At 42.5% G+C, this 283,760-nt stretch overlaps 1 protein-coding gene and 1 gene segment (V, D, J or C); both read right to left on the bottom strand.

Moving 5' to 3' along the window:
* Positions 1-13,533: 13,533 nt before the first annotated feature.
* On the bottom strand, positions 13,534-53,329 carry LOC113258344 (T cell receptor gamma constant 2-like). The segment is given in 7 exon segments: positions 13,534-14,128; positions 15,717-15,764; positions 23,435-23,560; positions 25,514-25,843; positions 33,678-33,728; positions 52,736-53,071; positions 53,166-53,329. Coding segments are annotated over 7 exon segments (1,077 nt in total).
* A 9,233-nt stretch (positions 53,330-62,562) lies between these two features.
* Positions 62,563-274,565, bottom strand: AMPH (amphiphysin). 2 transcript variants are annotated; one of them, XM_057304272.1, is made up of 21 exons: positions 274,281-274,565; positions 182,134-182,214; positions 157,320-157,374; positions 148,630-148,724; positions 146,407-146,502; positions 137,838-137,945; positions 135,089-135,174; positions 128,369-128,444; positions 127,586-127,668; positions 124,985-125,123; positions 123,779-123,907; positions 105,689-105,805; positions 102,209-102,232; positions 100,191-100,214; positions 97,384-97,416; positions 91,930-91,986; positions 87,441-87,566; positions 73,220-73,429; positions 71,118-71,360; positions 69,052-69,153; positions 62,563-62,877 (listed from the first exon to the last, which is right to left on the bottom strand). In XM_057304272.1, exons 1-21 carry the CDS (start codon positions 274,347-274,349, stop codon positions 62,770-62,772), a joined length of 2,061 nt encoding a protein of 686 aa, XP_057160255.1. In that variant the 5' UTR covers positions 274,350-274,565; the 3' UTR covers positions 62,563-62,769. The 2 variants fall into 2 exon arrangements, with proteins under 2 accessions (XP_057160255.1, XP_057160256.1); XM_057304273.1 differs by lacking the exon at positions 87,441-87,566 and having other exon boundaries at positions 62,590-62,877.
* Between the last annotated feature and the right edge of the window lie 9,195 nt (positions 274,566-283,760).

Below are 283,760 nucleotides of genomic sequence, written 5' to 3'. Positions count from 1 at the left end.
AACCACTAGGGGGAGCCCCGCCTCTGCATTTCAGGGGACCCTGCTGTGGGGACAGTGCCTTAACCTGTTGCACCTTGTGGGGGACAAAACTTAGCTTCCCAACACACTAGCCTGCTAGACCCTGGGAGGAGGGGGGGCAGCAGCAGCCAGAGAGGGATCCGGCACCACGGAGAAGCCCACGCTGGCCCCATGTGCGTTCAGGGGCTGGAGACAGAGTGACGTGGGCAGGAGCTGACCTGGCAGAGCTTTCCAGGCATTAGGAGCTTCTGGCTCAGACGGGTGTCTTTTGGGAACAGGTGCCTTCCCAACGTAAAATGTCTAATTCGAATGATGCTGGATTATGTGTCTGTCAGCTGACGACAGCAGTGACCAGTGCCTTTTTACTCGCAAAGTGATCCTGTCACAGGTCCAGCCTCCCCCGTGTCCTGTACCATCACCGTCTATAATGGCGAAGGCTCGTTTTCCAGTGTGAGCTCCTGGAAACTGCATTTCCCTCTCCTGGTCACGTCTGTCCTTCCAGCTTTTCTCTCAGGGGCTTTCGGCTACGTGCTGCCCATCATCTCATTCCTCCTTGCCTGCATGGAGACATGGTTCCTGGACACCAAAGTGTCACCTCTGGAGGCAGAATCGGAACCAGTAAGTGTGTCCCCAAGTTAGTCTCCTGAGAGCAGCCAGGGACCGAGCTGAAGGAAGACCCTGGAAGTCCTAATGGGAACGGAGCCACACTCAGGGGGTGACGTGGGTCTCGGGCTCCATCCTCAGTGGTCCCAGCAGACATCCAGAGCAGGTGGAGGACAGGATGGGGAGAGAACGTGGCTCCTCTCTCGAGCTGTGAGGCCAGGCTTCCCTAGAAGCCAGTGTGAGCCCCGGGGGGAAAGGACATTCCAACCGCGGAAACACCAGCCCTGCTGTGTCCCTGGGATCGCAGTCCTAGGACACTCAGCACTGTGTGCGTCTGAACAGCCCTGTTCCTCAGGGACAGAGATGGAAACCAGTCGGACTGAGCTGAGACGGCAGCTCTGAGAGTCAGCGACCCTCCAGCGTCTCCCGTGGCTGCCACAGAGCAGGGGGCGGCTTTGAGGGGCCACCGTCAGCACAGATGGTGCCTGGAGGGGACGAGCGGTGGGTGAGGGAGGAACACGGAGGGCGGGAGGAGGGAGAAGCCGGCCAGACACCTGCTCAGTCACTCAGGCTTCCCCCATCCTCCAGTGAGAAGTGGAGGGATTCCCTGAGCTGTGAGATCCCGAGCCCTGCCAGGCGGTTACCGTCCCCTGTGGGCTTTGAGACCCCGGACATTGACTAGGAAGCCCCGTGACAGGCTGAGCCGCATGGGGCGTTATTGGGCTGGAATTCTTCTCTGCACGATGGCCGGAGTGGAAGCACAGGGGCCACCCCCTCCCTCTTGCTGGTGACAGGATCGAGACTCAGCGCAGAGACCCAGGCCGTTTCCACACACGCTGTGACTGTGCTCTGTCAGCACGGGGCTCGGTTTGCCCTGCTTAATAGGAACAGAAGGGCTCATGGACTAGAGAAAGTTAAGTCTCATTATAACCTCCGGGAACAGTGGAGGAAAATTACCTTCTACATGGTTTTATTTTGGGTAACTGCATTTACAGAACAAAAATCTACAAGAACAGAATTATTATTCAAGAGTAATTGTAAATCACCCGAATCAGATCCAGATAAGTCTTCTATCCTGTGCCCTCTGTTCTTCTATGGACACCGATCCCGGAGCAGCGGCAGAGAGAGCTAACGAAGTTGCTTCTATGATTGTGTGTGAACGTCAAGTTGAGCTTGGTTGAAAGCATATCACCTATTGATGTGACTGAGACTTGAATGCTTATGTGATTCCACTAAATTAAGGGAAATAATAGAGCAGAACACAGGATGAATGCAACACCGAGAGCACCTGTGTTCTCAGGCTCGGCAGCAAGTGCTACCCACACCCGGCCCCTGGGATGAGGCCACTGCTTCCACCAGCTTCTCCCAGGGTTCCCTCCCGTGGGGCCCTGAGCCTCACTGTGATGGTCCCTCTTATCGTGTGCGTGTGTGCTGAGCTCCCACATGGGGCTTCCTCCCCGTTTCTGTCCTCTTGTGATTCCCTCCTTTTGGGTGGCCACTGTTTTAGTGAGTAAGTATTTCTTCACCATCTGAATAACGCTTTATACATTTTTAAAAGGCTATCCACTTATTCTGCTTCACAATTGACATTTCTCTAACCAAATGCATCAGTCAGGCCATTGGTCTGACCTGACCTGGTTTTTTGACTTGCTTTGTACTTTGGTTTTGACGCCATCGACTTCTGCAGGAGGAAGCTATTCCCCAGGGAAAATGCTGTAAACCGGGGTCAAAGGTTCCCAGGAGTAACAGGCCAGTCTTTAAACTAGTTGAAATCTGTGCTAATAGAACCGTTTCACAGTTTATTAACAAAACCCTTTCTAGTCAAGAGATTTCAAAATACCACTTTTTGCTGTGTTTTATTCTCTAGAATCTGAAGCAGATAAAATATGTGGTTATCATCTGTATTTTCATCCATCATTCAAAAGCTCAGTCCTCCCTCTCTCTCCTTCACTCCCTCTACTCTCAGAACATGGAGCAGACATTGAACACAGCAGGCATTGAGGATACGACAGTAACTGAGATGGGGTCTTGCTGTGGGACCGGTGCTGAGACCCAGAGTGTGGAATAAATGTGCCCGAGGCCACAGACCCTGTGACGTGCGATCAGCATCTCAGAAGACGGGCAGAGCAGGGGAAGGATCTTGATGCTCTCTTGCTACCTGTCATCCCCTCACCCGACTGTCCTCCAGGACCCCCTGGGAGAGGATGGAGCTCTGTCCTCCAGGTTGCCCAGGACAGAGACCATTGCCTCCCTGGGGACCCGCCCTTCCTCAGGGCTCCCATCCCATCGCTCCCCCTGCCATTTCCATCCCCTGTGTTCCTGCCTCCTGGGTCTCATGCACTGTACGTCCTTCTGTCTCCTCCCCCTTCCGTTCAGCTCTTCCTGCTGCGCTTCCTGCACCAGCCTCCCGTCTCCCAGCCTCAGTCACCCTCTCCCAGCCCCACGTGACATTGAACACTTGCGTTGTTCCATGGGTTCCTCAACCCACTCTAGGAGCTGAACGTCTCATCAGCCCATTTCAGAGATGAGCAGATTGAGGCACAGAGAAGGGAATAATTTGTGCAAAGTCACGAAGAGTAAGAGGTGGAGCTAGGATTTGAACCCCGGCTCAGTGCTGGAGTCCACGCTCACAGCTGATCCATGTGGGGCCTTTCAGTGTTTATGGAAATGCAACATTGATCACATCTTCTCCTGCCCAAAAGCCTTCATTGGCGGAAGGATTAAGGAAGTGATGGGTCCTTAGTCTGGCAGCGAGCACCGTTTTCACCAACTTAACCCAGTTTTCCAACCTCCCAATACTGTCTCCTTGTGATGTCGTCTTAGCTTTGCTGAAAACGTTACGCACCCCACCCATCAGGTCATTGCTCAGCTTGCTTTCTCTATCCTTCACACTGCTCTGCAGTCCTACTCTCCACTCACAGGAGACAAGGCTTCTCCCCTACCCTACCCTGCCCCCTGCTGCTGGGAGGGTGTTCTCTGCATTTCCTTAGGAACTCTCCCCAGCCCTGTCATCTGTGCTGGCTGCACCGCCCTTAGCCCTGACCTGGCCTGTTCCTACCACTGGGATAGCAACCTGAGTTAGAGACTGTGTTATTGTATTCCCAGCGTTGAGCTTAGAAAGTAATGGAACACACACACACACACACACACACACACGATAGCAGGGCATATTCCAGGCAGGGAGACTCATGTCAGTGATCAGAGGCACAGCAAGGGGGCAGCGAATAAGGGCAACTCCAAGTAACATGATATTCTGGAATATTCCTATTGGATCTAAAAGCAGGTTAAAACACAAAAGCATAGAGTAAGATGAAATACAGATATGAGTTAGCAGAAAATCTCTTTCTTAGCCAAAAGAATCTCAAATGATATTAAACGCTTGCATACCTCATTATGAGGGTTATTTCTTGGAGATGTTTTGCATGTTCTAAGACTTGTTCTTTTGAAAAATGGAAGTTCACATTTATTTCATGCTTTTGCATGCATCTTATTTTCTGAAGAGTAATAAAATTTCTCAATATTAATGTATTTACTTAATTGGAAGTTCAGAGCAGCAGGGTAATAATAATGTGAGGAACACCTTAGACATTCTTCATCAAGCTTCCAGTTCTGAATCCCTTGGCTTCCTGCCTCTGACTTCTACCCCCACCTACTGGTGGTTGGGAGCATTACCGTTTCATTGGATGACAGAGCTGAGCTAGAACAGGGTCAGGGTGCTGTGCTGGGTGCTGCTTTGTTCCAGACAAAATGCCAGTAAGCAGCAGGCAGAGAAGGAGTGTGCAAAGGGACTTACTCTATTGTATTATATGTTCATTGTCTGAACATTGAAGTTAGGAAAGAATTAAAATTAAAACTATTACTGGAATAAGGTGCCTAGAACCTAAGATTCTGCCCTAAAGCACAGCTGGATCCTGAGGCCAGCGGCTACAGATGCAACAGGACAGGCATCCGGGCTCCTGCTGCCCTGGGACGGATCCAGCGCTGATGGGCCCCTGGGGGAGGAGAGGGCGTCTGGGGCCGCCTGCCTTCTCCTGACTGTCCTTCTCCAGCCCTAGCGCGGCTCCGGCACGGAGTAGATGTGTGGCTGCGGAAGGAAGGGCTGAGAAGAGAGAAGGAGAGACATCGGGGGCACCAACAATAAAGTGTCAGCATTTTCCTTGTAAAAGAACGGCTTGACGTTTACTATCTTAGAGATTTGGAAAATAAGCACCTTTTGTTAGAGGTACTTTGAAAGGATATGAAGGGGGTGTGTCTGCAGGTTTGCGTGTTGGTCTCACCGTGTCCGGCTTCCCCTGTATTCAGTGGAAGGAACGAGGAAGCACAGTCCTCTGTCGGACGATTGGCTGAAGGTGTTATGTGGGGTCAGACATGACGTGAGCCGGTCGTGATGCTGAGGAAAAGGTAGTTTGTCACCTCCTGAGTCACGGAGAGAGTGAAAATGAAGAATCGCTCAATTGCATCATATAATCTTTGCCAATAAATCTAGATGAAGGCACTGACATAGGAATTTGACATCTTCTGAAAGTAACCAACACACACGCTGTTCGCCTGGGACAGTCTGGCTAACCCTGGGCCCCGTGCGATTATTATCAGAGCGCCTTCAATCTTTCTGAAGGGTTCTTGCTTAGATGATCAATTATAGAGTCACTCTATATATAGTCAGTAGAGTTGAAACACACTTCTTCTAATTTTTAATAAAAATATTACCAAGTATGGAGACTTCACTGCTAAGGATATTACGTAACCTTGATTTAAGAAAAAACAGCTTTACGGAGGTATCATTTGCATATCATGAAATTTGTCCGTTGTATATTTGTGATTGCATGACTTTTAGTTAATTTATACTATTAAACCAACATCACAACACAATTGTAGAGCAATTTTATTATCCAAAAAAGTTTCTTTACTTTCAGTTAATCTCTGCTCCTAAGTTCAGTCCTAGATAAACCACTGATCAGCTTTCTGTTTTGTAAATTTGCCCTATCAGGCAGTTAATAGAAATTAAATCATACACTGTGTAGTTTTTTTTTTTTTTTTTTTTTTACATCTAGCTTCTTCCACTTAGCGTAACGTTTTGGGGGGTCATTCATGTTGTAGCATGCATAAGTGGTTTGTCCCTTTTATTGCTGAATACTATTCCAGTGCACAGATGACAGTATTTTGATAATTCACCAGTGGGTGGACATTGGAATTGTTGCCAATTTTTGCTATTATGACTAGTCTTACTCTGACCTTTGATATGCATGTCTTTGGGGGAGACATTTGTTATTTATCTTGGAGAGATTCCCAGCAAAGGATTCACTGGGTCTTTTGGTCAGTTTCTGTTTACGCTTTTAAGTAATTGTCAAAGTTCTTTGTTCTCCAAAGTTGCTGAACCATTTTACATCCCCTCCAGCAGTGTGTGAGACTTGGTTTCCCCTTGGATTATATATATAGGATGGAATGCTACTGAGCCATACAAAAGAATGAGATTTTTCCATTTGCAACACCGTGGATGGACTGACAGGGTATCATGCTGAGTGAAATAAATCAGACAGAGAAGGACACTCATGTGTGGAACGTAAGAAACAAAGTAAGAAGAGACAAAGAAGAAACACTCTTATATACCAAGAACAACCCGGTGGTTGCCAGAGAGGAGGTGGGTGGGGGAAATAGGTAAAGGGAATTTAGGGCAGTCATTGTGTTCAGCACTGAGTAATTCATAGAATTGTTGAATTATTATATTGTACACCAGAAACTAATACAACACTGTATGTTATTTATACTTTAAATTTTTAAAAAAGAGCTTGTTTCTCCCTGTTCTCACTGACACATGCTAGAGGTTGTCTGTTTGATAATGGACATTGTAGCAGGTGTAAAGTAGGGTTTCATTTATCCCTAGGAACCGAATGCTGAAAATATTTTCATTTGCTTATTAGTAATTCCTCTTCTTTGGAGAACTGTGTATTTTAAGCCTTTTATAATTTTTCGAAGTTATGTTCAGTCTTACTGATTTGTGAGAGTTCCTTATACATTCTAGATAAAAGTCCTTTATAAAACGTACAAATTTTTCTCTCAGGCAGTAGTCTTTTCATTTTCTTCATGCAGACTTTTGAAACACGTTTGAGTTTTGATGATGTCCAGTTTATCAAAATATGTTCTTGGATGGATAATGCGTTTGGGGTCATATCGAAGAAGTCCTTGCCTTAATCCTGTATCACAAAGATCCTCTCCTGTGTTTTCTTGTAGGAGATTTTGTAGTGTTAGCTCTATTATTAAGTTCATGGTCCCTGGTGAATAATTTTCACTTAAAAGGAGGTAAGGAACAAAGCTCTTTCTTCTGCCTTCAGATTTCCAATTTGTTGGAAAGCTGAGCCATTTGTTGAAAAGACTATCCTATCTTGCACTGAATTAACTCAGCACGTTTACCAAAATCCAGATGGTCTTAAATGTAAGAGATTATTCCTGGAGTCACTTCTCTTCCAGTGACCTCTATGTTTCTTTGCACCAACAGCACTCTGGCTAAATTACGAAACAATCTTTCTTTATCTTTGAAATCAGGTGCTGTAAGGCCTTGCTCGAAAGGCCCGCCCTGCTGTCCCCAGGACCTCGAGTGTCCGTGATAAAGCTTTCCACACCCTCTGTGTGTGCGGCATCATCGGTCTCATCATCCAAACCAAATTGTGGGTGTGCCCCTCCCCCACTGCTCCTGCAGGGTGACCTCATCTGTCTTCCAACTTCGTGCTCTTTCAAAATTATTTTGTCTATTCTAGGCGTCTTGAGATTTCACATGAATTTCACTGCAAGCTTGTTAATTTGTGCCCACAAACTCTGCTACATGGAATCTTTAATGAATCTGGTAAGAATTGTCATCATGGCAGAATTGAGTCTACTAACCCAAGGCATGGACTATCTCTGCATTTATTCAGATATTCTTTAATTTTTCTCTGCACTGTTTTATAAGTTTCAACATACACGATTTGCTCTTCTTTTGTTTTATTTTTAAAGATTTTATTTATTTATTTATTTATTTATTTATTTATTTATTTATTTGACAGACAGAGAGAGCACACGCAGGGGGAGTGGCGGGCAGAGGGAGAGGGAGAAGCAGGCTCCCGGCTGAGATAGGAGCCCAATGTGGGGCTTGATGCCAGGACCCTGGGATCATGACCTGAGCCGAAGGCAGACATTTAATCGACTGAGCCACCCAGGCGCCCCCCTCTTCTTTTGTTAAATTAATTCCTAAGTGTTTTATTCTTTTTAATTCTATTGCAAATGGAATTTGTTTCTTAAATTTTATTTTCAAGTTGTTCATGCTAGTATGTAAAACTACAGCTGCTGTTTTGTACATCGAATGTGTACCTTGTGCTGATACTATGTTTGTGGGTTCTTCTTTTGGGTTTGTGTGCGTGTAGATCCTGCGGAATTATCTACCTACAGGAAGATGTCATCGGCATGAAGACATTTTGACTTTTTCTTTTCAATCTGCTAGAGATCTTTATTTGTTTTCTAGTTGCGCCGTCTTGAACCTTGAATACCATGTTGAATAGAAGCGTCAAAGGCAGACATCCCTGTCTTACTTCTTGTCTTATGGGAAAAGCTTTCAGTCTTTCAATATGAAGTATGACGTCAGCTGTGGGTTTTCACAGATGTCCTTCATCAGGTTGAAGAAGTTCCCCTGTACTGAGACTGTTTCTTCTGCCAACGGGAATACGCTCTTGAAACTCTCTGGTGAATATTCCACTTCAGCTTAACATTTTTTCTGTTCTAGATTTTATTTTTTTTTAATATATGTTGTGTTTTGTAATTTTGGTATCCTTCATTAGAATATCTATTTGTTAATGTTCTGTTGTCGTATTTTCCTTTAGTATTTTAAACATGGCTTTCTATATTTTTTGAACACGCTTGTTATAGACAGTTCAAAGTATTTGTCTGCTAAAGAGAGTATCTGCACACCTCAAGGACAGTTTATATTGAGTTGTAGGGGTTTTCTTTCCCTAATAATAGTCACACCTTTGTGGTTCTTTGCCTGTCTTATTTTTTTATTGAAAAATATTTTTTTGGAAAATATATTGTAGCAACTCTTGCTTGTGACTTTCCCCCAAAAGGTTGCTTTCATTGCTGTGTGTGTGCCAAGACTATAGCTGGGACTAAATGTGTAATGTTCTGTCTCCTGCGGTGTGTGGGTACTCATGACTCCCCTGTTTCCTCTTTTAATTATTTTATTTTTCAGCCTAGCTTCCGGGAGATCACCCTGTGTCTACATAGCTTCATGGTCGCTACGATTCCTTAGGGCTCTGTCCCAGGAACTTGATTAAGACTTCGCTTCTGCCAAAAGGTTTTGCTGTCGGTATTGGGGAGCACGTTCAGATTTTATGCAATTAGCACATGGACCACATGTGCTAAAGTACAAGTCTTCCCAGCTTATACTTTCTCTGAGTCTCTTTATGGTTCCACTGCATATGCTGATCCCCTCAGGGTCCACCAGCAGTGCATGGCTGCCTTGGGGTCTGTCGAGTCCCTGCTAAGCGTGCACACAGCTTCAGCCAAGCCCATGCTTGCTGCAGCCATGACCCCAACCGCAGGCCAGCAGAGCCCTGACCTTCCTGCTTGCACACCGCACAGCTTGTCAGCTCACCTCCACATCACTCCTCACCCCAAATTATCTCAGCTCCTCACACTGTGCAACTCTGCTACCAGTCCTCATGGCCCGTCCTATGCTGGAAGAATCTTTTTTTTTTTTTCTTTTTTTAAGATTTTATTTATTTATTTGACAGAGAGAGAGACAGCCAGGGAGAGAGGGAACACAAGCAGGGGAGTGGGAGAGGAAGAAGCAGGCTCCCTGAGGAGCAGGGAGCCCAATGCGGGGCTCGATCCCAGGACCCTGGGATCAGGCCCTGAGCCAAAGGCAGACGCTTAACAACTGAGCCACCCAGGTGCCCCTGGAAGAATCTTTATGCCCGTGATGCTGGGTGTTGGGAGGAGGAAGAGTGGGAGCCGCTGTAGGCAAGTGCACTGCTGTTTTTTCCCTGAATTCTGCAGCTTTTAAAGCATAAACAATACTCCATTGTTGCATGCATTTGGACATTTCCAACCACTGAAATGATTAGTTTTGTTGATCTGGTTCAGTTTTATAGCTGGTGTCCCTGAGAAGATTTGTTGACCATAGCCTTCTGGCGAAGGCCTTGCTAACATTCAGTTTTAAATTATGCAAAGTATACATATTATTATGTTTTAATTGAAAGATTGGCTTTATTTAGGACTCCCCCAAAATTTCAGCTCTTTGTGACTCAAATGCCATTAACGTGATAGGTGGACAGTAAGCCCAGAAACAGGAAGACCTGGTATGACTATATTTCTCAGACTCATTCCCCACTGAGAAGGCATTTAATCTGCCCCGGTGTCTCTACACAGTTTCATAGGCTGGGAAGTGAAGTCTTCCAACAGCAATACCTGTACCTATTTATGTTACTACAGACTTCACCTGAACCGTGTGACAATTCTGAGGTTACGATGTGGGACACAATCTTAAGATTCTCTGCTATTCATTCTCTTGTACCAGATAGGTTCCTGGCTATAACGCAGGCGGACATGCTCAGCAGAAAAGAATGTCCTATTTGAGGTGTATTATCTGACAAGAATAAAGTAAGTGCGAGGCAGGCAGCTTCCTTCGTGTGCGAGTAGGTCCTGTCCCTCACCTGCTCCCATGTCTGCCCGTGGCTCCTCTTTTTTATGTTCCTTCCCTGATTGTGAGAATAACACATGCTTTTTGTAAAAATGTGCATAGAACAAGAATCAGAGAACCTGTCCTTCAATCTCAGCAACCACATCACTGCGGACAGTTTCATGTGTCTCTTGCTCATTTCGTGTTTGTATGTTCACATAATTGTGCCCATACAGCCAATATTATTTCTACCCTGTTTTAAAAATTATAATGTAAAAGTAATAAAGTCAGCTTGCTGTAGAAATTTTGGAAGATCCAGAAATGACTGAAGTCATCTGGCTATTTTCTTCTTGTCTTTCGGATTTGCAACTACGTATTTAGGTTTTTATTTAAATAAATATGGTCCTATGAGATATACAGTTTTTTCATTACATATTTGCTTTTGCTTCATAGCATGAGTACTTACCGAGTTGTTTTATACTACATAAATATAATTTTAAGTGGATGGAAAATATTTCATGGAAGTATAATAATTATTTAACTCTTCTTCTATTCTCAGACATTTAGATTTTTTCTGATTTTAGAGAAAAAAAAATGTACCTAGTGGAAAACAAGTATTGTTTTGTCAGAGATAGTTCCTGAAGAAATAACTAAGAATGTCATGACAGGGTCAGATGTGCATTTGTCCAGGTGAGATCAGCTCCATCTGCACTATTCTGAGAATGGACCAAATGACAGAAGTGACACCAGGTGGGGTGTGGGAGGCTGAGGCTTCACCAGAAAGAGTTTCTTAAAGTGGAGAAAGGGGCAAGGAGGGTCTGCAGATTCTGGCCTGGACACCAAAATCTCAAGAACTCAGTGGTGTGGTCACAGAATATCCTGTGTCAGGAGGGGAGTAGCATAAACAGCAGGCCCACTGAGGATGCCTAACTCTAAGCCAGAAGTGAGTGTATAATTGACCCTGAGGAAGAGCTCTCTCGCACACACGCTGGGCTGAGCCCGTAGCATGGGGCGCATGCTCACGGAAGCCAAGGCTCAGCCAGAAGTTGATTCTCAAGCACAGACCGAGAGGTATGAAGTCTGTGGTGAGAATGTGCTGTGAAGTCGGACTGTGAAAACCTAGGGCTGTGATCTCCACAGTAGAGTTGTGTTTCCCCAAGAACTAGACAGATTGGGTACAGGACTGGGCCCCCTCTCTGTACAGTACTTGGGTGGGGTGGGGGTGGGGACACTTGCTCTTTGTGCTCACATCGCTGATCAGCCCTCCTCTGCTCCACCCCCAGCACAGTTATCTGAAGTGCATGCCTTCTGTTGACCCTTCCGCAGCCTGACTTTACAGTCACTTGTCCCTGTAAAAGGACTGAGATGACTCAGTCTATGACATTCAATGACATGGTTGAACTCAGAGCCTCCATGTGTCTGTGTTCTTGTGAGGAAGACACACCTGCTGTGTGACATCTACAGTCTTCCTGTGCAGGTAGCTTCATAGGCACAGGTCTCGTGTCACCTGTCCACACTGATGCAATGAGACCGAGAGTCCGAGCCTCAGTAAATCACCTGCCGTGGAAAAGCGCAGATCCGGGTGGAATGTCGGGGATCACCTAGTGTTCAAGTCTGCGTGCTGTTTCCTTCAGAACAGTGTCATCGGAGTGGCCTGAGGGTGCGGCGTCTCCACGGTCCTGGTCATACGACCCCAACTCATGTAGCAGCCACTAGGAATGAACTTGGGATAAAACAGGGATTCCCCTCACCCACAGCCTGACAGTATATTTGACAGCAGGACCATGTATGTGCAGATGGGTATGTTCTTTCCATTAGTTCTTTCGGAACTGAGCTAGTTGGCTGTGGTTTAACTGTCCTTATTTCATCTTTCAACACCTGAGCCGCTGCTTGCAGAGCCCCAACCAGTAGAGGCCGGTTTGACTTCAACCATTTTCCACGAATCAACCACATTTGACAGGGCATGTCAACAAAAAAAGCCTGAGAAAATAAAACACCATGACCACACCAGCGCCCTACTGCCCCCCCACACCGTCTCCTGCACCACCTCCCTCCCCCTCTCTGCACCCCCCAGTCCAGGGCAGCCCAGGTTGGGCTGGGGAAGGAAGGTGTTAAGGAGTTGGAGGCCACAGGAGACACCGCCCGGGAGCCCCGGCAGTGACATCAGCCCACACAGCTGTCAGTCATTTGCTGGTTTCCCCTCTGTGCCTCGGTGCTTTCCACGTGCAGACACAGGTCCAGATCGCTAAGCAGAGGCTCAGGCATGTGCCCAAAGAGGTCTGACCACATTTTTTGAGAATCAAGGAGTAGATCGAAATTAAATTTCCTCTTCTTTGTATCTGGTGGATCTTACATTGTTTCCACATGGGAACCTCTACTTGGTGTCCAAAAGCACCCATTTCACAGAAACTGAAGCTGATGGTAAATAAACCAAAAATCCTTCCCAATTTTAAATTAGACATTGTTCGAATTCTACTATGCAAGAGGTGTATCTTTAAATGCGATCATTAGCAAAAATAGAAAAATAAACAATCACTACTTTTTTCACCAACTTCCCACACACTGAACATTTTGTTTTACACCCATGTTTATAGAAATAGACTCTGTAAATGAGTGTCCAACTTGTAGTGTGTGTGCGTGCGTATTTCTATTATTTCTAACGTAGAGCTGTCAATAGTAGGTGGTAATGCTATTGAGGACTGGCATGTACCCCCCAAAAATTACCTCATCTCATCCATACAACTCTAGGAGATGGGTCACTAACTCCATTTGACAAATGAGAAAATTATGGCACAGAGAGTTCAAGTAGCTATAGAATCAAGATTTAAGCCCAGGCACACGGGGTTCAGAGTCCAAGCACTTATCCCCTTCAACACCCTATTTTTCCAGTGTTAATGTAGCTCACATAGGGTTCTCGTGAGATCAGGAAACGTGGTGCCTATGACACACTGGGATAGGTCTGAGCACACCTGCAAGTCATGCGACATGTTATACTGTCACCACCAGAGGGTCTTCAACCAAATGAGTCTGGATCTGCTGACCTTTGAAGTTGAAATAACTAGGCATCTTCACTGGCTTTGGCTCCCCTGGGGCTGGTGCCCTAGAGAAGGCATCATAAGGAGTATCTCAGGGAGAGAAGTAGAAATGTGGAATTGACCATTATTTCAACCAGCGCTGAATTGAAAGGCTCAGATGTCATGCTGTCCCTTACCCTGGACTCTCAGTAAATTACACCAAATGAAAGTACATAGAGGCCAAAGTAGATTTTGATTGCTTTTATTGTGCCTATGATGAAAAACAGTGCAAGCTTCAGGTAGCAAGGATAGCAGGTTCCAGTATGTAAAATAAAAGGCTTCCGGGCAGTCATCTGGTGAAAGAGCCCCGGGGGACACGACTAGAAGCTGCATGCTGGCTGTGCGCAGAGGCGTGGGGTCTGGGTGACTGAGGGGCTGGTGGACACTAAGGAGAGAGCGGTGCTGAGGCCCCTGTGGATGGTCCCCCGGCCCCGCCCCTGAGTCATGGCAGCATTTGTTCTTGCTGCAGAGTGAAAGTTTCTGTTTGCCCTATGATTTGTAAACCCGTTCTGCAATAATGACACAAGAGAAAAAGACACATGTGAACTGAAATACCCAATCTCAGAAAGAAGTCCCACTAGATCCTCAGCAGACACTTTTAGGGACAATAGCCAATGGGAAGAAGTGGACCCTTGTGCCACCATGTGTTAGGAACTCTTCCCGTTGCCATGGAGCGCTGGTCTCCCGAGCAGACAGACGGCCATGATGGCGGAGTAGACCAGGCTCTTCACAAGGACGAGGACGTAGGTGTAGTAGGCAGACGTGTTCATGAGCTGCAGCTGCAGGATGGCTAAAAGAAGCATTTTATTAATTTCACATGTTGTCTTGAAAGGCTAGGCCTTTTTAATAGGAGAGGGAGGACTGTATACATTTCTGGTGACCTAATTGAAGTGACACTCTCGCACCAGCGCAACCGGATAGTAAACCTCTACACCACTATCACCATCACCACCCCCACCGAGACAACTCAGAACCCAGTTTGCAGGTCAAGCCAGTCAAACACCTGTGAAATTCACCTAGAACTTTCCAAATATTAAAAAGTAAGGTTGTGTTTATAATGAAAGAATCCAATGGGGAAAAAGGCATTGGTGATAGCTTTTAACATTTCTTCATCCCTGCCACGACTCTAAGTAAGAATAAGTACAAACCAAATGTCACTTATTTTGAGAACTTTGCATGCAAAGCTTAAACCTTATTTAATTTTTCAATAACCTAAGAGATTATGATTTTCATTCCCATTTTACAGATAAACTGAGAACACAGAGAGAAGCCATTTGCCTGATTTCACGTAACTAGTAAGTACTAGAATCCAGGTTTCAATCCCAGCAACACGGATTTAAGAACACCTTCTCATCTGCTCTGTAATTCTGAACACTCACATGCAACAAATACCCAAGACATCAACACGATTAAGCAAAACTATAAAGTCGGATGATGATGATGATTAGAAGTCCCTTGATAATGAACGTGGAGGGTGGATCGGCAGGGCTAGAACCAATGCTCTTTATCGCCTTTGTTCGTATGTGGGGAGAAAGGGCCAGGAGCTACTATTTGTGATGTAGCAGCTAAATGATGACCTAGGCTAGACATTCCGCATACGTCATGTCATATCTTCTATAACTGAGATAGGTATTTGTGTCGTTTTTGGTGGGTTCCGAAAATGTAAATAGTTTACCCATATTGATGCAACTGATAATTAAAAGAGTGGAGTTTAAGTCCGGTCTGTGGCGCTTGAAACCCAGCACACACATCCCCTCCTCATGTATGCATCTGCCTCAGGGTCTTGGCTTTGGGATTTCAGGAAGAATAAAAGTAAGTTAGCATGCAAAGTCTTGATTCAAATAGTCTGGGATGAAGGCATAGGTCTCACTGTGTGGTGTGGAGACTTAAATTATTTCATTTCATTGACCTCATGTATAAAACCAGAATAAAATCCTTCGCAGTGAGTAGTAAGAGAACTAAACAAAATGCCCTCACACTTCAGCACAACGCCTTCTGTACGAGAAGCTCTCAGTGTCAGTTCATGTTATTAACTACCAGCAAGAACAAAATTTTTTTTAAAAATCTAGAAGCAACTTGATACCATGTTTTCCTCAGTCAGTAGACACAAAGGCTGCAGAAAGAACGAAGTCCATTTTTGGAAGAATTCAGAGCACATCACTACACCCCGAATTTATAGTCCTCTCCCACCCAAACCCGCATTTCCTGTGTGAAGAACATTCTTTGGAAAGGATGGATTCACTTTAAATATCACTCAGTCTATTTTGCAAGATCCAGCCATTCTGAGGTTTCCACCTGAAGCCAGGGAAGTTCAAAGATTACGCCGAACAGATGGAAAATGCTACAGAATAACATAAAGGCAAATAGACGAAACTTACCGTTTTCATCATTCAGAGAAGCATTTATAGAGTTAATAGCAGCGAGCTCTAAAAGAAATGAGAGCAAGTATTATTCAGTTGTTCGTATCCATTCTTTAACATGTGTCTGTGATGTGGGTGGGTAGATAGATAGATAAGAATTAGTCAACAGAGAGGAGAGCCATTGCTAATATGAGACCCCCACAATTCCAGAACTGATGGTTCTGAGTCCGTGTATTTCGTAGATCAATTCATATATTGTATTTCTGCACATGAAGATGTTCGAAATTCATGAATGATGCATTTTATTCTTTCTTTTCCTCACAACTGGACAGTAAATGCCTAAGACTATCTTGTTTTCCCTCTGTGCTCCTAGCTCCTAGCACAGGGCCTACTGCAAAGTAGGTGATCTATAAATACTTGCTGAATGGAAAAATAACCAGAAACAGTGGCAGCTGTGCAGTTCTCGGCACCCACTGCCGACATGAAGGGTTGTTACCAAAATGAATTCATCCAACGCTAGAATCCACAGCAGAATCTTACATGTTGGAAGGAGTCTGGGTTAGATCAATTTCCGTATAAGCAAAAGAAAGCATCTCCGCCTTTCAAAGCACACATGCTTCCATATCCCCAAATCCCGCACATGGTTTTCTAGAGTGGCGGTGTTTGCAGTCCTGACAACACTACTAATGTGAGCCAATACCTATGTGCCAGGCACTATGTGAAACTCTTCACATGCATTATGTCATCTGATTCGCCAGTTACACTGACATGGGCTGAATTTGGAGGACTCCGTCTTACCCAGAATGAAATAAAATTTAGAGAGTCTATGTACCTTGCTGAGACTCATACCAGTGATTGTCAGAGTCAGCAGTCAAAGATGGTTGTGGGGTTAGATGAGCGAGAGTATGTGGAAAGCACCTTGTAAAACACCTCATAGAAATCAAACGTACTCCACCATCGTGGACGGTCAGGCATCATCTCTTCCAAATATTTTAAGTAGCCTTAGCAAATGACCTTCTTATTACAGAAGCTCAGCATTTGTTTTGTTTTTTAAAGATTTTATTCATTTATTTGAGAAAGAAAGCGAGGACAGGCAGGGGGAAGAGGCAGAGGGAGAAGCACATTCCCCACTAAACAGGGAACCCAACGCGGCGCTCGATCCCATAACCCTGGGCCAAAGGCAGGTGCTTAACCAATTGAGCCACCCATATGCCCCTAAAAGTTTAGCATTTCGGTGCCCTTGTTTGCAGGGATAGAAGGATAGGCCAAGTCACACTGATAGCCGTCTGAATACATAAAACCTGAGGTGAGAGTTGTATTTATCTACAATGCAGAAAAACAAAACAAAACAAAAAAACCACCCAACATACATTCAAAGACAAAAACCCTTAAAATGATCATTGACCACTGGATGCAGAAAGAGAGAGTTGCCAGGTTCTATTGGTTTATCCTTTTCTGGTCCATGTGTCCTTGTCCACACTGACATGGTGCTGGTGGGCAATTTTATGCACTCCACACAATCTTATTTTGGTCTGCTCTTGAAGAAATGGGTTGAGGTATAGACTTTTGGGTAAATCCCAAGGAGGAAAATGTTGCTATAATTATGTGAAATGTTAAAAGATCCTCAAGAGCTGACTTGAAAGTACATTAAATGTCTCTTTCTTTTCCATACAGTGACTTTATTCATCATATTTGCACCTGAAACTAATATAACACTATATGTTTACTAACTGGAAGTAAAAGAAAAACTTATAAAGATAGATAAATATCTCTTATTGACGTAAAGACAATAAAGTAACAATAATCATAATAAAACTTATATGTGTGTCCTAGGTGCCCTTTCTCAATCAAGGATGGTCAAAATGTAGACAAGATGAGCTTTACCTCTCTTCAGAATCACTCACTGTTCTGTGCTTTCATGTATATACAAACATACATACAAGCTTTTATCAAAAACAAAAACAACAAAAGGCTTCCGTGAACCAGCGCTAGAAATCTGCTGTAGAATTGCGTTAACGGAAATGCCCTCATTAGCTTTGTTGCTAAGAGAAGACCTTGGGAGACATTCCTTTCAGAAATAAGTACCATGTGAAACATGTCATAAACAGGAATCATCACCATGGAATTTATTACACTTTTTACTTTTCTCTGCATACTAGGAACATCAAAACCCAACAGGATACTTCAACCCAGGGCTTACATTAAATTTATGCCTTTCTCATTGGTTTTCCTCTCTGTTAGCTGTAGAAACAAAAAATCAGGGCTGCCTGGACCCTCTGCAGCCTGACGTAGACAACAGGCCACAGCGAAGCAGATCCATCCCCTCCGATCGCTCTTGGCAAGATCCCATCAAAGCAGTGCCACAAGCCTGGCTGTGTGCAAGCAGCCCAGTCAAGGGCCAACACCACTCCAAAGTGAGTCCGGCTCCAGGGAGAAGGGACGATAACCACACACCAGCCTGACCGTACCAACGGTGGGGCAGGCCCCACCCACCAACAAAAGCTTCGCAGGGGACAACACAGGGAAAGTGCCCTGCAGTTTGGTGCTAGTTCATCTCTGGCAAACACCTGGTCTGACTCAACTCAAGCCCAATGTGGCCCCAGACCAGCCCACTAACACCACAGGCACCAGACTGCCCACACCAGGTAGAGAGCCATTGCAGACTGGACCGAAGGCAAACACATCTCAGCCACAGGAGTAGAACACAGAGGCGATACCCCTGAAGCACCATTTTATAGGGAAAAGGAGACATTGCACTGAGGGGCACTACAAGACCTCTTCTTCCTAAGGCCACTACTTCAAGTGCGGGAGACATAGCGGACTTTCCTAACAGAGACGCAGCAATAGACAAAATGGGGAGACAAAAGAATGTGTCCCAAATGAAAGAATGGAACAAAATCGTAGCAAGAGACCTAAACAAAATGGAGATAAGTAATATGTCCGAGAGTGAATTTAAAGTAATGCTCATAAAGACACTCGCTAGAATTGAGAAAGGACTTCAGCCCCTCCATGAGACCCTCCACAAAGAGAGAGGAGACCTAAAAAAGAACCAGTTAGAGATAATGGACTCACTAAATGAAAATAAAAATAGACCACCTGAAATAAACAGCAAACAAGAGGAAGTAGAAAAACAGATCAGCAACCTGGAAGGCAGGATAATGGAAAGTAATCAAGGTGAGCAGTAAGCGGGGAACATATGCAAATGAGAATAGACTCAGGGAACTCAGTGACACTGTCAAGCATAACAGTCCTATGATATGGACCCCAGAAGAAGAGAGAGAAAAGGGGGCAGAAGATTTATTTGAAGAAATAATAGCCGAAAACTTCCTGAATCTGGGGAAGGAAAGAGAAATCCAGATCCAGGAGGCACAGAGAGCCCCCAACAAAACCAACCCAAAGAGGTCTGCACCAAGACACAAAGTAAGTAAGATGGCCAGAAGTAGTGAAAAAGAGAGAATTTTAAAAGCAGCAAGAGAAAGGAAAGCAGTGACATATAAGGGAAACCTCCCAAGGCTATCATGGGTTTTACAGCCGAAACTTTGCAGGTCAGAAGAAGGTGACATGATACATTCAAAGTGCTAAAAGGAAAAAAAATCTGCAGCCAAGAATACTCGATCCAGCAAGGCTTTCATTCAGAACGGAAGGAGAGATGAAGTTTCCCAGAAAAACGAAAGTTAAAAGCAAAACCAGCTACACACGATGCCGTCCGCCTCGGGGTCCCAAATCCACAGTCCAGCCGCCCTCCTGCCCGAGTCAGCATGCACTGCCTGCCACCTGCTCAATGCCAAGTCAACACACCTTCACCTCAGATTGACAAGCACTCAAACTGACTCTCTTCCCCTCAGATTCCAGCCCCTGTGCTCAAGTATGTACACAAAAGTGGGCAAAGTTATAATAGCAGAGCGAAGCAACCCAAATAGTGACACTAATTTTGTGGAATATATATAAAAGGAGTGTGCTAGGCTGAGAACATCTCCAACAAGCACATCAAAGAACAATACATATAGCATGATTCTGGTTACTAAAAGAAACAAACCCAGGAAAAATAAGACAAGACAAAATCAGAGAGGGAGACAAACCAAAAGAGACTCTTAATCATAGGAAACAAACTGAGGGTTGCTGGAGGGGAGAAGGGGGAGGAGGTCGGGTAGCTGGGTGATGGGCATTAAGGAGGGCACTGGATGGAGTGAGCACTGGGTGTTATATACAGCTGATGAATCACGGAACTCCCCCTCTGAAACCAATAACACACTATATGATAACTAATTGAATTTAAATTTAAAAACGAACCCTCCCCAAAAAATTAGGGCTGTGTGTATAATCTGACTTTAGTTAGTTTTAGGAAAGGGTATAAATAAATACAATAAATAAATTCATCCATGTTATGTTTTCAACAGCAAGCGTTTTCACTCACATCATTTCATCTGCTTTTCATCACAGGTCAGGGGAAAGCAAAGGTAAATGTCTAACCATAATTTGATCATTGTTCAAACTAAGAATCTGGGAAATAAAAAAAAATTCAACTGAGTAAATTTTAAGGTTTTATTTATCAACCTGTTCATGAATCAGACATCATCCTAGCTAGCAAGTGGAGGGGAACTCCAAAGGGCTACAGGAAAGAGGTTTTTCAAGATAGAGAGGGAGTGGAAAAGAAATTATTAGCAAGAAATCCATTGGTTTAGGTAAGGTCACCCTCCTTGGGGGAATGGATGGAGTCAGTCAGTAAGTTCCTAGTGCTGACAAGGAAATTCCCATGACCACTGGTTAAGGTTCCAGTTCTGGGTGTTGAAACTGCAGCTGGGGAGCTATGAAGCCTTGGTTTACTGACTTGTGGTCTTAAGCTAAGCGAGTATATTTTGAGCCTGTGGTTTTCCTTTTTAACAGCCCTGCCTTTTGATCAGATTCTCAGCTTAACTGAGAGCTGGGATCAAAATTGAGGCATTACCACCACTCTCAGCAACTGCTCTGAAGTTCTCACAGTATTTGTTGTTCCTCTGGGTGATATTCACAGGTCTTGACCTTTTTGCTTAACCCTTGTGACATTCACAGGTTACCACTTCAGCTTTACAGTTTTTGAGTTGGTCCTTCTCTTTATTCTTTGTGATGTTCCAGACTTAGAAAGATCATATGCTTGGAGATTACGGGCTTTGAATTTGCATGTCAAGCTTCTGAGAGAACATAACACACCAAGCAGGTTGTTATGATGCCTCTAAACAGGATAACTCCCTGTGTTTGGAGTGCCATTTGATGCCATGGTCCCCAAGACTCAAAGCAATTGAAATCACATAAGTAAGAAAGACCCTGCTGAAGGAGCCACTCTGTTAAGCCAAATGGCCTGCACCCTGATCTGATGTCATCGGGTTTCAACTTCCCCGGTAGTGTTCATCTGGGTATAGCACGTGGTGTTGCCGACAGCACAGATCCAGCCTTGCTCAGCTGAGTCATAATCAAGGGCTATCTGACTTTCAAGAACTGCTTTGGCCAGAGTCTAAGGATTCTTGTTGGGTACCCATTGATTCAGGAGGGATTCTGCAACGATTTTAAGAATGGAGGAGAAGGTCTTCATCATACCTCATTTCCAATTATCCCTAACCACGGAAGTAGGGCCAGCCAAAGGAGTGAATCCTAGTGGCTTCTTGGTAGTCGTACTAACTTAGGATATATCTTTAGGGGAGTCAACCAATGAGATGTCTTATTTACCTTGAGAAAAATTAGGACCAGGGTTAGAATTTCTCCTAGCCTGAAATGAAACGTTGCTCTAAATTCTAGAGGTTAACCCCCTTGGCAATGACCTGGGAGATACAGGCTATTGCCAGAGTAAAAGAAAAGAGGGAGAAAGGATTTCATATTTAGTTAAAGCATGAACTCTTGAACCCTTATTTAGGTGGAAGCAGTCTGTTTGGATGTCAGCTACTTCTCGTTCTCTCAATTTGATTCAGAAACTCCAGAGACCGGGCAAGAGCAGGTGTTAGGGGAAGACTTCCGCAGCTATGTGATGTGTACAAGGTTCAGCATTTAGTTTTACAGCAGGAGCTCTAAGTAAGGTGCCTCTTCTACCGGGATGTTCGAGGGCTGTCTTCCTCTGATGATGTGTGTAAAATACCTGATTACTGGCTGTAACCTGTGACCGACAGGACCCTTTTAATTGGGATCTAAGCAGGTTTCCATAATCTGGTGAGGACGGGCTTCAGCATCAGACATTACAGACTTACACCTGCTGCTCAGGCTAGCAGGCGACACAAAGCATCAGCAGCAGGTTGCACACTGAGACAGTTCCAGGAAGTTTGCAAGGTTTTCCTAAAGGCTCCTAAGATCCTCCCCATGAGGTAGGAGCCTTGGTCACTGGGAGATGACAGAAGGTGTGCCCCAAGGGCGAAACCCATTATTAACAGTGTCTTTGCCACAATGAGGGCATCAGCCTCTTTGCAGGGAAAGGCTTAAACCTATCCAGAAAATATACACGCAATGACAAGGGAATATTCCGAACCCACACTAAGTGGCAGTGGAAGGAATTCCAGCTGCAGATGTTCAAAGAGTCCAGAGGGAGGAGGCGTAAAGCCTCCGGAGAGTAAACAGTTGTTCCACGATTATGGACCTGACAGGTTAGACATTGATGGTAAACTATTTTGTACTTTTGGGGTCTCCAACCTGGTTGTTACCAAGCCAGTTCCTCAAGACACAATGTTTTGCAGTTTGGGCTCGCCTGGGTGGCTCAGTTGGTGAAGCGTTTGCCTTCAGCTCAGGTCCTGATCCCGGGGTGCTGGAATCGAACCCCGCATTGGGCTCCTCAGTCAGCAGGAAGTCTGCTTTTCCCTCTCCCTCTCCCCCCCAACTCGTGTTCTCTCTCTCTCTCTCAAATAAATACAATGAAATCTTTAAAAATAAAGATTTTGCAATTTTGCTGCATATCCGTAATCTTGGACTATAGTTCTTAGGTGAAAAATAAACAGGTATATCAGAAAAAATTAATAAATAAAATTTAAAAATTAAAGAAAAAATAAACAGGTATATCAGAAAAAAATAATAAAATTCAAAAATTAAAGAAAAAAAATGAACAGGTATATGAGAAAGTGGTGAGCCGATCTCTGTAGAATTTACAGAGTAAAAAGTAAGACTTTGGGCTTCTCAGAACCAAACGAACACCTAAAAGGGATGTGTCTGGGATTGAGGATTTCATGTTTTACAGGGTAGCTCCTTGCACAGAAGTTTTCTTGAGGTTGATGGGTGACCTGGTGCTGATCCAACCCATTTCCTGACCAACTCATACTATCAGGGGAGTGTTCTTGAAATAGCAAATGCTCTTACAGCCTCTACATGCTTGACTCATGCCCACCAATTTTTGTGGCTTTTTCCACGTTCCTCTGTTAGCAGTGGCTTTATCTACACTGCAGACTGACACTTATGTGCACAGTAGTGTACGGACGGTAAGCGATGTTACCGAGTTCTGGCCACAGGAAGACTGTGGGCACCGCCAACGGTTCTGGAAACTTGCTGAGGTTTCCACCTGGGGAGCTTGGTCTGAAAGATTAGGGACTTGGCTGTGGGCCCACCCTTCTGCCAGTTCAGCTGGATTCTGGGCAAATATACCAGCTCAACAGGGCTCCAGACAAACACGCTAGCTCCACTGAACACTGGCGTAACACTCTGCCAGCCCAGGCCGGCCTGCCCTGTAAAGCAAAGCCAATTAGATGAGGATTCGAGCACAAAGAGAATGGAGCTTAGAACCAAGAACTCACCCACAGCGCTTGGAATAGGCGAGAAAGATCCTGAACTCAGAGGGCTCACAGTTACCACGTCTGTGTTTTGCTTTGTCTCTGAATGGCCCTGGGAGTCCCCTTCAGATTCCATCGCTGCCATCAAATCTGTTAAAGAACCAAAATTCAACCCAGTAAATGTTACAGACCTAATGGTGTTAATAATCCATCGATGAATGAATCACGCAGCATCCCATCTAGCAGAAGAGGGGGCTCAAAAGGAATAGAGGAAAGGAAATGTTTTAACAATAGAGAAGGAGCAGAAAAAAGAAAATTCTTGGCAAAGGATCCATTGTTTTAGGCAAGGTCACCCTCCCAACAGGAAGAGAAGGGGTCAATCAGCAAGCTTCTTGGTGCTGACCAGGAAACTCCCATGTTGACTGGGTAAAGGTTACTCTTCTGAGGGGTTGAAATTGCCCTCATGTTAGGGACTAAGTCTTAATTTAGTGACTTGGAGCCTTAAACTGAGTTTTGCCATGTTGGGTGTGTGGGGCTTTTTTTCAATGCTCCATTTACTTTACATTCAATGCTACATTTACTTCAGAAATGTAAACTTGTGTATAGACAGTTCTTCACACGTCTTGTCATGTGCTTGTTGCCCACTGCTTAAAAAGTTCTTGTGAACCACAGGGAAATGTACAAACTGGTTCCTTCTTAGGGGCCCTCTGGGGCCTTGGGCTTGATGTTAATGCCAGGATTTAACTTCTGAGTCTAGTGAGTTACTGGATCACAGCGGGGCCAGGGCACATTCTGCTGTCTGCCCACACTGTCTGAATACGACCAGCGTCTACACCAGTGGGGCTCCTTTGGGTCACCATGCCTGAACCACAAGTGACCCTGAGTGATTAGGAAAAGTATATTCTCTCTACTGTAGGGCTCCTCCTTGGGACAGTCATTCATCCTGCATCCCTTCCAGGCCCGGCACACACTAGGACCGCAGTAGTGTTTGCTGAGCAGCTTTACCAATGGCAAGAAATACATTCATTGTGTAGAATGAAAGGACCTTTACACACTTGAGCCTCACCCAATCTTTACTTGCTAAACTTCACCTTTTTCTGGTGTATAAAATTCAAATCTAAAAACTCAAGACCATACAAAAGCTTCAGCAGCCAAATTACTATTTCTGGTTGAACTATGATTTGGCTCCATCAAATAAACAGTGTTTTGTCCTCTATAACTCATTGTTTATGGGTCATACTTCGAGTAGAGGAAGATTGAAATGAGGACTGTGATGCTTAGAAGAACATTCTTGAGGGGCGCCTGGTGGCACAGCGGTTAAGCGTCTGCCTTCGGCTCAGGGCGTGATCCTGGCGTTATGGGATCGAGCCCCACATCAGGGTCCTCTGCTATGAGCCTGCTTCTTCCTCTCCCACTCCCCCTGCCTGTGTTCCCTCTCTCACTGGCTGTCTCTATCTCTGTCGAATAAATAAATAAAATCTTTAAAAAAAAAAAAAAAAGAAGAAGAAGAACATTCTTGAAAGATATGTAATTGTTCTTATTTCCTGATCAAGTAAAATCATTAAAAGCAGACTCTCTGAGCATTTCTTGTGTGCGAGGTTGCTTTCACGTGTATTGTTCCATGACATGACTATACAAAACATCACTGTGACATTAATATTTTGGATGATGAAACTGAGTTGAAAAAGTCTAAGTGAATTTGTCTTTATTTCTCTGTATGTTCCATGAGCCATACTGGTTTTTTTTTAAGATTTATTATTTATTGAGAGAGAGAGAGAGAGAGCACAGGGGGAGGGGCAGAGGGAGAGAAACTCAAGGAGACTCCATGCTGAGCATGGAGCTCAACTCAGGGCTTGATCCAAAGAGCCTGAGATCATGACCGAAGCTGAATGAGGAGTCAGATATTCAATCAGGTGCCCCCAAAGCCCATAGTATTTTAATTCTATGGGGAAATAGCAGGACATTGATGCTTTCAGTAAAGGCAACAACATTAGAGAAAATTTTCTATTTGCTTGTTTTCATTACTACTTGACAGAAAAGGTAGGGATTTCCCTTTGAAACAAAGGATTCTGGGAGGTTATATTCATGTTTATGTGCACCTACCTTTGTCTATTGAAGGAAAAAGAATCTCTCGATGAACCTTTGTTCTATCACTCTCATGTGTGACGATACATTTGTGTTCTTTATCCAGTGACGCTCCAGCCACGGTCAGCCAGCTGAATTTCATGTATGTGCCCTTAGTCTTCATGGTGTCTCCCTGCTGGGATTTCAGAATTGTTTTGTCATCCTTTTCTTGCCAATCTATCTTGATAATGTCAGGGGAAAAGTCCTCGAGAAGACAAAGATATGTTCCAGCCTTCTGGACTTTTATTTCAGCAATTGAAGGAAGAAAAATTGTGGGCTTGGGGGAAATGTCTGCATTAGGACTTCTATCTGTTGGAGAAAATGGAATAACAATTAAAACATAATGAGAGGGCGCCTGGGTGGCTCAGTCAGTTAAGCATCTGTCTTCAGCTCCCGTCATGATTCCAAGGTTCTTGGATCAAGTCCCGCAACAGGCTCCCTGCTCAACGGGGAGTCTGCTTCTCCCTGTCTCTCTCCTGCAGCTCTGCCAACTTGTGCCCTCTCTCTCTCTCTCTCTCTCTCTATGTCAAATACATAAATAAAACCTTTAAAAAAAAACCATAATTAAAGAAACACAAACACTGTGTGGTTTGGAAACACCCAACACATAATAAATGAAAGGAAAGTTATTATAGAATTAGTGCTTACTGTGGCTTTTCACCCACAGAGGGTTACGAGATGCTTATTTTCTTAGTTTCCTTGAGAAAAGAGGGTCTAGAGGTTATGTAACTTGCCCAAGGTTACAGCTCTTAAGTGAAAGAGACTAGATAAAAACATGGAATATTGTTAAACAAAACACAGTCACTTGTTTGAGTGGGGATCTATCCAGTTGACCTTTTAGTTACAAATATGGATCCCATGCCCATTTCTGATACTGGAATTCCTCTCCTTGATTTCTGATTTTATAGAACATCTCCTTCTCACGTCTGAACCACTGCAGGATTTTGAGTAGGGCAAGGTTTAATGCCGCACCTCCAAGTTATTTACAATGCCTGAAATTTAGAAACAAAATGGCCTGCCTCTTCCTCTCCCACTCCCCCTGCTTGTGTTCCCTCTCTCTCGCTGGCTGTCTCTCTCTCTGTCAAATAAATAAATAAAATCTTTTTTTAAAAAAAAGAGTGTTTCTTATGGCCACAATCATCTCAATGGTGAATAAAATAGAAACTGGTTTACAAAATAAGTATTTTTTCTTATTCATAAGCATTATTTACATTATTCATAATCAAAAAATTTTTCAGGTAAATTGCCTGAATTGTATATATTTGATGAATATGAAACAGTATGAATTCTGTATAAACTGACCAAATGCAATGACATTTTCAATTAAGTATGGTATTTCAAAACTGCATATAATATTGATTCAAAATTCCTCTATTTTATTCTTCTCATTTTTATTAAAAAATACATAAAGCTATTTCTTATGTAAATACGAATTTCAAATTTATGACATTTCTAAGTATATTTAAAAGGACTAACTCTATCTCTACCTATATTCTGACGTATTTTCTAAATAAAATGTAAAATTTTAATTGTTTTTCTACTAAATATCAGTATGAAGGCCAAACTTGTTGGTGTTAGACATGATATCAATTAAGATAAAGGATGAAGATTTAAGTACATACGACAACTTAAAAATACCAAAAAAAAAAAAAAGAAAGAAAGCCCATATTTTAATTTCACTTTTGTGCCAAGTGAGGGAAAAGTCCATCAAACAAATACCTCTAAACTCAAGTTTTTTGTGTATCAGTGGACAGTAAGGTAACTTTCCACTAGAGCGGTTAGAAGTCGAGCTGAATCCCCTGGAGAATTTCTGCTCTGTCAATATGATCGGTTACAAACCACTCTCCACACTGGATACGATTCTCCCTTTAGGTTTGAAATGGGGCAACATCTATGCAGCGCCTGTTATGCGTTAGACCACGTGACAAATGCCTTATTCACTGTCTCTCATTTGATTTTCATATGACCCTTGCTCATACATCCTGTTATCCCATCTTTTGGATTAGGAAACTGAGACCAGAGAATAATCACCCAAGTCCACATAAGTAGCAAGTGGTGAAGCCAGATCTCCAGGTCAGCCTGAGTGCAAAGTCCAGCCTCTCTGCCAACACCCTTTCACCATCAGAAAAGGCAATGTGTCAACTCACACAACTTATCTGTCCTGATCAACTGTGTTCTTGGGCCAAATGCTTTCAAGACAATTACACATGTTGTACGTGAACACTTCATGCAAGTTCACATGGACACAAGGTCAGATCCTATTACAGTGTTTGCACGATGTTGTCTATGCGGACCTTTACTGGAAGGATTGGTACACAGATCTCTCCTGAGATTGCCACATCTAAACATGCTATGAAAATGAGAGATTATAATTATCATTACTATTATTATTAGCAATTTGTTTGTGATGATTGTGTGTCATCATTAAAATGATGACATTTTAATCTCACGGGACCAAGCCCTCCCTTACTAATGGGAATGCAATATTTGGGGACAATTGGATCTTGGTCAATCAAGCATCAAGATTCATTCCTTCATTTGCACCTCTCTTTGCTCTACTATGTCTGGAATTCTCTGAACCTGATCACTGAAAATGTGTCTTTCACACAATAATTATTAGGGAATCACTTGTCTTATCTTACCCAATGCCTTTCCAGTGATAAGAACATCAAATGGAAGCTAGTAAAGCCCAGTAATATGGGGTCACTTCATGGAACTGATTCACCTGTGTTGTCCAAAGCAGATGGCACTTTTCCCACCAACAACACAATCCATGAGCATTCCAAGCTCTCCTCAGAAATTTCTACCTCAAACTGACTTTCTTCCAGCTCATGTCTGAAGTTTGGCTTCAAACTCCTACAGTGGGCCTTCATGGTGGAATGATTAAGTCAATGGCTGGTTACCTGGTCCTCCAAGCCTCTTATTGTCACATTAGATCACTAGACTGTCACCTGCCTGACCAGGTCTACCAAAGGTCACCACCTGTGAGTGATATAAAGTGTCATGGTGCCCATAGTAATGATGCAGTGGGAGCATGAAATGTGTTTGTTAAAGACCATTTCTTCCATTTTCTAAAATGGGTGTGGAAGGCAAGGCCCACTCTTTCACCTCACATTCCTCCTAAAGGTCTCACGCATTGAAGTCCTTTCCTCATGGTGGGAAACACATAACCTATTTGAAAACCTGGTGTGCTTTGTTTTCTCAGTTAATAAATACTAGGTGCTTCGTTACATTTTCCTCCTACCTTTGAAAGTAAAATTTTACCCTATGTTTCTTGTTAGATAATCACAGGCCTTTTTCTTCTATTTTCCTTAGTGCTTTTGGTCTGCTACTTTTATCTCATTGTCTAACTGTGCTTGCATAATTTAGTTTAGATCTTCTCAAATCGATTTTGGCAATAGGCAGTATAAATAAATGAGAAACAGTTCGTGCATTAAACCTTGTTTCTTTTTCTGCCCCAGAGCTTCATATTTTAGTCAGGTCTACCTCAAAGGCGACATGAAAAAACGCGAGAAGATATCTGCAGATCCCACTCTGTGATATAAATGCAAAACATTCAGAGTTCAAACACCCCAAAATCAGAGCATGAGGTGAAACTTTCACTCCCAACATTATGCCTCACAAAGCAGAGGCTGCGTATGTTTCAGCTTGGGCAATCTCTCATTTTAAAAGATGCTCTTCTAATACTCTACTTTGATTGAACAATATACCTGGACAAGATATCAACCTGAAATAAACTCAACTGAGGCCAGTTTAGAGGTAGCACTGGTAAAAATAAATAAAGTTTCATATGGATTTGGTAAATATTACCTGGGACTAAAGTCTCTATACTCTATGCTTACATCGTACATATACAGAATGACAGAATAAATGAAAAAAAATGCTTTTTATTTTGTAAGTGGATAAATGTCACTTCCAATGAAATATCCAAAGACATCACCATGAAGCCATCCCCAAACAGACACTCAGACCCTAAGATGACTCAGAAATTTGCTCTAATGTGTACATTTTAGATGCATGTGAAGAATCTGAACAAAATTTTAATGAAATGTGAGGTTAAAAAAAGCGGTATTTCTCAAGTGATATTTGTAATAATATAATTTTTAATTTATAGGTGTAATACAATGAAGATATAAACTATTAAAAGTGAATATTTGAGGGGCACGTCGATGGCTCCATGTGTTAAGCATCTGCCTTTGGCTCAGGTCATGACCCCTGCGTCCTGGATGGAGCCCATCACACTGGGCTCCCTGCTCAGCTGGGAGTCCGCTTCTCCCTCTCTATCTGTCTCTCCCCCTAACTCCTGTACTCTCTCTCTCTCTCTCTCAGGCACATGCTCTTTCAAATAAATGAAAAAACCTTTTATTAAAAAAGTGAATATTTGACTTTTTATGTATATTAGTATAATTTTATATATTCAGTTATAAAACTTCTCCCTTGTTTATACCCAGATGTTTCCACTGAAAAGGGAGAGATCAGCTTTCTTTGAGGATAACAATATATGAGGTAATGCTCACTACGTTCTACCCATTTTTAGGAACATTTAACAATGAGTCTTAGAAATTGAAAGTATTCTGTAAATACTGACCAGTTGTTCTAAAGTGACCTGTAGACTAGATCATAATTAATACAATTTTCTGTACTCCTGATTTAAAAAGAACTCCACTGAGTGATAATTGGAATTTGTAGAACTGACTGTTTTAATGATTGACCATGTCCCAACTTATGCAGTAGCTATTTCCATATTTAATTTCATTTAGTTCCAAAACATCTGCTCGAGATGGTTGTTACCTTGACAGAATGAATGGATGGAAATACAGCAAATGTTAAGAGAGTAAGTGTCATTATAAATTTTTAATTTTTTTTTCTTTTCCAATTTTTCCCTAATGGGCATGTACTATTTTTATACTGCTAAGAAAGCAATAATCAGTGAATCAAAATTTATTTGCTAAAGGATGATTATACAGAAATGAAAGATCAAGAATCACAGTCCACATTTCTCTCTGCACCTCACTCTCCTAAAAAAATTTTTCAAGACCTCATGAATTACATCTGTGCTACCATTATTTCATTAGATTGCTAGAATTTACACTGCAGTCAGAAACAATGGGACTAGAAAGTTGCTTTTCAATGTATGAACTCATCTGTGCCTATGATCACTACCAGAAAGACACCAAAATATATCATTCCTTTCCCTTTTCCAATGTTTCACCAGCCTTGTGAAAATTCTTTGATAACATTTATCTGACTAGATCCTGTAGGGTAGAAATATCCTTGTGAGATGTTCTCTCTCATCCAGGCAAAATTTCATGTCTAAGGCTAAAGAAGAATGAACAAATTTACTAGACTGATTTTGGAAAAAACAAACCCAGCTTATACCATTCTTGGATATGTTTGTGCAGTTAAATATGTCAATACGTGATACGAATCGCCTTCAGACAAAATGGCAAGTTTATCAATTTTTTGTCAATTCTTTCCCTTTGGTTATTTTTGGAATCGAATAAATAGATACACAAACTTGATTACGAGTCTTTCAACACAGAAATCCCTAAGGGACCTCACATCTGCACCCTGTAGGGACCCCAGTTGCTCTAGCTGGTTAGCTCCTTGTTAATGTCCTCCAGGCTAACTCAGGCAGCAACTACGCCCAAGGACTGGGACGGAGTCACCTACTTCTCCAAGGATCCCGCTGCTGTTTATGACCAAACTGGGACCAAATCCTAGAATTCTGGGCCAGCACCAGCACCTAGCCTGCCCCCACTGCATCACTGCCTCCCCTACCTTATAGGGAAGAATTAAACAGTATCTTACCTGTAACCCTGAGAGTTGTGCCGGGACCAAACACTTTTGCTGCTCTTGCACCTATTCCAGTTACACCGTCTGAAAAGCTTTTACAGAAACATCCCTGTGTGCCTCTTTTAAAATTCTGCCCATATTTTTTCAATATTTATATAAATCTATTAAATAAATAGACACTGCTGACATTAAACAAAGATGAATCTCAAGCAAAGTCACATTGGATACGAACATAGTCAAGATATGAACACAGGCAAGTCTGTCTTTCCCATCTACTCACAGGCATTGGAGAATCTGATTTTACCTTTTCTCGCCATTTTCCTGAAACTTCTAAATCTTTTTTCTTAAAAGGTTCTCATGTATCATGTCAGTTATTTTCCCAGAGTATAATTTACAGTTACCATTTCAATGATTTTAACAGAGAAACAAAAATAGAAATAATAGATTTTAATATTTTATATATGAATGTTCAGTATTTTATAAGTATTTTTTTTATTTCTACACATTGAGGGGGGATATCTCATTTGATTTTAAAGTAAGTTCCTTCCAGAATTCAGTCCTCACGGATACTAATCCAGTTGAGTTGTTATGGAGTGTGAAATATTAACGATGATCTCTCAACCCATTTATTCCTGAAAGACTGTTCCTTTGAACTTGAAATTACCCTACCAAGTTCCAGGATACAGACTTATACAATTCTGAGCTGCTCCTCAGAGGATCCTGTCTGGTTTCGTCTCTCTGCAGCTGTCCCAGCAGGAGTGCAAAGGCTGCTCGGGGTTCTGCAGCTGAGTCCTGCATGTAGGACAACTGCTCCCGTTCTTCTGCAGCTTCCATATTTCCAGCAAATCTAATGCCAATACAGAAAGATTGAATGGAATGGTGCCAAAAGGACTTGTCATTTTATAGAAATACCTAAGAATGACATTGTAAGAATTTAATAAATGAATATTCAACATGACTGACTTGATGTCTTGGGGGGAGGAGAGGCAATTTTAGTACCATGATTAAGAAGCAGAAGCATTGTTTTCTGCATGAGGAGTCCTACAAATTATGAGCTATTACTAGTTAAACATTCAACTACATAGTCTACGTAAAAGGTCAGACTACAAAAGACTACATATTCAGAATAAAAATATGGCTTAATATTTCTAATAGCATATAATGGTATAGAGCATGCACTAAGGAACAATTATCTATTGGGTCCCAAACTTTGCCATAGTAACTAGCCATGTGAATGTAGACAAACAATTGACATCTCTAAGCCTCAGTTCCCCATTGGTGAAATTGGAATAAGAAGATTCCCTGTATAGTGCTCTTAAGGACTGAGACAAGGCACGGAAACTAGGCAGTATGGCATCTGACTCTCAATAAATATTAGCTAATAGTATTATTGTCTTTGATAAGATGGTTTAGGGTCCCTTTATCAAATTTTCCACTAAACAAATATACAGATTTTATAAGCAATAAGTATTTATTATATAAATTAAGAAAGCAAAAGAGCTCATGAATCTGGCATTCTACGTCTGGCAACCACAGGCCAAAATACGTGGGGCTCAATCAAGCCACCATCTAAAATATGTATCCACTAGGCTGCAAGCTTTTTGAGTGTTGGGACTGTGTCCTGTGCACCTTCTATCTCTAGAGTCCAGCATAGACACTGCCTTCAATAAATGAACAAACACGGATGTAAAGCCATGCTGACAGCCTCTTTTCATGGACCCTGGTGCTGAACTGGATTACTGAGCTCACAAAATCCATTAAACTGGACCATCTCTAGGCAAAGTCACAAGAGTCACAATAGCTCAGATTTTGACTAAACTCAGCCTATCCACTAAGAAACTACAGTAATAATAATAGGTTGATTTATTGATGTTGTATAGTCCTCCACTGTAAGCGTTAAATTTTTTGCCCTGCTCTTAAAGATGAGATCAAAAGCAATCACACAGGTTTTGCAGGTTATTAGAGAAAGGAGCACTACTCATTAAGAAGGGAGCACCATTACTACTACAGCTACTTCATCAACAAGTGTCTCACTTAAAAGGCCACCTACATGAAAAACGTCTTGAATCAATAACTTATATGAATATATCACAGACACGGTCACAGAAATATTTTAATTTCAAGCCTGCATCTATACTTTTGTGTATGTATTTTCTAAAAGTAGAATTTCAATCTGGTTGCAAGCAGGGAATTAAAGAAACTTTTACAAAGTAGTTTTGTTTCCATATACAGTGGCCAGTAGCTGCAAAATTGCTGTCCAAATGCTAAATTGATTCGGCATTGTTTTTTCTAAAAAGCATCTATCAGTTTTTCATTCACAGGATCTAAAAGGAACAAAGTTACTTACCAGGAGGCGTTACTGTGAGCTTAGTTCCTTCTGCAAATATCTTGATCCAGCCTGGTTAGAGGTTCTCACACTGGTTAGAGCTTCTACAAAAATGCCAGCCTTCTCCTGAGCTTCATGGCAGGGCCAGCAGGTAGAAACCTTTACTCGCAATTTTACCTTCTGAGTTCCTTGAAATTCCTTGAATATAGGCTTCATGTCATCTGATATTTTATAAGTTTTCCTCAGTTTAATTGACACAAATGTCTGTTTTGATGGAGGCAGTAACCACGGAAGAGTGCTGATAGAAAATGGAGATGATGAGAGCATACAAAAAGAAAGAGAGAGAGAAAGGAAGGGAGGGAGGGAGGAAAGAAGGGAGAAAGGGAGGGAGGAAGGAAAGAAGGAAGGAAGGAATGGAGGGAGGAAGAAAGTGAAAGAAAAAAAAAAAAACAAAGAAAAAGATGATCAGTACTAACTGGTCAACCAATGGCTTTTCAAAATTACCAGGAACAGTATTCAGAGAGGTAGAGGTTTTGATTTCCAGGTGCTCAAGTGTGTGAAACTGCTCAGAGACGCATCAGAGGAAAAGCCCTTCTGTTCTCACGCACACCAGGCCTCCGGTGTCAGCAGTTTAGGATCGTGTTTGTGAAAGACCATAGGCTTCACCAACTGAAAAATAGAACGTGCCGACAGAAATATACTTGAGAAATGTGAACAACGGTCTCCATTTTTTAGTAAGCCACGTTTACCATCTGGCAACGCAAATCTTTATCTTTGTGTCTTTAGAGTAAATTTCTGAAAGTATTTTTGCTAGGCTGAAAAGTAAATGCAGATGAACTTTTGTTAGATATTTCCAAACTCCCCCCCACCCATGACATGGGTTTATTTTGCATTCTTACCAGAAACGTATGAGCGCCTGTTTTCTCTCACAGCTTTAGCAACAGAGAGTTTCGTAAACTTATATTCTTGCCAGTCTTATGAGTGAGATACGGTATCTCTGTAGCTGTAATTGAACTTTATCTTATTATAAATGAAGTTCATCAACATTGCATAAGTTAAGAGCTATTTGTGTATTTCTTTTCATGAGTAGACTTTTCATAACTTTTGCCATTTTCCTATAGGATATTTTTATGTTTTACCTCCATTTTTGAAATAATTTTTATTCTGGTGATAGTGGACCATTACGTGCTCTACAGGTTGTAAATATTTCCTCATGGATTGTCATTTGTCGTTTAACTTATGGTGCTTTTTACCATGCAAATTTTGTTTTCATTTTCATGGAGTGACGTTTATCAATATTTTCTCTTATTACGCCTTGAATTTTAGTTACAGTTACAAACTCATTCCCTTACTCTTTCTCTCACAGGAAGGCTGTCAAATGTTTTCTGCGGGCTCAGAAATATTTCATTTAGGCTTTTGCCCTAAGGTTTCTGTTGTGAATCCTCACATCTGCTATTGCAGCACAAAAGGAGTCTTGGACAGTTAGGAAAGGAATAGGCGTGGCAGCATTCCAGAAAGGTCCGCAGGTGTTTTGTTAGAAATGTCTGAAAGGAAAAGTAGTCTATTTCACTTATTTCTATTATTTAAAATAAAACATAAGAAAAGAGAAGGTTATGAGTTTTGTTTAATATTTTGTTATATTACATTCAAATATGCCATAATAACCCATATAAGCAATGGAAAGCCTCAATGTAGTGAGTATTAGACATGCTCCAAGCACTTGTAAGAACTTCATATGTGTTATTTAAGTTACCCCTCTCAACAGTTCTTGCAGGTACATATTGTTATATTTTCCATTTTCAAATGAGGAAAATGAACCAAAGATATATTACTCAATTTATCCAGAGTAAGACAGTTAGTATGGGGAGGATGGATATGTAACAAAGGGTCACTGAGGAAACACTGAGAAATAGGGAAACGTAAAATAAAAATAAATGTCACTCGCAGTATATAATTCTAGGGTAATGATTGACAAAGATGCTATAAAGGGCCAAATGGGGAGCATTTTAGGCTTTGTGGGTCTCTGTTCCAACGACTTAACTCTGTCTTTGTAGTGGAAATAGCTACAGACAATTTGTAAGCATACATTCAAGGCTGTGTTTCAACAAAACTTTATTTACAAACCTGGGGCTTGCCTGGCTGGGCAGAGTTTGCGGATCCCCGGTTCCATGGTAACTACTATCGCCATTATGATTAATTGCAGATTTTTAGTTTTTCTTTGTATTTTTTTTCAGGGAGGTACAGAGTTGTAATAGTATTAAATGGGACAATACAAATATATAACTATTTTAAGTGTTATATATACAATTATATTTTACTCTTACATAAATAATGTCATTATTAAATGTAAAAGCCAAAAAATACATTTTGACCGCATTAGTGCTGAAAATACTGACTCCACCTTTGGCCAAGTCCTCTCGTGGGGTGACATGTTCTGGGCCCCTTGGAACTTAATATTCACATCTTAGAAATGCACACCAAGGCCCATATCTGAGAAAATTTTCTCTGGCCCTCACTAAATTTGTAAAGTTTACATATAATTCTTCTAAAACCATGTTCTTTAAATGGCTGCATAGTACCTGTCACTTCAAAGCCACATGGATAAGGCCGTCCTTTCCCTCCTGTTCATAGTGTTTCATGGCTGTTGTGTGTTGAAAAGTCAGGGCGGCCCCATCTCCTTGTGTGGCCAATTCAGTCCATTCTGCTGCTCTTTTGAGGATTAAATAAAATAATCAGTGTAAAATATTTAGCACAGAGACTGTGAGAAGCTTAATCCCTCTTTCCATTCATTCACTTCTTTCTAGAAAGTGTTCAAGTTCTCTGACTCCATATTTCATTCAAGGGTCTTCTTACCTTCTTTCCGTAGATGTGTTAGGGGACAGTTGAGGTCTTGTTGAGACCCAGGCTCTCAGGTTTCTCCCCCTGGAACCCAGCCCAATCAGGAATCATGGCCGACGGGGTGTGGGACACAAGATCCTGAGGTTGCCCTGGGAAGGGCTGACACGGCTGGGGGAGGAATTCATTCTGCTTCCATAGCGTCTCTGCACTTGATAGCACCGCCTGATTCTTAGAAGGAGAAACAATGAAGGTGTTGTCATGGTCTCAGGAACCAGAGGTGAACCGCATGCATGGTGACTATGTGCTCAGATATCCAAGTTACCAAAAGCATCGAGTTTTTCTGAAGTAAAGATCTTACCTCAACATTTGAAAGTGGACTCTCAGGAGGTGGGGGTTTTGTAATTTCACACATGGCTTGTGTGGATCACTGTTTGCTGAAAACTGGCGACCATCCAGCTACTAATTACAGAATTTTTTTCTCAGTCATTATTTTTAATCTGATTCATTTGTGAAAGACCTTTGCCATCTTTTCTTTACAGAATAAGGGAGCATGTATTATCTTTCTTTTTAACCATCTGATCCATATTCAGGATTTTTACTTCTCTTTCCAGAACCCCAGAGAACAAGGTTTCAGAGCCATATCCACCATGTTGCAGGCACCTGTTGTTCTCAGGGGTCTGTTCCAACGCAGAGTGTTCCTTTGTCCTGGTGTTGACCCTGAATGTGGAGTGAGGTGCTGCTTCTTCCTCTAGGATACGGGATGTACACCTTGGTGTCTCCCATACCCAAGTAACTGCCATATACTTAGGGATAGAACAGTCAGTAGATTCCTTCAGGATGGCCACAGGATGGTGATAAAGGCATGGGATTTCTATGTTTGACAGATCATTCCACCTCTGAAAAACTGTAATGCCCGTGAATAAAACTGGAAGTAAAAATAGGCAATACTTAGGCAATCTGTATACCCCTTTCCTGTCTTCATTTTAAGCCCTTCAGGTACTAGAAATCTCTCTACAGTGCATTAACAGACAAACGGATCTTCCTGTGAACCATTCACCGTGTATCTTCAGAGTTCCCAGATAGCCTCATTTGGTGGGAGATCAGTCCAAACTGCTTTGATTTGCACCATATTGCTGATACCATACGGAGCTCACTGTGTGAGCAGAATCTAAGATGTCTGCCTGCCACACTCAGGAAATACCGCAGAGGGAGCTGGTCAGGCTGCCACCCAGCTGCGCAGCCTCTGTGGTCGCCCATGTTGGGCAGGATGTGGGTGGGTCAGACCTGAGGACGGTTCTTGTGCAGCTTCTCTTGGCAACGCTGATGCTGTGGGTCCCAATCCAGCAGCCACAGGAGTACACGGCCTCGTCTTGTTTCCTTAAGAAATTTATTTTCAAGGGGGAAGTGCAAGTTTGCTGTTCTTCCTACTTAAGTGACTGTAAGTAAGCTTTGTTGAGACAAATGTGAGATATTCTCTCCCTGATCTGGTTTCTGCCAGTACCAGTGCTTGGCTTCTTTGTTAACGTCCTTAGTGGGCACTTTTTAAGATATTTGGCTAAGCTCCTCCCTTGTTCTAGAAAATGACATTGCAGGATGCTTCGTCTTTACCTGCCCTAGGTCAACTGCAAGCAAAGAAGAGAAATTCCCATGAGCAAATGATACAGGAAAAGGCAACAATAAAGAATTTCTGGAGTCTCTCCTGCAGTCTGAAGTGACTTGGGGGCAACCACAGGCCCAGAGGGACAAGACGATGACCACTTCCAGCAGTGGCATCTCTTTGGCCTGGCTGGCTCCCTGGTGACAAGGTAAGAAGTGAGGTCCCTTGTAGCAGGACTTGTCAGGCCAGGGGCAGGAGGGCGGGGCTGGTTCTGGTTTCTCAGAAGAAGTGGTGGCTTAGATAGTTCGCTGGGGTTGTTCATGATCTGCCACGGATCCGAGCAGGTCTGGGGCCTCCTGTGCCCTGTCAGTGCTGGGCTGATGGGGTACAAGGGCTCCCAATCTGGAAAGAAATTCCTGGTTAATGTGTCTGTCGGGGTGAGGCCAGATGTTTCTTACACCCACTCAGCCAATCCCCCTGGAATCCCACACTGCAGAAACATTGCTCAGAAACAGGAGGACAGGCCTCCTGGGTTCAGCCCCAATATCTATCTGTCTCTGATTTGCTGTGATTCAGGACATGGAAATGAAACCTGACCTTCCTCTTATGTAACACAGCACAACAAAGCAACAATCAGACCCTGAAATATCTCATTGACGTTATTGGATATGCCATGTGCACAATTCCCTGAGTCTTTTTACGTTTTTTAAAGTTAATTGAGATGTCACCATGCAGATCCAGGCTCAGAGAAATCAAATTTCAGTTACATCTGGGTGCTTCCAAAAAGGGGCTAGGCTGCAACTGCTGGGGATACGTGGGTTAGAGCAGTCTCTGGAACCAGCTTCTACTGGCCCACCCCCATGAACATGATGTCACAAGTAACAATAACTCTTCAAGAAAATCTGAGTAAAACAAGATATAAAAATTAAAATACAAGGCACCCATCTTTTATTTTTACTTTGCATTTTCTCCAAGTATTTGTGACTAGAAATAGGATTGCTTGGTATTTTATATATAAATACATGTTTTTAAGTGAGATCTGCATATTTGATATATTTTGTCTTCTTTTGGTTGAATTATTATTGTGAGTAATATTCCCGGTCTTCAAATAATCTATGAGGGTAGTATTTTTCATGACTACATGTAATTAACAGCTTCCTGTACCGTTTAACGCATGTATTTAACGTCATATATTGAAAATTTATCAGGGCCTTACCAACTTTTTGTGAAAAGCGTTATTAATGGCCTATGAAAATCAGCACCATCCTATAGTCCTTATCCCTTTGGCTGCGGACTAAGGTATTCGATCTCTTTTTGCCCCAGTTTCTACTTCTACAACTGCTAAAATAAACATCTTTCAAAATTCAGAAAGTTACATTATCGGTCTAAAAATGAGAATGGACATAAAGTATATGTATGTGATAAGTAATATGTTCCTGGTAATATACAAAAATTATATTTTGTGCTTAGCAATATTATGTCCTTTCTAAAGTTTCCAAGTTGTATTTTTATTATTATTGGAAAAGAAGAAAAAGTGATCTTGTGAAATAATAGTTTCATTGTAAAAATTCTTGTTGTTACTTTTCTTGTAAATGTATAAAGTCAGTAAATGAATGAGGAAGAAAAACCCATCCTCTCTGACAGGCAAAATGGTATCTAAAAACTTAAATATTTCTATTAATTTTCTTGCTTCCACCAGGAGAGATATTTCTGTAATTGAGAGTCAGTGTGTGAGTATGAACTTTATGTAGTTTTTTTAATTTTTGATGTAAACATTTTCACTTTTATTAATCAGTCTTAAAATGCCTTTTTAATGGCTTCATAATAGTCCATCTTTTGAGTGCAGCAGAAATTATTTGCCTCTTTCCATTTGTTTATCGGTAAATTTTCACCAATTTTTCTAGGGTTCATATTGAAAAGTGATATGAGGGCTGTTATCCGAAGACACTGTATTACAAACATACACTGCTCTTCCTTACCTGACATGAAAAAACACATTTAGCAAAGATATTTTGAGAAGCAAAATAGTAATGTAGCAAAGTTTTCTTTTTTTTTAAATATGTTGTTAGCCAACATATAGTACATCATTAGTTTCAGATGTAGTGTTCAACGATTCATTAGTTGCTTATAACACCCAGTGCTCATCACAACACGTGCCCTCCCTAATGCCCATCACCCAGTTACCCCATCCTATGACCCCCCCTCCCTTCTGTAACCCTCAGTTCGTTTCCTGCAGTCCAGAGTTTCTCATGGTTTGTCTCCCTCTCTGATTTCTTCCCATTCAGTTTTCCCTCCCTTCCGCTGTGGTCCTCTGCACTATTCCTTATGTTCCACAAATGAGTGAAACCATGATAATTGTCTTTCTCTGCTTGACTTATTTCACTTAGCATAATCCCCTCCAGTTTCACCCATGTGGATGCAAATGGTGGGTATTCACCCTTTCTGATGGCTGAGTAATATTCCTTTCTTAAGAAGCAGAATCCACACTTTTCATTCATTCCTTTTGGAAAGGGCTCATCTTCCCCCTTCATGTGTCCCACTCAGGTTCTGGCTTCTAATTTTCTTCCATAAAAAATGTAAGGGACTAGGAAGGTTCTGCTCAGGCTCAAGAAGTCAATGGTCCCCCCATTAAGAAACTGTCATGGTCATAAACAGTGTGAATTAAAATGACAATCAAAGAACATGAGCCCAACTGAGCTGGAAGAAGAAGGGCTGGAGGACCACATGGAATTCCATCTCTTGTGTCTGCCTGGCCTGCAAATCCCTCTTTCCATCAGTAGATCTCAAAGTTGAACAATAGCCTGTGGGGCCTTCAAGTAGGCAATAGATTGAATGAATCTGTTGATGTTAGTGGGGGAATTTATCATTAACGTGAGTAATTCATACAGGAACGTTGTAAGGACATACGCATATTCCCACAGGAAGTGCACTGTAGATTCTTCTAGAAGAAATAGACCTTTCACTGTTTTATAGTGAAAAGTCAATGGATACTATACTGGCATTTTACTTACTCTCTGAAGACACCTAATCACTCGTGTCCTGCGGCACATTGTAATGATTTGTGTCAGTTAATGTTCGGTACCACTTCTGTCTACACTGTGGGGAACAAAGTCTTGTTTCCTGTATTGTCCTGCAGCGAACAGGTGGTTTCTTTTGTGGTTTAGTCTTGATTTGTGTGGAAATGAGAATGGGTTCTACTTGCTAGGACCTATGTTATGAACACATTCTCAGTATAATATTCTAAAATATTGCACGTTTAGTAAATACTCACTTTCAGAGGAACAAATATTTGGTGCTTGAGTGCCTCAGTTGGTTAAGTGTTTGACTCTTGATTTCAGCTCAGGTTGTGATCTCAGGGTCCTAAGATTGAGCCCCACATTGGGCTTGTGCTGACCGTGGAGCCTGCTTAAGATTCTGTTTCTCCCTCTGCCCCTCCAAAAAAATGAGCTAATATTTAAGAGTATTTTTTATTGTTAGCCTTTTTTTCCTAAACGTTTTTCATCTTTTCCATCTTCACAGTAATCCCATGATATGGATGCTTATAGTTTTCATTGGTCAGGACAGTGAGGGACAGAGGAGTGACACCTGACTCAAGGAAAGCCACAGTAGGTAAACATCTTCCTTGAAGAAACTTAGAGACAAAGGATAAAGATGAAGATAAAAATGCCCTACGAGCATCTCACCACGAGCAACAACTCGCTCCATTATGGTGTGTGGAGTTCTAGATTTCTTCTTTGCAGATACATGGGCATAAGTGTTATTTTGGGGACTACAGAGACATCAATGAGTCACAGGTGCATCTGCACAGGGTTTTGTTTTCTTCTTGTTTCAGTTCACTTCATATTCTGAGCATGTCCCCCTGTCACTGGAGCAGTTTTTCATGTCTGAGGCTATGAAGTGTTTATGTCTGTCACTCAGGAGCTGCCTGAAACTGTGCACATTTCTTAATCTCTTTCTGTCTCGAAGTCCTCATCTGAAAATAGATGTGATAACAATCCTATCGCAGAAGTTAGTGCACATTAAATAACTGAGTATTTCAGTCTTATAACTGTTAGTCCAGGTTCTGGAATATAGTGAATTTTTGATAATACATATCATTACTACTACTATGATTTCACAAATTTAATGTCCCCATACTGTCAACCATTATTATTTACACTAACTTTCATTGTGAAAAGCTTTGGTGACCATTTTGAAGTAGTAACCTGGAAAATCAGTCACATATTATTAGTATTTTATTTTTCTGCATCGATTTTTCCATGTTCCTCTTTTCCTCCCTCCTTTCTTCAGTGAAGCTTTTTTGCTTGCCTTTTATGATTTCCATATGGTTTTCTCTAAATGTTTGCATCTATTAAAACTTTGAAGAGTTCTGCCTAAAACTTACGTGTGGCTCTGTCACATACCATGTGGAGCTGATGTGAACTCTGATTTGGGTCCTGCCTGAGGAGAAAAGAGAGGAAGAAGCCAGGATGGCTGGGTTTTCCTCCTGAGGCAGCTGCCCTATTGTCCCTGCTTTCCAATAAATACCATTTCTGAAGTGATCCACACTGGGCTGTTGAAGGTTGGGGAGGTGGAGGATAGTAGACCAGAAGGCCGATGGCCTCCAACTAAGAGGACTGACTTCCTCTGCAGGGAAGGTGCCTCCTGGGAATGTGAAGGAGGAGGAGAGGGAGAGGAGACATAGGGCCACTCTGGAGGGAGGTCCCCTGCTCCGCCATTACTGTTAGGCATCTCCTTCCAGATCCTGTGTGTGCGTGCATGTGTGTTCCTGTGCATTGTGTTCATTCGTGTGTGTGTCTCTTTGTGACTGTGTGTGACTGTGTGTGCCTGTGTGTCCATCTGTGTGTCTCCGTGTATGTGTTCTATGAAGAAGGGCTGGCACTTGTGTGAGTGTGTCTAATTGGGGGAGCCCACGCTTTCTACATGACTTTACCTCAAGGAAGGCTGAGAAACAGTATCTAACATTTTTCCTTCCTATAGTGGGGATGAATCCATTCTTTCACTAAGACTCATAAGGTGGGGAATTTCCTGGACATAGACAAGGGTTCAGATGCTGGGAGCCAAGAAGGGAGAAAAATGGCCACTTCAGATACATTCAGGGAAAAATGTGTTTTCTCTTTGTTAATTATTCAAACAGGGAAGTTAACAAAGTCAGAATTTATCTTTCATTCATTATCTTAAACACTTTCAAAAATAGAGATGTTATTTTCTTTATTTTTCATAACATTAATAGCTCACAATAGTGAAGGCATTTTACACGGTAGGTGCTGTGCTACAAACATGTTGGTTCCATTATCTCAGTTAATCCTCACAAAGCCTACTAAACGGGTGCTGTTATTACTGTTTCTATGCTTCAGATGAGAAAAGGGAGGCTTTTGACACACGAGGCATTTTATCAAAGGTCTGACGTCAGTAAGTGGCAGAATAATAATTCGAACCAGAGGATCTATGTCTAGAACCCACATTCTGAAACAAGATACTTTATTTCTTCTGTGTGTACTTTTTATAACATAACATATTGTATATTACCATGTAATAAGAATATGTATCCATGTATATGTACATAGGTATGTCTGTATTTACAGAGGTGTCTGTGTATATATTTCTCCCAAGGTTCTAGAATGCATGCTTAGGATTCATTACAGGAAATACTCTAAATTTGCTTCCTCAATAGTGCTTCCTGAGATTCACTGATTCACAGATTAATTCAGCAAGTGTGTACGGAGGCTGCACTAGAGACGAGGCATGTGCGGACCCTGGCGAGGTCAGACACCGGAGACAAGGGTCTTACTTGGGAGCGCCAATCAGGTCCATGGGAAGTTGCGGCAGGAAGGCTGGCATCCTGCAGGCACAACTACTAACTGTCTGCTGCTTTCTCCTTGTTGTAGGACTGAGGTACCTGTCAGGGAGCGCAGGGAAGGGGCTGAGGCTGAGGCTGGGACTGGGGCTGAGGTTGCCCACGTGGAAAGGGTGAGAGCCCAGAACTGAAGAGAGGCTCTTGGAGCTGACTGTCTGGCTCCTCTAATATTTTGTACATTTGCACGTGGGTTCATCTACTGTGTTCTATGGACTGTATAGAAAGAATCCCAGTGGAGGAGACAGGACGTCTCAGTGCTGCCTGTTTATTGTTCTCATCTTATTGTCTCTGAGCAGGTGTTATAAGAGACCAGATATGCATCAGATATCCAAAGCCTGATTCATTTTTTTTCTACAAATGGCTAAGAGGGCAGGTGCAATGTTGAGTATGGTACATAAATGTAATTATTCCTTTTTTTCTACTATGGATATAGATATTTCTGGTTGTTTCATTTTGACTACTAACTGGAAAGAGAGAGACAGAGACAGAGAGAACAAAACAGACTTTTCCTCAAAATATTGGAGAAGGCATTAAGTAATTTCTCAGGGCTCTCACATAATCTGAACAGATGGAAGAATGAACTTATTAGCTCAGAGAAAAGTGATAGATGGTTGCTTGTAAGTGGCCATCTTGTCTACCCAGGCTTTGCCTCCATGGACAAGGTGGAGACCTGAGGACCCTGACAGCCAGAGGATCAGATCAGTGTTAGTGCTTCCGATCAGTGTGTGTGACTGCTGGTGTCAGGAAGGAAATGTGGGCCACCATTCCATGCAATTTGTAATGAGGTTTCTGATTTTTCGGGAGAACATTGGTCAGGTTGTGGTGACAACAATCCCATCAGTCCATTTCAGGATAGTTAGGAGTAAATGGATACAGACATAGATAATAGAGACAGAGGTAGAGAAAGTGACACAGACAGATACGTAGATAGAGACAGAGATGGAGACAGAGACTGACAGAGACGTAAACACAGGTGTATCTAGTGCAGCTAGAAATATCGCAAATGTGCCGCAAGAAAGACTTTTCTCAATTAATTGTCCCAATTGTTTCATGCTAAGGAGTAGAGATAGATGTGAAATTTAAAGGAAGTACTGATGATAATCCGGAGTTCTCCTCCAGGCTGGGTGCTACGCATCTTGGATTTCTCATCTCATCATCTCACACCAGTCGCTGGGGTGGGAGCACCTCTGCTCCCCAGAAGACAACTCTGGAGATGCTCCCGCTGACCTCCTCCTCTGACCCCACAGTCGGGGGCCCCCGGGGTCTATGCAAACCCTGGCCTTTGTTGTTGTTGCCATTTTACCGCATTTCTCATGACTGTCCGTTTCTCTCAAGGCTTTGAATTGTGAAATTTGGTCCCTGGATTCAAACAATAGTATTTTCATTGGTTCCTTGGCGATACTTTTTGTAGTTTACTTTATCTTTTTTAGATTCAGAAGGCTTCACCGACTGTTTTCTAAATACCCTATATCTTGTCTACATAACTCTATGTAGTTACTGCCTCCTGAACAGAGTGTCTGTAGCACAGAAATCTCCTTTTTAACTAAATAAAAAATGGCACAGCCTTGGCAGAATAATTAGAAAAAGTCACTTTTTCTCCAGGCTGCTCCGAGTATAGAGGGGGGTGGGCACGGGATGGATTTTGGTGCCCACTGTGCCCCTCCTGTAAGCACCGGCCAGCAGGACACACCGGCCAGAACAACAGAGGCTACAGCTCCGGGTGTGTTGCAGGGACGGAAGCGTCATTATTGTTGAGAAGTTGTGTATGTATCCCTTCCACGTTCTGATATTGGAGGGAGGTGCTAACCCTACCAATTGAAAATAGTTTCCTCTGGTTTGGAACAGCCTCTTTCAGGTTAGGACAATCTCCTCTGGCACATTCCTCATCCTTTCCGTTTCTCTGTCTGTCTCCTGCTCGTTCTCATGAGGACATCACTACACATGGGAGGACAGTGAGTTCTCATGGTGGTCCTCCCACCCTCTTCCAGCCCTTTGCCCCGCTGGTCGTTAGGACTGGCCTCGTCAGAACTGTCTTGTGCACTAACCAGCCCTGAACCCACCACTGACTCTCACCGCGCCCTGGGACGTAAAGGTTCCTCCCTGCGGTTTCTGCTCTTGGCTAAGCATCAATTCTTTCTTCCGTGAAATAGGTGTATCTGCAGGATTTTTAGGATGATCACATGATTCCCTCAACAGACTCAACATCTAGCACATTATCTGGCAGCTAAATGCATGTGAATTCCATTTTGTTCATTGCCAGCACCTCGAGGTTGAGCTTTTCACAACGACTGACATTCACCTTACTTCTCTCTGAGATAATCAGACCATTTCAACATAGAGTCTCTAAATAGGAATGCGAGTTAATGGGAAATTATGTCAACCAGACATTTAGGGCAGGGTTAGTGATACCTGCGGGGGTACATTGAGAGCCATCCGACTCCCTTTCCTCTTTCCTCTTACTGAGGCATTACCTAACAAGAAGTATTAAAGTGCTTAATACACTGCCTACCTGGTACAGAAGGACTTCCCACTAAAAGTAACTATTACTAAAATCTTATCAGTACATTATGTTTATTACATTTCAGAAAGAACTTAATTCTTTTTCCTTGAGCAAAGGAAAGCAATCAACGAAATCTGTTAACCTGTGAACTACAAATGCTAATTCTATCACTTTCAGCATGTAACTAGAGTTTTGGTAACTACTTGGTGACTTCAATTTAGAAGTTAAAAAAATCAAGGCGATGGAACTCACAGTAGGTAGGAATGATCAGTTTGTGACTGAAACAGTTAAATGTTGGCTGATAGGTGGCAGGACGGTCAATGAGGGAAGGACAGAAAAGATAAATCAATTATAACAAATGTGAGAGGCTGGGTTTTAGCTGACCTTATCAAAGGGGCATAAGAAAGTCTCTGCTTTCTTTTCGTAAGAGTTAGGATTGGCTCACTAGTGTACCTTTCTTTTTGTATTAAAGAACATCAAGAACTCAGACCTGGATTCATCATAATACTCATTCATAAAGCCCTATGATCATTTATCTACACAGAGATCTCTTTATTTATTTTACTCTACTTAGGTATTTTACTCTACTTTATTTATTTTACTCTCTATTTTACTTTACTCTACTTACTCTTTATCTATTTTACTCTACTCTATTAAGGACTTCCTTAATAACTGGACAAATACCTGAGATCCCTGATATAATGGAAGAACAAAAGCATTACGAACAATCTACACACTCCCCTCTGCTAAGTTAATTAACTAGAAAAGCACAGAAGTTACTGATCATCTCTCAACACTTGTCCAGCTTCATGTTTTTTCCTGAAGGAACAGAGCACATCCTGTTCTGTTAGAGTGGTTTTGTGGAAAGAGAAATGAAAGGAACTAGATAAAATCTCCCAACTCTGCAACTTATTTTACTTTTGGGGGGAAATAGAACTCAGTTATTCGACTGTCTGTTTGATTTCATTCTCTTGCTCCTTCACATGGACAACTACCTCTCGTTACCGTGCGCTGGGCATGACGAGGTGGGCACTCGGGGACGGCACACATGGTTTCCTTAGTCTCTGCTTGCTGTTTCGGAGCAGCTAATGGAAGCATCAGCAGAGACTGGGAAGTGGCAGCAGAGTGAGCTTAGGGTTCCTCCCTGAAGGGGGCCTGCATCCTCACAGGGGCCAACATATAGTGCCAACTCCCGCCATACCCAGAGGTCCATGCTCAGGAACCAAGAGGTGCATGTGGGAGGCGCCATTTCCTTTAATACCAATCAACCCACTAGAGGACTGTGTTTCTTTTTTCCCAGGGCTCTGAATCTACAGGCTTGGAAATCTAGTGCCGAGAAGAAATGCTTTTGTCAGGTGACATGGTGATGGTTCTCTGAGCTTCAATTTCCATTGGCCAACTTTCCACTGGAAATCAGAGCAAAGAGTCCCATTACTGTAATCCACAAGGGTTAGGTTCCTGGGGCGCAGAGCAATGGGGAGAAGAGTGGAGCACTGATTTTACAGAACCCGCCCTTTGTGCCCCTCAGCATCCATACTTGTTCTTTGCCTGAGGGAGAAATCTGTGCCCCCATAGCGGGGGCACACAGGTTCCTTCTTCTCAGGGTCCATATGAACATGGGAAGCTGATTTTCTAGCAACTTCCATGAACAGTAGCAGATCATGTTTTCAGGCAATAAAAGTGCCAAAAAACTATGCTGAACAAAACTATGGTTGTGTGCAATTCTGCTTGAGACCATCTCATTCCTGTATCTGCATGTGGACAAGAGATGTAAAGAAACCAAGGAAATTATAGTGCAGTGTTAAGAGGAAGACTAAGTATTCGTGCCCTTCTCTCTAACACCTGGTACCTGCCCTACAGAGGGAAAAAGACACACTCAGGCCACGAAGCTGCTCTGAGCTCTCCAAGCAGGAACCTGGTGTCTAGCTTGGCAGACAGAGTCACTAGCAATCAGCAGAGAAAACAATTTTTTTTTTTTTTGTAAATGAAGCAAAGGTTGTTGGAGAAGAGGGGAGAAATAGTGGTCGAGAAAGAGGCTATTATACACATTTCTAACCGTCAGATTTCACATGATGTGTCTAAGTGCTCAATAATATGTAAGAATTTTAATATCAAGTAACATGTGAATTCTTTGTAAGAGTATATTTTAAAATAAAAATCAAAAGCCATACAGGTTTTCTATGAGACAATAAGGATTTGGAAATGATATAGTAAGAGCTCTCCTGATCCCAATGTTTAGAAATGACCTCTCCAAGACATTTCCTCTACCCAAGACTGTGTCCCCGACGCATTCTGGGGGTGGAACATAAGAACACCCAACACAAAAGAGTCTGCATAGATTTCTAGATATGCCCAGAATTTTTCAGAATTGTGAATTTTAGAAGACGACGCTGAGGGAACAGACATGATTTTTCCACAGTACTTGCGTGTGTGATCAGTGGGGAATGGATAATAGAATTATGGAAACTGATTTTTTGAGATGTTCTTAGACTTTATTCGCATTAATTTCATAATATAATGTTGTTTCTCTTACTCAAAATCATTGTTTCACCCACCTCAGGAATGAAATAAATGAGTTGAGCCCAAATCATCAGGGTATTTCAACCATCCAGCTATGCAAAATCCCCCACCTATGAGGTAATGTGAGCCCCTCTCTCATAGTCAAAATGTCAATCTCACTTCAACAGACATTAATGCAGTCATCACTGTACCGGGTCCTGTACATTCTAAAACGATGCTTTCAGTGTTGTTAGAATCTGCCATGTAAACAACCATTTAATTAGCAATCATTTAAGTAGGACAGGAGGGTTGGATGTTCTCTGGGTAGTTTGGCTTTACTGTGTGTGGCTGCAGCGTCCTTGGTGACACTCACCTAGCCAAAAGGACAAGGGCAGGGGGTAGGAAATGACTCCAAATGTGACTTGTTGTTCCCTCCACACAGGGGTTGTTTGCTCCCTGCACAAGGCCACTGTCCTCTCAGCCTGTAACTCAAGGGCACTACAGACCCATGTTGAAAACTGAGATTTCCATTGACTTGGGAAGACTTCTCATGACAGGGGCTTCATATTTAGCTAACTTCTCTGTAACTAAATTGTCACAGTCATGTCTCAGCATCACTCTTGTGTGGAGTCAGGCACTGAGAGGAAAGGGTTCAGGGTATTAGGAAATGGGAGAGACACATGAAGGAACATCCCCAAAACAGAGCAAAGGTACGTTACTGACCTTCCTCCCCCACCCCTTCCCGCACCTGCTGGAGGTCTTAGCCTTGGGCCAGCCTTCAGTGGAGGGTAGGGGTGTTGGGTTTTTCACAAGCAGGTGTGTGTTAAGTATAAATCTCCTGCTGCAGAAACAGAAGCTCAGAGAGACAGACGAGGACTTACTGAACCTGAGCGACCAATTTACTACAGATGATTTGGACTTTCAGTAATCATGCTTACCAATGCTGTTAAGTTGTACATAAAATTAGAATTTTCAATTGAAAATGCATTTAATTCAGTTTAGACCTCCTCAGAGAGCTTTTTCTTCTTCCCCACATTTGGTAGCAGGGGATTTCTTGCTTGGGCCTGATGGATCAGTAATATAGCTTTTCTTTTCTTTATTTCTTTTTTTTTGTCAAGAAGTTGACTAACTTTATAAGAAGTTAGTAAACATAGTGATATGGGATAATTTTTCTTTATTACAGAAATCAGTCCCATAATTGTGGCAGTTAAATCACCTCATTTAACAGAGGAGAGAATAGAGGTCCAGGGAATGTGGACCCCAAATCCCACATGGAGTAGCGTTCAAGAAGTGTAAGGTGGAGGGCCTCTGGTTCCATCCAGGGCTGATGCACGTCCCCCCACAGAAGGTGAGCACCAGGCATGCCAGTGCACGGGGTTGCTGAGACGTTAGCTCTCCTGTTTTCTGTGCTTCTGCTCACTGAGTCTCCATGCAGAGTAAGTAGCAGTGGGCGGGGCAGCAACTTAGAAACTGGAATCAGGAGTTGACTTCCCATCTCAGTTGACTTCCCTTTCAATCATTTAATGATAAATCTCCCTCTCGAATGACTGGCACAATAGTTTAGTCCCACATTCTTCATTGGCAATGGTCAGGATCTTCAATCGCCGGTGTGTCACAGCTCTGTTCAGTAGAAGTAAATATAAGTCACAGTTTGAGACACAATTTCCTAGCTGTTGCATTTTGAAAAAAGTTAAAGAAACAAATAAAATTCTAGGATTATTTTTATTTACTATGAGATATCCAAAATAGTGTTTCAAAGGTAATCAATAAAGAAATTACTAAGATATTTCATCTTTTTTCATAATCCCCAGAATATGTCTTGTATGTTACATAAGCAGCCCATCTCGGCGTGGACTAGTGGACTAGTTACATTTCACGTGCTCAGGAGCCACATGTGGCTAGTGGCTCGTGGCTACTGCATTGAACAGCACAGATTCTGCTCCAGATGCTTCAGAAGTGCTGCCCTGAACAATCTTTAGAAAAGTCCCCCAAAATCCATATCTTTTGCACAGCAAAGGAGACAGCTGACAAAACCAAAAGGAAACTGACAGAATGGAAGAAGATATTTGCAAATGGTGTATCAGATAAAGGGCTAATATCCAAAATCTATAAAGAACTTATCAAACTCAACACCCGAAGAATAAAACATCCATTCAAGAAACAGGCAGAAGACATGAACAGACATTTCTCCAAAGAGGACATCCAAATGAACAGACACATGAGAAAATGCTCCATATCACTAGACATCAGGAAAATACAAATCAAAACCACAATGTGATACCACCTCACACCAGTCAGAATGGCTAAAATTAACAAGTCAGGAAATGACAGACTTTGGCAGGGATGCAGAGAAAGGGGAGCCCTCCTACACTGTTGGTGGGAGTGCAAACTAGGGCAGCCACTCTGGAAAACAGTATGGAGGCTCCTCAAAAAGTAGAAAATGGAGCTACACTACGACCCAGCCATTGCGCTACTGGGTATTTACCCCAAAGATACAAATGTAGTGATCCAAAGGGGCACGTGCACCCCAATGTTTATAGCAGCAATGTCCACAATAGCCAAACTATGGAAAGAGCCCAGATGTCCACGGACAGATGAATGGATAAAGAAGATGCGGTGTGTATATATAATGGAATATTACACAGCCATCAAAAATGAAATCTTGCCATTTGCAATGACATGGATGAAACTAGAGGGTATTATGCTAAGTGAAATAAGTCAATCAGAGAAAGACAATTATCATATGATCTCACTGATGTGTGGAATTTAGAAACAAAACTGAGGATCACAGGGAAAGAGAGAAAAAAATAAAACAAGACGAAATCAGAGAGGGAGACAATCCACAAGAGACTCAATCATAGGAAACAAACTGAGGGTTGCTGGAGGGGAGGGGGCCGGAGGGATGGGGTAACTGGGTGATGGGCATTAAGGAGGGCATGTGATGTAATGAGCACGGGGTGTTCCAAAAGACTGATATATCGCAGGTTTGCACCTCTGAAACCAATAATAAGTTATATGTTAATTAATTGAATTTAAATAAAAAATGTTTTAAAAAAACTTATGTCCATACAAAAATGTGCATGTGAAGGTTCATAGCAGCTTTATTAATAATCAGCAGAAGTTGGCAGCAGCCAAGATGTCCTTCAATAGGTGACCAGATGAACAAACGGTGGCACAGCCAAACCATTAAATATTTTTCAGCAATAAGAAATGAGCTAGCAATCCATGAAAAAACATGGGGGAAACTTGAATTCATATTGCTGATCGAAAGAAGCCAGTCTGAATTGGATGCAGCCTGTGCGATTCCAACTATATGAAGATTTACTGGACCTCTATGTACTTACTGTGTAATTTTTCGGTAAACCTGGGTATTCTCTTTGAAAAGTCGTCCATGAAACAAACAAAAATAGTAGCTTTGTAGAGATTCGACCACGAGTGATAAATGTTTGACTATTACTCGAATTTATTACCGGTTACTATGGGTGATTTACATATATTTTTGAAAGTCGATGTATTTTCCAAAGGCAGTAATAATAAATATTAAATATCATTGCTCTCAGAAAAAAAAGGAAAAAGAAAAAGAAAAGTCTCTCCAGACAGGACAGCTCCCTGGGTCTGAGCCAGCCTGGGCACCAGAGTCTCAGCCCCCAGGGTTCTGCGCAGTGGACCCGCAGAAGGGGCGTCCGCCAGAGTCCGGGTTGCTGAGGGCTGACTCCAGACAGCCAGGGGTGGTGGAAGGTACCAGGCATGGAGTGTCCTGGGAGACAGTGACCTTTTTGCTCAGGGACCTGGGCAGAGCGCTGGGCTGTGCGTTTCCCAGGCAGCACAGTAGTACACGCCCTCGTCGCTCTTCTCCAGCTTCAGCACAGACAGGGTGCAGCTGTAGCCATCCCTGCCCTTCTCGGCATTGACTTTGTCCGATTTCGTAGTATAATCCCTCTGCACATAGCCCCTGGACATGTCGAGGTGGAGGAGCCTCCTGGGGGCCTCACCCTCCTGGTGGCGGTACCAGTGGATGTAGCTGACCGAGCTGTCAACTTTGCAAGTCAGGGTGGCTGAGCGGTCCGAGGGCAAGCGCGCCACCACAAAAGCAGGCTGCTCCAGCTTGAGCCCTGCTCCGAGGCCTGCCAGGGGGAGAGGGGGACAGCGGTGAGACAGTGATGGCCAGGAGTCTCAGGGAACCCTGCACCCTGCACCGGAGAGCGAGTCAAGACTTACCGGGAAACAAGAGAGAGCACAGGAGGGCAAGGGGACCCAGCATGGTTCTGCTTCCCACCTGCTGGAAAGAAACCCAGCTTGACCTCCTGGCTGCACCTGCTGGGAGGAGACTGGCTGGGTGGGTGGCAGAGGGCAGACTAGGACCTCAGCCTCTGCTTCCCTGAGGCACCTGCAGATAGTGGTGAGAGAGAGGCAGGAGGGAGGGAGGGAGGGAGGGAGGGAGGGAGGGAGGGAGAGAGGGAGGGGCCAGAGGGCTGGGACAGGTCTGACCACAAGGGGGGAGGGAACATTGATGGTCAGGGTTCTGAGAAGCACTGAGGAATGTTAGTGCAGGGAGAGCACCAGCGATAACAGCAGTCCTCGACTGGACATCAGTAGCCTGATGTCCCCTCATCCCTGATCAGACCCTCAGAAATGGTAAAGGCAGGGCCTCAGGAAGGGTCAGCTGAGAAATGCATCTGAAATGAAGATTCAATTCAGTCAAGGCAGCATTGACCTTCAACTGAAAGGAACATTCCTTTTTAGTTGTGCCGGTATACCACCGCCTCGTGGATATTGCGATGTTCATTTGTTATGGTAATTACAGCCTATCGACCTGGAGGGAGAGGGCAGGGGGGATGGCCAGGAAGGGGACTTGGCCGGGGCAGGGAGGTTTGGGTCCTTCACACCCAGTACCAGACCCGGCTCCTGAGCTCCTCCTCTTGGGGAGCACTGAAAGGCAGACGTGCTGAGCTGTCACCAGGATTCGAGGCTCCAATGCCCCAAAATGCAGGCTTTGAGGTTATGCTGAATTGATAGGGTGGTGTCTAGAATATTCTGCTAAAAGTATATTCCAGGTCCATCATTCAGACCCTCAACAGGTGTCTAGGGCAGCTGTGCTACAGTGTGAAGTGGAAAAGAGAGTCTTGCAGGCCCGGAAATCCTTGCTGGGACAGAAGACCCGTGGTTTCAAAATTAAGAAAATATAAAATTGTCATCACACCAAAGCAGAAAGAGTATTCTTTTTTTTTTTTTTTTGAAGATTTTATTTATTTATGTGACAGAGAGACAGCCAGCGAGAGAGGGAACACAGCAGGGGAGTGGGAGAGGAAGAAGCAGGCTCCCAGCCAAGGAGCCTGATGTGGGACTTGATCCCATAACGCCAGGATCACACCCTGAGCCGAGGGCAGACGCTTAACGACTGCGCTACCCAGGCGCCCCCAGAAAGAGTATTCTTGAGACAAAAAGGTAATAAGAGAAATCGACTTCAGAAACCTCAGCCAAAGCTTCCCATCTGCCTGCTTTTCCCACAGGCCCTGCGGCTGCCAGGTGCTCGCGGTCTGCAGGGAACGGCGGGTTCAGACCGACTGCACGTGCCTGCCAGCCTCCCAGACCTGCTGGCCTCGGGAACGCTCCAGTCATGGGCCCAGCCTGGGAGCCCAGCTCTCCACGCAGCCAAGATGTCATCTGATCAATGGTGCGCTGAGGGCAGACGTCCTTCTCAGTCCGGAGCTCCAAAATGGGACACGTTGGAGAGGCTGAATGATACCTCCTAACTCTGGGAGGACTTTTGCTTTGACAAGGACAGAATGACGCTCCAGTCCAAGCCCTGCCACTCGGAGGTTGTGTGTCCTTGGGAAAGTCACTGAAAATGGGAATAATAATGCTCACTCTGTAGACACCGTCCATCATGGACCTGGGATTGGGCCACGCTGGTCGCTGTGTAAATAAACACTATCAGTCAGTCTTATGTACAATATATTCCTTATAGCAATTTATTCCTCAAATAACACATCAACGTAGTTATAACAACCACACTTGGCAGATCAGCTAATTTGAATCTTTAAATGTTTCACCTGTGCAGAGTCACATAAGTAACGGAGCCTTGGGGCACCTGGGTGGCTCAGTCGGTTAAGCGTCTGCCTTCGGCTCAGGTCATGATCCCAGGATCCTGGGATCGAGCCCCACATCAGGCTCCTCCGCTGGGAGCCTGTTTCTTCCTCTCCCACTCCCCCTGCTTGTGATTCCTCTCTCGCTGGCTGTCTCTCTGTCAAATAAATAAATAAAATCTTAAAAAAAAAAAAAAAGTAGTGGAGCCTTGATTCAAACCCAAGTCTGAGAAAGTCCAAAACCACTTGTCACACCATCCATTCCATATATTTTAGAATTTTATATTATATATATATATATGTATATATATATATAAAATTTCTTTTAAGCTCTGAAGTGTAAGAGATCATGAGGGAAATTTCAGCGAGGTCGCAGAACTCAAGAATCTCTCACATGCCAGGCAGCAAGGAGCAGAAGCTGTTCTTAGAGAGCACTCATTCAGGTAACAGTGCTGGACCTCAGAACGTAGCAGACATTCTTCTAGCACTGGTGAATTAATAGCTGCTTGCCTTTTAGAAAGACTAATTTTGTTAAGGTCATAACAGTAATCATTGATCCATTAAATAATAACAAATACACTTTATTGAGTATCAGACATGGTACATACTGATTCCTTGCCTGCAAGCATAGAGCAGATGATACTCATCCCATTCTGCAGATGAGGCTGAGGCTTAGGGAGGTTGAGTCACTTACTTGAGATTATCCAGCTAAGACAGAGCATATGGAGAACTTCAAGTAGGCCAGGCTCTCAAAGCCAGTGCCCTACATAACCTGCTTGGATGTCTGTGAGTCAGGAACTAATTTCTGTCCTCATTGAGCTGTTGCTTTGAATGCAAAAATGTGATCTGGTAAGACTTGCCATTTGTTTTCAATTCTGTGCTTCCTGCTTGAAAAATACGGTATTTTCATTGCATTTTTCCTAACACGGACTTCTAGCACCCTCTGCTGGCCAATTTGAGGTATATCACACACCTTAGAGTCCTCTTTATTGTTCCCTAGGTAAGCGAAGTCTATTACAGCAAAGGATCAGCTTAGTGAGTGGAAGGGTCGGGAAATTTACTAGGCAGGAAACCTGTTTTACCAATTGTGAACTCAGTGTGCTTGGTAATTCTATTTTTTAAAATAATTTTTATTTTGTTATATTAGTCACCATACAGTGCATCCCCAGTATTTGATGCAATGTTCCATGATTCATTACTTGCGTATAACACCCAGTGTGCTTGGTAATTTTAGGTAAGCAGCTTCTTCTTGCTGGTTTCCTTTTTCCCCAGACTCAAATGGAAGAATTGTGTTATGTTTGGTGTCTTAGGTACCTGTGAAAACTATAGAGTAGTGCTTGTGAATAATGCATCTTTACATTTATATGAATGATATACTGTTCCTGCCAGTCTATCTCTGTCCATCTGTCAGTACACCTACTTCACTTCTCCCCTCTGCTCTCAGCCACCGCATGAATTCATTCACCAACAGTGACAGACACTCGTCCGGCTCCCAGGCTGGCTGTCACCAGCAAGGCTGTCGCCCACAGCTCAGGGCTCAGCACGCGGGCAGCAAGCAGCTCCCCGGGAATCTCATCCCAGGGTTGCGGGTCCCAGGAAACACACACACAGGTTCTCCATAAACACGGTCCATGCTGTTATCTGACAGCGACGTGTTTACCAGCCTGACGGCTCCCACGCGGGATCACGTTGTTCGAGGAGGGTATGGGCTCCTGGGTGATGAGCAGGAAGCCGAGGGTCTCTGTGTATCCCTGGTGTCCACGGAGTGTCTCCTTCAGAGACGAGCTTCTCCGTGGGCTGCAGGTGCCGCGATGGGAGGCCGGCTCGCAGAGGCTCGAGCGCACCGCAGAGCCAGGCCCCCCGCCCTGTGGCCGGGCTCCCCATGTCCTGCCTGGGAGCCCCGGAGTCAGCGCTCCCGCCGCTGTTTCTCAGCTCCTCGTCTGCAGACAGGAAAACCCGCAGCTGCTGCACGGGCTCATGAACATGAACTAACGTACCACGTGCAGAACAGTAAGGAGCGGGCCCGGCTGATAAAGATTGTTAGTTATGGGGCGCCTGGGTGGCACAGCGGTTAAGCGCCTGCCTTCGGCTCAGGGCGTGATCCGGGCGTTATGGGATCGAGCCCCACATCAGGCTCCTCTGCTATGAGCCTGCTTCTTCCTCTCCCACTCCCCCTGCTTGTGTTCCCTCTCTCGCTGGCTGTCTCTCTCTCTGTAAAATAAATAAATAAAATCTTTTAAAGAAATAAAAAAAAATTGCTAGTTATTATCTTTACTAGCAATGGTAATTGATTAACATTATAAATACAAATAGAGATAAATACAATGATATAAGCATTAAATTATTAAAATTAGTTAAGATCATAAAACAAATTTATGTCTTCTAGATATTTATCCCTCGTGAGTTCGGCTGTCACCGCTATCCTCAGCTCATCTATCGTCTGTCTGAACTTTGTCTACAGCACTTTCATTAGATAGGATTTCTCGATTTTGTGGTCAAACTTTTTTTAGCCACATATTTTTCATACTTTGGAGTTTCGTTTAAGAAAGCTTTTCCCTCTCCTATGTCATAAAAGCGTCCTCTCGCTTCTTGTTATGTTCGGTTCCAGATTTTAGCCCGAGCTGACCCTGGGATTAGCGTGTCTGCACTGCTCTGAACTAATCTATCTCTCAGTCTCTCCTTTATTTGCTCAGTGCACCTGAACATAAGGTCCGTGGGGCGGATTCAGAATACAGAGGACTTCATCAGCCAGTGGGGGGAGCCAAGGGGAACGTACATCGTGTTTCACTGGCTGCAGTCCAGAGCTGAAGGGGTGCGGGCAGAGGAGGGAGCTGGTGGCAGGACAAGAGCGCAGGGGGGCTGCAGCAGGGTGAGCAGAGTGTAGAGGTGCGGTGGGAGGGCAGCAGGGGACAGTGTAGAGACTCCTCTGAGGGAAACAGAGGACAAGTACTGGGCAAGATGTGGAGAGCATTGAAAGCCAAGCAGAGGCCTGGGGATTAGATATGAAACATAGATAGTCATCGTTAGTGCGTGTGTATATGAGAGAGAGAGAGAGGGAGGACAGTGGTCCCATTTTGACATCAGGGTTTGTAAACTAGTTTGGGGACTGCAGACAAACTGGGAAAAGGGGAAGCAGGGAGGTCAGGGGGACAAAAAAGATCAGGGTCTTCCTTGGCAGGGATGAAGACCACTCCCAGATCAGGTCACAGGGATTACATGACTCTGTGAGGGAAGACATGGGCAGGGCAGGGGTCTGTCTTCTGGAAAATGAAGCACAGGAGTGAACGCCCACGTCCGCAGCCCTGGGGCTCTGAAGAGAGGGGGACCCCCAGGGGTGCGCTGCGGTGGCATTTTGAAAGTAGTTCACGGATGCAAGGTCTCAGTCAATGTGGTCCCCGTGTGCAGTAACGGACACTGAGCAAGAGCTTGACAAATGTTTAATGAATAAATGCACATGTGGGCTTGGGAGCCATAATTGGACACTCCGAAGGAAACATTCTCTGGACAGCTGGAACACACAGTGAGGGACTGAGGATCACAGAGCCCCACCTGACACCCCCCTCCAACACCCACTGGAGAAGCAAGAAAAATTAGTAAAGGTGACAGAGACGGAACAGAGCAGGAAAACAAGAAAATGCTTTCTTGGGCTTAGGGTTTGGAGAGATTTGGTGGCATCATCAAATGCCACAGAAATCACTTGGTGGTCACAGGCAGGTTTCTGCAGGGCAGACGCAGGACACAGAGTGTAATGGTATTGATCCCCGGGGCAGGGAGGGCATGCGGGCATCTGCCAAGGGGCAGTGTCCTTGGACACGGCGCTCCTGCCCTGCACCCACTTTCTGTGGCCTTCCAGTGCATTGACAAGTGTTCCCCCGGAGCTCAAAGCAGCCCCACCCTGGAGGGTGCCGGGGAACTGAGCACGCAGCTCTGACCCGACCTACAAGCACCAGACCACCTGAGTGTTGGACCTGAGCTCCCAGGGGACTGGGAATGTGCTGGATTCTAGGAAACAAGAGAAAGTTTAGGTATCTTTTGAAAGAGCTTCAGGGTACCTTCCTCTCAATTTGCATAGGTTTAAGGGTCATGTCCCCATCAGCTGAAAACAGTCACCGTGTGCTGCCAGTAAGCAAATTAGAGAAGGATAAGCAAGGGGTCACAGACCATTTGGGTGGACGAGCAAGCTTACTCCAGCACACGTTGTGCGGCTTTTACGAACAGTGTATCAGCCTTGCTGTGTGCCTTGAGCCGTGCTGCCCTTGAGCAGCCAGGATTCGTCCCAGGGGGCGCCACATGCAGGATAAGGAGAAAGTAGGTCCGACTCAGGCCAAGGTCAAGGATGAATAGAAGCCCATGGCTGTCGACTTTCTAGGTTTGCTGAGAGAATATCGGTCACCGTCTTCTCCACGCAGCCCCCAGATGTCCGCTTGCATTTACCCGAGTCCCAGGAACACTGTGACTGTACCACCTTGCGGGGGGGTTGTGTGACGCTCATCTCCAAGGTCTGGCACGTCGTGTTTATAAGCTGGGTTCCAGGCAAACACCAGAAGACAGCTCAGGCTCCTCTGGAAAGATCGATGGAGCCCCAGGAAGGCACACCAACCTGTGTGTAAGGCTTCCCGGTGTTCGGCCACGTGACTCGTGTGGCATCAGCTCTGAGCGGCAACCCTTACTGATCACTCATAAACTTTGCAGTTTCCCTAAGGTTTTTCTTTGCTGGGCCATCGCCATGGTCCGTGGGGTCTTGCTGGGAATTCTCCAACATCCTGATCACAGGCTTCTGTATGTGATACAAGAGGGCTCAGCATATGGGGCCAGCACACCATTTCCCCGCAGCCCAGACCATGATGGTGGCGGTGTTCTGGCTCCCCCAGAGGCTGTCCCTGCTGTGTCAGGAGGAGCAGGCGATGGTGGAAGCAGTGTGACAGCGTGGTGCACGGAGCTGTGCCCGTCCCCGGGCTCCAGTGATGCCGAGATACTACTGAAAATTCAAATTGAGAGAGGGCTTGTTTGGCAATTATAAACATCACTCAGGATTAAATGAGAGTCTGTTTCTGATATTTTAGGGATTCCAGTTGGGTGTCTGTTTAGTAAGAACCACAGGCTTGCTCTGTGTGATTCTTTGAAGGGCCTTGGAACTACTCGAAGGTCCAAGTCCCACTGGGTTTAGAGAGAACTCTGAAAATGCAAAGAATGGGCACGGGTAGGGCTTGCTGGGTCAAGGCCATTTGGAATAAAACATTGCTACAGATTGGCCAACATATGACCAGGGCATGTGCCTACGATGGATTGTGACCTCAGAACTTGAGTCAGACTGAGAGACAGAAGTGGAAAGAGCTTCCACACTAGGAATCCCATGTGCCCTGGAAAATCCATTGAGTGGAAAAGAAAATTCACACCGTATCTGCGGACATTTCTGGAGAAGACCACTTTCCCATCCTCCTCCCCCTCAGCCGGTTCACTACAGTGCTTTGGACAATCAAGGATCTTGGAAATTCCTGAAACAAATGATCTGATTACTTTATTTGGTGTTGAAATTTTTTTCAAGGGCTCTAAACCAGGACAAAATGACTAAGTAAGCACCCGCCATTTTGGAAGGACTTGTTAAATTCAACCAGGAATGTTACGGGTGTGGGTGGAACCTACCTAAGGAACCATGTCCTGCCAAGCTGTGCACCTGCGGAGCCACTGCGGGGCTTGGTGGGGAGGGGAGTGTGAGAAGGATTTCGGAATAATTGCTCTACGAGAGGCAGCAATTATCTTTCGAGAACATTCGGTGCGTTTTATTATAAGAACTGAAATTTCAGTCTCATCTTTAGCCTCTCCGTGCACTCCAATGTCAGGAGCGGCTTGCTGTTATCAATCTTCATTGCTGCAATTTATTTGTTGAATTATCAGCTATGCCACTGGGCAGTGCTTGTTATCTTCTTGCACTAAAGGAGCATTCGTGATGATCCAACTTCCCTGTCAATTGGCCCCTGGAAAAATCCCGGGTCAATAACAGCTATTTCCCTCTTCGGAAACCTGAAGGTTGGTAATCTGCCAGGAGAACTGGCACCACGAATCAGAAACACATAGCAAATTCAGAAGTCTACTAATGCCCATTCTTGACCAGCTTACATTGTGTACAGGATTATACTGGCAGAAAAAAGAGTAAATTGAATGAAAGGTGTTTTAAGAATTCTCTTCCCTGAACAGTGGCCCAGGGAATTGACTTTTCTGTCCCAGGTGGTCTATTTGTTTTGATGCACCTACAAGCATAAACATGTCAGAAAGAAAAGTGACCAAAAAAATGAGCTGGTGGGAGTGGAAACTGCTGATTATGAAGGTCGTCAGATTTTCGGAGCTACACAGTCGGTCACAGCCCGCACCTGCCAGGGGCCTCGGTCCACAGCTGTTATTTGTGCTGTAGTCATCGCTGGGTGACCAGCAATGACTGGGGGGGAAGGGCTTCGGGGAAGGGAGGCGGGCTCTGGAGCGCAACCCAGAGGAACAAGCTTATCTCCGCACAAATAACAACTCCAAGGTACACTGTTTCAAGCAGCGACTGAACCAAGCTTTGCAAAACAAAGGACTCGGCGGAAGGAATCAGGGGATTGCTGGAGATTACCAAAGGTTTATTTGGAATGACACAGCACTGAAAACATAACTGTTACACATGATTTGTGGATACAGCATACATCACCTATCTTATTGTAGGACGATCTGGGAAGATGAGTTGCATAAATATAGAGTTGGAAATATATAGGAGCTTTTTTTTTTATAGTGTTCTTTGATGGTGGACTTCGATGCCCCATCAACCGGCCAATCTTTGAAAGGCGGAGGGTAACGCTACGTGGCCGCTCATCCCGACCAGCTTACGTCCAGCCACAGCAGCTGGACACCTAGCTAATGAGGCTCTGCTTTCTCCCAAGGGGACAGCAGCCTTGACATGCGATCTGTCATTGCATCCTGACAAATGCACACTACGAACACAGATACTGGCGACTGTTTTGGCAATGGGATGGCTGGTGTTGCCCCGAGGCAGAAGGGCAACTGTCACGCCAGACAGAGCAAGAGCAATGCATGTATCACTGACACTCGAGAGGCAAAGAGCTACAATGAACGCAAGGAAGCAACTATGTGTATGTAGTTTTGTGCATACACATACATCGGGAGGGACGGGAGCTAGCACGTGGAACTGTGTGCCCAGATACAGAGAGGGAGAGGGAGAGAGGTGTCGGGAAAGAAGTTTTGTGCAGCCGTTGAGGTGGAAACACAGTCAACTTGACAGGGAGAGAGAGCACGTGCTCACACCTGTGCGGGGAAGAAGAGCATCTCGGACTAGAGGATGATTCGGCACGTCTTCCGCAGGGCAGCCACTCAGGACCATACACTTGGGTGCAGAGAAATGAAGGTTCTGGTCTGGAGAAAGCTACTGTAGAACTGGTGGGAGGGGACCAATGACAAGAGTTTCCACAGCTTGGACAAAGCACAAAGAAACCTGTTATGGAGAACGTGGGGACCAGTGAGGACTTTTTCTGTAATTTACGTTTTTTTTCTCTTACTTTTTTCTTTTTTTTTTTTTTTTTTTTTTTTTTTTTTTTTTTGCACACATGCTCCATTGATAATATCTTTCCAAGCTTTGTCTGGCACCAGCCTATAAATCATTAAGAGTAGAATAGCAAAAGTGAACTCTTCGGGTTTTTACAGAGGTTTAAAAACCCAATAACCAGGCTCTTTCTACAAGATTTGTAGCCCTAATCCAGACGCCGGGTGAAGTTCTCTGGAAAGAGGCCTTTGTAGGTGGCAAGGTCTCTGTACTGAAGCCAGTCTGACTCCTTCACTCCTACCAGCCAGCCTGCGTCCTGCAAGACAAAGACAGGGCGTTCAAGGTCCAAGGAACTACTGGAAAAATCTGCACTGCCAACAGTTAACAAAATAATTTAGCATTGTGATCCTGCCCCAGGACGTTACATTATAGATACAGCAGTGTGCTGAGACAGATCAGTGGGAAGGCTTGTCCCAAATAAGTTGTTGGGTAAAAAAAAAAAAAAAAACAGTAAACATTTGAAATGATTTATTTTCTGGATCTGGGAAAGCTAACTGAACGTTAATACAAACAGTATAATTTTGTCTAAAGTATAGCTCGTTTACATTAACTGGATTAGGACATGAGTTCTAAAGGAAGAGAAAAGGATTAGAATGCTAGCCAGGGCAAAGAGAGGACACCACGTGAAAACATATCACGCACAGGAACGCCCCCTACCCTGTGAGTCACAGTGAAAAAGCGACGTGAAGACCCAGGTCAGAATAGAGTGCAGACCAGGCCAGGGAAGGTCTCAAATTCCATCCTGAACCACTTGCTTATAGGAAAGAACTCAGTGCTCCCAGCTCACAGCATGGGACCCAAATAAACCACCATCCACAAGGCTTATCAAATACATAATAGCCGCTCCCTCTGGGTACCCGTGCTGGCCATTCGGTCTGTTGCTGTTAGAACATCTCATTTTTCAAGTTTATATGAACCACAAAGCAGTTTGTTGTCATGGCATTCTTGCTGGAAACGTTCATATATGCTTTATGTGTTCTCTTATCAGTGATTCCTCATAAGCATCGGTCTATCTTACAGGAGTACCATCATAAATATGCATAAATATGAAGACGTTTAGCCACAGAAAGGGAAAAGAAGCCACCGTGGATGGCCATTCAGCTCGAGAGACAATATGTACAATGGAGAATGGAGGCTGCTGTTTGCCCTTGGCCTCGTGCAGAAAAGCAGAGCCCGGCTGGAGAAGGCTGAGTGGAAGGAGCAGCACGAAACACACAGACCGCAGGATGCAAAAGCCAGTGGGAAATGACTTGTCTTGATTATGCTAACCAGTCCCCGAAAGAGAGCCCGCTTAGATGAGGGATGGCCAGATTTAATCTGAGCAATTCCCAACGGAGTTCAAGTACATCCGATAAAATGAGGTCTCCAAAATTAAATAAAGAAGCTGAACACACTCCGTCCTGATGTAATCTGAGACTATAAATTGCTGTTGCTGTATAGACAAGCGTGTAAGCATTCAGACAGGCCGATTTTTGAAGGTGGAAAAAAAAGGGAACAAAAGATGACTCAATAAAATGACTGATAATATCCCGGCTAGGAGGGAGAGTGTCGTCTTTAAAATTATGACATTACATACATGAAGGGCGAAGTTATACTTAAAGTAAAAGACGATAACTCAATTTTTTCTGAACCTCTGTTAAGCATCTAAAAGGCCGTATTTTCCCACCCAAGTGTCTATATTTGACTTTATTTACAATGAGCAAAAAATCTAACGGAGCCAAAGCAGAGTCATGTATTTTACAACTGTTTCAATAAAGAAAAAAAGTTAAGAACTGGCACCAACTCAGAATCAAGATATATTCTAACATGTATATTCTGAAATACAGTTTATATAGTAAAGGGAAAACTGAAGCAAACAGGGAAAATTAAATTTTAACTGCTTAAAATATGTGGTAGAGGGGCGCCTGGGTGGCACAGCGGTTGGGCGTCTGCCTTCGGCTCAGGGTGTGATCCCGGCGTTGCGGGATCGAGCCCCACATCAGGCTCCTCCGCTATGAGCCTGCTTCTTCCTCTCCCACTCCCCCTGCTGTGTTCCCTCTCTCGCTGGCTGTCTCTATCTCTGTTGAATAAATAAAAAAAATCTTAAAAAAAAAAAATAAATAAAATAAAATAAAATATGTGGTAGATGAAAGATTTACAGTTCTGGCAATGGCAAAATAGCTTGTACCAGGGAAGTACTTCTGCACAGAACACTTATAAACACTAGAATAACTACATATCTACATATACATATATACCTACGTGTGTATATATATATATATATATGCAAGTATTTGTATACAGAAATGACTTAGAATATATATGACATAAAAAGTTATATAATGGGATTGTTACAAATAATGGGGTTGACATAGATAACAACTACTAGAAGGCATCAGCAGTGATCAAGAGCGGGCAAAAATTGGAGAATATTTAACCCCGGAAAGTAGGAAATTGCAGTGGATGAGATCTGTGCTAATACAACTTTCCCTTGAGGATTATCCTCAGTGTGATGAACGGCACTCAAAGGAAGAGTGGAGGGTTTCCAGAGCAGCTGTATTTTAATTAATTTATTTATTTGAGAGAGAGCATGAGCCGGGGGAGGGGCAGAGGGACGGACAGAGAGAATCTTAAGCAGGCTCCACACCCAGCATGGAGCCGGACATGGGGCTCGATCTCATGACCCTAAGATCATGACCTGAGCCAAAACTGAGTCAGATGCTTACCAGACTATGCCACCCAGGCACCCCAAGCAGCTGTATTTTTTTTTAAAAGATTTTATTTATTTATGTGACAGAGAGACAGCCAGCGAGAGAGGGAACACAGCAGGGGAGTGGGAGAGGAAGAAGCAGGCTCCCAGCGGGGGAGCCCGATGTGGGACTCGATCCCGGAACGCCGGGATCACGCCCTGAGCCGAAGGCAGACGCTTAACGACCAGGCAGCTGTATTTTTAAGGAGGATATTTTGAAAAGAAGAGATATACAGACGCAGGTTACCAAATATGGGGAGAAACTTCCCTAAAATCCTGAGCTACCCCCACAAGCTGTGAAGATACGGGAGGTCCCCCAAGGAGTCAGGGAGAAAGCAACAGAAGGAAGGCAGAACAGCTGAGGGGAAATTTAAGCCCTGCCAATGGAGGGGAGGCAGAGTTTGGAGTTTGAATACCACCAAGTTAGGAGGCTTGGTCAACCCTTCAGGATTTTTACTGAAATCCCAGAAGGGCCATCCTTGGAAGTAAAAGATGTCTCAGGACTAAGAATTCATCCTAAAAGTAAAGGCAAAATTGAAACAGAATCACCCTAACAAAGTATAAAACAAAATTTCCATGAATTCAAGCTAATTATCTAGTAACTTCCATGTCTGCTAGGGGAAAAAGAAACAAGCTTCAGAGACAGAAAATAGAATCCAGACTCTGTGGGGTGCCTGGGTGGCACAGCGGTTATGCATCTGCCTTCAGCTCAGGGCGTGATCCCGGCGTTACGGGATCGAGCCCCACATCAGGCTCTTCCGCTATGAGCCTGCTTCTTCCTCTCCCACTCCCCCTGCTTGTGTTCCCTCTCTTGCTGGCTGTCTCTATCTCTGTCGAATAAATAAATAAAATCTTTAAAAAAAAAAAAAAAAAAGAATCCAGACTCTGTGATGTGTCCAATATCAATAAAAAAATCACTAGGTATGAGAAAACAAAGGAACATATCTCCTGCAGATAAAAGGCAACGGATATAAATGTGTGCTGAGAGGGGCTAGTTTTTTGGAATTAGCAGTAGAAAATTAATGCAGCTATTACAAATATGTACAAGTACCTAACACTGAGAGTGGCAATAATGAAAGAATAGATGGGAAATCTCAGGAAAGAAATGGCAACCAAATGAAAAAAAAAAAAAAAGAACATTCTAGAACTGTGTATGTATAGCATCGGAAATGAAAAAGTCACTGAATAAGCTTCACAACCAATTTTAAAGTAGCAGAAGAAAGGGTCACTGTACTTGAAGACAAACCAATAAAAATGATCCCAACCTGAATACGAGAAAGATAAAAAGAAAAGTCTTAGACATCGAAAAGCCCAACAGATGGGTAATTAGGGAATCACAAAAAGAGGAAAAAGAGAATGAGCCAGCAAAGAATTTAAGAAAAATTAGCCAAAAGTCTTCCAAACGTAATGAAAAACATTTGGTTACAAATCTTAAGCACCTCAGTGAACACCAAGCATGAAAACTACGAAAAAACCCACAGACCTAGGCACATTGTATTGAAATGATGAAAACCAAAGATACAGAGAAATTGTTAAGAGCGGTCAGGGAAAAAGGCACATTGGATACCCAGAAACAATGGTAAACAAATGGCAACTGATTTCTAGTCAGAAACAGCAGAAAACAGAAAACAATGGAACATCTTCAAAGAATTGAAAGAAATAAAGTCAACTCAGAATTCTTTCTCCTGGGAAAATATCTTTAAAAATGCAGATGATGGTTAAGCATCTGCCTTGGGCTGGGATCAAACCTTGCATCAGGCTCCCTGCTCAGTGGGGAGTCTGCTTCTCCCTCTCCCTCTCCCTCTGCCCCTTCCTCTGCTCATGTGCTCGCTCTCTCTCAAATAAATAAATAACATATTTTTTAAAAAAGAAAAAAAAATTTTCAGGGCACCTGGCCAGCTCAGAGCATGGGACTCTTGATCTCGGGGTTGTGAGTTTGAGCCCCCTGTTGGGTGTAGAGATTACTTAAAAATAAAATCATTAAAAAGAAGAAGAAGAAGAAGAAGGAAGGAAAAAAGAAAAGGTGCTCTGAAAAACAGTATTAAAAATAAAAAAGAAGGAAGGAAAGAAAAATTTTCAGGCAGAAAGAAGTGAGACCAGATGGAAACTCGGATCTGTAGAAAGAACCAGGAACAGCAAAGGAAATGGTAAACACGTTGGTAGACGTAAGACTAGCTTTTTTCTTCTTAATCTCTTTAAAAGATAACTCACGGGTTAATACAAAATAATTAGTTTATATAATGGGGTTTTTAATGATTTTTAGATATGTAGACGGTTTTGCCTGATACTGATAATTAATGCTTTGCCACTTTTTGCCTTGAAGAGTATATCCGAGGTTCTAACAATTTTATTAATCCTTTCAAAGAACTAACTTTCCAAGTCATTAGTTTTCTCCATTGTGTGTCTTTTCAGTGCATTCGTTTGTGCATTTATTTTTATTATTTCTTCCTTCTGTGTGCTTTGTACTTAATTTGATCTTTTTTTTATCTTCTTGGGCTAAAAACTTAGAAATCGATGATCACTAGGAAATATTCTTTTTAATTTACACTATGATTTCTTTGGTCCAGATTATTCAGAAGTATATTTTTAAATTTTTTAAATATTTAAAGCTTGTAGAGCTACATTGTTGTGATCGATCTCTAATTGAATTTTTTTTGCAGTCAGGACTTTGTCTGACCCAGCACCTGCTGTATCTTGGTAAGTGTATTATCAAGAGAAAGAACAAAATGTGGAGCCACGGGAAGCCTTAAAACTCTAAAGTAGTGACTTTATATTTGAGGGGAGAAGGCTCAGAATATTATAGAGATTAGAGCTCTTTTCTCCAGAAAAACACATTAATAGGGACACTTACACATTTTGCATACTATTTAGAAAGGGCTCACAAATCCTACCAATAAGAACACAGAACAAAATGGAATTCTCAGCATCCTCACATCAGTACACTACGCTCAAAGGTGATTTTCAGAGTCTTTTACAATTGAGGCATAATTTAAATCCTAGGTAATGCAAACATCATTTAAGTGTACAGTTCAGTGAGTTCTGGCAAATGCATCCACACCCCTATTCAGACAGAAAACATTTCCATCCCCAAAAAGTGCCCTCATGTTCCTTCCTGGTCAATCTCCACACCCCTAGAGGCAACTACTTTAAAAGGGATGCTGAGTGCACATGGCTAGTGGCTATATTCCCTAAAGACTGGTCTTTCAGAGACAACATCCCCAGAAAGTGGGTGCAAAGTAAGAAATGGTCATCTATTTGTATCAAAAAGAAACAATAAAGGGAGGCCTGGGTGGCTCAGGTGGTAAGCATCTGCCTTCCGCTCAGGTTGTGATCCCAGGGTCCTGGGATCGAGCCCCACATCAGGCTCCCTGCTCAGCTGGGAGCCTGCTTCGGCTTCTCCTTCTCCATCTCCCTCTGCCGCTCCGCCTGCCTGTGCTCTCCTGCTCTCTCTCAAATAAACAAATAAAATCTTAAAGAAACAACAACAATAGAACAGCATCCCGAAAGAGGTGTTCTAAAAAGCTAGTTAGCCATGTCCTGTGCTCATAAGCCTTAAGCCCTTTTCAGAGCAGTCATGCAGCATCTCAGAAAAGAGAAATGTCTTCAGTTAGTCACCATGTCCGAGTGACCCTCAGAAAAAAAAAAACCCACAAAAAACAAAAACCAACATAGTCCGTTGAAGCTTTCAATCTCACTCTTTACCTGGTCGGCTTCTGAATCTGAGGGGACCACCAACACCACATCACCCCTTTGTAAGGTAAGTTCATCGGAATTTGCTGCTTCAAAATCATGCAGTGTTTCCACCTGCAAAAGATTTTTAAAGAACTTACTAATTTCAGAAAGAAGAGGAAATGTCACACTGAAGTCTCCCAGCCAGGCTACTAGCAGGTACTTGTAGAAGGCCCTCCAAGCTGGGTGAGGAAGACAGTGACCCCAGCTTACCCCAAGGGAGAAGACCTCTCTCAATAGAGAGGAAGTCCCTATCTACTTAAAACCTCCAATTCCTGAAGCCTGGTATTAAGAGAATTTGGATACACTCTCAGTAATGCAATGCCTTCTGCAAGAGTTGACATGTAGTGAATTAATAAATTCTAATTCGTCATATTTTTGTTAGATATTTACATTTTATTATCACTGACGCTTTATTATTGTTTTTAAGCTTGAACCTAAAAATGCCTAGCGAAAAGTTCCTCTAACCTCACTTCTGTTGAATCATCAATACTTAGAAAACTCAGGGGCACCTGGGTGGCATAGTCGGTTAAGCATAGGCCTCTTGATTTTGGCTCTCAGGTCATGATCTCAGGGTGGTGAGATCAAGTCTCTGGTTGGGCTCCACGTTGAGCCGGAAGTCTGTTTAAAATTCTCTCTCCCTCTCTTTCTGACGCTCCCCTGACTCCCCCCACCAATGAAGTAAAATTAAATAAAATAGTTCATATAACATTTTAAACACTAATGGGAAAAATGATCACTTCCCATGTTATATGGTAATTACTACTTAATTAAACCCTGTAATCAATCAGTTTTCTTTAAAAACTTCCTATCTTAACCTTTAGCCCTGCCAATCTGTTTTTTTCTTTTTTTTTTTAATTGAAATATATTTGGGATGCCTGGCTGGCTCGGTTGGTAGAGCATGCAACTTCGGATCTTGGGGTTGTGAGTTTGAGCCCCAAGTTGGGTGTAGAGATTACTTAAATAAATAAAATTTTAAAATAAAAATATATTGGACATATAATATTGTGCAAAGTTAAGGTGTATAGCATGCTAATTTGATACATTTATATAACATAATATGACGCCATTGTAGCAATACTGAGCACCTCTATCATCTTAGGTAATTATCATTTCTTCCTAGTGGCCACAATAATTAAGATCTAGTCTCTGAGCAAGTTTGGTGATTACGATACAATATCGTTATCTATATTCACCATGCTGTGTATCAGGTCTCTAGGGCTTATCTACTACTCACTGCGAGTTTATACCCTTAAACAATACCTGTCCTCTCCCCCTACCCTTTCCCCCCTTTTTTGAAAGATTTGTTTAAAATTTAATCATAAAAAATTTTGCAAAACAAAAGCAGAAAGAACAGTATAATGACCCAGGTACTCACCCAGCTTTAGCAACTACTCAGTCATGGATGTTGTACCTCTCCATGTCCCTCCCCTCAGCCCTACCCCCTGAGATTAAGTGATTGACTATTAAAATGTGTATTTGTTATATAGAATCACAAAATGTCAGAGCTGGAAATGACTATCTTATTCCCCGATTCACTCTTCCACTGAGAAACTGAAGCACAGAGGAGCGATGTGTCTCAGGCCACACTACAGGTTAGGGAGGGAAGGCGGGGCGAGGGTAGGGGGCAGGCTGGCAGGTGTATAATCCAGCCCTGAGCAGAGGCACACATGGAATATTTCAAAGCCCTGGTCTGAGCCTGGGGCTGGAGGGACTCCCAGGGCTGAGAGGGGAGCACAGGAGGGCACTCAGGGGGAATTTACCCATTTACAACCAAGGGGAATATCCTTTGTCCTGTGGCAACCATTCTTGAACTATGGATGGCTGAAAAATGGAAAGTCATTACTGTCCTTTCTGCTTGTCCATCAGCCCGGAAATCCTGCCATTCTCCCCACTGTGACGTGCGGAAAGCAGGACAGAGAATACATATCGCAAAATGCAAATGTAAACATCCGAAAACCAAAGGTTCCAGCAAGGGGCCCTCAAAGCAAAGGCAGGACCAATGGCCACCAGATTAAAACGAGACAAAATGACAAGACCTTGTAGAGGAAGCCGGGAGGCACTTCCTGAGACGCCTCGCTTGCAGAAGGAGCCGAGGGCAGCGGCTGGGAGTCCTCGTCCGCCTTGGGCTCTGCGGCCAGCTCTGGCAGCTCACTGGTGGGGCCAGGAAGAGCCATGGCAGCGGGGGTCTCCAGCGACTCTGCACCTGCGGGGGCTTCGTGGTCTCCCTCCTCTTCATTGTTGGAGGCGGGCTCTATGACGACTGAAGGGATGACCTTCTCCTGGAGGAAGAAAAATGCGGTGGTGCTGAGCAGGGGCTGGGAAGAAAGACTTTTGCGTTTTCGGGTGTTTGTGCCTGCTTCTATCCCTGACGCACCCTCCTTGGCTCCCAGGTTCCCCACCTCCTCCCTTCCACAAAACGCCCGCCGTTCCCCAAACCTGGCCCAAACCTTTGGGCCTCAAGCCTTGCAGGACCTTCCTCCTGACACGGTCACCTTTCTCTCTCTCCTGAACAGAAACCTTTAGTGGGATTAATATCTGGATTCTTGAGTAGTCAGGCCCTTTGTGAAGAGTGGGGTTTCTGCGGAAGTTGGGAAAAGGGATTGGAAACTGCATGGAGGGAGGGGGGAGGAGACCACCGTGAAGGGGAATGTAGTAGGGTCCCAAGAACGGCCTCATTTTTGCCATGGTCCTCGCTTGTCCCGCTGAATACTAACACTATTCGAAGCTGACATTCAACCTTCTGTGACTGCTTTTCTCCCAGAGTCCCACAGGACTCCCGACTAGCCTGCAGCCATATTGTTTGTACAGATCTGGCTGGTGTTTGGAGAAAATCCACGTCTGTTTTGCTTGTTGATTATCATTAGAGCCCCCACTGCAGTTCGAGCTGGAGGGATGACAATTCCCACCAAGCACTCCTCGGAGGACTCCACACTGCGGGGAGGCAGAACAAGGATCAAGATCTCCTTTTTATTTTGTAACAAAGATGAACGAGGAGACGAGTCTCACTAGCATAATGGAAGTCTGGAGATGCTGACTGCTTTTCAGATCAAGTTCTCTATTCCCTCAGATATCAGTGGGCTGAAACACTTCCATTCTTCAATTTGGAGAAAATAATACACTTTTTCAACAAGTCAAACAATATAATACAAACACACTTCTGGCACTGTGACAAGAAAACTCTCACGAACAAATGGCACATATTTTTGAGTTATTTCTCCAAATACCAATACTACCTGCTGTTTTTCTAGTGGGGTGAAAGGGATCATTTAGTTTCAAGCTTTGAGTAACCCTGGAGAGATCTGGGGGAAATTTCTTGTAAGTAAACTAATCAGGACAAAGGAGAGCATCATGCTGAGAGCCCACTTTTCATTGTTCCCTTCTGGAATCAAGGCCAAGCGTGCGGTTTAGAAGAGCTGCCCTCGCTGTGCGCCCCCCACATCATGGAATATATGGTTTTGTGGACTTTGAGCAAACACTTCTCGGAAGAAGTGAGGAGCTGGGGCCAGTCCAGCCACTTCACGTATGTATTTAATGACCTGTTGGCCTCTTCAACGCGCCAACAGGGATGGGCTTTTGTTGAAAGGAGTGAATTTGGGGGCGCTCTCATGATAATAACAATCCCTAAATACTACTAATACTGATAGGATTTAACTACTAATATTGGGTCCTCCCTGTGTGCCTGGCACTGGGCTAAGCAGTGTATGGCTATTTTCTTATGTAATCAGTACAACAACCCGCCATCGGCTCACATTGTCTTCCTCCTCCCTCCGCCTCACGCTTACATCACCTGGGCTCTATTCTTTTTCTCCATCACTGGGGGCCAGTGTGAACCTCACAACGCTGACACTGGAGAAAGCCAGGCCCACATTTGCTGAGAATCTTATATACAAACACATAAATAATAATAAATAAAAATACACAGAACATACATAAATAAAATAAATTAAAAATATATACAATTCTACATATGTATACTGTAATATATATACATCTCTATAATTGTATTTGGTGAAGCAGGGTACCACGCAATGGCCACACACCTGTTCTGCACCCAGAGCTGTTAGCAGTGCTCGCCAGTAAACAGCATTCCTACCTGGGCACCGGCTCCCCAGAGCCTCTATTTCCCCGGGACACTCACCTGAGGGGCTGCTGCTTCTGGCTCTTCCGGTTGCGATCTGTCACTTTCTGCAGCCTGCGTGGTGTCAGTGTCAGTCCTGGCCTCCTCGAAAGCTGCTCCTTCCCCAGGAGGCAGAGCTGCCTTCTCCATCTCTGCTTCCTCCCCTAGAGCCTCCTCGGTGGCCAACACGGAGGTTCCAACAGTCACGTCGGCGTCCGTTCCAGGTAGGACCTGCAGCCCGGACACCAGACAGGCTGTGTGTGAATCTGCACGGGGCCTTGAGAAGAGCCAGCCCCAACCCTGTCACCTGTGGCCCCTCTGCTGAGGCTCATCAGATGTGGAAGCTCTGTGGAAAGTACCGAAGCCCAGGACTCAGGCCGGGCGGAGTCTGCCCTCCGTCCATCAGAACTGACGGTCCCTGGGAATGCAGAGCACAGCATAGGGAACCTAGCCACTGGTACCGTCAGAGCACTGTGGGGTGCCAGATGCTGGCTCCACTTGAGATGAGCGGAGCAGAACGTACAGACCTGGGCAATCACAACGCCATATACCTGCAACACAGCGCTGTGTGTCTGCTCGACTTCGGTTAAAAAAAATGAAAAAAAAACAAAAACAAAAACAAAAAAACTACCTTCTGGGCCCCCAACGACGCTACATTCCTCGGCTTTCCTTGCACTTAGGTTCAGCAAATGGAATTTGAGTGGAAGTGACCTATGTCATTTGAGATACATGGCTGTTAAGGGGTTGGGGGTCCCCTTCGCAACCTGTTTCTACTTTTGTTGCCTGAAAGCCGGTGGTCACAAAGCCCTCGAAGACATTGGAGTCACAGAATGGAAGGGGCCTCGCCCCAAAATCTGGGTCACTGAAGACAGCTACGTAAGAAAAGCATCCTCATTGTGCAAAGTCAGAATATAGAAAAACCGCATTTCAGTATAAACTCTAAAATCTTCATGGGGAAGGTCCCAGAAACTAAATCACATTCATGAAAAAATATACATATATTGGGGAGTTTTCTCAATGAGACTTGAGAATGAAGGGCAAAAACTTTTGTTATGAAATATGCATTATAATAAAAAAAACAAATCAAATTTTGGGTTCTTTTAATAGGAGAAGTGAAGTAGAAAAAAAAATGAGAATTTTCTAAGGTTGCAGGCAGTCCAAAGGAGAGCTTTAAGTCGTGTTTAAAACTTGCAGTAATTAAATAAAGAAAGTGCAATCAGAAGTTTTAGCTCTAGGCAGACCGGTTACAGAGCACACATCTAAGACTCTACCATCAGTGTGGCAGGCCTGATTTGAAAAGCTCAAATAAGAAAAGACTGAGGAAGAAGAATATTCGATGGAGCTTATATAATAATACCCAGGACACGTATTTCAAAACTTGATCTTGCTATCTGATGTGATTAGCATTAGCCATTCGTCTTGTCTATTGAATAAATTCTACCCAGTTTGTCCTGTTGGGTCAGGAAATTTCCAATGTTCTTGATACTGACTGTCAGACCGAGAGCAGGGGATGGACAGTGTCTGCAGAGTGGGCATCAGGAGTGGGAGATGGAGAACGCGAGCCACATACCCACTCCCAGAGCAACTAAAACATCTTTCTTCTGACTCAAATTTACAGGTAATAAATGAAAGAAAAATGACCTGCCACAGAATCCATTTTTCTACAACATAATATTTTACTTTGGGGATGAAAACCCGTGCTAACAGCTATACTATTTGTTATACGGCCAAGGATTATGCACATTCTTAGAAATTTACTTGCCTCTCACAAAAATTTGGCTCATGCAAAGTATGCAATGATCCAAAATGTAGTCACAAGCCATGACGTACCATTTCTTTCTTTTTCTTTTTTTCCACTCTGTCTTTAAGGTAGTGGGTTCAAAAAAGCAGTCATTTATATGAACTGTCATCTATTCATTTAACGCGAATTTAAGTGCTAACAGCTACTGAAGTGGGGATTCATATTTTGGTGAATGAGAAAGTTTGCTTAAAAATTTAAGAGAATCGCATCTCTTGTGTTACATAAACACTGGTCTTTGTATGGATGTACTGTTGATGTTGTCAAGAGAGTAATAATGAGAACATAAATTAGCAGGGCATCTTCATTCCAAGAAGAGCAGTGAACAAATGCTTATAGCTTTATTGTTGAAGAAATCAACAGGCTTTCCCCAGGATCCGAAGGACTACCTCGCAAAGTTCTTCCGCATCAGAAACTATACGTAAAGACGATGTGCATACAAATGGACTTTCAGGCTCAAATGTAGAAAGCAAATTGTTCTGAGTTATTCATGCTTTCCATCTGATTGAAAAATCACACCTATGGAGTGAACATCCTCCTGGTTTCAACGGCTTCAAACCAGATGGGAGTATACATCATGCAGATGGAATGGGCAAACACCAAACACACACATTACACACATACACATAGTTACAGATCAGAAAGCAACCCCTATGTTGTCTAATAGGCTTCTCCTCCAAGTGATTATGCATTAATCCTCCCATACGTATATGTGCCAAACACATACCACGAGTGATTGGATTTTATTCTCAACTCAACTGATATATGTCCCGAAGAGAATATATTTCTGTGAAGTATTAATGGTGTTGCCAAAAATAATTTAACTCTCTCCATACAAATAGAATGTTAATGATGAGTCCCTGATTGATCTCTAGTGCTCTAAATAGCTATCAATTTGATTGTATCCGATTTTACTCCTGCAAGATGTACCTTGCAATATGTCATCACCTTGCCTCTGCTCAATAATTTAAACAAGCGCCATTGGCTGGATGTGATTTAGACCCGACAGTGTGGCTGCTGCAACGCTGGCCACCAGCAGGGGGAGGCAAAGGGCTCTGTCTGTCCACACTCGGATGTCTGCTGACCTCAAAAACCGCAAATATCCCAGCTTCCACCTGTCAGCCATCTACCTGACCTCTGTCACTTACACAAAAAGGGATGGAAGGATGATGGCCAATAAAAATCACCAAAAGATTGAAAATAACAACGCTAGTAAAGGCCAGGTGCCGAGGAAACTGGCACTTTGACTACAGAGTGGAAAAGCCAAGCATTTTGAATGACCTACTTGGAAAAGGGAAGAAATTAACATCCCTCCCTTCTTCTCTGAGTCCATTAGCAATGAATTCCTATTTCTCTAGCCAAATACAACACTTTGATTTTACAGACCTTAAGACTATTGCAGAAACAGAGAAAGACTGTCTGCTACCTATATTCCCTCCTATCTTTCTGCCTCCAGAATTGCTCTGAAAATCAGGGGTCCTCCCGCCATGAAGGCATAAGCCTGAAATCTGTTGCACGTTTTCTGCTCTTACCGAAATATTTCCAGTGCAACCAACTGCAAACACAGAACAGCATAAAAATACAACAGAAAATAGGACTCGCATCTGCTTGGGTTAGGTGTTAGCTCCAGATAAAATCAAAGACAGATCGATATGGGTTTCAGTGACAGTTATCCCTCTTTTTGTTATTATTTTTACGGAGCCCAATTTGTTAGCCATTTATAGATTGAGAAACGGAAAACATTTTCTGGACTCTGTGCTACCGGAGATGTTACACCTGCTAGGAAAAACCACAATGATGCATGACTGCTATTTGTTTTTTTGTTTTTTTAAGTGTCATCCGGGGAGACCAGAGGAATGAAACCACTGAAAGTATTTTCAAGCCTTCGACGTTCAGTGTGGTTCAATTTTTCATGTCCCTCCAAATGTTAAAGGAAACACCATTATTTTATCCTCTGCCCAGACTGTACTGTCTGTTGGCCAAATATATTTATGGAGGAGGGGGCATATAATGCAAAGAGACATGAAAGAAAGTTCTCCCTGCCCTCCGGCACATTTACTGTATCCACAAAGCCCATGAGGCACAGACACCGGTTGGCAATTTGCACGTGCATCACACAAACCACAGGGACCAGCACGGGACGTCTTTGGGAAGGTGAACAGCTCTTGCTTTACTGCACCACACAGATCTTACTGCTTTCTTCAACTTCTGCCTCAACACCCTCCTTGATGGAAAGTGATGTCATGGCATTCGTGTCCGCATCCTCCCAAACACCTGTTAGCAAAGTTTCTGGAAGTGGAATGAAATGAATGCAACGCAACAATGGCTTGTGTGTCCTGCAAAGTAGGGAGACACAGCAGGGTGACAGAAGAGCCAAGCCCTCCAGGAGCCGGCACCATGAAGGCAGGTCAATGGGGACCCAGACTCCAGACGAGTGATTGGCTGCACGAGAGCTGGTGATCTTTGGGCTTTGTGTAACTTATGGATTTATTTTACTTACTCAGTGTTTGTTTCCGTGGCAATGTGAGTTCTGAGCAATGCCTGAGAAGCCGCCTGCCAGTAACTTGTCTGGGTGAGAACAACCCTTGTATAAAATTCCATATGTATCTATCGGCTAGCTTATTTTAACTGAAAATGGGCATTTCTCCAGTGAAGAAAATAATGGAGACCCTGGGTTTAAAGATAATAAAAGAAATAACATTTTAACATATTTCCAATCATTTTTCTGTGCCTACCAGGGCTTTCTTGTGTTTTTACAACACAGGGATCATGTTTCTTAGGAAAATTATATCAAGGGCCTATATAATTTGCCATTTATTGTTCTTTTTCTATTTGACAAATCATTTAACATTTTGGTCATTGAACACTAGTTTGTCTAGTTTTTAAATGTTATAATAATCCTCTGATGGGAGGTTTTGGTTTGTAACCATATTAATAGCAATTGGTTGGACTGTACATTTAAATCATTTAAATAGTAAACACTAATCCTTTTATTCATTTATGATGTTTCTATTAAGGACTGTTTTTGAATCTTTTCCCCAGCACTTTATTATGATAACAGTCAATATAGAGAAAATAACAAGAGTCATACAGTGAATGTCCAAATACCTACTACTTGGGATCTTCAATTGACCTGTTGCATTTGCCTTATTCTTCCCGTCCATGTTGACTTCGAGTCATCTTTCAGTCTATCACAATTTACCTCCATAAAATGTTTTTCAGGAATTCTCTGGTGATTCTATAGCCCTTCTATATTCGAGAATATCTCTGTTACTTCCACATGTAACCAGCTACACTGTCTTGGGGTAAAGCAGCTACGATGTGATTGTGCGTGTGTGTGTGTGTGTGTGTGTGTGTGTTCAGAGTCTGCCAGGTGTTGCAACAGCTGAGCTTTAGGGGAGAGGGCGAGTCTGAGGTCTGCCTGATCGTTCTCTGCTAGCACATTCTCTCCCCCAATCGAAATGCTTGCAGAACTTTCTTGTAAACTCTGAATTTAAAATTTTAAAAGAATGCGTTCAGATGTTAATCCCCCATTAATTTTGCCTTTTGTAGGTGATTTCTTATGATCTGAGGGCAGGAATTCCTTCGACTAGAAAAATTTTGCTTCCATGGGGCTGACTGGTGGGGCGGCTACTCCTTTTTGGGAAACTGATTATCCGCGCGTCCTCTCCTCAGTCTTTGGCCCTCACATCTACCATCTTTTCTTATGATTTTCCTCTTTGTGTTGGAAGAGCTCCTTCAGTTTACCTCCTATCACATCAATTCTCTACACGGTGGCGTCTGGTCTTGCCACTTAGTCCGTAAGTTTTAATTCTAATATTACATCTCCTCCCCTTAAAGTTGTTTCTTACGTCATGGAGCTCCCTTTTCATCCGCCTCAGAAGCAACTCTCTTTTTATCTCAATGTGGTTACCTTATCACCCCTCTTTCACTTCATCGGTTCCCATGATGAAGGCCATCTTGAAATTCTACCGGCAGGAAAAAAAAAAAAATCTGGTATTTTTTTGGTTCTCTAAAGAAAATGTGAACTCTAGCTACAATGCAATTCTTTCCTTCTTTGCTCTTTCTATAGACTCTATGCCATTTTAAAAATGTGTTTGTTTCATGATTTAAAATGAGGTGAGACCCCTTCAGGCTTGATCAATAGGCATAGAACCTTTTCTTTGTTCCTGTTTCTCTCCGTCTAGGCATTTTAGATGTCTTTTTCAGAACAGGAGCTGGGGAGGGATTCATCAAGCGTCTACACACAAGCATGTGTCTTGAATGCCCCCATGTACACGTCAAAGGGTGAACTGCTAAGAGAGAAGCAGCAGGCCCAAGATGACCTGGGCACTTTGGACCGATGCCCCCACACTCACGGGGGCAGGATGCCAATCAGCTTCTACCTGGACTGGATGATGAAACGGTCACGTACTTATCCATGCCAGGCTCAGTGATTGTGCTTTAAGGATCTGTTCCAGTCTTGGTTTGTGCAAAATCCTCCTGGGCTTGGCTAATATTTCTAGAACACAGTACCACTGAAGCTTTAACTTTCTTTGTATATTTAAGGAGCATTCAGATAAAAAAAAAAAAACCCTAGTAATAGTGAATCTGATATAATTTTTTGTGATTTATTTTTTAATGTTTTCAGGCTTCTCATTGAATTTTCTGTTACAGGCTCCTGGGATGCATTTCATTTTCATTAAAATACTCCTGGGGTAAGTGACACAAATAAGTACAGGATCTAAGAAAGGCACTGTATGTTGTTAATTTGGTTAAAGGACATTTTATACTGGAGTCAGAGAGTGACCATCTTCTGCGCTCTGGCTCTTGGAAGAGGCACTTGGCTGAAAGATCACTGAACTCTAGGTTTACCCATTTACCCCAGGCCTGGAGTCATCATTCTGGTGCAGAGGCAGGCTTCTGCTCGACAGTTTCAACGTATGCACATTCTGCAGCCTGTGGGGGGAACTGACCTTTCCTGTGACTCGAGGGCTCTCTAGGCCTTATCCCGGGTGTGTCCCCTTTACTGCACATTATGTGCCCAACATCCTTATTAGATATCATTCCCATTTTCTACACAAGGCAGCCAACACTTAGAGATCAAGTAACTCAGCGTGTCAGTAAACCAGGACGGACGCAGTTTGTCTAACTCTAAATTCTGTGTTTTATCATACCATCCTGTATCAAGAAGACAACGCACCTCTCCAATCAGAGTTCCGTAGCGATCCTGAGACGTGGAGCGTCCCCACGGACCCACTGCTTCCTACGGACAGTCCCAAGCAGGTGGTGCTTGATAAAGAACGTGAGTGGAATTTCATAAACTAGAATACATTCAATGAGATTCGTAGTTTATAAATAAAATCTTCATTTACACGTACTACTGGGTACCTAAGCAAACATGTCATAAAATCCCTCTTAATTAAAAGCTAATTACATGATAGAAAGATAACAAGAAATGGTTGGTCAGAGAGAATTTCCCTTAACATTAGTTTTGCCCATCGGCCCACAGATTCATTATTTAGTAAGATGTGTATAGAATGGGAAAGTAGAAGACCAACCATCCCCTGGCTTTATCCACTGCACTGTGGAGTAAGAAATTTGGCACTTGGACGTTCATAGTTGTGTTCACAGGTTAGAGATGAGTAGGTTCCCAAGGCTGCAAGGACCACAGAGCTCATCCAACCATTTTACAGAGGAGGAAACAGGATAGAATGGAGGACCCCTGCAGAGACAACCGGGGACCCAAGTTTCAGTTCTGATCCTTGCACTCATCAGCATGAGAGCTGGAGTGACCTCTGCGTCCCTCTGGGAAGTCACAAAGGGAGGTAAATATCACAGAGGGAATCCTGGTCACAGGCCACCCTTCTTTTCTTGCCCATCCCTTAATCTGGATCCAACCTGTGCCCTTGACTTGTCTGACAATCCAGGCATTTCTATGGCAATACAGGATGTCCCTCCAGATGCATTTTAAAGAAAAGCCTAAGAGGCAGCTAGCATCATTACAGCCTCAGAGACTGATGTACCGAGCTGAGGGCTGGTGGCCAGTACTCCTCTTCACACAACCTCTACTTAGAACAGCTCAGGTCCTCATGTTCCTTCAGCAGGACAGCAGAGGTGAGCACTCGCCTGGAACACCAGGCCTCCGATGGTGCTCCTTTCCAAGGGGGCACCTGGTATTACAAACTTCATTTGATATATCCATGGGCGTCTCTTTCTAATAAAGGAAGTTAGTGGTTTTCTTCCCCTTGACCTTCATCTCAATCATCTTTTTTCAATCTACTCCCTGACTATTGCCTGCAGTGCCATCATCAGTCCCAGCGCAGCTCAGCCGCTGGCAGCACTGTTGCCATGGCAACACCTGTCTGAATTAGCGCCATACTTTTCTGCAAAATTTCAGATCTCCAAAGTTAATGAATTTTTGGTGCATCTGGCCTTTCAGGTCATGGCCAAATATCCAATAATGATACATAGTAGAACACTGAAGTTTTAATTAGAGCTTTGTTTGCAAAGTCTATGAGAGAAGCGGATAGGAAAGGTGGATTTCTCTTTCGAAGCAAAGGTGAACACAGTGCGTTGTGCACTCTCAGAGATGGAGCCATGAGCAAGATCTAGTCTCCAAAGCAGCCAGCCACGAAGGACAGCCTCATTAAGGAGAAAGCCTTTACAGCACAACGAACAGCTGACCTTGCCGCTGGCCGTGTTATCTTTGAAGAATCCGTGAAGCACTGGTTGCCACTACTCAGACTGCCTTCTTGTGAGTGGACCCAGGCTTGGGGCGGCAGAAGGTCCCACGCAAAGGCTAGACCAAAAATGGTGATCTGCAGATCACCTAAACGTCATCATGGTCTGTTGGTAAAAATCCCACCTCCAGCCCTGCCAAAAACCACACGCACCTTCCTGGGCAGCCTGGAACCCACCCAGATGACGGACTGGAGCCTGAATCTTGAGGAAGGGTAGACAGCTGACAGTGGCCCTTGGGAAACCCAACTGCCAACCCTCTGTCTTAGTAGACTTTGACTAGCTCATGGCATTGGTAAGTGAAACCTACTCCAAGATGATCTGTCAGGCCAATTGCCTAGCAAATATCACAAGGGACTTGGAAATCCTTAATTTTTTAATGTAGTAAGTTGTAGATTTTTGAATGCAGGAAGAGAACATAGACTTTAACAGGTACAGTACTCTTAGAGGAGAGAAAACTAGCAGAGAAGGGTGAAAAGATTTTCCCAGGGCCACCTCACTGGTTAACTATGGAACCAATGTGCCAGACTCTCAATTCAGGGGTCTTTGAATTACAACCTCTTTGATACTTGCTTTACATCCAAAGTATGGGGATTAGAACACGCGTTCCTTCTGAGAAGCTCAGGGCTGAGGCTGCAGAAGCATTTCTGCTTCCATTTTGCCCCTTCTGCCATAAACCAGAGCCTTCCACTGATTCTAAGCATTGGTTGTAGGATGAGCTGACATCAGCATGGACAGATTTCAGCCTAGCTGTGACCCTGATGGCTTTAGTTAGATGGTTATGTGAAACTGGTCTACAAATGTACTTCCAGAATGCCTGCTCTTTTTAAAAACATAGCATCTGGTGTAGTCAAGAGGTGTCTGTCTATGGATTAAGGTGCCAGGATTTTAATTTCATGTTACCGTTTTCTGGGTGTGTGATCTTGATTAAGCCACTTAAACTCTCTGTGTCTCAGTTTCCTTAACCTGTAAAATGGGGCAACGATACTGAAATAAAGCCTATTTCCCAGGACTGCTGTGAGAGAATGCATGTCAAACATCAGCCCTCAGTGCTATCTATGATGACAATATGGCCCCCGTTTACTTTAACCTTCCTCTCCTGGTGTTCCATCAGACCACCTTTCCCTTCAGGCCACACAAAGGAAGTCTCAAAGAAAGCATCTGAGCCACTTGAGACTTAGGAGAACAGAAGGCAATTTGTCAGAGAAAAGTTCTCTGATCTCAAAGCAAGCATTTTTTCTTGATCGTACATATGGTTCCAAATCGTGTCCACTCGTGAGGAGTGGTCCGTGTGAGGGGCCCTTCTGCCCGGGGCGGGGGGAGCGGGGAGGATAGGACTAAACAAGAAAGGGCAAGAAGCAGATGCAGAACGGGAACACACACCGGTCTGGATGTTTGGCTCCACATTATCCACACCAAAAGTATGCACAACCCTCACCTGGGCCTGTTCAAGAAGGGGATTTGTTTTTCCTGAGGAAGGTAAAAAGGTACATCGATCACCAGGGTACATATAGATTTAATTTAATGTACAGCATGCTTCAGAGGGAGCACTTTGAGTTTGGCCATAATTCTACGATCACAAAGGGCAGACAAGAAACCAAGCTCCTCTGGCTTCCTGTGGTCTTCTGTCTTCCTCTGACCTACTGGGAGCTCATACCTGGAGGCACAGTGGGAGCCCCAGCTCTCATGTTTACTCCGCACGAGGAGAAAACTCAAAGGCTCTTTCCCATGCACGTGACCATCCCCGAGGAAATTCCGACAGCCGTGCGGTCTTGGCCTCCCCCCCCACCAGCCCGTGTGAACGAGGACGGCAGGAGCCGTGTCTACCGTCTGCATCACTGTCTCCCCTAGATCAGAACAAAGCCTGACATCTAGAGAGGACTCAAATTATACTTGTCAACCGAATGAAGGAAGAAATGAGCACATGCCTTCTATTCAAGCCCACAGAAATCTTCCTAGCAAGATGAAGTCCAGAGACTGTGGTCTGGCCTATATACATATATATTTGGTGGTTCAAATTGGTTTTGACAAGTCAACTTAAGTCTGGTGACATTTTCCAAAAATAAAACGCAGCGAAAACAAAAGCAGTCCCCAAAATAATAGGCCAGTGTTTCATCTTCCAGGATTCTCCACCAATTCTAAAAACAGCTTGATCTTGATCTTTTTCCCATTTATGTTTTAGAAATGATGATAACCCTAAACTGAATTGCAGCGTGTTTCTTTAAAAATAATAGGCAAAAAAAAAAAAAAATTATTGGTCCAGTTCACGTGATTAGAGCAAAATACAGGAGCTGACAGAAATTTAGAAAAAATTAGAATGCTACTCTCTACAAGAAAATGGGACCAATGTAGGTAAAAATCTTTATCTGATTCTTAACCTAATTACCTGATATATATCTGAGACAAATAGGAATCATTTATTTTCCTAAAGATGATTTTCATTACTTATATAACATGGAAACATCTGGACAAGAAAAAAGGGTTGGCTTTTAAAATGCATTCTATAGATACACAGGTGCAATTCAATATTGCAGGAAAAACTAAAATAAACAAAAATGTCATAGTTACTTTGCTTGAAAGCCCCAGGTCTCTTTGTTAAAATTCCACTTTTGAAATTACATCTGCCTCTTTTTTTTTTTTTTTTTTAACAAAACCACCAAACTTCACCTCATATGAACTACATTGTCAAGACTTGAAATAATAACTGTGTGGTGACATTTTGGCAGCAAAAGGGATGACCTCAAAAGGTCACGTCAACCCAATCCTGACTGATGACAGCCATAGCCAACCTATTAATTAATGCTCGGGACACAATGTGGATTCTTTCTGTCTTTATAACTAAATATCACACATCTAGCAAAGGAGGAGACCTTTCTTTAGAAAAAATAACCCTAATATTATTTTAGATTATCATGACCAGAAGAAAGAAGCTGTAAATCTACATTAGAGAACAAAAATACTTTCTATATGATGCATTTTCTTAAGTACAAGGGAGAACGTGGGGGAGAATTGACTTGATCCGACATGTCAATTTAAAACACACAGACGGGGGCACCTGGGTGGCTCAGTCTGTTAAGTGTCTGACTTCAGCTCAGGTCATGATTCCAGGATCCTGGGATCGAGCCCCGCATGGGACTCCCTGCTCAGCGGGGAGGATGGAGAAGTGAACTACTCAAGCTTTTTCTCCTCAGAGGGGTTGGCTCACAGGTGGGCTATACCCGCTGTTCTTATATAACCCCTGGGTCTCAGCAGGTGCCTGAATCCTTCACAAGACTCTCCAAATTGCCTCACATTTCACAAGGAATCCAACTGCTTGATTCTCTAAAGTTCATTTATAACCTTTAGGAGACAAGTATTTTCAGAATGAAGACTGCAGTCAAATATCTCCTTACCCAGCAGTAGGGAAGCTGGTTTTAGACGGTTGATGGCTGCACTGTACGCTATGTTTTGTTTTTGTTTTTGTTTTGAAGACTTTATTTATTTATATGTCAGAGAGAGAGAGAGAGAGCACAAGCAGGGGGAGGGGCACAAGGAGAGCGAGAAGCAGACTCCCGACTGAGCAGGGAGCCCAACGCAGGGCTCTGACCCAGGACCCCCAGATCATGAGCCACCCAGGTGCCTCTGTACCGTACACTTTGTTAAATATTTTAAAAATCACCCTTGGTTAAAAAGATCACAAATCTTTATAGTAGGTATGATATAGCAGCTATTTAATGATGGGTAGCTATTTATATTCACTGGAAAACCAATGAATTTGGAGTCTGAAGAAACAAAAACCTACTTCTATATGTCTGTTAAAATAAGGGTAGATGCACGACGTACGAGGCCAGGGCACTCGGAGAGGTGATCACGGACAATCAACGTTCCAGCCCATATTTAACAAGTGAACTCGTCTATTTCACACCTCCCAGCTACTGCACGACATCAAACAGCTTTGCTCAAAACCATGGGTGTTTTGGCATTCAGCCTTATACTGAGTAGTCTGGGCCACGGAACCGATGTGGTTTAAAAGCACTGGTGAGCACGAAGTCTGTGCTACTATTCAAAATAGAAACTGGTAAGAACGTTTTGGAACCGAAGCAATTTCTAAATCAACATCTGAAACTCGTCAATATCTTTCTAACTCCCTGGTATTATCCATATCCTTTGAAAAATCACATCTCTTTTTTAATTATAACAGGGGTAAAACAAAATCAACTGTATCTTTCCCTTCCTTTGTTATTAGATGATCTTAAAGTTAAGTTGGGAGGACAGATCACAATCTCACACCCAATGAAAGGGCCCCCTTTGCACTGAGGTATGGAGATCGCCAGAGTCTGGGAGAAAGAGCAGATGTTGGAGCCTGGAGCCTGGGCACCCGCAACCTACAGTCCGTGCAAGCAGCACTTCCAAAGAGGACTTAACCTAGTAGAACACATTTCTTATTTTCCCTACAGGACTTGGTCCAATTCTGTATCTTTAAATGGAAAACATGATCATTTTGCTTGAGTTATTCTTAATCTGTATTTCCCATCCTATCTTGTCCTATTATTTATTTTTCTACTCTATTAATAAACTATAGATTTGACAGATGACCTATCCTCTTCCCGGTAAAATAACAACAACAAATAATAGCAAGAAATGTAACTTCAATTTCTCTAGTTTCCTAATCTAGTCAATGATATTTTGGGGGAGAGGCAGACTGGTTTGAGTTTTTGTACAGATTCTATAAAGGCTAGAGGAAATGGTAACCTGATTGAGGTTCTTGGGAGACATTTTAACTATATTTCGTCAACAAACTATTTTTCACTCTCCATGAGTTATTTTTTTTAAGTAGGCTCCACGCCCAGCGTGGAGCCCAATGTGGGCCTTGAACTCATGACCCTGAGATCAAGACGTAAGCTGAGATCAAGAGTCGGATGCCCAACAGACTGAGCCACCCAGGTGCCCCTCTCCTTGAGTATTGTGAATTGAAGATTTCTTAGTATTATCCTACACTTTCATGAATGTTACATTATCTAATTCAACGTGCTGCACATAGAGCTCATCCCAGTGTGTATGTGGTGTGGTATATGGCCGTATGGAGTAGGGTAAGAGCGGGTTCCCAAGCAGACAAAGGGTCCCCACGCTCTACATCCTCAAGGTCCCTCTTATTATAAGAGCCAACATCAGACATGATTTTGAGGAAATGGTTGTACAACACAGAGGAACCGTTATTGATTCAAGGATTTTAAATATGGGATTTCAATCCCTTGTCAGGACTTAAGCAACCTACGAAACTCATCTTGTAAGAAATCAATATGGAGACACAACCAACAATGTTATGACCCTTCTGCAGATCACTGCAGGCTGGCCCTTCACGGCAGGCACATCTCTCACCATTACAGGTAGCACACGGCACTAACAAGACTAGTTATTTGTGAGTTCTACTACCTAGCTACCAGGAATGCGAGCGTCTCAGAAAAGAACAGAGGCATCCTCTTTTGAGAACCAAGCCTGTGGCTACATGACATTTCTCTCTAGTTCGTAAGATCAGGTCTCTGGATATCTTCCACTTATAAACATAAAAGAGAATGAAGTGTCACTGTCAAAGGCACAAAGGCCATTTGAACCTGGGGAGCCATGGCAGACAGGAGGTGATTTGGCCCAAGGGAAGCATGGATGAGAAGGGAGAAATGAGATCATGAGATGCGCAGGGCTGTGGCAGGGGAGGCAGGTGGAGGGTGGGAGGGGGGCGGCGCTCACCACTGCCCCCTCCACTGGCTCCTCAGCCTGGGCGTCCAGTCCAGAGTCCAGCCCAACAGCAGGTGCGGCAGCGACAGGGGGCTCCTCTGCTTTCGGCTCTGTGGGCGGAGCCTGCTCAGATTCAGCCTTTGATTGTTTTGAGCGTTAGAGGAAAAAGATTCGACACGTGAACAGAGAACATCACAGAATACTGGGCAATTGAGACTTTCTTCGTCATCCTATAGGCAACTATCTTCATTAAATCTGTGCTGGAAAAAAAAACCCACATTTGGCATCATGAGCCCTTCACTGAAAAGTCTAGAAATGGACTCTTAGTAAGCTTCTCTTTAGCATCACCAAGCACTGTCATTTCTCTTGGAGTTAGACAAAGACTTACCATTTTGGTTACTCGTACTTACATGCAACTTGTTGACATCTACAAGAGATCCAAAAGTGGCACTGTCTGCTACTTGGCAGAGAAAGAAGAGATCCTAGGAGCTCCCCACCTTTGCCAGTTGAGGGGAGGTGGGAAGAGCTCAGAGGCACGTGGTTCTGGGGCCTCCCGGTTCTGTCGATATGCACTGCACCCAAAATTGAGGGGTCATCCCAATATTCAGCTCAAAATGCATTCATCTGCATGAGTAGGTCATTACGAAGCCACTGTTGCCAGTGCCCCGGCTGGGAGGCAGACCCAGCTACCTGACAAGTAGCCACCAAGTCGCAGATAACTTTGCTGGTCGGTTTCTTGTTCCATTTCTCCCCCGCCCCCAACAAATTCTGAGCAATCCATTTCTTTTCCTATACTAAGCTAATTCCATGCAGAACCATAGGGTGGTATTCTCTCTGGTACCAATTAGACGCTTCTAATTGTGTGGACAAGAGTGACGTCTTTCCATCCCACTGTGACCTTTACTCATAGACATCCTCCAATTATATGCTGAATCAAGCCTCTGGACTCTCTTAGCTTCATAACTGTTAGTTTTAAAATTAGCACTATCAAGTCGCAACAGGCCAGTAAAACCGCCACAGCCAATGCAGTCACCACAGCTACTGAAAATGTTTCCTCTTTCTCAATTTTGACTAACGTAAGCATGTTTATTTAGCAGCATTATATCACTAAATGGATGGCCATTAGAAGGCACATAAGGTTCTTTCCCATCAGGACATTCAAACTGTAAGAAAGTTGAGAAGTGTTTTCCTAGAGGAGGAAGAAGTCTCCAGTAAATACTGGGATTGGAGAAATCGGTTCACTTTTGTCAGACTCTCTCTCACCAGAAGCAAGAGGAGCCTCCCCGGGCTTTCCCTCTCTCAGACCTGCCCCCGGAGGGTGGTGCGCATGGCAAGTTCCATAGAGAAGGGATGGGGAAGTTCAGGTGAGATTACAGGAAATGAGTAACGAATAGCTTAGTGTTGGATAAATACACAAAATGTTTCTCTTGTGCCCCCACCAAACCCTCCATTGTGACGCATGCCTTGATCCCACACCGTCCTTCCCTTTAAAGGGCATAATAAAAAAAGAAAGGCTGCTTTGGTAGATAAGTGTGCAGAAATTTGATATTTTTATGGGCTTTTATAACCATTAAGGGGTGATCTGACACAATTTTTAAGAAAGAATGAGATAAAATTCGCTCTAATATACGTTCAGGAGTTTTTATGGGAAAAGATTTCACTTTTATTGTTCAAAAACAATTATCTTCATAATGGAACACGGTTTCAGAGCAGCAGAGAGATACCGTAAGCTCTCAGGATATGACCTTACAATTTGGAAGTCAAGGCGACTTGCTATGACAGGATGGTATCGAATGACCTACACAGCAAGGGTATTTTGACAAAGCACCAAGAAATCCATATGCAGAGGGCTGTCCCCCTGCGGGCTGAGTGTATGAGAAAGCCTAGAGGCAGATAAGGAGCCAAGAGAAGTTTCAAAATAGGAGTCAAATAAATATATTGGTGGACATAAAAAAATACAAAGATAACTGAAAATGAAAAGATATTCATATCAGAGCCTGGGTTTCTTGGAAGTCCAGAGAAATTTTGAAGTTTTATGTAAGGCGAGAATAAGCAAGTGATTTTAAATAGGAGCTGAATCGCATTTGCTTGCCGAAATCAGACAACGCAACAGAAGCAGAGCATGAAGGGAACGTGGGATTGGTTATGTCCCCGCAAGTCACCACGTTTCCCCTGTGTTATCATATCACACTAGATATTACCATACAGCTACGCAATTTAACAACTCAAATTCTAGGGGGACAAATACAACTCACTCAATGATGAGTAAGGATGAAACACGATAGCATGATTGTACATAAAATCAAGTACTCCAACTTAGAAATAGAAGTCGCCCTTCTATTCCTTCTAAGATAATGTAAAATTGTAAATATTTTGTCAAGATAGAAGAAAAGCAAAGGTAAACTGTGAACCAGATCTCAGGGGAAAATCTCAAACAGCCCCGAAAGAATTATGCCCTGCTTTTACCACATTTTTTCTGTGAGATGCCTCTCTGAACAGACCTTGTAAATGGGTTGATGGCATGCCATCCCCATTTGGGGGTGCTGGTGATCATCTCCTATTGTTTGCTGGGGTGGCGACCATCACACATTCGAAGGAGAATCATACTTGAAATTTACTGGTGGCAGCAGGATGTCACAACGGTCTCACTCTGAGACACAGAAATGGAATTCTTCCTTTCGAACAAAATGGGAGGCGGAGCCTCACTGCACATTCTCCAGTATCCTCTGTCATAAGACGGAAAGCAGGTCGTTGCAGATGAAGGACATAGGCTGGGAGTGAGGGGAAGAGTCTAGTCACATTCCAGGATGGCACTTGCCTTAGAGTCCTGCTTCTCCAAACTCAGGAGAGCTAGTTTAGTGAGAACGGCAAAGGGCCATCGAGGTAACTGAGCCCTGAGCAAGGTTTGCAGAGTCTAAACTTGTCCTCAAGGGATGTCCCGTGGGGCCTTAAAATGCAGACTGAGGAGACGTGCAGTGGACTACCAACGTCAGCCTTCACCTTGCTCAGCCAGTGAACCAAACTTTGGGACACTGTCCTGCTCCTGGAAAGATACTACAGAATCACAACTCAGTGGGAGACAGGGTTTTGCTCTGATTTCCTAGTTCCTCACATGGCTTAGCCAATGTCGGCAGCATCTGCAATGCTGGGCATGACAAAGCTGAGTTCCCCAATGGAAAGAAGGTGTAAAATGTCTGCTTCAGAGAACACATACCCAAAGAAGGGAAGAACAGGCCATGTAAGCTCCCACAAGAAACTGTGGGCAGTAGGAAGATGTCTTAGGAAACTTAAAAACCACTGGATTCTATGCCTGGATTTTCACATCAAAGTAACAGGTGAGAGTTTAATTATGATCCACTGCCTTTCTTTTTATACTAACGTTTCTCCATTTTTCTCTTGACCCATTCACAACTGATAATTAATATCTCATCCTCCCTGTTGGTTATACCATGTTGGTATAATCCTTACTTCAACCCCCAGGCTGAAAATCACCAATGAACAGGACACGTAAGTCTCTCGGGCTCCATTATCAACATCAACATAATTTGTACTTCAAACATTTCGATCTTTACTTGCACCCATACAGACTCCACCTCTCACCTGGTTCCCCAAAAAGCAAAAGTATGACAATCAACGCACAAGGATTACAGACACACTGGCCTTTGAGAAATTATCAGAGTAACCTTTAAGACAAATTTCCCAGAACAGAATTCCTTACTTAGACACGAAATCATCTAAAAAGAAACATTTATTCTACTTACATCCAATTCTAAGCTTCCACTGTGAAAGCCAGGGGCTGGGATAATTATATCCCATTCCCACGGGAAAGCCAGCGAGCTACAGATAACACTCATGAACGCCCCATCCCGTGTAGCCCACGGCCGCCAAGCTCCCAAGAGACGTCACTCAAGGCCTCTTCCTTCAACTTTCCTGCTGCGGAAAAGGTTTCCTGTGATAACTGCAATAACAACTTTGTTGGAATCTCCTCTGACACCAAGAGTAATTCTGTCAGCTCCTACTCACTCCCTAGCTAAGCTTTGTCCTCACGTCCTTTGGCAGCAACAGGGGAATCACTTCTTTCTACAACTCACAACAACGGGAGGGAGGAGATGGGAAACGAGGTAGCTTCAGGCTCGAGAAGCAAGGATCTATCCTGAAGCATGAATTCTTGAGGCGATTTCATTTCCAATCCTGTGGAGTAAACTACACTCAGGCAGAAACGTCCTGCTGTTGATGGATTTACAGCGCTCCACTGAAGCCCAGAACTAGGAGACTTTTGGTTTTTTTTGCTGGGATCACTGCGCCTTTATAAAAAGAAGCAACTAAAACTAAAGTCGCAGTGAGAGTTTTCGGAAGCTTTCCTTCCTCTTTTCTAGAAAACAAAGGGCTGCAAAAACCACGTTCTGGATATTCGAGCTCTCGATAATCTAGAATGACCGACCCTAGAATGTTCAGCAGTAACTAACAATGGCCCCCCAAACACACACCAAAGTCAACTTACCAAGTTACAGATCATGCTCTGGTCTGTCTGCATTGTGAATAATGAAGTGTCCTGGGGCTGAAAATTGGGGGAAAACAGAAGATGAAAAATTATGATAGTTCCAGCTAAATTTGCTAAAAAAAAAATAAAAAAAAAAACCCGACAGAGATATCATTTCAATTCACTTCTATCAATTATATCAAGAATACACAGTTTTTAAAACTTTAATATAAAGTTTTTAAAAGTCTCCTTTTAGGGGCGCCTGGGTGGCCCAGCGGTTAAGCATCTGCCTTCGGCTCAGGGCGTGATCCCAGCGTTACGGGATCGAGCCCCACATCAGGCTCCTCCGCTATGAGCCTGCTTCTTCCTCTCCCACTCCCCCTGCTTGTGTTCCCTCTCTCGCCGGCTGTCTCTCTCTCTCTGTCAAATAAATAAATAAAATCTTTAAATAAAATAAAATAAAATAAAAGTCTCCTTTTATTTTCAATCAGAAAACAGACAATGCAATAATAATTTTAGCAGATGTTCTAAACATAACTGTGAGCTAGCGTGATACCACACATAGTACAGTAAGAGTCATTTAAAAAAAAAAGGGTAGTGACCTCGGTCATTTTTGATCTGTAGCTTCTCTTCTGGACATCAACACTGAATTAGAATTTAATGGCTCTAAGCTACAAATTCACACTTCTTCAATGTTAGAAGTTCAATCTCACTCTATCACCTAGGTGTGACTTCTATGGGTTTATAATGAGCCATAACTTGGGGTGCCTGGGTGGCTCAGCCATTAAGCGTCTGCCTTCGGCTCAGGTCATGATCCCAGGGTCCTGGGATCGAGCCCCGCATCGGGCTCCCTGCTCTGCAGGAAGCCTGCTTCTCCCTCTCGCACTCCCCTTGCTTGTGTTCCTGCTCTTGCGGTGTCTGTCAAATAAATACATAAAATCTTTTAAAAAATAAAAAATACAAAAAAATAATGAGCCATAACTTAAATGTTATACCATGTATTCACTGACCTAGAAAAAAATCAAGCTGGAATAAATCTAAGGGAACAGTGATCTCGAAGACAATATCCATCTCTCGTTACGCTGGCAGCCAGGCTTATAACCACTAGAGAGAAGACCAGAAGAGTCTTTCCTGGTTAAAGTGACCAGCTGAAGACAAGAAAGAAAAAAAAAAAGTACCCACAGAATATGATATCAGGGCTCCCCAACAGAAAAGATGAGACAGTGACAGTTGGTTAAAGACGTTGTATTGTGGCAATTACCTCTATTGCCTCCAGAATCTAAACTAGACAATAAAGGGAATTTCACAAAGCAAATTTAAAAAGCTTATATCCATGAGCATAAAAAGAATGAAAAGAAAGATAAGAGCAAAAACATTCTGAAACTGAAAAGCAGACGAATGAAGAAGTAACTTGGTGGATACAAAAAAAAAAAAAAAATCTGTATCCTAAAGCGATGTAAGAAATGCCAAAAACACAACCCAGTTTATTACTCAGAACTCCCAAAGGATCAATAATTAGAAACACAGGGACCAAGGGAAATGGAAGTTGAGTGGTGCTGAAGACAGGGAATTGGCTGGAAGTCTGTGAAAAAGCAACTGGACCTCAAGATCCTTTCATGTATCCGAAAACCAAGTGATATCCCTTCATTGCAGCACAAGACTTGACATTATTTCCACAGAGGCTGAAACAGAAGGCCTCTGGACTGGGGAACACAGAGGCATATTAGGAAAGTAGCAGGCTTAAGTGAGCATTTACATAATAAATACTGAGAGCCCAGGGTCCCTCCCCTCTAAGTTCCAACATGTTTACCATCTACCTTCCATTATACCCACCAGACAGGAGACCAGAAGAGGTGGAAATTTAACCAGCCCAAGAAAAATGCCACAGAATTTCATGTCAAGAGCTTCTCAACAGGAAAAATCAATCAGAGAATTCCAGAACAATACCTATAGTCCATGAACTCTATCTAGACCTGTACAAGTTTCCCAACAGCTTTTTAGTATCCCACTCTTAAATATGAGTAGACAGCCAAGATCACCATTTAGGAAGAGTCTCAAATAATAAAGGGAAAAGCTGAATAGTTAAATAAAAAAAAAAGGAAGTGGAAGAAACAAAGACTTTCTAGGTAGGACCTTCGAAAATGGTCATGATTATTAATACTTCCAGAGATATAATGGAAGTGTTGTATTCATGACATAAGAAGAGGATGCTATTAAAAAACAAATATTCAGTAAACAAAAAGAACTCTTGGAAATTAAAAAAATAAAATTGATGTCTCCATCCTCAAAAAAAAAAAAAAATAGTGGTGAAAAATCTGTTTCTAAAGAGCTGGAAAGCAGAGAAAGATGACCAAGAAAAGGAAAAAGCAAAGAAAATAACTAGAAGACTTAGGAAAACAGAAGGAAACCATTAGTGAGATTAAAAAAAAAAAAAAATCCCCCACTAAAAGACATAGATTTTTAGATTAAAAGAGCCTTAATACAATGCATGAAACAGACTGAGACCACAGTATATCACTGTAAAATTTCAGAAACACGAGGTAAAAAAGAGATTCTACAAACTTCCAGAAAGAGAAAGTGGTACAGCAGGGGGCAGAGACAGAAAGAGAGAGAAAGAAAAGGTTTCTTAAAAATATCAAGAATCAAAACAATATAGTGATTCAACACCTCTATACGTCACCCAGTGCTCATCACAACAAGTGTGCTCCTTAACCCTCATCACCTATTTCCCCCATCCCCCCACCCCTTCTCCCCTCTGGTAACCATTGGTTTGTTCTCTATAGTTAAGACTCTGTTTCCTAGTTTGTCTCTCTCTCTCTCTTTTTTCATTGTTTTGCTCATTTGTTTTATTTCTTAAATTCCATATATGAGTGAAATCTTATGGTATTTGTCTTTCTCTGACTGATTTATTTCACTTAGGGATATACTCTGGAGCTCCAACCACGTTGTAGCAAATGGCAAGCTTTCATTCCTTTTTATGGATGAGTAATATTCCACTGTACATACACCATCTCTTCTTTATCCCTTCTCCTGAAACTAACATGAGACTCTATGTTGACTATATTGGAATTAAAATAACTTTTAAAAAGACTAATACCTACCATTTCCCAATAATTTTTTAATACTTCAGTCTCTATACAAATTGCCTGCAAGCTGAAATTAAAATTTTGACGTAAGATACAGAATTTCTAGTAGTGGACCAAAGTGATGTTGGAGAACCAGCGTAGTATGACACAAAGCCAGTGATAATTAATGGTTGTGCCCAATTAAAGACCAAGGTAATAAATGAAAAAAAGAACAAGGATAATGACATAACAGATACTTGGAATGAGAATACTATTTAAATAATTATATTCAAGATTAAGAAAGGCCTTTGGAAAAACTGACAAAACCCTCCAATACTAATTCAAAATCTGTTTTTGGAAAAAAAAGAGTCTATGATCCTGCTATAAAAATCAAACATGAGGTAAAGTTATTGTTTGTGGAATATTTCTGTTGGAAAATTGTTTATTCTAAAAATTAGCATGGAGGTTTCATGATAATCTTAATTTTGTTAAATCAAGATTAATTTTTCTTTTAAAAAGAATCAAGTTTCTCATGGGCAATATTAGGAGGTAGAAATGGATGGAACAATGGTTTCAAAATTCTAAGGGAAAAATTTATATTCTAATGTTATATCCAATCTAACAGATCATTATTTATACAGATAAAGACACTTTCAGATGTACAAGGTCACAATTACATACTTCTCATGCATACTTTTCTTAGGAAGCTACCAGAGGATGTGCTTTAATTTATGGATGTGTTTTAATATGTGGAATTAAACCACAAATGAGGAAGATTTGTGTCCAGAAAAGAGTGGACTGACAGAAGGCAACACCTAGGACGGACATACAGGAGAACGTGTGGGAACAGCTGTGGCAGCAGGGGTCGCCAGAGAGAAGCCAGTTCAGACAGAGCAGCCCAGAAGGAGAGACAAGCAAATTCTTCAGGAAGATGAAACTGACCGAATGCTGAATGTTTTCCAACAAAACGAGGGGAGATTTATATAACTAAGTACAGAGTATAGGACTGAATCAGTGATAAGTCCCTAAAGCACTGAGCAAATGAACCAACAAGCAAACAAATAAGCCCCTGTGATTATTTCCTCAAACGAGAACAGGAAGTTGGCATAAAACTAAAGGTAAACTTCGTGGCGGGGGCGCCGACAGCATTGCTGTCATTACCCTATTACCACAGATTGGCTGGACAGCTACCTGGGACTATAGAAGAGTAAGGGCAGGAAGGAGGGAGGGTGAGCCGGGGCGGGGGGGGGGAGTGGGGGTCTGAAGGCACATAAAGCCTGCACCTTTCAGAGAGATGAGTCGATAGATCATGCTTTAGAGACCAAGAAATAGCGTTATAAGCAAGTCATGCACACACACACGTGGCTGAGATCAGACAATCTGGCAAACTGACCTCCAAGAAACGGGAAATGGAGGAGGTGTATGACGGTCTGAACTTTTTACGTAAAACCCTCTGATACAATTTGGTTACTCTTTACATGCTGGGCATTTATAACTGATAATTAAAAAATGAGAAATGAATAACAATTCTTACAACGTGACCTTTCAAAAGAGTTTTTGGTTGCGGGTATGGGCGGACTATCATTTTACAGGGAACATGGGGGAAAGTGGTCAAACTTTTAAATAGAGAAATTCTAAATGTTAAAATCAGAAATTGTTCACCTCTAATATTCTGAGACAAAGCAGTCATCACAGACAAGCCTCTGTTTGAAGTCTCCCTTGAAGAGGTTTTCAGAACTTACTCCATGAGCTTGAGAGCCTCGTGGCCTGCCCTTACATGGGTTACAACTGTCTATCTGTTGGGTCGTACAGAGGGATGGGACAGTCCATCTTGTGGCTCCTCTTAAACAGACACCCAAGGGAAATTCTGCCTTACCGATCAGAGCCAATCTACGGTTTCCGATCCTCAAATAGCTCCTTCCTAAAGAACGACTGAAGAGGTAAGGTTGTGTGTAGTAGGGCTCTTACATGAATCTGTATAAGGAGGTTCCTAAAAACCATTTCTATTTTCCAAAGACCCACCCCATTGGTTCAAAACAATCCTATCTCCTCTCTTCCAACAGCTGAATCGAGTGGATCTCTCAGATCAGGAGAACTTCTCATTTCTAGTAGAGCAATCAGCAGAATTCCATGGCAGTGCTAACCATATGAATTGTTGATACAGCCCGGAAGCACTCAGGAGGTGCCGGACTACTGGGCAAAGTGCTCTGTGTGCATGTCTCACTGACTCTTCACAACACCCTACAACGTTGCCACTATTACTGCTTCCATTACCGAACTTGAAAGTCATAGGGTCAAATTTTGCACTGACACGCTTCAACATTATGCTATTCCAATGACACCGAGATCTGTATTTTAACAATTTGATCATTCTCAGCAGATAGAATGTGCCAGTGAATTGATCTCTTACCTGGGTGAATCCATTAAATGTACCACCAGAAGCCTAAACAGAAAGGGAAATCAGAGTCCGTTATGTTTTGCCACTTTTGTGGGATCAGTAAATGTCCATCAGACAAGTTGGAAAGTGAAGACCACCACACGTTTTAAAATAATACAAAAGGTTGCTGTGCGTGAAAGTGTTTAGGAAATGCGAAAGGCCATACTGTATTATTTTAAATAGGCTGACAAAGATTATTTTACAAATGATGATTTTTACTGGCGTGTGGCTCCGTGCTAACCAAAGCCCACTTTCTCAATAATGAGATGATTCCAGAGAAAAACCACGAAGGTTAAATAGCTCCTTTTTTAGGCCACTGATTGAAGCTAGAAGCATTTTCAGTATTTCTCTAATACATCATTTGAATGAACAGCTGTTAGGAGAGTCTATAGTTTTGGGGCTGCCTGGGTAGAAAGAGTGCACGTGTTCTTACTGCGGAATCACTTTAGGAAGAGTAAATTAGTCTGTTCTACATATTCTTAGTGTTCGAACAGTAAAAATGAAAGTAGAATAAACATAATAAACAGGATGGTAAAATAGACTCATTAGTTCCCAACACAAAGATCCTGCTTTTGTAATGTTTTTGCTTTGTCTTGTTTTTTGTTTGTTTGGTTTTTTGTCAACCTATTTGTGTTTGGTTTGCACAGATTTCAAGGAGATGAGGCAGGCCTGAGAAGACAGTGATGGATGGATAATGAAGTAGGTGGGAAACATGAGGAAAAACAGAACCTAGAGAAGTCTCTGGCTAGTCTATACTACATACTGGGGTAAGTACCTCTTCTTTATCAGGCTCTATTTCCTGGTACAACAATCCATATCTCTGGTTAGCAATTTCATCTTCAGATAAGTCTGAGTTGCTGATGTCATTGTCTTGGGGACTAGCAGAACTCTCGGTGCTAGCATTGTGGGAGGTTCCCAGAACCAACGGTCTAGCTATCTCTCGGCTTTGTTCCCAGGAGTTAGCAATGGCTTGTTCCCCACATACAGCTGCTGCTAAGTCCACTTCTGGTCCTCTCTTGCCTTCAACTATATCTGAATGTTCCCAGCCATTATCTATGCCTCCTGTATCTCTGATAGGCCAGTGGTTAATAGGAGCAAATCCACTTGCTTGGCCATCTGGTATACCAGAGAATTCTAATATATCCCCGATGTTCACTGCTGAATCCCAGCTTGGCTGCCAGATTTGACCTGGATCTGTTGTCCAAGAGTCTGTTTTTACAACTGTTGGCAAGTTAATGGTATGGCTACAGTTCCCAGTCACTGTACTTTCAGACCCCTCTATTAATGAGTCTTCTGCCTTACACAAACACCAATCTCTTCTGTTTGCATTAGTTCCCAGAGAATAATTAAGATCTGTCCTAGAATGAACTGCTACCTCATGTTTTATTGGTAAAACAGCCTGATTTTCATTCCTGTCAACCCCAGGAGTATGTAACACAGCCTCGTGCTGAATCTCTGCAGTATCTGCACTGCCTTGTCCTGAATGATGTATTATATCCCAGTTAGGAGGGTCTATTAAATGTTTCCTTATGTCTTTTCTAGCTAAACCCCATCCCTCAGGGCTGACATTTTCAATATCAGATATAGAATCAGTCTGAAGAGGCAGATTCAAAATATCTGTGTGATGGGTGGGATTAGCTCCAGAACCCTCTATAATTTTACAGTTATGAATTACTACTTCATTCCCCTCATCTAGCCCTTGGCTTCTGTCACTAAATTCAGCTGCCATATCTACTCTTTCCAGGTCTTCTTCTAATACATCGGTCCTATCAAAATACTTTTGATTGGTCTTTTCCCTTTCCTTACAACTAACTCTTACATCTTTCCTCATTTCCTCTTTACTGATTGCTAAGGTCACCTGGTCCTGCTTTCCTATTGTCTTAAGAAGATCTACTAGCCTGTCTCCTGTACATTCACACTCTTTCTCTTCAAATTCCTCTGTACCTTCTAGTGCCTTGATATCAACAGCTCCAATGTCTACCTTTTCACATGTCTCCACACCTGCCCACATAGAATCTTCTATCTTCTCTTTCTCTTCCTCTTCTTCTGACTGTTTAACATCTTCTTGACCTTCTCTGACCAGGCCACCAGTTTCTGTGGCTGCCATCTCTGAGGCAGATAAGTCATGAGGCCGCTCCATCTCCGTACCAGCCGCTGTGGCAAATTCAGCTTCAGGCACAGGCTTTGGGTCCAGCTCTTCATTTCCACATGGAGAGGCTGACCCCACGACATGCTCACCCTGTTCAGCTACCGTGTGCCAGTCAGCAGAAGAGGAAATTCCCGTGGATAGTCCCATGTTTTGCTCTGCTTCAGACAGACATGAAGAGTCCTCCTGAGACCCACCTGGGGTAATTTCCTGGCTGACTCTCTCTGTACTAGCATCAGGGCCCCAAATAAATGCACCTAGGTCAATCTGAGATCTTTGGATTTCTTCGGCCAACCCACTGTCTGGAGTTTCCTCCATGATCAGGTTACACAGGGAAAGACTTTTTGAAGAATCAGTCTTTAGAGTATGCAGAATAGCAAAGGAAAAAAAACCAAAACAAACATAAGATGAAATAGATCATGGTAAGATTTGATGAGAAACACAAAGCTCTTCAGTAGGGTAGCACCAGTTAAGTAAAGCTACAGAGCATTTAAATTAAATGGCTTAAGGTTAAATCTGCGACTAGCAATGCCATGAGAAAAAAATTTAAAAAGTTCATTCTAGATAATATCCATGTATATAATGCACATTAAGTATTTTTAAAAACTCCAGAATATTCTGGATATTTACCTACCGGCTGTACCAAATCAGTGCTTGTCTGTATGAGTTAAAAAAAATAATAATCAATAATAATAATAATAATAATAGGGCAAAAGAAGCAAATTTCCTAGCACATGAAAATCCCATGCTGTCCAGAGTCAACACTCTCCTAAAAGCTGTGGCTTTTACTGGTTTGAGATTAAATTTTACAACTTGTTTTGTGATAGGAATAAGTTTTGTTCCAATACCGTTTAAGTCTACACAGTTGAAACATGAAGAAAGCCTCTCTCATTTTCTAGTCAACAAAGATGTTTCAGGGCTATTACAAGACTTCTGCTTTAGCAGACTCTGAAATGCAAAGTTTCGAATAAATAAGCAAACCTAAGAACACCAGAATAAGACCAAGCCCTAGCACCCACAAAAGTACACAATATCATATGCTCTGACACAATATCAGAATAAATCTTCCCCCAAACTCACCCCACACTTGCTTCTGCCTTTGAGGTAGTGTTTATAGGGAGGATGATCTGATACTAACCACTCTGACTGGACGATTCTCCTCATGTTCTCCCCCCAGCCTAGAAGCCTTGTGTGCACGCAAACAAACAACACTGGGAGACTGAAGGGATCAAGGAACAGCAGCAACTATATCCAGGGAGCCAGCGTTTTGCAATTTTGTCAATGCCACTATTCTTAACAGGTTTGTCCTCTGAAATAATCCATGATCCTTCTAGATGATACCTTCATCCTCACCATATACCCTTCCCAGCTAGGGAAGGAAAAATGTATCATGACTCTAACTAAAGATATGAAATACTAGACTAATCAAACATTAACAGTGTCCTCTTGACCGTCAAGACCATTAACACAGAGTTGTCGCTAGAATTCAAATGCCTGAATGTCAGTCCATGTATCCCTTTTTGTGATTATACAAGTAAAGCCAGCTCACTATAAAGGCTGTTTTCAATCAACATCGTTTAGCTCTTTTCTTGAGAGCCTTCCTTGATGCTTCAAGGATCCTAGGTGGCGCAGTATAGACCCGCTCCTATGGAAGGGAAGGGGCCAGTCATCTTTCTGTTTGAAGGGAAGAGAGTAGCAATGTCACTTCAGAAGACCAGGCCCATGAAGAGCTAGATCTAGCAAAAGCTCCTGTTGCTCTCTCACTAAAAGAGAAGAAAACATGAAACTCAACAGTTGAGTTCTGAAGACCAAGTGACCAGAGCTTTTCCAAGACAGGGCAGACAAACGCCCTGCCCCTGAGGGTGTGAGGCTACACATGGGTGTGGCCACCCTCCCAATCCCACAACACACATGCAGCCACCACAAAGCCCTGTTCCGGTCTTTTTCCCAACTCTGACTTCTGGAAGTGCTCATCCTTGCACACCAGATTAGCTGAATACATATCATTAATAGTAACAGCTACCAGACGTGGGGCTAAGCAATCTACAAATATTATCTACTTCATCCTTACATAAGCCTCTGCGGTAGGTATCATCACCCTTATTTTACAGATGAGAAATGTGGAGACTGAAAGAAGTTCATAAATTGCTCAAAGTCATATTATTATAAGAGCTAGAGTCTGGACTCAAACCCAGGGCTGTCTGACTCTAGAGCTCAAATTCTTATTGTTAAAGCTTCATTATCATTGGAAATAATAGTTAGAAAGGGATTCCCTGTGCAGAGTAACCTGCCCCTTACATTTTCTCATCCATGTTTTCTTCTGTTCTATTTAAAAGCAACCAAAAATCTGCCCACCCCTCACTACAACATTTCCGGTAGCCACTAATAACCACAGGAAGAAGCATAAAGGGGCATAACCCCAAATTCTTGCTTATCCAGGTGTCTTGCACACTCACACTCTTTTCCTCACCATTTTTTCCAGGTGCTGGTAATGCTTGGAACCATCAGGGAGCTGATAATTTTTCTGGGGGACCACATTATCACTAAAAATGTCTAGGTCTTCTTCGCACCACAGGTCAATTAAAATATAACAGGGTTTCCAAGTTTCTAGGGATCCAGATACATCAAAATACAAGCTTTTAGTACTCTTACCGTCCATAGGTCCCAGGGCAATGTCTGAAAGCAAACAGACAAACAAAAATATGGTTAGTATACAAATCCCAAGCATGTAAAAAATACTGAGGTGATGAAAGTTCTTGAAGTAAAACATTTTGAAACACTTAGTACAGCACCGTTCAACAGAATTTTCTGTGGTGATGACAATGCTCCCTATCTGTGCCATCCAAGATGGCAGCCACCAGTCACATGTAGCTACTGAGCACTTGAAAGATGCTAGTGTCACAGAACCAAATCTTAAATTTTACATTATTTTATTTAATTTGAATTTGAATAGCCAAATGTGGCTTGTAGCTACCATACTGGACAGCAGAGGACCAGTCAGTCTGCTTTTCACTATACGTAGAAAGCTGTATCTGAAACATGATGAACAGGTTTACTTTAGTGAGCGCGTGTGCACGCGCACACACACACACACACACACACATGCACACATGCGCACACACAGTTAAAATGAAGTACAAGGTGTCCAGATATTAGAGTTTCTCTCATCCTTGAGGACATGCAGATCTGAATCACTGCTAACGCCACTTCCTCCCCTCCCCCCACCATATTCAAGAGGTTGCATTATGACCAGTTTGATGGTAAATGAACCCCAGGAAAAGAGTTCTTCAATATGTTAAATTAGATGATAACACAGCTCAACTAACAGATAATCATGCAAATTAGCAGGGTGCCCCCTAAGACATATGGATGAATTAGACTTACTACTGGCATTTTAATTATCAAGCTCATTGATCACGGGGATTGAATCCAGATGGTTCAAGTGACTTCCTCTATGTGTTTGAGAAAGTGAGGGAGACCTCTCTTTCTCATTTCCTTTGTGATTGAGAATTGCCACCAAGGCCACATCCTTTTCTGCCTTTGTCTTTGTGACTAGAACAGATCTGTGTTTATGCACTTGTTTTGAATCACTAAATGAGCGGGAAATTAGAAAGCCTGACACTCCCATCTAAGAATATGGGAGTTTCCAGATGAGGTCACAGACGTCTCATTAAGATTCTGTACTACAGAACATGGACCCTGTGGTTCTAAGTGAGCCCCCCCACCAATCTGGGCCTGCTCTGATCTGTCTGGCACCAGCCACCCGGCATCTCTGTGCAGCCTGGCTGGTCTCTGGGTTAGCACCCACCTGTCGAACAACTAAGAAAGGAGAGCAGAACCGCAGCATGGGAAGCCACAGTTATCTGTATGTGGACTCCTGCAACGAATATGCACTTTCTGATTACTCAGATGGTTTGGGTTTTCTTGCTTCCCGGCCTCTTAAGAATCACAGCCCCTAAAAGCTACTCCACATCCCTGCATAATGCAGACAGCACTGGTGTTTTCTCCAAAGGAAGGCAGCAATGTGAAACGGCATGTTTATCAGTCCTCGGGATCATGAAAGGATGTGTTAACTCGCATGGACACTGCGGAGATCACAGGCGAGGCGTTCCACTAGCAGCAAGAACATTTAAAGCACAGAGTCAGGCGATGGGTAAGGGAGATCATTCTGAGCAAAGGGGAAAGCAGGCCAGCAGAATCTAAGGGCTCTGTTCTTTTTGTGATCACAGCCTAAGACTGTCCTTGGTGAAAAGGAGATGTGATTAGAGCTGGCTCACAGGATGACTCTGCCGTGGCGTGATGACTCAACTAGAGCCACTGGGAAGGGGGGCGGTTGACTACCCGGCCTGAGGGTGAACGCGGGGCCCACACAGCTTTTCCTAACTGCAATCATGCATTTTCTTCTGAAGACTTTTGCAGATTTAACTGAGGTCATTTTTTTTAATTCTGAAAGAATCTTTGTTCTAAATCTACACAAAGTTCCATGATCTGTGGATTTATTTAATCATGAGTTGATACAAGAGGTTTCTCTCTAGATTCAAACTCGCAGGCAGAAGTGCTGTGGCATCTCATCCAGTGACCACGACAGCATCCACTGCAGAGACTTGCTGTCTGCCACAAGAGTAGCGAACGCTGGCGAGCGAGGCAAAGGAAGGCCCATGAATTCTGCACAACGAGGGAGCTCTGATGGAGAAGTATTCTGAATGAGATGTGCATTCATGTTCTGCTTTCCTCGGCTACCAAGGCAGAACCCTCACACTCGCTGACAATTACTATGTTAGCATTTCCCAAAGTATGTCTTCGAGAACATTCCAATAACCATTAAGAAACTTTCACTAAAACAGATTTCTGTGGTCAAACAAATTTGGGAAACTCTAAGTTAAACAAGTCTACGCAGTTTTTTCTTTTAATTTCAGAACTTCCTGGAGCCTTTAATATTCTAATGCATATTGTGACTCTCCTTTTAAAAAGGAGTTAATAGAACTTTCCCAAACATTTATCTAAGAGACCCATTTTTTGTAAAGTATCTTTAAGGCTAGTATCTGATCTGCTTATTAATTACCTGCTTTATTGACATCTCAGATTTTTATTGTTCCTATATTACAACAGGGAGGCCTTTAGAAACCCAATCACAATCTAGAATAAAGCATGGATTAGGAGAAGCTTATTTATCGAGGTTTATATTGAGGTGAAAGTGGTTTACTGGAAGGTATCACAAGACTTCAAGACCAGAAAATTGAGTGAGGTCTCAGTTCTCAACTTCAGTTTTATAATACACCTTCATTAATTAATTTTTAGGATGTTCTAGCATCTTTGGATTTACCCAAATTCAAATATGAGCCCCAAGCACATCAAAAATACCGATATAAACAATTTCTGTGTAGCCAAATTTTGAGTTAACTTCCTTTCGTAAGCATAGATGGTTGTAAAGGAAGTCTACTGCAGAGGAATCATCTAGAAGTCATTACTGCGCCCACCTCCAGGATCCCTGTGCTGGAAAACGCTGTGGCGATCACTACTGAAGTAGGGAAATGTTGAGGGTGAGGAAGCGATGAGCAAGGACAAGCTGGATAAGCAAGGCCAGCTCTGGCCATGGTCAAGATCGCATAAGGGAAGCTTCTGCAATGGGGAGGAGGACAACGTCATTGACTTCAAAACTACCAGGACTAGAAAGCATTTCTGTTGGGGCATAATTTCAAGGTTATTTCTAACGTGTTTAAACTGCAAAACGTGAGGAAGGAAAGTAGAGAAAACAGTAAGAAGATTAAGCCCAGGGCCAAAAGAAAGAGCTTCATTTAGAGAAGCCAGAAAATGTATCATCCAAAGCTGAACACTCTGAGCACAAACTAATACTAATAATGACAATTACTCTGAGAGAGAGGATTCCTGGGCCAACTGGAATGCGTGGCCATCCCAGCTCTATGGATAGAGCTAATGGGGGGAGGAGCTTCGGAAGGAGAGCTATGGATAAGGTCCTCTTTCTACCCTTCCTTTCCACTGGGGAATGTTTGTCAACCCCAAAGAAAAGTCACTTGAAATGGACGGGGGTCCCTGACTGGCATCTGCTGCCTTATAGAGCTTCTTCAAGTTTATGAAATGTCATCCCCAAACATCAGAACTGCCACTGGGTACCTGCGACATGGGGGAGTGGGTCACTCCGGCAGAACCAGGAGGTGCCACCTCAGGCTTGAAAGGGTCGAAGTCCAGATCCAACAATGTCTCCTCTTTCTTCACCTCAGGGACTTCGTTCTGTTAAAATGAAACAAAAGAAAGTATGAGACTTTATGATATAATCCATGCATGATCCTCAACACCACTGAATATCCCCAAAGCAGGCTCTGATAGTTTGCCAGTTAGGCGGCTCACCCACGAGCTCCCAGACTCACCAGCTAAATGTGGTGAAGGGGGAAATTACCAACTCTGGCCAACTATAACCTAAGACACCCAGGAATGTGACCCAGGCTTTTAGTTCCTCTGCTTTGTCCTGGTCTGAATCCAGCTAATGAAGAGAACGTCTGAGAGGTATATCCTGATGCCACCAAGATCCAAGGACTCCCCTCTGCTAGTTCAGAAATCTCAGATCGAGAATTATAGATGACCGGATGGGGCACCTGGGTGGCACAGCGGTTAAGTGTCTGCCTTCGGCTCAGGGCGTGATCCCGGCGTTATGGGATCGAGCCCCACATCAGGCTCCTCCACTATGAGCCTGCTTCTTCCTCTCCCACTCCCCCTGCTTGTGTTCCCTCTCTCGCTGGCTGTCTCTATCTCTGTCGAATAAATAAAATCTTAAAAAAAAAAAAAAAGAATTATAGATGACCGGATGGCTTGGAGCCATTCCTGTAGGCCACTGCTATGATGTCTCCTGCGAAGCTTGCACGTAGAAAGGAAGGGACTTTGTCTACTATGCCTACCTGCACCTGCCTCATCCCCTCAGAGGGACCCTATCCCTTGATCTAGTTATCGTATGATCCATTCTTCAACCATAATGCTGTTGGTCTCAACTATGCATATGAGGGAGGGAGGGCAAAAGGGAAAGAGGAGGGGAGAGAACCATGCCCCCAACATTCACTGGAAAATAACATTCTTTTTTTGGGGGGTGGTTTTTGTTTTGGTTTTTTTGGGGACTGTTGAAAACTTTTATTTTTTTAAATATTTTTTTATTATATTATGTTAGTCACCATACAGTACGTCCCTGGTTTTTGATGTAAAGTTCGATGATTCATTAGTTGCGTATAACACCCAGTGCACCATGCAATACGTGCCCTCCTTAGTACCCATCACCAGCCTACCCCATTCCCCCACCCCCCTCCCCTGGAAAATAACATTCTTGGATTAGAAAGAGGTAAGACAAATAAGACCTAGGATAAGAATCTTGCTATGATAATTTCAAAACATTTATAATACCGAACATTAATATTTCCTCGTTTATCATAGCCTAACTCTGGCTTAAGTTACATAGCAAGGGTCAGAGCTGAAATAAAGTCTCCAAAAACTACCACGGTGAACAGAACTGGGTCAGTTTTCACAGAATCAATTTACGTGTGTTTGGTGTTTGATAGAAGCTTCAATTTTTACCATTTGTTGCCTAGAAACTGAAACGTCACAATGACAGATAAAGCATATATTAAAATAAGGATGTTCAGAGAAAGATATTATTGATTGATTGATTGGAGAGAGAGAGAGCGCATGCGCATGCAGGAGTGGGGTGAGGGGCAAAGGGAGAGGAAAGAAAGAATCTCAAGCAGACTCCGAGTTGAGCGAGGAGCCCAACTTGGGCTCAATCTCACGACCCTGCGATCATGATCTGAGCCAAAATCAAGAGTTGGATGCTTAACCAACTGAGCCACCCGGGCACCCTGTAGAGAAAGATTTTAAAGAATAAGCATTCTTTTAATTAATATTGATCACAGACATAAAATTTAAAACTGTATGTAAAGCTTTGGGGCATAATAGATAATGCTTTCTTTTAGTATATCCACGCTCACTGTAGTAGGAAATCTGCTTCAGTATCATGCTGTCGGTTCTGAGCTACCTATTTTGCAGCATGATTGATCTTATACGCTTCTAAATTTCACAAGGACAATGCGCTTCTGAGATCCCTCTTTCTTTAATAATTACAATCACAAAACTATCAACGGATTCCTTTGGCCCCTATTCAAAATCTGTGTCAGTTTTGTTTTTCACCAACATTTATACAAGTTACATTTTTAAAATTTTGTGAACATCTATATTCATTTTGAACGTGCTAAGCCCTGTCCTGAGAACTTAATACATATAAATATTAAGTCAGGTTAGGGCACTTTGCTGCAGTCTACTGACGACAACCTCACAACGCTGTTATTGCCTTCAAAGGATTACCTTACTAGATTCCTCAAACTTCATTCACCTGTACCATCTAATCCTCAAGGGGTAAGTGGCATCATTCTTCCAACTGGGGATGAGGAGAATGGGCTGAATGAGCTTAGTTGTTGGCCTGGGTCCTTCAGCTGCAATGCAGCCAAGGCAGGACTGAAACAGCTGGATGCCTTTGACTCTGGTGCTTTTCCAGGCTGCTGCTAAGACCTGGTCCCCCATCTCTCAAGCAGGTACCCTGAGGACCTGCAGAGGAATTCTTGAGAGTTTGTAAGTGCTCCATAAAATATGAGCCCATACAAATATGTCCATTAATCCCCTATGAGCATAACAGATCCCCTTAAGGAAGCTTGGATGGGAATTTAGACATCAAGGATGGAAAAAGGCATTAGACTCTACAGTGCTATGCTTAGACTTTGAGATGGGTAGGGTTTGTACCCAGTTTTGCCACTTGCTAGCTGTCTCTCTCTGGGCAATTAGTTCAGCTTCTTTGCACCTCCATTTCTTCATGCATAAAAAGTGAGAGATACTACCTAGTAAGATTACCGTGAGTAGGAAAGACAATGAATGCACTGTACATACCATATAGGAGAGACTCTAAACGGAAATGGAAGCTACACTGTTATTAATTACTACTGGTAATGAACTATATCTGTGTAAAACCACCATCCTCAAGTATCCATAATACCAGTGTGGCTGCCTTCAAAATGTGCTGTTGGCTTCTTCAAATTCAACTTCTATTTGGTTTTGCACCCTGAATTCTTGGGAGTTACCCCTTAAGGAACTCATAGCAAAGAATAGTTTGATAGAACTACAAAAAGAACAAAAAGGAAGTTGCCTGTTGTTGTGATATTCCTTTATACAATGGCAGCTCTATCATTACATGTTGAAACACGGTGACGTGTCATTTCCCTTAACGTTATAAAAGAAAACTAATCTTCTCTCATTCCACCTGTCTCACCATTGGAGTAGATCTGATACAGTCCCAACATTCTTAAGCTTTTGGAAGCTAGAACTTAAGTACTGTTTTACCCTTAAAAGTCTAGAGGAGATGACCTAGAATGTACTCCTAAGAAAGGAGACTAGATGTGTAAACCACAGAGGGGAAAATATCCAATGGGAAAATCTTACCAATTATAATAATCTTCTGTACTATAATTCATGAAGTGTCTTCTGCTAGGAACAGTTAAGCTTACAACTGAAGTACTGAACTTCTTCCAGTACAGGTATATCATTTGATCACAATCCTTATGCCTAGCCTTGCCATGGCCTCCTGACAGATGGGAGTTTACCTCCTTATCCCTTGACTTGGGGGTGACCGTCTGTCATGCTTTGGCCAATGGATGTTAGCGAGTGTCATACAAGCAAAGGCTTGAAATAGGCTGGCATGGTTGACTTGTTTTTTTGTATTCCTGCCACTCACCATGAAAAGTATAAGCTTTGGGGGAACCACTGGTCAAGGAGGATAGGAGACACAGGGAGTGCACCAGGACCCATCATGACTACATTTCTCAAAACTGGCCAGAGGAAAAAGACGTGTTATTTCACAGAGGAACAACCCAAGAATAATAGCAGATTTATCACCAGAAATAATGCAAGCAAAAAGATGGTGAGTCAATATCTTTGAAGTACTGAGAGGAAGAAACTTAGAATTCTGTGCCCCTTGAAAATATTTTGGAAAAACAAAAATGAGAGGACTATTTGTTCATACATACAAAAGCAAAAGGAATTCACTGCCATCAGACCCACACTACAACTAATGTGAAAGCACATGGTTCAGGCACAATAAATAATACTCGAAGGAAACACGGATCTATACAAGGGAATGACGAGCACCAAAGGAATGAGAAATACTATGTAGGTAAAAATATATGACTTTAGTTATTATTTAAATCTCCTTAAAAGACAAGTGATTGCTTAAACAAAGAGAATAACAAAGTAACATGAAGTTGCTTTACATTAAAAAGTAAAATCTAGGAGAAAGTAAAATCTAGAACAAAAATAGTATAAAAATCAGAAGGGGGGACATGTAAGTATACTATTGTGAGGTTCTTATACTCTACCTGAAACGGTGTACCACTAGTCAAAGGTAGACTGTAATAAATTAAAACATGTACTTTAAGCCCTAAAGCAACTACTAAAATAACAAAACAAGTTATAGTTAATAAAATTAAAGAGAGTAATAAATAATCGATTAATCTAAAAGGCGGCAGCAAAAAGAGTGAAGAAGGGTTAAAACAGATGACACAATAGAAAACAAGTATCAAAGTGCTAGGTTTAAACTTCACCATATGGGGGCGCCTGGGTGGCACAGCGGTTAAGCATCTGCCTTCGGCTCAGGGCGTGATCCTGGCGTTGTGGGATCGAGCCCCACATCAGGCTCTTCTGCTATGAGCCTGCTTCTTCCTCTCCCACTCCCCCTGCTTGTGTTCCCTCTCTCACTGGCTGTCTCTATCTCTGTTGAATAAATAAATAAAATATTTTTAAAAAATAAATAAATAAACTTCACCATATGAATAACTACATTGAATGAAACTGGTCTAAATAATATAATGAAAAGCAGAGGTTATTAGGTTGGACTAAAAAAGCAACACTCAACAAGATATTGCCTACAAGAAACTGATCTCAAATAGAGAGACACAAAAAGGTTAAAAGCAAAAGGATGGAGAAAGATACACTAGGCCAAATCTAACCAAAAGACGGCTGTAATAGTTATACTAATGTCAAGTAAAGCAGATTTCAAATCAAAGAACATTGTTACGGGGGCGCCTGGGTGGCTCAGTCGTTAAGCGTCTGCCTTCGGCTCAGGGCGTGATCCCGGCGTTCTGGGATCGAGCCCCACATCAGGCTCCTCTGCTGGGAGCCTGCTTCTTTCTCTCCCACTCCCCCTGCTTGTGTTCCCTCTCTCGCTGGCTGTCTCTCTCTCTCTGTCAAATGAATAAATAAAATCTTAAAAAAAAAAAAAAAAGAACATTATTACGGATAAAGAAGGTCATTTCCTTCTAATCATTAATTCTAAACATTTATGCATTCAATCGTAGAGCATGAAGATACATGAAGCAAGAACCAAGAAAACAGCAAAAAGAAATTTTAAAATGCACCATTTTGTAGGGGAGATTTCACTAGCCCTCTTTCAATAACTGAAAGAAGAAATAGAAAATCAGCAAGGTTATAGAAGATACAGAAAACACCAAGCCCTAATTTGACCTCATTTGCACGAAAACACTCCACCCAGGAGCAGCATACACATTCTTTTCACGTGCATGTAGAACACGGAACATAATAGACACTATTCTGGGACAATGAGCAGGTCTCAATAAATATAAAAACATGCAAGTTGCACAGAGTATCCTCTCTGACTACAGTGGAATTAAGTTTGAAATCAGTAAGAGAGTTATTTCTGGAAAAACCCACAAATGTTTGGACAAAAATAACCCAAAGAAAGAAACCAAAAGAAGAGAAAATCAAAAGAAAGAAGAAATCAAAGTGGAAATTAGAAAATATCTTGAATTGAATGAGAATAAAGACAGCACACCAAAATTTGTGAGACACTGCTCAGGCGGTATTTAGAGAAAATTTATAGCACTAACTCCCTATAGAAGAAAAGAAGGAAGGTCTCAAATCAATAACTCCAGCTTCTACCTTGCAAACTAGAAGGGAAAAATACACAAAGCAAATTAAACTCTAAATAGAATAGTGAAAATTATGCAGATCAGAGTGGAAATGAATAAAATAGAAAATAAGAGAGAGAGAGAATATCAATAAAACCAAAAGGAAGTGCTTTGAGAGGATTAATAAAATTGATAAACCTCCAGCCAGACTGATCAGGGAGGGCGGGAAGAAAGAGAGGGTACAAATTACCAATATCAGGAATGAGAGAGGGGGCATCACCACAGATGCTAAAAAAGAACAATAAAGAAGTATTATAAACCACTTTGTTCCAATACATTTAACAATTTAGACGGAAGAGACAAATTTCTTGAGAAATACAAACCTACCACATATAGAGAAGCTGAATTACTGTGTTGTACACCTGAAACTAATGTAACTTGTGTATCAACCATACCCAAATTAAAAAAGCAAGCAAACAAACAAACAAACAAAAAAACACCTTAAGAGAAAAACAAAACAAAACAAAACAAACTCCATAGGCACAGATGACTCCTCTGGTGAATTCTACCAAAGAGTTAAGGAAGAAAAAAAAAAAAAACCAATTCTACACAACTGAAGAGGAGCGACTATTTCTCATTCTATGAGGAAAGCGTTACCCTCGTACTAAAATCAAATCAGAAAATGACATTATTAAAAACAACACCCTATGGACTAATGTTCTCCATCAACACGGATGCAAAAACGCTGGAGAAAGCTATTTAGCAAATTGAATGAAAATATATATAAAAATGAACTGCATCATGACCCACTGGGGTTTATCTCAGGATTGCATGATTGACCTACCATCTGAAAACTCACGAATATAATTCATCGTATTAACAAACCAAAAAAAGAAAACTCATAGGATCATCTTGATAGATGTAGAAAAAAGTATTTGAAAAAATTCATATCTGTTCCTGTTCAAGACTCTCAATCAAGTAGGAAAAAAAGGCAACTTCCTCAACCCGGTAAGAGTATCTAGGAAAACCTACAGCTATCATCACATTTAATAACCAAAGACTGGAAGGCCTTCCCCTAAGATCGTGACAAGGATGGCTGCCTCGCCACTTCTATTCAACAACACTGGCAGTACTAGACAGTGAAATTAAAATAAGCAGAAAAAGAAATTAAAGGCATTAGATAAAAAGAAAAAAGTCAAACTATCTTTATTCACAGAAGATATGATCACTTATATAGAAAAATCCAAGGAAATCTATAAAAAAGGCTACAGGAACAAATATTGAGGTTAGCAAGTCTGCAGGATATAGCATGAATATGCAAAAATCAGTTGTATTTACATATAATAGTATGAACAACCAGAAACTGAAATTTTAAAAATACAACTTACAATAGCACTAGAAATTTGAAATACTTAGGGATAAACCCAACTAAAGATGAGAAATACTTGTACATTGAATACTATAAAACATGGCAAACATAAATCAGAAAAGACCTTAATAAAGGGAGAGCTATACTGTGTTTATGGGTCACACAACTCAGTATTATTAAGATGTCAATGTTCCCAAAGCTGATCTACAGATTCAATGCAATACCAATCAATATCTGTACTGGGTTGAATACTGTGCCTCCCCCACCGCCCCCAAAATTCATGATCATAAGGAACCTGTGAATGTGACGTTACTTGGCAATTAGGGCAGATGTGATGAAATTAAGATGTGGTCATACTAAATTAGGATGGGCCTTAATGAAATGACCAGTGAGCTTATAAAACAGAGAAATTTGGATACACAGACAAAAGGAGAATGCCATGTGAGGATACAGAGCACAGAGGACACAGACACACAAAGAAAATGCAGCGTGATGACATAGGCAGAGACTGGAATCATGTTCTAGGTGCCAAGGAACACCAAAGACTGCCAGCAACCACCAGGAGAGAGAGGCGAGAAAGGATCCACCCCAGACCTTCAGAAGAAGCATGGCCTTGCTGGTGATGACTTTGGTCTCTCACGGCCTCCGGGACTGTGAGAGAATAAATGTCTGTTGGTATAAGCCGCCCAGTTCCTGGTTCTTTGTTAAAACAGCCCTAGTCATCTAATAAAATATCCCAGAAGGTGTTTTTGTAGAAATTTACATATCGATTCTAAAATTCATATGGAAATTCAAAGGGTCTAAAATAGCCAAAACAATCCTGAAAAAGAATGACAAAGTTGAAGGACTAACCTTATCTGATGTCAAGACAACTTTACCTACAGTGACAGTAATCAAGATAATATGGTACAGGCACAAAAGGTAGGCAAATAGATCAATGGAAAACCAGAGTTCAGAGATAGAACCACATACATATGGATAACTAATTGTCCACAAGGTACAAAGGCTATTCAGTAGAATAAGGATAGACTTTTCAACAATCACGCATCATTAATAAAGAAATAAACTTCAACCCACACTTTGCACCATATTAAAAAATGAACTACAAATTGGTCACAGACCCTGTTAAACTGTAACAGCTTATGCCATAAAACTTCTAGAAGAAAACACAGAAGACAACCTTTGTGACCCTGGTTAGGCAAAGATTTTTTTAGATGTGACATGAAATGTCTAATTCTTAAAAAAGAAATAAATTGGATAAATTGGATTTCATCATAATAAAAACCTTCTACTCTTCAAAAAAGCACTAAGAGAACGACAAGATAAGCCACACACTGGGACTAAATATTTGTAAATAATATATCTGATAAAAGACTTGTATCCAGAATATATAAGGGACTCTCAAAACTCAATCAAATAAATAAATAAAACATCAGCAAAAGTGTTTCACAGACGCCAGTGATGATACACTGATGTCATAACATTCTTCAGACTCATCCACAGTATCACAAGTAGCAGGATTTACATTTTAAGGCTCAATAATATTTCACTGTGTATATATACCACATTTTCTCCACTCATTCATCCACTGGACACTTAGGTTGTTTCCATGTATTGTCCGTTGTGAATAATGCTGCAGGGAACACGGGAGTTCAGATATCTCTTTGAGATACTGATTTCATTTCCTTTAGATAAATATCCAGAAGGTGAATTGCTGGATCATAAAGTAGTTCTATTTTTAATTTTTTGAGGCAACTCCATACTGTTTTCCATAGTAGTTCTACCAATTTCCATTCCTATCAACAGTGTACAAGGATTCCCTTTTCTCCATATCCTCACCAACATTTGTTATTTCTTGTCTTTTTGATGATACCCATTCTAACAGGTGTGAGGTGAGAGCTCAATGTGATTCTGATTTATGTTTCTCTGATGGTTAGTGGTGCTGAGCTTTTCATATGCCTGTTGGCAATCTGTGTATCTTCTTTGGAGAAATGTCTCTTCGGGTCCCTTGTCCATTTTTAAATCCAACTACTTGACTTGCTATTGAGTTGTATGAATTTCTTATATATTTTGGATATTAACTCCTTATCAGATAGGTGATTTGCAAATATTTCCTCCCATTCCCTAGATTGCCTTTTCACTCCGTTGACTGTTTCCTTTGCTGTGCAGAAGGTTTTATGCTAAGTAAATTAAGCCAGACACAGAAAAACAAGTGATCTCACTTATATGTAGAATCTAAAATAGTCAAAATCATGGAAGTCGAGAGTAGAATGGTGGTTGCCAGGGGTTAAGAGGAAGGGAAATGGGGAGATGCTGGACAAGGGGTATAAAGTTTCAGTTAAGCAAGTACTAGAGATCTATAATGTTCAGCATGGCGACTGTAAGTAAAAATAGTGTATTACACACTTGAAATTTGCCAAAAGAATAGATATTAAGTATTCTCACGTCAACAAAAATAATAACAAAAAAAAGAGAGTAATTATGTAAAGAGATGTATATATTAATTAGCTGGATTGGGGAGATTACTTTACAATGTAAATATATATCAAAACATCAAGTTGTATACTTTAAATACATAAAATTTTTTATTTGTCAACTCTACCTCAGGAGAGCTGGGGGAAAAAAAAGATACGCAGATGTCAAATGAGTACATGAAAAGATGCTTAACATCATTAGCCGTTAAGGAAGTGAAAACTAAATTTCAATGAAATAACACTATACACTTAATCAGAACAGCTAAAATTAAAAAGACTAACCATACCAAGTGTTGGCAAGGATGCAGAGGAACTGAAACTCTTATGCAATGTGGATGGAAACACAAATAGTATAATCACTTAGAAGTTTGGCAGTTACTTAAAAAGTTAACCTTATTCCTACCATATGATTCAGCCAGTTTACCCTTAGATACTTACCCAAGAGAGATAAAAGCATGTGTACACACAAAGATTTGTATACAAACGTTCACAGTACTTTTATGTGTAATACCCAAAAACTGAAAACAACCCAAATATCCATCAATAGATGAAAAATCCCCCAAACCCTGACATGTCCATAGAATGAGATACTACTCAGCAATGAGAAGAAATGAACTGCTGATACACGTTACAAAACGGATAAACCTCGTAGGAATTATGTCGAATAAAAGAAGTCAGACCAAAAAGGGTACATGCTGTATGATTCCATCTAGGAAATTCAAATGAACATATGCGGACAGAAAGATGAGTGTCTGCCTGGAAGGTGCAGTATGTGGAGAGGAACAGGAGTGATTACAGACGCACACTTTGGGGGTGACAGGTATATTCATTATCCTGATCCTGGCAATGGTTTCACAGGTATACACATATTTCAAACCTTATCAAAATGTATACTTTAGGGGCACCTGGGTGACTCAGTCGGTTAAGCGTCCGACTCTTGATTTGGGCTCAGGTCATGATCTCAGGGTCGTGAGATCAAGCCCTGAGTCAGGCTCCGGGCCGGATGTGGAGCCTGCTTAAGATTCTCTCCCTCCTCTCCCTCTGCCCCAATGACAAAAAGTACATTTCAAAAGTACAGTGGTTTCTGCTGGGAAATGTCATGACGCTTTTAAACTTTTACCCTTTGCTTCTCTGTAATTTACTAGTTTTTTGTGTTAACAATGCATCCTTTATGGCATTATTCTTATAAGCATATCAGGTAACAGAGATTTCAATTTATAGCCATAGACACAAAACATTTAGAGTTTGCAAACCATCCCCCCGGGTTGCATACAGACACACACACACACACACACACACACACACACACACACACACTGATTTCCTAATATAACACAGTATTTCAGTGAGCCAGATGACAATAAAGCCATAGGTACTCTTTCTTCCCAAGAGTTCTTTATTTTTTATTCTTTTATTAAACATATTTTGAGAACATTTATTCTATTCTAAATGTTATGCAGGAGACTTATAACTTCCCAACAAGGCAGGGGAGGTCAGATAAGGAAGCTTAAGACAGAAAGCTTAAATAAAGTTTTTAGCAATGAGGCCAACTGGAAGTTATTTTTCATGTCATAGATATGTCTTTTATTGAAGGGTCACAAAATAGCTTACAATTTCTAACAGTGAGTGAAGTTTGAGCATTTCATTAGTAATGCATGCAGCGGCCTAAGGAAACTTAACTTTATGACGGGAAGGAAGCCTGTGACAAGGCCGCTACAGATGGGTCCATCACAGTTAATGTGAGTAACAGTAATAACAGTAATAACTCTACTGCCCGGGCTCAAGAGCTTTAGACATGCGATCTTACAATGGGACATCATCGATTATTTCATAGGACATTGTCAAGTATTTGTTCTACAACTTTTATTATATTAAACACTAAAATAGTACAATGAAGATCCATTTGCCCATGACCTAGACTTGTCACAAATGTTACATTTGCTCTATGGGTCTACCTACGTTTATATAATCCTGAAAATGCTCTCATGAGCTGACACACAACAAACTCAACTTTCTAAGGAACTGTTTCCCTAGGTGGGTGGGTTGTTATTTTTGTTTTGTTTTGTTTTGTTTTTACCAAACAAGTCGGTAGATGGCACAACCATCCTTAGTGTAGCACGTTATAAGTCTGCTCGTTGGCCTTGCATACGCTGAGCAAGAGCTCAACAGCTGACAGTACTGAGAAGAGGGACAGAGGGGACAGGGAGAGGGCCTGTGCTTACAGTGACTTCTGTGATGACCACTGGATGAACAAACCAGTTCACTGCATCTGGAATTTAATAATATTGCTGATACGTAACAACGTGAAGGACTTGGCTAATATCGAAAACCCAAAGATGTTTCTCAAGAACATACATCCTGAACATTAATTAAAGAAAGAGTTAAGATGGATTTGTTCAATTTACTGGATGTCTGGTATCCGTTATCCTGAAGGGGCTTAAGATGCTGGCACGCGCGGTCTACAGACTTCTGCTTTCCATGTCTGCCCTGGGAGCATCACGGTGTGGCAGAAAGATGACAGATCTACTCAGCTTTCGAGTAGGGATAATGGCCTATAAATCATAGGGATGATGTCAAAACTCAATTGAAGGAGACTGTGCATATAGCGTACTCAGTCTCATGCTTTCCCATCGTGAGCTCCTGCCCGTCTCCCCAACTCATTCTTCTGCATTCCCCTTCTCCCCATCCTCCACTGGCCTCTCTGCGCCAGCTAACCCCCACTCTCTGCCCATACCTCAAACCATGTTCAAAAACACAAAATCACAAAAAAGCTTCACACCATGAGATGCTTTGCAAAGAGAATATAAAATGCAGAACAGGAGAAGGTGCAAAAAGAATAGGCATTGCGAGAGGCTCAGGAGTCTGAGAACCTTGGAAGGCTGTGAGGCCAACATACACAATGATTTAAGAATATCGTCAGGGCCCCAGATGATAAGCCAACCACACTGCTTGGCTACTGCTGCCGAAAGGAACCCATGGTGCCGCAGGTGACCCACCCGGGCAACGGACCGACCAAATGCACTGTTTTCTTCCTTCTAATTTCCATATTACTAATTCTTTCAGTGTTACAAGAATGCTAACATGTTTACTTTGAAAAAATATCAACTGGAAGAAGAGGCAGCTGGTCCAGAAATGGGCTATGGATGAAAAGAAGAGCCAGGGCGGTATTTAGAACCAGGTGACAGGTACCAGGGAAGTGAGTGGTGCGTGCGTGCAGGATTGCAGGATGGCCTCTGTTTGGATGAGACAAAAAGGACCCTTCCGTGAACTTATTAAACAAGTTGAAAACCTACTTCCATTTGATTGGCTAGGAAAAATAGGATGATTTCATGAACTTAAAATGTGAGCTGCAGCGTTTGGCTGGAAAGCAGAGATGAAAGGTACCCAAGTTAATGTGCTAACGGGACGCCCACAGCCACGCGACTGCCTCCCCGCACAGCAGGTACTCCCAACAAGAATGGACAGATGGGCCTGGAGGAATCAGCTTGGATGGTCAGAAGATAATCTGCCTGGATTTGCAAAGGAGAAGGCTGTATGAAAAACAGAAAACAGGCAACATCGTTGTTGGGACAAGACTGAGGCAAAATAGCTAGGGGTTCCCTGCTATGAAAAAAAAAAAATCTGAAAACAGGAAATCTCGTCTTCCTCTGTGCCATGTGAGAGGTAGCTAGGCAAGCAGGGACCCTGCCCCTAGCCCTGCACCTAGGGGGGGCCCCCACCCTCTTGAACACCTTTCCTGATATTTCCTAAGTCCTCTTCTCGTGGTGGCAGCTGTGGCTAGCAAGGCTATCCAGTCGGGGCGCCCCAAGTCGGCACCAGGACCCATGTGGGCCTGGCCCCCACCTCTCCTCTTTGGAGCGCTCTGTGACCCTATTCTCTATGGAGCATCCATCATCTATCCCAGGAAGTCTGGGGCTCAGGTCCACCCAGTCATCCTGGAACGTGGTAGCCAGGTTTGTTTCCAAGAGGGTGGCTGGTGAGTAGACTGCTGCCACCGTCCAGCATGGCATTTCGTGTGTGGAATCCCATGGGACTGGCCACCAGAACGGTGCTGATATGCTCACTTAAGTGATTCAAATTGGTTATATGGACAGAGGACCTCCCCCCTGCCCCCGAGCAAAAATATTTGCTCAGAGCCGCAGTCCCTACGGAAAGCCCTGGTGGGAAAGGAGGGTGAATATGGATGGAATTAAAGTCGGAAGAGAAAGCAGTTCAGAACATTGTTTGAAGGGAAAAGAAACAACCTTGCATGTGCACATATCTATGTGTATACATACATGATAGCCTTTTCTGTCTTGATCTGTTAAAATCCTATTTATATGCCATAAATGGATTTCTTGGGACATAATACCTTCTAAATCTTCATTTTTAAATATGTTTCACCTAATGCCCATTTCCCTGGAACAGGTAGTACTTTGGGGTGAAAGGGAGACTGTTTGAGAAACTGATTTAAACAAACGGGTCTTTTGTTGCAGAACTTCTCAGAGCCTTGAACACACGGACATAAACAATGTAAAGCAAAAGGAGATGCAGCTGCTCCCAGCCTCCTATGATCAGGAACCCCTTCCACAGCATCTTATGGGACCTGATGGAAAATGCTGTTTTAAAAGGATAATGCAGGAACACACACACACAAACACACAGGAGATTTCTTCCTATTTAGTTTCTTGGGAGGGAAAAATAGAAAAGGCTGGGTTTGTCCTCCGGCAGTTCCATTTTTGTAAACATAGAACCAGAAAAGCAAGGTCAGCCCTTTGGTGTTGACACACAGACCTCTCCCTGTAAGCAGACAAGGCTATCTCCCAGAGAAGATTCTATGATAGAGCTAAGGTCTGGAGCCATTAGAGGGCTCTGTAGGTCTGATGGATTCGTTTCGGATCCCAGGACACACTAGGAGAGACTGTCACCATAATGAAGCTTGGTGGTCGAGAGACAAGCGAATCCGTCAGGTGAGGAATATTTCAGTCCCCACATCTGGAGCTCCTGGGTGGGATTAATACAAACACTGTTCTTCCCCACTGAGCTCAGGATAAAAATAGCAAACTGGGGACACAAACCTATCTGCTCAAGGTAGAATAACTTAATAAGCTTTGTAAAAATATCAAAATAAAACTGAAACAGATCACTCCTTATTATTATAAATACATGTATCTGGGAGAAAAGCTTTTCAGATACACCTCAGCTTGCTAGCTTCCAATACCCTGATCCCACGCAGCTGGTAACTCATTTTCTCCTGACATTTCTATTTATTGTTTTTCATCATTTACCTGTGCATGTCTAAAAACATTATAGACCTCAGGGCAACCTCCCAGGGCCCCCTCCCCTCTTCGGGAGCTTTGTACTATCACTTTGCTATTGCTCAATAAACCTTGCTTTGCTGCCCACCAAATAAATAAATAAATAAATAAATAAATAAATAAAAACATTATAATCCTGATAAGACAGTCCATTCACTTAGAATATGCAGCTTCACATATAATCTTTTTTTTTTAAAGAGATTTTACTTATGTGACAGAGAGACAGCCAGCGAGAGAGGGAACACAGCAGGGGAGTGGGAGAGGAAGAAGCAGGCTCCCAGCGGGGGAGCCCGATGTGGGACTCGATCCCGGAACGCCGGGATCACGCCCTGAGCCAAAGGCAGATGCTTAACGACTGTGCTACCCAGGTGCCCCACAAGAATCCGATCAACACATCTGCTATTACAAGCATGCACGTACGTGTATATGTGAGTCCAAAGGTCAGAAATATGGAGTATTTCCAGTCACACTATTTTTAAGTGGAGCAGTTATAAATGGTCGATCATGATATACCCTTGACTCAGCTGGATATTTCCCTGGAATAAACCCTGTTTATTCACTGTGGTACTTGGTTCATGGTTCATGGCCACAGATTTGGAAATCCTGGCAGACAACAGTTGCTCTCCCAGCGTGATCCCACGACCAGCGGCATCAGCATCACTGGGGGGCTTGTGAGGAATACAGATTCTTGGCTCCCACCCCCGATCTGCTAACTCAGAAACTCTGATGCATGTGACCCAAAAAGGGTAAAGGAACACATAGCTGTGCATATCTACAGAGGAACAAGCAACTGAGGAAGAGGTTGAGAAGCTTCAGGGAAAGGCAGCATCCACGTAATTTTAAGTAAAGCTAGATCATATCACTAAGTGAGAAAGTGGACTAAACCATAAATCCCTGCCTCACGCCATCTCTTGACGTGGTGACATGAGATGAACAGCCGCTTAGTCAACAGAGATGCTTCTGGTCACACACTCGGGTCCACTGCAGGAGCCATGCTGCTTCAGATGAGGAAAAAAACACAAAAACCCCATTCTCCCTCCTCCCGATGAAAAGAAAACAGTATAAATGAAGCTGAACCCCAAAACGCACCTGCACAAGGTCTCTGATGGTTAGTTCTTTTAAAACCACCTGGCGAACTGATGGAGGGGGTGCCCAACCACCGTGTTATAAAAGGTCCGGGGGAAGGGGTGTCTTCCTCTCCTCCCCTGGGCCGTGGAGTTGTGCGCCAAGACCAGCCAGGCTGGGGCAGGTGGCCCTCCAGCCAAATGCATCACTGCGGCAGCCCCAGCCCAAACCCCTTCTGCTTTGAAAGGTGCCTCCTCTCCCTCTGTCCCCGACTCTTGACTTTTCCCATGACCACCGCTCAACAATATCACGAAAGTTCTCCCTCTTAGAAGTACTTCAGGGTCTCTTCTAGCACTTGTAATTTTAAAAAGTGCTTTGGTTCTTTTTTTTTTCCCCCTACCATGAACGACCCTTTATGAGCCAGCCAACTGCAAATAACAAAACATTTTAAAGGAAAGAACACTTTTGAACCCCATCTTAGCTTTAGAACTCGTCTACGTGCCACATTGCCTCGACTTCAGTTGCCTCCAGTGCCAAATGGAGGTGCCTTCAGCCAAGGACATGTGGCTTCTAGTGAGCACGCTCTCTATTAGGGGACGGGATCGAGAGCACGTTCTTTGAGGGTGCAGGGGAAAGCAACTTGAATAAGGATCTGATCACCCTAAAACACTCTTAGTCTGAAAACTGATAGAGCAAAAAAGAGAAGGAAGCTGCGCTGTTCGCAAACCAAAGGGACGGAGACAAGTTGGAAACGAAAACTGCTGGAGTTTGGGGCCCATGCAATGGCCGGTGCCAGGTGAGATCACCTGGCTCTGAGACCACTATCCCTGATGGGTTCTATGGAACCACAGGCATCATCTGTCCGTGCGCTAATCACCGTGCAAGTCTCCCTCTTCAAAGGAGCCGCTAAATCACATGTCACAGCCCCGTTACCTTACCAAATTCACCATCTCCTACCAACCACAGAAGAAGGAAAACAACTGCTAAAAGTTACTGAGCCTTATTGATAAATGCCCGTAAAACAACAACACGTTATGATTTGCCACCGCATTGCTTCTAAATGTCTATTTCCTAAGCTATGATTAGTACGTCATTCCTGTTATTATCAACAGGATGTGACTGTAATTGGCATGTCGTCCACAGTGTTGTTATGGACGTACTCGGTAATTACAGCACTGCGTTCACACCTCTTGCAAAATGTAGGTATTCTATCTGACCCTGAGAACACTGGGGGCAAGTGATATTGGCAGGATGTTTCTGGGGGCTTTCCCTGTTAAAGTAATGGTTTCAGCAGCATGAGGAACAGCTCTGGAGGTGAAGAAGCTTCATTCTCGAGACAATGGGACAACCAGGAGGCTAGCAGCGAGGGGTCTGCAGCCGACCAAGGGAGCTGGACCACGTGCACCCCGGGGTCTTTGCCAAGTCATGTAAATGGATACAGTTCCTTGTGCCAAAGGGCAAAAGGCTTAAAAATATTCACCTCTTTTAATTTCATTTTCCTATTCTCTACCGGGAAGCAATACAGAAGAAGTAATTGAGGCTGTAAACCTGAATTCATATATACTGATGTTCACAGAAGCATTGGTGAAGAAACAGGAAAACAGAAAGTGACCTGTGACCACAATCACAGTCTGGTCCATCCGTCGGAGAGAATACTCTGGTTACACGTTTTCTTTTGAAAAGACAATATTGTGACATGAAAAAATGTTCAGTAAGATTAAGTAGAAAATTCGGGAATCCATAACAATACAATCTGAATGTTGTGGTACAAAATCGATACACACCTAGAAACCAAAGCCTGAAGGAAAAGAAACCAAAGGGCATTAGTGGTATGATGTCAGTGACTGTTAGAATTCTTCATTTTACACTTTTCAGTATTTCCAAATACTGTGCGTACACCTCCCATTTGGGACTCCCAAGTGATTAAAGCAAACCCGGATGAGACCGGAAATGACGCTGCCGGCTCTAACGTCTGCCACCTTGAAAGCTGGTCCCTGAGGGTCCCTCGGCCCTGGTACGTGTGTGCTCATCCCCACCCCACAGCCGGCACTTACCTGCGAAGGCGTCGTCACGCTGATTTCCGGAACGAAGTTGTCCTCGAAGAAACTGATGATGTTCTCCTGCTGGAGTTCCTTTGTTGGGGTGACTTTAGGCAGAGGTGGGACGGGAGGCCCTTTCCTTGTCTACAAAACAACAGAAACACCAGCAAACTAATTCGGCCACAGACAGCATGCGAGATGTGTAGAAATGCCCCATGAACAGTGCTGGGCGGACGTACTGGTCACTGACTGACATTTAGATATGCACAGAGAAATAAGGGGCCTGATGGAGTAGAGAATGCTGTCTGCCTTGGTGGCTCTGGGAGCACCAAGAAGCAAGGGCCCCTCGAGAGACACTCAGGCGAGGCGACCCCATCCACCTCAACGCCAGCGCTACATGCAGGGCTGCAGGGCTGGGCGCCCACACCTCTCAAGTTAAACCAGGGTGACCCCCTATATGAAGTCAACCAAAACGGATTCCTCATTTCAGCAAGAAATTAAAATTTGACACTATAACCAGGAAAGCTTTTCACCGGACTCAGTGAGACCACCCACAGACAGCACACATTTCACTTTCCACCAGTGTTTGGAGAAGTAAGAATTCACAGATCTACTCCATGGATCTTTTCACCACTTTCCTTTAGTTTCAAAGACTTGAACTTCAAGTCTTGCTGTAGGAATTTCATCTTCACCCCACGTGGTGAAGACAAGGGTGGCAATGTTTCTCTGTAGTGACCTTTTCCAGCCCTTACTGTGTCTCTCAATCACTTGTTCCAGACGCTTCTGTTGAGTGTCTACTCATGTGCCACATACTGTGGGTGATCCCAAAAATGTGGCATGGCATACGAACCTCACGGCTTTCTTGGCCATCCTTGCTCCAAGTGTAACAGAAAGTACTAGAGGAGGGAAAGTCCAGGGAGAAGGTGGGACTGATCGGAGCCTTCTGAGAGCGAGAGGTGGGAGGTGAGGAGGGCACGCGAGCCTAAGAAAGCTGAGGCTGTGGAGAGAAGTCTCAACCCACCCGAACACAGGGTATGTGAGCAAACAGGAACCCAAATTGTAGAACTGAGTGGATTCCCTAGTGACCATCACAATGCCTACAGCCTCAAAGTCTCCCCAACTGGAAACTCCTTTTAGTGTCCCAGCACCATGGGATTAATCCCAGATGGGGTCACCTCACCACGAGTTCTTCCATTCTCCCCAGTATTGACCTCTTCCTACCTGTGAGGGTGACCTAGGCCTTGCTGGTGCGGGAGACGCAGGTGCCAACGTGTGATTGGGACTAGTTGTCGGGCTCGGGATGGGTGAAGGCTCCTCGGGCGGTGACGGTGTCTTTGCGATGCGGAGAGGACCAGAATCGCTAGATGAACACACGAGAGTCAGCGATGAGCCTTCTAAGGGACAGCACTTACTTTCCAGGGGTCCTCCGTCCCAGAGGAATCCTGAGGCACATCTGGTTCTGTCATCTAGCCCCCTTCTAAGTTAATTCTGGTGGTTAGTAACAGTGTTTGGTGACATTGGTACCATTTATTGTCTGTGGTCTGTGTGCCAGACCCCATTCATATATATTATCTCTAACCGTCACGACACCCAGGCATCACCATCCCCACTTCACGGGTAGTAAAGTGGGGCACAAAGAGGTTAAAAACCCCTAAAGTCACTCAGCAATTTGGTGGATCTGAATTCAGGCTTTGGGAATGCAAACCCCCTGATCTTTGCATTGTGCCAAACAGACTCTGCCAAGAATCTTTCAAATATAAGCTGATTTAGCTAAACCACTTTCACTTTTGATTTAGAAGAGAATCTTGCTATGTCATAATGTACAGAAAAACCTACCCTGAAAATTATAAATTTTATGTTAAAGGCACCCTCAGGATAGTGTTAAGATTTTATAGAAGTCAGGGGCACCTGGGTGGCTCAGCTGGTTAAGCGTCTACCTTTGGCTCAGGGTCCTGGGATTAAGCCTCACATCAGGCTCCCTGCTCAGTGGGGAGTCTGCTTCTCCCTCTCCCTCTGCCCCTCCCCCCACCTGTGCACATTTTCTCTCTCAAATAAATAAAATCTTTATAAAAAAGATTTTATAGGAGTCTTTTTTGATAACATCTGAAAACAAATTCATTAGTTGTTCCTCTGTCTACACCTTATAAAACAAAGACTCGGCTCAGATACCTTGACATGTGTGAACAAATTACGAGAGGGCAGAGAGTCCATAGTGTTTCCTGAAAACCCACTACGTTCCTGGTACTGGGCCAGATGCTTGGGACCAGCTCAAATGCAATGACCAGGAGGGTACTTGGGACACATCCTATTCTCTAAGTCTTTCTAATGTCTACAGATTGAGGGAGTAGGGTCTGTACCCCAAAGTAAAGGACGTACACCACAGCATGGCCTACATAGTCAAGGGAGTGGGTCCTGCGGAGAACACGGACGAGCCGCATGATTGAGGCTATGTGCCAGCAATCATGGCCTCTGCCGGGAAGCACGGCCCCAATCTGTGCTCAATAGGGCATCCCCTGAGCTCACTCACCACCTTGTTCTGCAGAGGAATGATGAAAAAAATGAAAGGAACATTTGTTAAGCAGCCGTGGCCCCATTTTCTCTGCATTTCATCTGATCCAGCAATACTGATTTTCAGACACACTTGTCCCGTTCATGTCTCTATGAGGGAGTCCCCTTAATTTTTTCATGTACGTCATGTTAAAATACCCAATGTCATTTTGATGTTCTTATTACAACTTATTCTTTGTTCCAAGTTCATATTATATTGGAAACAGAAGTCCTTTCCTGTATTCTTTTAGGGAATGTTCTTTCCCTTAGAAAGATAAGAGATACTAAATGCTTACTTCGTGGAGCCAGTGTAGCAGACACTAGTATGACTGTGGTTAATACAAAGAATATCGAATAAGAAAATAAGCTCTCTCCAGAGAGATCTGAACATATGGTGTGCAGGTGTGTGTTTTTATAAATGTGCGTGTATGAGTGTTTATGTTGATTGACATTAAAAATGCAAAAATTACCTTACAAGCCATTTAGTTCAATACTATCTTTTTTCTGTTGATTAAAAAAAAAATGAAATCTTTAACCAGAGAATTAAATGGATGCACTTAAGGACGGCTAAGTAAGTTCACTGCAGAGTCAGAAACTGGAATGCTGATCTTCTGACTTCCAGCCCAAGACTCATTAGCCTGCATTCCTTGAGTACATAACGCCTGAGAAGGATGGAATAAAGGGCTCCAAAATCAGAGGAGAAAGCTGGTAGGAAGCCAACTCCTGGAAAGGTAGAAGATCCACTTATGGGTTGCTGGGCCTTTGGTGTATTTGACTGACATGATTCACGATAATAATGTGAAACAGAATCAAAACGATGCAGTGTTTGTGAGGTCAGGTTAAGAGGCAGGATGATGGCGAGGTCTCACCTATGCCCTCTTTCCTTTCCCAAAATGGACCATTAAAGATGCCAGTATAAGGACTCAGTGTTGTGAGTTTGGGAAATTCCTTTCTTCTCCAAAGAAAGTAACAGGTGCACGACTAGAAAATTTTTACCACTGCTGACAGGTCCCATGGAAACTGGAGAAAAGCAGATAGCCAGTTCTATTGTGACCATGACAGACACCCACAGAGTAAATCTGAAGGCTAAAGGTCAACGTACAAGCACAGAATGAGGCTGCTGTCAGCCTTTACGTGGAAAGGCTCCTTAGTTTTAGATTTTTCTAGAATGAGTAAAACAGCATAGGCTCATGCAGCCTACAGAAATTGCAACAAGCATGGTGTTTGAGGTGAACGGACATGACTTGGCTCATGTCCTTGATGAAGACAGCCTACCTGGGAGCTCCTTGAATGGTAAAGGCCTTGTCAGCGTGCTGGTCGCCCAGCTTCGTCATCACTTCATACAATTTGTGGCAAAGCTAGAGGGACAGAGACCATTTGTCTATTAGCTATAAGACATTCTGGTGCCAGTTCAGGCGACTGCTCCAAGAAAGGGACTGTCTACCGAGAATCTTACAGTAGCGCGGATGGTCTCCGGTTAACTTAAATTCTGCAACTGCGCCATTTAAAACTCATGTCAAAAGTGAAAGGCCACAAACACAAATAAACCTTTAAAAAACCAAAATATATTTATTAGAGGACAGAACAGAAAACAAAAACTTATTGCTCCCATTGACTCTCCTAGAGATAAAGTCGTGCGAGCGCCCTGCTGAACTCAGACATTAGCTGATGACAGAACGGCTGATTATCCGAATGTTCGGACACCCATTTCTCCTCAGCCTAAAAAGCACTGCTTGAATGCCAACTTTCAAAGCTGACTGAAAACAAAGCAAAACAAGACTGTGAGACTGGGACACAGAGAAAAGGCATCTCAGAAGAGAAATGGAAACAGGCCGGGATTCCTGAGAGCCATTTGTACACCCAGAGATAAAATCCGCACAAAACAGAGAGAACTATGTGGTCACTACCCAACACTGGAGAAACACCACTGAGCGTAATAACGCACTATGAAAACCAACACACAGGTGACAATGCTACGCCATTTCATTCGCTTTCAGAAAAAAAAAAAATGTTCATTTATGTTATATTCCTCAAATAAAAATAATCATCGTTACTCACCACCGCGATTTCCTTATGAAACTTGGCCTCGAGGCTGGAAACGTTTTTGAAAGTGTTGACGTAAAACCCGACTCGTCTGCCATGTGGAGCCACAGAGGGGAAAGAAGAGTAGGGAAAGATCAGTCAGCAAAATTGTAATTTTTAATAGCGATACAATGCATTACGAACAGGTTTTCTTTCTCCAACGTTGAGTATCACTGGACGGAATTTGTTGACTCGGAGTAGAACCTCGCCTGTCGCGGCTGATGCCCGGAGACAGTGGCTCTCAGGCTGTGGTGTGCAGCTGGAGGCCCGCTTCTGATTCAGCAGGTCTCAGGTGGGCCGGGGGATTTGCATTCCTAACAAGCTCTAGGTGACAGAGGCTGCTGGTGCAGAGAGAAGGCTTTCGGCAGTGTGGCCCGATGACTTTGTATTTTATTTATTTTTTATTTTTTTAAAGATTTTACTTATTTATTCGACAGAGATAGAGACAGCCAGCGAGAGAGGGAACACAAGCAGGGGGAGTGGGAGAGGAAGAAGCAGGCTCGTAGCGAAAGAGCCTGATGTGGGGCTCGATCCCACAACGCCGGGATCACGCCCTGAGCCGAAAGTAGATGCTTAACCGCTGTGCCACCCAGGCGCCCCAAGAGTTTGTATTTTAGATGCGTGTCTTATAAAGGGCTGGAGATACAGAAGTTCCCCAGTAATTTTTATACCCTACGCAGGGTCTCGTTTTGGTACCATAGATTTGGATTCTGAAAGGTGTTTGACGGGGGGATATAGAAAACTTCCCAATTCACTACAATTCCTCAACTAAGGTAAGAGGGCGCTTTCACTGAGCAAATAGAAACACAAGCTGTCCATTCACAATATCGTGAACGTGTCTGTGAAGCAAAACCATGGGGTGGGGGTGGTTCCTGGGATGGGGGAGGCTTATGTCTGTCATAGTACGCACCCCCAGCAGCACTGTGGATTCAGCCTGGTACCTCCTGTACAGGCTCCCTTTGCTCTAAATGAGGGCTCTTTGGATTCTATTAATTTAATCCTGAATTCAGCTAGCAAATTACTCCTTTAATTCGTGTTCTTGTTTCAGTGGCATTCTCAAAAATAACTCCAGAATTCTGATTGGTTCATTAGATTCCAAATCCCAAGTAAGGACTTAGATGCCAGAAACCTTAGATAGGCCGGAGATATGGAATAAACATACACTTGGGGGGCGAGGGGGTTGTAGTAAGAATACTTATTTAGGGGGAGTAAGAATGTGCCTATACACAGTAGGACCCCTCTTATTTAAACAGTAACATGAGGGGTGCCTGGATGACAACGATAATGACAGTTAAGCGTCTGATCCTTGATACTGGCTCAGGTTATAATCTCAGGGTCGTGGGATCAAACCCCTCATGGGGCTCCGTGCTCAGTATGGAATCAGCTTGAGACTCTCTCCCTATCCCTCTCCTTCTGTCCCTCCCCAGGTTCGTGTTCTCTTTCTCTCTCTTTCCCCCTCTTTCTCAAATAAATGAATAAAATATTTAAACAATGACATGAAAGGATAGAGAATGGGAAGCCTGGGTGGCTCAGTCATTGAGCGTCTGCCTTCGGCTCAGGGTGTGATCCTGGCGTTCTGGGATCGAGCCCCACATCGGGCTCTCCACTGGGAGCCTGCTTCTTCCTCTCCCACTCCCCCTGCTTGTGTTCCCGCTCTCACTGGCTGTCTCTCTCTCTGTCAAATAAATAAAAAAAATCTTAAAAAAAAAACAAAAAACAAAAGAAAGGATAGAGAAAAGGGGGCTTCCCGTCTCCCTGTGCCTTGTGGTGAGCAGGATTCCAATATGCAGAGGTGGACGAATGTTCCATCATCATTAAAGCAGATAGAAAGAGCAGCCATCTAAACACTTCACATATTCCCTCACTTAATTCTCGTAACTACCCCCAGGGTAGTGAGCCTCAGTTTACATTCTGGTTAACTGAGGCACACTGGTTAACTGAGGCACAGAGAGATAAACTGTCCAAGGTCTTGTAATTATTAAGTAGAGAACCTATATTTGGACCCAAAAGGAGGAAAACCAATAGAAAAGCATGCACTGTGAAGCAAGAAATTTCTCTTCAGCATGAATATCATTATTTCTGTGGTTTCTGATGAAATTAGGTGGTTTCTAATTTTAGCAAAATAAAAGATAAAAATTGAGATTCAGAGATGAAATAATAGGTAAGTACTATGTGCATCCTACCAGTAAGACTTTTTCTTTTTTTTTTTTTAAGATTTTATTTATTTATTTGACAGAGAGAGAGACAGCCAGCGAGAGAGGGAACACAAGCAGGGGGAGTGGGAGAGGAAGAAGCAGGCTCCCAGCAGAGGAGCCTGATGTGGGGCTTGATCCCATAACGCCGGGATCACGCCCTGAGCCGAAGGCAGACGCTTAACCGCTGTGCCACCCAGGCGCCCCAAGACTTACTTTTTCTATGGCTTAACCTGTACCTTAAATTCCTACCACACTCCACTTAATATTTTTTACTTAATAAGACAAGTTTATTTGAGTTTCCTGCATTCTTTTCGGCTTTATTGAGGTTTAACTGACCAATAAAATGGTAAGATATTTAAAGTGTGCATTGTGGTGACCTGATATACAATTGTGAGGGGTTCCCCCCATCTAGTTAATGAACACAGCTATCACCCCATACATTTATCTTGTGTGTGAACATTTCTACTCTCTTAGCAAATTTCAATTATATAATATAGTGTTACTGACTATAGTCACCATGTTTTGCATTACATGCTCAGACCTTATTCATCTTACAGCTGTGAGTGCCCTTCTACCAACCTCTCCCTATGTCCCCCACGTCCTAGCCCTGGGCATCCACTTTTCGACTTTCCATTTCTATGAGTTTGCCTATTTTCCTTCAGATCCCACATATAAGTGATATGATGCAATATCACCGCACACCTGTTAGAATGGCTATCATCAAAAAGACAAGAGATAACAAGGATTGGTGAGTATGCGGAGAAAAGGGACCCCTCGAGCCCTGCTGGTGGGCGTGTAAGTTGGTGCAGCCACTATGGAAAATGCCTTGAAGGGTTAAAAACAGAACTACCACTGGATCCAACAAGCCCGCTGCTGGATGGATTTCTGAAGGGACTGAAAACAGGGTCTCGAAGAGGTACAGGCCCTGCCTGGCTCACGGCAGCATTCTTCACAGTAGCCAGGGTACGAAAGCAATCGAAGTGTCCATCAACTGGCAAATGCTTGAAGATGTGAGACATATCTGTACACGCAAACATGCAGGTCGTTATGTATGTAATTTCACACCAAAATGAAAAAGAGGTGAATTCAGGGACACGTGGTCACTGCTGGTATTGAACATTACAATTAAGCAGAATGTATGTCTTTCTCTGCCTAGTTTATTTCACTCAGCATGACACCCTAAAGGTCCATCCACGTTATCCCAAATGGCAGAACCTCCTTCTTTCTTATGACTGAATAATACCCCATTGTGTGTATGTGTGTGTCTATGCGTATGTATCTATAGATAGACAGATGCACATACATATATTAATAAAGAAAATCCTGGCACAGGGTGTTCGGGGAAATAGTAACTACTTGGGAGGGTCAGACCAGCAGCCTGGGAGATGAGAGCCTAGTGAGGCAGGCAGACCTGTGCTCTGGGGCTGAGGATCTTCCAGACCATTTGCAGGCCATGGTTGCTTGCAGCCCCTAGCCCTGTCTGAGACAGGGGGACGGAGAGGACCTGCACCAGAGGAAGCTGGCTAAAGTAGCAACAGGATGGGAGGAGAGACTACAACAGATGCTCCAACAGCACTGCAGAGGGACCGGCTCGCTGTCCTGTTTGCAGGCAAGTCTTTCTGGGGCACTTCAAGTGCCAACCCAGGACCCCTTCTCTGGGACTCCCATGAACCAGTCATTCCTCATACCTTCCCCCTCATTCAATTACTCAACAAAGGGCCTGTCCACTCCGTGTTCATGCCTAGTGGTGGGCTCCGGAGGCTCCAGGAATGACAGCTCAAGTAGAGGAGCACCTGAGCACAGATTCGTGAACACATGCTCTATCATACTGATGAGCCAAAGAAGCAGATTTCCAGACAGTGTGTGACTGTTACAGTTACCACAAAAGGCCACACACAGTGAAATATCAACAATGAGTAGATTCAGACAGAAACAGCTAAGGGCACTGAGAAGACAGGGGAATGAACAGGCCCTGTGCCAGCTGTGAACATCTGCTTGAGAGGATAAACTTATCCTGCCCTGAAGAAGGGTCAGATTTAAATAGAAGGCAAGTGCAGATAGGTGGGGGGAGGTGTAGATGGATGGGGGTGTAGATGGACTGGGGGGTGTAGATGGAGGGGGTTTGCAGGGTATAGTTGAACTTCTATGAATTAATACTTGGTGCATGGCTCTACCCTTTCCTTAGAATAAGGAGGACATGAGATGTAATGAGCACTGGGTGTTATAGGCAACTGATGAATCACTGAATTCTACTTCTAAAACTAATAATATACTATGTGTTAATTAACTGAATTTAAATAAAAATAAAGAATTTTTTTAAAAAGGCCTAAACTAGGTTTTCATCAAAAGGCAGGACCTGATTGACATACAAAGGAGCGAGCCTTGAGTGTGGGCATAAGTCACGGTGGATTAAAAAGCACTGAAGCATTGAGATTGCGTTTGGCCAGACAAGGGGAAAGGTTTCCCTCCCAACTTTGTCTTTCAAATATTCCCATTGTGTTTAAGATTCTATAAAGTCTTTCATATTATAAGATATTCTGACAGTTACTTATACTGAATGACCAAATATTATTTGGGGAAGACACATAAGCCCGAACGACATCAGTCAATGCTGGTTTTGAATGCTTATAGAGAACATTAGGAAAAAGAAATTTGGTTACATACCCAATACATATTAAGGCAAATAATAACTGTCTTTTGGCAATTTTGGCGATTCTCCCGGGAGTATTATCTCATAACTGGAAGTGCTGAGCACTGTGGTACCTTAGCTCTTGCAAAGATCAGTTTAAAAAGCAACTGAGTAAGTAATTACATTGGAGACCACAAAAAATTCCTTTAGAGGGGAAATGCACAGGCTAACTGTCTAAACTGTATGCAAATGACTACTTGAGCTTGGGTGGTTTATCTGTTGAGGAAGATGATAAGCTCTGGAGAACTACCAGCCGACTTGATGATGAGTGTCCTTAATACGGACGAAGACAAGGATGCCAAAGATGGATATAAAGATTTTGGGGACAAGTATTTCTTGAAATAGGAGTGTAAAATATATTTCTTAAAAAAAACATAATTTCATATAATTTGTGATTTTAAATAGGCATGAATAACTCAATTAAAATTATGAATAGATATTTGTCTCATCTGTATCCCTAGAAGTTTTATATATTCAGGCTGCTCAAAATCCTCTCCTTTGGGGTGACACAGCGGGCTCCTCAGCAGACCACAGAGATCTGTCAAGGGAGAGCTTCTAAATGACAAGCTATACAGGATGAGGTCAAAGGCACAAATGTGAGGGCAAGACCACCATCATAACCCACAGGCAGATGGTGAGGGTAAAGGCAGGGCCAGTGAGAATAGGGAGAGAGAGACCAATCCGGAAGACCAGAGAGAAAAAGGATGGCTGGATTCCTCTGATGGTCCTCTGGTTTGCTATAGTTACTGACTCCACAGTCTGCAGCCTGGGAGCCCAAGAAGGATAGTACCACAAAGAGAAATGCAGATGTTGAAAGAATGAGTCAGTTCAGAGGAGCAATGAGTTACTTTCACACCTATTGAACTTTGGGTTATGGCTGGACATTGAAGTGGACATGCCTCACAGGCTGATTTTATCGTGAACTAGCCAAAATTTCCTCTAGATATTTCAGTAGTTCAAAAATAAACATGGAGTCAATTTTTTGGACAAACTCCACTCCAGACCCTCAAACTGCTAACAATTTAGAGGATAAGTAGGAACTCCAGAATATCTATGGAGAAACGTTTTAAGGGGTGCCAATCTGGTTGGAAGCTGGGCTGCAGGGTTTGCCTTAAAGCAGGGTTGCACGGAGAACACAATTCTGTTTATTTGGCATGGAAGCATGAGCCGCTGATGGAAATTGAGAGACATAAAGCCTCACTTCATCCAACAACTTCTTCACTTTACCGTTGAGTGGGAAAAATAAGACAAAGGACGGACAATGCACTTAATGCCACAAGAAACGCAGAGTACCCGTAATAAGAAGAATATTTAGCACTTCAAATGGGAATGAAGCTCAGGTTAAAAGGTCAGAGCTGAAAGCAGAAGTTTGGCATCAAAGCTGGAAGACTAGATGACCTCTCAGAATAAGTTCTGCCAAGAGATAAAAGGTATCCTTGTAAACTTCAAAGTTAAAGGCAGTTCTCCCCATGCCTCTAGTTGAGATCTGGGGCTCCACTTGAGAAATAGATCACGGTCTAAAACTCTGCTGTCAATATAATAGCTGCTACTCCTGTGTTGTTATTTAAATTTAAATGAATCAAAACAAAAGAAATTAAATCTAAAATTCAGTTTCTCCCCCATCCTAGCCATAGTCCAAGTGTTCAACAGCCCACCACATGTGGCAAGTTGCTACCTCGCAAAAGCACAGAAACAGAACACTTCTCTTGGACGGCACTCTAGCATCAGGGGCAATAAAGACAAGAGAAGGGATATCCCTGTTCTTGATCTTCTAAAAGAGACGTGGACACACCTGTACAGAAACAACGTTACCTTGACCATAACGATGGTAACTCTTCTTGTAAGTCAACATTGAACTCTTCAAACACTTTCTGTGCTTTCTGAAATTCCTCTTCTGCCTAGAAATGACACATAACAAGTGTTTACGCTAAAAAATATCATTGAAAGACAAGCCATTTCTATATACAACAAAAGCATTTAACATAAAATGGGAATAGCTTTATGGCATCCAAGAAACATTTTGAGAAGGACAGAAATTTGTCTGGTTAAAATCCACATAATTCTTGGGGGGCGCCTGGGTGGCTCAGTTGGTCAAGTGTCGACTCTTGATTTCAGCTTAGGTCATGATCTCAGGGTTGTGAGATCTAGCCCCACCTCAGGCTCTGGGCTGAGCACGGAGCCTACTTAAGATTGTCTCTCACCCTCTCCCTCTGCCCCTCTCCCCAGTCACATGTCCACATGCGTGCACACACGCGCACACACACACAATGTCTCTCACAAACCAAAAAACAAGATCCACATAATTTTTTTCAATTAACAGTGAAATATTAAGTCTTATTAAGACACGAAAATTGACTTGATTATAATGGTTGCTTTTGTAGTCTGGCAGACTCTGGCCACAAAAGCGTGTTAACTGCCTCTCCCATACACTGCTCTGCTCTGGATACTGGACATGGATGCTTCCCAAAGAAATTTTCCATCTAGTGAGAAGTCTAAATAATTACATGACAAACTAGGGCTTACAAACTGTTGCTGGGCATGTTTTTGGGGAAGACGGAAGAGAAACAGAGAAGGTTCCACAGGGCAAGTGACATTCTAAAGGAATCTTGAAGAATCAGCAAATATTCGCTGAAGAAGTGGATGGAGAGGTACTGCAATACATAAAGATGGCATTCCCTGGGTTAAAATTCTAGGGGCGCCTGGGTGGCACAGCGGTTAAGCATCTGCCTTCGGCTCAGGACGTGATCCCGGTGTTATGGGATCGAGCCCCACATCAGGCTCCTCTGCTATGAGACTGCTTCTTCCTCTCCCACTCCCCCTGCTTGTGTTCCCTCTCTCACTGACTGTCTCTCTCTGTCGAATAAATAAATAAATAAATAAATCTTTAAAAAAAAAAAAAAAAATTCTAGCTTACTAATTGTGTCAACTTGTGAGCTGATCTTAACTTTCTTCATCTCCAATACCTCACTGATAAAAAAAGAGACACTCACGCCTACTTCCACAGGTATTGTGAGTATTATGAAATGATGGCGTATATGAGCATGGTGCCCAGCACCTATGGCGCCTTACACGATGGGCAGCTCTTATTGTGGCTGCTCGGAAACTGATGTGTGAGCCATGGGAGCTCTAGTTTAGGATGTGTATATCAAAGAAGGAACAGAGGAGCAAGAAGATTCAAAAGCTGATTAGGTTAAATAGGTGAGTCATAACCAAGTTGTGCGGGTCTCATATGCACGCTAAGAAATTTAGATCTGTTTTCTACAGGTGATGCGAGCCATTAAAAGACAAGCAGTGGAGAAGCATATCTAGATATGTGATGTAGAAAGACTGTTCAGACAGCTGTGTGTAGGCAGACAGGAGAAGGCAAGACTGGAAGGAAAGGGAATAGTTAGCAGGTGTCAGTTGGCATCTGTAAGTGACTGGCATACATAGTAAAAGCTACTGAAATGGGTTTTCTTTTTTCTTTTTTTTTTAAGATTTTGTTTTTTTATTTCACACACAGAGAGAGAGGGAAAAAGCAAGCACAAGCAAGGGAACAGCAGGCAGGGGAAAAGTAGTCTCCATACTGAGCAAGGAGCCCGACATGGGACTCGATCCCAGGACCCCGAGGATCACGACCTGAGCTGAAGGCAGATGCTCAACCAACTGAGCCATCCAGGCATCCCTGAAACAAGTTTTCTAAAAGAAGACGAATGTTCTACAAATCCAGCACACGTCTGCACTCTCTGGCAACCACAGGTTAGTCTTAGAATTTCAAATTTGGTTTTCTATCTGAATCTGCCTTTTCACTTCAAATATGGATCCCAAACCCAGAATGAAGTAGAGGAACACATTACTTTCACTGATGCTGCAGTGTTGTTGGGGGCCAAGGTTTACTCTGACCAAAATGTGTGAGTCAGTGTCAGCCATGTGAATTCTACAATCACATGAAAAACCTTAATTAAAAATTATGGAAAGCAGCCCACAAGTATCATGTTTCAGTTTAAATTCTGTCCTAATTCCAATCTCCTTAAAAAGGAAATAACAGGTACACGTTGTTTGGCTGTGCTTTACTTCACTGTGCTTTACAGAAACTGAACTTTTTTTTATATAAAATGAGGGTTTGTGGCAACCCTGCATCAGGCAAGTCTATAGGTAACATTTTTCCGGCAGCGTTTGCTCACTTCATGTCTCTGTCTCATATTAACATAATTCATGCAATATTTAAGCATTTTCGTTATCATCATATTTGTTATAATCTGTGATCAGTGATTATGACTTGCTGAAAGCTCAGATAATAGCATTTTTAGCAATAAAGTGTTTTTAATGAAGGTATGCACATTGTGTTTTTAAACATAATACTACTGCATACTTTAAAGACTATGGTATAGTATAAACGTAACTTTCGTATGCACTGGGAAACTAAAAAATTCATTTGATGGCTTTATTACAATATTTGTTTTATTGCCATGGTTGGGAACTGAGCCCACAATATCTCTGAGGGATGCTTAATTTTAAAAAGCAAAATTATTATAGTTCTTAGAATACGGAGAGTGGTGTCAATAGTGGGATCAATCCTTACCTTAGAGATTCGACTTTCATCCTTCCTCTTGGAGCTCTGCAAAGCTTCCAGATGGTGGCGAGCACTGTCATAATCCACCAGCTTCCTGCTGCGTTTTGCGATGCGATTCTGCCAACAAGGAAATGCATGCATGGTTATAGATTCTCTTTTTGATTGCTAAAATGCTTCCATTGTCCAGAGTAACTGAGGATCTTGATTGGAGACTGAAGTGAACCAGAATTTCAGTCAACAAATGATACCTGGAAATCACACTACCACCTCCAATTCTTTATGTAAAAACCATCAGGTTAATATCTTTCCTTCTGATAATAATTCGGCCGATCATGAGTAGTGGAAGGTAGAATTTGCAGTCAAGATCAGAAAAATTACAAAACTGGTTAAGAGGAGCAATAAACCTATACTATCTTTTAGCCTCTATTCTAAATCTTTCAATGTTCCATTTTGAAGGTCATAGAAGACTCTTTTAGGATTTGGTTTTAGAATTCTAATAACACTCACACTTTATAGAACAGAAGTTCTATAAAGCAGACTTACTTCCTAAAAAATCCTTTTTCTTATAAGTGTTCCTCAATCCTTTTGTTCATTAGAATTGCCTGAGGAGCCTTAAAAATATATGAATTCTTAGAGACTCCACTTCCATTTAGGATACAGATGGCTGCAATGAATGTCACTCTCACACTGACAAGAAAAAATCTGGATAATTTATAAAAGGATAACTCTTCTTGATTCTATCAGAGACCTCAGGGTCACAAGGCAGCAAAGTAATCTGAATTCTTTCATCTGGGAAGGGGGAAAAGTCCTCCAAGGAGAGATAAGATGACAAATCATTTGTGCCTACAAACCAGGGTACAGGTAGAAGTTGTGGACATGAACAGGTCGGCCAAAATTTTAACAAACTGTTAGAGGCCTAGTGTGGGCTACTATATCACTTTGAAAAGCTGGGTGTCCAAGACACAAGGGCAAATTGCACTTACAGGTAAGCTCCTCCCTTCAGCCTCCACTGGATGCTATTAAGAAAGTCTGGGAATAAGACACTCCTCTGCAGTGCATGTGAGAATGAGGTGAGCTATGGCTGCTACCGGATGGGCACTGAGCCCTGCCCATTTCATGCACCTTTTTCTCTTACAAGGCAAAAGCTTTAAGTTGCTTAACATGGGAGCCCACAGAGACTAGGCCAAGGTACACTGCTTAATGGAGAGAAATAGAAGAAAAACCAATCCGGCCCTGAGGAAGAATTAGGAAACTCTTCTCGCCCTACGATCATTGTAACACAAGGAAGGATAGAAGACAAAAATCTCTACTGATTGGGCATAAAACCTTCCTGGGCCCATGGTCTGGCTCCTTTAACAAGCAGAGGTCTGTTCCCACTCAGGCAGGAGCAGGAAACTCCTACCCAAGGCCAACCACAGATATGTGGCTGATTTTGCTTAAGACAGGCCAAGAACTCTGTCTTGTCTCTCTCCCTCTCTACAAAAAAAAAAAAAAAAAAAAAAAAAAAAAAAAAAAAAAAAAAGGCCAATAATAAAAAAACAGCCATGTCCCCATTACAAGTCTAACACTCAACAATAAGTGATAGCTGCCTACCACCGGAGGGAGGGCAAGTGTATAGAGAGAGGCCCATTCTGCAGTACAGGCATACAAGTAACTAAAATCTGATGGGGAACAAGGACACGGAGAAAAAAATCTCTGGCATCCAAGGACCTACCATATGTGGACCAAAGGAGAAGCAAAAACCAGACTTCAACCCTAGTCTGAAAGCATCATAGATGATAATAGAGACGCACAAGGCACTAGCAGCCCAATTCTAAAGGAATTTGAAAGCCACAGTGCACTGAAAGTAATAATAGTAATAATCATAATAACCAACAATCCTAAATCTAGCTCAGTTCACGATCAGACTGATACGCACCACCACACTACTGGCCTGACAAAAAGCCATGCCCATTTCAAGGCATTAATATCTTCAGTCTTCACTATACATGATGTCTGGGATTCAATCTAAAATTATGAAACACACACACAAAAAAAGCCATGAGAAAAGATAAAGCAATCAACAGAACCAGACTCAGACATGATCCAGATGCTGGAAATATCAAACGAATTTTAAAATGACTATGACTAATATGTTAAAGTATCCAGTTGGAAAAATAGGATAACAGACATAAACTGATGGGTAATTTCTGCAGAAATATGGAAACTTTAATGTTCAAATAAAGATCAAGTGGAAACGGTAAAAATTTAAAAAAAAAATTACATCAGAGAGGAAAAATTTGATAGGCCAATTGCTACACTTAACACAGCTGAGAAAGAACAGTGCACTTGAAAATGCATCTAGAGAATCCATTCCCATTAAAACACAAAGAGAAATAGGGTTGAAAAATAACAGAATCAAGCATACAAGATCTGTAATACAATATTAAATGGTCCAACACGGTCTAATTGGAGTTTCCAAAAGAGATGAGAGGTTAAGTCAGAAGAAATATTTCAAGAGATTGTACGAGAAATGTATATAATAATGAAGACATTGAAGTACAGATCCAAGAAACTCAGAGAACCCCAAGAAGGACAAACACCGAACAGTATCCATCCAGACACTTCACAGTCACACTGCATCAAGAAGAAAAATATAAGGAACAAAGGCAAAGACTACAGAAAGATAACCTTGAGAAACTATGAAAGCCAAAATACAATGACATAGAAAAAAAGAAACTGCCAACTCAGAATTCTATCCCCAGTGAAAAAACCTTCCAACAGCAAAAGTGAAATAAAGTTTTTTTCAGACTGGGGCGCCTGGGTGGCTCAGTTGGTTAAGCATCTGACTCTTGATTTCAGCTCAGGTCATGATCTCGGGGTCATGGGATCGAGGCCCACATCAAACTCCATGCTCAGCACAGAGTTTACTTGGGATTCTCTCTTCCTCTCCTTCTGCCCCTCCCCCTGCTTGTGTGTATGCTCTCTAAGTAAATAAATCAAATCTTTAAAAAAAAAAAAAGGCTTTTTCAGACAAACAAAAGCTGAAAGAATTCACTGCTATCATTGGAATTTTAATACTAAGGAAAGCTATGCCAAAAAAAAAAAAAAAGTAAGTACCAGAAATTATAAAATTTAAGGTCAACATACATGATTTTGGTTTTTTACTTTTTTTTTTTTTAAGATTTTATTTACTTATTTGACAGAGAGAGAGACAGCCAGCAAGAGAGGGAACACAAGCAGGGGGAGTGGAAGAGGAAGAAGCAGGCTCCTAGCAGAGAAGCCTGATGTGGGGCTCGATCCCAGAATGCCGGGAACACGCCCTAAGCCAAAGGCAGATGCTTAACAACTGCGCTATCCAGGCACCCCTTGGTTTTTTACTTTTAAGTGCTTTAAAAGGTAATTGATTATCTAGAGCAAAAAAAAGAAACAGAAAAAATGTATTGTGGGATTTATAACATATGCAGAGGAAAATGTTGTGACAATAATAACAGAGGAAGAGAAGAAAGGAACTGGAGGTATTTATAAAAAAGTGCTATCATAGTACTTGAAGTTAGACAGGAAAAGTTAAAGATATATGTTATAAATTATAGAGCAACCACTAAAAACTTACATTAAAGAGGTATGCTCACTCTCTGTCTCTCAAATATATAAATAAATATCTAAAAAAATGTGGGGGCACCGGGGTGGCTCAGTTGGTTAAACGTCCAACTCTTGATTTTAACTCAGGTCATGATCTCAGGGTGGTGAAACCTAGCCCCATGTTTAGCCCCACGCTCAGTGGGGAGTCTGTTTGAGATTCTCTCTCTCCCTCCCCCTCTGCCTCCCCACCTCTGCTCGCACGCACGTGCATTCTCTCTCAAATAAATAAACCTCAAAAAGAGGTATAACTAATAAGCAAATAATAAGCAAATTAAGTTAGTCTGATGCAAGACCCAAGCATCTGGCCTCTTTGAAAAGACCCCTACTGGTCCAGTTATACCCAGCCAGTCCAATCAGAGAACTACTACAGGAGGAGACCACAATAATATGTTTATGGCATACAAACACAGTCACAACTCACAGATCCTCAGCAACCTACATAATGGGTGTTGCAGGGATCACTCCCATTTTACATGTAGAGAATTTCAAGTTGCATGAGATTAACTTCTAACTTGTCCAGAATCGCTCAGAAAGCCTGTGGCAAAGATGAATTCGATGTCAGCCAACCCCCCCACCCCACGCCAACCAGTGCCAGGAGTAGGATGAGGCACATAAGACACCTAGGGCACAGCATCTAAGAAGGCCCTTATTCTCAGGGTCGCATAGGTGGAGGATCAGCAACCAAGAGCAGGTGCCTCCTTATATCTTGAACTCTAGTGCCCTCACCTGCCTCACCCAGTCCCAGCCCTCCTCCTGACTCTTGGTGAGTCCTCCTAACTGCTCCCATATTTCTCTGACCTACCCCATCATTCAATTACCACCTGTCACTCTATGCTACTCTTCTACATCCACTTTGGCAGAGGTGAGAAGTGGGTTGGGGCAGTTACTCTCATGTAGCTGCTTCCAATCTCTTCACCCTCTACACCTACCACTTCCAACTGGTGTTAGTAGTGGAAAGCATGGCTGACTCACATTTGCTTAAAGATATGGGATGAATTAGTCTAGGCAGGATGCACTGAGGCACTCCAGGGGGGGAGAGTGTGTCTATGAGGTGACAAAGCTCATTATGTCTAGCAAACATCTAACTACTGCCTTCGAAGGAACACTGTTCCTTGAAGCAGAGGCCTTGTGTAACTGTGTATCCCTGATAAAGCTCTGCTTCGTGGACTTGTAGGGTAGGCGTGGGAGTGGGGAACTCTTCTTTAGTATCTTCCAAGAAGCAAATCTTGATTCTTTCACGAATGTGATTTTTTTGAAAAGAGCTAAAATTCAATGACTTCCAAGACTAGGAATAAGGTGGAAGAGTACACTTGTTTTGTTCAAAAACAAGAAGTGAACTAAATAATGTGACTCATTTTCTTGTGTAACTGACAAGTCAGTTACAGAGCAGAGCAGGGCTTACCACAGTAGAAGGGCCTGTTTGGAAGGCCATCACTCATTTTGATTCACACATTTTTGTGTTGGAAATACAAATCAATCTTATTTCCTTACCTGTCTGATACCTGGAAAACTTGAAAAAAGACTCAAATCTTGTAAGTAAGGGTAGAGTTAATTCACTTTAGCTTTTATATGGAAAATGATACAACTCTTATTTAACCATCCAGTAGTAAATTTAATTAAGTAAATTTACTAGTTTAAGAGTAAAGAGTTTGATGAAATGGTTCAATTGAAATTTCTTCAAATTTTCCACTGCACACTGACCTTATAGAGTAAAAAATTTAATTTATCATATTTTTTTTAATTTCAATAATAACCCCAATTTGGAATTCGCTTTGGCACACCGCTGTAAATATATGTTTAGGTGCTTATGCATGGCTGCCAAGTTAGAATTTAAACTACATTTTACAATAACTGCTCACAGCTGTAAGCCTGCCTGTGTTGATGACAAGCTGGCTCTTATTATAACATTGATTTTAGATGTCGGTTCTGTATAAGAAGAACTATAACACCGGGTGCCCTGACAATCACAGTTGGAAAAGTCAAACATCATTCCCTCATGAATGGTACTTCATAGCCCTTGCTGGTGAGTGGCAGTAAATATTTGGAAATTTCCCTGACTTGTTAACTACACACGGACTGTTTGATTTTAATGGAAGTCAGGGAAGTCAGTTGTGTTCTGTGCTTTGAAAATTCTCCACGCAGTATTTTTCATCATTAGCTTCCTTTCCATCAATAATGCATTCATTACATAATCATTCAGCACTAACTTGACAAAGTGATAGAGTCTACATCCACTTCTACCTTCCATTCAGTGAGCAAAGACACAGAGAATAACTTAAGTGTATCTTCACAGAAAAAAATGCTTTCAAATATTAGAAACAGCTACTGTGTCTACTCTCCAATTCCAAACAGTTTCCTTTCCTAGTTCAACACTGCTGTGTCCTCGACTCTTTGTCATATGAAACGGTTTCACAATATTCTACTTTGGTTGAAACCCTAGGTGTATGGTAAGATATTCTAAATGTGACTTCAGAGAAAGAGAGATTATTTCAGCATTTTTCCATGATGCAAGGAACATCATGACATATATTTTATTTATTTTCAAGACCCCCAGCTGAGATGACATTATTCCCAAATCTCCAGTGCAAAGATGGTTCAATCACTGGACGATCATCTTTGTGCATGACCTCAACCATGGACCTCAAGAAAAGAACTGCTTCAGCAAAAGTTCAACTGAGTTCTTCATCTTTCTGATGTGGAACAAACTGAAGAGACTAGCCAATATCATGCATTATGATTTTATTTAATGTATTTATTTAAAGATGTATTTATTTATTTTTAGAGAGAGAAGAGAGAGCTCGAGTAGGCAGAAGGACAGAGGAAGAAGGAGAAAATCCACAAGCAGACCCCTCACAGAGCGTGCAGCCCAACACAGGACTTGATCTCACGACTCTGAGATCATGACCTGAGCTGAAACCAAGAGTTAGAAGCTTAGCCAACTGAGCCACCCAGGCGCTCCCATCATGATTTTATTTTAATCTATGTTTCAATGCAGGTACTTCTGTGTGTATTTGTCTTCTAAGATTATATGCTCCTACAGAGTGTGGCCAATTTCCAAGTAACTACGGCTGGGCAGTTGTTATGGTATATTTTTTTGATGGTACTAAGTTTTTGTTCCTGAAACTGAACAACTTTTCTCAAATGTGTTTTTCTCTGGTCAATCACAGCCTTCATATGCTTGGTTAGATCATACTATGAATGTATGTTATATGAATACTTTAGGCTAGTTGCAAACTGCTTTGAAATTTTCAAGTACGAGGTCAAAGTTTTCCCTTATCCCCTTCTGATTTATTAGGAACTGGTATTTATGGAGACTAAATTACCACACAATAAAGGATAGTCTGAAGTGTGATAATGATTCTGAGACTCTTTGCTCCACAAATGTTACAAATTCTAAGACAAAATGTGTGTGTCCACCAAATAATCTGAAGATATCCCAAGACACATGCCTTATAGGCTAGTGCATGCAGCCTGACAGAATCCTAAAATTTTTTTCCAATTTAATTTTTAAATCTCTCAGAAAATTTTAAAAAACCAACTTACACCTTTTTATGAGGACACCATCACGTAATGGCTCACTGAAGTGTTCTCCTGCTTATTATGACCACATCACTGAGAATCCATCATTTAGATTTGTTCTCTGTGACATTTTGCCACCAAGGCTAATTAATGTACCTAGTCTGGTCCACTGAGGTTGTTGTCTGGTGTCCTGTGTCCCAAAACACACTCTGGATGTTGGTCAGCTAGTTGGTAGGTATTATGTATGGGACCAAGGAAACGGACATCACTGACAGGAGTGGTGCTCTGGCTGAGAAGTGTTACTATGTTCCATGGTCAGGGCCAGTGCACATTACTGCAGCTAGTGTCCTGGTGTTTCGCAATGGCTACAACGCAGGCCAAGGAAGAGCGGACATTGACATAAGAAGCACCTAATTAAGGCTCTGCAGGTGGATGGATGCTGGTTCATGGCCTCCTTTACACTGGAAGAAGGGCAGTACCCTGGTACTTACCTGGTATTCCTCCTGGAGCAGGAAAAACAACTGGGTGCAGATCTATTCATGCTACCATCTGCTATCTACAGTCCTGATGGTGTAAAAACCATCGCCACCTCCAGGGTCAATTCTAAATCTACGGTGTTCGATCCTCCGCTTATATATTTCCCATCAATGAATCCAAGTATCAAGTAAGACAAATGTTTTAGACGAGGTATTTTTAGACCAGTTGCTAATGTATTTGAAATGCTTCTATCTTAACAGTGTAATCTGAACCAGAAAATTTTAAGGAGAGAAAACATATGCAGGTGTGCTCTGAACAGTAAACAAGGAAAGATCAGATCTTACTCTCAGGTTTGCAACGAAGTTTCTCTTTTCCTGGAGACCACTGTTTTATCCTAATGGAAATTCTTTTTTTTTTTTTTTTTTTTTTTAAAAGATTTTATTTATTTATGTGACAGAGAGACAGCCAGCGAGAGAGGGAACACAGCAGGGGGAGTGGGAGAGGAAGAAGCAGGCTCCCAGTAGAGGAGCCCGATGTGGGACTCGATCCCGGAACGCCGGGATCACGCCCTGAGCCGAAGGCAGACGCTCAACGACTGCGCTACCCAGGCGCCCCCCCTAATGGAAATTCTTATCAAATGCTATACAATAAAAAAGTTGGAACATAAAGAAGATTGGAATTTGGGGTATCTGGTTTGCAATTTTGTATCTAGAGTATTAAAAAGACGTCTGTAGAGAAATGAAAGCTGAAGCAGTTCGCTGAAGGGGAAAATGTGATTTCTGTGGCTACATTTCATTTAAAACCGATAGGAACAGGATAAAACTTCCATGCTTCAATAAATGAAAAGTTACCGCCTTTGATGTCAGCTTGAGGACTCTGAATTCCACTTATCTCTTGTCCGTGTTTCAATAAGTACATAGAACCATTCAACTCTTCCCTTTATAGACACAAAGTAAAATACCTTTATATCAGGAAATTGGCCCAGATAGGTATCCAGTGTCAGCAAGGACCCATCCACTAGTTTTTGATGGAAGTCTTCCCACAGGACATCACATTTCTGAAAGAAGAAGAGAAATAGAGATAACCGCTGAATGATTTTAATTGGATACTTTTCACCAAACTTTTTAAAAAAATCAGGAACGATAAAATTAGATAAATAGCACTTCCTCGAATAGATGTTAGGAAAAATGTGGATTATGTAATAATACAATAAAACTTCAAGGCAATTTGGCTACCAGTTCTAATCAATAATACAGGCTACCAAGGATACAGACTACATTTTTCAGCCTGTGTCACAGCTAAGTGTAGCCACAAGACTAAGGTCTGGCCAAAGGGATGAACTTTCAGCAAGTGTCCCTAAAAGGAAGCTTGTCTTCCTTGATTCCTCCTTTTGCCAACTGGAGTGCAGAAATGAGAGCCAAGAGCCGGTGGCCAGTGCTCAGAGAGTCATACTGAACGAGGAGGACAGATGGGCCCCTGATGTCACCATACCTGGGCTGCTCACTCCAACGTCATTTACGAGAGCGAGATAACTTTCTATCTTTGGAAAACCACTTCTGGGGCCTTACTTGCTTTTGTTTCTTTTTCACACTTCAAATACTGATCCTCATTGTTACAGATTCCAATTCAAGAAATTTATGCCAACAAAAAAATTTAAATCCTCCCCGTGAAAAGGCTCGTCTTCTGATGTGAACAGATGCCCTGAACGTGTAGTGTTCAGCTCCTTCACCATCACAATAGCCCATATCTGGATCTGCAACTAAAGGTTCCAAAAATCCTGGCAGGGCCTCCAAGGACCAACGTGGGACAGCAGCCATTTTCTGAAGGAATTAATGTCAACAGTGGCATCCGTCACACACAGAATGCCACATGGTGTTCTGAAAAGCTATTAACACAAGTTTCTATTATTCCCTTAAAAATTCTTTTCATGATGAATTTTTTATTATATACCATTCATCAGAAATTTATAATATGAGGTAAGCATTTAACAACGTGATATTAAAACGGTGTCTTTATATTAAAGAAAGGTGAGAAAAAGCAATTACTTAGTAATTGCATGGGAAAGTGGTGTGTGGAGGCTGGTTTTGCCAGATTCGTATTTTGAAAGTTTTCTAAAGGGGTAACAAGGCCAAGGACTTTCCTTAAAAATAAATCTCTGGGCTTTTTTTTTTTTTTTCAATCTTAACAAGATTATGACGATCAATGTGCGGTGTCAGAATTTTCACGGAGCAGCCCGGGGCTGCACAGTTAACCTGTCTTTCCAAAGGCCACACAGACGGTCGGCACATCACACATCAGACCTTCTCCCGAGCCGGGGCAGCTGTATCCCTTAGGTCTTCTGTGCCTCAATGTTCATCAGTGAATCAATGAGCTCATGTGGAGTGGGCATGACAAACACCGCTCTTTAACAAAGAACTTGTATATGAGAGAAGCCCTGACAGGTGGTTTGCTAACACCAGTAATAATGACATGTACTGAGCACCATACCAATAAGTTAATACACAGGCTTTAAATGTGTTATTATTAGGCACAGTTCTTATTTTCACTTTGCAAATGAGAAGTGGGAGAACTCATCCAACCTCATCCAGAAGCCACTTCTGGTCTCCACCCCATTAGGCCTTCTGCAAAGCAGAAAATGCCCACTTTCTCACTTCCCGCCAGCCAGATGGCCCTCGGCTGCAAATTGGATTTCAGGTGTTAAGACATGTCTAGGGACAAAGGCTTCTGGAAGTCACATTCCTATTAGCAGACTGACCGCATCTGTCTTTAGGTTCTGCAGACCAGCAAATGGACCAGTGGCATTCAAGCGAAATAGATGCTTTTTGCGCCTCCTGACCCTGCTTTCAAGAAGGTATGGGGGAAGCAGGGGCGCAGGGGTGAAGTTTGTACACAAAATCATGCCCTGAGCCAGTTCTGCTGCTGAGATGAGCTAAGATGTGTAGAAAAGGATGGGAAAACACTATCCTTATTTTGAAGAAAATGCATCTTTAATGCACAGCTCTCTACCCCACTAGTGTCACAATGGTTCGCTAAGCACTAGGAGTCTGGGCTGATCTGGATGGCAGAACTGCATCTTCTGGGTGTCTTCCAGGTACACGCTGCGCCATCATGATTGAGCGGAACGTGCTGGCACCCCTGGCAGAAGTGCCCCAGGTCTCCTGTGGTCTCTGATCCTAGCTCTTACCTCGCCAACCATCTTCACATCTTCCCGCCCATACCAGTCCGGCTCGTAGACTTCATGCAGCGACTCGGTGAGCTTCATCGAGGCCTCCTGCATGCCTAGTGTTGGAGAAAACAACTCTGGTTGGAAAGACATGGATGAGGTGCCTCTTCCTCTGTCCCCTACTTTTCTAAGACAGAAAAATCTTGAGTTACCCACTAATCATTGAAGGAAAAATCATGAAGGCAAGACTGTTACTTCCATCTGTAGTCACAACTTTCCATGAGGGTCTCTAACGTATCTGATTACATTGTGCATTTTCTATTATTTGCATGATAATGGCAGATACTGAGTCTTGAAAAAAATCAACAAGGTGTCCTATTCTGGAAACAACAATAGTAATGTGTTCTCTTATGTATGCCGTCACTTATGATGTGGAACAGAAACATAAATACACAGGACACCTAAAATAATTCATCCATAAGACTATGGAGATCTAAAAATAAAATTAATCCTAAATGACTTTAAATCTAAGAAATGAAGCCTTCCACAGAAGCAGGCTGAAGCAAAATTAACAGGATTCCAGGGCAGAACAGCTGGAAGTGGTGTAAGTGGCCTAACCATTTTCAAAAGAAAAAAAGACAAAGTTTTTCTTTTTCTAAAGCTATTAAAAGCTACACATACAGTTTTAAATCAGAATTCTCAGCTTAGAGTTCTTAAGTCGGGGGGGTCAGAATTTTCATTAGATGTACATTTGGTGTGTGTTGCAAAAACTATGGTTGTTAAGGAACAGGAAAGATACAAAGCGTTCTTATGCAACACGGTGATGGGAAGTATCACCAAGTCTTTTCCGGTCTCTGCTCTGCCCCCCCTTTAAACCACGGAGGGTACAGTGTGGGTGGGGTGGAGACAGCACAGGGCTGAGAACAGTTCATAATGCGTTCTTTGGCTGGTGACTTGGAGAAGCTTCCCCTCTGGCACCAAACCCTCCCGACCGGCTGGAAGCTGAGACCTGGCCCAGTTGGTGTCTTGGCTTTTGTCACTAGGGGATGTGAAATTTTCCTTAGAAACGAAAGGCATCTCATAAAACATAATGCCCATGACTCCACAATGGAAAGCTTTCCTGAAACCGAAAGCTGCAACCATCTAGACTCAACTAGATGCTTGTTGGATTTAAGGGAGTCGATTCTGGGTTCAACCATGAGAAAAGGACAAAATAAAAGACGTCTGACATGACAGAAGTATATCCTTGAGGAGTAGGTCCAAAAGTCAGCATGGTAATTTTCATAGTACGTTTTCTCTCTGGGCAGGGAACACCCCCCACTCTCCTTCCTCCGATAAGATGCAGATACAGATTTGGTCTGTGCCCTTGAGAAGTTTGAAGGTTTCCAGGCCCCATGAAGTAGGAAAGCCTGCAACCCTCTCTCCATGAAGCAAATCGCTGAGCACACTACAGGATCCCCCAACAACACACTGTATGGCCCACACCCGCTGAAACGACTCAGGGACCAAAAGAAGCAGCCCAGCAGCAATGACGTGAAGGCATGTAGGGGTAGAGAGCACCAAAAATTAATGCAAAACCTGCAGGTGTCCCCCAGCACTCTGAATGAATCCCCTAATGAGGATGTCCCCTCTCATACGTGCGGTCGCTGCTGAGGGAGACCGACCCGATCTCCAGCATCTATATTCGCCCCTCCACGAGGACCAGCAAGCCTCTGCTAAGAAACGGACCCCTGGAAAGTCAGTCACTGGTAGACACCCTTCCATAATTCAGACACCAAAAGGCTTCTGAAGGTTTCTCTTAAATCTTTGTCTTAAGTTTGATGGAAATTATAAACAGCTGTGTAGATAGGTTCTTAAGGTCTTAAGCGGAAGAAAAAGAAAGGATGGTGTTGTAGGACAAATAACCTTTGCGGTGAAAAATAAAACTGTGAATGTAAGCTTAAAATAAAATTATGTAAGACCTTACTCAGTGGGGCTGAAAGCACAATGTCACAGTAAATATGCCTCCCAGCAGCCAAAAATAACTACTAATTGCTCTGAGTGCATAAGTAGTGATGGAAAATTTGGAAAGAATCCATTTTGACATAGAAAGTGTTTCTAGAACTCCCCATAGGAAGTACTTGGTTGGACACATAGGTGAACAAGACACAAGCTTTGCTCTTAAGGGGCCTAAAGAATGGCAAAGATTTTAGGGATTTAGAATCTACTCTGCTGACAAAGCATAAGAAAGAGAGAGAAAAAAAAAAAAAAGCTAAAACCCAAGTTCCCTTCAAAGCAGCTTGGCAGGCAACATCAAAGCAGAGGAGATGCTAAATGCTACCTCTGGCATTTAATAATATCTATGTCCACTATTTTCTTAAAAGATTAGTGATTTCCAAAACCGCAAGACAGGTGCCCAACAGTACACATAGAATAGTTATTTTACTACTGGATAGGAACCATGTGTCTTGCTTTAAAATTCTGGACCTTCTCCAAGGCATTTACTGCAACATCTTCTTTCCCTCTGCAACCAAATTTGCGAGCTTCTATTTTCACCCTCAAAGATTTGTTGCAGAGATTACACAGCTACAAGCGCCCTCTTTGTACAGCCTGAGGGTGTATGTTTTAGTTAAAAATAACATCAGCTAAAATACATTATGACAATAACGAGCGGCAGCTATAAACCATTACAAGGGTATCTAAAATATTGTAAGTATCTGGCAGCTCTGCCCATTATTTAGAAGAAAGCTGTTTAAGAAGCCAGCAGGTGGCTCAGAGGAAAGCAGGATGGGAAGTCTTTCCCCTAGAGATTTAAGGAGAGCAAATATAGGAGCAAGAGTGGGGGGAGGCGGGAAGGGGAGGCAGAATGTGAGATGGCTTGAGGACAGTCAACCCTCCAGCTTGGTCATGCTCACACACAAGTCACATACAACTAAAAAGCTGTGATGCCATCATCTCGGCCACGCTCCATGGAGGGGAAGTTCTTGTGTGCTCATTACCTCTGTGGCTGGCCTCCTCTGTCGCCCCCATGCCAGTGACTCTTGATTCCAAATCCCTACTGGACACCTCCCCTTGGATGGTACCTCAGGCTTCATATGCCCAAAACAAACTCAGAACTTCTGACAAAACCTCTTCCTACTCCTCTTCCCAATCCTCAGGAATCTCACCCAGTTGTCCCAGTTAGAAAACTGAAGCCATCCCAGATTCAACCTCCCAAAGCAAGTATATCACCAAGGCACACCAGTCCTGACTGATTCTCAAAGGAAGCCCCTCGCTTCCACGCCCACGGCCACGGCCCTGAACTGGATACGCATCATCTATCATTTGGATTAGATCAAATAATCCATGTAAACGGTTGAACAAAGTACTTCTACAAAGCTCACGTTCAAATGTCAGCCTCATTATGAAAAATACTTTTGGGGGCACCTGGGTGGCTCAGTCGTTAAGCATCTGCCTTCGGCTCAGGGTGTGATCCCGACGTTCTAGGATTGAGCCCCGCATCAGGCTCCTCTACTGGGAGCCAGCTTCTTCCTCTCCTACTCCCCCTGCTTGTGTTCCCTCTCTCGCTGGCTGTCTCGGTCAAATAAATAAATAAAATCTTTAAAAAATATATATTTTTGAAGGCATCGTGGCATAATAATTAAAACTATTATTTACGGTCCATCAGCCTTTGTTAAAACCTTGGTTCCAACACATATCATCTGTGTGATCTTAGGCAAATTACCTAACCATCCTAGACCTCAGTTTTCCAAAGTGTACACTACTTTTAAATGACAGTACGTGCCATGGCCTTGGTTAAAATTGTATGAAATGAGGCAGTAAAAGCTTATATCAGTGCCTCGCACAGAACTGCTCAATAAATGTTAGCTTTTCTTCACTATCGTTATTAAATACTGGACTAGACTTCTAAGAAGCGTCCTTGCAGCTTCATCTCCTCTAGCCTGAATCCCACAAAACCTCAATAACTATTTTTCTAAAATGCTAATCTGCTCATGCGACGCATTCCCTTGCCTACAGTAATGTAATGACTCCTGTCCGTGATGACGGACTAAAACCCCAATATGATATGATACATAAGCATACCTACCTTTCCATGTCTCATCCATCTCAGTCTCTTGCTTACCCTCAATGATCTACTTGTTCCCCAAAGAGCCCAAGCTTCTTGCTGCCTCCTGGACCTTTGTATATGTAGCTTCTTCTATCTGGAAAGTCCTTCCAAACATCAACCTCAGTCTCCGGCATATCTTTTCACTTGATAACTAGTTACACTCCCCTCCTGGGTCCATTTAACTGTGAGTTTCTTGGAAGGCCCAACCTGGTCTCCTGTCCCTTGGGGGGGGGGGGGGGGGGTCCTGTCCTCTGTTGTAACACACATAACGTACACTTGTGTTAAAGTATGTGTTAGTATGTATTATCTGGCCTTTTTGCTTATTTAACCTTCTCCCCATTTAACCTTCTCCCCATCTCTGCTGTCAGCTCCATGAGAGTAGGTCCTGTGTCTTGTTCATCTCTGCATCTTCACTCCAAGAACAGTGTTGCACCCATACACGGGGCTCAATGCAACATTTGCTGCTAAAATAACTGAGAACATAAGACCTACCTCGCAAAGCCCAAGCATCAGCAGAAACAACAATGACCTACAGAGGTGAATGGCACCCAGAGATCAGTGATCATAAGATGAAGAGTAACCCTATTCCCCAGAGTCCTAGTGGTAGAGATTTGGAGGGCTTCTCAGAGCACCTGGAGCACTTTATGGATGAGGAACCTAAGTCAGCTGAGAGCTTGGTGATCTTCCCATCACTGCCCCTGGGATTGGACTCAGGAGCCATCACTTTCCGGGCATGACCTCCTTCCTCTGTAATGCTGCCTGCGTTACAGTACAATTAGTTAGCTAGTGTTCTTTTTTTGTGTGTGTGAAAGCCAGAAAAACTGGCATTGAAAGCCCTTTGAAAATCCAAATTTATGATTTATTTAATGCCTACCCCTTGTCTTTCCTTGTGTTCCCCAAAACGCAAACTGTGCTAAAGAACTAAAGAACCCTAATTCTTGGTGTGACTTTGAGAAGAGAAAAGCATTCCATCATCAAATACCTGGAAAATGCTGCCCACGCATAGGGCTTCTGGAGATTATGTTAACATAGTAAGGGCCCTGTAGTAAGTATGCTCTCTTGGAAAATTCATTCCAATCAGCCTTGACCAAAGTAATTTAGACATAGGTTCCTTTTATGGAATATCATTTGTTAACAAAACGTGTTGGGGAAGAGTTGCTGGAAGGTCCTCTCTCTTTCATATGGGGATGTGACCAATAGAAGTAGAAGGAGGACACAGTCTGCAACATTGAAAAGCACCAGTGTCTCTCTGGAGCTATCACTTCACTCAGTGGATTCTCCTAGACACTAGTAAGGAAAAGAATTATTCCAGTCTTAAAGTTTTAAAATAGCCATCTTTCTACTAAGCATGTAAAATTGTCCAAATACAGAAACTTGAGAAGGAGACTGAATTCACTCATTCATTCAACAAATTTATCCACGTTAAAACAAAACAAAACAAAACAAAAAAACAGCCAACGTTGAATTAAAAAAAAAATCAGCCAACATAAAGAAAATCCTGTGGGGTGTCTGGGTGGCTCAGTCTTGATTTCAGCTCAGGTCATGAACTCAGGGTCCTGGGATCAAGCCCCACATCGGGCTCTGCGCTCAGCAGGGAGTCAGCTTAAGGATTCTCTCTCTTCCTCTCCCTCTGTCCCTCCCTCCACTCATGTACATGCTCTCTCTCTCTCTCTCTCTCTCACAAATAAATAAATCTTTAAAAAAAAATCCTATGCTTGAAATAATACATAGCATCTTGTGCTCAAATCCTAAACCAATAGTAAAAGAAATACCTAGAGTGCCTTCTATTTTCTGACTGAACTATTAAAATACTTAGGGTAAATTTTTTAGAAAAGTGAAGTATGAGCTCTATGAATTTGTGAAAGTTCTCTGAGACTTTCTTCTTTACAAATGTAAACAAAGGCTGCCATTTATCATATAGCTGTGTCAGGTGGTCACAAAGAGGTAATATGGCTATGCTTAACACACAGCCTAGCACATAGGAAGTGTTCATTCCAAAGTAACAGTAAGTTATTATTACTCCATTTGTACATACAAAATTGAATTTGTGAAACCAGTGCTCTACCAATAGTCATATAGTTCAAAGGCTGGATAAGACAGTAGATAAAAAAAGCAAGGCCACAACAAGGATGGACCTAGAGGGTATTAAGTAAAATAAGTCAGACAGAGAAAGACAAATACCATATGATTTCACTCATATGTGGAATTTAAGAAACAAAACAAAGGAACGAACAAAGGGGAAAAAAGAAACAAACAAAAACAGACTCTTAAATACAGAGAACAAACTGGTGGTTGCCAGAGGGGAGGTGGGGGGGGGGACGGGGGAAACAAATGAAAGGGATTAAGAATTCACTCATCATGAAGGGCACTGAGTAATGTAGAGAATTGTCGAATCACCGTATTGTACACTTGAAACTAATATAACACTGTATGTTAATTATACTTCAATTTATAAAAAAGCAATGCCTTAGGAGACATGTGGACCAGAGTATGTATCTTGGCCCTGCTCTTTACCAGTTCATGACTTTGAACAAGCTATTTAACCCCTCTGGGCCTCACTTTTTTGTCTATAACATAAAGACGATACAAGCACCTAACCCAGAGTTGTCATGAGAATTAAAATTATATGCCTGGCTTATACAAGCCTAAATATAGTTAAGTCTAAAAATCAATGTCACTAATGTTTTATTATTATAACTAAATTCTTTTTATTCTTTTTTTTTTTTTAAAGATTTTATTTGACAGAGATAGAGACAGCCAGCGAGAGAGGGAACACAAGCAGGGGAGGGGGAGAGGAAGAAGCAGGCTCCCAGCGGAAGAGCCTGACTTGGGGCTCGATCCCAGAACGCCGGGATCACGTCCTGAGCCGAAGGCAGACGCTTAACGACTGAGCTACCCAGGTGCCCCAATTCTTTTTATTCTTAAGATGATTATTTTATTGGAGTGCCTGGGTGGCTCAGTTAGTTGAGCGGCTGCCTTTGACTCAGGTAATGATCAAAGGGTCCTGGGATTGAGCCCTGTGTTGGGTTTCCTGCTCAGTGGAGAGCCTGTTTCTCCTTCTCCCTCTGCCTGCCACTCTGCCTACTTGTGCTCACTCTCTATCTCTCTGTCAAATAAACAAAATTAAAAAAAAAAAGATTATTATTTTATTACTTATCACTATCTTTGAAACAATTTCACACTTCCACAATGAGAAGGCTAGAATAAGTTCTTGGAACTGGAACTACTGTGTCAAAAGGCATAAAAGGCATATCTATCCCCCCAAAAAGAGACATTTAGAGACTTTTGCCAAATTGCTCTCCAGGAAAGCTGTCTTACCAGCAGTGTATAAAACGGGTCTGCTCCCCACAGCTTTTTCAATGCTATGCATTATGGTCTTTTTAATTTTAATGTCTTTGAACATTTGGAAGAAAAATGACAGTATCTCCCTTTTGAGTTTCTTTAATATTCTTTGATTATCCATCCATAAGGATAAGTGAAACTATTTTTGAAACCTGAAACTCTTTTTTCACACTTAGTACCCATCTCCCCGTTGTTCTCTGGCAATTTTTCTTCATATGTTCTACCTAGTTTTTTCTTTTAACCAACTGATATTCCTTTAGTGTACTTACTGAGCTCACTTTCATTAAATATGTTGTCAAAATAATTTTTTAAACATACATGTAAGTTTGATACATTTATGAGGCCAAATCTCTCAATCTTTCCCTTTACGGTCTGTCTTTTGGGTTGCCCTTGTAAAGACCTTGTCACCCGAGACTAGAGACTAAGTCTACTGTATTTTATTCTAGTACTTCAGGACATCACTTTGTATACATATTTAACTCTTTACTAGATCTGTAACTGAGAAGGAGGGAGTGGAGAACGAGCTTGAGAATCTTATTTTTTTCTGGGTGTCTCACTAGTTGTTGCAAGACCCCCTTGCACATGATCCATTCTCCGCTCAGTAGTCTCGAAGTCTGCCTTGTGTTCCATCACATCCATGGGTGTACCTGGATCCATCTCAGCAGTTGTATAAGGTACAGCAGGCAAGAAGGGAGAACACCTCCCTACTGCCCTCTCCTCCTTCCACCACCCACCTCATTACTTTGCCTTGCATGGCTGAGGCCAAAACCCAATGTCATGGCCTCTCTGTCTCCATCTAGTGGCAGAGCTGCAAGTGTAGCTGGTCCCCATAAGTTACAGGTGATCCAGGCCCTTGATTTCTGATAACCCTCCACCTGCTTCTACCATGACTCCTTGCCCCTTCCAGCTGGTGGGCTTACGTGTGAGTCTGTGAGTGATCTACTCTTGGGACATGCTCTCCCTTAGGATATACGCCAGTTGCAGCTTTTCTTAAACAAGGTCTTAAGCTCACTCTATCTCACAATGCTTCCTAGAAATCGTTGGTGTGGGAGGCACTTATTCCTCGTTGCCAGCATAACAGTAGACAATTTTTTCTTGTATATTCTCATTATCATTTCTGTGGGAATTTGGGAGTGGGTGGAATGAACACCTGTGCTCAAGTACCCATCTTGCCAGAAAACCAAATGGCTTTGTAATTAACACTTAATCCCACCACTCGTGAATTTCAAGAACAATCTGTGCTTACTAACGTAACATGCAGTAAACAATGCACACACATTACCTTTGATAGCTGCTAAATATCCCCGTAGTTCTCGCTGAAGCCTGGTACCTTCTGCCTGAAAAACACACAAACACAGAGATGCTAAACATCTTGTCTATATTTTGCATGGAAACGTGAGAGGCAATAAGTCTCCGAGTTATTATTACAGAGGCTCACTCTTGAAAGAACATAAATATGTACACACAGACTAAACAAGGCACCCATCAGTGTAAACACTTAGAGAGATTTTATTCAGCTTAAAAGTAAAGGCAAGTAAGATTTTGCTGAGAACGGAAACTATGACCCACCAGACAGCCTCCTATATATTCAAGAGCCAGCAAGTCCCTCGGTTTTGATGCATGGAATACAACAGTTGGAAATTGATCACCACTGTTCAATATGGTAGCTACTAGCTACATGTGGCTAGAGCTTGCAATGTGGCTTGTCCAAATGGAGATGTACTGTAAGTGTAAAATACCAGATTTCAGAGACTTAGTTCCAAAAAACCTAATTAATAGGTTTTATATTGATTATATGTTAAAATGGTAATACTTGGGATATAGTGATGATGTGGTTTTGGAATATAGGTGAGATTGGGTGGGGTCCAGAGCCGACAACGAAGAAAGAATTCTTGAGACATCTTTGGTGCAAAATGGTGGTTTTATTTAAGCACTGGGACAGGACCCAAGGGCGCAAAGACCTGCACGGGGGTTGTGAGGAGCAATTGATTATATACTATGGGGTTGGGGGAGGTAAAGAAAAAGAGAAGTTTTCAAAAGAACTTTCATACACTAAAGAGGACCTACAAGGTACCAGAGGCCTTGCCATTGTCAAGTTAAGGTTGTTTTTCCCTCTAGTAAAGCCGTAACACCAAGACAGTTGGGAGCTTCCTGGAAGAATATCACACATGTCCCAGCCAGGAGGGGGGCGGGGTGCAGGGTGTCAGCTTATGCTTTGTCTTCAGCCAGCCTTCTGCTCCCTCATCACTGAGTTAACTAAACTGTATTACTAAAATGAATTTCACTCTTTCTTTCACTTTATAAACGTGGCCACTAGAAATTTTTAATCTACATTTGTGGTTTGCGTTATATTAGTATTGGACGTCACCAAAATAGACAAACTCCGAAACTGTAAATGTTGACATATAAATCTTTGTTTTGGTTTGGATTAGATTTAGAAACTCTGAGACTAAGATTGGATTGCAAGCAGTGGAGAAATGAGGCAGGCAGGGGATGGGCACCAACGCAGGGCACATGATCAAGCAAGTTACCAGAGTGGGCAGCCCAGTCTCAGTCCCACTGGGGAGCTCTGGGAGAAGGTGTTAGATGGCCTTTAGATAGCCTAACTGGGGAGCAAGGGAAGTGGGGCATTCATGCATCAACTCCCATCAGATCAGTTTTGGGGTGGGGGCTGCTGCTGGGGATGCCAGAGAAAGCTCGCAGGCCAAGAGCCGCCCTGGCAGACAGTAGCAACTAAATCCAGTGCGCTTGGAAAGGGCAGGTACTAGGGCACTACAATTGAAAATATTTTTAAAATATGCATTTTATCTGCAGAATCATTTAATAAACTTACAGAGAGCTAGCACACAGAATGACCCTACCTTGGTAATTAATAAAAAAGCAGCTACAATAGTCATATTCAGCTCAACAGGCATTGTTAGCATTTAGCAAAAAAAGGGGGATAGATATGAAGGGGGGAAAAAACCTACTTCCTTCTGTAAATTGCAATCTGGTAGAGGAACTGAAGTATCGAAATAATGATGTGGTTTTGGAATATAGGTGAGGTTCGGTGGAGTGGGGTCCGGAGCCGACGACCAAGAAAGAATTCTTGAGACATCTTTGGTGCAAAATGGTGATTTATTAAAGCACCGGGACAGGACCTGGGGGCAGAAAGAGCTGCTGTCCTGGGGCTGTGTGGGGTGGCTGATTATATACTATGGGGTTGGGGGAGGTAAGGAAAAAGGGAGGTTGAGAAAGTACTTTCATATGTTAAATACTCACAGGATACCAGAGGCCTTGCCATTGTCAAATTAAGGTTGTTTTTCCTCTCTAGCAAGACATTAGCATTAAGATGGTTGGGGGCTTCCTGGAAGAATGTCACAACTGCCCCACCCAGGAGTGGGGGGTAAGGGGAGGTGCGGGGTGTCCCCTTACGCTTTGTCTTCAGCCAGCCTTCTGCTCCCTCACCAATAAAAATTGCATTGCAAAGCAGGTTAGATTAAGCTCTGAAATAACCATTCCAAGTATTCGGGGGTACAATGTAAAGATAAAACGCTCATCACATTTAAAGACGGACAGTGATTAATACAAAGAAACTCTGAAAAGGAGTGTTTAAGACTATGGCTGGACCTCAAAAGGGCTTCTGAATGAGACAATTTTCCTACATGGTATAGTATATAAAATGTCTCCACATGGTTTAAAATCAAACTCTACATTTCCCTTGTTTTGCTGAGCCATCCAGAAATATCACGTGAAGGCAAACTGCCACAAGCTAGGTTTAAAAAATCAAACCATTCTGGATTTCCAAAACATTAACGTAGAGTGGAAAACCGTAGGGAAAGGATGAGGAGAACAAATAGAAAATCCTGACGATCAATGCTTGGGGAAATGTAGAGGACGAAGAGGATCCAAAGAAAACAGGTGGACTTAGACCGAGGTCCATACCAATGATGAGGTTACGGAATACAGATGAGGTTCAGTGGGGTGGAGTCCGGAGCCAACGACCAAGAAAGAATTCTTGGGGCGTCTTTGGTGCAAAATTGGTGGTTTATTAAAGCACGCGGACAGGACCCTTGGGGAGAAAGAGCTGCTGCCCTGGGGTTGTGAGGAGTGGCTGATTATATACCATGGGGTTGGGGGAGGTAAGGAAAAAGGAAGGTTGAGGAAATATGTTAAAGAAGACACTGGAGGCCTTGCCATTGTCAAGTTAAGGTGGTTTTGCCCTCTAGCAAGGCATTAATATGAAGATGGTTGGGAACTTCCTGGAGGCTGCAGATTATAAAGACATTTAATTGTATCTACATTTCCTTCCGGAAGCTAGGTTATTGGTAGAAATGCTTTGTTCTTGTAAACTGCTAAGACATTTGTAAACTGAGGGAGACTTAAGTCTTGCAGGATTGTGGTCTCTATAGGTTAACTATTTCTTTTGTCCTTTAGGGCAGCCAGGAGTGCCTGAGGAATGTCACATATATCCCATGGTGGGGGGGGGGGGTTGCAGGGCATCAGTTTCTGCTTTGTCCTCAGCTTGCCTTCTGTTCCCTCATCACCACCACCACAAAAAGCATTTGGGGAAGAAAGAAGTACATCTTCCCCATACTTAAGATCCATGATCTGACAGGCACTATGTCCCATTCTGAGTATCTAAGCTGAAAAGATAAGGCTGTGAGAGGCTGTATCATTGCCAAATCTACTCTGCCCCCCATGACCCGATCTGATTTGAGGGAGGGTTACACTTCCTGCCCATCAACCTCGGCCTTGGCCGATGAAATGTGAGTGGAAGTGCCACGCACTACTCCTGAGCAACTAAGAGCTCTCGCAGTCCTAACATTTCTTTCCCCTCCACCCTGAGTCCTATAACATTCCACATGTGGGCTGCTTCTCCAGACTGGATCACGGACTGGAGAGAGCATGGAGCAGAGCTGCTATTCATAGTTTCACGAGCGAAAAAGCAATCTCTGTGGCCAAAAGCCACTAATGTGTTGCTGCCACAGCATCCCCTGCCCTAAATGGCCAGAAAAAATGGCTCACCACCACTACTGGAAATGCTGAAAGATGGAGAAGCCTGAAATCTAACAGAAAAAAAAAAAAGTCAATAGAGTTAGTTGAAAAGCACAAAAGACATTGACAGAAACATTTCAGAAAGTAAATCCAATTGGAAGGATTAAGGGCAAAATTGAGGGTTTAGCAAATGGAAGCCCAAGTGCTGAAGTGATAGAAAGGAGTAGATAGTACAAAGAGAGAAGAAGTGAGACCCAGGATCCTGCATCCTAATAGATGACATTTAATTTAGAGAGAATATCCGTAATCAGACATGTGACTCACCGGGACAGATCTACACCCAGATCAATCTAAAGCCTACAGCCCTAAAAAGTGCAATTAGGAGGCTCTGAATCCCCTAAGGCCATGTTTCTCAAAATGGATAGATGTACACCTTGGGGTACTTAATGGTCTGTCTAGGGCACAGAGAGCCACAAAATACACCCAAAGCATCTCTCTGTAACATCAATTTACTGAGGGTGGAGGGGAGCAAATGGAGAAGAAACCATTCTTTTATAGCCATTAAGCCACCTGTTATGATGTACAAAGAAAAATTACACAGAGATTAAACACAGAACGGCACAGACGTCCCCTATTTTCAGCTGTCTACTTTGGAGCTCTGCTCTCCCACCCTTCGCAGTCCTTCCCTGCAAGCGTGCTAGGCACTGAGCTAGGCAGGGCTTGTTTCTCACCCAGAAGGATGCTTTCTCCTCAGAAAGCCATACAAAGCCTGCTGTTGCAACTGATGGTTATGAGTCACCACGGCCGTTCATGGTTTCTGGAAATTGCAAAAAAAGTAGTGGGGAAGGGTATTCTTTTCCTGAATATTTAAGAAATAGAGCATGTCAACTTCATACCACAATCGCCTTTTCTTTCCAAACAAGAGAGAGCATGAAATAAATTCAGGCTTCACTCCAAACACTGCAATCCCCTAGCCCAAGGGAAGCAATGAACATTTTTTTAAAATGACATAAGAATCCCAGAAGAAATTTTTTAGGAATCGAAGAGGGGCAGAAAGTTCAAATTAGACAATAAATGCTTAAATAGATGAGTTCAATTTAAGCAGATAAACTGAAAGGCTGATTTAAATAACTTTTTTTCCAATTATTAAAATTCTTAATTTTCCTTCATGATTATTAAGGTTCATAAATCATTTGGTAATAACCATACTGAATTCATCTAAAATTCTGCCTGAATCAAAAAGGTAAAAGGCTCTGGAGAGAAATTTCTCACCTATAATATGCCACAGAGTAGTTCTTCTGCAAAACCTACTGCCTAATAAAATTTTCTTGACATCATTATTCTGTGTGAATCACAAAGAGGTTTTAAATTAGAAATAAATTCTTCCAGCAATGCTCAGATCGTTCCATATTCCTCTGAAAATTACCATTTCAGTAATTCAGTCTTGAATTATGTATGGTGCAGAAAACAGATTCAAAATTCCACAACTTACTACTATATGGCATATTTCCCCTTCGATTTCTTTATGTTGTTCTCTGTAAGGAAAGATGAAATTATTATTCTAACTTATGGTCACATTCTCCTCAGGGCTTAAGGTAAGATGAGGCCAATGAGTCTTTTATAATTAAGTCGTCTGATTGCCAACTCATACTCCTCTTCGGACATGATCTAAGAAGGATTCACGCCCACAGAATTCCTTGCCCTGGCATATAGTATAATAACGTGGCTCTGGTGTTGGGGGTTCTTCATTTATTTTTTCAATTGAATCATTTATCAATGTCAGAAGCTGCTGCTTCTCCAGCCCAGACAATGCCGGTCCTTACTTTCTTCCCACACAGCCCAAGGGAGCCAGCCTGTTTTCCTTCCTCATTAAAGCTTCTTCTACCCACGCACTCCCTTGGGTGTCACACTCTTGTAAGGCTAGGGAGAAGGAAACAGTCTCCCTAGTCCCCTGCTTCCCAGCTGTCCTGGAAAACAAGACAGGGTCATTTTGGGTTTCATCATGGAGGTAATAAAAAATCAACAGGCATGCAAAAAGTATACATGGTTTTAAAACATTACAAAGGTCTGGGAATCACTGCCTCTAGTAAAAAAAAAAAAAAAAATCTCTTCATTCCCTTGCTGAGTGGTATCTTGAAGCTGTTGCTTTCTTCCCTTCCTCCTGTAAGCACTATTCATGAGAGCCATATCCTCCCCCAAGGATTAGAGTGAAACTTAAAATCTAACTAAATAGTCAGAGAAAGAACATGCAGGCACAGCATCATGGAAGGTTTCAGATATCTGTGTTACTCAATACAAAAAAACTCACATTCTATACTTAATTCTGTTTCCAAATTGTTTGACATCAGATTGGTCCTCAGTAGAACCAATTCCTTAATTATTCGTATATATGTCTTGGGGTAGATGGGGGGGGGCAAGGGTGAGGGGGGCCAGTTCCCAGAAATGCTGGGCTCCTGGATAGATATCATTTAAAGTCTCTCTTCAGCACCCCGGACAGCTCCATTCTTCACCTAAAGATTTAACCTATGTTGTATCAAAGGACCATTACTGCATCAAAGTTTCCTACTGCACTCTGATAAGTGAACAGATGAGTTTTAAACAGGTTTCCTTCAAAGTGAGCCAGGACCCTCGTAAGAAGAGCTACCACAGACTCCAAAACTCAGAAGTGTCTCAAAGTCCTATAAGGCATTGGGCTTAAAAACAAGGCTGCATTTAGCTGTGATGAAGGACATTTGATGATTCATGAGTCTAGTTGTTTATTGTTTAGATACGCTAAATTCTGAAGCATTAATATTTCTTAATACTTATGCCTAGAACTTCAGGAGCCATAAAGAGGTATAATTTTGTTAGCTTACCTTTAACCCTGTTACTTCTGCCCAGAAGAAAGAAGCCATAGTTGAGGCATTAATTTGACTGAATTGTAGACACAATGCATGGAATGAATTAATAATTTCTAATGAACTAAACTCGGGGCAGCAATCACTGAAAATTCAGGGGTATGCCCATGTACCACCATGTACATGATAACCCTGTGCAAGGGCAGGTGCCATTACAGCGCTGACTGTGTTGCAAAACCAAATCCAGTGGATTTCCTTTGTAAGGTTATACAAATCTAGCCAAACACCTTCAACGATAGGTATTAATTACCTATTAAACAAGCAAGGACTTTTTGAGTTGACTTGTTAAAATATGGTAAATGTAGTACTGATTTACATTGATTGGTAACTTTTGTCATAAAAAGAAAAAGATGCACAGGAGAAAGAAAACACCACACACATTACAGAAATATTTTCATTAACTTGCATTTCTCAGAAACTATGAGTTTCTGCTCAGATAGAGAGCCAACAGTACTGACATATAAGAGTTGGATCTGAAGAGATAAAATGTCACAAAGTTATGATTTCACAAAGGTAAGTCCTATCGTCTCATCTCTGATCATGAGCCTATAGAAGTTCCCATGGTTACATTATTATTTTTGGCCTTTACCGACATGTTTCTCATGAAAAGGCTAAGTAACATTACCAAGTTAAAATTGGCCCAATTTCACAGAGTTCAGACAGGTTAACTCACTCTTAAAAGCAATGCTAATAAGATTTCTTATCACTTTTGAAGCTTAGAAGAAAATTAGATTATCAAGGAGATGAGGTTTAATAAGGCCATAATCAGCACCTTGATTAACAGATGACTTATCTGAATCCACTTGTGATCAAAGATAACGTTAGGCTACTGAACACTACAGGCACTTTCGGTCTGTGAAGAAACAGAGCTCTCTCGCTATGAGAAGCTCAGATGTACTTAAATTGGAAGATGATAGATTTTCAAAGGTAAATGCAGGAGGTCTCTAAAACTCACATTTTTGTTTCCTTGCTTTGAGCTCTTTGTAGTTAACAGGAGCCATCGTTAAGAACCTAGCACTGATTTTATTTTTAAAAATTTCCCCATTTAAATAAGTTGCTTTTGGCAGATATTAATGCAAAAGCTACAAGAGAGAGAGGAAACCTAAATGGGTTTTGAAATCTGGGCTGATGGCAGTGGAGGGTAGAGGGTACACGGACATGTAACAGACAGCAGAGAACATTTCAGTTTCGACAATTTTATCCCGGATTCCCGGCCCAATTTTCAATTATCCTTGTCAGCAATTCCAAGAATACTTACAATCTGAAAATCAAATCTAATATATTCTTTACCTTTCAACAAAACAAAACTAACAATCTAGCTACTAGTAGTTCCATATACAAATTTTCCATAGATTTCCCTTATGAGTTCATACAGATCTCTATTCTGGTCTTTTGGTAAGCTAACCCATTGTGTGCATAAGGGGACAGAAGTGCCAGTTAGAACTATTAAAGTCACCACATGCGGGCTGGATAAGACATGAGATATGCTTTATTGCCTTTAGGCAGTTGAGTTTGTGATCCCTGAAAAGTTATTTCATTTTTTTTTCTGTGCATATGTACGCATGTGTGTGTGTTTGTGTGTAGACTTGAATCAAAAGATGATTATATAAACATCTTTTCAACCTTTGCCTTAATACCTAGAGCACAGTATTTAATATAGTGGGGAGGAAGCCAACCCAGAAATTCAGGGAAACTCCATGGGATTTCCACCCCAACAACGGCTTATTGTTCAGGGTCCCTTTCTATGTATACGATGTTGCATCGTGACCAAATTAGACAGGCTGTAAAAAATGAGAAAAGCAACTGCTGTGTCAAGTTTTTAATGAGATATATTAATAAGAGGGAAGGGGGTGCCCTGTCAATCACTACACTAGTCACAGTATAACATCAGAATGTTCCTGAAACTGCCATTTATGATGTATTAGTATGTTCGAGCTACCACAATAAAGTACCACAAACTGCATGTCTTAAACAACAGAAATTTATTTCTGCACAGTTCTGGCAGCTAAAAGTCCAAGACCAAGGCGTTGGCAGGTCTGGCTTCTGAGGCCTCACTCCTCGGCTTGCAGACAGATGGCCTTTGTATGCATGTATCCTTGGTGTCTCTTCTGCACCTTATAAAGACATCAGTCATTCTGGATTAGGACCCACACAAGATGACCTCATTTAATCCAAACTACCTCTCTAAGGTCCCAGTCTACAAGTACAGTCACAACTCTGAAGTGTCCTGGACTTCAATATCTACATTTTAGGGTACAAAATTCAGCTCATAATGATATTCTCAAAGAAGCCTGTAGTATGGCAACACGATCCCAAGTCTAACACTCACCGAGTGGTCCCGTTGTTCCAGATACTATCCCAAGTGCTGCAGCCCGATTAACTCATCATCCTCAAATTAACTCCGGAAGTCAGCACACAGAGAAGACCGAGGCACAGAGGCTGAGTAACTTGCCCAAAGGACACACCGCTGGTAGACAGCACGCCAGTACCACAGCCTGGGGGGGTCTGCGTGGTTCAGACTCCGTAATCTGCCTCTGGAGCCCACAGGCCTCACTGCCCTCCACCACCTGTGTCCCCAGGCTACAAACGCATGGATGACAGCTGAGGATAAATGAGGCTGTTCATGAAGAATCAACTGTTGATCAATGAGAATAATTTAACACAAGACACCGTTTTCTGTGTTCTCATGATACGATCCTAATCTTGAAATTAAAAGACCAACTGTTCACTTGCTTCTCTCAAAAGTTCACAATTCCCAGAGTATATTCCATGGGGTTCATATAGCACAGTGGTTAAGTGGGTGGGTTCTGGGACTACACTGCTGGGCTTTAAAATCTGAGCTCTGCTATTTCTGCCTACAAACTTGGGCAAACCACCTAACCTCTCTAGGCCTAGGATCCCTCATCAGTAACAGAAAGATGATAATAGAACTTACTTCCAAGAGCTGTCATGCAGGTCGAGGGAGACAGTCCATGAAAGTATCAGCAGAGAGCCAGGCACACGGTACGCATTCAATAAATGTTGGATGCCGCTATCATTATTCTACAAAATATTTTTAAGAGGAACTGCAAAAAGTCGGTGTTTCATAGATGTCTGACTGACTTAAGTTCTGCTATATTTATATTACAAAGGAGTATCTTCATGAGGAATATGCAAACCCTCCCCTAAACAAGCTACTTGGAAATTTAGAATGCTTCCTTTATTTGTACTTCGAAGTTTCAAATACACAGTTTTGTTTTTCAGAAAGATTTTTGTGATAGCTTTAAATGTCGCAGTAATAAAGGATCCTAAAGTGCATGGGAGTAATTTATGCAGATATGTAAGAGCCACTCAACATCAGATATGAGAAAAATCAAGCCAATATGATAAATTACTGTAAGGAAATAAGACAGCATGAAGAGCAATGGCCAAAAGAATAATCAGGTTCATGCCCAAAATGAAAGCTTCTGTGACATAGACTCAGTTTTCTCATATGCAAAGCAGAATTATAATTGTGGACCGCTATGAGAATCAAGCGAGACAGTGCTTTGTGCAAAACACTTTATAGATGCATAAGCCTACTTGGGGGAGGTCTTAATAATAAAAACACTTCATCACTGCTTTTATCTAAGCCAGCCAGATGTGGCTTGGAAATGTGTCAATTCTGAAAGCTCCTTAGAAGATTCCTATAATTGTCCAGGTTAGGAACATCTTCAAATAGATGGGCAATTAAGGAAGCCATTGTCTTTACTGTATTGGTATAATCTCAGGCTTGCATCTGAGTTGTTACTAACATATGATGGCTCTTTAGAGCTGGTTCAGAAATCCAGATGGGGTCCCAGCAGTCAGTATTATTGTAAGGCCTCCAGGTGATTCTGATGGTTATTTGGGAACCCCTCGCGTAGTCTGTCACTGTGTCTATAATGTAACTGACACTTAGTGTGTTGATGTAGCGGTTATAAGATGGCCAAAAAGACAGTTAAAAACATGCACGGCTCCAGGTTTCAGTCCGTCAGCATCAGACATTCCTTCCAATGCCTCCGTCACTTAGACAGCAACTCCAATGCACAGTGTGCGTGGGTCATACAGGGTGACTTATGAGAGAGAACCACAGACAATGGGAACCAAGAATACTGATGCAAACCTGAAAATCAACTGCAGCGCGTCTAGGCAGATTTTCCCAACCATTTCAGACAGTCTTCCTGGGCTTGGATGAGAGATGTGCCTTATTCTCTGCATCCCATTACCACACAATACAGTCAATCTGGGGATCATTTAGAGAGGAACATCCAAACTAGATGACAAGCTTACTTCACACAGGGAAGTGGAAAACATAGTGAACTGGTCTCTAACTCAGTGCTGAGGAATGGGATACGAAACCCTCCCCAGTTGGCACAGTTAATTAATGTAGTAAGGGAAAATACAGTTAAAGAGAAGTAACGGCACAAGATACATGAAAGGAAACCATCAGGGTGATAACACAAAGAGCTTCCTCTGGAAGAGATTTCTCAAATGGGGAATAGGCACCACAGGGAGTGGCACGAACTGATACCTGGGTCAAATTTTGGTGAGGTTTCAACTAAATCTTTTTATTTATATACACCATACCTGAAAAGATATTCTTGTAGATGTAATAAAACAAGTAAGAGTAAAGAGGGTAAAAGATGGACAGGTTTTCCAATGAATGTTTTTGTTTTCTTTCTCCCCTCTAGGACTACGGACAGCAACACGCAAATATTCGCAGGAAGCAGGCAAACTCATCTTGCTCCTTAAAAGCCAGTGAACAAAACAGAGGAGGATGAAGGGATGTGTCAGAAATGAACCAGAGACTATAGAAAAATGTAGGGGAATTTGCAGAGCAAGGGCCAATCCATTCTCTTTACACCTATAGGTTTCAACTCTCTGATCCCTCCCACGGAAGTCAACTGTATTGGTGATCATAGTGGATTATACTTACCAAGAAAGGACTCTAAATCAAGACTATACACATAAAACACATCTTTCCCATAAAAACAATATTACCAAGGAGGTTGGCAGTCTTAACTAGGGGCTTAGTGGCCAGGATCATATTCCCTTGCTCTTTGCCATACAGTGAATGTACTACGTATAAATCAGTTAAACTAAGAGTCTCATAGCTGAGCACAAAACCATTTCATGGATGTTTAGCACACTATATGAGTTATGCTAAAGTGAGAGCCTCTGCAGCAACGGCTGGTAGACACCCATCGAGCCTAGGGAGTCTAGCTGGAAATGGGATGGTCGGAAGGTGTAGAAATCATTTTTCCTCAGAATACTAATTGGAGTGAGAGCAAACCTGTGTGCTAATGGTAAGTGGTGGAACTAGGATACCCAAATGCATCGTGACGGAAGTATAGGAACTGTACTTTGTCAGAATCCTGTGTCTTTTTCTACTACTTAAACTCCTTAAAAAGAAAGATGACTTTTGCACCCTAAACCAATAGCTTGACAAGGACAAGAACTATGACTGATGTGGTTATCATTTTGTTTCCAATGCCTTGTGCACAGTAGACACTCAATAATTATGTGTTGGGTCAGCCAAGAAATGCTTTCAATATACACTTACCCATAGGGCCTGTTACCTGTTACCTTCTATGGGGTGTCCAGCTCCTAACTCATGGCAGTCCCTCCAGCTGTGTACAAGATCCTATCTCCTCCTGCGCTCTCAAGGACATGAGTCAGCTGTTCTTCTCTTTCTCTGTGATTCATCGCATTTTCCTTCTATGTTAAATGAGTCCCACTGGTACATATATTTTTGCCATCTTAAGAAAAATGTTCTCTTGACCCGACTTCCTCCCTCAAACTACAGTTTTATTTACTTGCTCCTCTTTAAAGCAAAACTTGAAACCTGCTGTTTCCAAGCCTCCTGATACCCTTCACCTTGCTGTATGTATTCTCTACCTACACAAAAAAACTTGTTTTTCTCTTTATAATTCTCACCATTTTCTAGAAGACAATGTAATGTGCTTATTTATTTTTTTAAAGATTTTATTTATTTATTTGAGAGAGAAAGTGTGTGTGTGTGTGTGTGTGTGTGTGTGTGTGTGTGTGAAGGGGGGAGAAGGGCGGAGGGGGAAGGAGGGAGAGAATCTCAAGCAGACTCTATGCTGAGCACAGAGCCTGATGAAGGGCTCAATCCCACGACTCTGAGATCATGACCTGAGCTGAAACCAAGAGTCAGCCACTCAACTACCTGAGCTACCCAGGTGCCCTGTAATCTTATTTATGATGTTTGCTTTATTGTCTGCTTCCATGTTTTGGAACATAACATCCACAACAGAAGTAATCTTTGTCTTCACTGAAGTTTCCCAAAGACCTAGATATATTCCTGGCAAGACACTCAATAAATGTAAGGCAGACGGATGTCTAAACAGTTACATATTATTGTTGTAAACATGCATCCACAAGCCATCATCTGTCAACCTACAAAATTCCTTGAAAGTTGATGTTAAGAGAGAACATTTTAAGTTTTGGAAAATATTTGCACATTAAGATGGGTTTTGTTTTGTTTTGTATATGTACATCTTAAGGAATAATAGTAAAATACATATTTGCGTACCCAAACAGCTTAAGATACAGAATTATAAAAACAAGTTTTCAAACCATGTGCTCCTTACTTATCACCTTCTCTTCACTATTCCCAAATGTTGCATTTGTCATTCCCTTGCTTTTCTTTTCTTTTTTTTTTAATTATTATTATGTTCAGGTAGATGGTTTTCAGTATTACAGAATTCCCACAGAAACATACAGTTAGCTAGAACTAGGAGTATCTCTAGGGAAACTTTATTTCCAGAGATACAGACACATATAAATTCTTTTACAGAATATTGTGCGGTCACTGAGTTTAAACTTTAATGGAAACCCAGTATAAATTCAAGCAACAAGACTCAACAATTACGTTTCTCAGAAGCAAGGAACTGGTATCACTTCAATATATTAATGCTCTGTGGTAAAAACACTGTCCCATCAGAGAAGAGTGAGCTTGCTCCAAAATACAATACATGAAAAAAAAAAATCCTAAATTCGGAGAACATAGCTGGGTTTCAAGGACTGAAAAATGAAAAACATCCTTTTGCATAATTAAAAGTATTTATTATATTAAGTTAGTAAGTGTAAACAAAGCTGTTGGAAGACTGAAAATAATGTATGTGCCAGCTGATATTCATGGAGTAGCATGGAACTAGGGCAGCTTCGGAATCCAGGGAGGGGCCAGAGCTTTGCTCTAGTCTTGATAATCCAGGTTAGAATCAACTCCAGGCCATATCAGACATTCTCCAGGGGCTACTTTGCTGCCAAAAATTAAGATAAGATAGGTAAATGACAATGAAGAGAGGCTCTGATATGGAAGGAGTGAGGAGGCATGGGATATCTAAGACAAAGAGTAAAGACAGAATATGTGTGACAAGGAGGCATATACTTAGTGAGTACCTACCTAACAGGTGCTAGAGGGCACAGAAGAGTTTTTTAAATGACTAAGACAGGATGTCTTCCTTTAAATATTTCACAATCTAATGAGAACAGAGATACACTGTCATATAGAGAAATGGAACAAGAGTTATCAGATGAACTACAGAAGATGTACTACAGGAGTATATAGAGGAAGAGAGATGCTAACTGAGGAGGCTGGAAAGACCTCAGGCAGGAAATACTTGTTAGTTGACCGTAAGAGAAGGAGGGATTGGAACACATGGAAATGGCGGGTCAGGCAAGGGTGGTTCAATCCTAGGGAAGCGCTTGTGGTAGGGGAAGTGGAAGAAGAGCTTGGAAGTAAGCAATCCAGTCCCTAAATGATACCATCAGATGCAGACCACCAACTAATCGCTCTATCAACTTCCTTTCTGCCTTTCATTACACCAGAGCATCTGAATTCCAATCAGTCTCCTTAATGTGGTACCTAAAGAGAAAAGCCATCTGCATCACTGATAGACTATACCTGCCACATACTACAAGGGACAGTGGGATCAAATCAGGGTATGACTAAAGAAAGGTTTAGTGCTCTGAATGTGAGAAGAAGCCCAAGGCAATTTGTAGCTACAAATAATTCATGTCCTATAGAACAGGGGACTGAGTAAAGACCAAGACTAACCAAGCAGAATTTGCTCGAAGTCATGCAAATATATATTCTTACAAGGCTAACTTAAGGGAATTACTCCAGATGGAAGATCAGGGATTTTTCTGAGTTAGAGTATAGGTATGGAGTCAGACATATTTTTAAAGAACAGAGAGAGTTATTGGTGGAGAGGTTTTCATGTAGGTGCAGATTAAATATAACCCACTGCTTCACCTATCACTCTTGCTGTATTAGACTTCATTAAAGGAAATAAAAACTTACCACCACCCCATTTCTATGTTGTTTTCTTGATCTACAGACTACTCATTCCCTGTTGGAGAAGTTTCATGAGCCATGACTTTCAGTAGGTGCTTCCCTAACACACTCATTGCGGAAACGTCACCAGAATTCTGTCCTTCTGGTCTGCCATGTCCACTTATGACCTTGGCAGGTCTTCACTCAGCATCAAAAGATTTTCTTTCTCTCCACTTGACAGCCTTGTCATTACGTAAAGGACCCAAAGATAAGTCTGACTAATTTAAACCTTGTTGTGTTCTGCTAAAAGATATCAAACAGTGGGCAGCAGACTAAATGTGAAGGCCATCAGCCCCGTATCTCACCTTAATATCACACCATTAATGAATGTCATGAACATCATGACAGCACTTCAAATAGTTTGACTTCTGTGATCTTAAATAGCTCTGCTATCTCTACCTTACCACAATTTAAACATTTTATTTGTCCACTTTCCCCTGGCCCTGAACAAATGATTTCTTTTCGCAAATACATAACCTAGAATAATGTTTAGTTTAAATGTTAGTATTAAAATTGGACAATAGGAGGAAAACGCTCTATGAATAACAAACCTTCAATTTACACCAGAGCTGCCCTGAAATGAGTGAGCCCTCATCCTAGTGTGGAGAATTCTTCTGTGACTTCCTTCACCAGCCACAATGGAGCCAAGGTAATTAGGGCCAATTCTACTACCCTGTGAAATGTCTTACTACACTTCTCATAAGGAATTCCTGAGAAGGTGGGGGGAACCACATCTTAATTCTTTAGGGACAATACAAACAAACCACTTAATTGATAACTGTCATTCTATTAAAGTCGAAAAAGAAGACTATCCAATATGTTAAAAGACTGTATTAACTACTACCTTTCCTTAGGACATTAATAATGCTTATCATTTAGTATACTTGTATGTACAGTACTGCTTATATATATGGTACAATGTAGCCCATGGGTCATTCCATAGACATGGATATTTTTATAGACTCCATTATAAAACTGAATTAAGTGCCAACATTTAATAACTGAGTTATTTCCACTGGTGCACAGTCAGAGTTAGTGGGGATAGGGGAGAAACTCTTAGAAGTCAGGTGTCAGAAGCCAGGACAGAGAACTCGTAGCAGGCACACCACTATGCAAGGGGTGTGCCAAGTGGGTGATGAGTCTTGGCCAACAGGTGTAGAGTAGAGGGGAGGAGAAAAGTGCAGGCCAGTGTGAATCAGCCCACAGCAAAGGAGCAGAGAACACTCTTGACTCGTACAACACAGGAGGAGGAGATGGCCCAAATGGTCAGGAGATTGGTTACATTAAGGGTATTACACAAATAAATATATATTGGGAATAATGGAAGCCAGATTTATCACTCTCAAAGAAGGAAGTACAAATATGAAAAGAGGAAAGACCCGAAGCAGGAGATACTGAACTATAATTAGAGATGCCATGGTTTCAGATAGATAGAAAGATGAAGAAAAAATACACAGTGTGTAATAAATACGTGTGTGTTTATTCTGTTCAGTTAGAAGACTTACAAGCATGATACCCTAGAACCAAAGAATATACCCAGCGCTCAGGTCTGAGTTTCTAAATGCCAATCTCCACTTAAGAAAACAACAAATCCAAGGGAGCCTGGATGGCTCAATTGGTAAAGCATGGGACTCATGATCTTGGGGTTGTGAGTTCAAGGCCCACCTTGGGTGTGAGCATTACTTAAGAAAACAACAAATCCAGGACTCTTTAAAGAAACGACTCATTTGAAGGCTGGGTAGGGCAAGCACAACATGAACTTAGAACATTCTGTGCCAAAATGTAAAAAAAAAAAGTTCTCAAAGAATAATGGGGACACATTACTACCAGCAGTTTTCCCACTGGCTAAATTTAGGGCAATTGTGCTTCAAAACAACCAGTAATAATGTATGATAACCCACTGAATGAAATAGGAATCTTCTAAGTCCATACTAATATAATTAATTACTTAGGCAAGAAGGGAACATTTTACCATGGAGTAGAAAGCTAAGTAATAAGTATAGAAGGAATCAGGAAAAAAAAAATCACCATTTAGCAACCATCAGAGTAAGAGCTGATCTAAGCAAGAAGCTTCAATGGACAAAACTTGTAGGGAAAGTTTGCAGGATATTTACAGTCTCAAAGTCTATCTCCACAAAATACTTCTTAGGTTACTTACTAATTTAAAGGTAAGTGCCAGAGCAGTCTGGAAGACAGCCTCTTTCTAACCAAGTGATAAAAGTTGACATCCATAGTAAAGGCACAAATCAGAATCACGTGTACGCTGATATACACTGGGAAGAGCCTGCCAGCGAGGATCACATGAAGCTTATCAGGCAAACCCAAGTCAAGGGACATTCTACAATTAAACACTGCTCTGAAGATCATCACAGACAAAGAAAGACTGAAGAACTCCTTCCAATTTAGAGGCTAATGGGACTTGACAACTAAATGCAAATCTGACCCGTGGAATGGCCCCTGGAGGTTGAAGGTTATAAGTGGACAATATGTTGCAAATAATTTCTCCCAGTCTGTAGCTTGTCTTTTCATTCCCTTAACAGGGTCTTTCCCAAAGCAAAAGCTTTACCGTAGGCAAATTCGGGGTTTGTAAAATAGGTGGTAAGACGAGATTGATGGTCATTCACTGATTTTGATGGATGAACTGTGGCTCTGCAGGAGAGTGCCCTTTTTGTATACTATATAGATAACAGGCGCATGCATGGATGGGTGGGTGGATGTGTGGATGGATGGATGGATGGATGGATGGATGGATGGACAGACAGAATGATAAAGTAATTGGAAAACCTAGGTAAAGGGTAGACAACAGTTCTATGTACCCTTTTGTAACTTTTTTAAGTTCAAACTTTTTAAAAAATATAAAATACACCAAATCAATTGAGGAGATTTCATGTAAAATATGGATTTGATCTTTTCTGGGAAATCAGATGTGGCAACCCTGGGCCCCCTTCTCATGTGACAGATGTGAGCTGGAGCTGATAGCTGCTTTTTTTACAGCCTATGTATTCTGTAATTCAGCCCAGACCTCGCCACTCCTTCTCTCCTTGCCTACTTCCTCATTTATGTTCCCTCCCCATCTCTGTAACAATGTGAGTCTCTGGCACTTACCTTAGAGCACTTTTATCTGGTAAGAAGCAGTAGGCAGTAAGCTCAGTAAGCTTTTTCTAAGTAAAAGTGTGAAAGGGGATGTTTTTCAACAGAAATTTTTATTTAGGTAATTGCAGACTCACATGCAGTTGGAAAAAGTAATACAGAGATCCTTTATCTCGTACCTAGTTTTTCCCACTGTTGCGAAAAACTACAGTAAGAACAATATCACAACATAGATGCAATCCACCAGTCTTACTCCCCCAGTTTTTACTTGTACTCATTCATGTATGTGTATTTAGTTCTATCACATGTATAATTTCATGTATCCGTCCCCACAGTTAGGATATAGAACTGTTCCACCACGACAAGAATCACTTCTGTTAACTTTCATAACCACATCCATCTCCCTTCTCCCTGGTTACAGGACCTATAGTGGTTAGAGGATCTATAGTGATATCCTTTGTTTCATTCCTGATATTGACAATTTGTGTCTGTTTGGAGGTCAGTCTTGCTAAAGATTTACCAAATTTACTAATTTTTTCAAAGAATCAGCTTTTTATTTGCTCTACTCTTGTCCTATTTTCAGTTTCATTGATTTCTGCTCTTTTATATTTCCTTATATTTCCTTCCTTCTGCTTGCTTTGGGCTTATTTTGTTCATCTTTTTTTGAGTTTCTTGAGGTAGGTACTTAGACTATTGATTGTTTCCTCTCTCTGTTTCCAATATAAGCATGTAATGCTATGAATGTCCCTTCAGCTGCTTTTATTTATTTTATTTTATTTTCAAGGCCTTATATCTGGGGGTCAGATACTCTTCATGTCTTCTCAGGATCCTGTATCTGGAGTCTAATACTGTCTATACTGTCCCCTATTAAGCCTGAATATCTAGAAAGAGCCTTATTAAACTCATTCTCATTAAGGTCTCAGCAGCACGTATTTTCTCTCTTACAGGGGCATGTGTATTTTCCCAGGGCATACAGTTTCCAAAATCAACAATGCTGAGCACAAGGGAACTCTGTCACTGCCCCCAAAATCACGTCTGCTAAAGATAAGACCCTCTCCATTGATCGCAGGTATGCAGATCACAGATAATTCAGGACATGGCCACCGAATCTCTCTCCATATTTTGTCATAAAGACACTAAAACAGCTATCAAACAGAGGGTCAGAGTTTCAAGAATTAATCAGAGGATGTGCTTGAAGATAAGTATATGAATAGAAACAAAGCACGGGTCCTCAAGGTACTGCTCCCGGACCAGCCATGCTGGCATTTTCCAGGACCCTGTCAGAAACGCACATTTCCAGGCCTCACCCCAGACCTACGGAACTGGAAGCGCAGGGTTGGGGCCCAGCCATCTGCGCTGTGATTCTGATGCAGCTCGAGTCTGAAAACACTGTGCTGGTGGGGACCAAACTTGCCCCCTTTAGTTTTTACTCAGGATCCAGAAGGTCTGACGACCTGACAGGAGGCCCTGTAGGCTGCCTGAGGTTCTCCACACTCTGGACGAGGACACTCCTTTAGAACTGGATCATTACCCCAGACACACAGATGGGCTCACATTTAATCAGCAGTGGTTACTTCAGAGGAAGGTCACTATTTATTATATAATAAAATGTAATATAATATAATATAATATAATATAATATAATATAATATAATATACTAACATATTCGGATCACAGTTATCTGTGGTAAAAAAATAGTTCTAAGGTACCTGCTGAGCCTATATGCTCAAGAAAATTGCAAAAACTTTCAGAATGCAAATGCAATTTGCCATAAATAAAAATTTTATCCACACGTTAACACACTGTGGGAGTATATTTGTATTTACATTTTTTAAAACTTCTATAAGTGTTATTTTTAATTACCTACATGCATATGTATTAAAAAATGTCATGAAACTGCTTACAAAAATTCACATATTCAACATCTCTTCCATCCTAGAAATAAAAACGTGCTCTAAGAATGTGCTCTAAATGATCATTTCTGGGGGTGTCTGGGTGGCTCCGTCGGTTAAGCATCAGCCTTCAGCTCAGGTCATCACCTTGGGGTCCTGGGATGGAGCTCCTCACTGGGCTTCCTGCTCAGCTGGAAGTCTGCTTCTTCCTCTTCCTCTGACCCTCCACCTCCCCCCAACTCATGCTCGCTCTCTCACTCACTCTCTCTCTCAAATAAATAAATAAAATCTTTATTTAAAAAGAAAAAATTTTTTAATTATTTCCAGGGACACCTGGATGTCTCAGTTGGTTAAATGTCTGCATTTGGCTCAGGTCATGATCCCAGGATCCTGGGATCAAGCCCCACGTCAGGCCCTCAGCTCAGCAGGGAGTCTGCTTCTCCCTCTGCCCCTCACCCTGCTCGTGTTCTCTCCCTCTTTCTTTCTCTCTCTCAAATACATAAAATCTTTTTTTATTATAATAATATTTTTTTATTATATTATGTTAGTCACCATACAGTACATCTCTGGTTTTTGATGTAAAGTTCGATGATTCATTAGTTGCATATAACACCCAGTGCACCATGCAATACGTGCCCTCCTTACTACCCATCACCAGCCTTTCCCATTCCCCCACCCCCTCCCCTCTGAAGAAAATCTTTTAAAAAAATTACCATTTCCACTACTAGGCTTAGCTTCAGGTTTGACAAATATTTTGAAAGATTATGTGCTAAACACTAGATCCTGCAGCATATAAAGATGAAAAGAGCTACACAGGATCCCTGTGCTAAGGAGAAGACACAACTCCAGCTTTCAGTCACCGGATAATCCTAATAATTGGAATAACTGGCTCCAAATTCTCACCACCCAAGAGGCTTTCAACACTCAAGCTTTTCCTTTCTTCTTTGTTTCTATTGCAGCGAAGTGAGGCTGTTCCTCGCTGGTGGGCATGGAGGGAGGCAGCAGAACAGCACTGCTACAGTATTTAAAAAGGAATGAAAAGCTGCACAGCCCTGAGAGGTGAGACACGCCACCCCTTTACTCCAAGTATCGCTCTGGGACTGTAAGTCCGGGTGGGTGCTCACAGCTGTACTCATTGAAATGTGACCAAACAGTTGGTTATCTGGGCCCAAATAGCCCCTGAGCTAGTCAGTCGTTGTAACGGGCACAGTTGCTGTAAGCATGGCATTTTCATGGGCAGGTTTATTAGCAAGAAGGAGGGAAAGAGGCAAGGACCTTCTTTCCCCTCTGGGATCTCTTCTCTGCTCATTAACAGATTCGTCAGCAGGCTACCAGGTGAAAGTAGGCGATGTTCACACCAGCAATTCTGCCACTTGTCAGCGGCTTTGGTAAGACGGGCAAAATAAAAAGAGGGAAAAAAACACAACACTTTGGGGGAGGACGTGTTGAAGTCAGTTTGCTCTTCCTGCTGGATGGATTTCTATAATCCTTGCTCTCTTTGGCACTTCTCAGCATGGAAAATCCCAAGTTTCCAGCAGTGAAGTTCACTCTATTCCTTTTTGCTCTACCCTACGCTCCCCTTCGTCCTTGCCCCAGTTGAATGGTGTATGAAATACGGATCACAAAAACCACAGCAATGCGGAGCCCAGTGCACAACCAAAAAGAAAGTGTGCACAGACCCTCCATCCCAGCTCTCAGTCCAACAAAAACCACCTTTTAGGAAAAGAGGTTTGGGGTCAAAAAGAAAACCTGGCACTGGAATAAGATAAAAGCTAAGCTTCAAGCTGGAGTTCAAACACAGACCCTGCTGTCACCTCTGTTTCCATCAATCACCATGAGGACTTTCCTGATTTTACCAAAAAGCAAGATCACCAGGGCCCAAGATATTAGAATACTTCCTAGAACATTCTAGAACAATCCACTTTGGATTAAGTACTAATTGAGCATGATCAGGTGACTATAATATAATGCACAAATCCAAATATAGTTCATCTGATAGACTCTAAGCAGTATCTTTTTGGATTCGAAAAATATGTCATCACAGAAAAAAAATATGAAATCTAGATTTCCTGGGACAGATAATATCTTTAGAGTCTGTTGCCTTTAGATGATGCCTTCTGCCTTTAGAATAATGAGTCACCATTACACTATTAGTGTAATTAACACTAAAAGTAACAGGCCTTGTAGAGGTCACCACAATCTTAGTAGATCCTTCTTTCTAGGTTAATGTTTCTACACAAGCATATGTAGAAACACCTTTCTCAGCATATACAACAGATGTGAACTGGTTACCAATACATATTGAGGCTTAAAAGGATATCTTTTCCCCTCTGCAGAATATTAATACATTCACCCCTTGGCTCTTCTTCTCAATCATTAGTATGTTTTTACAGAAAATTGATAAATCTCTCTCCTCCCTCCCTCCCATCCATCCCTTTTCTCCTTCTCTCTCTCTACTATACAGACAGGGTTAAGGTACCATCCCTCCTTACTGCACTAAAATGACTACACATTTCTTTTTTCTGATTAAAAGAAACAAACAGAAAAACATCAGAATGAGTAGGTGCAAATGCAAGATGTTTTTGGTGCAAAAATCTCCCTTTCAAAGGGAGCCAAAGGGGGGCGGGGTCAAGATACTCTGAGAAATACTAGTTCTACATTTCCATTCTGCTTCTTGCACTTTTATAAAGTAGAATTGCTTGTTCCAACTTCCCCAGATTTTGAAGTTTTACCTAGTTCTTGAAATCTGCTAATATTCTTGATAAGGACCAAGATGTTGGGTCTTCAAGAATGATAGTATACCATTTGCTCTATAACATTTGAAAAAGTGTCTAGGGACGGGAGTGGATCGCACAGCAACATTACAAAGTCACCCCACGCTGCTCCTGCTGGTGGCACAGGTCATTTAACTGATGAAGTTGAGCATTTAACCAATCGTACTTTTCTTTAGTGCTTAGACAAAAAACAATTCTCACCTGGTTCAGTCAACAAAGTCCCAAAAAAAGACCAATAAGAGTTCACCGTAACTGGAAAATGCCAAGTGCTTCCTAGTCATGAATGCTTTTCTGAACGTGATGCTTCCCAAGGTTAACCTTCTGGGGTGCTAACAACATCAAAACACCATAGAAGTGACACAGGAAAAAAAAAAGTCCAAGAGCGAAGACCTAATTAGCTCCACAGGGACACACCAGACAGGAAGACGAGGTTTCAAAGGGTAGAGTGTAAATCCTCAAGCAGGTAAAACTACAGACACGAATCCCTTCTATCTAACTCCAATCCCTTAAAGCAGATATTTGGAATCGCCCTGCAAAGTAACAGGGCATGATTGACAGGTTTTCCTGTGCGCGGCTGCTGCAATCCAGACATTGATCCGTATCAGAGTCATCCCAATGCACGAGAGAACATACGAGAACTCACAGACTGAGAGCCTAAGGAGACGTGGAGGGTCTGTTCTCGTGGAGGAGACTGGGGGACAACAGAGTCTATGGGCCTGGAGATGACATTTCTCTAGAAATTCTCTCTTCTACCTTCATTAATCCAAAGCTCTCCATAATGCTGTTACCTGGACATGATCTAGTTCACTGTCACTGTTTACTTCTCCAACTCCCATCTCTCCTTCTTCGTTTTCTGACAGAACAAGATGGCTACCACGCATAGCGTAAACTGAGTACCTATCCACACATGTCCACTCCTAGTCTTGGGATGAAATGGGAGGTATTCAGGAATGTGTTCTGGTGGAGCCTGGGCTACTTGGCTCCGTACCTGCTGGATTTTATCACCCGTGGCAGTGAAGGAAAGAAATAGCATGTCTGCAGTGAGACAAATAGTGGGGGCTCTGGCACACATAGCGAAGAAAGAAATCTCTGGGATTTGAGATCTGCAAACAGAAGCGAAAGGGGCAAAATGAAACCTGTGAGGATCCGACATTACTGACTGTCATCCCCAAGGTTGCAATATCCTGTGGATGCTGTAGCTCCAATGACACCAGGAAAAATAAATCCGTGCCCTCTATATCACCCCCATTTGCCAGAGTCTGCCATCCCAGGCTTTTTCCCACCCCACCTCTAGTATGACCTCCAGATTAGAGGCTTCTAACCACAGAAAGCCCCACTTGTCCCTTCCCCCACCTTGACCCTCATGCATGTTCTCGACAGAGTGATATTCTGGCCAATTATCCAAGCCTTAGAGATATAAACAGATAATTTACAGAAGAGTTTGTTTCCTTATACATGTGTCTGTTGAACACAGAGCAGCCCATCAAACGAACAAACATCACAAACCATGTTTCTCAACCTTTTTCCTCATTATCATTCCCCTCAAGGAGACTTTGTAGACATTTTTTTCTTTATTACATACCCCCCATGAAATTTTAATACCATGGATATACTATATATCTATTTATGTGATGTATACACATACAAAGAGTACAATTTTTTTATCCACAAAGAACCAATTTTCACCCTCTTGGGGGAGATATAACCCCTGTTAAGAATGCATGATCTTGAAGCATGCAGCAATTAAAATAATTATGCCAGAAGTATCTAACTCCTGTTTTCCTAATACTATATGATACTAAGACTATAAATCATCCGAAACAGCATCTTTCCTTTAGACCAGTAATCTGTACTGAAGAGGTCCAGACAAGCAAAGCCTTAATCCCCTGAGAGTCTAAAACACCCACCTTCTTCCCCTGGTGCCTACAGCCTCTTCTTTTACCTGCCACAAGCAAGCCTACAGAATTAGCAAGCGTCACCCCTCACATTAACTCCAACCCCAAAGAAAGTTCTTTCTTCAAACTTAATGCAATTTAATTATATACTAAAACACAAACACAGTCAGCCCATTTCCCCCTCCAGAACCTAGATAAATATACTTACCTCTTGCCGTTTGAAGTTCTGGACATATTCTTCAAACTGTTCATCTTTTGTCTCATCAGCTTTCCCAAGCTTCTGAAGGACCTAGTTTACAAATAAAACAAAAAATGGTTTGATTTAATGATATCTTCAAATAATAGGCAGAGCAAGGCTGTTGTTTTGCTCTTTTGAGGAGACGTCACTCAGCATCGCTAGTTTTTCTGTTCTGGAAGCATCTCGGCTTGATGGCTTGGGGTTGATCAGACTTGGATTTTACCCACAGTTCTGCCACTCCCAGCCTGAGCAACGTAAGGTTAGACGGCATTTACCGACCTACATATCCGTTTCCTCCAGTAGGCTGTACCTGACCTGAAGGCCAAAGCTCTGTCTTGCCTTCTTGTCCAAAGCATCTGACACAATGCCTGGTGTATATCAGGTACACAATTGTTTGTTCAACAGTGAACCAAAGTTACGCCACTAAAGAATTAGCCTACTTTAGAGGGATGGTCTTAGAATTACTGGAGCCAGGCACATGGCAAATTCTCCCCCACCACCTTCCAGTGTGCTCTTCGACTCACTCAAAGCTCAAAGAGACCCTGGATGGGGCCTGGATATTAGCAACATCCAGAGCATTCGGGAATGCTCTGTGGAGCTTATTCAAACTGTGCCGGAAACACCAGCAGACAGGAATGTGGCCGACTGCATTCCAGCCAAAGAAGTAGCCTCAGCAGAGATTGCTGGAAAAATCATTATCTGTTGTGGGACTGGGCAGGAGTTGTTCTGTCTTGATAGAGCACCAGACTGGGTATCAGGAGAAGGAGTTCTTTGAGAGACAGCAGAAAATTACTTGGGGACAGAGCAGAAGGATCCTGAGAGCTACAAGTGGGTTCTCTATTCAATAGCCCCACATCTAGTGTCTAAAACACCAGGTCATTCGAGAATTAAAAAAGCTCCATAAACATTGCCTTAATGAGTTGAAAATTATTTATATGAAAATGTTGTCTTTAACTTTTGAAAAACTGTAACAACAGGATCAAATTAGAAGAGTTTTGTAAATGCAAGATAGTGTTACTATTATTTTTGTTGTTACCACTGTCATAAGAGCGAGAGGGCAAAACAAAATTACACAGGCCACACCTGCTAGAGAAGGAAATACAATGACGTGGGATTCTTGGCCTTGTTATAAGATCTCCTCCCATCCACTCCTGTATTTTTTGTTATAAAGTAAAAAGAACTTTAAGAAAGAAGTTGCTTGATTGCTTCTTTATTCTACCTTTTTAAAAAATTTTTCATTTTAAAGCTAGGTCTTCCCAAAGGACCTCTTGCCACACACATAAACACGAAGAGTAACGGGAAGGTACCTAGCATTTACTACATGATCTTCTCCCCCTATTTCTTAACACTTACTATTTCATAAATGTTTGGCTACTCTAGAACAGGTCTTTGAGAAGTGGCAACACTTCATCTAATGGCAACAGTTCACAAAAGCCAAGAAAGGCTGTCAAACTCTCCTGAGCAAGCAACCTTGACCCTACCACTTTCCATGCAGTGCAAAGGCACTGTGGTCTCAGGAGTGGGAGAAAAGAGAAAGATGTCTACAGAGCCTCCACTATGCGCCTGAAACCGCAGAAAGTGATTTACGTGTTTTCTTTCATTCTTACAATACTCCAAGGCTGAGGAAATAGGACAGAGTAAGCAGCTTACCGGAGACCCTCTGGAAAATCCCCTTTTTGAGGTCTGGTAGCCCTGTCCGCACACAGATAGCCTGTTCCTTGTCGTGGGAAGCAAATGGGATTTACACATCCTAACTGTTGTTCTCATGCTCTCATAGGAGATTCCTGGAGGCCACCATACTCTATGAAAACACATATTCACAGGTGCATACTTACCACTGTGAGGGGGATTTTGCACAGACCCCTTGCTGAAAGTCTGTTATTTAAATTTTAAATTGTGACACCTTGCGTTTCATATTTCTAGAAATTGTTCAGTATAATTTAAGTAGAAAAAACAACCAAAAAAACGGCTCCTAGGTGTCGAGAGAGAGAGAATCATAACTGGATGACACTGTAAGCCCACACTCTCTCTTCTAAGGAAAGTAATAAGGGACCCAGACCTCTGTGAGTTACAGCACACCCGCACCTTGACGGCAGAAGCCAGAGGAGAGATGGAAAAAACACGGGTCAGGGGCAGCGAAGGACCTGGCCTTTGCTAAGAATCTTCTTCATGCCAGTCACTATGTTAGGGAATTCCGTCTGTTATTTCAGCTGATTCTCACAGAAGCCTGCTTATTCCTATTTTAATTGCATCAACAGCATAAACTTTTGTTGACAAAAAGCTGGGGGCGGGGGACATTGGATATACTACACGGTAAGAATCAGGATTCACAAAAAGACCCTCTCTAGCAAGATGATATTCAACAGGGATAAAATTTAGGTCAAAAATGTAATTGTACAAGTACTGAATTTATGATTATCAACTTTCAACCAACGTGCAACAGAACAGATGCTAGGGAAATGTGGCTTCCACCCTTCGGAAGAAGTAAGGGGTGACTTTCGCAGATACTCAATCCAAGTGGACAAAGTGATGTTGCTGGAAAGGACCTCAGGCCACATGAGAACAACCGGGAGAGTAGGACTAAAGGCTTCTCTGCTGTGGACAAGGTGGTGAGCACAGAAGTTCACAGGCAACCTGGAGCCAGCTAAAGGGAGCCCCCAAAGAAGCAGAGAGAATGGACTCCCTGAGGTAAGAGGAAAATTTGATATAATTGGGGATATTAACAGGGAGAAAAGAAGAGGAAGAGAATATGGTTGTCTTCAAAGATCTGAAGGCTTATCACGGAAAAGAAGACTTGTTCCATCAGAAACCAAGATCGAGAACTAGCATCAGTCGGTAAAAGCTATATATAAAAAATTTTGCACAAATTTATCAAAGTTTTCTGGAAATTGAATAGCTTGTTGGTAGAGGTAGTGAGGTCACTGTCCTCGTCGTTATCTGAGCTTAACCAGTAGTGAGAGGTGCCAGAGAAGAGATTTATTCATCAAATAGGTGAAAGAAATAAATATCTTCTAATTCAAATTCAAATTCTAATTTTGGATATCTTCTAATTCTCAAATCCATAATAAATGTATCAAGTTTGACATTTTCCCTATGAAAGAACGCAAATCACCACGAAGAGTGGGCAGAGAAGAAAGTCTGTTCACTTCGGGCTCCAGCGGAAGTTGACTTACTGGAGACCGACCGCATGCCAAACACCATACAAGGGGCTGCAGAAAGGGGAGCCGAATCTAGGGACTGTGACGGTGGTGGTGCTGAGGCACGAGGTTCAAGAAGGGGAGCCCGGTAGACAAGACTGGCGTGGAAGGAAGATGGCAGACTACAGAGGGGCTTAGTCTGCAAGACTAAAGACTTTAATTTTCTCCTATTGACCACGGCGAGCCAATGAGATGTCTCCCTGGAGGGGGCCACCTGATTAGACCTGTGCACCTTGGTGACAGTGATCAGGACAGATTAAAAGATGGTGGGACCCGTTAAGAGACCACACAGACAGGCAACGTGACTGAGCCTGAGCTAGGGGACAGATGGGACAGACCCTTAAGAAGTGCAATCCACAGTATTCGCCAGATTACGAGATGGACAGGGTAGGGACAGAGAAGATGCAAGGATGACCTCAGGTTTTGGCTGCCAGCAGCTGGGGACCTATGTTGTGGTCAAGACGCCAGGGAGGAAAATGGTTCAGACGTGGAATTAGGAAAGGTAATAACCAGAAACACCCACCAGGACTTTTGGATGAAACTGAAGGCTCAGCTAGAAAACCCATTTCAGGGGTCTTGTAATTTTTCTTCAGAGCCTTGATATCGGTGGTAAAACTGATCTGCTACATTAAAAAATATCTTAAAGTCACAAAGATACTGACATCTGGAACTGAGAAGATTAAGAATATCTTTTACCTTGTTTTATGTCACAATATCTGACAGTGAGTTTCTAGCTTAAGTGGCCTCTCGCATTCACTGGCCACTGGCCACCTTGAAAAATATCAATTAAGCCTGTGGGGTTTGGCACCACTGATGTTACAGGACAATCACTATACATTCATGTATCTGATATTTACCATCTGACAACACGAGAACATCTTCCACCCACAGGCAAAACGCAGGCAATTCTGTGCTCGTGCATTTTGTTTCAGGACAATTTCATTTGCACTGACACTTTATTATTTTGAAACAATAGGAATTTGTTGTTAGTCTTGTAGCTCCTGTTTTCAAATGCAAAATTCCATTCTAAGTTGAATAAACCTTTTCAAACTGCCTTTCTGAAGATGAGATTCTGAAACATCCCCCTAGGGCTGGCTCCCTTCTCAGGCCTGAGTTCAGAAGTTCTGATCTGATCACAAAAGACAGCATGACCTAGGCGAATGAGAAATTAAATAGGAAGGAAAAGCAGGAATACGGTAGCTCGGAATATTTCCACTAATAAATCTTCTTTCACGCGTCTCCTAAAGCAGTCAGTCCCCCGGCATGGTTTGCACGGGCTGCTCCAAAGATGTGATTCTCACGTTCTTTTTTTAGAGCAATTCTCTAGAGCAGTTAATTGTTCATGAAGTGGTCAAGTAAGGTCCCGAAAAATTCAGAACTCTCTGATTTGGGCAGTTTCCCCATATCCTATAGCTACTATTCTGATCAAGGCTCAAATCCTCATAATCCAGAGCAAGTAAGTACTGACTGCTATAGTAATAACAGAAGAATTGCCCTCTCTTAATATTTTTAAATTAGGGGTGGAATGTTATATTGGCGGCTTTCAAAACAGGTAACTGGCATTTTAAGGCAAAGATAACTTCACCATCTTCCACTGCAGACAGAAATGATGGGATGTGAAGGCGCTGGTATGAGAAAAGGATGAAGACCCCAGGTACTTCAAGGGGAATGGTTAAAAGAATTCTGCAGGATGGGGCACTGGGATTCCTGAGAAAGATTCATGCTTTGGATGAGGGATCAGACTGGACAAACTTCCAAGTCTGCAGAAGTGATGCTTCCTTATGCCAGACTCTAAAAGTCAAGGAGAAAACTACACGATTTAGCCTTCTCTGAACAGGGAGGCACCCCTCTCTTCACACTCTCCAAAAAAAAAAAAAAAAAAGCGTGCATAAAATTATGTATACATTATCCATTGACTCCAGGAGTCAAGTGCATGGGAAGACCGTGGTCTCTTCTTGTCTGGATAAGACATGGAGAGTTGTTGATCTTCCCCCCCTGCCCATGTGCAGATGACTCATTCACTCATCTGTCCAGACACGCACATGTCCATGTGCAAATTCAGACGGCATTTATGAAGGGCTCACTCTGCCTCTGTGCGAAGTTCCACCACCTTGGACTGGAGGGAGGCCATCAGGTCCATGCAAGTGCAAGGTAACTGCTTGTGCTTTAGGGTCCTCTGGGCAAGCACTGCACTGTGTCAAACTTCAGGGTCCTAGAACTTTGATCTCTTTCTGCCTGTGTTCCAAGACTTAAAGAAGTAGCTTTATGGTGCCCTAACTTGAGAAAAACAAGATGAATCATCCTTTGGTGTGGTTCATGTACCTGTCAAGGTCCTGTCCTTTGCCGTCTAGCCTTGATAGATTTACGTCTGCATCATTACGCATCTACTCCTTGCCCTGGCAGACTGCAAAAATACATTAGCCATCGTGGCCTCAAAGTGTCTCAGAGGTTGGCATGGGCCTTCCTCTAATTCTGGGAAACACTTTTGGGGAAGAAAGCAAAAATAGGTGAGAGAGGGGATGTTCCCAGGCTTCTGTCCATTTGAGTGAACTTCAAAACTTTGAGGAAAACATATGGTAAAGAGAAAGTACAAATCTCATACATGAACAGGTTTATCCTAGGTGTGACAGAGCCAACTGGGAATTAGAATGCAGTGAAGGAAAGAGAGTTCTGGAGCCTGGAAGGGAAACGGGTAAGTGAGAAGGGGCCCCAGTCTGCAGATACAGTAAGCAGAAGCCAAGGTGTTTTCAGTCATGCATCTACCTGGTCAGGTATCACACTCCCGAAGTCTGTTCTCCTCTATCCTTCCCAACATTGAAAGTTGAGGACATCTTAGTTCTCCAACTTAAAAAAAACAATTCTTGGTGGAAAAAAGAAATCACTTGAGGAATATTGATCGAGGAAAGATGAATGGACTGTGGGCCCTGGCATCCAAGACGCCCCTCTTCTTAAGGTGCCTGTTCTCTCCACCTGGGTTGGCCACCATGTCTCCGAGCTACCTCTCTAGGAAACCGGATAACTCCAGTACCCAACCAAGAATACAGCACTTACACCCAAAATTTAGTGACACAGAAGTGTGCTAACGCCTTCAAGTCATCTTGACATTCTGAGAGAGACTAGATTTTCCTTCCTCAGCGGCACCCCCATGGAGGACATGCCACTATTGCACAGGGTCATACAATGACCCTCCAACCCCATTACGCCACTTAAATTAATCCTCCTGCTCCTTAGCCAGGGGGAGATATTCCTCCCTCGACCCCTGTCCAGGTGTTTGAGAGAAAGCATATCTGCTGAAATGCCAGTGATCCGGCTGCAGAAGAGCCGCTCCAAATGCACGTGGTTATGGGAGCCAGGGAGCGCTCCACACCCAGGCAATTAGCCCAGGAGCAGCCCTGTTCCTGATCTATCTACACACACTCCTCAGACCGTCCTGGTGGCCTCAGTTACGCACTGTCCCACCAGAAGATGAATCAGCAACTTGGAAACACGGACCTACAGTACAGATATGGAAGATGTTGGCTTAGGTGGAACAAAGAGCTTTGTGAGCTCAGGGTTTCAACTGGGGCCATAAACTGCCCAAGTCAAGAGCGGGCTGGCTGTTAGTGCTGATGGGTATGAAACCAATGAAAAGGAGTACAGAGAGTAAAGAAAGGAAATGTTCTTGCTTCTCCTCCTCTTGTGAACAGGCCCCACCTTAATAACTCCATAATTCCCGGATTTATTAGCTATCATCTATGGAAATTAAAAATATACCAAGCACAGTTCTATATGCATTATATCTAAAAATGAATGTAATCGCTTCAACAGTCTTATGAGTTAGGTTACAGTGATTATCTTTATGTTACCAATGAGAACACTGAAAATTGGAGTAACCGACCAGTGACAAAGCTGGTATGTAACCGAGCCAGGATTCCAAGCGGACAGGCTGATTCCAGAGCCCACGTCTCACCACTCGGTGATAATGCCCTAAAGACAGCAACAGGGAAAGCAGCATGGCCTGGTGGCCGTATTCTTCCCTGGATAGCTAAACCATTCTCCTCCACTCGCACTGACTGTGTCGTATTGTCAGGAATGCTCATATAATAACTGCTAGATCCATACTTCCGTTAAACGAAAGCCAGCTACACCATCTCCATCCCAAATAGGTTATTATACTTACTCATAGATCCTGAGTGGTGGGCACAGGTTCTACACCATGTCTTCTCCCCATTCTACCCCTACTTAGATAGAAACCATCCAATTCACTTCTAACAAAAGGTCTGGGAGGACATTACCTCCTTGTAAGATCAGGGCACAAAGAATGACTCATTGGAACAGAAGTGGTACAGAAAAACAAGACGAAACCACTTCACTTGATTCCACAGATGTCAAGACAAGATCCTTCCATTAGGACAAGCGACAAGCTCCTAGGGAGATAATGCAGATAACCCAGGCCCTCTCTCACACCGGTTCCGACCCTTCAGCATTAAAGGTCCCACTCCTGCCACCACTCACCTTCCTTGCAGCCCATGATCTTGGCATCACAAAACATATTTTCCCCAAACACTGTCAACGTCCCTCTCATTCTGGCAACAAAGCTTACATGCCCAAGTGGATTGGTAACTGATTAAAAATCATAGGAAAGATTTTTGGAAGTTTTGTTCTACCTTGTCAACAATCTTTCTCCTAAATTTCAAGAGGTAAATTAAAAGGTTGAGATGTTGCTTAGTGAAATAAGTCAAACAGAGAAAGACAACTATCATATGATTTCTCTCATCTATGGAACATAAGAACTAGAATGATCAGTAGGGGAATAAAGGGATAAAGAAAGGGGGGGTAATCAGAAGGGGGAATGAAACATGAGAGACTATGGACTATGAGAAACAAACTGAGGGCCTCAGAGGGGAGGGGGGTGGGGGAATGGGATAGGCCGGTGATGGGTAGTAAGGAGGGCACATATTGCATGGTGCACTGGGTGTTATACACAACTAATGAATCATCGAGCCTTACGTCGAAAACCGGGGATGTACTGTATGGTGACTAATATAATATAATAAAAAATCATTATTAAAAGGTTGAGATGGGCAAAGTCAGGTATAGCTGAGAAAAACTCTCACTAAGGCAGTGTGTCGAGACCCTGGACTAAAATCGTTGATACTGGATGGGACTGAGAGCCCTGTCTCTTTGTGGGAATTTGGGATAATTCCTTATCTGCTTCGAACCCTATGTGAATGAGGACCACACTCAGAGTAAGAATGCCTGCCCCATTTCTACCCTGTAGGGACGTTCTAAGTTTATGTGTTCTAAGTCTATATAAAGCTGGGATTTGGTTTTCAGCTACCGTTTTGATTTCACCTGTTCTTTCTGAAGCGATCTTTCCCAAACAGTGTTTGTTCCATGGGACATAATCTCAGAAATCTTCTTTAAAAAAAAAAATTCAGGGTCAAATCTATCTGAAAAATAATAAATATTATATATCCCTCTGTAGACTATCAAAGAATATATATAGTTAAAGGTTAAAAAAGGAAAAATCATAGTGCCCATAAAAATACAAAATGAACATGTGTCACAAATTATTTTTTTAACTCAGTATTTAATGAAAGAACTGCTAAGATGTAAACAGTTCCAGGAGAAATTCAAAGAACCCACATATATAGGCAAAAAGAGATGCTGAAAACATAGAAAATATACTGGATAATAGTCAATTTCACTCCTCTGACACAATTCCTAAACCTTTCATAATTTTCCACTATAAGCATATTAAAGGATCCAAGAAGTCTTGCAATAAAAAAAAACAAAAAACAAAAAAAACCTGCATTTAACATTATTCAACCCTGTGTTTCCCACACATACTTGTTAACCTCTTATAAGGTTACTATTCACTGGAGCACAATTTGGGGAACGGTTTGTTCTCTCTTCATCTTATGGGTTTCCCTGAGCTTTACTACAAAAACAGGTGAGGAATTACATATGAATACAAAATCCCCTGTTCGTGGGGAGGTTCTCTTTGTCCTTATCAGCCTGCTCCTTCCGGAGAGAAAATAATCAAAATAATTGAATTTAAGAGAGGAGGGAGTTCAGTTGGTGGGAGGGAAGTAATTCTTGATTGGTTTGCTCAGGTATAAGCTCCATTCGCATGTGAATTCTCTGGTTTTGGAGAAGCTGTAAAAGAAAAGAGAGCTAATATGGCGGGTAGGAAGGAAGGGACATGAAGCAACACATCGAACTGACAAAGAGTGTGCTGGGTTCACTCTTTGATACAGGTTCACCCCCAGCCCTTCCCCTTGGAGTCTGCCCTGGGCAAGGCTCTTCATCTTTCTGTGGTCACCTTCTCATCTGTAAATGAAGGATACTACTCATACCTAACTCAGAGTATGGTTTGCAAATTAAATGGTAAGATACATATAAAACTTTCACTTCAATTTCCAGCAATAAGGGCTTAAGAATGTTAGCTATTCGAATCATTGGCCTCCTAACACATGATACTGGACAATCTTGAAGGATCTGACAGTAGGGGCTTGGGATGACTCCTGAGGCACACATCTATCTTGAGATCCTAGGATTCTATAGCTACTTCCTAGAGGTGACCTTCCTTGGTTTGATGAAGATACACATAGAGGAATAATCACAGCAACAGAGTCTCTCCAAATGAGACCTGAAGAGTGAATAACATGTAGACTGGCTGTGGGTCTCCCTTGAGGAGAATAAAGATGACCGAGGCCTCCCTTCAGGTAAGGGGCTCTCTATCTAGGTCCATAGATAGATTCCACGGTGTCCACGGATGACCTGAAATTATATGCCTGATACAGTTTGAATGTGTCTTTCATTCAAAGGGGCTCATGGCTTCGGTCAGATGAAGAACCACTGCTCTCAAGTCTAAGACACAACATGGGCACAGTGGAAAGAAAATAAGGACACACCATATATACAATGGAATATTACTCAGCTATCAGGAAGAACGAGTTCTCAACATTTGCTACAACATGGACGGCACTGGAGGAGATAATGCTAAGTGAAATAAGTCAAGCAGAGAAAGACAACTATCATATGATTTCTCTCATCTATGGAACATAAGAACTAGGAAGATCGGTAGGGGAAGAAAGGGATAAAGAAAGGGGGGGTAATCAGAAGGGGGAATGAAACATGAGAGACTATGGACTATGAGAAACAAACTGAGGGCCTCAGAGGGGAGGGGGGTGGGGGAATGGGATAGGCCGGTGATGGGTAATAAGGAGGGCACGTATTGCATGGTGCACTGGGTGTTATACACAACTAATGAATCATCAAGCCTTACATCGGAAACCGGGGATGTACTGTATGGTGACTAACATAATATAATAAAAAATCATTATAAAAAAAAAAAAACAGGCACATAAAACAAGCGAATAAAGAGCTCAAAAAAAAAAAAAAGAAAAGAAAAGAAGGACACAAGTCAAATGAAACAGGACCCCACTCGATCACCTATGAGACCTGGTTGACCTCCGCAAAACTTTTAATGTCATTAAGCTTCCATTTCGCCCTGGTTAGAACAGGGAGAATACTGATTCTGGGAAGATTAAACGAGCAAAAGAGCCTAATTTGATGCCTGACTCCAGTAGATGCTTTATAGTAAGGGTTCATTCTTTTTCTTCTCTTTGATTTAATATCTTCGTCTTAAACTGCGATGTGAAGGAGCTGACAGGGAGCATGGGTTTCATGCAATCTAACTTGCTCATCCAACAGATGAGAGTCTGAGGAAAGTGTACTGCCAAGGTCACATCTTCACCCTTCGAAGATACAGAAGGATCTTTCATGGCTAATGGGACACTGTGAAGACTATGAAACCATCATGGTTTCAGAGCATGGCTTGCTGGCAATTCTCTTTCTGCAGCTCAGTAAATGCTTCATGGGCAATTCTCCAACGCCAAGAAACACACATATGTCAGCAACATTGCCAAGGCAACCAAGAGTAGCCTAGAATAGATGTCTAGGTTCCTAGAAACTGTCTTTATTAGCAACTCCTCCATGTTACTGAAGCATCTGAGGAGACTTTTGAGAGAGGCAGGAAATGGAATTCTTCTATGTGTCTCTCGTTCAAACCAGAAGACCAAGCGCCACCATCAGATCTGCTAATGTATCTCCTGAATCAGGAAAATCTGTGCCTGGGGACTGAGGGTGGAATCTGGGCTAATACCAAAAGCAGCTTGCTTTTTCCCTGTTCAGGTTTTATTTTCAAGACTTAAAGTTATTTAAAAGTGTAGCATTTTTTGTTGGAAAGAACAGTATGACCAGAATCCTCACACTGAAGTTCCCACTGCAGTCCTGCCTGGGGTCACTGAGTGACATCAAGAAGGTCGCTCATCCTCTTAAGCAAACTCGCCTCCTTTTTAATTAAATGACTTTTGGTAACTTGTGTCTTCCTGACTTGCAAACACATTGTGAAAGAAGAAAAAGAGAAAGGCCATTGGGTACTTAGAGAACTTCTCAAAACATGCTGTGCATAATCTCAGATTAGAGTACCACCAAAATACCACAGGTTTTTAAATAGTCCCCCAAAGCCATGCAGCATAACCCAAATGCCAGGCTCACCATCACCAAGGATTTTGGATGCATGCATCCAACAGGATATGCAGCCAATAGGTAATTTCACTGGTGGTTCTATCTTTAATGTTTATTGCTCCAAAAGTAACAATAATCTGATCTTAAAAACCCAAATTCTATACAAATTGCAGGTTTGAATGGAAGTTTAAAAAAAAAAAAAAAGGAGATTGCTAATAGACTGAAAACCAAAAGTCCTTTCTCTGGAAATGAGTGCTGACATAGGGCTGGACATAGTGTTTTCAGTTCAGTTTGTTCCTGTGTTTGTTTTCTAAAGATCTGTGCTCAAGAAGGAACTCTGAGTGCCTTCATAAGCTTTCTTAAAGAGCACTGGAACAGAGGGACAACATGAGGGCACTTGGGTGAGAAAGCGGCTGCTCCTTCTAGCTGTCTGCAGGCTGCCCGTGTCAGAGCACGACCAGCCTCCTGCTCCCGGCCACTCAGAGCTGAAAATACTTCTCAACACAGAACATGCAATCACCACAAGCAAAGAAATTATAAACAAACAAAGAAGAAAAGTAAATCATGTGGCATTAATAATTTTTGCACACATTTCTGCATTTTCATTTTGTGCACTGATTTTCAGTTTTCTGTAGCCATTTTTAAAGTCTGATCAGCATGAAGCAAATTTACTAAAGAAGAGAAAGTATTAAGCACAGTTTTGTAAAAGGCCTGCTCTTCAAATTTAATTTGGGGTTTCCTGAGCCAGAATTACTCTGTTCCTATGGTTAATGTGGATATTTTATGATGTGGAATATAAACTTTGTGTAAGTTTTTAAAATCAAATGAAGACTGTAATAATGGTATGCTGCTTTGGGTTATATCACCAGACTCTTAACCTACCATTTAGGAATATTTTAGGGGGATGTTTGTAGAAACAGTCTGACGAGTGAGAATAATATGATAGAATGGGTGGGAAGAACACAACTGTTTTCAGGAGACCCTGATATTCATACAATACTTGCATAGGTGAAAGATGCTTCTGGAATAGCTTTTCGCTAGCTGTTCACACCGTCTGTACATAGAGTACCCACCCCATCCCCATCCACAGTTTGACCTTCTGCAGTTTCAGTTACCTGTGGTCAACCAGTCTAGAAGCAGATGATCTTCCTCTGACATAGTGTCGAGGTCAACCGTAGCCTAAGGCTCCATCACAATACCTACATCGTTCCCTTCCCTTCATCTCATTCCATAGGCATTCTATCATCCACATCATCACAAGAAGGGTGAGTAAAATACTTTGTAAGAGAAAGATCATATTCATACAACTTTTATTATATTATTTTAATTGTTCTGGTTTTTTTTATGTTATTGCTGTTAATCTCTTACTGTGGCTAATTTATAAATTTAACTTTATCAAAGGTATGTATGCATAAGGAAGAATACAGTATATACAGGGTTTGGTACTATCCATGGTTCCAGGCATGCCCTGGGTTGGGGGCAGGTGGAACTACTGTACTTGCAGACGTTTCTGTGACGCATACTCTGCGTTTACCCCTCCAGATCCACACTCTGCCCTTGTCACCCTGCTCAGCTCTAGGAAATGGATCTCCAGGGGCAGCATCCTGCCCCGGCCCTCCAGCTTCTGTCTGGAGCCAACCAATGGGAAGCCCCAGCAGGAGACAGAAGGGTGGGACAAGGGACAGGTCAGGGCACAAGTTCCCTGACTCTGTCTACCACCCACTGGTGCAGTAGCCTCAATCCTCTCTCGGTAGTCTCTCCAACAATTACATCTCCTCTTTCTGAGTTTTCATAGTGGCTCCCTCCTCTTCCTCTTCAGGCCAGGAAGTAAGAGGTAATCAGCACCCTCACTGTCGCTGGTCCCAGTGGTCTTCCATCCCCTCATCCCTTGCCCATTTCCATTAATCCTCCCCATAGGGCATCCTGGAATAGAATTCGTGTCTCAAAATATGTAGTTCAAAATCTCCCAGTATCTTGCAAGCTCTCAACCGGGAGAAATAATGAATTCGACAATCCAACACTCTTCTAAAAAAGTAGCACTGTGTGTCACCCTGTAGGAATGATCTAAAAACAAACTAGTACGATTCATCCTACCAGAAACAATGTGCACAATAAGCAAGTCTAAGTATACTAAGCCCACAACAATGGGGTTTTGCCAACGACAACACTTTTCAGGAACAGAAGCCCTAGAGCTGCCAAAGGATAATCATCATTAAAAAGTGTTTACTAGGACGTTTTCAGCCTTCAACTGAAGGTATCTCAAAAGGCAGAGGTTGCTTTTCCTTTTAAAACGTTGTAGGACTTCCAAGCCAGGAGTAGTCAGAACACTGTTTCATCAGTGTTATTAAGATGTCCATTTTTCCTCCATTGAGAATTCCAGGTAATCACAACCAAATCCTAGCAGGTTTTTTTGAAGAAACTAACAAACTCATTCTAAAATTAATCTGGAAATGTAAAAGGCACAGAATAGCCAAAACAATTTTGGGAGAAGGAGAATAAAAGCAAAAAAAGGATGCTACGTCCTATGCCAAAGTTCTTTAGAGACATTAAGTCAACCTTTTAGAATAGAAAACTAAAAATGGGATAGCTCATTTCTGTCCTACAGAAATGGTAGTTTCCTTCAAAATCCTCAACCTTAGCACCTAGTAAACCTTGACCACAGTAAAAGAAAACAGCACCTACAAACAACTAGCTTCCACATCCACAGAGTGATCAAATCCCACAGAGGGTCCGTGGTGTAGAGCACAGAGGCTATAAGCAAGAAACCAACACAGAGAAAACGGAGGACTGTGTTTCTAGAAACGTAACCGGCTGTGTTTCTACGATAAAACCACTCCCCACAGACTGTACATTCATGAGATAATCCCTTTAGATTGTCTGGAGACACTGGTTCCATACTTTATTGTATGCAATATTGTAGAAGTATTTCTCTGCCTTCTATTTTAAAAGATTTAGATATGAGTTTGCTTTCTAAAATGTTGGTTCTTTTCCTTCTGCTCCTGTGTGTACCAGTTAAAGCCGTAATATATAATACCTGATATCTGATTGTCAGAAAATGGAAAGAATACTGTAGTCTGATCAATATCAATGCCAGGTTAAGTGAAAGAAGGAACCTATCAACACTTTCAAACCTTACTGCATTGCTTCCAAGACTTAGCCATCTTGATGAATGTGTTAAGCAATAGGTATAATTGTTTCCTTATTTGATGGAGTCCTTTCGTCCTACTTACATTTCCTTCGTTCAAAACTTGCCACTGCAGCAACCTTACCTGGCAGATTGCGAAAATTCAGAATCTGGGCTTATCCCAGATCCTCTGAATTGGAATCTGCACTTTAACATCCCCAGGCAATCCATCTGCACGTACAAGGAGGCCTGCTCTAAAAATGAGAAACTCAGGGTCAAATCCCGCAGGTAACTGAAAGAACTAAAGTCATTATCCTGGGCATTTGTTGTAGATGCAGAAAAAGAAATCACGATCATCAGACTGGAGCTGTTATGGTCACAGGATACACCCTGACTGCTGGTTATTAAAATGGAACGCATGATCTCTGCTTAGCCCCCACTCTCTTAAAGGAGAGGACTAAAACATTTCTAAATGGTTAAACGTTCTGGATAGTTGACCAGGTTCTGGCTGTTGCCAGTTTAATTTGCATTTTCATGAAGTCATCACAATTACAATTTTATAAGATGGTTCTACAAACCACTCCATAAGAAATACAATCGTCCCGATTAGTCACATTTTTGTTCACAATACAGGGATTCAACTGGAGTTTCTGGCTCCATTACATTCAACAACTTCACCTAAATGAAACGGGAACATCCATCAAGTTTTTCCTGGCCGTCCCCCCAAATGATAAGTAATGGCTGGCTTGCTCAGCACCCCTGATGGATACTCTTGCCCTTTCATGCAGAAACGACAACTGAAACCGTATGAGCAGCATCTGGTTTTGGATTTCAGAACCAAGGTTTCAAGCACCTCGGGACTGCAGGCAGGGGATTTTCACATCAGAAAATCACAGCTGTGACTAAGAACAAATCTACTTCTATATAAATGTCCTCGGATGATTTTCTACATAAAATAAGAAATAGGCTTTAACTCGGTGGTGTGCATGCCACGGCACCATTAACACTGAATGGACCTTTGCTTCTTCCTCCAAAACCTAATGAGCACTCGGAACCCGATGCCCGCGCAGCACATGACCGTGAACCAGACACCACAGCTAGCCTGGTGAAGGTCACCTACAAACACTGACAATGCTCGCAGCCGCCTTTGCACATAATTGTAGCAAATGGGGGCTTTCTCTCCCCGTCATTGCTTCTTTCCTTTTTCTTTGCCCTCCTCACCTCTCCCTGGAAGATTTGTAACAGACATTGTCAGCATGAAGTATACTTAAATTATGCTCGGAAAAGAAGCCAGGAAGAGGAAGTTTCATTTCTCTAAGAAGTATCTCTCCAAAGAATGTGAAGGACCTAATTTTCTTCAAAGGATGCCAGGACCTCAAACACTCGAATTGCCCCTCCTCTCAATGAACCCAGGACCCTGGGGGAAGAGCCAAAGTGACGGTGAGGGAAGAACAGAAGAGAGAGAGGGAGAGAGAGATGTACTGCCTCACATCCTAGGTAGGCTGCTTACGAAATGTTACGTTACAAAATTAGGAAATGAGAAAAGTATAGAGAAATGTCTGTACCGTACTCAGGTCTCGAGGTAGGGGCATGAGCAACTAAACTGAGCTTTCTTTGTGAATACGGACTATACAGATGTACTCTCCTGGGCAGTGAAGGCCAAATTAAAGGGTTACATAACTAGTTGAAAAGACAAAAGATCCACTTCAGTGTACATTTAAATAATAGCTCGCTCTTAAAATGATCCAGGAAACTAGATGACTTCATATGGCCTTATATGCCAAGTGCATTTTTGAATCTCCAAGAGGGAGAAAGTAGTGCTGTCCAGAATTTTCTCCGAGCAGAGAAACTTTCTGTCAGAGGAGTAGCTCGCAAGCCTGACGCCCTACCAAACACCCGGACAAACCCTGAGCCACACTAGAGCGTTCTAGACCTGGGGAACCTCTGGAACCTCTCAAACAGCTCCTCAACCCGGCTGGCGTCAGGATCACCTGTCAGGCTATTTTAATTTAATACCAAATTTACACAGCACCCAAAAGTGAACCATCTCTCAAAACATATGCAAATCATTAGATGTCCTGGTGCAGCTGGGTCTAAGCTCTACCACCCTGGAGAGGTCACACACATTCCACACGTCTCCCTTCCCCGACTGTCTGCTGCCCACAGGGTCCTGAAGATCATCTGTTCCCCAAAAGAATCCCTACATTGTAACCCCAGTAGCTTAGGTTACTGGGCTACGCACATCGGTATCCTTAATCGCCCTATATGAATAATTCAATATAAACCAGGTTCAAATAATGGTGGGAGGAAGGGATGCACTTTGGGTCATGCCTCTCAACTCGGCCAAGTATAAGCTAAAGCTTTCTCACCTCTTCTTCTCCACTGCCCTCCCGCCATCTGAAGGACTACTGATGAAATAAGACCATCTGTGTAACACATTCACAAGACCCTTCAGAGACCTAACCATCCACTGGCCTCAAACCCATTCTCTAGAGTTCCCTGCACCTGCTAGGACTGACCCAATGGACTGAATCACCCAAGCTCCTGTGCCTCTAGCTGTTGGGGCCAACGGAAGGCAGCAGCAGGTGAGCAAAGAAAGGTCGGGCCCTGCTCTGTCCCAGCTCAGTTGTGTTTGCGGCGGGGCTCATGTCCCTTCGTTCCTGTAATTCCTGTCCAGAGACCTCGCCTTTATGACTCCAGCTCTCACTGGGTCTAGTTGCCCCATTTCCTCCCCTTGCCCCTTTAAACTAGCAGTTTAAGAAGTTGTAACTTCTTGTTGTTGGTACCAGCCTCTGGTGATTCTGTTAACACTTTCCACACTTCTGCAAACAGTCGATTCATGAACGCCTCTTGAACCATCAGAGTTGAATTCTCCTGCCTGCCAGGCCCTGGTTGATGGCATGAGCCCATCGCTGGCCCTGGTGATCTAACTATTCTGCTGTGCCCATCCTGAGCCCATGGAGAGGGGGTAGTATTTGCAGTTGCAAAGCACACACGCACATATATACATAGTCACAGAACAAAACTGGGCTCTCAGAACAGGTTGCTGAGGGTCCAAATGATGCCACTATAATACACACCAAGTAGTGTGCATTTAAATATATAGTAGATTGAGTCAAAGTTCTAAAGCCCCAGTTGTAGAGCGAGGCTGTGCCCTAGGAAGGGTAATAAATACTGACTCAGAGTAAGGCCCTTAAAAATTGTTGTCATGAGCTTTTGCTAGGGTTGATGGGGTCTTGAGCGCTGCCAGTATTTGATTTCTAGAAAATAAAATTCCCAACTCAAATTGATAGAAAATGGAACCTGATGGTTTTCAAAGGCAAGGCCCTCTGAAATAGAACCACATGCTTGGAGCCTCATCCCCAGCTATGCCGGCCGGCAAAGGGTTTTCGCTTTTGCTACAGAAGAGGTGGCTGGTCATTAACCCGCAGTCACGGGTACCAGGCTTAGTGAAGTTACAGCCTCCAAAGGATTCTGGATTCTGCCTCCAAAAGAAGCATTTCTCCTAATGTGCTAGAGGGGACAGAAATTTCTGGTGCATCACCCCTGTTCCCCATACTCCTCCACTTCACCCACCCGGCCAGAACCAGGACGATGTGGAGAGCTACATTCCAGACATTTTCATGAAGCCCGATTTACCCTCTTTTTCTTCGAAGCCAAGGAAGGAAGTTCGATTCGTGTCAGTGAGGATTTCTGGTGGTCTCCCGTGTTCAGTAGGAAACAAAGTAAATCTGAGACTTGAGTACCACCCAGGCCATCCTGGGCTTCCTGTCTGTGCCATATACTAGCCTCAGAAGAATGCAGTCATGTCCTCTAGAGGCCTAAAATAAATAAGTGAGCATTGTTGTGAGGGTACAATCTCATTCAGTCCTTCTGGAATACAGTTTGGCTCCGTCTATCAAAATGCTTCAAAATATCTATATTCATTGACCCAGCAATTCTGCTTCTGTGACTACAGGAAGGAATAAATCAGAGATATTTGCAAAGATTTCTCTACAAGAATGCTCATTATAATTTTACTCACCATAGCAAGAGAGTAGAGACAACATAAATATCCCAAAAGAGAATTATGTTAAATATGTTACCGGCATTTCTATTTCTTACCTGATGGTGGGATAGACATCTAGAACAACCCTCCCACTCCAAATTTCCAGACAAAATATAATAAATTCTGTTTTCAAAGTGTTGCTGAGCAGGGGAGAAGTAAGGAAATCAAAGCGGCCAGTAGGTGTGGAAGGCTTGGGCTCCAAAAGCAGACAGCTGGCCTGGCTGGACCAACCAGAGAGAAAGCTTAGCTGGGGCCAGCCCAGGCTGGGGAATCTACCAGGAGACCCCAACACTCCCCTCCCCAGCCCTGCATAAGGCTGGGACCCCAAAGGACCATGTTCGCAGTGTTACAGTGAATTAGAACTCTACCTGTCCCCAGAAGGAGAACATGTTTGACCTTGCTGCTAGGAGGGAGTGGGAAGAAACCCATTCCTTGAAATGGTGAGCCCCATTTGGCCTCATTGCATTCAAAACTCACAGCCCCACTATCTGTGGAGTCAAGCAGACAAAAGCTCAAGCCAAAAATTGTATCTAAAGCGATCCTTCTGGGGCTCCTGGGTGGCTCATCAGTGAAGCGTCTGCCTTGGGCTCAGGTCATGATCCCAGGGTCCTGTGATAGAGCCCCGAGTCAGGCTCCCTGCCTAGCAGGAAATCTGCTTCTCCCTCTCCCTCTGCCCCTCACCCCTGCTTATACTCTCTCTCTCTCTCTCAAATAAATAAATAAAATCTTGGAAAATAAATAAATAAAATAAAGCAATCCTTGTGTGATAGAGCCATGGCTCCTGGGCTTGATGGTGCCAGCAGGTGCCCGGCTCTGGCAAAAACAAACCCTTTCCAGGGGAAATGAACTTCAGCCCTGTCCTCAAAGAACTCCTGCAGGTTAAGTTCTAAGGACTATTATAGTAAAGAATATTATACTAATGATTCTAGTACCAATTCTAATCCACGCCAGCAAGCAATTCTCCAGCTCCAGCTGGGGGTTCTACAATTCAACTCAATTCTGACACTGTCTACCTGGAGGGAGCGTCAGATACCACAGGTTAAGGGTTTAGTCCTATTAAGACTGTCCCTCCCCACCCACCTCAGATGCAAATCACAAGTCCAGGTTGCCAACCGTGCTTCTGACCCACTGGCTATACATTGGGGGTTCCAGCAACCCCCTCCTTAGGTTCAATTAATTTGCTAAAGGGACTCACAGAACGCAGAGAAATATTTCACTTACTAGATCTCTGGTTCATTCTAAAAAGCTGTGACTCAGGAACAACCAGATGGAGGAGACGCACAGGGCAAGGTGAGCTTCCATACCGTCTCCAGGAGTACCACTCATCCCAAGCCACCATGTCTTCACCAATCCAGAAGCTCTTCAAACCTTTTCCTTTTGGGTTTCCATAGAGGTTTCATCACATACTCATAACTGATGAAATAATTGGCCATTGAGGGATGGGGCTGAAAGTTCACTCGACCCAGGATGAGGCTGGAAGGAGGCATGAGCCAGATGACAGAGGGTCCATGCACCTTTATTCTGAGAGTGATGCGGGCCCTTGGAGGAACGAGGTAACCACATGGTCTAGGACCGCAGTGCATAGGCAGCTTGAGGGCTGGGCAATAAGGAAGCATGAGACAACTGAGATGGCAAGGAAGAAAAAAGTGGATGCAACCAAGAAGTGGTAACAGGCATGTCAATTCATTCACTCCCCCATTATTGAACGTCCTCACTCTTGCATATGCCAGTCACAGCCATAGTACTATTACTGTAGCTTTCAGTGTGACAGATCCTGCACCAGGCACTGCTCTAACCTCTGGGGTACAGCTGAAACCGCTGCTTTGCAATTAAAGTGCTACTTTGAACTGGGGCGCCGGGGTGGCTCAGTTGGTTAACTGTCCCACTCCTAATTTCAACTCAGGTCGTGATCTTGGGGTCGTGAGATCGAGGCCCAAGTTGGGCTTGTACTGGGCAAGCCTGCTTATGATAATTTCTCTCCCTGTCCCTTTGCCCCTCTCCCCCCAACCCCATGTGTGTCTAAACAATTTTTTTTTTTAATCTTTAAAGTGTTACTTTTAATCTACTTAAAACAAGGCTAAATTATTGCGGCCTGTTTAGGGTAGACAGAGGGAAGTAGACTATAACGTAAGCCCTATTTCTTTATACAACAGACTTCCCAGCTGCCTGCTTCTAAATAGCCCCAGCCTAGGTAATGTTCCAGAAGGCTTTGTACCTGCTTTTACGGATGAAATCTCTCTGATATACAAGTCACAAGATATTTGCTTAGGCTGTCTTCCAGAAGTTAAGAGGCACACTTTGATCCAATTCAGACCAGTTAAGACCACCAACCTAGTTACTGGGTCTGCATAAATGTCCGTTAGGTGACCACTGGTGTCAAGGAACCTGCAATCTCCATGCCCTGGTCACGTCAATGCCGCCATCTTTGAGCATGTGACCTGTGAAGAAGCACAATGATCCACCGCTCCTGGGCAGACCAACACTTACCTCACCTTTACCTCACCCTTTCTAGCTTTTAGTCACATTCCCCCCACCTCTCCCTAATAGCCTTGAAAGACTCAAGACCTCATTATCAGAGAAGTGTTTTTGAGGGTTTTTTTTTCTCTTGTCTCCTCATTCAGCTGCCTTGCAAATTAAACTTCTTTCTTTGCTGCAAACCTGGTCTCAGTGTTTGGCTCTACTGTGCATGGGGCATAGGGGTGTTCCTTCGGTTACACAGTCATGGGCAAGATGGACAAAGGCCCTTCCATTATGGAATTTATTCTATTGTGAGTCAGTACAAAAGAAAATACAAAACAAAAATAGTTTCGGATAGCATTCAGTGCTATGAAGAAAAATAAAGGAAAGGAGAAAAGAGAAAGATTCATGAAACACTGAAGAGGTAAAAACCACAAGACAAGGGGACTAGCCGGCTGCCTGGGAAACTCTCAGAATGCTCAACACTGACTTAATTGCTGAAGCAAATCGTGTACCTTTCTGGAACCTTTCTAAGCACAGATCCTAGAGCAAGGCCATCCGAACAAGAACTGGTCCAGAGAAAGGATTCCACAGCATACAACTCAAGAGCCATGAGCAGCCGGGTGTGGTCACTGATGGTTTGGGTCGCCATATGATCGATCCCAAGGGCTTTGCACCAGGCAAACTTGATGAATGCAGGTGGGCAATGACCTGGCCAAAACCTGTTGACTGAGACTCCAGAGACAGACCCCCACCTTTGACAGTTCAGTCCTGCAAGCAGGGACCTAGTTTTAAATTTGCATCTTGGCTTACTGAGAAAACTGTTTCTGGACCTAAAGTGGTCTCCCTCGCCAAACTTTCCTCCGATTAAATCAGAGGAATCATTTCAAATACTTTGATCAACGCTATTTTTAGTCCTGAGGGAGGTGGAAAGCAAATAAATTTGCTGTGAAGGAGGGAAGAGGCTGGTTAGTTCATACTGGGTTGAGAAGGAAAGTATTTCATTTCGAAGGGATGTTTGTAGGTTAAGAGATAGGAAACAACATGTTATATAACAATTCTCACATCTTGAAAAAGTTCCCTTAAAAAGACATCGGCGAGTGATGGCTGTGAGTCCTGTGACACTCCACAGCCACTCTGGGCTCCAGTGACCTGGATAGATCCCCCCGGGGGGGGGGGGGTAAAAGATGGAAGGAAGTAACAATGCTCATTGTTGTTGTAATTGGTACCTAGGTGACAAACAGGCCTTCGGCATTAAGAAGCTTCTCTTGCATTCTTCCAATGGAAGTCACTGCCCTTAATTTATCCAGGCAGCGGCACACCAATGAGGAAACAGTGACACGTCGAGGAAAGTAGATAGACGCCGAATCCAAGAACAGTCTGTTTCATGAAAAACTGAAGTCACACAGGACATGCCCTCTGTATGTTCGTATTGTCAAGATGTATAATTCATGTGTTTTCCAGCCTCCTTGGGTTTCTAGTAGGTACCAGAGACGTGGCTCGCCAGCTGCCAGCCCTGCGTAATCCAGCCCTTGGGCAAACCCAGCAGGCGTACCCCTGCAGTCACACTAGGAACCAGCCGTATTTCTCCAGCTCATCTCTCGATTATGACAACAGCAAATGATAAAGCAGTCAAAGGCCTGCTGAATTTACAGCTCACCTACGCAAGGTGAATAGAGAAGATGGACAAAGAGGGGCAAACCTAATTTTTAGGCTGGCAACAAGAGACCGTGGCTTCTACAGAATGTCCTGGAAGAAAGCCAGAGCTGTGGTTTCCCTGATGGAATGGGGAGCCAGGGATCCCAGCAACATGCCAGGGGGCCTTCACTGACAGCAGACTCCAGCGCTCAGCCGGATCCATGGGTCACATCAAACAGCAGCTGATGGGAGCTCCATCCTGTCTCTCTGACAAGGGGGGTTGTCTAGATAGGACAACTTCGTGTGCCAAATGCTTATGCTGTGCCAAGAACTGTGCTGCGTGCTTTATTTCATTCAATCTTCATGAATACTCTCTAAGATTGGTACCATTATTGGCCCCATTTTATAGATGAGAAAACGGAGGCTTACAGGTATTGAGTAAATGGCCCAGTGTCACACAGCTAGAAAGTGCTAGAGCCAGTACTAAAAGCCCAGGTTTTCATGCTGTTAATAACCTCCTGTTCCACGATGCCGAGTTGTGCATTATCTCAAGTCAAGGGACCACGTACGTACTCCTTGTGCCAGATGACAGGCAGGGCATCTGTGTACAGGGGCAGCTGGTCAGGCTCTCTTAACAAGGGCTTGGTGAAGTTACTATAAATCCACTTGGAATACAAAAGTAATTATTATAATAAAGTCTATGTCCACAGACAATTCTTCCGTTTCATACAGAATGCTGCTAATTGGCATTACGACAAAGGGCCTACAAAAATCCCTCCTTTTCCTATATGCATACCACTTTGCCCTGTTACCTTGCAGCTCTTCCTTCCCATCAAGGGGTGGAGGCTATGGAGCCCCTGGGTGGCTCAGTCTGTTGAGACTCCGACTCTTGGTCTCAGCTCAGGTCATGATCTCAGGGTCTTGACGCCCAGCCCCACATGGGGCTCCATACTCAGCAGGGAGTCTGCTTGAGAGCCTCTCTCTCTATTCTTCCTCCTCTCTCATGCTCTCTTTCTCTCTCTCTCTCTCTCTCAAATAACTAACTAAATCTTTTAAAAAAAGAGGTCGAAGCTGTTCCTCCAACCCCTGAATTTTAACTCGGCCATGTGATTTGCTTTGGCCAATGAGAAGTTAGTACACTTTAGGCAAATTGAGACTTGAGAGTCTCTACTCAAGAGCATGCCTTCCTTTGCTTGGGAACTCTGGGCCCACCCCTCCATGAACAAATCCAGACTCGTTTGTTGGATGAGGAGGCACGTGCAGCCAAGTCGTCCTCCCTGTCCCAGCCAATCACAAATCAACCACTAATCAAGTCAGTGTGGCCATCCTAGACCATCTTGCCCCTGCCCAGATGCCAGCAACCAAGACATCAGCCGAGGTAGACCAGACCACAAGAAATCCCCACCTGACCCACAGAATTGAGAGAAATGATACACGTTTATTGTTTTAAGCTACTCGATTTGGGGGTGGTTTGTTACACAGCACAAGCTAGCTGGCTCAAGTATTGAGAGAGTGAAGCTCTGACATGTTCGCAGTGTTATCACTAGTGTCACGTGACCCTGTGGTGGCACTCCCCTCACCCAAGCCACGCTGCTCAATAGGTTACATGTAGTCAAGAAGAGAACCCATTTGGTTAGTTTTGTTTTGTATTATTTGTGGCTTACCTCATTCCACTGGTGGTTCCTCATTCCACTGGTGGCCCAGTTACAACAGAATCACCTTGGATGTTTCTAAATCATCTTGATGCATGAGACCCATCCTCAGAGATTCTGATTTCATTGGTGTGGGGCAAGACAGCAGGGCGGCTATTTTATGCTCCAGAACCACACTGTGAGGGTTAGAATTCCAGCTCTAGCACACATACTATTGTTACCACTAATTCTCTCAAACTCGGGCTATAAGAAACAGCTTCATGGCTCATCCACTTATTAAAGAAAGTGAACCCGTTCACTAAGAAAAGTTCTCTTCAACAAAGAATCGCTCTGCCCTTTTTGTAGCCCATTTGGATCTGCGGTATTAAGAGGCCCCGCAGCCAAGACTATCCGTAGGCATGTGGTTATGCTCACAGGGCAGGTGTGTGGCTACCTCTGCACGAGATCACAGGCAAGTCATTTAACCACACCGTAGTCATCTTTCCCAAGTGGAAATAAGTGTTTCATAATGAACCACTACGTCCCCTTCCCGCTCTGAAAGCATGATTGTAGTTACCAGCATTCCATCTGAACGATCACCGCCTGGTCCCTCTTGGGAGGCCGGATGGTCTCGCCCTCTGGAAAGTGTCACGCACACAGCCCCAAGAGGAGCCAAGCACATGGATCGTGCTCAGTCATCAACTCGGTCAAGAAACGCTGATAGCAACCACGCATCCAGCCCTGGGCAGACAGAGATTAGGCAAACACGGGGCTCTGGAGCTGCTTGTGTTTACAGAGAAGCAGAGGAGAGCAGGTAAACCTGCAGCGCCAAGGGACTGGCCCCTGTGTGGGCCCCAAAGGAAGGGGGAGGCCAGAACGACTCTGGTGCAGGTGAAGGAAGCAGGTGCTGTGGACTGAATGTGCCCCCAAAATACAGGTTGTGGGTGGGGCCCTGGGTTGGTGATTAGCGTTAGAGGAGGTCATGGGGGTGGAGCCCCCATGATGGGATTAGTGCCCTTTTAAGTAAAGGACAGACCAAACCCTCTCTGTCACGGGAAGAGGAGGCAGGTGCCTCGAAGCCAGGAAGAGCACCCTCCCCAGACAGCAAATATGCCGGCACCCTGACCTTACACTTTCCAGGCTCCAGAACCAAGAGAAGTTAACTGCCTGCTGTCTGAGCCACTCAGACTATGGTACTCGGTTAGAGAAGCCTGAGCGGACAAACGCAGAAGGCTTTCTAGAAGGGAGATTATGTCTACTGAGGGGGCACGCGGGCAACAGCATGAGGAAGCTGGATGGATGGAAACAGGTGGGGAGAAAAAGAAGAAAGTCATTCTACGGATGGGAAGAATGGAAGCAAAAGATGAAAAAGATGAGCAAGGCAAGCCAGGAGCCACCGGGCAATACGGAAAGAAAAAACCATCCCGCTTTATCCTAAGCAAAATGCACTGACACTTTCAATTCTTTCCAGCAAACCCTGACATTCAGAAGAGAAAGCCATCATTATCTGTCTGACACGGTGAGGGGTGAGGTCGTGCTCACCACTCTGTGGTTTCCTTTTCTCATTAAATCAATTAATTTTAAAACACATCTTAAATTTAAGTGATGTCATTTATAGTCCTGAGACAGCATCAGGATGGAATCGGTAGTTCATAAATATTTATTATCACCTGCTGGCAGAGCAGAGGAGAGGAAGAAAACGGAAGAGACACGTGCAGGCCTCCCACACCGCTGACGTGACAGGAGACACGCAAAAGTCACACCCATGAAGGGGTCATCGAGATTCACAGCCTCGACCTCAGAGGCAACAGTGGGCTTGTCACAAATACTAGAGGAACCATGATGTGGTTACAAAAAGCAGCAGAAGAGGAGAGAGGCAGGAGAGGAGAGGTGGGTGCAGAAAGGGGAGTAGGGAGTTAAGGGAATGGGGAGAGGAAACCAAAAGCATCCTTTATTTGTGATCTGCTGTTAAAAGAATACAGCAGCAGAAAGAATCAAGAGACAAAACCAACAATGCAAGGGGGTGTGTCTTCACACCTCTTCCCCTTCTTTTAAGGGAGCAAACTTCACTTGAAACAGAATGTAAAGCCATCATTAGTCTCTTTGAGTATTTTCTCCTTACTAAGCACAGCCAGCAAGATCTGAATTCAACAGCAGTCACTTGAGGTCAACTACTCTGCTCCCAACCAACTGTTAAGCAGTTTATGTTTTCCTACTTGAATTAAAATGTATTTCCTGAGGAAAAGGCATCAGAAGGCCTATCATTATACATATTAGAGGCTCATCAAGTATGGAATGATGGATGAATTAATGAGCAAATGAGTGACTGCAGGAATGGGGTCCATGTTCACCCAGAGGCAGCTTGTTAATTACACACATAAATGCCCCAAAGAACCAACCTCTCTCTCTACCCCAAGGGAGAAGACTTTCTAAATCTATCTTCTTTCACCCATTTGTTTCAATCATTTATTCTCAAATGCTATTTGAGAATTCAGTCGGCCGGACAGCAATATTTATGGCATTTGGTAAGTGTCCAGGCCACACTCTTCCCAGGAGGCTCTATGCACTCCACAAGGGAAAACGGCCCCTTGGAGGAACTTTCTAAGTAATGAGCAACCAAGAGGTCAAACAGCTGAGCTTCGAATCCAGGGATCTGACTCCCAGGGCCTAAACTTCTCAGGCAGTGAGCTATACAGCCTTTCTCTTACACGGGCTCAGTAAATACTTGTTGACTGAAAAATGTACATAAATCCGTGATCTGCAACTTCGAAACACCCTGATGAGAGCAATATACAATATATGCATTTCTTTATGAATCATCACTTGAAAACAGTAAGAAGAGTCCTCAGATCATTAGGAATAAATTTGATTTAGGTCTAAATGCTCTGTTACAGAAACCATGGTAAGTCTAAAGAAAATAAAAATCTCTCATCGTCTCGGCAACCAGCAAAAAAACACTATTAGCATCTAGCATATGTCCTTTTCTTCACCCACTCCAATCAGTTGTTTATTTTTTTTAAGATTTTATTTATTTATTTGGGGGGGGAGCACAAGCAGGGGAGGAGAGGGAGAAGCAGACTTGCCGCTGAGCAGGGAACCCAACATGGGGCTCGATCCCAGGACCCTGGGATCATGACCTGAGCTGAAGGCAGACACTTAAACGACTGAGCCACTCAGGCACCCCAATTTTTTAATTTTTATACTACTGGAATCATATTTTTCTTAAAATTACATCTTGCGGATTTTATCACCTCACCACACAGCTTCCAAGCATCTATGTTTTAATTACTCCGTAGTACTTTATCACCAAACGGACTGGTGTGATCGTTCTCACGTTGATAACGGTTACCTCCAATTCTTTACAATAATAAGTAATGTTTTCAGAATACCCTTCTCAACAGGTTTTGTGTAGTTTCTCTACTTCATTGGCATCAATCCCTACACGTAATTGAGGTAAAATATCTCCCCAAATGTCAGCCAAATGCAACATCAGGGACGTCACGAGGGTTTAGATGCTGTCTAGTTCCAAAGAATTGGTCTAAGCTCCCATCATCACTATCACCTGGGGCTTCAGGTGGGGATGAAAAGACAGAACCCCCACATACGTCCCAGGGAGATCAGGAACTCTACGGACTGGGGCTCACTTCTCCAGGGTAATGGAGGCAGTACAGGCCTACGAACATTCTGGAGATGCAGAACAAAGTCTTCGAGTGTGTGAGGTGGTGGCCATGTGGCCTTGATAAGAGGCTGTGGTCTAGAACAGAGCCCAGGAGGCGCAAGAAGGACAAGGACCTCGGGACTAGAGGGTGGATGCCCAAAGTTGATGAGGGACAAACTCTATGTCAATGCCATGATCAAGAATGGAGGATGGCACAAAACCAGGAGCTCCTTGCAGATGCTGGCATGAGAGAATCCCCCAGATCCTCAGTTCACTAGGAAGAGTCATCCCAGGGAAGGCAGGATTTTTTTGCACACTATGGCAATTACAGATGAGACTGGTGTTTAGTACCGTCGGGCTTCTTTACCATCATAAACCTCCAAATAGCCATTCTTAAATCAAACGGGGTGCCTTTCAATAGAGACAATGTAATCAAGTATTGGAAAGGAGACATGCTATCATTTCTCCCAGATGGCACTTCAGGTCCAGCCTCTGTCAGGTAATCAGAGTGAAACTAACATAAATGTTTTGAGTCAATTATACCTCAACAGCAACAACAACAGCAAAGAGGTAAACCTGCTTCTTCACTATGACCAAAAAAAGAAAAACTAATGATTTGGGGAAATGCACCTTGAGATGAAAGCATCTCGTCCTCATGTTATCAGGCTATGGAGGAGCCCAAACTCTCTTGAAGCTCCTTCCCTTTAAGATACACAAAGGACGGAGTTATTATGGTAAAGCACTGCTACCCGTAAATCCTTCAGATCGTATTCTGCGAGAACATCTGCCCGTGCGGACTCATGCTGTCACCAACTGGATGCTACTAACCCTCCTCAGGCTTCCGTGCAGGAAAACTTTACATATTGGCTGTTTTGCACTGTTCAGAAAGATCTTAAGTTAAAAATATTTACAATAGTTTGTAAACCAGGAAATGGCCATGCCGCCCAAAACTCATCAGAAGAAGGAGGAGGAGGAGAGGAAGAAGAAGAAATGGACCGTTACGAGTCTCCTTTTCAATCTGTGGCTGAAAATATTTATACACGATTTTTGTGCCATTTCAGGAACCACTTCGGGAACAATCAATAATGAAACCTGCATTTTAATTCTGAAAGCATCTAAAATTTATGGGGATACTATAACAGGTATAAAGTGGAATCCCCGTATATTCTATTATTTACATATTTTTCTACTATGCATTATTTTGATCTAAGTTTTATTGGAATTGCCTCTAAAATTTTATAGATATATTAATCATGGTTTCAAATTAACTTTCCCAAGTATCTTCACACTTCCTGATATTTTAAGAGATACTAACTTTAGGGGGGCCTGAGTGGCTCAGTCGGCTAAACCTCTAATTCTCAGTTTTGACTCAGGTGATGATCTCAAGGTCATGAGATCAAGCCCTGCATAGTGTCAGGCTCCCTGATCAGCAAATTAAATCAATTTAGGTAGCCCATTTATAGAACGTGTAACTCCTAATATATAAATAATCCTTCCTTTGAAAGGCTTGGCTACTCCATAATGGATTTGAGCTAAGTCAAGTACAGATTTTACGCTTACAGTGCACTTCAATTCTACTGGCTGTATTTTAAATAATTAAGAGTCACATGGGGCTAGTGGCCACCATATTGGGCAGCACAGCTCTAAACAATGAGTGACAGAAATGCCCCTACTATTGAGTTATACAGAAACCAATGCTTAGAAAGGCCAAGTCACACTCCAGGGTAGGGAATGAGATGCAAATCCAGGTCTGTCCAAAAGCAAAGCCCAAGTCCTTAACCGGTAACTATACTGCCACTAGGAGATACATGGTTTAAATTATACTATAAAATGGTACCATGATTTAATAATCCAATCCTCATCTATTTTGGCTGATAAATAAAACCTGCATAATATGATCATTGAGAAATACTCTATGCTACCTAAAACAGCAGTCTAAAATCCAGCAATGAATTTATGCATAAATACTCTCATCATAACATTGGTAAAAAGAAAAGAAATGCCCCCAGACTGGTGAACCACCAAATGAGTACGATGCAACATTATGTATTTTATAATCATAAAAAGTATTTTTTAAATTATCATACAGTAAAAAAACTTCTAATGCTAGCTAACATTTTATTTTTTAAAGGTTTTTATTTATTTGAGAGAGAGAGAGCATGCATGTGAGTCGGGGGGAGGGGAAGAGGGAGAAACAGGCTCCACTCTGAGCAGGGAGCCCGATGCCAGGCTCCATCCCAGGACCCTGAGATCATGACCTCAGCTGAAGACAAACGCTTAACCAATTGAGCCACCCAGGTGTCCTGCTAGCTAACATTTGAATATAAGTGGCTTAAGTTTATACATGTATTTGTATCTACTTATAATACAAATACTGCATTTCTGTGCTTGTAATAAATACCAACTCACATTATATAAAAAACAGAACCACTTGAGAGAAGTACCTGCCATTAGTACAAGGTGTAGTCAAACTGAGAGGGGGTGGGGGTAGGCCAAGTAACAATAATAATGGCGGGGAGAGGGCCTCTTCCATTTTCTACTGGTCAGCTTATATTTAAGAATACAGAATGGCTTTTTTTTTTTTTTTTTTTTAAGAAATTTGCAGGGCGGTCAGAATTCAGAAAGGCTTGGGACAAAGAGCAAATCTGGGCTCAAGGGGTCTGCCAGGAGGAGAGGTACGACCAGAAGAATCCCTGTGAGAGGCTGGGTATTGGTGCCAATCTGCATGGACGAGGAGATAGAAAAGTGGCATGTATGTGTCTTCTGAGGCATTCTTTATTTGTTCTTTTTTTATTAATAAAGAGAAGGAAGCAATTTTCATAAAGGAGAAAAACAAAATGTCCCAATTATGTTACATTTGTAAGGCAGTAAGTTCCTTGGGAATAGATGACTGAAACAAATGAGTTACATTTCTCCAATCTAAATGGTAATTCTCCATGACAGAACAAATTTTACATAACGCTGTCCAAAGTGCAAATGGATGATCAGGTAGACTCTTAGCGCTGCAGCCTGCCTGGAAATTGCCCGGATGAGTCCTGGAAATCAGAGGTCCTGGACTCCCAGCCGGTTGGCAAGGCTCAATGTCAACCCAAAGCAGCCCTTTGGTGAAGAAGGCCTACTCAAGAAAGGAACATGAAGACGACTTGTATAATAAGTAATGCATTCCACATCAGCAATGGAGACTAGCTGGGGTGGCTGGTTTTATTATGCTGATTAGTGAGAAGATACAGACCATCACCCAGAATCCAGCCAGAGCAATTGAGAGCTCATGTCTGTATGAGTCAGAAAAACAGAAACGATGTTGCGTATTTACTAGAGAGAAGATGGAAGAGCTGAAAAGTCAAAGGAGCACAGCGAGGTATTGCAAAGATTAGCAACTGTGGCAAGCGGCTCTCCTACCTGGGGAGGAGAGACACAGGGAGGAGGTGATGTCATGAATGAGCCGAGGGGCCAAGGTCACCGGACAGAAGGTGCCCCACACAGTAAGCGAGTCCACGGAGACACTGGGCCCGGGAAGGACACAAAGCTACAGCTAAAGGAGCCACCCCAGGCAGAGTGGGAGGGAAATACCCAGGTTGCTCCCTTCCACCGGCTCTCCAGCTTCCTAACAGTGCCCTCCATTGGCCAATCCCACCGGGAAGCCAACTGAGGGATCCTGGGAAATGTAGCCTGCAGGGTCCAGCCCCACCAATGCAGACAGCGGAGAAAGGGGAGCATCCGCCCCGGAGGAAGGCATCGGAGAGCAAGCAGCCCAGGACCCATGTGGTACCTGACCTGCATCGCGGTATCATCGTCCTCAACTCCGAGAAATCACTTCCCTGTGATCTGTTTTGCTACGGTGCCCGTGGCCGGTACAAAGAGAACGAAACGCATCATCGCCACCAGTACTAGTGATAGTAACAAAATGCTGTCAACATTGCAGTTTGTCCTATTACCATTTGAAGACTGTGAGGAAAAATTTTTCTGCTGTTCTCAGCATCAAAACTCTTTGTATGTCCCTTAAGTCATGAGGGAGATTTGGGCTTAGAGACACTGGATGGGGACGCTGCCCCGGCTTCTTACTTATCAATCACAGCTGCACGGTGGCTGGACCTCAACCTCCCGACTCTATTCTTTCCTCCTATTTTTAAAATTTGCTATTTTGCCCTTTTTACATGATTGTAAGCTGACTTAAATCATTTATGGAACAGGCAGGAAGGAAATACTTACATGTATCACTCATAAGTGTACGTGCATAATTTTGAACGATAATATAATAAAACATAAATCCAAGGCACGTGCTTTGGTATCGTGCCAGATCAGATTTGAAGCCTAACTCTTACCTCATTATGTGTCAAGTATATTTCAACTATTTATTCTGTGTTTTTTTTTTACTTTTCAAAACAGTAAATATACCCTGCTTTGTTGACCTATCCAATACAGACATTAATGTTTATGTAAATTCATCAGTCTTTTGTAGTCTCGTGCACGGATTACATAGTTAAGGGAGGCTTTTCCAATTTTAAGATCAGATAAATATTAATTTCTATTTCCTCCTGGTTTTCTTATGATTTCGTTAAATACAAATATATATAAATCATAATAATAGTAGCAGTAGTGAACAATTACCCTAATAGCCATAAATATAATAGCAAACATAATAATAATTGGAAACAATTGTATGGAACCTGCTTTGGGCCCGATACTGTTCTAATTTATCGTTATAAATAATAACTAATAAAGTAACGCATTTAATTCTCACAAATACCTCCAAGGTAGCTACTATTATCAACCCCATTTTACAGATGAGAAAAATGGATGCATACAGAAGTGAAGTAACTTGACCTAAGTCACATAAGTGGCAGTGCCGGGATTTGAACCCATGAAGATGGGCCCTAGACTTGCCATGCTCCAACACAGCCACGTGGCGTCTCTGGGATGGATCTGGATGGACAGTGGATCACAAGGATCTAAATTTCTTTTTTTTCCTTCCTGAGTAGTCAGCTAACAATCCTAGCAACATTAGTGAATCATCCTTCTTTCCCACAATTAGCCACGTCAACTTGTTCACGTATATTCTTGTCTTCCTTGACATCACAAATGTGCGAGACAAAGGGGAAGAAGCCATGCTGTGCTCTCTCATCACACCTTCTCAAGGTGATTTACAAAATCCCACAGCTGGAACCTTCTGCAGAAGGATAGATCCCTCTCAAACTGTAAGATCCTCAGGACACAGTAAACACTTGTGACATCACTGAAGATCAGAATCGTGGCCAACTATCGCTCTCCTTTGGATTTCCACTAATTACAAGATTTAGGAAACGGAACGGAGGTGGACAGTCAGCAGCTGATGTTCACACAGCGCCTGCTTGTAAAAGGGAATTGCTGGCCTAAAAAGTGTGACAACAAACAAAAAACCCTACTTATTACAAAAATAAATGCTCGGGGGACAAATAAAAGAATGGCAAATGGTTACCAACGTGATCTTTAGGAGACGGGGCTACGGGTGAGTTTTTTTATCCTGTTTTCTTTCTAGGCTTTCCAAATTTCTATAAATAGCATTCATTTACTATTACCTAAAGAAAAAATCATCACTAAAACACTTGACAATGACTGAATGGTGTCAGTAAACCCAGATTCCAGACTTCCTGTCACATCCCTCATCTGTGAACAAATGTTGGTTTGGTCCTATTCTGTGTAGACCCTCCAAAGGGCACTGGGAATAGAGGACAAAAAGTGTTTAGTCGTCTCTGTAATAATCCTATTTTTTTAACCTGGAAAATATAGTCATGAGTATATCTCTTTGGAAAAGTCTAATGGAAGCTAGGGAAGAAGGGAGGGAGGGAGGGAAAAAACAAAATAAAAACTCCCTAATATTAAGCTCCACAATTCATGCTCATAATTTCTCTTCATTAGTTCCCCTACTTCATTATTTCAGGGCAGAACTAACCCCTTCTCCACATGACAGCCCTCCAAATGTTTGATTTAATATCCTTAGATATTAACTTGTGCAATTTTCCTTATAATGTGTTACTGTTCTGTCTTCATTATTCTTTCTTGTTTTCATAGTTACTCACCTGAGAATACCTGGAATGAACCACCCAGGGTTTTCCAGGAAATCATGCGGAGTGAGAATTAACGGCCAGACAACGATCATCTTATTTATCAACTCAGAATATAGAAGACGAAAGGCAAAAGGATTGGGCAGGGAGAGTCACTCACCATTCTTCCCCATTTGTATTTCTGAGAAAATGTTAAAGAATGGGACAGAAGCCCCAGCCTCATGCCTGAGTGATCTCCATTTCAACCTCTCCTGTGTTCAGCACAAGGAAAATGTGGGGCGCGGCACAGCACCCAGTTGTGAACACGGACTCAGAGACGGATTCCGGACTCTGTCATGTAATAGTGGTGTGACTTGGGGCCAGTCGCCTAACCTTTCTGGAATTAGTTTCCTCACCTATAAGATGGAAATGAGGGGCGGCGCCTGGATGGTTCAGTCAGGTAAGCATCCAACTCTTGATTTTGGCTCAGGTCATGATCTCAGGGTTGTATTGAGCCCTGGGTCAGGCTGCACGCTGGGCATGGAGCCTGCTTAAGACTCTCTCTCCCTCTCCCCCTCTACTTGCATGCTCTCTCTCAAGAAAAAAAAAAAAAAAGGAAATGATAAAATCTACCTGAGAAGGTTGCTTTGAAAACCAAAGGAAATAATATGTATAAGGCTCACAATATGCTCTCAATATCAAAGAGCTATTATTATTATTATTTCCTAAGGAAGATATGACGGGGTTCTGGCCTTCCATTTAGTCTCTTCTAGACTACACACAGATCGTCTTTACTGGAGTGTGAAGAATTTGGAAATACATTTTTTTATGTGCAGGAATAGGCAAAAGATATGCTACTTCTAACCTAAAACTTCATTATAGCTAAAAAAAAATTAAAAAATTAAAAAAAAATGCCACTACACAAATGCTCTCCAAAGACTCTTTTTTGAAAACCTAAAGGAGCAAGAGGGGGCACGCAGCAGAGACAAATCTCCTCGCTCCCAGGGTTTCCCTCCTCCTCCCTGGACCTGTCAGTTACAGGTTTGCACACCAGCCCTCCTTTCTCTGTAGGCAGATGCTAAGAAATAGAATCTACTGGAAAGGACAGTCCTCCGTTGCAAATTAATGCATTTACATTCTCAGTTATGTTTCATTCCTTCGTGAGCTTGATTAGCCCAAGTCAACAGCAAAGAATTGTGGGACATAGATCAAGTTCTGTGAAGGCAGAAACATCACTTTTTTGTTGTTTTTTCCTGAAAACCAACAATTGCCCCAGTGCCCATATGCAGTGAACAGTTCTGAACAAATGAGAGAGAGAAAGAGAAAGATAGAGGGAAACAGAGACAAAGAGGCCAAGGAGAAAGGAGAGGACGAAGGGAGGGAAGAAGGGAGAAAGGAGAAAATGAATGAATGAATCAATCAATCAATGCTAGTGAGGCGTCTTGGAAGCCTGCCCTATAGCCCTCTCCTAGCAAATTCCAAGGGCTTAACATTGCAAACAGGCACAATCACTGAGCCAGCTATGCAGATCTGCTAGGAGTGACAAGAGATCATCTAGTAATAGATGACAGAGATTGGGCTGAGATCACTTGCTGACGCTGTCCCATGCAACCAGGGAGGCCCTGTCTTTGTATAGGTGATGCCCTTCAATTCACCTTCAACTCTTTCCAGAAGAAAATCACACCCACTACTGCAAAGTCATAAAGACATGAAGAATAACCCAGTATGTCCTTACTCCTTCAAGTTCATTCCACTGCCTGTTGAGCTGGCCATCCATAAGTAAGCAAGAAGAGCCGATGGTTTCTCTACCCTCCCCCAAACAAAGAATAGGTGTTAATATAAGCCCTCCCTGCAGGACAAGAGATGAGCAGGTAGGGCTGCCAGATTTAGCAAATAAAAATACATGCAGTGTTTGGAACATACTACATTAAAAATATTTGTAAAGATCCTTAGTTTATGGAAGTTACATCTACTGATATTTATATTAGAATTTTAACTGAAAAATATTTTAAATATTTATGAATCCATTTAAGTAACAATAAGCCCATCACATATCAATATAAATAACATATATCATGATGTTTTATGGCTTTTTTTTTTTTTTTTTTTTTTTTTTTTTTTTACAGTTTTGCAAATCCCTTTACTGTCTGGCTTAAAAGAAGACAGTTGTATTCTCACATCTACTTCTGCATTCGATCTGTTGAGATGCCAGATGGAAAATGCCACGGCACATTTGTAAAAGAATGAGAGTAATAAAAGCAAATGGCATCTCGGTGTAATTATGAAAATCATGTTGGCCTCACAAAGCCCCCCAAAGGGTCTTGAGCTCTGCCGGAATCCCTGGACCACAATTTGAGAACCACCACTGCAAGCCAACCAGAGACAAATGCAAAGACTATGTATGAGGGTTTGTTGGCATCTACTATTAGTTCCTAGCTGGTCTACAGTGTGCAGTGATTCATGAGTCACTGTGTATGACAGTGGGAGAGACAGGAATTCCCATTCGTGGCCCCTCTCCAGGGCTGTCTCCAGTGGTCACTCTCCCGCAGAACACTGGCTCCAACAGAAACATGGTCAGGCCCTCTTCACCCCGTTGGCTCTGTAGGTATGCGTTTATACTTCAACCTCACTGTGTAATTTGGGTCTTCCTAAAATCAAAGTCACATCCCATTGTAAAAGAGATTTTAACCTTACACGTGATTTTGAATACTCTGTAAAATTTAGAGTTTAGAATTAACTAACCCTATTAACCTTCTTTGATATTTTCAATCCTTTCTCAATCTGAGGAGATGAAACCCAGTTTACTTCCCACCCATTCATTCATTTAACAAATATTTACTAAGAGTCTAGACAGGCACATGCTAGGCACTGAATGGCAATAGAAAAAACAGATAATATAAACTGCTGCCTTGATAGATTTTTCAGCTGTGGTTGGAGAGAAGACAGACCTTTTTTTTCTTTTTTTAATTGTAATTCCAGTGTAGTTAACATAGAGTGTTATGTTAGTTTCAAGTGTACAATATAGTGACTCAACACTTCCACATACACTCAGTGCTCATGATTTAAGCGTAGTCTTAGTCCCCTTCGCTTATTCCCCCCATCCCCCCGCCCACCTCCCCTCTGCGACCATCAGTTTGTTCTCTATAGTTAAGAGTCTGTTCCTTGGTTTGCCTCTTTTTCCCTTTGCTCATTTGTTTTATTTCATAAATTCCACATGAGTCAAATCATAGGGCATTTGTCCTTCTCTGACTGGCTTATTTCACTTAGTATTATTCTCTACAGATCCATCCATGTTGTTGCAACTGGTACGATTTCATTCTTCTTTATATTTCATTATAGACAGATAGATGTATATACATCACATCTTCTTCATCCATTCATCTGTTGATGGACATTTGGCATTTGGGCCACTTCCATAATTTGGCTATTGTAAATAATGCTGCAAATAAACAGGGGTGCATACATCTTTCCAAATTAGTGTTTTCATTCATATTCCTTAGGTTAATAGCCAGCAGTAGAATTACTGGGCCTTCTAGTAATTCTATTATTCATTTTTTAAGTAATCCCTGCACTGTTTTCTATAGTGGCTGTATCAGTCTGCATTCCCACCAACAGTGCAAGAGGGTTTCTTTTTTCCACATCCTCATCAACACTTATTATTTCTTGTGTTTTTTATTTTACCCATTCTGCCAGGTGTAAGATGATATCTCACTGTGATTTTGATGTACATTTCCCTACTTTGGTGATGTCGAGCATCTTTTCAAGTATCTGTTGGCCACCCGTGTGTCGTCTTCTTTTTTTTTTTTTCTTTAAGATTTTATTAATTTGAGAGAGCAAGCAAGAAGCAACATGAGTGGGGGGAGGGGTAGGAGGAGAGAGAGAAGGAGACTCTCTGCTGAGCAGGGAGCCCGATGTGGGGCTCGATCCCAGGACCCCTGGGATCATGACCTACCCGAAGGCAGCCGCTTAACCTCCTGAGCCTCGCAGGTGCCCCATTCTTTGGAGAAATGTCTATTCATGTCTTCTGCCCATTTGTAATTGGATTACTTGGGTTTTTTGGTGTTGAGCTGTAGAAGTGCTTTATGTATTTTGGTACTAACCCTTTCTCAGATGTCATTTGCAAATATCTTCTCTCATTCAGTAGGCTTTTAGTTTTACTGATTGTTTCCTTTATTTTGATGCAATCCCAATAATTTATTTTTGCCTTTGTTTCCTTTCCCTCAGGAGAAATATCTACAAAAATGTTGGTATGGCCAATGTCAGAGAGATTACTGCCTGTGCTCTCGTCTAGGATTTTTATGGTTTCATGTCTCACATACGGGTCCTTAATCTGTTCTGAGTTTATCTTTGTGTATGGTATAAGAAAGTAGTCCTAGTTTTCACAATACCAGTTGTTCAAGAGACTCTTTTTCTCATTGTGTATTCTTGTCTACTTTATCCAAGATTAATTGACCATATAATCATGAGTTAATTTCTGTGCTATCTATTCTGTTTCATTGATCTCTGTGTCTATTTTTGTGCCAGTACCATAGTATTTTGATTGTTACAGCTTTGTAGTATATCTTGAAATCTGGGATTGTGATATCATCAGTTTTGGTCTTCTTTTTCAAGACTGTTTTGACTCCTTGGGGTCTTTTGTGGTTCCATTCAAATTTTAGGATAGTCTGTTCTAGTTCTGTGAAAAATCCTATTGGTATTTTGATAGGGATTGTGTGAAGCCTGTAGATGGCTTTCAGAGTATGGATATTTTAAAAATATCTGTTTTTCCAATCCATCAGCATAGAGTTGTTTTTTTTTTTTTTAAGATTTTATTTATTTGACAGACGCAGTGAGAGAGGGAAAATAAGCAGGGGGAGTGGGAGAGAGAAGCAGGCTTCCCGCTGAGCAGGGAGCCCGACGCAGGGCTCGATCCCAGGACCCTGGGATCATGACCTGAGTTGAAGACAGACGCTTAATGACTGAGCCACCCAGGCGCCCCCATCAGCATAGAATATCTTTACATTTGTTTCTGTCATCTTCAATTCCTTTCATCAATGTTTTATAGTTTTCAGAGTTTACAAGTGTTTCACTTCCTTGGTCAAGTCTATCCCTAGGAATTTTATTATTTTGCGGGCAATTCTAAATGGGATTATTTTCTTAACTTCTCTTTCTGTTGCTTCATTGTTAGTGTATAGAAATGCAATGGATTTCTGTGTGTTGATTTTTTATCCTGAGACCTTACTGAAGTCATTTATCAGTTCTGGTATTTTTCTGGTGGAGTCTGTAGGGTTTCCTATATATAGTATCATGTCATCTGCAAATAGTGAAAGTTTTACTTCTTCCTTACCAATTTAGATGCCTTTTATTTCTTTTTCTGGTCTGATTAATGTGGCTAGAACTTCCAGTACTATGTTAAATAGAAGTGGTGAAAGTGGACATCCTCGTCTTGTCCCTCCCTGACCTTAGGGGAAAAACTCCTAGTTTTTCCCCCATTTAATATGATGTTAACTGTAAGTTTTTCACATATAGCCTTTATTATGTTGAAGTATGTTCCCTCAAAACATGAGGATTTTTATCATGAATGGAAGTTACACTTTGTCAAATGCTTTTACTGCATCTATTGAAATGATCATATGGTTTTTACCCTTTCTTTTATTGATGTGATGTATCATATTGACTGATTTACATATATTGAGCCACCCTTGCATCCAACCCAGGAATAAATCTCACTTGATCATGGTGGATGATTTTTAATGTATTGTTGAATGTGGTTTGCTAATATTTTGTTGAGGATTTTGCAACTATGTTCATCAGAAATACTGGCATATAGTTCTCTTTTTTTTTTTTTTTTGTAGTGTTTTTATCTGACTTTGGTTTCAGGGTAATGCTGACCTCATAGAATTAATTTGAGAGTTTTCCTTCCTCTTCTATTTTTTGGGATATTTTGAGAAGAATAGATAGTAATTCTTCTTTAAATATTTGGTGGAATTCGCCTATGAAGCCATCTGGTCCTGGACTTTTGCTCGTTGGGAGTTCTTTGATTACTGATTCACTTTCATTGCTGGTGATTGGTCTGTTCAAACTTTCTATTTCTTCCTGATTCAGTTGTGGGATGTTATATGTTTCTAGGAATTTATCCATTTCTTCTAGGTTTTTCAATTTGTTGGCATATAATTTTTCATACTATTCTCTTATAATCCTTCATATTTCTGTGGTGTGGATTATTATTTTTCCTCTTTCATTTCTAATTTTATTTGACTCCTCTCCTTCTCTCCCTCTCCCTCTCTCTCCCTGATAAGTCTGGCTAGAGGTTTATCAATTTTGTTGATATTTTCAAAGAACAAGCTCCTGGTTTCATTGATCTGTTCTACTGGTTTTTTGTTTGGTTGTTTGGTTTTGGGGGGGGGGGTGGACTGTTGGTTTTTTTTAGTTTCTACTTTGTTTATTTCTGTTGTCATCTTTGTTATTTCCTTCCTTCTACTGGTTTAGGGTTTTGTTTGTTCTTTTTTTCTAGCTCCGCTAGGTGCAAGGTTAGGTTGTGTCTTTGAGATTTTTCTTGCTTCTTGAGGTACGCTTGTATTGCTATAAACTTTCCTGTTAGAACAGCTTTTGCTACACCCCAAAGATTTTGGATCATTGTGTTTTCATTTTCATTTGTTTCCATATATATTTTTTATTTCCTCTTTGATTTCTTGGTTGGCCCATTCATTGCTTAGTAGCATGTTACTTAACCTACACATATTTGTGCTCTTTCCAGATTTTCTCTTGCGGTTGATTGCTAGTCTCACAGTTTTGTGGTCAGAAAAGATGAATGGTCTGACTTTGATCTTTTTCATTTTGTTGAGACATGTTTTGTATTTTAGGATGTAATCTATTCTAAAGAAAGTTCTGTGGTCACTTGAAAAGAATGTGTATTGTGCTGTTTGGGAATGGAATTGTTCTGAATATACCTGTTAGACCCAGCTGATCCAATGTGTCATTCAAACCCACTGTTTCCTTGGTGATTTTCTGTTGGATGACTTATCCATTAATGTAAGAGGGTATTAAAATCCCCTACTATTATTGTATTACTACTGATTACTTTCCTTATGTTTGTCATTAGCTACTTTATGTATGTAGTGCTCCCATGTTGGGTGCATAAATATTTCCAATTGTTACAGCTTCTTCTTGGATTGTTCCCTTTATGATTATATAGTGTCCTCCTTTGTCTCATTCCAGTCTCTGGTTTTGTTTTTTGTTTTGTTTTGTTTTTTTAGTCTCTCTTTTAAAGTCTATTTTATCCAATGTTAGTATTGGTACTCTGGCTTTCTTTTCACTGCAATTTGCATAATAAATGTTTTCCTTCACTTTCAATTTGCGTGTGGGTTTTTTAGCGTGTTGTGGAAGTTATCTAGTTACATCCATGGGCCAAGGTGACCTTAGGATCCTCTGACTCTGCCATCTTCCCAAGAAGTCAAGACAGACCATTTTTGTAAATAATAAGTGAAATACATAGTACATCAAATAGTGAAAAATGTGGTGGAGAAACGTAAAGCAGTAAAGGGTGATGAGGAAAAAGGTTTCACTTGAGGAGCTGATATCTGAATAATGGTTTACAGTTGTTATTCTAACAGCTTTATTGACGCATAACTGATACTAACAATTGCACATATTTAATGTGTACAATTGGATGAGTTTGGACATATGCAGTCACCCTTAATATCATCACCACAACCGAGGTAATATACATATCCAACACATCCCAAAGTTCTCTTTTGTGTCCCTTTGTTTTTGTCTTTGTTTTCTGATAACAGAGTGAATCCTGGAGATGAATGGGGAGGGGCGCTCTAAGAGGAGGCTGTAGGGCAAGAGCCCAGAGGTGCCACAGGATGAAGGTGCAGGTGGATGGAAGGGAGTCAGAGAATGGGTCGAAAGAAATAATGGAGCTAGGAGACGGGTCATGTGGGACTTGGGGAGCCTTTTTTAAGGACTTTGGTTTTCCTTCTGAGACTGAAAATCACTGGAGTGCTTGGGACAGAGGAGGATCATGATCTGACTCACCTTTTAACAGCAACAACCAGTTTGCTATGTGAAGAAGAGGTTATGGCGGAGCACGGGGAGGGACCAGGGACAGTCCGGAGGCTCTAAGTAACTCAGACAAGATACTGTGGTGGTAGCAGACGAGGTGATGAGAAGCAATAGTATTCTAGATCCATTGTAGAATTTGAGCCATATTAGACCATTGGACGGACTAAGTGTGAAAGGGGAGTCAAAAATGACTCCAGGCTTTTGGACTGAGCAACTTGACTGAAGGGCATTTCCTAAGATGAGAAGATTATGAAGGAAGCTTTGCAGAACAGGGAGCTTGGGAGGCTCAGTTTCACACACGTTAAGTATGAGATACTATTAAACACCCAAAGAGAGATGTCAAGTAGACAGCTGGAAATACAGATCTGGAGTTCAGGAAAGCAGTCAAGGCTAGAAAGGTGTGCTTGGGAGTGTCTTTACAGAATGGTATTTAAAAACAGGAGACTGGGTGATGTCACACCAGGTGAATAACATAGATTAAAAAAAGACAAGAAGTTGAAAGAGTGATCCATGGGGAGCTCCAACATTAAGTGGCCAAGGAGATAAGGGGGAATCGGCAAAAGAGGAAATGAGTCTGGTAGCCAAATGAGGAAAATATTTCAAGGATGAGTAAATGATCAACTGTGTCAATGGTGAGGGGTCAAGTAAGGTGATGGCTGAGAACTGACAACTGAACTAAATAATGCAGAGGTTACTGGTGGCCTTGACAAAAGCAATTTAAATGCCCTGATCAGGTAGAAAGCCTGACTGGAGTGGGTTTAAGAGAGAAAGAGGGAAATAAAAGCCAATCATCAAAATATGGCCCAGCCTCCCCTAAGGAATCCCCAAGACCTATCAATGGGTCCAAAGGGCCAAAAATATTTTCACCCCTATTCTCTAACATGGGTATAGTGGAGTTTTCCAGAAACTCCTAGATACACGATGACACCTTTATTCTGACAGGTAATGGAACATGTGCCTGTATATTCTTATGTTTTAAATTTTTTCTGTTTTAAGTTCTAATATGGGAAATACCAATGAGTATAAATCAAGTAAACCCTAAGTCTTCAGAGTTATCAGTTGTTTTTTTAAGAGTTCAAAATGACATACACAAAAATAAACTCCAAATGGATTAAGACCTAGATGTGAGACCCAAAGCCATAAAAATCCTGGAAAAGAGCACAGGCAGTAATTTCTCTGACATTAGCTGTAGCAACATTTTTCCAGCTATGTCTCCTCAGGCAAGGGAAACAAAAGTAAAAATAAACTCCTGGGACTACATCAAATTAAAATGCTTCTGCACAGTGAAGGAAACCATCAACAAAACAAAAAGGCAACCTACTGAATGGGAGAAGAGATTTGCAAATGATATATCCAATAATGGGTTACCCAAAATATATATCCAGAATACATAAAGAACTTATACAACTCAAGAGCAAAACAATCTGATGAAAAAATGGGCAGAGGACCTGAATAGACATGTGTCCAAAGAAGACATACAGATGGCCAACAGACACATGAAAAGATGTTCAACTCACTAATCATCAGAGAAATGCAACTCAAAACCACAATGAGATATCACATTATACCTGTTAGGATGGCTAAAATCAGAAAGACAAGAAATGACAAGTGTTGGCAAGGATATGGAAAAAAAGGAACCCTTGTGTGCTGTTGATGGGAATATAAATTGGTGCAGCCACTGTGGAAAACAATATGGAGGTTCCTCAAAAAAATAATAATAATAATAGAATTACCATATGATCCAGAAATTCCACTACTGGGTATTTATCCAAAGAAAATGAAAACACTAATTCAAAAAGATATGTATAATCCTATATTTACTGCAGCATTATTTACAACAGCCAAGATACAGAAGCAACCTAAATGTCCACTGATAGACAATGAATAAGAAAAATATGACATATATATATATACGTGTATGTATATACACACACATATATATACACACACACACGTCTGTATATACAAGAATCAAGTCTGATTCTGCTTCGTATATCCATATACATGCACATACATACAAAGCATACATATACATATATATGGATATACGAAGCAGAATCAGACTTACAAATAGAGAACAAACTGATGGTCCAGAATTAAGGAGGATGAGGAGATGAGCAAAATGGGTGAAGCGTAGTGGGAGAGACAGGCTTCCGGTTTTGGAATGAATAAATTATAGGAATAAAAGGCACAGCATAGAGAATATAATCAGTGGTACCGTAATCATCTTGTAGGGTGACAAATGGTAGCGACATTTGTGGTGAGCATAGTATAATGTAGAGAGATGCTGAAACACTATGTTGTATACTTTAATGTAATTTTGTGTGTCAACTATACTCACATAAAAAAGTTTTTTAGCAGATAAATTTAAAAGTAACACATAAAAAAAGAGTTTAAAATGATCCTGAGACCAAAAAGTTTGAGAACCAATGACAAAGAAAGATGACAGAGATGACCAGATAGCTAGCTAGATGGATAGATAGCAGATAGACAGACAAGTACAGATCAGTGTGAATGAATGCCATGCCCCTCCATACGGTTTCCAATGCTGCATCTCCTTCCAGTTCCACTGTCTCAGGTTCTAAGTCGCTCACACTCACATGTATTTTTTAAACTACTAATCAACCATCAGCTTGAGAATGACCCCAGGAGTTGGCATATGGCAAAGCTTTAGCTCAAAGGGGCATGGTCAGGGGGCCATAGTCAAATAAAGGTTTAATGCCATCTGAGTGTCTGAAAGGCTCTATTCACAGTCTTATCTATTTATGACCTGATTTTAAAATGCATATGACCATCGCACACTCAAGCACAATTTGGCCCATGGATTCAAATTCTCTTCATCTTTGTTAGAACTTTGTCTAAGGGGAAATTTAGATTAGAATGGTTCTCCAAACATAACAGTAGACAATGCACTAGCAATCTCATGGTTTATTACGAACGGGAATAGGGAATTCTTTTAATAAAATGTGAAAGTTTAAAGACTCGCTGCTGTCCTATTTATTTATTCTCAAGGATTATAATCATCTGAGTTTCCCTCACTCAAAACATCCATGAGCCCAAGATTACTCTTCTGTATCTCCTGTAGTAAAAAGGAATATAGACTTCGGAGCACCACAGACCTGAGCTCTACCACTTCCCAGCTGAGCGACTTTGACAGGTTACTTAACTTGCTTGAGATTTGATTTTCCATCTATAAAATAGAGATTTCATAGTCTTGTGGGGGTCAAATAAAACAAGCTTTACAAAGTACCCAACGAAGAGCCTAGCAAAGGCAGATGTTAAACAAATGGTGGATTTTTTTTAAAGTATTTCAGTAACAGGGGTACCTGGGTGGCACAGTCAGTTAAGCATCTAATGCTTGATTTCGGCTCAGGTCATGATCTCAGGGTCATGAGATGGAGCGCTGCGTCGGGCTCCACACTCAGAGTAGAGTCTGCTTGAGATTTTCTCTCCCTCTCCCTCTGTCCCTCCTGCTCGTGTGTATTCTCTCTCTCTCAAATAAATAAATCTTTTTTAAAAAGTATTTCAGCAACTGAGCATAAGCTATACACCTTTAGATAGTAAAATAATATCAGGACATACTCATGACAAGCAAAAAAACATTCAATAAAGGACTTATGGGGAAGATGCATACATAGATATTCATGATGAAACTTCTGCATCCAGTTTGAGGATGACGAGGATAGACATAGCCTATGAAGCACTTACTCATTCAACACATGTTTGAGTGTTACAATGGGCCAAGCACTGTGGTACACAACAGGAATAAAGAAAATAAATCAGAGCCCCTACTTTCTGGGAAGCTTGTAGTCTAATAGAGAAACAACCTTGAATAAAACTACAGTACGAAGGGACAATGCTTTGAGGGCCACGCACCAGTGTCATGGAAAACCCAGTGAGGAGAGCCCACGAGCCACCAAGTCGTGAGGTCTTCTTTGAGTCAACAACCCTTGACAGTTGTCCCCAAAGAACTTCCCCTCCACCATCACCAGAGGCACACCCCTAGCTCACTGAGTCCTGTTCTACAGAGAGAAATGGGACCGTCCCTGTTCTGAGAGTTTCAGATTGGATCCTCATCTGCCTGGATCCATGAAAAATGATTTGGTTACAACCAGTTTGTCCTCATATGTGCATGTTTTTCAGCACTTTTAACATCATGAAGAACCCATTCATTTTTATGTATTTGATGGGTTTCAATCCACTGTAGTCATTACCCTTTCAAAGCCCTTATTGTGATGTCTCGGGCCACTGGGAGCACTTTCGAGTTGGCACCTGTATCCTTTGGAAGTGACCCCAGTTGGTCTTTGATAGTTTCTCTGTTTTATGGCGTCACAAGATATTCCAGACTCATCTTCTACATTTCCTGTCTACACCAGGAACAGCTATATCTCCAAGGAGCTCTGGCAGTAGGATACAGTAGTAGGAGATGGGCCACTCTCCCATGAATGTCATCACTTCTGGGCCTCCTCATTCGACAGCGGTATCCTCATGAGGTGTCTCTGCAGCCAGGTGAGTCATTTACTAACACCTAGCACCTTCCTTTCAGACAATGCCATCCGTGAGGGACTCTCCTCTGGAGGCTGTTATTCTGCCAAAACTTAGAGCACCCATTAGGAATATGCTGTTCCTTCTCTGGTGCATAATTCTTGGCATTTAACCAGAAATCGCGTTCTGCGGTAAAAAAGAGAAAGGACCTCCTAGGAATTTGAAAAGCCCAGTTTGTGATGAGAGACCTGGGAAATCAGTGTTCACAGGCAGCAGGCTTCCTGGAAATGTTCCCTCTGTCCTCTCTTGGGCACATGGCCTGATTCCTTTGCTGTCTCAGCAGAGACATGAGCAGATGGAGCCGTGTCCTCACGTCTTCTACCTAAATAAAATGGACGTTACGTAAAAGCTGGGCTTGAATCCAGTGTGCAAGGGCATATGTGTATTCTGGCCAAACAGCCTTGGGGTCTACGTTTCCCCAACACGCGTCGGGTTTCAGATTGAAATTTCCTCTCCCTTCCAAGCAAGAACTACAAAATACTTAGCTTTGAATTCTCCATGACAACCAAGAGGAATGGCAGTTTCTGACTTTGGGAAGCAGCAAGCTGGATGTTCAAACACCCGGACTTCTGGGTCAATGATTCGTAATTTTAGTAATGACAATTCACACAATTATTTATTGGGTGCCATTTATGAGGAGCTACCCCAGTGCCATGGGGTAGAAACCACTATTATTCCCTTTTAATGATGAGGAATCTGAGAATTGGTGAGGCCATGTGTCACTTAGCTATCAGGAGGCTGTGCCAGAGACTTAAACTCAGGTCTGTCTGATGCCAAGTTCCAGGTTTAATCCATGACTCTTTGGGAAAGAGTAAACAACTAGCCATTTTCCAGCAGGCAAGGCAACAGATAGGTGCTGTAAGGAGGTAACGAGCTTTCAGCTGAAAGGAAGGAGAGATGCATAAGCCCTTGTTAACTACGGCAGGGCACTCATGGGGGTCCTACGAAGTAAGATGCACTTCGGTGGTGACAGCAAGTCCTGAGGTCACCTGTGGTACCAGGTCCCGCAGGCACACATCTGGCTTAAGAAAAACACATTCTTTCCACATTAGGATCCTTGAAGAGAAGAAAATGTGACAGAAGTGCTTTATACCAGAGTCGATGTTATTTGGCATACCACCGGCTCAAATTTAGCAGAAGCTTCTAATACTAAGGATATACTAAGGAGCCTTGGAGTGCATTATGCCGGTGGAATTTTCCTGTCTACTCTAACAGGCTATTTAAATGCAGTGAGGGCTGGTTTTGAACATCCTTCATTATTTGAGTGCCATATATGGTACAATTTCTAAATCTCAATAAGGCTTCAGCACTGATTGCTTCTAATGGGAAAATGAAATATAAATGCATGCTTAACTATGGACTCTGGCTACATGGAGAAGCTCGCTTACATAATCTTTAAAGCAGAAGACAGAGAGACTGCAGCTATCCTGAGAGATTGTTCTCTGAGGCTCTTTGCATTTAGACAACACTCTCACAATTCTCTGGGAATGAGCTTATGTCCCCTCCTACAAATACTGACATTGATACATTAAATGACACCTAGAAGATGGCCACAGGAAGTCAGACATGGCACCAAAACACGCCCATGTCTTCAGAGTATTTCCACAGGAAGGCAACCATCCCAGAATGTTTTAAATGCGGAAATCTCTCATTCTGGAAATTCTCCAGCATACACAGGAGCAGAGAGAGCAGTATAAGAGGTCCTCAACTACCTATCACCCAGCGTCTGCATTCTTGTGTCATGTGTCCATCCCTCCATCACCAGAAGTTTCTGAAGGGCATTTTCTGGGCAATACACACCCTACATTAAACTCCCAGTGGTGTCTGAAATGTGGCATCTTGTACCAGCACCATGTGAAATGACGGTTAATTCCTTCAGACTTCTATCTTGAGGTACTAATCATGGAGTATCTCAAACCAAGAGCATCTGCTCAATTTTGAAACCACTCTAGATAGTAACTCACTTGCAACGAATCAAGCTATGAAGGTGCTAATTGCTAGTGAGTCAACTCTAAGCAACGCAGACTGATCCTTTCTCTTACGTTTATTGCATTCATGTAAATCCAAGGCCCAAGATGGGAGAGGTGGGCTACAGCCAATGCAGTATACACGATGAGAGCACGTGACCCAAACGAGGAAGATAAACCTGTACACGGTCTACGCTAACGCGCCAGAGTCTAGACCACAGGTCCCAGCTTTGCTCATCATCATCACGATCCCCCTTATCACGTACTGCGCACCCGCCCTATCCTACTCCGGGGCTAAGCACTCTACCACAGTGCTTTTTTTTTTTTAAGATTACTTATTTATTTATTTGATGGAGAGAGAGATAGCCAGCGAGAGAGGGAACACAAGCAGGGGGAGTGGGAGAGGAAGAAGCAGGCACCCAGCAGAGGAGCCTGATGCGGGGCTCGATCCCAGAACCCCGGGATCACGCCCCGAGCCGAAGGCAGACGCTTAACGACTGAGCCACCCAGGCGCCCCTACCACAGCGCTTTAATCTCGGCCAAAATATGAGCCTTTGTTGTCAATTTGCAGATGGAGAAACGGAGGCTTAGCAAACTTAGATGACTTGTTCAGCGGAATCTAGACGATAAACTGGGTCCTCCTGACATCAAAGTCTGCATTCTTTTCCCTGTAGCAATGCACTTTGGGCCCACGTAATAGTGACCCAAATATCATTAGCTACATAAACATACACACACATACACGTGCGCGCGCAGGCACCACTGTGTACCACACACAAAGTCCGCAAATATTCGCAATCTGCAGGGTGTGAATGAAGGGCATGAACGACATAATATCTGGTTAAAATCTGAGGTCCTCTGCCAAAGGTATAGCTGATGCCTCCCTTAAGAGAGAGTAGATAGGGGCATCTGGGTGGCACAGCGGTTAAGCGTCTGCCTTCGGCTCAGGGCGTGATCCCGGCGTTCTGGGATCGAGCCCCACGTCAGGCTCTTCCGCTGTGAGCCTGCTTCTTCCTCTCCCACTCCCCCTGCTTGTGTTCCCTCTCTCACTGGCTGTCTCCATAAAAAAAAAAAAAAAAAAGAGAGAGAGAGAGAGAGTAGATAAATCAAGGAGCTGAAGCCTCGCCAGCCTCTCTGCTGGGCTCCGCACCCTTTCTTGCACTTCGGACCACCTCAGATATTAGGGAACAGCTCTGGGCGCCGACACTTCCCGCAGCAGGTGGGACACAAGCTAGGCCTGTTGGGACTGCTTACTGCCACCAAAGAAGAATCTTGACATCATCCTGGAAGTACTTTGGAGACGGTGTTTCCAAGGGAAATTATCTGCTTAAATGTCATGAGTTCTCGGCGGTGTTTAAGTCCAGGTAATAAAAAACCCTCAGATACTTAAATAACATTTTGTACCAAAAAGGGATTTGTAGAGACTCTGACAGTTAACGAATGAAAGTCTGCAGAAGAAAAAGTACTATGCTAGGTCTAACCTAAGATATTCACCTGGGGCTGGGAAATGCAAAACCAAGTTCTTTGAGCTTAATTCTCTGCATAAAATACTTAATTAACAATATTCTCAAGCAATGACAGTAACCTTCAAATGGCACAAAAAATGGTGACCCTGCTTTCGTACACTAAAACATCAGGCCGCAGACAAATGCCAATGCCTTGGGTCCCTTCCAAAAGGAAATCTTCACAATTACGGTGACTGCCAGTAGGCCCTACATTATAATCTTCACTCTAATATTGAGCCCCCACATAGTCCCAAGTAATCAGCTGGGCTTCTCAGCTTCAAAATTCTCACCTTCAGAACAGCTTAGTAATCACGAGGAGCATTTTCTGTAATATCTTTCGTCTTATCTCAGTCTTTTCTGCCAACTTTATTTCTATACCACTCTCTCAATACCAACACATAATGGACTTTTTATTATCTTGAATCTTTTCCACTGAATTTGGGTTCCCTAGATAGTAAAAAAGCAAAGGAACTCCAGGCATATGTATAATCATTACCCTGCTTCCCATGCTTTGGGGAACTGATCTAGGTAAGCAAAGGGCACTATGATTTATGATTCTTTCAATGTCTACTCTTTGTGCCAGACGTGTTACTGCCACCACATCAAAATGGACCTGTTAAAACGTAAAACTCTCGTTTTTTGCGTATTAATATGCCCAACTGGCATATCTGACCTTATTCTATGCCAAATTGACTCTCCAATTATGGGAAGCTACACTGGATTAATTGTCATGGGTATTTATTACTTTTATAATCAGGAAAAAAATGTATTTTCAGAAAAACTGTTACAACTGACTCTGACTCTTTATAAAGACTATTATTTCTTTACCACCAAACCATCAATATGAAGAACTTTTTTTTTTTTAAAGATTTTATTTTATTTATCTGACAGAGATAGAGACAGCCAGCGAGAGAGGAAACACAAGCAGGGGGAGTGGGAGAGGAAGAAGCAGGCTCACAGCAGAGGAGCCTGATGTGGGGCTCAATCCCATAACGCCGGGATCACGCCCTGAGCCGAAGGCAGACGCTTAATGATTGCGCCACCCAGGCGCCCCAATATGAACTCTTACGATACTAAATCTGATATGTATTTTACTGAGATTGTGACCATAACTGTTTAGATTTGATTGAAGATTTTGTGGGCACCTGGAGTTCATACCCTTCCTGCCCCCCTAAACCACCGCTGCCTAACAGATATTTAATCAAATGAGATTAGCATAATAAGCCTACGAAAAGTAGGTATGCCCATTCTCTACATTTTACTATAGAAAGCAGCATCATTTCGGTCGCTAATCAAATTCCAATTTCAATTACTAAGTGGTTTTTTTTTTAAAGATTTTATTTGACAGAGAGAGAGACAGCCAGCGAGAGAGGGAACACAAGCAGGTAGAGTGGAAGAGGAAGAAGCAGGCTCCCAGTGGAGCAGGGAGCTCGATGTGGGGCTCGATCCCGGGGCTCTGGGATCATGCCCTGAGCCGAAGGCAGACGCTTAATGACTGAGCCACCCAGGTGCCCCTCAATTACTAAGTGTTTTAATTGATACCAAAATATTACTACCAAATATTAAGACAGAAATCCTATAATCTGAAATCCAGACCATAAGGTGCAGTGTGAGCAGACGCTCATAGAGAACGATCCGTGTGCCCTTCTGGGATAACCGTGTGCAGTGCACCTGTAGCTCTCGGTTAGGTGGGGTCTCGCCGCTCAGGCATGACCACCTCCCACACCACCATGTACCCCCATCTCTCATCTCCACGTAGGCCTTTATCCTCGTCTCAGGTTGGAGGGGACTCTAAAGCGTAGGCACAGGGTAAAGATGACCATTCTACACACTACTTGGTAATCTTTTCAAGTAGCAAACTGTTTAATGGCTTGGTTTCTAGACTGTCAACTACCCCTAGCATCGAAACAGCTGCATCTAAACCAGAATGGTCATGTCAAAACGTCATGTAGTCTCGTCAGCATCTGAGTTCTTGTAGAATGCTGTTTTTATCTGACCTGAAAATGAGATTTTATGCAACAAAACTAGCCTTCCAAGAATAAAGGCCTTGTATTTGGTTGCTAACACAGGATTTCATAGTACAGAGCTCTCAGTTATTAAAAAGCTCTCAATTATTAAAGACGGTGCAGTTTGGGGTAGGCATCCTAACCCAACCCAATATTAATCAATATAAGTTCTGTAGGCCCAGAGAGGGCGCCTGTGAACACATGGTTGCAAATGTGGGACCCTGTAATAGGGCTCACTTAAAATAATTCTGTAGGTGGGAGCACCTGGATGCCTCAGTCAGTGAAGAGTGTGCCTTCAGCTCAGTCATGATCCCAGAGTCCTGGGATCGAGCCCAATGCCAGGCTCCCTGCTCAGCAGGGAGTCTGCTTCTCCCTCTTCCTCTGGCCCTCCCCCACCACTCATGCTCACATGTGCTCGCTCTCTCTCTCTCAAATAAATAAAATCTTGAAAAAAAATAATTCTGTGGGTGGAAATTGCAAGCTGTTGCAAGCAGGATGAGTGAAAAAAAAAAAAAAAACTATCCTAATGGATTCTTGCTGCTTGGAATAAAATTTCAGGGGCAGCATCATACAAGTTTCAAAGGGTGTTTTATCTCAAACAACCTTAACAGAGTGTTGAAATGCTCTGGGAAACTGAGTTAGCCAAAAGGTGGTTCTACTGGGAACATACACACTGAGGTCAAAGATGTACGTGATGGGGATAGACTAAAAAAACTGTTTCATTAAATTTAAGAATAGAAAAAGCTATTTCTCCAAGGCAAGATATAATTATACATAAAAGACTTTAAAAATGTTACTAAATTAATACATTAATATTATAAGTTGATATTCAACTATTTTAACTACAACCTTTTGAGTTCATAAATATACAGGGAGGGGTGCCTGGGTGGCTCAGTCAGTAAAGCGTCTGACTCTCGATTTCGACTTAGGTTATGATCTCAGGGTCATGATTCTCTGGGACTGAATAGTCTCTCTCTCCCTCTCTCTCTACCATCCCCCCCCCCCACGACTCATGTGCACGCTCTCTCTCTCTCAAAAATAAAGAAAAATACACAGGGAAAAAATTGAGAATGAATCTTCTCGTTGGCCGCCTTATATTCAGGAGAACATAATCCATATCATTCTTGCCACTCTAGAGAGGGCGAAACATACCACACAGCTACTCACTGAGGGAGGGGGATCAATGCCCAGGTTGAGCTGTGTCCGAAGCCCAGAGTGATCTTTCCACTATCCCACAGAAGCTCTTCCAAAGTGAAGATCCATGACTTTTTCTCTCCTCAGCTCACAGCTAAGCTATCTGTTGACTCCCACCGCAAGCTCACTAGTTTCCAAAGCCAAGGCAATTTCTAAGTAAAAAGTACCTTAACTAAGAGAGAGAATAACGTTCGTATCTTGGAAGCACAATGCCTACATTCTGTAAATTCTGCTCTCATACGTTGGAAAGGTCTCCAAAATGGGGAAATACTGTCAAGTTCCCTAAGTTCTCATCCCCTTCCCCTACCCTGCGGACAATACGCTGGCAACCCCACTGCTGCTCCCAGTAGCCAGCCCCTTACCACCTCTGCTCTGTTCACTGCCCAACACTGCAGCTCCTTCAAAAGCCAGTCCCTCCATTCAGCTTTCTCTGAGGTCCCTTGCACAGATAGGACCCTTCCCTCCCCATGAACCATGCGACCTTCTCAGCCATCTTTGAGTGGAAAGAGAAATGACCTTCAGGTCTAAGGACCCTGCTTCATATTCAGTTTCTGTCCCCGCAGGTTCCTACCTGTGGGGTCCTGCCCAGTTACTGAAGCTCTCTGCATCTCACCTCACTGGTCACGAAGCAGGAATAGCAGTCCCTACCGCCCAGCTGATTAAATAAGGGCAGGTGCTCTGACCTGCTGTGAGAACAGCATCTGGCATTTTCTAAGACCCCGATGACTGCTAAAGCTGTATCTTTTTTACTCTACTCACACATCTTCTCTTGCAGTTGCTTACGAACCCACAATACCTCACTGAGCTGCAAGTTACTCAAGTGCTGACAGTGCTTTAATACTTCTCTTTATAGCTTAGAAAACACCTGGCACGCAGTAAGGATATAATAAATATTAACTAAATGTTATAAAGAAAAGCTTCTCTAGAGGAAAAAAAAAACCATAAAGCATCTTAATAATGGGTGAAACATTTAATTATTTTTGTATTTATAAAAGGATCAATTTCACTCTCCTGAAACCCAAGCTGTTCTTCCAGTGTAGAAACGTATCCACTAATTTGCTCTGACATACTTTAAAAAAAAAAAGCTGCAGGAGCTCCCAAGGCCCTCTAATGAACACGTGTTTGAAGGGAGCAAGCACCATCAAATTAACCAAGGTTTCCTCCACAGCACCAGGGGATGACAAGCAGTGCTCCTGGGTGGCTCTTACATTTAATCAAATAAAAATATGAAAGGACCTGCAATTTTCCCTTTATTGCTTTCAGTTCTATCCCAGGAGTTAAATGCCTCTCTAAATATAGCAAGCATTCATTTGCTGCGTGACTTCGTAGCTTTGCTTTGGAAAGAAGAATGCCACATCAGATCCTACTTGGTAACAGGCTTTCATTAACTCGGATTCCGTCGTCAACAAACGTGTGGGGCACCCACTACGTGCCACGTACTATTGGTGACACTGGAGACAGCAATCACACCGTCAAAATGCCTGCCCAAAGCTTACATGCAACTGGGGAGAGAAATAATCATAAGACAAATAGATAAAACATAGAGTGTGTTAGAAATGCTCACGATGTGATAAGGAACCCAGAGAGGAGAGAGACGGAGGGGACAGCTTCGGGGAGGGTGGCAGGAAATGAGGTGGAAAAGGTCAGGAGAAGCCAGACCATGAGGACACCTGGGGGACTTGGCGAGAGCGGTGGCTCCCCCCGCCCCCAACGACATGGCAAGCCACTGGAAGGTTCTGGGAGAGGCCTGACATGTTCTGCCCTTGGCAAGCTGGTGGTCGTGTGGAGCACAGGTTGCAGGTCTCGAGGGCAGGAGCAGGAAGTCAAGTTGGGAGACGACTGCCATAACTCGGTAAGAGATGACAGCACCCTGGGTCCAGGAGGGTGATGAGGGGCGGCTGAATTCGAGGTACGTTCTGAAAGCAGAGCTGACATATGATTTATTGATGGACTGGATGTGGGGTGAGAGAGAGAGGAGTCTAGAATGACAAGGTTTCTGCCAGGTGTGCACACGAGACACTCGTATGATCCCAATGGATTCCATGCACCTCCTCTGATGTCCCAAAACACATTCCCAAAACACACCGTCTCCTCTGAAGCCTGTAAACTACTCTCTGGGGGACGGGAACCCACATTTCCTGCTTGTCTACCTCTTATCAGACACTGCACACATAATCCACACGAAAAACATGCACATTTTATGGCACAGAGCAGCGGGTCGGTTCAGCAGGGATCCCTGACCTGCCTAAAGCTGGACCGAGGGAGGACAGGGCTCATCTAAAGGGTCTATTCCAGGGACATCTGGGTGGCTCAGTTGGTGAAGCGTCTGCCTTCAGCTCAGGTTATAATCCCAGGGTCCTGGGATCGAGTCTTACATCGGGCTCCCTGCTCAGTGGGGAGCCTGCTTCTCTCTCTGCTTACTGCTCCCCCTGCTTGTTCTCGCTCTCCTTCTCTCTCTTTCCCGACAAATAAAATCTTTTAAAAAAATTAAAATAAAGGGTCTATTGTACTCCAGCAGCTTGCTGCCAGGAGAGAGAAGCCAGGTCAGTAAAGCCACGTCTTCATGTTCCTCTAGAGAACTCTGAAATCCACAGATTGTGGAATCTCCTGATATTTAAATGCACAGTTTGGAAACACTAACACGAAGTGGGCTAAACAAACACAGCTGTGAGCCAAATTCCACCTCAGGGTGGCCCATCCTAGCCAGATGGGGGAGTCCATGCTACTTCTAACGTATTTCTAGATGTTTTTAATTAGGACTATTTTTTTTTTTTTGGAATGATTATCCTAGGTGATGCAGAGACAATCGAAGAATCTAAGGAACCCTTCAGAGAAACGAAGGCAGGGATGAGAGGAGTCCAAAAAGAGTCCTGACTTGAAGAGTGGCTTCGGGGCCACTGTAGCGATATGTATTACAACCCAAGTGCACAAGAGAGAAAGGGCCCACATGCCTTTTCCTCCAGGACAGAAATCTGCCAAGAACTGGGGCAGGAAGACTACAGAGGACCAGAGGGCAACAGCCCTCCAATTACACTTCAAAATATGAACTCTGATCCCCTCTGATGGAAGCTGCCTGTCGTCACGTGCCTACATGTTTCCCTTCCCCTCCTCCAGCTCTCCCCTCAGTAGGCAGAGTGACGAGTATGGACACATAGTCTATGCCGGGGTACAGGGTAGCAGGCGCGAGGAAAGACAGTCATGTTAAAAAATGGGCTGTATAAAACCAGAGTGTCCGGGATCTGGGCTGAAACTCAGCAGCCAACAGGACAGTCCCTGACACGGTTCTCCTGCAGATAGAAGGGAGGTGAGGATGGCCAGAGAAGCCCAAATACAGAGCAGACGCCAGGGAGAAGAGCAAGAATCCTCCCAAAGGAATTAAGGGCAGACATCAATCGGGGCGTCCAGAAAAGCCCAACTTGAACGTGGACATGAGTAAGTGCAAGAAAGGAACTACTGGGGTGCAGGGTTTGAGGACCAGTGGGAAGGAGGCAGGAATGCTTGCCTGTAGGAGGGAAGACAGGAGTCTCCAGAAGGGAGAGTTTGTGCGTAAGCCACCGCCTTCTAGGAGCGGCCGGGGGTCCTCCAGCCTCTCCTCTCAGTCTCAGCTCCAGGTGGGAGCATGCAGAACCGGCCCTTTAGACCAGAAAGGGCCAGGGAGTTCTCAGACCCATCCGGGAAAAAAGGTCCCAGACAAGAAGTGCAGCAGAGGGAGGTGAGAGTAGTAATCGGTCAGACCCTCCAAAGACGGGGGGGGGGGGGGGGGGGGGGGGGAGTTGGGGGGGGGCACAAGACAGACAGAGCGCATTACTCACACCAAATCTTAAACTGGGACACTACCTTATAAACAAGCTCAGAAAGGTGCTTTCACGTTACGGCTCTAGAATTTCTCACTGCCCAGGAGCATGATCAATGACATCAGAACCGCCGATGGGGACAGCAGGACAAGAAAGGAGGGGAGCCCAATCCTCTTCCACATTTACTTTCTCAGATTGGAAGTCTGAGATTGTCCTGACCATCCCTCCCGTCCACTCCTGCATACCGAATCCTGTCAGTTCTACCTCCCAAAGACCCCTCGGTCCTGTCCACCCCTCTCCAGCCACTGCCATTCCCCCTGGACAGATGGCATCTGCCACCTGTCCCTTCACCAATGCACTCACCCCTCTGCTTCCGGTCCAACTTACCTTCCCAATCCGTCCTCCACCCCACGGTCCAAATGGCCCTTCAAACACTTGACCCTACTCACATCCCGCTCTGGCTTTAACAGCCTCCCACTGACTTTAGGATAAAGTCCAATGCCACCCGGCCCAGAACAACAGTCACTGAATAAATGAAATATCTATTTCAGATCATTTCCACGTGGGCTACCTCTCTTTCAGCCTTAGTATAAACCTCTGAGCTGAATAGTACAAGGCATACATAGTTCTTTGTCAGCCAGTACGGGAAACTGAAAAAGCCGAAAACACAGCATCCATTTCCTCCTGTGGTTCTGATACAACCAGTACCTAAATAAAAGCTTCACATTCACAGTCATCCCTCTTGTTTATCTGTGAAACTGCACGGCATACACGATCATAGGAATTCATGCATATTTATGTATATTATTCTACTTCCTTTTAATGAGACTTTGTCGTGGAAGTCATATTATGTCAAATTACTGCTCCGTATTGAATATTTGACACATAAGAGTAATGAAAGAAGAGCTCTAATGAATCACTAAGCTCAGCAGATCATGCACTTGACCTACATGGGTCTGAATCAGCTCTGTAATTAGGAGTCTGAGGTTAAAAAAAAAATACTTACGGAGTCCATTGTGAATATTTTAATTCAAGAAATACACTTTGAAGTAATACACTGGCTGGGATTTCTTAAACAGAATTAAATATATATCTCCCATGTTGAGGTGAATTATCTTTTAAAATTTCTTTCCACAATTAAAATAAATTTTTATAATCTCTCACAAGCAGAGGCAGAAATCACTCCTACCAAACACTAAGATATGCACAGAAGGCAAGATTAATGTCTGATAAGCCGAGCTGGTCTTAATAACACCCATCCACCAAAACTCATTAGAACATAATGATACCCCCCGCTATGAGCAGTCTTATAACGTGAAGATATTTTTATTTATATCTTAATCTTGTTTATGGCAAATTTTCTTGTTTTGTTTTAATTTTTTTTTTAAGATTTTATTTATTTATTTGACAGAGAGAGAGACAGCGAGAGAGGGAACACAAGCAGGGGGAGTGGGAGAGGAAGAAGCAGGCTCATAGCGGAGGAGCCTGATGTGGGGCTCGATCCCACAACGCCTGGATCACACCCTGAGCCGAAGGCAGACGCGCAACCGCTGTGCCACCCAGGTGCCCCTCTTGTTTTGTTTTTAAAAGAGTGAAATCTGTCAGTGTTTTCTGGTGCGGTGCCTGCCTTGGTGCCTCAGGGAAACTTCCCTCTGGATGTATTCACTGGCTCTTAGAACACCTTATCCTTTGCACATTAATCCTCATTTGAGCGACGAACTTATTTTTGTATATAGTGTATAGAATAAATAGAACGGGGTGTTTTTCCCCCAAAATGATGAGTCATTGACCCAAACTGACTTGTTTAATGATCCTTACGTATCTTTGCGTTTATATCTTCAATTTTCTATAATCTTCCACTGATCTATTTATGTTTGTAATATTTTAATATCTGATAAAGTTCACTTTCTTTCACCAAAATTTTATCAGTATTTAAGTCACTATTTGTGTTTGCGATGTTTTAATATCTGATAAGACAAGGTCTACATCCTTTCACCAAAATTTTCCAACTTAGACTATTTTACTTTTTTATCAGTGCTCCATCTGTGGTTCCAGCCCCTTTCTCCTTGTTTCCTTGATGTGTATTCTAGTATTTGTGCGTGGTTGGTCACCCCAGTTCCATTTCTGTTACTACTTTTGTCAAAGAACTAAGCCTGGGGCTCCTGGCTGGCTCAGTCCAAAAGCATGTGACTTTTGATCCGGGGAGGGTTAGCTTGAGCCCCATGGTGGGTGTAGAGATAACTTATATAAAACTTAAACAAAGACAGAACTAAGCCTTACTTTAACGTATCATTTTATTGTATTATTTTATTGTCTTGTTCCTTGTTTTCTTTTAATCTTTACATTCCTTTTTCCTCCTCTCCTTAAATTATACTTTCCTCACTTCTTGGTTAGAATTTTATCTTTTCCCGTTTAATACAAAAGCATTTAAAGCAATTGCTTTTTCTCAGTATAGTTCCGCATGTATCTCATGACTTTTGGTATGTAAGGTATTAAATGACTAATTTCTACACAGTGTCTAAATGTAGTTTTGATTTCCTCTACTTGACTTAAATTACTAAACAGAATTCTTTGTAATTTTTCAAGTGTTGAATTGTGGACAAAACTTTTGAATTTCTTTCTACTTCTCTGAGCTGTGGTGAGAATGTAGTCTGTACGATTTCTGCTTTTAGCAAAATAGTAAAATGATCTTTATATCTTAATATAGTATTATCTGTCTAAATACTCTCGAAGAACTAAGAAAAGACATATATTCTTGATTTGCAGAGCACATGAAATGGCTCATGTCCTCCTATTTATACATGAACATTTACCTATATAAATGGATATGATCATTTACATTGAGTCTGTAGTATGCACTTTCACCTAATATTTTATCGTTAACATTAAATAGATTTCAAATATTTTAAATATTTCTTTAGATAAATTTTGTACATTTTTTCTTTACTTTTTTTTAGTTTTTATTTCAAGTCCAGTTCATTAACATACAGTGTTATGTTAGTTTCAGATACACGATATACGATTCAACACTTCTACCCAGTGCTCATCACGACAAGTGCACTCCTTAATCCCCATCACCTATTAACCCAGCCCAGGACATGGTATTTTAATAGTAACTTAATAATAATAAATCAACAAAGCTCTGATTTCCCAACACTATTTATTCTAACATTCACTATTATACATTTCCCTATGGAAAGCATTGTTAAATATCCTTATAGTTTTTATTTTTCTTATAATCCTAAATTTGGAATTCCTGAATCAAAAGTTGAAGACATTTTTAAGGGCTGTGCTCCCAACCAGCAATTTGGGAGAGTGGCCTTTAGACTGGGCCCACACCAAGCGGTACTGAGCTGCTGTGGATTTTTTTCTTTGAGAGTATACTCAAGTAAGGGATAAAAATTCCAATTTCAATGTATTTCTTTTATTACCAATTACTGATCTTTTTTCATATCATTCTAAATTGTTTTTATTGCTTCTTTTAAGAACCATCTAAACCTGTCATTGGTCCATTTCCTTGCTAGACTACATTAACTATTTCACTTTAATTTTAAATAATGTACTCTGATTTTATTTTATTTATTTTATTTTTTTGTTTAAAGATTTTATTTATTTATTTGACAGAGACAGAGACAGCCAGCGAGAGAGGGAACACAAGCAGGGGGAGCGGGAGAGGAAGAAGCAGGCTCCCAGCGGAGGAGCCTGATGTGGGGCTCGATCCCAGAACTCCAAGATCACACCCTGAACCGAAGGCAGACGCTTAACGACTGAGTCACCCAGGCGCCCCGCCATGATTTTAAAGAAGTCGCTTGGATTGGCTTTTAAGAGCTTTTGATGTAGTACAAAAATAACTCATATAGGTTGCAAATAATATATTTTATTTGCTTTTTTTTTTTTTACAGATTTCTTTAGAGAGAGCGGGAGTATGCAAGCAGGGGGAGGAGAGGGGCAGAGGGAGAGGGAGAGAGAGAATCTCACACAGACTCCCTGCTGAGCACAGATAATCCAGGAGAATACCACCTGAGCAGAAACCATGAGTCAGACACCTAACCCACTGAGCCACCCAGGTGCCCCAAGTTATTTGCTTTTTAATATTGTTTCATATATTTCAAGGAAATCTACATTTTAAATCTTAGTCAATCAAAATTACGCAACTGTTTTGTTGTTTTTATGCTTAGAAATTCATCCCCTTCACAAGTTGAATTATATATTCACCATTAATTTTTATAGGATTGTCTGACTTCATTTCTATACTTTCTCTATTTGAAAAATAATTTTGTTTATGGTGTTAAGATAAAGGCTTATGTAATTCATGGTTTCCCCAATTAGCAGCTTTTTCTGTGACCGACTATTGATGATTATTTCTTCCACATATTTTTGGAGTGCCTCCCCTTAACACAGTGATGCTTCTGAGGGGTCTGCCTTTTTCCGGGGTTTGTGTTCTAATCCAACCTGTGCGTCCATTCTTGAACAAACACACATTTCCCGTGGCAGTACCGAGGCAAAGGTACAGTATATTCTTCTGCTAAACAGGGGGAGGTATTCAAACGGTATTGCTCATTATATGTCCATTCTTATTAGCACCAAGACTCTGATGTCTCCCAAGGCTCCTTGTCATCCTTTGGCTCTCCTCTCTAGCTCCAAAGCAGCCTTTCCCACTGTCAGTGTGGGGTGCACCTTATTGGCCATGCCCAGCCAAGACCTGTCCTGCTGGGATGGAAATCCAAAGAGAATGTCCAGGCATCCAAACCCAAAGTAGGGTTCACAGTCATCATTCCTGGCCCTTCCGGTTCACTCTTGCAAGAACTGCCCCACAACTCACCCTGATGCTAACTGGAAGCACTTTCCCCCAGAAACAAGTGCCTGACTGCATTCCTCTGCCCAGATCTGCTAAAATAGCACCCCATTAAAAGCAGCCTCCCTTGGAAGACAAGGCTGAACACCTGTGTTTCACTTCTCACCTAAAATTCACTTGTTTTTCTTTGCACGATCTAAGTTTCCATTTTGTTAGAGGCCCTTTAAAATCAGGTTTGTTTTTTTCCCACATCCTAGGGCACTCAAAGGTATGTTCAAATAATCAAATTTATAAGATATTTGAGAAGACAAGCTGTGCCTTATTCACCTTCTTATTCTTTGAATCCCTCACCATGTCATAACACCATGTCATAAGCACAGAACTACTCATTATGCATTTGCTGGATTAAAAACATTAACATGGCGGGGCGCCTGGGTGGCTGAGTCCGTCAAGCATTCAAACTCTTGATCTCAGTTCAGGTCTTGATCTCAGGATTGTGAATTCAAGCCCCACCCTGGGCTCCACACTGCGCATGGAGCCTACTTAAAAAACAAAAAATTTTAAAAAACATAAAAACGCTAAAATGGTCCCCTTCCTCAGAGGTCAGGTAGTGTAATGAAGAGACTAGAAGCTCAGAGTCCCACAGACCTGCCTTAAAACCCCAGCTCTCCTGTGTGATTTTGTGCAAGTGACTCCAGCCCGGAGTGTCTGCTCCCACTCGTGTAATATGGATTCATCCTAAGCTGCCTCTTGGCACTGCTGACAACTCTCAAGGAAGAAAACAAAGGTAACAGACAACAAAGATTGCCAGAAAGCTACAGAGGACCCTGCGGATTACTTAGATCTCAAAAGCAAAATTGGAATTACCTCCAAGAATCAGTATAAAACTACCGGCAAATTTTCCACATCTAAAGAAAAAAGGATCTAAAGGAAAGCCCAAATAAAGACACTAAACAAAAGCCCTGGGAGCCCACTGATCATCTTAGCCTTGCCTATGCAATTCATACTGGAAAATATGAAGAACGGCCATCTGAGGGTGGCCAGGACCACTGTAGTGGCCAACAATGGACTGCACAGCAGAGTCCATTGAGGATGGGAAAACTGCGGTCCTAAGGGTTGCAGAGGCCTATCCTGATCACCAGAGCCCTCCCTTAGAGCTCTTCTTCATATTATCTCCATGGCCCAGCTTTCCAGGTGGACCTCTGTAGCAGTTGCCTAATGATGCTAGAACAAATTACCGCAAACTCAGTGGCTTGAAACAACACAAATCCATTATTTGTTCTGGAGGTCAGCTGACAATGGGTTTGCTCGTCTAACATGATGGTGTCAGCAGGGCTGTGTTTCTTCTGGAGGCTGAAAGAAAGCATCTGTTCCACTGCCTTTTCCAGCTCCTAAAGGATGTCCACATGCTTTGGCTCCAGGCCCTGCATCATTACAACCTCCACTTCTTTCATCTGGCTCCTTCTCTGACTCTCCTGTCTCCCTCTTTCCTTTTTAAGGACCCCTGTGATGACTTGGGCTATTCTAAGATAATCTCCCCATCTCAACATCCTTCATTGAATCACAGCTGTAAAGTTCCTTTTGCCAGATAAGGTAAGATATTTATAGGTTCCAGAAATTAGGATGTAGACATCATGAGGGTGCCTCATTCTGCTTATTATGATCTCCAAGACCTTGACGTGACACACTGAAGCAACACGTTGAGAACACTGCATCCCTTCTACGGTATTCCTGCCAAAATCATCACATCACAAGGAGACAAGCATTCTCAAACTGAGTGGCATTCTACAAAACAACTGCCATCGAGTCTTCAAAACTGTCAATATCCTGATACCAAGGAAGGCTGAGGACTGCTTTAGATCAAAGGAGACTAAAAAGATGTGGTGCCGTAACGGATACAAGGGGGGAGACGTGAATCGGGTCTCGAGCCTGTATATTAGTACTGTACCAATTTTCTGATTTTGAATAGGACACTTACAACTGTTCTATAAATCTGAAGTAATGTCAAAATAAAAAGTTAAGATAAAATAAGGCAGAAGAACATCACATTAAAAGTCATACTAAAACACGTAATTCTTGTTTCTCAAAATTCCAAAGCAAAAGAGAAAGCGATTCTCAGCGGTTTTGAAATTCTTTTCTATTTCTTCAACTTCCTTTGGGCTCTATGGGAATCAGATTCTTTCTAGTGCCTGCACCTCTTTGGTAATGAGCTAGGCGAAAGTTACAGCTGTGAGCATATACGCTTCCGCGGTAACCTAAAACAAGTATAGTGTTTGGTTTCTGAAGTCCCTTGACTGGGCACCACGGAGTAATTAAAGCCACCAGGAGAAAAGCCAGGCTTCCAGATCCATCCACCAAGCAGGCTCTGAAATCTGACATGCTAAGGGGCTCATCAAACCCACTACGACAGCTCACTGCTAGGACCCAGTCTCACACAGTTCCAGCTTTCCCTGACCGTACAACCTGGTCAATCATGTGACACTTTCCTGAGGCCCACGACTGTTCCTAGCTTTCAGAGTCGAGCATGCAACCCGCTGAGTTGTGCTTAGGCCCTGCTCTCATCCTGGAAACAAAGACAAGAAAAGAGCTACAGGTTTGGATAAAAATCTCACAAAATCTGTGAATATATTACGCACAATAGGCAATGTCTTTTCTCTTCAGTGGACGCAGGACAGACCATAAAGCATTTAGGGAACATGATAGAAAGAATTAGCTCAATGTGAGAATTATATTCTGTGCTGATTAAGATGTTGAGGGAATTTCCAGAAAGCTTCAGAATGAGGCAAACAAGGGCATCTGCGCCCGTCTGGAATAGGCTGACATGGTCCTTTATGAAGACCACAGGTGGTAAACGAACCTTCAAATGTTGGTCCTGATTCACCTGTGCCTAAAATCTTTCTCAATAAGAGAGACTTTCATGGTCCCCAACAAAGCACACACAGAAAAAAAACCTATCATAAACGGACCTAGAAAACAAAGAATAATCACACATCAGGCAGGCAGCCAAATTTTATCCACCAAAGGCTTGAGAGACAAAAGTGGGGGATAAGTGGGAGGAAACCACGCACAGAAGCATAGAGGGGTGCCCCGAGAAGTCTTTGAGAAGCAGGGTCATGAGACCCCTGCTAGACACCCTGTCAGGTAGTCTGCCGCAGGTGTCCCCAGACACCCAGCCCTCCTCCTAGAAGCTCCAAGCAGAGTCTCAGATGACAGTGAATCTAAGACAAATGGAAACTGCAAGAGGAAAGGAGAGAGTAATGACCCTTCTAAGTCCCCAGACCCAAAACTTTGCTCCTTCTGCATGCTCACCACGTCTGTGAACGGGGTTATGCCTGCTGGGAAGCACCTGGGGGTCTGGGACGGAGAAAGGAGACACAAGGAATGGGGATGCCCACTGCCACCTGAGGCCCAGCACAGAGAGGGTGAGAGCCTGGAATCTGAGGCCCATGGCCTGGGTGGGAATCCACACTCAGCCACGTTACACTCATGAGTTGAGCTTCTGGGAGCCTCAGTTTCCTCAAGAACTGCCCTATTAAGGTTCCTGAGATCTGAATGAGATTCTCATCCAAAGACCCAGCACTTATTATTATGAGCAAGAATGCTGCCCATAATACAATTTCCACCCCACATCAACTACGTTCACTCTTCATCCATCCGGCAGCCTCATAAGGACTGTCGTCTGAATCAAATGAGAGCCCCATTCAAAGTTTTTCTCTTTTCTCACTCTTTTCTTCTCATTCTTCCCATTCTAAGAAGAGCATTTTCTTTCATTTTTTCTAATGCTTTTTTTTTTCTATGTGGAGGTACAAGGTCATTAATCAAAGTAGATGATTATTTTTCTTAAGTAACACCTCTCCATCCTTCATAATAATGACAAAGGATTCACAGGTGATTCATTCTAAGCCTAGTGACGATTAATGAAGGCTATCTACCACCTAAATACAAATTTCCTGCAACAAAGATAAAACCATTAGCCTTTCCTCTCTGAAGTCCAGAGCCCTGGGCTGCTGAGCAGGGGAGTGGATATTTCCGCAGAACTGAAAAGGCCTGGACAGAGGGCGAATAGATACACAGTAGGAAGCTTGGGAGCTATATCAAGCGAAGGAGGTAAGAAAAGGAAGCAAGAGGGGCGCCTGGGTGGCACGGCGGTTAAGCGTCTGCCTTCGGCTCAGGGTGTGATCCCGGCATTGTGGGATCGAGCCCCACATCAGGCTCCTCTGCTGGGAGCCTGCTTCTTCCTCTCCCACTCCCCTGCTGTGTTCCCTCTCTCGCTGGCTGTCTCTATCTCTGTCGAATAAATAAATAAAATCTTTAAAAAAAAAAAAAAGAAAAGGAAGCAAGAGGGGAAATGCGAGGAGACAGTGGAGCAGGCACTGGGAACTAAAGCAAAGGACGAGAAGAGCGTGTCTGGGGGGCCACACTGCCATGATAAATAGGCAGGTGGAAGACGGATGAGGTGAAAAGCATCTCCAGAATGCCCCGCCATGTATCGCTCGATATACACCACCTCTGGCACCTCCTGAGAGACTTCAGCAAAGACTTCTAGTACCTTCTAAGGCATCTTTGCAGGTCAGAAAACCTAAAGGAAGAATGTGCTTAGTACTTTTCATTTTAGATGTTTGACCCAATATTCCTTTAGGACTTACAGCGCTATGTTGAGTGTTTGAAGCCTAAGCTCACTAGAAAAGGAAACTGTCACCTTAGGCTTATCACAGTTTCGAATACACACTATCACATGTAATCCCCACAACTGGGTAAGGTAGAAATCACTACTGTTCCAAACGAAGAAACAGAAGCTTAGAGAGATTCCCCAACGCAAGAGCCAGGACTCAAACGCCTGCTCCAACCCCAACACTTTTGGGTTTGGTTTTATTGCCTTTATTTTTTTAATTGTGGTGAAATTCGCATAACAAAAAATTCACCATTTTAACCATTTTGAAATGAACAATTTGGTGGCATTTAGTACATTCATACTGTGTGCGACCATCACCACTGTCTGGTTTCAGAACATTTTCAGCACCCCAAAAGGAAATCCTGTACCCTTTAAGCAGGGAGACCCCATTCCTTCCTCCCCAGCCCTGGCAGCCACTAATCTGCTTTCTGTCTATATGGACTTGCCTATAGTGGATATTTCATATAAATGGAATCATCTTTTTTGTCTGGCTTCTTTCACTTAGTATAATGTTTTCTAGGTTCATTCAGGCTGCAGCACGTGTCAGAATAATAAAGCTTTTTAAGACAGTAATATTCCATTGCATAGATACACCACATTTTGTTTATCCATTCATTATGGGATGGATATTTGGACTGTTTCCACCTTTAGCTAATATGAATAATGCTGCTATGAATATTCATGTCCAAGTTTTTGTTTGGACAACTGTTTTCGATTCATTTGGGAAACCCCATACTTTTCATCGCTGCACTGCCCTGACTCCAAAATGGAATGGATCCTCGTGACAACAACTTTGCTACACGGTGTCCAAAGAGGCTCAGAAAGTATTTGTTGATGGGACAGTGACAGAAATGACACATTCAGAGAAATGTCCTAAATTCTACCAACTGAACCTTTCTCAATTTCACTACTAATTTCTGAAATTCCCAAATAATTATAGAAGCTATCCCCGATACCAAAGGATCTAACCAGCACTTAAAGTCACCTCATTTTTTAAATTACAAACTCCCCTGTAACTAAATGTTCAAAGCAGGACACCCAAAATGCCAAAACTGTTAAATGTGCATTGGGTTGTACATTAACAATGCATGTCCAGTTTTTGAAAGCAGAGTGTTTTCATGCAGTGTTTCAAGCTAACATCAAAGAGCCTATGGTCAAAAGCAAGAGCGTGAGAAGGCCCTTCTAGAAGTCATTAGGGCCTCCAGTGAAGCAAGAGCTACAGACAGGTGAGGAAGGGAGGTGACAGAAACTGGGAGGGTTTGTTTCTATTACTGGAGAATGGTCCAACGTCTGCGAAGTCATCTATTCCTGTGACTACGCGATGAAATGAAACTGTAGGGGGTCTCGATGCTACAAGGAGGAACTCCTGCAACTTTGCACCATTTTCCTGGTAATGGATTTTATTTTAATTGCATATACCACTGAAGATACTGAAAATAGAAAATAATAGCCAGGCCTTTGTGGGACTAATTCCTGACGTTAGAAACATTACTATTAAAAACTCCATTTATAAAACGTGACGAAAATTACTAAAAGGATGGAACTTTCTTTCATTTTCCCCTTTGGCGAAAAGGCTCATATAAATCAGCCATTCTCTGTGGCTATTCATAAAATCCCTGTGATCAGGGCTTCTGTGGGTATCTGCTTGTGTAAGACGTGAGCTTTGCTGGTATGCAGGACTGTGGGCGTCTGAGCGTGAATCTGTGGGCCAGCTTTCCAAGATGCTGCCCCACGGTCACTGACCGCTATTCTGATTATCCTCACTTCATTTCTCTGCACCTCAGGGTCCTCACCTGTAAAAATAAGGCTAAAGCTTGCTATCTCCCAGTACTGCTGTGAATATTAAGTTAGATAAATTGCCTCTCTTGCCCCCTCCTCCCACCTCCCCTTCCCTGAGTAGCTCCCCACCCTTGTAATGGATCACGCTGATCCCTGTTGAGGTCTTTCAGGTCTGGAGCAACCTCGATGGTCCCTATCAGCACATCAAAAAGCCTCGAGACTTAAAGCAAGAAAGGCTGATCATTTAATCTCTGTCAGGATCTCCTCAATCCCCCAATATATTGATGCCACCAACTGTCCCTACGGACACCAAGTATCAATACTGCCATCAAACCACAGAAACAAAGCTGAGATCTCATGCAGAAATAAATCAGGGTGGAAGGGTCTAGTTGCTAGATGCTGTCACCCGTGCATTGAAGTCTTCTGTTTGCCTCTCTCATGCATGATAAAAATGCCTCAGCAGCTAATTATTTTAACCCACATGCCCAGCCTGCACTGGGAATCAAAATCATGCCAGGTCCATTTTCCCCTGGGCAAGCCTGCAGAACACTCCTACAGAAGAACAGGTGACAAAGAGGATACAGGTTTTCTGAGCAACACAATGGGCAGCTTAGATGAGCTATTCTCTTTCTGTTACTGTATTAACTGTGCTTTATGGAGTCAATAAGTCATCATGGATCAAAGAACATTATTTTCAGCAAAAGTAAAGTTTTGGTCAAAGACTCATGGGCTTTTGGCACCAGTGCCACTCCCTTGGAAGATAAGATGACTGGTGAAGAGGCTAATCATCAAATTCCTGGGCTAAGAGAGAGGCAGGCCTCCAAAACCCATCTCTGCTTTCAGGCTGGACCCTTCAGTAGGAACTCCTTTCAGGGCTGGTTAACAGTATTAGTGCAAGCAGGAATATGCAGGCAGCACCCACAAGGGCAAGGGAACAGCCATCTTTGGACGAACAAGGGTTCTCTTCTTCAGTGGAGGTTTTCTTTTACTCCTGCCTGACTCAGTGCCAAGAAAGCCCCTCAAAGCCAACTTGAGAGACATCTGCTAGACTTTCTCCTGATGCTTAGTGACACCCGGAAATCCTCCTGCCTACACTCAGCTGCAGTGGCCACTGGCTCACAACACTTTCAGACATTTCACCAGAAGCATCAGGCACCCTAGTGCCTGGGGCCATCCCTAGAATTCCATGAGGGCAATCGGTGAGGAATCTGACTCAAACATTGGTCCCTCCTTATTACAACCATGAACACTGCATTCTTCAAGTGTACTGAACCAAGAATACGGTGCTAAGCAAAAAAAAGCTGGAGCTAAAGCTGTGGTCTTTATAATCTCAATTTAAAAGCTTTCTCTCTCTTTTCTAACAAAATTGGGGTCAGGTGGCATAGAGTATAGACGCATTTACATGAGTGGTTATCCCTAGTTAATGGATTATAGGTTAATGAATGGATATTCAGCAATGAACATGGAATATGTTCATAACTGTAAAGTCACCCCTTCTTAAAAAGGAAACTTAGTTACAGATCGCATTGAAAACACTGAAAAGATAATCATTAATTCATCCATTCCAGAACCACTTTCTAAAAATTTACTCTGTTAAAAAACCAGAGTGAAAGGGGGTTAGTATAAAATATAAAATATGAAAGAAAATATAAAGGAAATCCAGTGACTTACAGAAAATTAAAATCCATAGAAGGGCCCATGCAAGTAAACAGTCAGCTGAGCTGAGATTTTACTCTATGAGGAATGTAAAATGCTCAAGTTATGTGATTTAAAAAATAGTACCTATCACGTATGTAGAACTTACAGTCTCCCAGGCACTGTGCTAAATGTTTTACTTGCCTTATCTACTAATATTTTCAATAGTCTCTTAAGTGTTCTACAAATTTTACAAATGATGGAAGTGAAATTATGGAGGTTAAATGACTTTTCTCTAGCCAAACAACAAGTAGTTCAAAGAGTCACTTTTTTTTTTTTTTTTTAAGATTTTTATTTATTTGAGAGAGAGAGAGAGTTCGGCGGGGGGGAGAAGCAGAGGGGAGACCAACAAGCAGACTCCACACTGAGCATGGAGCCCCATGTGGGCTCAAACCCGGGACCCTGAGATCATGAGCTGAGCAGAAATCAGGAGTTGGATTCTTAACCGACTGAGCTACCCAGGTGCCCCAGAAGAGTCACATTTTAAACACAGGTCTGTCCGTCTTTACCAGCTTTATAAATTTTTTTTAAAAGGAACATAAAACATTCAGTAATATAGCAGACAAAAATATTACTTATTTTCATCTTAGTAGCTCATACAGAAAAGAGCCGAGGAGTATAACAAGAGCAGCCGAATGAGAGAGCAAAAAGGAAGGAAAATTGAAGCGAGGTGGAGCAGCACCCAGCCATCAGGTCAAATATCAGGTTCAGTGATCCAGCAACCCCAGTTCTGGGTATGTACCCAAAAGAACGGAAATCAGGATCGTCAAGAGATAGCTACATCCCTTGTTCACTGCAGCACTACTCACAGTAGTCAAGAGGCGGAAGCAACCTATGTGTCCATTGACAGATGAATGGATAAAGAAAATGTGGTCTATACATACAGTGGAATATTGGGCAGCCTTAGAAGGCAGCCCCTGAGTGGCCCAGTCGGTTAAGTGCCTGACTCTTGGTTTCAGCTCAGGTCATGTGTGATCTTAGGGTCGTGGGATCGAGCCCCGCTGGGGCTCCTGCACTCACTGTGGAGTCTGCTCGATTCTCTCTCCCTCTCCCTCTGCCCCTCCCCTGCTTGCTTTGTCTCTCTAAAATAAAAAAAGGAAAAAGAAGGGAATTCTGACATACGCTACAACATGGATGGACCTTGAGGACATTATGCTGAGCGAAACAAGCCAGTCACAAAAGGACAACTACTTCATGATTTTACTCCTGAGAGGTATCTAAAATAGTCAGATCCATAGAATCAAAGAGTAGAATGGTGGTTGCCAAGGGCTGGGGGGGGGAAGGGGGAACAGGGAGTTGCCAATAGAGGGGCATGAAGTTTCCTCCAGCACAATGAACAGGCTCTAGAAAGCCACCGTACAACACTGTACCTAGGTTAACAGTACTGCCTTGTATACTTAAAATTCATTAAGAGGGCAGATCTCATAGTGTGTTCTTATCACAATAAAAATGATTTTTAAAAGGAGGTAACTTCTCTTATCCAGGCCCCTGGATCATTTTTGTTCTACAAAATTATGATAATTGGATGAATCCTTGTGTATCGCTCTGATTCCTAAATCTCCAGTCCACACTGTAGAAGGCACAGCCAACATGGGAAATATTCTTTCAACTTCTACAGCCTGCCTGTGCAGTCAGTGCACAGCTGATATTTGCAGCAGCCAAGGACAAGAGCAACTCCGCAGGTGAACCCTAGCCCCCGGCCACAGGCAGCCGCACTTACGTGTGTCTACTTAGATGAGCTCATCTTGTCTACAGGTGTTCCAAATATATTATACACTGGACTGGGGCAGAGGGTTTAATTAATTCCTTGCTTCATAAATGTCAGCAATAAGAATTAAATATGAAACCCCTGATTCTACTGAGAAACAGTCAAGTCACAGGAAAAGAGACAAGCCTGGGAATGTATGTTCACAGCTCCAGCAGTTGGCTAGCAAACGACCCAGGTCTGAGGACACGGATCTGATCGCTCACTTCCCTTCCCGCTCTAAAACTCGGAGTCTAAGTTCAGTAAGGATGCTAGTAAGACTGGTTTGGTTTTCCATCGTCATCAACACGAAAATTCCACTAGCGTTTCAAAGAGGGTTCAGAGCTTGAAGAGAAGACAAGGTGGACTTCTTTTCAATCTTACCCACGGGATCAAGTTTCTTCCCTATAATCTGAACAGTTTTCCCAAAGGGCCTCATGGTATCAACATATAGAGAGATTTTAAGAGGAGAGAAAGAGGGAAAATGCCTTTCTATCTTGGTCTTACCTAAAGGTGGTTCTCTGCATGAAAAGGAATCAGCGTTTTCAAAAGATTCCATGGGTCTGTTTTCCTAAAGCTGAGGATGAGGGCCACATGCTGTCTGTGAGGTACCCGAAGGAACACAGCTGTCAAACGGTCTGTCCCCACCCATGGTTCTGGGCCACCTCTTTAGCACGCTTGCGTGTGAGCAAAGGAAATATGTGTTATGCACCAGGTTCTCTCTGTTGAAGCAGGGCGCTTCCCCAGTTGGCCCAAATAGATGTGTGGAGTATACACTTAGATCCTCTTTTTGCCATTTATTCTAAAGGAAGATTAGAAACATGTAAATATAGCACTAATTTGCTACCTTGAGAAAGACACTGAAATCCTAAGAAGTTAAAAATAGCTACCATTTATATTCTATGGAAATACCACATACTGTGCCAATTACTTAAAATATTAAATCAGATTCTAACTGCAGTCTGAAAAATCTGCATCATTATTTGCATTTGACGGAAGTGAAAACAGGTTCAGAGAGATGTGCCCCAGGACCACAGAGCTGAGAAGCGAGAAGGTAGGGATTCGAACCCACACCTGATTCATTCCAGAAGCCCTTTCCACCATCCTGAACTGCTTCCAAATCTTAGCAAATCTTTCTGCAGTTCTAGCAACACCGTTATCTTTTACCAAAGACACCCCTCAAAATAGACTCTTGTTGCCATCTCCAGCAACTACCACTGGCATTGGACCCAACACAGTTGGACCTTTAGCATCACAATTCATATGAAAATACCACCGAGAGGTCAAACCTCAAAGCCATCCATTGGTATAGTTGGCCAAGGAGGTGGCTGCCTTCCAACTGATTAGACTAAAAATACTTTGTGATGACTCCAGGGAGGTCTTAAGGAAAGAAATCAATCTTGTCAATAGATAGAATCTGGATAATTTCTAAGTAATCAAGCACCAGCTCATCATTCCTTGTTCTGAACTGATAATATTTCTCCACCTTGTCTGAGTCATCCTTGCACCTTCCATAAAACAGTCTCTCCTTTCACAATATGCCTCCTCAGACAATAGGCACAAAACTCAATGGAAAAAGAAATGATTAAATGAATGTGTATTCTTAAGCTGAACTACAGGAAACTGATGATATCTGACACTTTCTAATTCACACACACACACACACAAAAGCAATTTCAAAGGGTTCAAATGAAACCTTAAGACAGAGGTTTAGCTGCAGGAATAAAAGCCAAAAAGCACAGCTGCTTCTGCAGAGACAGATTTCCCTTGCTCCGTCATGCACCTGTCCGATGAGTAAGTAACCTGGGCTGTTGTGGTGATTCTCAGTGAGGTGGACCCTGGCTCCTCCGCTCTCATTTTCCTGCCATGTTCAGCATATGAGATGGCATGATGATCACTGAATAGTCTCAGGTCTCAGCCCCTCTTCCCACCATTCCATCCACATCCCAGACAGGGGGGGGGGGGGCACAAGAGGGAGCGGGGGAACACAAATCAAGACCTAGAAGTTTGACATCTGTGCCTTCTGCCCTTCCCCCACTGGGCAGAGGCGACTCACGTGGCCACAGCTAGCTGCAAATGAGGTGGGGAAATGCTATCTTTAGCTGGATAGCCACACGTGCAGCAAAAATTAGGGTTTCGTTACCAAAGGAGAAGAGAAGTGACACCAGGTGCAACCTGCCATCTCTGTCACGCAGAGAGAAAGAATGGAAGCTGGTACACAGTGCTGCAGAGTTTCTAGGATGGATCAGATAAAACTTTCTGAGTTGGGCGCCTGGGTGGCTCAGTGAAGCATCTGCCTTTGGCTCAGGTCACGATCTCAGGGTCCTGGGACTGAGCCCCGTGTGGGGCTCCCTGCTCAGTGGAGAGCCTGCTTCTCCCTCTCCATCTGCCCTTCCCCCCCACTCATGTTTTCTCTCTCTCTCTCGCTCACTCTCTCTCTCAAATAAACAAATAAAAACTCTTAAAAAAAAAAAAACAACTTACTGAGTTGGGAGGTTCTGGGAAAAGCATCTGGAAAGATGTAAATGGAGTTTTTCAAAGGAACTGGAATTAAGAGGAGCTCACGTTCCCAAGATACACAAGTTTCTAAGAAGCAGATATAGCTATATCCACAAGTTCACTGACAGCTCAGGGAAAATCTGCCCTTTGTGAGTCTGCGGGAGCACACGCATCCAAGCTCTGCTCTCTGCCCCTATCTGTGAGGCCATGCTTGGTGGCACTTCTTTCTCCTACTCCTCCCGGTGCTCAACTCTAAGGTGAGCTGCAAAGATTTTGTAGGGCGACCATCTAGTAAGAAATGAAATGAATTCAGATATTCAAAAATTCTTTATGATTTTCCCAAACCTGTCTTTCGAGGTGCAAAGACCCCAAATTACCAGTGGAACCTTCTTCAAGGTTCCACAAGATTCTGAACGTTGCATTCTGAGTAGTTTGAGCTATTCAGATAAAACCACCACCTAATCAAAACCAGGTGACTGTCACATAAGTTTTCCCCAGTTTAAGAAAATATAGTATATAAAACCCAAAAGTTAAAAAGAAGGTAACTGAGAGGTACCTGGGTGGCTCAGTCGGTTAAGCGTCTGCCTTTGGCTCAGGTCACGATCTCAGAGTCCTGGGACTGAGCCTCAAGTGTCAGGCTCCCTGCTCAGCGGGGAATCTGCTTCCCCCTTTTCCCTCTGCCCTTCCCCCAGCTCATGCTCTCTCTCTCTCAAATAAATAAATAGAATCTTGGAAAAAAATAAAAAAGGCAACTGAGAGGTCCCAGGAATTAAATATGATGATGCAATGAATGACTCATAAGGGAATGAAACCCTTTCGGGTACTTCTCCCCTACCCTCAGCCACTACATGAGACCTGACATTTTCTCAACCCAACACTGCAAAAGAACTTCCCCAAACTGATGAAAAGAACATTGCTCTGCAAAGTTTTCAGATATTCCGGAAAATGTGAGCTCTCTGGAACAAAACATCCAAACACATATTTAAGTCCCAAACAATACTTAACTGGCTAAGTAATCTCAAGCAAACCACCTCAGCTTTCCCTTTCTGGGTTCCAGGTGCCTCGTCTGCGAACTAGGGACAGTAATAACACCTACTACATGGGTTCGTGAGGCTTAAATTAATTAATATATGCAAATCATTCATAATACTGCCTAACAGAAAGTACCCACTTCTTTTTTTTTTTTTTGCTTGGTTAGTGGATTTTATTGTAATAAATAGTATGTAACATAAAATTTACCATTTGAACCATTTCTTAAGTGTACAAGTTGCTGGCATCCAAGTGCATTCACAGTGTTGTGCAACCATCACCACGACCTATTTCCAGAACTTCTGACCGTCCCAAACAGAAACTCTACACCTATTAAACAGTAAGTCCCCTGCCCCCCACTCTCCTCAGCCGCTGGATGCCTCTACTATAATTTCTCTCTATGAACATGAAAGCCCCCAATTCTTAATGCAAACCAGATAAGCACAAGACACAAGATGTCTTGAGTGCAAATTTTCCGTAATCCTCCATTTCTCTTTTTAGTCGATCAAATGCTAAAGAGGTAAACAAAGCCTGGCTCAGAGAATTCCTGCCCCCACAGTGGAATAAAATGCCTCCTTCACCAGGACAGCGGGGCAAGCTCTGTGGCAGGAAGATAGAAGAGAAGGAAGAGAAGAGCCTCCCCCTCCACAGAGAGGAGAATAAGGGCACACCTTTATTCACCCTTTGGAGTGAGGATAATGTCAAGGGCAAAGAAGAGCTTTGGCTCTCACACCCCACTGAGCGCTCTATATAAAGATCACTTGTCAGCCTGCCCTTCTCACCAAGGCCGGACACAGCAACATCACTGCAGCGACAGTATTCCACCAGGTGAAAGAGACCCTGAAGTTTAAATTCCCCAAGATGCCCTTGATACTCATGTGGTGAATACACTGTTTCTTGGAAGTGCGGCCAGGAAACTCGCCAGATTGGAAAAGAGGCCAGTTACTGTGGCAGTGACCACGTGTCTGGGGATCAGTGCCTAAAGTCAGTCCGGCCAGATGGCAGAGGATCGTATACCACCAGGAGAAACTAAGATGAGGCGGAGTCAGTTGGAGTATGCCACTGGGCCTTGCTTGAGCCCAGAGATGCAGATCATAAGTTATTGAACCACATACACCTGCAGAGAAAGTCACTTGTGGGCCAGAGACACTGCTCCCAGAGGACAGGAGGCAGAGCAGAGCACGCCACAGAACCTTTGCCCACTATTTGCACACAATCTCTGGCCCCACACCCTAACTACACAGACCCCCATCTGTACATTTCCTCTGCTCATGTGAACTGTATTGTGAGTTAAAACCGGTGACCACTCCACCACCTCACTTAAATATTGACAGGTTCTTGAGAGAGAAATGTTCCTATGACTATGTGTAAAATCCTAAAGATAAAACCATTTTTGCATTAAGCAGTACAAGTCCTATGCAGATAGAGCAATGAAGAAACACAACTCCATCGGCAACACTGATGGGGGTGCAAATTTGTATACTGCTTTGAAAAACTATTTGGTAGTATCTCCTAAAGCTAAATGACATCTACCCTGAGGAATCAGTAATTCTACTCCTAGGTATTAACCCAAGAGAAATGAGAGCTCTTGACCACCAAAAGGCACGTACAAGAATGTGCACAGCAGCAGTATTCATAAGAGCCAAATCCTAGAAAAAAACCAAATGACTGTCAACTGGAGGATGTCTACATTGGGGGATATTGTGCAGTATAATGCTATTCATGAATAAAACAGAATGAACTCCTACACATAGCAACATGGATGAATCTTACATATATTATGATGAGTGAAAAAAGTAAAACTCAAAAAGTACACACAGTATGATTCCATTTATACAAATAGAAAGACCAGGGGCACCTGGATGGCTCAGTCGGTTAAGCATCTGCCTTCGGCTCAGGTCATGATCTCGGGGTCCTGGGATCAAGCCCCTGCTTCTCCCTCTGCCCCTTCCCCACCCCCGCTCATGGGCACGCATGCTCTATCTCTCAAATAAATAAAATCTTCAAAAAAATAAATAAAGACCAGGTGAAACCAACCTACAGGAGTAGAGTCAGAATAGCAGCTCCCTAGTAAGAGGAAGTGAGAAGAGAGAAGTATTAACTTGGAAGAAGCATGAAGGAGTCTAGGGTCTAGAAATGCTCTTTACTTCATCTCTGTGGCAGTAACACACATTTTATTTTACATATATATGTAAAATTTTACCAAGCTGTACAGCTAAGATTTTTGCAACTAAATACATGCATGCCATACCTTATTCTAAAAGTTCCCTTAAAAACCACACATGCACACACACACACACACACACACATACTTACGTACAAATAGTCTTTCTATTTCAACTTGAGGAATCAGTGTCTTTAGTGATGACAGGAGAGTCAGCAGAGTTACTATGTTACCCCAAAGAGGTTGCTCTATACACATGCTGAAAGGGTCTTCTCTAATGTCCTCTGGGGATCAGTGTAGACTTCTTTCTGGTCACTTTCAATAAAGATTCCCTCTTCATTTACCTGGGCCACCTCTATATATATATCACTAGCTGCTGTGGGATGGACAACTAGAAAACAGTAGGCTACAGTGACTCGAAGACCGAATTAATTTAAGAAATTTTATTAGCCCTGAAATACTAGATCAAAATAATTATTTTAAACATGTGTATAAGGAACGTGGAGTTGTGGTGGGCATGTGCCACACTTACATGTTGAAACAAACACAGTAATTGGGCTAATCTTTTTCTTTTTAGCATACTGATTTTATTTATTATTATTATTATTACTATTATTATTACTATTGAAATATAGTTGACCTAGCTCCTACTTTATCAGTAATTACATTAAATGTAAATGAAATAAACACTACAATTAAAAGGCAGAGATCAACAGAATGGATAAAAAATAACAAACTACATACTGTCTGCAAGAGACACAATTTAGATTCAAAGAAATAAATAGGTCGAAAAGTGCAAGAATGGAAAAGATATGCCATGCAAACAGTAACCAAAAGAGAGCTGGAGTGTTTATATTATTGGACAAAACAGACTTTAAGAAAAATACTGTTATTAAACACAAAGAAGAATAATTTATAGTGACAAAATGGTCAATTCATGAAGATACAACAAATAGAAATATTTATGCACCTAATGAAAGTACACCAAAATAAATGAAGCAAAACTGACAGAATTGAAGAGAAGAACACAGAATTCAAAAATAATAGTTGAAGACTCCAATACTTATTTTCAATAATGGATAGAATAACTAGACAGAAAACCAATAAGAAAATAAAAGATTTCAACACCACTACAAACTGAGGAGTCCTAACACACATCTATAGAATATTTCATTCAATAACAGTAGACTACAATTCTTCTCAAGTGGATATGGAACATCCTCCAGGATAGATGATAAGTTAGACGATAAAACAAGCCTCAATAAATTTATTTTTTCTAGCTTTATCGAGATACAATTAGGTATGTAACATTGCATAAGCTTAAGGTGTGCAACCTAATAATTTGATAGATGTATATAGTGCAAAATGATTACAAGTTAACATCCATCATCTCACAAAGTTACAGATTTTTTTCTTGTGATGAGAACTTTTAAGATCTACCTTCTTAGCAACTTTCAAATATACAATATAGTATTGTAACTATCATTGCCGCAATACATTACATCCCATAACTTCTTTACCTTAAAACTGGAAGTTTGTACCTTTTGACCATCTTCACCCAAACCCACCCTCAACAAATTTAAAAGAACTGAAATCACATACAATATATTATCCAACTATGACTGAATGAAAGTAGTAACTAATAAGAAAGGAAATTTAGAAAATTAAAAAACATGTGGAAATAAAACAACACACTCCAATATATCAAAGAAATGTATCAAAGATATATTTCAAACAATATATTTCAAAGATATATTTCAAACAATATATTTCAAAAATATATCAAACAATATATCAAAGAAAATCATAAGGGAAATTGGATATACTTTGAGATAAATGAAAATGAAAACAACCTACCAACATGTATGGGATGCAGGTAAATTTCTTAATGAGAAATTTAGAACTGTAAGCACCTATATTAAAAAGATGTCAAATCAATGACCTAACATTCCACGTTAAACTAAACACAAACTAAACCCACAGCAAAAAGAAGGAAGGAAAAAATAAAGATTGGAGTGGAAATAAATGGAATAGAGAATAAAAAGAACAGAGAAGATCAATGAAACCAAAGTTGGTTCTTTGGAGAGATTAACAAAATCGACCAGCCTTTAGCTAGACTAGCCAAGAAATAAAGGGAGAAAACTGAAACTACTAAAACCAGGAATGAAACAGCTGACTTTTCAACCAATCTTACAAACACAAAAAGGAATACTACCACATAAAAAAATACTATGAACACCTGTATGCCAACAAACTAGATAAACCAGATGAAATGGAAAATTCCTAGAAAGACACAAACTACCGAAACTGACTTAAAAGGAACTAGAGAATCTGCACAGAGGTAAAACAAAGAGATTTTTATTAGCAATCAAAAACCTTACCAAAAATTTTTAAAAAATGAAGCTTAGATTGCTTCATGGTGAATTCTACAAATATTAAAAGAATTAATGCCAATCCTTCACAAACTCTTCCAAAAAAAAAAAACAGAAGGAGAGGGGCCACTTCCCTAGTCATTCTTTGAAACCATTATTACTCAGATACAAAAACTAGACAAAGACATCATAACAATACTATAAAACAATATCCATTAAGAATATAGACACATAAATCCTAAACAGAATATTTTTAAAAAATTAAATTTGGAATCAAATGGTCTAGTCCCTAGCAAATAGAGCTTCTTCCACAGGAGACTAAAATCATCCTCCGAGTTTTGACCACACTCTCTACTAGGCACTTAAGCAATCTCATTACTATAAGCTCCATGATAAAACAGATGAAATCAATGCAATTATAAATAAATCTCTCAAACTCACCTTATCTTCTCTGTCACTGACCAAAAATATGCTGCAGGTTGTTGAGGTATTTCCACTTTTTGTGATTCATGCACTAACTAGCATGGCTCCAAAATTATACTGTGTGTGTGGTTTTTGGTTTTGTTTTTTCTTTAGAGAATCAGATTATGCAGAATCCAACCGTCCACGCTATACAACATTCCTGACAAGGAAGACATTTGTCCTTTGATGAAACATTTCCATTATTTCAAACTGAATGGTATCTTTGAAATTTAAGTATAAGGTTAGTTTTTAAGTATCCCATAACGGTACTGCTTTTCACGTTTCTCTCTTCACTACACTGGAGATAAATTTATAGCCACTGTGTGGTAGGCTTACTTGCCATATTAGAACCCTGGAAGGGACCTAGGAGATCATATGTCACCATAAAATCTCACCCAAACTCCTTTCTCTAAAGCAATGTGCTTTGCAAACCTCATTGAACCTTTGAATTACCAGAGGAACTTATTAAAAATGCATATTCCCAAGTCTTAAGAGATCATGGTAAGTTTGTAACTAGGCCCAGGAATCTACATTTTAACTCACCCCTTCCCCCAGATATTCCTGACTATACTTGGAGAAAACATTGGGCTAGAAGTACTTGATTTCTAGATTTATTCTCTACACTGAACAGGAGCAATTAGAGAGCGATACAGGTTCCCAGGAAAGCCCTCTCCTGTCCTAACCCACAGTTTAAGAATGCTAGCGGTCTCCACAGCCACATGCATTTCCTTGGGGGGGCGGGGAGTCTGGACATCATTTCCTAGAGACGCAGAGAAGAACCCACTGAACAGAGAGCAGGCAGGAAACTGATATTTTTCTACAGAAATACATAGGTTAAAGGGGCAAGATTTCTTGTAACAGATGTCTCAAACATTGAGGAATTACAGGGTGTGTGAAAGGTATCATACTGTTCTAGGCTGTGCTACCACAAAATGGGAGATCCTTGCAAGGCTTAGACTATCTATGCTATTCAACCGTTAGCAACCATTACTACATAGAGGAAGAGAAAGTCCGCTACAAAATGATTCTCTTCCAAATTTGATTCCTTCCAAGCTGCAAATCACCTCCAACAGATCATTCCTTAATTCAAGACCACTGCCAGCAAAATTATCAAGTCAATGCCCACAAGAAAGTCCACTTGGTACTGCCTTAACCATGTGTGTTCTCCCCGTCCTTCCTCCCTCTGTCTCTGTCTCTCATTAAATGTTGGGTATCCACATGCAATCAAATTTCTTGATCAAACCCTTTGTTCAAAAGACAAACTAGTCTTTGTAGATGTGTGCCATTTGAGGGCTTTCATTTTTATTTTGAATTTCTGATGGTTTGGGATAAGAGACCCTACAAGTTCATGAAAGCAGATGGGATTGGGGTTTACTGCTATTGTACAAAAGGATCTTTGGATGACTATGTATGATCTCAGTATGTATGTATAGTTCAGAGGGCAAGTCAGCTCTGAACCAGTGTCTTGCCTCTGTGTCAAGGAGGAACTTCACCCCACAAGAACCCTTCAACATGTAAGGGTAAAAATCTGAGCACACAAAATTGGGATTGCTACTACAACAGGACGATAATAATTAGGGTCCACTTTGCCTCGCTGAGTATGCAAATGGTAGAAGAGGATCATTTATAAGGCCAATGTTAAGAGTTGATTCTGATATCTATATTCCACACCTCTTATTTCTGTCTCCACAGCTCTTATTCCATATTTGTATGGAATGCTTCCCAACTCCCGTAATCATTAAACCTTTACCCTTACCCTATTCCTCTTGCCTGAATACTGCAACACATCCTTCCAATCTTGGCTTAACATCTACCTTCTTTGGGTAGGTGTGTCCAACCCCCCTCTCTCTAGGTGTGTTCTCTACTTATACAAAAAATTTTTTTTCTCCCCACAGAATTTTTAATTATGATTTTTCATTACTGACCATGTAGTTATCATTATGTTTATAGGTTTATCTCTCTACCAACTCCTGCTGGTCAATATGCTCAACCAGGATGGCTTCGTGGATTCTATATTACAAGTATCTAGCAAGTGTCTCTCTCACAGTAGATTCTTAATAAATGACTCTACAAGAATTAATGAATTCTACCAGATGGACTTCACAATAGAATACGTAACTTCTAGAGTAAGTAAGTTTAGCCTTTACTCAGTATTAGGTGCTATAACAAGAGTACATTTATGCATAGGCCCATGTGTATTTTATTAAATTATTGTAGGTACTTTTAAGTAAAAAAAAAAAAAGTATGGCATAGATAAATTCTGGTTCTTCCCATGTATGAACTAAACTTTCAACTAAATAACTACATGAGAATAAGATGGTGGGTCTCTGATTTTTTTGTACTTCTGTCTTAAGTTGCTTCAGGGTAATCAAAATTGATACATGCCTATAGCATAGCAAATATTTCAAAACTAAGATCTTACCCATGGCTTTATCCAACATCATTCCTAGGAAGAGATTCGCTCAATATGTATTCAAGAAATGTATCTACTTAAGTACTACACTTAAACTTAGATTTCAAATCAATAAGAATGAAGTTACAGCATTTCTATATTAAAAGTTGGCCCGTGGATATGTTCTCAAGAAATTGTGATTATGATTACTTTAATTTTGCATAATGCTGTGTATATAGTCTTATTATATTCTTTCATGGGTAAATTTTTGAGCTCTGTGATGATGGCATTTTCATTATGTAAATGTTAGCCATTATTGAGATTATTTGGGAAATTTTATCTGCAACATAAGAAATCTTTACATGTGCTATTCCCTTCACAGAAACCAACAGGCCCTTATTTCCTTAGAAGTTCTATTCAGATGGCCCCTAGAAATGGTTAAAAAAAATTAAAATTGTGTTTGAACAGTAAGGTGAATTATCAGACTTTAAAAAGCCAGAACAGTCGGGGTGCCTGACTGGCCCAGTCAGTGGAGCATGCAATTCTTGATCTTGGGATTGTGAATTCAAGCCCCATGTTGGCTGTAGAGATTACTTAGAAATGAAATCTTAAAAAAAAAAAGGCCAAAACAGTTTGAAACTTAATCATAGATACACACACACACACGTACACAAGCCCATCCGCCCGTTCCTGAATGGACTGAAGTGACCCAAAAGAAAGTCAACATATAGGAAAAGATGCTAGAGATCCTCGAGGGTAGTATTTTCATACTGTAGTCTGAGATCCATTTGGTATGCTCCCACAAGAATTTTCTTAGAAATGGAATAGAGTGTAGTGGATAAAATGGATAATCAGTGTTTGATGATATCAAATCTTTCCTAACTTAGGAACCCTGGCATCATGGGAAATCTTGGGACAGGGGAGCTTTGTGTGTGTACGTGCAGATGTATTTGGAAATGATAAACCCATGGATAAAGACCGCATACAGTTGGAGCTCAGGCATGCTGCAGCACAGAGTGACCATAGTTGAGGATAACCTAGAGAGAAAGGCTTCCTGCCCCTGCCTGTACTATGGGAGCCAATAGTGAGGGTACTGCGTTCCTTGATCCCTACAGTGCTCCCCACAGGACAAGAATGACACGTGAATGCTAGACACCGTTTTGGGACCATTTTCCATAAGGCCAGAGTAAAAACCACTGGCTCCTTTAGAGAGAGGGAACGCCTTATAGGGTTGCTGAACTTATCATAATACAGGAACCCCAAAGGGAAGTAAGAGATTCTTACCATACATTGGATGGGGTGTTGAAATCATTTACTTTGAATATTCAAAGAAACGGTACCTCGTTTTATATCCCAAGTAAATTGGGCCATATTATTTGTATTGTATTGTATTGTATTGTATTGAAATACAAGTATTTCAGGTATTTTAAGTTGTATTGGTCCACAGACAAAGTTGACTTCTAGAAGAGTATGACTTATGAATCTCATATATAAATACACCATGCATACAATATGCTATCCTGTAAAGGAGAATGGTAATTTCACTAGTGTTAAAATCTGAGTTTTGATTCCCTACTGTATTGATTCCTGGGCATTTAAGTATTTTTTTTTAAATGAAAGAAGGAAGCCTTCCTCTATCAAGAATATTTTTGTGTCACTTTTAATTTGGAAGTTTTTAATACACCGAGAGAAAATGATCTTAGTAGAAGGGAAGGCATAAACTTGTACAATGTAAAAGCAGGCAACAAGAAAGTCTTCAGGGGCACCTGGGTGGCTCAGTCAGTTAAGCATCTGCCTTCGGCTCAGGTCATGATACCTTTGGATCAAGTCCTGCATCAGGCTCTCTGCTCAAAGGGGAGTCTACTTCTGCCTCTGCCCCTCCCCCCGGCTTGTGCACGCTCTCTCTCTCTCAAACAAATAAAATCTTAAAAAAAAAAAAAAAAAAAGTCTTCAGATGACCTTGAAAGAGGAAACCCTGGATTGCCTCAGCAACTCTGTCTTCAAAGTGTCTTCAGATGTAAATGTGGTCATAAAAGATACTCTTCTATGGACGGGGCCCTGGGTCCCATGGAAAGACTCTCCTGGACACAGCAAGGTCTTCCTTCTCCTATTCTATTTATATACAACATACATGACATAAATACACACATGCACACAGCACATGCACACAGAAACACCATCCACATGTTTCTCTTTGAGCACAAACCTAACTGCAGGCATCAGCAAGGCAATAATTTTCTTTTTAAAGACCCACAAGCGTCACATAATTAGGTATATGGGAGGAAACAACATTGTTTTTCTTGCTATATCACACAATCAACATTGGGTTGAAACATGACTCTACCAATATCTGACTGTTTGACTTATAAAAATGACAAGTCAGCTCAGTTCAACCTAATATTGTTTCATTTCTTACCATGTACAGAACCTGTAAGAATAATTTATTCGATGTACTACCTTTACAAAATGACACAGAAAATGACACAAAATAATAATTCACAGAAGACAGAGAAAGAATAATGTGGAAGGATGCTTTGCAGGGGTGCGATATAAACAAGCAAGAACACAGAAAGTCAAATCGATGCATCGTCAGCGAATACGTACAATTCACAAGACATCTAGTCCGTGTCCCAAGCATACTCAAGTTAGTTAGGAAGATATAATACATGAAAAAAATTGCATCTAAGGTTTATGTAGTTTTCACTTGGGACAGATGAACTGGCACAAAGAATATCAAACTGGACACTTCCTTAGAATTTAAATAGTCTACAGCACCTGGGGGGCACAGGCAATTAAATGGCTGACTCTTGGTTTTGACTCAGGTCGTGATATTGGGATCATGAGACTGAGCCCCAAGTCCAACTCTGCACTCAGCCCAAAGTCTGCTTAAGATTCTCTCTCCTTCTCCCGCTGCCCACCCCCACCCCCACACATACACACTCTCTCTAAAATAAATAAAAAATCTTTTTAAAAAATTCCCTTATTAAAACAAAACACAAGCAAAGAAACAAATGCCTAAAGAGATTCATATTGTAACATATCAAAAGTTTCTTTGCTCACAAGAGTCATGTTAAAAAAACATTTAAATGTTTCCAAATGCTTCGAGTTCTCCACCAATTTAAATTCTGCACAGAAGTCAAGGATGGTTAAGACCAAATAAATGCCACTGGATTTCACAGAAGGAAGAAGATGGACAAAAATATAAATTATAGAGGGATTAAATATTTAGTAAAATGGTTTATGGATAAATAGATAGACTGTGTTAATTTCCATCTCCACCCAAAACCCAACTAAAATTATAGTAAAGAAATAAAGAAGGTATGAACATACAATGACAAACACAGGGGAGGCATCTTTAGTGGATCGGAGTTTAATACATGTTAATACATTTTAAGGAAGCAGAAATAAGGATGCAAGAATGGAAACAACTCAGGAAAACAGAGAAAGGTTTAAAAAATTAAATTAAATTTAAAAAAAAAAAAAGTACCTGTACAGAGCAACCAGTGAAAAAGCAGCCAATTCTCACTGCACAGTCACACACACAAACACACTCAGGCTTAGACCCCAATGCAACTAAGTACTGCATGGGTGAGGATGAAGCATAACATTGATGAAAGAGGACTATTTGAAAGCCTGGGAATATAGAATAGACGAACCTTCAAGTCCCTTCCTTGACCCCAACACTGACAAGGAAAGACAAAGGATAACAGTTATATAGCAAGCCTATAAAGAATATCATCCCAGATTACAGCAGAAGGGCAGAGGCCCCCAAAGGGGATACAGGGGGGTCCTTCGGGTGAAGAAAACAGAACAATTACATTATCTTATATAGTGAGCCTTTGATAATAATATTGATAGACACTGAAAGATCTGATGAGGTAAGAACAAATAATTCTAAATAGTTCATAGAAAAATAAGCAAATAATGAAGAGCAATTATGAATTCCAGGAAAAACAGAAAGCTGAATGAAAAACTTAATCCTCAGGTAAAACTTTATAAAAATCTGAAACTTTCAGTTTATCCAATGACACCATTAAGAAAGCAAAAAGACAAATCACTTTCTGAAAGAAAGTATTTGCAAAATGTCTATTTTACAAGATTCATATCCTGAATATTTAAATAAGTTCTTCAATAATAAAATGACAAGGAACCCAAATAAAAAACATAGGCAAAAGACTTTAACGGAGTTCACAAAAGAAGGTATCAAAGTTACCAGTTAGTACATGGAAAGATGCTTATTAAGGAAAGGCCAGTAAAGGAATTTAAATTAAAGGAATTCTAAAAGACAAAAAAAAAAAAAAAAAAACAGGAGAAGCATGAGGGATGATGGGGTATCTGGTATGACAGAAATGTTCCATAACTTGATCTGGGTGATAACTATGCAGATATGCAAAACATATAAAAAGTCACAAAGTGGAATACTTAAGACTTTTATAATTTATCCAATAAAAATTATACTTTAATTTTTAAAAATATAATCCTCAGCTTACGGTTTTTGCTGTAATATATGACTAGAGGATGTAGAAGTAAAGAGATGAACGTAAGACAGCTAAATCTTTACCTAGCTTCACCAAATATGAAAAGACGGATCAATAAGTAGTTATATAAACATATTTTACAGAGATGTTGTGGTTAGTAATAGCTACCTCTGAGGAAACAAGACTAGAGGTTGACAGCAGGGGACAGGGGCCTGCTACTTTTTATAACAAGCCCTTTACATTACATTATTTTATTATATTTGATTTTTTAAACTGCATATGTTAATTTGGTAGGAAATTTTTAAACAAATGTTAAATTATAAATTATTAAATATAGGATTATTTATATAAACATGGGACAGATAACGCCTTTTAAGTATACCTCAGTGGATACTTGGTTTTAAGATTTTATTTATTTATTTGGGGGGGGGGCAAAGGGAGAGGAGAGGGACAAGCAGACTCCCCGCTGAGCGTGGAGCCACAGTGGGGCTCAGTCCCACCACCCTGAGATCATGACCTGAGCCACAGTCAGAGGCTTAACTGACTGAGCTAACCAGACACCCTCGGTGGATACTTTTTATTTTATCAGAGCAGCATTCATTCCCCCTCTATACTCTGAGTTTCCTTCCTTCACCAGCAGTCCAGGGGGAACTTCTCCATCCCAGCTTCAGTAGTAGTTTATGATTCAGGCCCAAGCCAACCCATGGTCCTGGTCCTTGGCCAGAGAGATTTTTTTTCCTCCCAGAGAGAAGCACAAGGCCCAGGGTAGGCCAATAAGAACTATACTGAGTTCTCTGTAAATGTTGAAGGAAAAAGATGCTCTTGTCTAGAGCTGCTGATGGCCATCTTGCCACCAAGGGAGAAAAACTTGCCCAAAATGAAGCTGACAGAATGAACAGCAGAGATGAAGGCATGTGAGCCCTAATGTCTGTGGTTAAACCCCAAGTTCCAACAGGTCAGAGGTTTGTCTACCCCAGACTTTTCCATTAATTATAAGAGGCAGTATCATGTAATGGGAAAACACTGGAATGCTTGGGTTCAAACTTCACCCCTGTTACTAACTGTGCAGCCTTGGGCATGTCACTTAATGCCTTCCTCATCTTTAAAATGGGATCGTAATAGTACCTACCTCATAGAATCAAATGAGTTAATATATATAATACACATATGCATATATTTATATATGCACATAGGTCTAAGAACATTTATAGTTTAATACAAATATATATATTTACATGTTAAAAATCTCATTTAGAATTATATGTGCAAGAGCCATATTTTTAATTTTAGTAATTATATTCCTCTTTATCCTTAAACCAGTTTGAATTGAGTTTTCTGGTATTTACAAGTGGCAGGGCCCCGATTAATTCAACACCCAAGAGAGAAGCCACACAAAGCCAACTGATAGATTTAAGCAGATATACATAAAACATAGACATAATATAAACATAAACATTCTCTATGGCAGGAAAAAAAATCATCCAAATATTAAAAAGTAAATAGAAGAGGAAGAAACTGTATTTGTAACCTTTAGAATACTTTTTGCCCTTACACAGAACAGGGAGAAGTTACACAAAACGGGCAAAAATATAAACACACAATTTATAAATGGAAAAAAAAAAAAGGAATATAAAATGTTTGGTTTTTAATAATCAAACAAATGAAATAAGTAGGAACTAATTTTTTTCCAATGACATAGCTAAAGACCATTTTAAATTTTATTACCCAGTGTTGGCAAGTGTTTCATGTACCCCTGGCGAGAATGTTAATGGATACAACCATTCTGAAAGGCAATCTAGCTATAATAAAAATAAACATACCTTTGACAAATACTTCTAGGAATTTATCTAAGGAAATACTTCAGGGTGTATGCAAACATTTTCCCTACTATGTGCAACCATTTTCCCTACAAGTTTTCACGTGGATTTGTATTTATATACAGAAACACTGGAAACTGAATGTTCAAAATTAGGAGATTCATTAAAATCCATGCATTCCAATACTGTTCGGTCATTTAAATTGCTGACGGAAAATATGTACATATTCAAGAATGTTCATGATTATTAACAATCATGTAACATGATTATTATGAAATTAACAGGTTACAAAACTAAAGGCACGAGCCTGTTTTTGTTGTATTAATATATATATGTACATATGGGAAAACATTCACTAGAATACCCATCAAATGATAGTGAAATTTCTGGGTAGTAGAATTATGATTGTCCTAATTTATTACTAGTTTTTTTTTTCTTGCTTATATATTGTTCCCTCTTTCTCCACTGAACCTTCACAGACCTTCAGTAAGAACCAAATGTATTTTAAATTCATTTAAAAAACTATAAGACCCCTCTGAGAATAGCTTCAGTCATGAATTTGGAGCTAAAATGCATGCAGCTGTTAGGTGTAGCACAGATGACGAGAAAGTCATGGGAGGAGAGTCTCTTTTGAGAAAATTTGGTTGTAAAAATGAGCCGAGGTCTCAAGAACACATGTGGCATACAGATATTGCGAAAAAGCATCTGTGCATCAGAGAAGAGGAACCGTCCAAAGATATAAACAGAAGGAATCACTGGGGGAGATGTCTAATGCCTGCAACAGCAACTGTCTGCAGTTTCCACTCTCCAGGAGCTTCTACTATTTAGCTCCAGTAACTTGGCTGGGCTACCTCACCTGAATTCCCACATGCCCTTTCCTTGTGCTGCACAGGCTCAGGAAAGGGGCAGAAGGTATCCACCGGTAGAACCCATATTCTCAGCCTTTCAGTGTCTTAAGCCCCTAAACGTACTGCAGCAGGCACTCTCCATCAGCAACTCTCCCCAGGGAAGAAAATAGGAGACGTGAAGCCTTATGCAAGCCTCCCTTAGACCTCCACTCCCATGGAAAAGTAACCACCATTCTCAACTGCAATGGTAATATACACCTGACCTTAGTAATGACAAAGTGAGTTTTCAACAATTCATAAGGGCTTGAACGCTCTGTAAGACAGATTACATTTTCTTTTCATTTATTTTTGGCATATTGACAGCTGGTGACCTAGATTAAGAAATAATTTAATATGTGAAAAGGCAGACTATATCACTAAATTCCTTCACAGATGGGAAGTGGATTCAATAAATAGCTTCAGACCAAAGATTCAAGTAATTACCTGGAAGTGGAGGGGGTGGGAGGAATACCTACAAGTGGGTAAAAGGAAAAATGGAAAAATGATGACAACACCTGGCAGGGAAGCCGGAGGATCCTAGCTACTTTCTAGACCAGTAAGCAGGGACTGGAAGAGGGCAGGAAGCCATGCTAATTCAGCCGCTGAAGGAGTGGCAAGAGGAGGTTCACGTTAGTTGAGGATGAGCTTGGGTAGATATTAAAAGAAATACAATCCTCTTACTGCATCGAGAGGGTGCATGTGGGGAGGGAGGGACTGGAGGCAGCCACAGAGCCTCTGGACCTGGGGATCTTCCGTAAAAGGATCAGTGCCCCCTTCTGCTCAGTTCCTCGAGCTCGGTGGGAACTGGGGAGCAGCCTGAGCCAGGGTCAGAAGAGGGAAATTCTCTGTCGTTTTGAGCAACGCGGCAAATCTGACTTCCAGTAAAAGAGGAAAACACTAAATACCCAGAATCCCAGAGACGGAAAATACTGCCACATGAAAGAGAATACAGTTCAGCGGATACAAACCATGGGGCTCAATGAGCCGGTGTTCATTTTCAAGTACAATGCTTAAGCTACAATATGAATGTCCTTTCACTGGAGACACAAATGAAGACCTCAGTGCTGGCAAGGTTTTGATGACAAGCAGCCGTCAGGTGAGCCCAAAGTCTGGTACAAGACCTCAGCTGCTCAAGGCTGTGCTTGGTGTAAACCTGGGGTGCATCTGTGCCCAGCTCTGGGGCAGAAAAATAAACCGAGGTGCCAATTTGCTAGGGAGCTTGTAAAACACTAGGAAACCCAACCTGTACGTGCAATACGGATCTTTTTTTAATGCAATAAAACGCCCTCCTTTGTGCAGAAATGTGCATAGAAGAACTGTTAGGTTCGGGTCATATTTATTTTTGACCTTCCAGAGGACACAGGCGTCAAAAGGAACACACACTGAGAGAGACCCGAAAAAAGAGAACAGAAAAAGAAAAGAAGTGTGTCTCTAGATCTCGATTTTTGAACTCCAGGATTCACTCGACAGCACTATATTAAAGCCATTGGTTTTCCGTGATGAGCCCTATCGATCCCTCCAGGTTTTGAGAGTAGCTTCTGCGCTACCCCAGTCGTTTCTGCGGCACTCAGGTCCCCAGGAAACCCCCCCGGAGGGAGGACCGCTGCCGCAATCTCCCGAACCTGCGGGCCAGCGGGGAGCGGGCGCCGCGGGCAGGCAGATGCGCTGGTCTCCGGGGCAGGCAGCCGGCGAGCCGCCGCACCTGCCACCGCTCGCGCCCGCGCCCGCACCCGCCCGGGAGAGCGGGGAGTGCGCGGAGAGCGGCCGGCCGTGCGGAGGGCGAGAGCGCGGGGAGACTCGGGCGGACCGCGCGCCCCGGCGCTCCCGCCTCCCCGTCCGCGGCCGCCTCGCCGCAGTCGCCGCGGCGCCGGGCAAGGCGTCCCCGCGCCCCCGGCCCCGGCCCGGCCTCGGCCGCTCCCGCAGCCCGCTCGGCCCTCGCCGCCGCGTCCCCGCCACCTGCCTCGCCGCCCGCCGCCCGCCCTGACCTTTTCTTGCGCGCGGTTGAGTCGCTTCTGCACGTTCTTGGCGAAGATGCCCGTCTTGATGTCGGCCATGGCTGCGGGTCCCGGAGGCTGCGAGGAGCGGAGCGGGCGGCGGGCCGGCGGCGGCGAGGACTAGCTGGAGAGGAGGAGGAGGTGGAGGAAGAGCGGGCGAGGAGGAGGAGGAGGAGGAGGAGCAGGAGCAGGAGCAGGAGGAGCGGGAGGGGCGGCGAGGAACGGCGGAGGAGCGCCAGGAGGGGTGAGGGAGGGGCGCAGCGCCGGGACCGGCTTAAAGCGACAGAGCGGAGGCGGGACGCGCGGGGCCTGGCGGCGGAACGGGGCGGGGCGGCGAGAAAAAGAGAGGGAAGGATCCAGAAGTCAAAATCCCCAGGGAGTGCCCACAGTGGTGGAAGAGAAGGTTGGGACGAGAAAGGGGGCGACGCCAAGCAGCAGTCCCAGGGCCCCGAGGCGGCCCCGGGGTTCTTTCAGGGGGGAGTTTGTATAGGGGGAGCTGAGAGCGGCCCCATTCTTTCCAGCCAAAAAAAAGAGTCAGGGGATGAGAGGGGGTGGGAATGGGAAAGCCAGTAATGGAGGTGCTCTGACGTGGGGGCGGGGGGGGGGGGGCCTCGGCCAGAGAGTGCACCCCTCCCCATCTGTGTGTTCCAGAAAGCCGGGCTTAGGGCCTGCCCACAGGAGGCTCACAGCCCAAGGAGGAAAGCAGGCTGGGAAACCAAGTCAGTTCAGGGGTTAGAGCTGCAGTAAAGAGGGAACCAATGCGCACACTTGCTCAAACTTTAAAACGAGATTTGGGGCCCAAGGTAGGCAGGTTGCATGCTGAGAAGGGTCAGTCCCTTAAGCAAGGCGCTCTGCTTTGGTGATGTGTGTAATTCCTGCCTGGAGCCCATACCCTGGCATGGACGCTTACTTCCCGGAAGTGTTGCGTGGCGGAATCCTTTTCCGCCTCGCTTCAACACTGTAAGCCCCGGGCCTCTTAACCTGTTGCTTCGTGCAAACCTTCCGGCCACCTTAACAGGGATTCACCCTCCTCGGTACGCTGATCAGAAATAAGAATAATAGGGATACCCTTGTCCTATACCTCACCCCGAGTTCTTGAAGTCCCTGACCAAGGGCGAAACTATCCATATTCAGTTCCCTCTGCGGGTGCGAAGGTGGAAGGCTGGGGGCCCAGCAAGCAGGTCAGAGGTGAATCAGGCACCTGAATCCTGTGAGTCCAAATGAGCATCCCACTGCACCTGGGGAGTAGACTGTCCCATGTGTAGCCGCCCTATGAACCATCCCTTGATACTCCTTGAGAAGTCCCCTCACCTTGATACTACAGTGACACTGTGACTGGCTCCTGCCAATAAGACCCAGTGGAAGGACACTGTGCTCCTTGCAGCCTCAGCCTTGAGAAGCCAGGCAAGTGGGGCGCTCTGAGGGAGCCCAGTGCCAACGTGTAGAATGGTCAGCTACCCTGACGTGAAAAGCCCGTTGGAGAGGCCACGTGGAAAGGGGGGAACCTCAGCCTCCCGCTGACCCGCCGCCTGAATGCAGCCACGCAGTCATCGCAGTCATCGGTAAGAGCACCAGAAGAACCGCTCGGCTGATCCCGGCAGAGGGCAGAGCGGTGAGTAAACAAAATGAGAATGTTTTTAAGCCACTCACTTTTGCAATGGTTTGTTGCTGAAATACCCGGTCTGTTCTCTTGGCTGTTATTTCCTTAGGATGACTGTTCATCCCGTTTGCCTGGCATGAGCCAGAAAATCCTGGGTAAACCTGGATGAGTCAGTCACCCTACTTCCAACATCCCAAGTAAACAGGAGTTTACTTCAGAGGGAGTAAAAGAGAATATTCCTCTCTTGGTCAGCATTCTGTAGAAAAGACTGCCTCCAGAAGCCAGGAATCGAATCAGCTTTCTAAAACAGGGGCTTCAGAACCTCAGTTGTGCCCTGAGATCTTGCCATGAGGAGTGTAGCAGAATGCTAGACTACACCAGAATGTTCTGGAGCACATCCGTCCATGGTCCCTTTTATACTATGAGCTCCACAGCCCCCTCTGCTCCCATGCTGGGCCTGGGTATGGCTTCCCTTGTGGATGTCACTGCCCTCTTTCTAAAAAGCAAGGGACAGAGTTCAAAGCAGTAAGTTTACTTTTCCTCCGCTTACTCAGGGCCCAAGCTATGAGTTCCCATTGCACCAACCTTTGTCCCTTTGTCCCTCCTTGCAGTTATTCCCCCACCAATTTTTGGAACACAGCAAATATCGTTTGAACTAAAATTACAAATGGCTAGCTAGCATTTCTCATCATTCAGATGCCCAAATCTAGGTCTGTAACGTGGGTGGAAAGAGGAAGCTTGTCATTTCTTGATAATTCGATTTGGAATACATGCTGAGCATGTTACAAAGTTGTTATGCTCAAACTTATCAAATCATTTCCCTCCAGCTAAGAGGTAAAATGGTATCCATTTTCAGGTTGCCGTGTGGGTCATTCTAGCCAGCCTGGGAAACTGAGGAAGCACTTTAGCTGCCGCTTAGTAGGTGCTTTGTAAATATTTGTTGAAAAAAACGCACGTGTACATGAGACTAGATCTTGAAAACCCATCCTTAGCTATTTCTTCTGTTTCTGCAGTAATGCTACTGGAACAGGAGCATGTTAAAGGGGACCCCAACAACAATGATGTTTAAATATTGTTATGCCATACAGTAGAGGCTTTTTTTCATACCAAATCGCATGCAGGACCCAAATATAATAATCAAGTAGACCCCTCTATGGTTGTGGAGGGTGTGGGGTACCCAGAGCCCCAACCATTAGGCTACGACTTTATTCCGTGCATCTGTCTCTAAGGAAGATCTTCAGCCCTGTGGACCTCCCTGCACTCAGCAGAAGTCCACAGGACCAGTGATCTTAGAGGCACCTTCCGCCTCCAGAATTGTAGACTTGCTTTTGTGTGCATTTCCTTCATCCCCAACACCACTGGGCCCACGGGCCAACATTCCTTGCTTGCTTATGTTTCTCCCTCCTAGTTCCCACCCATTTTTATCCTCAGTCAAGGAAAAATGTGGCTCATGCCATTCCATGTAGATTTCACCATGAATGAGGAATAATCCCAATTTTTTCCCATGTTGAGGACAAGCTTAGGTGTCAAGTTGTATTTAACATTTATTCAGGTAAGTTTCATCGAAACTTACTGACTTCATGACTCCAATTCCAAATCTTCATCCAAGCCAGACACAATTCCTGAATTATTTTTAACTTCCAAGTTTACCTTCTTTCCTCCTAAATTGCACTTCAGGTTGGTTGATAAGTAAAAAGTGTGAATTATGGTAAGTTTTGATCATTTGGAATAGGCCCGGAATTACTATTGTGTTATCACAGAACTCATTTTCCGTAAGTTTTAATGGCACAGAGCTTTATCCTTGCCTATCTTTATATCTTGTAAATCCAATTAGACCCTTAAGGAAGGAGATTTTTAAATTCGTTTTTAAATGTGTCTTGCTCTTTGCAAGCACTCATAAGAGTTGTGATACATGCGATATCTTCTACTTAGCCACAAACTCTTGGTGTTATTGTATCTGATGAAGGAGGCATTTCCTTTAAACACATGGTAGAACCTAACTGGAATTTTGGCCCCAACCAAATCAGGAGTAGTTGTTACACTTACTTCTTTGTTCAAAGACTCAGAGGCAATTTCATTTTCTCTCATAAATGTTAAACTAGCAGTGAAAGGAGAATGTCCTGTAAAAAGATACATATTTTGACCAATTTTCTTGCACATTTCAAGTGAAAACATTGAAGTATGGATTCACAGTCAACTCTTCAAATTATTCCAACTATTTATATTTCAGTCCCACATACATTTTTGCAAAATTTTGGCAGTATGACTGCCCTCTTCTATTCCTAATTTAACCAGGTCTAGAAATAGCAACCTCCTCACTATATTAATAATGCATCACTAATGCATCCCAAAATCCTAAATAGAAGTCAAGAGCTTTGTTTTTCATAGACAGAGCCATTGGCCACTAAGAAAAACAATGACATTGTATTAAATTGCCTAATAACTGTAACGTGTTTTGACACCGTGTTTGATGCTTTTTTGCAAAGTAGATGCAAAACAACTCCCATATCCCAAACAAATGGCTGGAACATCACTTAATAGCTTACAAGCCAATCGAGAGTTCAGAGAGCAAAACAAAATGGAAATTCTAATTAGCTGCAACTCTTTCTGAAGAAGGAGACAAGTTCCTACAAATATTTTAGGCTATTTTCTATCCACAAATAAGCTATAAAAATTCCATATGCAATGTGCTGGGTGAGAACATGAGAATGAGACAATGAGAACATCTGTCTGGGTGACCGAGAACACCCTCCTAATAGCTTCAAGATCTGGATTATTTTATCAGGCATTTTTCAGCTTGGACAACCCCAGCCTTGTAGCCATGATGTACTTCAAAACCTCTTAACAAATACTTAATTTTATCTTATGTTGGCAGAGACCTTTTGGTTCAAGGAACTTATTAGCTATCCAGATGTGCCCGCCCTTCTGTGGCTGCTCCCCCATCCTTACCTCGTCCTCTGCCACTCCCTACACCTCTGTCTCCAAGACGGCTCCTAGAGCTGGGGCCACCAGCACAGTTGAGGCCCTGCCTTGGACCATAATTGTCCTTGGATCCCCACATTGTCCACAATGTCCCTCTACTTCAAGACTGCACTTCAGCCAAAGCCCCTCCCTAAGGAGGCCAATCCAGGGTCATGATAAGATTTTATGTGCAGGAAGCCTGTACCAATGATTGTGTTCTCCCAAATATCAGCCTGCCTGCTCCCCTGCAGTAGAGCGTCCTAGCTCTCCAGAGGCCACGTGACCTTCTATCTATTCTCACCTCTCAAAATCCGCTCACTCCACCTCTCTTCTCTAAAGACCCCCAACATGTTGCTGTTTCAAGCCACCTCCAAGGAATCAGGCAGGTTGGGTGGGGATGGTAGGAATAGCTCTTATAAGTAATACGTTCAGTGCTACTGCTATAGTCCGACATGAATGGGCTTAAACAGGCTTCAGTTAGCTAGTCTAAGACACAATAGGTCATGGGTTGAACTGAGTCTCTGCAATATTATGATTTATAATAAGAAATATTATGTTTGGTCCTTGTCCCTATTCCTGGCACAGAGCTCCTGGAACCCTTGGAATTTCCCAGGGGGTTAAAGCAAAAAAAGGTGTCTGGTTATTCAAAAGCAAACCCCTTCCAACCCCATCTGAATGTGTGTTAATGAGGTGGCTTTGGGAAAACTCTGAGGATGAAGGCTGGTTGTTAGGGTACCCATGTGATTAGAGGGTTGCAACTTTCCACCCCCCCCCCATGCCTACAGTCCCCCCACCTTCCTAAGGTGGGAAGATTTGAGTTCAGTCACCTATGGCCAATGATTTAATCATTCGTGCCTATGTAATGAAGCCTTCATAAAAATCCAGAAGGACTAGATCCAGAGAGCTTCTGCGTTGGTGTACACATGGAGGTGCTAGGAAAGAGGCAGGCCTGGAGGGGCGTGGAAGCTCCGCTCCCCTTCCCACATACTTTGCCCTATGCATTTCTTCCATCTGGCTATTCCTGTGTGATATCCTTTTATAATAAACCAGCAATCTAGTAAGTAAAATGTCCCTCTGAGTTCTGTGAGATATTCTAGCCAATTGTTTGAATCCAAGGAGAGAGATGTGGGAACCTCTGATTGGTAATCCGTTGGTTAGAAGCACAGGAGACGATCTGGACTTGCAGTTGGTGTCTGAAGTGGGCTGGGGTGGGTGCAGGCTCGTGGGACTGAGCCCTTAATCTGTGAGATTTGATGCTAACTCCAGGTAGATGGTGTCAGTACTGTGTTGAATTATAGGACACCCAGCGGTATTGCAGAATGGCATGGTCTGGGAACACCTGAGCCCTCCCCCCCATTTTGGTGGCCAGAAGTGTTGAGAGTAGAGAAGAAACACACAGGAGGAATTTTTTCTTTACAATTCCCACAAGAGATGAAGTCGTAACCTCCGGGACTTGTGAATATGAACCTCATTTAGAAATAGGGCCTTGATAGTTGCAATTAAGGTGTAAGTTAAGATGAGGTCCTACTGGAGTTGGGTGGACCCTCAATCCAATATAACTGATGTTGATGTTGCAGTGTTGCAGGGTTCTTGTCTCATGGAGTTGAAGAATTTGTTGAAGAATGAATCTCGTGGACAAAAGGGTGAAGCAAAGTGCCAGTTTATTAAGGGAAGGTGAGAGCAGAAAAGAAAAGCTCTCAAGAGGGAGAGAGGTCCGGAACAGGTTGCCCCTGAGGGCTTTTATGGTCAGTCTTTTATAGAAAACTGACCAGGGACCTCGATAAATATCTTGTCTATAACATTTAAGACAAGCAAGCTGGATTTTAAATATTATGAAAATGTCTCATCTGTATTTGAACAAACAAGGTGGATTTGTTTTGTTCCCTTCTCTCTGATTAATATCTTGTCTATAACATTTCTCCACACCTGGGATTTCTGGGAGCCTGGTTACCAGCCCCCATCTGTCACTCCCGACCTAGCCTTGCCTGTCCCTTACTAGTTTTTATAAAGAAAGGAGAAGCAATACAGACACACGCAGAGGTCACGTGCAGACAGACAGAGGGAATATGGGAATGGAGATTGAAATAATGCACCCACACGCCAGGAATGCTGAGGACTGCCAGCAAACACAGAAGCGGGAAGACAGAGCATGGCCTCTTCACACGTTGGTGGTGCACGTCCAGCCTCCAGAACTGAGAGAATACATTTCTCTGCTTTCAAGGCCCAGGTTGTGTTACTTTGTTACAGCAGGAAACCAAGACAGAATCCAGCCTCTCTCTTCCTAGCAGTGTGCATCTGGGAAAAATGTATCCCCCAGTCCAAATAACTAACAAACAAATTTCCAAAGACAAGATTTTCATTACTGGGAACAGTCTGTGTTCATCTGTTGCTTTCTTCTGAAACAATGTATTTTATAAGTGTATGATTTGTCCTTATTTTCCTTCGTAGTAATTCGGTAGAAAAAGCAGGAGCTTTTGAGGGAGCCCGTTGCAGGTGGAGTTCTCTGGAAGCAGAGGCTGGGGTTCAGGTGCAAGCTGACTAGAGCATTGAACTGAAAGAGGCAAGAGGAGGAAGCGGGGCTGGCAGAGGAGAAAGTCCGGTGGCCAGACAGGCCTAACGAAACCTTGACCAAAATGGGAGGGGCTCTGTCGTGACCACTGCCCGTAGTCCCCATCTGGTGTACGAGGGCTGGGCCATTACACCCCTGCGCACCGGTCCCTGGAGGAGGGTAGCCCTGGGAGGGGTATGAACTGGGGCCAGGAAGCTCTCTGCCCGGGGAACTGGGCAGATTCAGAGAGGGGCGGGGCGGCAAGACTTCTCCAAGGGGGATCCAGGCAGCAGACCCCTCTCCTGCTCTGTGTTTCAGGCGTAGAGATCCTCACACAGCTGAGGTACATGTTCTTTCAGTCTCTCCAAAATATCATTTTCCATTCCTTCAGCTTCCCATGTTTTCATGCGCCCTGCCCGCGCTGAGACGTTTCTGAAGGGGCCTTACTACTATCTTGGTCATCCTCCTCGAAGCCCAGACATTTACATTTAAACACAATTCATTTGTCCCTGACCGATGACGTTACGGTCCTCTGTGTTGTCAAGTTTCTCCACAGTACAGCTACTATTTTCCCACCTGTAATAAATATAAGAAGCTTTTAGGTGGATACTCAGAGACCATGCAAGTCCCCTGTTTGTTGTCAAACTCTCCCTCCCCCAATTTGGCATGCGTGACAATTCTTGCCTAAATCTGTCTTTACTAAGATGATTTTTCAATGGTGATTCTCTAGTTCCATCAGTGCTACTGTGTTTATTAATCAGCATTTACCCTGTGGAAGAGCTTTCCTTTTCTTCCTACGTATTTATAAATTTATTATCTATTGTCATTATGGACCCATGGATTTGTGATTTGTTCACTCTATTATTGTTTTTATTCACCTTAATGGCCAAATTATCCCAGACTTGGCCAGTGAAAGGTCTTTCATTTTTTTCTCACATATCCTCATCGTTCTCCTGGCACTTCCTTATTTTCCAGCACAATAAGATGTTCCAGGCTCATCTCATATTTTCCCTGCCCCAGCCTTTTTTTTTTTTTTTTTTTACTGCCCCAGCCTTTGAGTAAGCCATTTCTCCATGAACTTCTGGTTCATTTCTGTGGAGAATTGTATTTAGAAATAAAAGTCGGGGCTCAGACTCTGCTCATTGCCACTGAGTGAGTGTCCTTGAAATAATAAATTTATACTAATGCCTCGAATTTGGATCCAACCTAAGTTTTGTTTGCCTTCCCCCATTCCATATTTCTTATCTGTATCTCCTATCTTCCATATTGCTCTGGCTCCGAAAAACCTCACTATGGTCCCTCATTTGCCCAATTCTGCAATACCCACAAAACAGTTTCGCAATGCTCATATCACTACAACAAATAAACCTACTGAAAAGAGTCAAGATTTGTTTACCTTATTTTTCTTTAGATTGAAGTCAAAGTGCTATGTTCAAAACTTATTTGGGGTACTGGCATAAAGACAGACATACAGACCAATGGAATAGAAGAGAGAGCCCAGAAATTAACCTTCACATATATGGTCAAGAAGAGTGCCAAAGCCATACAATGAAAAAAGGACATTCTTTTCAACAAATGGTGCTGGGGAAATTGGGTATTGATATGCAGTAAATGAAGTTGGACTCTTACCTTATACAAAATGGACCAAAGACCTAAATGCAAGACCTAAAACTAGAACACTCTTATAAGAAAATATAAGAAGAAAGTTTTATGATATGGAGTTTGGCAATGATTTCTTTGATATCTCACTGAAATCATGGACTACACAATTAAATAGGTAAATTGGACTACAACAAAATTAAATGCTTTTGTGCATCAAAAGAAACAACAGAGTCAAGAGGGAGACCATGGACTCAGAGAAAATATTTGTTTACCATATATCTGATAAGGGATCAATATCCAGAACTCACAAAGAACTACAAATCAAGAACAAAAACAAACAACCTGATTAAAAATGGACAAAGATATTGAATAGACATTTCTCCAAAGGAGATCTACCTATGTATGGCCAATAAGCACAGGAAAAGATGTTCAGTATCAGGAAAACTACAAATCAAAACCACGATGAAATACCGGTTTATACCCATTAGGATGGGTCCTATCAAAAATAGAAAATAATTGTTGGCAAGGATGTGGAGAAGTTGGAACCTTTGTGCACTGTTGGCAGGAATGTAAAATGGTACAACCTCTATGGAAAACAATGTAGTTCTTCTTCAAAAAATTAATAATAGAATTATTGTATGACCCAACAGTTCCACTTCTGGGTGTATACGCCCCCCAATTAAAGCAAGGTCTCAAAGAGATGCTTGTACACCCATGTTCATGGCAGTATTATTCACAATAGACAAGAGGTAAAAGTAAC

Source organism: Ursus arctos, unplaced genomic scaffold (assembly GCF_023065955.2).
Source record: "Ursus arctos isolate Adak ecotype North America unplaced genomic scaffold, UrsArc2.0 scaffold_3, whole genome shotgun sequence".
Lineage (NCBI taxonomy): Eukaryota > Metazoa > Chordata > Mammalia > Carnivora > Ursidae > Ursus > Ursus arctos.
Note: the sequence above shows the minus strand (reverse complement) of the source record. Positions and strands in the feature narration are given on the sequence as shown.

What these genes read in the sequence shown, in the direction of transcription:
- AMPH (XM_057304272.1), bottom strand. Translation starts at nt 274,349, where the DNA reads ATGGCCGACATCAAGACGGGCATCTTCGCCAAGAACGTGCAGAAGCGA. An exon ending in AGCCAGTGGAGGGGGCAGTG is followed by an intron (nt 73,430 to 87,440) that starts GTGAGCGCCGCC and finishes TCCGGGCTGCAG; the next exon opens with GTCCTACCTGGAACGGACGC. An exon ending in CAGAAGCAGCAGCCCCTCAG is followed by an intron (nt 71,361 to 73,219) that starts GTGAGTGTCCCG and finishes TTCTTCCTCCAG; the next exon opens with GAGAAGGTCATCCCTTCAGT.